General features: G+C 46.9%; 6 protein-coding genes and 1 long non-coding RNA gene across 8 annotated transcripts; 6 read left to right on the top strand and 1 right to left on the bottom strand.

Annotated features, from left to right (window-relative positions):
- Nucleotides 1-17,432: 17,432 nt before the first annotated feature.
- On the top strand, nucleotides 17,433-18,713 carry LOC137665323 (interleukin-8-like). The gene is made up of 3 exons (XM_068404198.1): nucleotides 17,433-17,511; nucleotides 17,810-17,939; nucleotides 18,626-18,713. The coding sequence occupies exons 1-3, from the start codon at nucleotides 17,433-17,435 to the stop codon at nucleotides 18,711-18,713; spliced, it is 297 nt and encodes a 98-aa protein (XP_068260299.1).
- Nucleotides 18,714-20,301: 1,588 nt separating this feature from the next.
- LOC137665339 (alveolar macrophage chemotactic factor-like) lies at nucleotides 20,302-21,022 on the top strand. The gene is made up of 4 exons (XM_068404220.1): nucleotides 20,302-20,365; nucleotides 20,534-20,663; nucleotides 20,816-20,899; nucleotides 20,998-21,022. The coding sequence occupies exons 1-4, from the start codon at nucleotides 20,302-20,304 to the stop codon at nucleotides 21,020-21,022; spliced, it is 303 nt and encodes a 100-aa protein (XP_068260321.1).
- A 522-nt stretch (nucleotides 21,023-21,544) lies between these two features.
- LOC137665322 (C-X-C motif chemokine 2-like) lies at nucleotides 21,545-27,350 on the top strand. The gene is made up of 4 exons (XM_068404197.1): nucleotides 21,545-21,608; nucleotides 22,103-22,238; nucleotides 22,444-22,527; nucleotides 27,299-27,350. The coding sequence occupies exons 1-4, from the start codon at nucleotides 21,545-21,547 to the stop codon at nucleotides 27,348-27,350; spliced, it is 336 nt and encodes a 111-aa protein (XP_068260298.1).
- A 29-nt stretch (nucleotides 27,351-27,379) lies between these two features.
- CNOT6L (CCR4-NOT transcription complex subunit 6 like) lies at nucleotides 27,380-54,041 on the bottom strand. 2 transcript variants are annotated; one of them, XM_068403474.1, is made up of 12 exons: nucleotides 53,982-54,041; nucleotides 36,621-36,742; nucleotides 36,018-36,204; nucleotides 35,461-35,546; nucleotides 34,931-35,020; nucleotides 34,089-34,157; nucleotides 32,941-33,098; nucleotides 32,302-32,456; nucleotides 31,277-31,428; nucleotides 30,239-30,463; nucleotides 29,371-29,573; nucleotides 27,380-29,105 (listed from the first exon to the last, which is right to left on the bottom strand). In XM_068403474.1, the coding sequence occupies exons 2-12, from the start codon at nucleotides 36,730-36,732 to the stop codon at nucleotides 28,893-28,895; spliced, it is 1,650 nt and encodes a 549-aa protein (XP_068259575.1). In that variant the 5' UTR covers nucleotides 36,733-36,742; nucleotides 53,982-54,041; the 3' UTR covers nucleotides 27,380-28,892. The 2 variants fall into 2 exon arrangements, with proteins under 2 accessions (XP_068259575.1, XP_068259576.1); XM_068403475.1 differs by lacking the exon at nucleotides 27,380-29,105 and adding an exon at nucleotides 29,112-29,268.
- A 197-nt stretch (nucleotides 54,042-54,238) lies between these two features.
- On the top strand, nucleotides 54,239-55,724 carry LOC137665233 (uncharacterized). The gene is made up of 3 exons (XR_011048464.1): nucleotides 54,239-54,465; nucleotides 54,690-54,797; nucleotides 55,274-55,724. It is a non-coding gene; the product is annotated as an uncharacterized lncRNA (long non-coding RNA).
- Nucleotides 55,725-56,879: 1,155 nt separating this feature from the next.
- MRPL1 (mitochondrial ribosomal protein L1) lies at nucleotides 56,880-69,344 on the top strand. Its single transcript, XM_068403463.1, has 9 exons — nucleotides 56,880-56,948; nucleotides 57,174-57,279; nucleotides 58,217-58,460; nucleotides 59,419-59,502; nucleotides 60,619-60,690; nucleotides 60,909-61,020; nucleotides 62,419-62,519; nucleotides 67,523-67,604; nucleotides 69,093-69,344. The coding sequence occupies exons 1-9, from the start codon at nucleotides 56,915-56,917 to the stop codon at nucleotides 69,212-69,214; spliced, it is 957 nt and encodes a 318-aa protein (XP_068259564.1). The 5' UTR covers nucleotides 56,880-56,914; the 3' UTR covers nucleotides 69,215-69,344.
- Nucleotides 69,345-77,491: 8,147 nt separating this feature from the next.
- Nucleotides 77,492-225,006, top strand: FRAS1 (Fraser extracellular matrix complex subunit 1). The gene is made up of 74 exons (XM_068404195.1): nucleotides 77,492-77,599; nucleotides 77,933-78,038; nucleotides 81,318-81,349; nucleotides 123,003-123,110; nucleotides 125,657-125,749; nucleotides 126,850-127,009; nucleotides 127,606-127,739; nucleotides 129,773-129,856; nucleotides 130,491-130,592; nucleotides 130,696-130,887; nucleotides 134,953-135,042; nucleotides 136,767-136,914; nucleotides 139,534-139,677; nucleotides 139,996-140,130; nucleotides 146,817-146,960; nucleotides 148,659-148,799; nucleotides 149,093-149,233; nucleotides 150,137-150,310; nucleotides 152,020-152,160; nucleotides 154,091-154,234; nucleotides 160,522-160,674; nucleotides 162,728-162,874; nucleotides 166,075-166,221; nucleotides 167,592-167,732; nucleotides 168,565-168,705; nucleotides 169,088-169,231; nucleotides 170,440-170,710; nucleotides 171,890-171,974; nucleotides 174,274-174,600; nucleotides 178,599-178,752; nucleotides 182,989-183,167; nucleotides 185,424-185,540; nucleotides 189,136-189,250; nucleotides 189,746-189,883; nucleotides 190,289-190,321; nucleotides 190,900-191,031; nucleotides 191,619-191,744; nucleotides 192,616-192,863; nucleotides 194,298-194,446; nucleotides 194,878-195,040; nucleotides 196,069-196,204; nucleotides 197,583-197,773; nucleotides 198,123-198,276; nucleotides 199,068-199,331; nucleotides 199,437-199,625; nucleotides 199,896-200,015; nucleotides 200,443-200,622; nucleotides 202,851-202,975; nucleotides 204,110-204,250; nucleotides 205,192-205,419; nucleotides 205,698-205,811; nucleotides 206,665-206,815; nucleotides 207,423-207,582; nucleotides 207,678-207,840; nucleotides 208,665-208,911; nucleotides 209,769-210,113; nucleotides 210,393-210,553; nucleotides 210,950-211,097; nucleotides 211,666-211,871; nucleotides 212,324-212,480; nucleotides 213,357-213,557; nucleotides 214,548-214,735; nucleotides 214,907-215,182; nucleotides 215,937-216,169; nucleotides 216,493-216,653; nucleotides 217,336-217,550; nucleotides 219,571-219,721; nucleotides 220,403-220,510; nucleotides 220,654-220,813; nucleotides 221,009-221,125; nucleotides 221,859-222,025; nucleotides 222,338-222,543; nucleotides 223,197-223,343; nucleotides 223,881-225,006. The coding sequence occupies exons 1-74, from the start codon at nucleotides 77,492-77,494 to the stop codon at nucleotides 224,463-224,465; spliced, it is 12,126 nt and encodes a 4,041-aa protein (XP_068260296.1). The 3' UTR covers nucleotides 224,466-225,006.
- Nucleotides 225,007-228,159: the final 3,153 nt, after the last annotated feature.

The raw sequence follows: 228,159 nt of genomic DNA, 5'->3' as shown, positions 1-228,159 counted from the left end.
CTCCTGACAGCATTGCTGTGCCCTTCTGGGTAAAAAATCAGGACAATTTATGTCCCTGATGGTGGTTTGAAACTCTCAAAATGCTTTAAGTTGTTAAAGGCAGCAACACTTTCATCTTGCCAAATGGAGAGAAATAAAAGTCAGAGGGGAACAAGAACATGGTGGGCTTTTTCCTGTAGCCATAAAGGATGTAAGCAAGCAAGAGGTACCACGTCTTGCACTGCCAGTGGTGCCTGTGCCCAGCCTTGTAGAGGAATTGTCTTTCTCCAGGGCTGTTCATTTACAGTCTTCCAGTGAAATCGCTGCTGGCAGGTGGGAAAGACCCAATCTGGTGTAGCCAGGTGCCTTTCAAGCCATTTCTTTTAAGCACACTTGATGACTCTGATGCAGCTCTTTTGCAAAACCAAGCCAATCCCTTATTCGAAGTGTTTTATGATGATCAGAGGCCTTTCTTTTCCTCACTGCTTCCAAGTTTACATCCACAACCCACCCAAACCTCTCTTGGGCTTGACTCCTGCCCCCTCGCCAGCTGTGCTGTGGACTGGCCTGTCTTCATAGGAGCAGATGAGGATGTGACCACAAAATGCTCTTTAGGGATTGTCATATTCACTTTGCACGTGGGTTGCTCAGCAAGATCGACAGCAGCAACATCACCTCGGCACCAAAGAGGACAGGACAGTTCTGGTGTAATCTCATACTGATAACTCAGCCAAATCAGTCCTCCTGATTTTGAAACAGCATAGATAGATAGATGAGTCTTCTGCAAGGTGAGAGCTGGCCAAAGGACACCCACAATGTCCTTTTGGTGAAGCATAACATGCTCAAGCTGAGACACAGATGTTCCCTGTTTGCTTATGCTCCATGCTGGACTGATCAGAGTAATAGAGTCACTTCTGCAAGGAGACAAAGCAGGAGATGTTGAGAGAAATGATTTCTTAGCTGGCTTCACACTGGCTCTCTAGGGAGTTGGAGGGCTTCATAGAAATCAGACTCTTCTCGTAGGGTTCAGCTTCATCAGCAGAAATGAAACTTCCACAGATGAAAACTGCAAATAAGGAGAAACGGGGAGGGGGGGAAGAACCTACCTGAGAGATAAATCATCTAGGACAGAGGTTTTTAAAGTGCAGCCTGCAGGGCACTTGAGGCTTGACAAGCCTCTGCCTGCAGCCTGTGAGGGGATTTTGTTCAACCGAGGCGTTGGGTTTATCTGGGGGGGTGAATGGTCCGTGATCTAAGCCTAGCAGCCCGCTGGTGGAGCGGGGCTGTGGACGTGACTAATCCTACGGTAGGGCTTTCCTATCAAGAACTTCCTAAATCTTTCTTTAGGCATAAGCATTATCTGTACTAAGAAAAACAAAGCCTTCTGGGGCTAGGAAGGAAAATAATCTCCTGAAAGTCGTATGTTTTACCCCGGGGTTTCATTAGCTTTCTCAGGGAATTAGGCTTCAAGAAACAAAAAGGAAGCAGTAAGGGAAGTTTGAATTTTTTCAGTAGTTAATGTCAGTCTTAATCAGTTATCTGAACCCTGTCTCTGTTCCTTACTTCATTACTGTAGGCTGTTCTGGGTAGCCTGCCACGAAGTGGCTGGAATAGGGAGAAATTACCTCTTTTGCCATCTGCACCCTCTTTATCATGCTTAGGGAAAAACAAACAGCGTGGAAATACAACTGGGAGAAGTCTGGCTGCAGAGCCCCTGCAGCCCTCAAGGCTGTGTAAAATGGGTCACTGGAAGCGGGGAAGCAGAATGAAAGGAGAGAGGAGAACCTGTTAATCCTGGATTTTTTTGGTTCCTTGAGCACAAATTTAATGTTAAGCTATTTTCTGACTTGAGGGATTGACACGTGCCAAAAAGCTTTGCTGCAAAGAGGGGAGAGAGCAGCAGAACATAACGGAGAGGGAAATCCTGTGGCTCTGAAAGTGACACTGATTTACTGAGACATTTGAGGACTTCTGGAAACGTGTCCCCGCTTCAGTCCCACGTTATGGAAGCGTCTTTCCACATGGTGAAGAAAACTCATCGTGCACTTGTAGAATCTAGCGATAGGACAAGAGGACACAGCCTCAAGCTTTGCCAGGGGACATTCAGGTTGGACATTAGGAAGCATTTCTTCTCAGCAAGGGTCATTAGCCATTGGAAGGGGCTGCCCAGGGAGGTGGTGGAGTCACCATCTCTGGAGGGGTTTAAGAAAAGCCTGGACATGGCACTTAGTGCCATGGTCTAGTTGCCATGGTGGTGTCAGGGCAATGGTTGGACTCGATGATCCCAGAGGGCTCTTCCAACCTGGTTGATTCTGTGATTCTGTGTAATTCTGTGAATCCCCTAGCATCTTCTCCTTGCACTTGGAAGGAAATGCCCAGCATCACCCTGCCCTTGGCAGGGAGGGTACAGTGTAACTCCCGTGTCCCAGCGTTCGGGACGACGTGGTGGATTCTCTGGTAGAGAAAAACCACACGCTCCCCTCATGGGTCATGAGCTTCTGCAAGCTAACACACTGCTTGGAGCTTGTAAAGTTTAATCTTGGAAATTACTGCAGAGAGGGGATGGCAGAAGCCTGTAGGGAAGTAGTCAGGGGCTCAAGTGTCATTAACTTGCTTCTGTCTTCCTCTAATTAGCTCTACTCATCTTCTTCTCCTGCTGCCAATCACCAGATAGGTGAGGAATGCACTGAACCAAGCATCCCTCTCGCTCACCTCTGCTCCCAGGTGGGAGTGCTTTACAGGGAATTGGGCAGCATACCCAGGTGTAGAGAGTGCCCTCACAGCGAGTTTCCTGCTGAGTGTAGGAAACGTGGTGGCCACCTTTCTTAGCAGAGAGGTCTCCTGACTGCAGAGGTGATGGGACTCTTGCTTCATTGCTCCTCTTACAGCAGTTAGACTTCAATGTGTAAGTACACACAGTTTTTCCAATTGTTTTACTAGTAGTTTATGCTGGTGGCTGCTATTTAACTTGAATAGGACCTTGTTTATTCATAGAAATATGCTTTGACCTTGTCTCCTTTCACATGCAAGTAGAAGTCTCTATTTGACTGCCCAGTGGAGAGACTTTCTTTCAGTGAGGTGTTACCAGGCATGAGGGTAAGGCAGTATGTACTGTCCCTTGAAGAACACAGGCTTGTTGATGTCAATATAACTTGCCTCAGGAGAAGTCTAGTTGAAATTTACCCTGATGTCAATATAACTTGCCTCAGGAGAAGTCTAGTTGAAATTTACCCTCTGCTAGAAAGTTATGTGCTGACACAGCAGTTATCTAAATGGTTGAAAAGATGGTCTTGGGGAAAGAAGGGAATAGTCTGTTTTCTCTAATTAAGTTGAAACAAGCAAAGTGTGCGTTGGGGAGAGGAGCTGTTACCCTCTGTTGAACCCACAGCAATAGCCTTTTGGGTTGCTTCTGGCTTTTTTCTTCTGGTTTGTTCTTTCTGGGGAGAGATGTGTTATTTTGTCTGCCAGACCAGGCTTGTCTTACCGATGGAAGTAGTGGAATAAGATGAGAATGAATGGAGGAAGGAGCAGAGCCAGTATACACCTGAAGTGCTGGAGCTCATGTAGACAGTGTAGTCCTTGGTTCTCACTACATTTGATCCCAAAAGACTTGGTCTTCTGGCTTTTGGGGACAGGCTGGGGCTGTTTGGACTGTGGAGGAGGAAAGAAGTTCTGTATTTGGAATATAGTTGACAGGGTGGTGTCAGGGCAACAGTTGGACTCGATGATCCCAGGGGTCTCTTCCAGCCTGGTTGATTCTGGGATTCTGTGATATCCACGTTCTGTTGTTACTGCCCCAGGATCTTACTTTTTCCATACAAAACTTCCCCATTGTGTCATTGAACCAACCTGTCTTTGTCAGTGAAAGTGATGTTTACAGAACAGAGCTTTCAGGTTAGGACGGTGGCTGGTTTTATGTCCATTTGAAGTACACATAATTTCAAGTAACTTCACAAACGTGCTGGTGAACATATAAGCTCTGGAATCAGTGATGTGTACAACCCAGCATCAGTACAGGTGGGGTTCCGACAGCACCAGCAAGTGACCAAATTTCTCCTTTGCTTGTTAAAATAAAGCTGTCTGGCCCCATGCTGACAACTGTGTGACTCGTATCTATTTAAACACGGCTTTGGAGGGGTTGTGTTGTTGTGTAGCCAGTTACAGAGGTGTGGGGCACTTGCTGTGTGTCCTGTGACTATCAGTGCTTGGGAGGTATCGCACAGGAAAGAAGAACGAGCTGGAATCGCTTCCTCCACCTTTCAGATCTTGTCTGTTGGCAAAGAGCCTCCTTGAATACTGTGTCCAGTTGTGGTCCCCGCACTTCAAGAAAGATGTTGAGGTGTTGGAGCGAGTCCAGAGGAGGGCGACCAAGCTGGTGAAGGGTCTGAAGGGTCTGACCTCCGAGGAACGGCTGAGGGAGCTGGGGGTGTTTAGCCTGGAGAAGAGGAGGCTCAGAGGTGACCTTAGTGCAGTCTACAACTACCTGAAGGGAGGTTGTAGTGGAGTGGGAGTCAGCCTCTTCTCCCAGGCAACTAGCGATAGGACAAGAGGACACAGCCTCAAGCTTGGCCAGGGGAGGTTCAGGTTGGACATTAGGAGGCATTTCTTCTCAGCAAGGGTCATTAGCCATTGGAAGGGGCTGCCCAGGGAGGTGGTGGAGTCACCATCTCTGGAGGGGTTTAAGAAAAGCCTGGACATGGCACTTAGTGCCATGGTCTAGTTGCCATGGTGGTGTCAGGGCAATGGTTGGACTCGATGATCCCAGAGGTCTCTTCCAACCTGGTTGATTCTGTGATTCTGTGATGTCTCCCAGGCTTGATTATACTGAAGCGGGCGCGTGGTGGGCTTCTGTCGTGGAAACGCAAACACTTAACTCCGGTTATGAGCAGCACAGAGTAACTGCGCCTCAAAAGCAGGGTTTTTCCGTAGGTGTGGTGGAAACGTGGGCTCCTTGCTTGAAGCTTAGTCTGAGGTTGGGCAGAACGGTGACTAACCTTAGGAGAGGCTGGGGGAGGAAGGTGTGAGTGTGCTGCTGTTTATGCACACGCCCTGATAGCTCGAGCCATTCAGAAAATACTTCGGGACCTCAGAAACGGGGGAAATATCACAAGGAAATATCAGCTGGGTGGGGCGAATAGCTATGGCGTTACCTGTGGGAAGGTGGAACTGGTGACAGCTTGGGAGCGTGACACAGATGTGTCATCAGACCTGCACCTTCACCTCGCTGCACCCTGGTCTGAAGGAGAGGAGGAAGGAAGGGAGGCAGGGGGGGTTTGTAGCTGCCCATCCGAGAGGACATCTTGGGGGAGGCTGACAAGAAAGCGATGCAGAGCCAGCGATGGGGACGAAACACAGCTAGCTCACCTTGGAGCTGGGCAAGAGCTGGGGTTGGGACCAAGACCTTGTGCACACCATAAAATGTCTAGTGGCAGTGGAGGCAGGACGCAGCAGCCTTTCTCTCCTTACCTGGAGCTGTAGAGGCACAGTCCTAGGGCTGATAGAGGCAGGAGTCCTCAGAGTAGCAAAAATGTTCCAATGGCCTTGAGCACTGTGACCTTGCAACGCTTCCACAGGCTGATTCAACTGGAGGATAGAAACCCTTGGGGTGAGGCAGGGCGCAAGGTAAACCTGCTGTGAATCACGCTGTTGTGATGCTGTTCCCTGCGTTACGTGGCCTCCCAGTCCCATGCCTTTGAGTTCTGGGCAGATAAATATCACTTGCTTTAGGGTGACAAATTAAACAGTCGGGAGGGTCCGTTGCAGTTGTTTCAAGTGCTGGATGAAGTGGACAAGGCTTAACACATCGTTTAACTGTTAGTTTGTGTTGGCTGTTATTTCTAGACTATTAAAACTCGCCCCTTTTGAAGGTGTTCCATGTGGAAATGCGTTTCCCCCACCCTCCCTGCCAAGCTCTGTCGCTCTCCGGGAAGCAGCTGAATGCCTGAATGCCCTGCGGTGGCTTTCCCAGTATCACTCCCCTCCAGCTCCAGTGATAACCGGTTGTACTGTCAAACAGGAAAAACCAGGCTCAAGTGAGACTCTAAGTAACTGTAAGACAGGCTGGTTGTATCAACGGTACCCAGGACTGAACGCTTCCTGGGTGGCAGTTTGCACAAACCCTGAGGAAAATGCTACCCCGGCACCTGTGTTGCCCTCCTGTGGCTGTCTGGAAAGAACTGGGTGTTGTGTCTAAGTATACTTCAATATTAGAGGGGGATGTTGTGTTTCTGCTGAACTGTGTGGTTTACTCAGTCAAGGGACACCCATGTCACTTACTCAGAAGTACAGACTGCCACAAAACCAAGAAACACTGTACAGAAGCAAATAGATCACGACATTAGGAAGCATTTCTTCTCAGCAAGGGTCATTAGCCATTGGAAGGGGCTGCCCAGGGAGGTGGTGGAGTCACCATCTCTGGAGGGGTTTAAGAAAAGCCTGGACATGGCACTTAGTGCCATGGTCTAGTTGACATGGTGGTGTCAGGGCAATGGTTGGACTCGATGATCCCAGAGGGCTCTTCCAACCTGATTGATTCTGTGTCATGTTCACTAGCTGTGTCTTGCACTTTGGAGGGGCAAATCCCAGTAACTGTTGGACTGGAGGACTTTGGAGTGACTTAGTAGTTTCTTTTGAGGTTCACAGGCTGAGCTAGGTGTTAGGGTAACAGCACCGTCCCTCAGCCTCTCCCTCCTTTATCTGCCATCTCTGGAAGTCCTACACTGCAGGCTTGCACCCATGTTACTTTTTAGGAGATAAGCATCCAACATTGTATTGGGGGAAGCATGTCTATGGGATGCAAAACCCCCTTGCAAGCAAAAACCCAGGAGAAATTAGGCAAGAAGTTCACCTTGAACTCCCCTAAACTTGGTCCCACCGTTGCTCCTCTTTGGGAGGTGGTGCCCTGTCTCTCCAGGACGATGTTGGCTGCAGGCTGTTTTCCTTTCCCACACTGAAGACTTCAGCCAGTCCCCAGCTGCACAGGAGAAAGGCAGCTTTCTGCCCACATCTCCTCCTCCTCATCTTGCAGGGTGATGGTTGTTCTGTGCAGCAGCCTTCCTCAAACGAAGGTCCCTTTACATTGCTGTAGGGTCTAACCTGCATTTCTAGATTTCCGGGATGCCTCCGTGCCTCTCCCCACCCAAAAACCTCCCCCAAACCATGCTTTGCTGGAGAACATCAAGACAAGCCAGTTCCACAGGTTGCTACTGCTCTTGCCTGGGAACCGAGCGAAGAGCCCCAACCTGTGTGTGATGTGAGAGGAGAAATCTCATGATGAGGTTTTACCTCATCTCTTTCCTTCTCTTTTTCCTTGCCCAGGCCCAAGTTTCCTCTGTCCATTCCCACCCCGACACCCGGTTACTTGGTCCTTCTCAGCTGCATCCCACCTCCGTGCCTGTTCCTTGGGGCACCTTGGTCCTTGTGCAGCACCCACCTGTGCTGGGGTCTGATGGCACCAGGCCATGCCATGGCACTGGCCAGCTCCTGTTTTATTGCACCATAGTTGTTGACAGAGATGACCAACTGGAAAATGCTGGTTCAGAAATACTTCTGAAATTGCCTTTCTCAAGGGGGACAGCGGGGAAAAAACCCTCCGTGCTGAGAGCAGGCACGTGTAACACCTCTAAAGATGTTAAAATTTTCCCTGTACGGTTGGTCAGCTTTGACTTGGACCTTCTGCCTGCGACCTGGCTGCTCGGGTAGCTGTATGCCAGTCTCCCTTCCCACTCCACCTCTCCTTGCTCAGCTGGTGTCTGCCGCTCTCTAGTGGTGCTGAGCCCTGGGCCTCCCAGGGAGCCCATAACTGCTGAATACGGACACGTGGGGGACGTTTTGGGGTGTGTTTGTCCATACATCCACCCCTCTGCAGGCATCTGCCACCAGACCCTGCTCATGGTGTTACTGGGCTCCCCGTCTCACCCAGTACAGCCATTCTCAGGGTCTTTTTTTTTTCAAACCAGATTGAGCATCACTCTATAAGAAGGGCAAAAAAAAATATTCTGGGTATTGGTACGTGTGTTGTACGAATTGTTTAGCTACAACAGCTGTGCCTTAAGATGGGCGCAGTGGAATAAATCAGCAAATATCCAAGTTACCATTTCTTGATTTATTTTGCCATTTAAAAGTAATGTTGCAACTTCAGAGGTGAAAACGGAGTATAAGCAGTAGCTCGTTGGAATAAAGTGGATCAAGGCAACCAAGCAGTCCTGGGAGAAGGGAAATAAAAGCTTGATTCAAACCAACCTCCTGGCAAATAATAATCCTGAGTAAAAATCTAAAATACACATCTGAAGTGCGATGCCAAACTCGATTTGAGTACCAACCCCCTTTGCCTGATGCCAGAATGACACGTCACATGACCTCATTTTATTGGAAAATGCACTTTAATACAGGACCATAATCAGATAAATGTGGGGAGGGTCAGCTTGGATCATATCACAGTCCTCATCTGTGATATTTCTCTCATGTGGAGCACAAATGTTACAGCCCTTTGGCAATTTTGCTGCTTATATTGTTTGAACAAGGAAAAAGAGTCCAGAGTCCAGAGGAGGGTGACAAAGCTGGTGAAGGTTCTGGAGGGTCTGACCTACGAGGAACGGCTGAGGGAGCTGGGGGTGTTCAGCCTGGAGAAGAGAAGGCTCAGAGGTGACCTTAGTGCAGTCTACAACTACCTGAAGGGAGGTTGTAGTGAAGTGGGAGTCGGACTCTTCTCCCAGGCAACCAGCGACAGGACAAGAGGACACAGCCTCAGGCTTCGCCAGGGGAGGTTCAGGTTGGACATTAGGAAGCATTTCTTCTCAGCAAGGGTCATTAGCCATTGGAAGGGGCTGCCCAGGGAGGTGGTGGGGTCACCATCTCTGGAGGTGTTTAAGAAAAGACGACATGGCACTTAGTGCCCTGGTCTAGTTGCCATGGTGGTGTCAGGGCAATGGTTGGACTGCATGATCCCGGAGGGCTCTTCCAACCTGGTTGATTCTGTGATCCCAGATGAAGGAAAAAAGCAAACCAGAGTGAAGCAGAGCAGCAAGAGGGGACAGCAGGGTATATTGCTTCTTGTAGTACCCCTGATATTATTTAGCTTACTAACATGCCCCCCCATCTCCCACCACATCCACAGGACAGAGAAAATGTGGTGCTCCTCTCGGTTTTTGCTGGTGCAAAATACTTCTGAAGGAAGTAACAATCTGGGACTTGCTCTGATGAGGCAATTTGGGCTGAGCTGATCTTAAGGTGTGTTTACATTGCTGTTTCAGTTTGGATCACTAAGGTTGGGCGAATGGGGTTTCTTTGTTTTGTTGGGAGGGATTTTTTGGACCAAACATCCCCAGCATCCCCACTTAGAGCGCTGTGCTCCATCCTAGGGGTGGTCCTCAAGGGCATGAACTTGTTTCCTTCCTGGCAAAACCAAACGGGACACCAAAGCACGCCAGATGTGGGCCAGCCTCCTGTGGATGTTGGGTCTACAGGACCAGACTAGACTGAGTCAGGAGTGAGAATGAAAAAGCCCCTGATGTGTGCATAGAGTCTGGATGCCCAGTCTCCAGACTGGTCAGTGCTTTGCAGGTGTCCTGCTGGTCCAGGCTGCTTGCCTGTGTAGACAGGACTGTAACGGTCCTTTTGGACCTTGAGGGAATAAATCACCGTGCTGAGAGGAGCGTGGGAGGAGGAGGAGAGCGGTAGTGAATCCATTCTGGAGCACTGGGAGATGAACTGTGGGAGAAAAAGTTAACACCTCTCTTCTGCAGGCTGAGATCAAGCAGGGAGCTTTACTCCCTAGATCAGCTTCCTTGGTGCGTACCCCTGAAAAATCAGTCTGGTTGGGTAAAAACTGCTTTCCCCCTGTTTTCCATTTGTCCATGGCTAGCAGGGGCAGGGAGCTTCAGGTTTGGGGTGGAAAACCTTTCTCGCACAACAAACCACCCTCAAACCAGGAGACGCTCTAGTCTGTGCTTGCGAGAGGCAGTCACCCGAGCCGCGGGAAGGTGGGGTGTGAAAGGGAGGGGAGATGCACAAACAGCTTCAGGGACGTGCTGGATCCAACCCAAGGCTGTGCCCTGCGACAGATGCCACTTTTTAGGCCTTATTAGTTTTCAGGGTGTGTTTTGTAAGTGACAACTGAGATAAAAGCTGAGGAAAGATCAAAGCACGTTTCATGGTTTCTATGGGTTTATGCTTCTTGGTTTCACTTTCCAGTATCTCCCGAAGCCTTTCTTCTCTCCCCGTGCGCTGCCCTTTCATCTGCCGCCCCGTTTCCACCCAGCAGGCAAGAGCTTGCTGACCTTCCAGCCTTGAGCATGACTTGTGAGCTCGACCAGCCTTTCTTTGATCCACCCAAACCCAAAGTGACGTTGGGTTCTTTTAGCTGCGAGACAACTCCTTTCGGTATTGATTCTCCTAGCTGGTGAGATTTACGTCCTTTGCAGAAGTTGGGCTCGAGTTTCTCCTTCTCTGTTGAGAGCATCTCCGGGTAGCTGCGTTGGCTCAGCGGCGTGGGCAAGGCTCTGATGTTCAAAGTGCTGATTCAGGGGTGCTGGGTCTGAGAGAAACGGTTGAGAAGGGGCTTTCCAGGGCGCCAGAGGGCTGCTCATCTCCCCGAAAGACATTCGTATTGCAGCGATGTGGTTCCTTCTCAGCGGAGACCTGGATTTCCCCTCCTTACCATGTGCACTTCTACTTGCTGCTGGAGAACAGTCGCCCTTGGCTTGTTTTTTTCCCCTAATACAACTACTCCTATGGTGGCTTGCGGGTGAAATGTAGGGAAAGCATCTTCCCCGAGGAGAAGAGGTGAGGAGACACCTGGCAAAAAGAGGATAAGGAAAGGTCTCGAGACATTAAGTGGATGTTAATGAAAATGATGACTCTTGGTGTAAGCCCAAGTCTGATGGTCAAGTCTGGGTCTGTTCCTGGTATGTTGGGGTACGAAGTGCCTCAGGGCAGAAGCAATATACTTGACTACGTTGTACTGCACTGGGGTTGGGACCCCAGCCAGAAAATTCATCCCCCAGTAGCTGGGTGTGATGTGCCGCTGCCCACCTGGGATGGGGGGGGTGGCTGGGGCAGGCACACAGCAGTCCCTTCAGCAGCCATGGCTGGATGTGACTGAGATGTCCCAGCAGGTGGGACGTACCTGCTCCCCACAGCCATTGCCCACGTATCTCATCCTTCTCCTTGCTGCTGTGCCAGGGGGTTGAGCCGTCCCCATCGCACCCAGCCCATATGCAAATGGCTAACGGCGCTCGCTCGGTGCCACCTGCAGCGTCTAGACGGGTTCCTGCGCCCGCATGCAAATGTGCGGGGAGGGAGCTGGGGCCGTGGCCGCGCCACCGACACCAATTTCTGGTAGAGCCCTTGGGTTTCATTCCTGCTTCGTGGCTTTCCGCTTTGCCGGCGTGCCTGTGAGGGATAACGCTGCTGCTCTGCGTCACATCAGGTTCATTTCGGATTAACTCACATTTTCCGCCTGGTGGAAAGAACCCTGGGGGTGCTGATCGACAGCCGGCTAAACATGAGCCAGCAGTGTGCCCACGTGGCCAAGGAGGCCAATGGCATCCTGGCCTCTATCAGGAATAGTGTGGCCAGCCGGTCTGGGGAAGTGGTCATCCCTCTGTGCTCGGCACTGGTGAGGCCGCACCTTGAATCCTGTGTCCAGTTCTGGGCCCCGCACTTCAAGAGAGATGTTGAGGTGTTGGAGCGAGTCCAGAGGAGGGTGACCAAGCTGGTGAAGGGTCTGGAGGGTCTGACCTCCGAGGAACGGCTGAGGGAGCTGGGGGTGTTTAGCCTGGAGAAGAGGAGGCTCAGAGGTGACCTTAGTGCAGCCTACAACTACCTGAAGGGAGGTTGTAGTGGAGTGGAACTCGGCCTCTTCTCCCAGGCAACCAGCGCTAGGACAAGAGGACACAGCCTCAAGCTTGGCCAGGGGAGGTTCAGGTTGGACATTAGGAAGCATTTCTTCTCAGCAAGGGTCATTAGCCATTGGAAGGGGCTGCCCAGGGAGGTGGTGGAGTCACCATCTCTGGATGTGTTTAAGAAAAGCCTGGACATGGCACTTAGTGCCCTGGTCTAGTTGCCATGGTGGTGTCAGGGCAATGGTTGGACTCGATGATCCCGGAGGGCTCTTCCAACCTGATTTATTCTGGGATTTTGTGCAACAAACAGAGAGCTTCAGGCAGAGACGTGCGGGGGTGCCGGGGCGTTTCTCCAGCGTGCTTTTCTAGCGGCGAGTGCAAATCAGCAGAGCAGTGCGGGGATTTTCTCCTGCGCTTGCTTGGGGACATTTGCATCTCTGGGGTGGACGGGATGTCCCAGAAACTGTCCCCGCTCTGGGGTCGGGTGGCCTGCTCTGACATGCTGCTGAACGTGTCCTATTGCTGTCCCTTCGGCAGAAAGCACCCGGTCACTGTGCCGCAGAGGTCCTATGGCTCAGGGTTGACCGGGGAAGCAGGAATATTGAATTCACGTGTCTTAAAAGTTTGCTTTAATTTCTCTCACCCCGATTGAGCTTTTGTTCTTGCTCTCAGCCTTTCTCCTTCCTCCTCTTACAAAGCTCCATCCTACAGCATGGGGCCCTGGAGACCCACAGGGTCTTGGAGACCCACCACGTCCTGGTCAGTTGTTCCCTTACCTTGAGTTGTACCCTTGCGTCGGTGTTATTTTTTGCAGATTTGGGCTAGTAATTTTTTGGAAGAAAGGAAGGTCAGTTGTATAAAGGGAACGATTTGTCTTAAAATGCAACCAGGAGAAGGGACATGAGGGGAAAAAAAGGGCTGAAGTTCTTCTCATATGTCGATAAATGAACACAGGTTGGTTGGGAATGTGTTTTCGAGGTGTAGGAGGCACAAGGGGATGGAGAACATCCCAGCTGTGCTGGAAGGAGCCCTGAGATGGAAACTGGGCACTGCATGAAGCAGCTGAGACACAATTTCATACGATAAGAGAGAAGCCAACGCTGCAGTTGGGTCCTGGGTGCCTCTGCCCAGGTTTTCATGCAATGCTGAACTGGTTTGGGCTGAAATAGGTGTGGGTGCAGCTCTCCCTCAGGTTTCAGCAGGAGGCATCTTTATCTTTGAAGCAGATGATGGCCCACAAACCACAGTGGTGACAATTCACTGCAGGTGGGGTTTTTGGGGGAGTAATTTTTTTTCAAAAACCCAGTTTTTATCTCTCCCATGAGGAGCGTTGGGTGAGCTGTGGAGAAAGGAGGGGTGTGCTGAAAGTTCACTTTCTCTCAAACCTGGTGGTTTCAGCGTGGCCAAGGGGTTTGCTTGCTGCAGACGTCTCCGATGCAGCCTCTTGTGAATCCTTGTGGGGCACGGAGGTCCTCGCTGAAGGGCAGGAGAGTCAGCATCTCCATGGTGTTTACAGCAGGGTTGGGTTTCTGCCCATCCTGGTCAAACACGGAAAATGCGGTTTGTTTTTTCCCTCCTACTCCACTTAGCTCAGGTGGTTTTCTACTCGTCTCTGAAGCTGCCTTGTTGTTACAGACCAAGTTCTTGCTCATGTGTTTGGAGACACTGTGACAGGTTTTCCATCCTAACCTTTCAGGAGGCATGTAAAACCTCCAGCTTCCCTCTGCCAAAAAGCACGAGCTCTCTTCTTCTTGCCATACGTGCTCACCTACCTCCCCTCTCATTTCCCATCACCTGTTTTTCAGTGTCTTCAAGGAAGTCTTTGACCTTGCTGAACTAGCCTGAGGCTTTCTAAGGCTTGATGCCACTAAATGGCGTGGTTTTAAGCGGTTTAAAGGCTGCATTAAGCCAAGCACAGCAAAGCCAAGCAGCAGAACACTTCTTTACTGCCACGGTTGTGGCCTTTGGGAGGTATTTGCACCATGTTTTTGGAGGCCTCTTATTTAGGTACCATGGGAAGGATGGCTGGAGGATTCAGTAGGTGTAAAAAAATTTAAAAATCTAATAAAAGTAACAGAAATAAAAAATTACTCAAATCCAAGTGTTGCCTGCAAAGGTAGAGCTGCTCCTCGAAGAGGAGGCTCAGAGGTGACCTTAGTGCAGTCTACAACTACCTGAAGGGAGGTTGTAGCGGGGTGGGAGTTGGCCTCTTCTCCCGGGCAACTAGCGCTAGGACAAGAGGACACAGCCTCAAGCTTGGCCAGGGGAGGTTCAGGTTGGACATTAGGAAGCATTTCTTCTCAGGAAGGGTCATTAGCCATTGGAAGGGGCTGCCCAGGGAGGTGGTGGAGTCACCATCTCTGGATGTGTTTAAGAAAAGCCTGGACATGGCACTTAGTGCCCTGGTCTAGTTGCCATGGTGGTGTCAGGGCAACGGTTGGACTCGATGATCCCAGAGGGCTCTTCCAACCTCATTGATTCTGTGATTCTGTGCAGAAAATGCAGAAGCTGTTAGGACATTTCTAACGTGGTTCAGTTGATGCTGGCCTGGATAAGCCCACAGATGAATATGTGAGGGCCACTCTTCTGAATTACTGGCATCCAAGAAGCGGTTAGCTTAAATATAGTCACAGGCTAGATCCTCACCCTCCTTCTCCCTTTTCAGAATTACCACTCAGCATTCACAACTATTAGCCGCCCACAATGACCGCACGCTTTTCCTTCCTGAGAAAACACCACCACGTTGATCGATATACACATTAGTCATCCATCAAAACCACCGTGACTACTACCAAGGCGATTCAGAAACTCTGGGGTTACAGTATCTCCATCAAGTTCTCTTTTCTTACTGCATCCACATTTATTTCGCCTTTCCTACCCGAAGCAGAAACTTGTAGCAGCTCGAGGACCAGCTAGGCAAATGCAGGTCTTCTGGGGCGACGTGGCGGGGATTCACCAAGCTACCCCGGTGTCCTGGGGGAAACCCAAGCTCATCACCCCAGAAGACGCAGGGTGAGGCGTTATTTTTTTCCTGCCAGTGTTGACTTCTACTTGGAGAGGAGGCTAAAACTGAGGTTGCTGTGGCTGAACTGATCGCCCAGGACCTCTCTAAAGCCACCCTTCTAAATCCATCCAGTCTAAACATGCTTCTGTATCTCCTATTTCTTTCCACGGTAGACAGGAGACACCTACCCTGTAGCCACTAATCTTGGATGTGATCTCACTCATGAGTTACCTTGAGTCTGTCCATTGCGTGTCTCCCAGGGGTAGCTTCTTCCCATACCAGTTTCCTTAAGCACTGTCAGCACTGGTGTTGGCTTCCATCGGTCGTGGAAGAGCCACGCTTGGAGTGCCAGCTGCGTGCCCTGACGCTGTCCTCTCCACCATGCAGCTCTGGGGAAAGGTGCTTTCACTTCTCTTGGTTTTCCCCAGCTGTAAAAGCAGGATGGTTTTGAAGTCATGAACTTCAGAAAGATTTTGAAACCTATTTGGTGCCTCCGTAGCACTTTGAGTAGGTGACTAATCATCTTTCCTGGTAAATCACTGCCTTCCCCACCATTTTGCTGACTTTTCTTTGAAGACACCCCTGCCATGACCCAGCAAAACCACTTAAAACAGTCCTAGGCTGGGCTCCTTCTAATAACTCTCTGCAAGGCAACTGGAAACTCTGTAAGTCTTGAGCAACAGCCAGTTTTAAAGCCATCTCCTGTTCCACTGCCATAGCAGCCAGGCTCTCGTTCCCTCCTTAGGGCTTTGGGAATAGCTCGTGGAAATTGTCTCTGGCCTCCCTGCCACCCTGATGTACAGGGAGTTAAACTCCTTGCTCGTCCCTTTTTGACCTTGATCTCTTGAACAAGGTCTTTACAAGACTTTTGGACCTATCTCAGAGGAAAATCAAGGTTTTAAGAGCAAGATGAGTAGCTTACAGTTTGAGTGGAAGACTTCTTTTATTTTTTTTGTTAGTTTACCATTTTGTTACTCTATAAAATGCGGATGGGATTCGAAAGCTCCACATTACAACATTATCGCAAAACCACATCATTTTTCTTCTGCCCTCTTCCTTCCTCGTGGCCGCGTGTCCCCTTCCCCTTCTGCTTCCCGGCTGGTGACTTTGCTTTACTCGGGGCAGCTGCTGTTGCCCCAAAACCCGAGAGTGTGGGGTGCTGCTGTGGCCATCGCTGTGCCCTCGAATGTCCCGTGAGTCCCAAAGGTGTTGACATTACACAGAATCAACCAGGTTGGAAGAGCCCTCTGGGATCATCGAGTCCAACCATTGCCCTGACACCACCATGGCAACTAGACCAGGGCACTAAGTGCCATGTCCAGGCTTTTCTTAAACCCCTCCAGAGATGGTGACTCCACCACCTCCCTGGGCAGCCCCTTCCAATGGCTAATGACCCTTGCTGAGAAGAAATGCTTCCTAATGTCCAACCTGGACCTCCCCTGGCGAAGCTTGAGGCTGTGTCCTCTTGTCCTATTACAGGACTGACCCCTTGTGTACCAAAATGTGTTGCTGTAGTCCTTCAATGGCTCATTTTGAGAGGAACCCAAAAGATGCTGTGATGTGTGGAGGAGCAAGCGCCGGCCAATGGTCCCCCCAAACTGGTCAGGCGTATTCCCATGAGTGTAAGGCTTGGAGGACGCCACGGTGCCAGAATAAAGCCTTAAAGCCTTGTGGACATGGGGCTCTACAGCATTGTAAGGATGTGCACGGTCTGACCTCCCTTTCTATGTGCTCCTACGGTTTCTCACTGCCACGGACACATCTACTTTGGTGTCAACAGTTTGCTCGCTACCATTTGATTGTCCCCATCCTAAATGGTGGAGAACGGACTCGCTGACCACCTCTAAGCCCAGACTATTTCAGGTCCTAAGTGCTACTAAATGGGGCCAAACGGGAAGACCCCTGAAGCTACCCCTGGTGCCACCCCGTGGCTCCTTGCACATCCAAACGGGGGTTTGATCCCTCTGCTGTCAGAGGGCAGGACACAGGGAGATGTTCACAAGGGAAGCAGCATCCCAACATCATAAATCCCCGAGTCCATCCCAGCCCCGTCGCTTTTGCTGCCGCCGTTCTCTGGTGTCCATCTGCGTTTTGATGGTACAAAGAAAGTCATGAATTTTCCATGGTTCGGTGCTAGGTGTTTTTGCTGATGTAAGAGAGAACAAAAATAGCCTGGGGGGAATTATAGCCCTAAGAAAGGAATATGTAAATATTTGAGTGCATTAAAAAAAAAACCTTCTTACCCGGGGTTTGCGCTCGGATTTTATTCTGGGCTCTTTTTGTGGTCGAGGGGTGAATGCTCAAGGGAACCAAGGGTGGTGTTTGTACAGACCCAGCTCATCAGAAACAAGGTGTGGGGAAGGTTTTGTGGGGAATCCAAAGATGCACTTGGTCCCAATGGCTGGTTTTAATCAATAATATGGTAAATTCAGCTTCTGCGGGGAGCAGCCGAGCAGTCACGTCGCCTCTTTCCACGCTTCGCCGGTCAGATGTGACTGCTGAAGTTTGAGTCTTGCTGCTTGTGTTGGTGTGACCCCCCCGAATAAATAGGGGCGTTTCTTCACCCGGTTCCTCAGCGCGTCGCCGGGGCTGAGCCTGCCGTGAGGATGCGAGTGCCAGCGGGGCTGGGAGCCCCCCTGCTCCCGTGGCTCCTGCTGCTGCTGCTGGCCCACTCGGCCCACGCAGGTGAGCTGCTTGTGCCCTCGTGGAGATGCCCACGGCTGTCCAGCATCCTGCGCCCACAGGGACTCCTCTGGGCTGCTTAGTCCAGCGTTTTTCTTGGAGCTAAGGCAAGAGTGTGACCATCTTCCTTTGGTAGGACCTGGTTCAGCTTTTGGGAGCTGTGTGAGAGCAGAGTACAGAGGGGGAGGCACAGAGGATGGTTTCTTATCGTGGTTCCTCAAGTGTTGTCGGTGAAAGGGACAATTTCTTTGGCTCTATAACTTGTTTGTCTCCATAAGTTGCCGCCTTCTCTCTTTCTCAGCCATTCTGGAGGTGAACGGAAACCTGAACTGTAGGTGTGTAAAGACAACCTCGGACTACCTCAGTCCAAAGAGGTACGAGAGCATCGAGATCCGGCCCGTGGGCAGCACCTGCAGACGAACAGAGATCATGTAAGTGCTGCGGGGCAGAGAGCTGCTCTCTCCTCCGGCTCCCGCAGAGCAGGGGCCAGCGCTGCGTGTTTTCTGCTGCGCTTGCCCCGCGTCTCCGCTCCCTTTCTGCAAGCTAAAGCTTTTCCAAAATGCCGGCAAGCTTCGGGGCTGAGAAACATCAGAGCTGCCAGAGCTCCCCAGGACCTACACGAGCCTTTCCAGCAGAGGAAAGCATGATTTCCTCATACTGGTGCTTACTGGGAGCGTGCTGGTGGGGAGGTGTTTGCAGTCTGGAGGAAGCACGTCCTCGGGCACCGAGGCAGGATGAGCCTTGACCAATTTTTCCACGAGCAATAATGCAACATCCCTGAGAGCAAACAGCATCTCGGGTCAAGCCCTTACCTCGTTGCTCCTGTCCTGGCTAAACCAGTGCACTAAGCAGAGGTGTAAGATGTCTTTAACTGCTCGGTGCTGCTCCAGCTGTGAACCTACAGGGAATATATTCTCTGAACGGTCACCTCTGGGCTCCAAGCGCCGTCTCTGCTCTGCATCTTGCTTTTTCCTGACTCTCCCGTGGCTTCCCTCTGTCGCCAGCAGCTTTCTGCTGGGGCTGTACGTGAAAGTGGAGCTTTGCCGAGCAGCTCTGCAGCTCGACCCCCCGCCTTCGGAGGGGAGGGCGACGCTCATAAACTCTCCTTGCGTTTCAGAATTAAATTAAAACCCTCGGGGAAGGTGTGTGTGAATCCTGACGCCCCTTGGGTCAAGAAACTGCTGAAGCGTATCGCCAGCACGTGAGTTGCTTTGATGAAAACCCCTTTGACTCGGGCGGCCCCATCCCATTTGTGCTCCTGGGGAGCGTTTGCAGGGCCAAGGGCTCTCAGGATGCTTCTGGGGGGCTGAGGGACCCGCTCCCAAGATGATGCGGGGTGAGATGTTGCTGTGCAAAGCAGCACCAGGTCATTCAGCGTGGCAATGCTGTGCTCTCCCCAGCTTGCACCCGGTGCTTCTGAAAGCGTTTTGGCAAAAGGAAAATATTTGGGGTGGGGGGGAAAGGGCAGGAGGAGGGTTTGCTCCTTGTGAGTGCGATGGTGCGTCGATGGTCAGCTGGGCAAGCCGCCCTCCGTCCTCGTGCCCAGGTTGGTGGCACAGCAGAGTGGTGGCCAGGAGATGTCCCCATGGGTGACGCCTGCCCCGAAACGGTGGCAACTTCCTTCAGTTGGGGAAGGAGCTTCCTCCCCCCCCTTCCCCAGGACCCGCTTTTCTCTGCCTTCACACATTTCTCCTCCTTCTGCTTTTTGCAGGAAGAAAAAATAAAGTTTCCTGCTAAGGAAGCTGACGCTCAGAGCCCCGAGCCGGGCCGGCAGCTGATGTGCAAACCTGGCCGCTCCTCCCTTGGCCCTCGCTTCCCCCCGTGCCCGACCCTGGCACGGCTGCCCCGCGGTGGGTTCCTGGGGGTGTTCCCCCACGTTTGGTCCCCACCTCACGTGAACATGAACCCTTCGTTGATTGACTTGCCTGTAGACTGCGAAGCCTTTCCGTGTCAGGGGCTGCTCCTGTCTCTGTAGGAACGACCTCGGGGTTTTTTATTACACAGCGTGGCGTGTCCTCTCCTGAGAGCTCAAGCCAAATAAAATTCAGGTTCTTTTTTTTTCCCTGCTGTTGTATTTTCCCCTGGATCTCTTAGCTTCGAAGAGACTCAGCAGAGCTCTGACAAGCCCTGCCGTCGTAGCTGAGTTTACCCACGTTTGCACCCGCCGCTCTTGTCCTGATGCTCTTCCACAGATATTAAAATGTGCGGTTGAATATCCATCAGGTGAGGTGTTTCTACTCTAGGTAGGGGAACGAGGGCATGATGAAAACCCCTTTTATGTGGAGGAACAAGGCAAGGGCAGGGAAAGGTTTGTCCAAGGCTGGGATGGGTGTCCCAGCCCTGAGCCACCAGCAAGGGTCTGGCAGCCAAGCTCCTTCCTGACGTTACTGGTCGTCTCCCTGGGTGCTGATTCGAGGGCGTGATGCTGCTGGCAGGGAGATGGGATGCACCTTGCAGGGGGAAATCTGGCTGTGGGAGAAATGAGTAATATCTGATCACACAGAAGGGAAAAGCACCCCAAAAACCCTCCGGGCTGGTGCGGCCGCGTGCGCTAGGAACAAGCGTCGGGGGAAACGACCGATATCTTTGCAAGACCCGGCTTTGTAGGAAGGGGAGAAGGGAGCTGGTGTCAGGAAGCCCGGGCCCCTGCCAAGCCCCGAGTGGCTTTTGACAGCGAGGAACGGAGCTGGGCGAAAACCACCGCGACCCCGGGGCCTCCCCCCTGCGCCGCCCCACTTCTCCTATTTCCCGGCTCAAATAGAGGGATGCCGCGGGGCCAGGGCTGGGGCCGGCATGGCGGCGCGGGTGGCCCTGCTGCTGGGCGTGCTGCTGACCACCCACCGCCCCGGTGATGCAGGTGAGGCTCCCCGGGTGTGGGGCTGGGGGATGCTGGGGGCATCCCACCACCACCTCCGGGGCTTGGAGGATGCTGGGGGCATCCCACCGCCACCTCTGGGGCTTAAATGATGCTGGTGGGATGTGGCAGTGGGTTTTCGGGTGACACATGAGCCGTGTGCCCCTGCAGCTCTCCTGGAAGCCAACGGCAACCTGAGCTGCCGCTGCGCCAAGACCACCAGGGTCTTCATCCCCCCGCGGAGATACAGCAGCGTGGAGGTGTGGCCAGTGGGGAGCAGCTGCCGGCGTCTCGAGGTGGTGTAAGTGGCTCCGGGGGGGTACGAGCCCTCCGCTCCCCCCCAGTCCTCCCTGAATGATTTCAGTTTCATGCTGTTTGAGGTGCGCCGAGGGGTTGGGCTGCTCGAGGGGAGGAGGGGGAAGCGACGGCGCTGAAACCCCGCGTGTTTTCTAGGATTAAGCTAAAAAGCCTGGAGAGGGTCTGTGTGGATCCTGACACCCCTTGGGTGAAGAAGCTCCTGCAGGACCTCCCGAACCTGTAAGCCCCCCTCCTGCCCCAGGGGCTCCTGGTGGGACCAGGGGCATCCTGTGGGGACCGGTCTTCACATGTTTCTCCCCCCCTTCTGCTTTTGGCAGGAGGAAGAAAGAGGCTCCTCGCTGAGGAAGCTGCCACCGGCGGGACGGCCAGATGTGCCCCCCCCCCTCATCCCACTGTCCCCTTGCCCTGGTGCGGAGGGGAGCGTGCTGCTGCCCGACACCCTGAGCCCCCTTTTCCTTTGCATTTGATGCATTAAGCCCTTGAAAATGCCAGTCCCCCCTTCCCCACCCTCCCACCCTATAGCCGTGCGCTGGGTGTCCCCTTTGGGGACAACCTCATGGGTCCAATAAAGGTGGCAGCCCTCGGTCAGCGTCACTTGTGTCCCCTCCTGTGGCATGCCAGGGGCTTGGGGTGCTCGGGGTCACCGGGGTTTCTCCACTGAGAAACACGGGGCAAGCAGGATGTTTTAGGAGGTGGCCACGGTGGCTTCTGCCTTTTTTTTTGGCGTGGGCCACGTGCGGCGGGGGGGAAGTGATGGCGGGGAAGTCGAAGCGGGGGGCAGCTCCTGTCCCCAGCCCGTGAAATCCCCGTCGTCGGGGCTGGCTATAAAGGAGCCCCCGCGGCGGCTCGGGGCGGGCGGCGAGGATGGGGCTGCTGCCGGCGGCGCTGGCCCTGGCCCTGCTCCTGAGCAGCTTGGGGCCAGGGGCTGGTGAGTGACCATGGGGTGTCCTTCTCTATCCCCCTCCGAATCCCAAGGCAAAGGCCTTGGGTGCCCCAGACGGGGCTGAGCAGGGGCTTCTCTAAGCTTTCCAATTTCTCTCTCGCCTGTCATTGAGCTTGGGTTTATATTTTAATCGCGGTAGCTAAGCTGGAGGGGGATCTGCCTGATGGGTTTAAGCTGCTTCTCCTCAAGACCCCTCTAAAACTCAAGCGCTTGGTGGGTGGGCGATGGGTTTAATTCTTACAGTATTAGTTAAGTTTTCAAACCCTGAAGCTAAACCCACTCTGTATACGTGAAAAGAAAGCTTTGAGACTGTGCCGGGAGGGATCAGCCTTGCTGCAAACCCCATTAACACAACCCCATCCCTGCAGGGCGCCGGGGAGGGGATGGGGTGGTGGCATGGGGACAGTGGCATGGGGATGGCATGGGGGGGGGTGTCCCTGTCTGCATCCCCCGTGGGTGTGGGCCGCTCTGGGCTGCAGGTCTGTCTCTGGAGAGCCTCCTGACCAACATGAGGTGCAAGTGCATCAAATCCACCGCCCGGGTCATCAGCTTGGGGCTCATCCTTGCTATCGACGTGACGCCGCCGGGCATCCACTGCAGGAGGAAGGAGATCGTGTGAGTGGAAACCCCATGAACCAGTTTAGCCCAGACTGGTGCAAAAGCACGTGGGCACTTGCACCCTCTCTGGAGCCCCCAGATCTTGCAGCGGCTCTTGCACGGGACGCCGCTGCCCCCTTTAACGGGGGTTTCCCCCGGCGTGGTTAGAAAAGCTTTGGGGAGGAGGCGTGCGTGGGGCTGAGGGGGTCTTGCCACCTTGCAGCCTCACCCTGAAGAAGGACAAGAAGGTGTGCGTGGCCCCCGAGGCGCCCTGGATCCAGCTGCTCCTCCACAAGCTGCTGCAGAGGTACGTAACACCCAGCGACCCAAAACCAAGCGGCAGGACCATCCCCTCCTCCCGACTTGCTTTTTTCTTTTCATTTCTTTCCTCCCCCCCAAAATCCACAGGAACGTCCCCAAAAAAGAGCGGCGGCGGCGGGGAGCGGAGCGGTGGGCTGGGGCCCCCTCGAAGCCCCTCTGCCCCATCCCTCCCTCTGGCAGGACACAACAATAAATAACCCCCCGTGGATTTCACGGCGTCTGGGCCGGGGGCAGGAGCCTTCCCCCGCTCTCCCCAAAACCCAGCTTTCCCCTCGGGCACCCCGCCTCGCCCCCCGGTTCGGGTGCCTGTGCTGTCCTCCCCCCCAGGAGCCATCAATAAAAGCATGAACGTGCTTCCCCGCCTCGGCTCCAGCAGCTCTTTCTGCAGGGATTGGTGTAAATATTGGGGTTTTTGGGGAGGGGCCCTTCCTAATGCGCCACTTCTGCTCTGCCCCAAGTTCCTGTGCCTTTTTCTGGCAGCTCCAGGGTCGTTGGCAGGAGCTGGAGGGGATCTGACCTCAGCAGAAGGGAGAAGGGTTTGTTAGTGCAACCCCGTGCAAAATTATCCCCATTATAAAATCCGGCTTGGCTGTGCGGGGAGTAGGTGTCTGAGGTGTGGGGACCTCCCCAACAAGGTAGGAATCGAATTTGCATCACCCACCCCACCACCCTGGCTGCCAAAAGGACATCCCAGGGCAGTGGCAAGCTGGAAACCACCCGCCCAGGCCCCATGTCCCCCTCCTTCGCACCCCGTGCTTCTCAGGAACCACAGCAGGGGCCAAGAGTCGGTTGCAAAAGGGCTGTTTATTGCCTACAGAAGGAAATAAAAGGACACAGGTGGGAGGAAACAAGCAGATCTTGAGCCCATGGTGCTGGGGAGGGGGGTTTGTGTTTAAATTTAACACCAGCTGAGGCAGGGCTGCTTAGCTCCGTTGTCGTCGTTATTTTGTCCGGGCCGGGCTCGATGGGAATTCGTTTTCTTGGTGAGTTTTTCATTGCAAAGTCTAATTCTGGGTGGGAATTGCTCTGTGGCGTGGCACTTTGTGCAGAACACGAGTTCTTTCAGAGGGAGAGAAGAAAGGATCCTTGTGTCAAAGCAAAGGAGAGAGCTGGAGAGGTGGTTTCTTACTATTTATTCTCGTGGGAAACGTGGTGTAAGCAAGTTACTCCGTTTATTTTTGCTCGGGTGAAGGCTGCTGCTCTTGCAGGGGCTGGTGTCAAACTTGGCAGAGCTTTTCTCCTGGGAGACATGTGCCAGGCGGGTGGGGAAGGCAGGAAGCCTCCCAGGGCGCTCTCGATTGAAAGCGAAGCTTCCCTTGCCATAAAACAAGACGTAAAACCCCATAAATGTCAGCGTAAGCGTGCCCGGGAGTGACACCGCCACTTCCCCCCTCTCCCCGTGCACTTCCACCTTTTGACCTCGCTGTTGCAAAGACAACAGGCAAGAAAGAAATCAAATTAAACCAAAAAAAACCCCCCGACCTTCCAAAATAACCCCAAAATGGGGTGGGAGGGGGAGCCTGGACCCCGTCGCCAGTGCTGGGTATGAATTAAGGGCGTGTTTAGCTGACGTGGTGCACACAAACAGTTTAATTGCGCGGAAAGCAAACACACAACGGGGTAATTAGAGACAGAAAACAAAGCCAAGGTCACGTAACGTGTCGCTGGTAAAGAAAGCCACCATGAGGTTGAGTTTTGGTTGGTTGGTTGGGTTTTTTTTTGCTTTGGAACAAAGACAAATACAAACTCAGTAAATGCTGAAATTGTAGGAACTGTTTAACAAAGAGGACAAGACCAAGCACCAGGATCCTTCTACCCTTCCCCACCCAAATGGGGAGAGAGTTCATGAGCCAAACCCACCATATGATTGCAGGAGGGCAGGGAAAAAAGAGAAAGGGTCACATCACTTGGCGTGCTCTGCCATCAACGCCACTTAAAACACCCTCAAGTACCAAAGCACCCGAGCATTTCTCTATCCTCGTGCTTATTTTCAGATAGACTCCAAGAAACTGCACTCCTGAACCCGTCATCCTCGAACGTAGCCAAACCAGGAGACTTTATCGTCTCTTAATACCTTTTATAGAGTTAAATCATGTCTCTGAGGATGAAGGAGTTGTTTAAAGGTGACAGTTTTCTCCCTTTTCTGCTCGTGCAATGCCTGCGCCTGCCCCATCCTCTTGTTTTTTTGTCCCCAGAGGAAAAGCAAACCCGTGGTGGGTGTCAGGGCAAAGAATGATCACAGGAGAAGGTACGGTATCACCTAGAGCTGTGCCCGGATCTAGAGCCTTCTATCTCCTTCTAAAATTGTTTTTAATCTTCAAGTGAGCTCTTGGCTGACGCTTGGCAGAGAGGCTTAAGACATGAACGGTTTCCACCAGGTTCTCTTGGGGTTTGTGTCGCCTTTGAACACTGAAGGGTGAGAAAGGGAGAGCTTTGCTTCTGTAATCTTATAAAAAACCTGATGAGCTGCATATTGCAAGATGCTTTTCCTCACTATGAGACAGAGACACACAGCTAATAAAGAGAAAAACCCGAACCTCTCCGCATCTAGGGCTTGGGTTTTTTTTCCAGTCTCTAACAAACCAGGTCCTCTGCCCCCCTGGGTAAAACCCCTCCAGGACCAGGCACTTCAGCTCCTTTTGGGACACGTGAAATTAGGCAAAGTTTTTCAGTGCTTGGGCTTGGTGCCGAAACCATACCGCTTCTGAAGCCAACAGGAGCTTCAGCGAGCCCTCTGTGCTGCTTCGCTTCCCACCAGGCAGTTTGGGTTGTGAAGACCACCCAGGAGAACATCACGCCTCTGCGGTGACCAAGTAGGAGAACGACCTGCTGCTCTTTTGACAGCCTGATGTTAGCTGAACCACCTCCCAGTGTGCCAGCGTGCCAGGTAAGGGTGTGCTTAGATCAGTCATCTCCTCATACAACAGGGAGAGGGTCCTGCCTGAGGTTTAAACCGGGCCTTAGGTCCTCATTACCATTACAAGAAGAACATCTACACAGAAGCCAAGGACAGAGGAACCATAATTACATATAAAGCTGAGGTCACTGAAGGGGGGACAACTGCTATTGGTGCTTAAACTCCCTTTTAAACCAGTATGAGGGTGCATATCACACCGGGGTGATATTTCTAGTGCAGGCTATTGATTTGGTTTGGACAGGACTCAAAGACCTTCCACTCCACCCCACTGTGCCAAGTTTTGTGCCAAAGGAAGGTTTTGATGCTAGAAGCTGAAAATGCCTCGTGGAAATGAGGTAACTGCTGCTGCGTTGCTGGGTTGAAATCTGGTCTCCAGATGGTGTAAGGACACGGCTCCTGCTTCCTCCCATGAAGGTGCAAATACTGCGCTCCTGGTCTAGGAATCCTTCAAGTGTTTCCCCAAATGTCCTCTAAATTAACAGAGAAACTCTGAATTTCAACAAGCCCTTTCTGGCTTACCACCACCACCACCTCACCAAAACCAGAGAAACAAGTGATATGAACCTTTGAGGTCTCAAATTCTCACTCACGATTCAGACCCGGCATCTCACGAGCTGGGTGCGGAAAGCCGGTGTCCAAAAGCCCAATATTTGGGATTAACGAGGATTTGGGACTAACGAGACCTTTTCTGAACGTGTCTGTGGGCCAACCAGGAGTGGCTTCCCCCAGACAGAGAAAGTTGACTGATAAAATGAAGGATTTTCTCAATGAATGCTACAAAGACAAAAGCTTTGAGCAAGGCAAAGGGGAAGCAAAGCTGGTCCCAGACCCCACTGTGCCATACCTGACTTGAGCGTGTGGAATATAAAATAAGGAAACCAAAATATTCAGCTACGTTGTACAAAATTCTCTTTTTTTTTTCTTTTATATATATATATATATATATATACACACACACAAAACCCCGTATCTAACAGATTCACCATATGGAATTTTAAAAAGTTGCTTTGTAGAAGGGTGTTGGATTTTTTTTTCTCTGCTTGCTTTAGGCAGTGCTGTCGCTTCGGAGTTGACACCAGGCACCGTGTTTTGGAAAGCAAACCCACACAGCGAGGAGCAGCGAAGGTCTCAGAGTTTTATTCCCAGGTGAGGGCACTACTGGGGACGATCCCCTCACTGCTCCTGCTGGGAAGGGAAAAATAAAACCAGGAGGAAAACAGGGAGGGAGCCAGACACAAGGCAGGTAAACATGTCCCCCGTTCTGTGCATCGACTGGAACATCAACAAGACTTTTTATTTTAAAAAAATCCAGAGGTTTTGTGCAACATCTGTTAAAATAACTTTTTTTTTTGTTTAAAATTGCACAGATAATGGACTTGGCAGCAGAGAAAATCCAATTAAACACCTTCCCGCAACAGAACACTTCAATCAGGTAGAAACCAAAGGCAAGTCAAACGTCAGCAAGATACAATTTTTGCCAGGGTTTGTTTGTTGTTTTTTTTTCATCCCCATCCTCTCCCACCCCGCTATTACAAAAGATTGTTGTTGTTTTTTTCTTTTTTATTAATAAACGGGCTCCTCTGCAGTTTCATATACAATCATAGGTGAATTTTGAAACTCCATTTTATACAAACATCTCAAAAAAATATTGGGAGTGAAGTATGGTAGGAAAAATATTGCTCACGTTGCTAGTTCCCATGCGTGGAGGAAAAGGAGGAGAAGGGTTGGTTAGTGCACACCTCCAGAGCAGAGCAACCCCCCCTCCGAAAAACATCCAGCAGCTGGTTACAGAAAGGTGATGTCCACAAAATTAAGTTTTTCATGCTATTCTACTTTCCAGTACTACGCCCTCGAATCGCTTCATCCGCGATGGCCAAGGTGGTGAACGCTGAGGTATATTCAAACAAGAGATACCTGCACCTAGAGGAAAACCTGCCTTAAAAAGGGCTTTTTATTTATTATTATTATTATTATTTTTTGGTGCTGCACAGGGCTTTCACACTTCCAATTTCTAGTAGACAATATGACGCCTCCGTTTTTTTAGGCACTTCTTTTAAAAAGGGAGTTTGTTGTTTCGTTGAACCAATTTTTGGGCGTTCTGTCCCACACCACCCCCTCCCCAGCCCCCAACAAGAGTCAGGGAAGTTTCTACTCTAGGTCCAATCAATTCCCCTCCCTCCCCACAGTGGATAATTCCCTACAAAGGAAATGTTTAATTAAAGAGTAGAGGAACAGCCTGACTTAGCGGTTTTGCGAGACAGAAGATGGCTCCTTAGTATTTAAAAACTAATTTCACAATTTGAATTTGACTTTTTGAAAGCGTACGAAGGAGACATAAATATAGGCTTATCAATCTGTTTAAAAATTTCATCCACGTCATGGAAAAATTTTTTCATTTATTAAAAATATCACATTTTGAGACTAGAAACAGTAAAGTGCATGAAAAGTTTAAAATATAAATTCAAGGAAAAATCTTATAGCAGCAAAAAAGCAGAATAAAGAAAAACTTAAAAACACAGACACAACCTTTTCCTATCACTGTGCCATTGGGTTTTTTTTGCTTTTAAACATGAAGCAGCCAACCAATTTTTGCAGAAAATTGCATTATGTTTAAAGCCTCTTGAGGCACAAGGTTTTGAACTGGCCACCTAGAGCATAAAAAGGAAAAAAAATATATTTCCAACACATCCAAAGAGCATTAAGAGTCGGGAATGAACCAGCAGCTTTTTAATTGAACCCTGACCGACAACAGAAGACAGGTTATTAAAAAAGTGTGATGGTTATTTGGCAACTAGGGTCAGGAAAAATAAAGCAAGGAATTTTGTTGTAAATGAAATTACATCAGGAGAATTGAGAGCTCAAATTTCATCACAGGGATTAAGCCATCTTTGGTTTTCTAGGATTAGTTAGACAAGGGGCAGGGCCACACTGCTAATTATTTATAGTCAGGTATTAAGTGCTTCGCTAATGTGCAAAATTTCAGAGTTCAGTCTCTGTTTTGGGTTCAAACAACCAGGATTTCTAACATTCTTCCTACAAAACAAGCGTTTCTATTTTTGTTTTTCTTTCTCCTAAAAGGTTGGCTCGTTTCGCCACGTTCTGGGGGAAAAAGGACTGTCTTGAAATATGTTAATAAGTTTTTAATCTCGTTTGTCCATTTATAAGTGCAGCTTCCTACTGAAAAGAAAAAGCTTATCAGTTTAAAAAAAAAAATTAAATTAAAAACCTGGCAAGGGGATAATACTTTGGTTCCAGCCCTAGTGCCAAATGATACCAATATGCACCAAAATGTGCAAAATCTCATATCAAACACAGAAGGAAAGGAGCTTGAAGAAGCAGCTTAAGGTTGGCCATACTTCACTCCTATATACTTTGATTTACAACTGTACAGGTCCATAACGACAGGTCCTCGCCCTCCAAGGGGCAGGGCTCCACTACCTCCTGCTCGGCAAGTGCACCCCGTTGACAAGAGGCAGGAGCGGAGGATGGAGTTCGAGTTGTGTTAACAGTGAGAAGTGGTCTGAAGGGATGTGAGGGTGTGGACACCCAGTGATGTTGTTGTCAACCAGCCACTGAGGGTCCAAAGGCCCCAGGACACCAAGCACGTTCATGTGAGTGTTGGAATAGAAAATGTAGTCAATCACACCCTAGGGAGAAAGAGAAACACGACAGTGAGAACAGACCTCGCTTCTGGCAACCTGACCTCGACTGGCTCCTGGCTGCAGCTCACGGGAAGAGGCACAGCAGCAAATCAAGGCTTTGTGTGCGGTAGGGAAGCGTCCAGCGAGTGGAGGAACCAGTGGTGAAGCACTTAGAGGAACACAGAGAAAGACAGCCAACGGTCAGAGAACTAAGGCAGCGTCCTGGGGAGACCAGGGCAACGTCTGCCATCTCAGAAAAATCGCTGCTTACTTTGAAATCAAAAGTGTAATTGGTGTAAGGCATCAGGTTGTTTTCGTAGGCGCTCTTGAGTTGGAAGCCGTGCGTGATCCTTCCTTCAGAAGCCCCGTTCTTCCCGTTGCCGCTGAAGTTCATGAGACACTCGTTGTACCGCAACTCCTTGAAGTCCTTGTGGTTGTCGGCTACTATGCCGTTGCTTAAGTATTCCACTACACCTGTTTGCAAAGGAGAGGATTCAGGGAACTGCTTTAAAATACAACGCTCGGGGAACGTCGGCCTCGGAGGTAAAAACCAAAACGCTGACAAGACGCTCCACGAGATTAGAAAAGAGCTTTCCAGCGAGTGGGAATCTACCCAGCAGCTGTCTTGTCCACGGCTGAGCCACATACACCTTCCTGACACACAGATCTGAGGGGGAACTAATGGTTTTGACACCATTTTTTGAGGGTTACAGTAAACCCATAGTATGCACGTGATGGGCTGGAGAGGTGGCTTTCATGCGTACACCTGATATCACGGTATTGAACGTCATGGTTACTAAAGCAAACCCATCTCCTTAGAAAGCTTTTATGTTCCACCACGAATTCATGTCTTTCCTACTCATTATGGGTTATGTATTTAATGATTTATTTCAGAGCTGTTTGTGCTTTTCTACGTCTTTGTAGGCACAACCAACTCTTCTGGAGAGCACAACTGATCACAAAAAGTAGCCTACTCAACTGGAGGACCTGCGTCCTCTTCAGCCAGATTTCAAAAGGCAGCTGTTACTGAAAAGGTTTCATCCCTACGTACCCAGGGAAGCACAAATCGCCCCAGGAAGAAACGAGGATTCAACCATTTTAACGAGGTGAGTTAGAAATGAAGCCAAACCCAGTCTTACCTGAATCAGGCAACGAGTTGAGATCCGCACACAGCACCAGAGGGATAGAGTTAGGATCTGCTGTTGGGCTACCGGGCCTGCTCGAAGCTTTCTCGAGGATGTTTTTCAGTTCCGAGACAAACATCATGGTCTGGATGAGTTTCACGTCCGAGTATTCGGGGTCCCAGTGCATGTGGGCATTGGCCACAATAAGCAGCTGTTTGTCCACGTGAAGCGATTTCATACCTAGATGAACAAATAGGTTCAAGAAGAGACTCAATGTGAGGCAACAGAGGATATACTAAACTGGTGAACTATTACATTAACCTCCACATGAAAGGGAGAACGCAAGCCCTAAAACTTCAGGCCCAGAGTGCGAGTGCAACCAGAGCAGGAAATCATGTAATCTGTGTCCTGTTGAGGTGTTGGAGCGAGTCCAGAGGAGGGCGACCAAGCTGGGGAAGGGTCTGGAGGGTCTGACCTCCAAGGAACGGCTGAGGGAGCTGGGGGTGTTTAGCCTGGAGAAGAGGAGGCTCAGAGGTGACCTTAGTGCAGTCTACAACTACCTGAAGGGAGGTTGTAGCGCAGTGGGAGTCGGCCTCTTCTCCCGGGCAACTGTGATAGGACAAGAGGACACAGCCTCAAGCTTGGCCAGGGGAGGTTCAGGTTGGACATTAGGAAGCATTTCTTCTCAGCAAGGGTCATTAGCCATTGGAAGGGGCTGCCCAGGGAGGTGGTGGAGTCACCATCTCTGGAGGGGTTTAAGAAAAGCCTGGACATGGCACTTAGTGCTATGGTCTAGTTGCCATGGTGGTGTCAGGGCAACGGTTGGACTCGATGATCCCAGAGGGCTCTTCCAACCTGGTTGATTCTGTCATTCTGTCTTAGCCACCAATGGGCTACCATCTCCCAAATGAGCCCAGTGACCAGCCCATCTGCAGGTATTTAGTTCCCACCACCAATGGCAATAACATTCTATAGAGCTGTTACTACCTAAAGAGTAACTCACGCCTTTATGTGGAACTGAATAACCAACGAGAGAACCACAGTCATACTCACTTGCTCCAAATAATTCTTTGTGCACCTCTAACACCACGGCAACTCCGATGTTGTCCTTGGTCATCACTCTGTTTAACATCGCTTCTGAACCTTCAGAGTTGGCCATGGCCACCTGGTTGAACTCCACCGTGTGCTTCTGCACCAGCGTGAACCTGATCAAACGGAGAGAACCGCGTGTGAACACGTGGGACGTACGGCTGCGGGAAAAGACACGGTTTCTGTCTGCGCTCCAGTCTACCACAGCCAAGGAGAGAGCCTGCGGGATGGGGTGAGGCACATTTCTGTTGTCCTCTTGTTTTATAAAAGTAAAAACAGTTCTAAGAAGGATTCCCCCAGTGAGGATAGAGCTCTCGGTCTGGCAAGTGAGATACTCCCAGGGGAGGCGAGATGCCCGGGGTTTAGGAAGTGTGCACTTGTTTCAGTGTAGCACTCTGAGAGGACTATTCAGAGCAACGCTCAGAGGTTATCACACCTCCTCAGGAGTGTCCTAGGCAAAATATTAAGCTGAGATGGTAATTAAAAGCTTGCCTTTTACTTTGCATTATTAAAAACCAGCTTCTTTCAGGGCACTAGCTACCACCGTGAGTTGTGTGAAATTGGTTTTTCATTCCTTTCCAGCCTTAGGATGCCTGAAAACGCCTTGCTTCAGGACAAACTGAAGGCTACCTAGTGAAAAGGGGTTTTTCTTTGTTTTATCCTCTTAGAAATGTCAAAAAAAAGTATTAATAGCAGAAGTGTTTTAACTGAGAGCACCACAGCATAGTAACCAGTTCTGTACATATCCTTGTTTGTGTCAAGGTTTGAAGGTTGGAAAAACATCAGTTGTTTTGATTCATAAAAGCAGAGAATATTCTGTGATCCTTTGGCAGTAATACCTCTTTTAATACCTGAAGATTTAACACCCGAAGCACAGCTTATAGATCTTTAAAGATTCATCTTAGAGATCACCCTAAGAGAGGAAAGCTGTCAGACCTAAATCAAGCTGGTTTTAATGTATTTTAAGAAAAGCTGCTTCTGCCCCTTACTTTTCCGTTTTGAAGAAGATTGCACAGCCATCCACATGCTTTTTCTCCTGCTCAGACATGATTTTGGCACGTGACTTGGGAGAAAAGAATCCGTCGTATCCTCGTTCTTTCAAGGCTGGCAGAAAAAGGGTGAAGTATTGCTCTGTTTCCACTTCCTGGAATGGAACACAAATACCTTAGACAAGTAAACCCTTCCTGTGGATGTGTGGCAACGTGAGCCTGCCTTGGCTTGCAGTCAGCAGCTCTCACCAAAGTGAGAAGCTTCTGTTTGTCAGTGGGGGGATTTTTGAGACTTGAACTCCTGTACCAAGCAGGAATGGACTGGGAACGGTGGCATTTGGGGTTACAGCATTCTACATTCTCCCCTTCTGCAGTAAACCCTGCACAGCAAGAGGGAGAATATTTAGGCTGCTCATCTGAGGGTGAAAAGACCCAGATCTTCCAATTCAAGTTACCTACTAATTTAGCTAATTTTATCTCACTTATTTGTCTCATTTCACAAAACACAAGCCAAGGAGCTGTGCACACAGCTTGTACTGGTAAGCCCCAGAATTTGTTAGCAATATGGTGGTTTTCATTCTAAAGGTGGAAGGGAATATTTTCTGTTTCTGGTGAAAAACACACTTATCTTCCAGTTACCTGAAGACTAATGATATCTGCGTCACAGTTGACGATTTCTTCCATGATTCCCTTTTTTCTGTACTCCCAGTTGAGTGCCCAAGATGGGCAGTAGCCGTAGAGCTGCCGGGTGGCGTATTTATCACACAAGACATTGTAACACATAACTGTGAATGAAGCTGGAAGGAAAGGAAGAAAGGGAAAGGTTATCAGCCTCTGAAGATTACAAATATTGAACTTGGTACAATTTTCCTAGCACCTGTACAACGTTTCTAAGTTGTATCATCCACGTCTACCACATCTAAGGGGGAGAGAGAGAGGTCTGGGTGAGGGCAGGGAGGAGAAGGAGAAATGAAGTCATGAATTAGCTACTGATTTGTAAGGGAATTTGAAACAGAAATGCAGAGCTTAATGTTGTGGTGGCTTATAGGACTTTGGCATTTCCTGTTTCTTCCTTTTTTTTTTCTGGTTTCTTGTTTTTTAATATAAAAAAGCGGCAGGTTATCTTAACTGCACCATCAGCCTAACAGACAACCGAGTAAAGTTTTGAAGACCTGCCATCTTCACGCTTCTAAAGAGCGTAGAGGACTGCCACGTTATCCTTGCTGGTTATTGATCTGATCTTCTGCAATAACAATATTAATATTAGCATTTTTCTTCTTTATACAAGCTCAGGGATCCTTTTGAGGGCTGTATTCAGGATACACAGGGGCAGAAGAGCCACTGGATTTGGACAGCCTGGAGAAATGCTGCCTCTTGCACGTCCCCAAAAGCAACAACAGAGGGCATTAAACTGACTTCAGTATCAAGGCACTCCATGGGTTTACAGGTGAGAGACTTCTCAAAGTCTCACTCGAGTCAGCAGTTATTTTACAGTTCTTATTATTTCTGAGAAATGTATTTTTTTAAAAAAAAAGCTCTTTTACTTGGGCATCAGTGGCTGGAACAGTTATGAGCAAGCCTAACATGGAAACAACTGGCATCCCATTCAAAGTACAAAAATCATATTTACAGCACAGCCAGATGGTAATTGTTTTAGTACAAATGAATGCAAATTGCTGTTTGCAATCTGACCCACGCAGGGCAGAAGCCTTCTCTGAAAATAAAGCCAAAGAAAAGCTTTTTGGTGCATCATTGTGTGAACATAGGGAAAAGACCCACAGATTTACCTGAGGGCAGAATTTGGTCTCGTTCTTTTAAAGTAATCCATGGCCTTGGAGGCAGCTGCTCTGGATGAACTAAAAGAAATTTAAATCAGTGATTAATTCGGGGTTGATATTTGTAAGTTACAATTTCTAAGTAAAAATGATGGCTAAACAATAACGTTCCATACTGTGCTTTGCAACCCCAACCCCCCAAGGCTTTTGATGCTCCAGGGGAGGCAATCATGTAAATGGCTAGCTATAGTAAGAGCAAATTTATTAGTTGTAACATTCACCACTATTTTTGTCTCTTGCTTTCAAATCTAGAAGCACCTTGAATATACTGCTGAAGAAGGAGGGGTAAATCCTTCAGACATCCTATACTCCCCTTCTCCAAGAACCTATATCCATCATTCCTGCAACGCTTCACCTCAGTAGACATCAAGTGGCAAAACAGAAAGCTCCGTTACAGAACCGTGAAGCAGGATTTAAGTCAGGTACTGGCTATTCTTAATTACTTTTGTAATTAGATATAAATTTGACACTCTGCTTGTATTTGGATCATAATTTCTAGTGGCAAGTATTAAAACGGCTTCAGTGAGGAAGACTTTGCACTTGGTTGGTAACTGAAGGGTTTCAAACAGAACAGTGGGAACAACTGGCTGTAACATGGGAAAAGCTTAGACAATTTATGTCAGCCTCTTCCACCACGTGCCAGTGTGTGTGTGACTGGAGCCACTTGACAAAAATGCAACAGCAGTTAGAAAATACCCTCCCTCCCGTGGCTCTCCTCTTGTTTCAGCAGCAAATGCTGTCACAAATGCATGTTTTTAAACCACCCGTGTCAACCAGATCAGTAGGGCTGTCACCTGCTAGATTGTCAAGCATGTAGTTCAGTAGCTTTCGAGTCCCGTCTGGATCCTGGTAGAGGCTGAGAATATCTTGTGATAAAGGATTGCCTGCCAACAGCATCAAACAACAGGGTGATTAGCTGCCTGACTTCCTTGAGGCTTTCCAACCCAAGACAAGCTCCCATAATGAGAACAGACAAATTGACTCCGAAGATATTTAGGTTGCTTAACTTGGAACTGTAGGATAGCGCAGTAACAGATGCTATAGAAGCAGCTAGCACGCGTAGACTTTCTTCCTTCAACTCACCTCAATCAATAATAGAGGAGGTTAAAGGGTTTATTTACCTATCTAGAGATTTGAAACAGGCTTGTGAGGAAGTTTAATAGCATTAAAAAAGAAAAGCATTGTTTTCTAAACTGGTCATTTCTGCTACAAGCTTAATATCTCAAATAAACTGGAAGAAATATTGAGGTAATACACAAAGCTTTTGAGCCCAGTCTAGTAATTCCAGAGTACTCCCAGGAATATTTAACTGTCAAGAACTCACCTTTCAAACCTAGGGTTTGTAGCTGGAAGAGCCGTCCAAGTTCATAAGGCAAAACCCGTAACAGATTGTGATTTAAAAGCAATTCCCTGCAGCAAATGCAAAAATATTTTTGATGAGTTATCGCTTCAGAAGAAAACTCTTCAAGTGCTATATGCCATTGAGCTTCAAAGATGACACTTTTCACCCTGATTTTTTTTTTGTATTATGGAGAGATATGTCAATCTTCACATTTCAAAGCACAACCGAAATACTTTCATTAGGGGGGAAAAAAAGCCACAAACCCCAAAATTAAATGAGGGAGGATTTAAACAGCAGGCAATCACCAAGTCTTAAAGAATGTTTTTGAGCAGAAGAATACATAGCTTACAGACATGTATCTGCAGAGATCAGAAAAGAAGGGTAATGAACCCAAAAGTAACTCTTAGAACTGAAGCTTTGCACCAATCTTGAATTTTTCAGAATTATTTTAAATACAAGAATGGAAAACAAAATAAAATTCCTGGTCCTGATCCCAGAATGTAGATTTTTGACAAGTTAACCAGAATAATTTCTCTCACCTGAGAGACACCATGTTTCCTAGTTCTGCTGGTAAACTTCTGAGTTTGTTGGATGACAGATCCAGGTAAACCAGATTATGAAGCTTGGCAATATCAGGTGGAATGCGAGTAAGATTATTGTCATTGAGGTGCAGAGCGGTCAAGTGCGTCAGCGACCAAAGCGACGTACTTAAGCTCCGCACTCTACCTGGAAAAGAAAAGCAACGAGCCACCTCTTCAGCCAGGTTTGTGCTCTCAAACCATCAGATACAAACTAGGGGGGAGGTGAGAATATGGGATGTCCAGCGTGGAAACCCTATCACTGACCTTCGTGTATCTTTTCTATGAGCAGACTTTAAATAATTATCTCACCCTCCCAGTTAAAAGGACAGAGGGACAGTTCTAGGGAAGCAGATGCGCTACCCAAAAACCCACGTCCAGTCTGGGTCGGTGTTTTAAATCAACTGAGCCAAATGTGAGCCCGCCAAGCTCGAAGGCAATCCCCTCAGTCAGTTATTCCTCCTCCCCCAACTCAGAACAGGATCCCCCATCTGAAAGCATCTGGCACGATTCTGGGGCACTGATGACTCCGCCGAACCCGAATTCGAAACCAAATCAACTCACCCGAGATCTCTAATTCAGCCCAGTGCGACTTCTTCCCGTTGGCTACCTCTTCTGCTGACATGATGGTGTAAATTCGGCGAGGATCTGGAGGATCATATTTTTCCTTTGGCATCCCTGTTAGTCTGAAAGACCATCACAACCGTTACTGTTTGCCACTCGACAACACTTCTTCCTTTCTAGCCCTCCAGATTACCTTTCCTAGCAACACTCTGCAAAAACACATGCCCTGGAGTTTAGGTACAATCATGCTCAGTATCAGTCAAGACCTTTTTTACTCCTAATGGCTTAGGAGACATAAAACGAGCTCAGGTAAAATTCTCACTGGCTGTTACTGCACACACAGGGCTTCAGCTCAGTCCAGAACTTTCATATCAGGTGCACTCATGTCTTAAGGGTGTGCTTGTGCACACACAAAGATCTCATTTCCCAGATTATTGTCAGAAAAGAGCTCAGTTGTCCCGTCCAAAAAACATACACTTTTCAGATGGCACATGGAGACGTTTCCCTCCAGACCTCCCCAGACCACTGCACTGAGAAAGACTTGAGGGGGAGAGGGGTTGTTTGGTTTAAACACATAAGGTAAGCTGAATTTGCTGTTCACTGGTCTGCTCCTCCCCAGACACACAAAACACACCAACCCTGCTCCCAGTTGCAAGCACGGGGCAGACGCGAGCCCCACGGCTAATTATAGCCAACTTCCATTTCCAGGTGAAGCCACACGGCGAGGAGAGCTGCAGAGTAAGAGGATTCTGCGCTCACGCCGCTCAGCTGCAGCAATTCGGTTCGGGGCGATGAATGAAACGGGTTACCTAAGGACGGGGGATTAGACCTGAAACCCTTCAATCCTCGTTTCGGGACCCCAAAATCGGGAACGGTACTTCCAGACGGAGTCAGAGTTAGAGGCTACGCTCTTCCTGGATTTTGCTGGACCCCTGGAGCCGACCAGAGACATCCAGCAGAGCCATGAATGAGCAAGATGGGGGCCAAGACCCAAGCACTGGGAGAGCATGTGGAGAGCACGGTCCCAGTCCCAACGAGGAAACACACCGCAACGCTACCTAAGCCTAACTACTTCGAGTAGCACCAGTGTATTATCCAGCATCCTACTCAATACAAGCTCTACATGATATACACCCGAATCAAAACGTCAGTCCTCACGTTTCAGACACGGCAGAGCCTGTCCGTGCCAAAAAGCAGCACGCAAAGCCGTCGCTGTCCCAGGATCACCTGCAATGAGCCTTGAGTAGAAAAGGAGATTTCAACACCTGACAATATCTGTTTCATCCGCAAGATTGCAGATTAGAAGGGGGAAACCTAAAGGTTGGGTGGTGAAAATCAAGCAGAACACCGACAAAGGGTTCGGGGTTTATGGCAGAAGGGAGTTTTTTGGATCTTTAAGTTTTAATCTTCAAACATTTGAACTGACCCAGGATGGGCTTAATTTTGCTTTTTAATCTGTTGTACCTTAAAATGTTCCATACTTCTACCACATTTGGAGTGAAGACATAGCAAGCTGCTGTCCAATACCCAGCATCAGCATTTGGGGGAAATTATATGTATTTCTGGTCGCTGTTTCGTCGCGAGCCTGATGCAGACGGCTAACGGCTTGGGAAGGGTCGGTCCAGCCAGGGGTCCTTGCTGTCACACGCACGTTGAGTCAAAGGCTTGTGCAGCAGCGTTCTCCTCCAGCTTTCCTCAGTGGGGCTTGTCCTTCCCACTGCCAGACCCCAGCAGCTTCGCTCCTCGCAACCAAGTTGGACAAATATTCCAGGGCCTGGTGACGAAGACTTTGAAACCACGGTGGTGAGACCATCTGAGTCACCCCATGATCATCCATACCTGCCCGCAGGCCGAGAGATGACCACTGACCAGGTGACACCATTCAAAAAGCTTCAGGATTACCGTGTCCTCCTTGGCAGGGAGCCCAATTAAATTACGTTGAAATATCGCTCGTTATGAGAAGTGCTCTGCCAATTTAAAGCAATTTGCAGCAGTCAGAGGCCCTCAATGAAACAAGCCCTGAACTGCGAGTCAAACGACACGCTCATTTTTCAGATGTTAGTCACTTTAATATTATTTTGAAATAGTAGTGAGTCAAAGGAGCATCACTGTAATTTCCACAGTTACAGAAAAGGGAAAACAAACCTAAATCAAATACACTTTTTTTTTTCTCCTGCGTAACAGCAACATTGAGCAAGACTTGAAAGCCACCACATGTATTTTTTTGACGCAAAAATGAATTCTGCCTGGGTTCCTACCTCCTATCGTTCCCATCTCCCCCTCTGCTTATCCTGGAACTAAACCAATACTCAAAAATCCCAACCTATTTTTGCTCGGTCTTCAGGGAGCTCCACCAAGTTCCCTGAATCAGTTAACCCCAAAACTGGACGTGGATTAGCACCATCATAGTTTCCTTGGAAAACTGCTGAAGCTACTAAAACTCGCTCTCCACTACAAATCTAACCATGAAAACTTAAATAGTATAACCCTGATATTGTGTAAATTAAAACCTGGATGTGAGAACATTAGTAAGAACAATATTAAGCTCTGAGCAGACTTTGAAATCCAGGGGCTCCTAACGAGGTCATGCTTATGCACTAACTCTTAGGCTACAAGTCCATCCTCAAAAGCTTAGAGATGACTTAGGGTTACTCAGCTGCAGCCCTAAGTATGGTCCCAGGTGAACTTAAGCAGCTCTAGTTCAGCTGTATATAAAAGGGCTAAGAGGAGGTTACTTGGTTTGGAAGTGGTGGGTCTGTGGCTGCTGTTTTTGCACTCTTGTTTTTATATGCTGCTGTGTTTGCTGGCTTCTGTGTGTGGGGCACGCTGACTGTCAATTAAAGCAGAAAAAAGGAATCCTGGAGCAATACTGAAGGTGGGAAGAGTATCACAGAAGAAAGTTTTGAGCTATCAGGCTGTGCTGCAGGCTTTGAAGACACATTTTTTGGGCTACAAACAACAGGAGCTTCTGCACACTCCGGACTTCAGACAACCAGGTAATAACAGAAGAGAGCACTGCTCTCCTGTACTTAACTACCTAAGGCCTTCCCAAGTTACACAGGTGTGGAGAATATGAGATAGGGGGGTTATAGTTAGCAAGAGGAAATAGAAACTGTGATTTTCTTAGGGAGAAGCTGAAGGCAGCCCTACAAATTGCATCAACACAAGAGAAAAAAGGACGCTGTGCTAGGGATTAAGAAATTTCTTAACTCATGGTGTATTTTTTTTATGGGTGGGTGAAATCAACAGCAGCTGCGGGCAGAGAACATCTCTCCCGTTACACAGCACATCCAAACACACCAAAGCAGCTCTCTCAGCATTGCTATGAGAGATGAACTGTATCACTATCATTTTTAATAAAGGCAGATCTCTTCCTCCGAAGGCAAATATCCCCCATCGAGCAGAAGACTTAACGTATGTTTAGCAGAAAGAGAAAGCCTGCTCAAAGCTGTCCAGATGATTTGGCATCTATGTTGCAGGAGGGCTTTGAAGCCAGACAGGTCCAAGTCCCTTAGAGCTATGTGCTGCTGTGAAATAATGACCAGCAGCAGGTTAGAACCTGCCTTCTAACCTGCATCTTCTAACCTAGAGAGGTCAGAAGATGCATTTCTTAAATTACAGGGACTATAAGGTGTTGTTCCATTAAGTTCTTTCACACCTAAACGAATTATCTGTTTCTAAAGAGGAAGCAAATAGAAAAGAGCTGCAACTCCATCTCGTTTCAGCCCTGTGTTCATGGATGTGTTGGCACAACTCAAAATCCTCGCCTCCAGCAGAGTGGCATTCTTTGTGATTTTTTTTTTTTTTTTTTCCAGTCTCTGTATATAGATGAGTCAAACTGCCAAAACATTTTGAAAACCATCCAGCAGACGGCCCTGAATCATTCCTCCTTGCTCTGCGCAGTAACAGCGCGCTGTCCGTCCGCTTCCACGTGGTTATCCCTCCCAGGAATTAAAACTCCTGCTGGCTGACGAGGCCAGAGCGTGTGTGTGTATACACACAGGCACGTGTTACTTAACGTTGGAAAGTTGGACCACAAGGTGGAAAACGGAGCTGGTTTCATCTACGTATTTTGTAAACAGGAGTAAATGGTTGCAAAGGGAGGAGAGGAAGGCTGCTTGTCTGTAAGAAGTGTGCTCTGGTTTTATATGAGTGTATGACAAAAGCCTCCCAAAGGAGAAGGGGAAGCACAGCCAATACCCACACATACAAAAAGTGACTTAGAGTACTTTGGGGGGGGTGAAGATTAAGAAAATAAGGTGATTGTTTAAGGGGATTTAAAACAAAGCTAATACTAGGATGTGTACATATGTGTTAGCTTAAGGTAAACCACTTAGTCTATCAGTATATATAGTATTTAGTGTGTATATACACTAGCAAGAAAATATGCAGGGGGAATTTTGATAGTCTTTTGCTTGGACCTGAATTTTCCTCGTTGTGCTTTCCTGCAGGAACATGTTCAGCCACCTCTGCTGTCTCTACCAAGAGTTCAAGGAGCGCCGTGGCTCTGCCAACAAAGGTACTGTCTCTTTTCAGTTTCTTATTCCAAGTGACCTGACTGGGAATAGAGGTGATCAGTGAAACAAATAAAAATGCCTCATCACTTTTTTTTATTGAAAAGAGGGAAAAAAAGCATTTTATTACTGTCATTTCCCAATACTGAGATTTCAAACAATCTTTGAGGAGAGTATAATCAAAGTACATAAATAGAGACTGGACAAGAGTAAGCATCCTACCCACAGGAGGACAGCTAAACAGTACGTGGAAATAAATCACGAGGCAAAAGATGGAATTGGAAGTGACTATTAAATCTAAGGAATAACAACTAAAATTTCAAGCATGGAGGTAGCAACAACTGATGAAGTCCACAAGTACAACTGAAAAAAAACCTTCTGTTTTATAAATCTGTAAAAAGATGTATTTACTTTCATATCATCCATCCAAGAAAATTGTTTCTCACTGGTTCTGCTGTGCAGAGGGCTCCTGTCCATGAACTCAGTAGGACTATTGATCTCTACTCAGTAGTAATCTCCTCTTGAGCAGAAGGAGTCCAAAAACACACAGGAGAACTGTGGAAATCTAGAGCATTAAGGGTTATTTTCTTCTATCTCAAGTCTGTAACAACAGTCACCCTGCCTCTGTAGTAACCTGCAGACAGGGCCTCAGCCCAGTTTGCTTTTGTAAAATAATCTGGGCTCCAAGAGGGAAAGAGACAGGACCTTACTTCTGCAATGCTCTTAGAAAATTACATCAGCTTGTGCTCCTCATCTGCTACTGCATTTAAAAATACAGCAAGGTAATACAGGGGTTTTCTCAAACCACATCAGTCATGCATCTAAAACCAAACTTACTTTAGTAAGACATCTTTGTTACTCTTAGGTTCAGTACTTAAATTCCTTAACTTGAAACTTTTAGGGAGTTTTCACACCTATTGCAAGCTGAACGTTTTAATAAAACTGCCACCTCTTCTACATGATCAAGGTAAATATTAGATGTAGAAAATATTTTAGCAAAATAAGCTTCAGAAGTATTTGTTGCAGTCTGTCCTTGTACCTATCACAAGGCAGATCTCCTTCAAGTACTACAGCTTTGTATTAGGAAGCATTTCTTTTCAGAAGGGGTCATTAGCCATTGGAAGGGGCTGCCCAGGGAGGTGGTGGAGTCACCATCTCTGGATGTGTTTAAGAAAAGCCTGGACATGGCACTTAGTGCCCTGGTCTAGTTGCCATGGTGGTGTCAGGGCAATGGTTGGACTCGATGATCCCAGAGGGCTCTTCCAACCTCATTGATTCTGTGATATAGGCAAAATAAGCAGAAGTGGAAAGACCTAAGTTGTGGGATCTCTATAGTGATGCTGAGAGCAGGAAAAGCTGTTCCTCTAAGCTGTAACTGGTCAGGAGGCATCTTTGTGCTGAGCAGCAGATGGGAACAGACTCTTACTATGGTGCTGCCCCTGCCCAGCTATTTTATCTTTGCCGCAATCAAGGGAAACTCACAGCCATCCACCAGGTCTGGAACAAGGTTGCACAGGCAGGAGGCATCTTCATGGAGTAAATTCAGGGTTGGGAAGAGAGCTTGATAAACTTGGCTGACAATTTGGAAGGTGCTGCAGTCCTTACTAGAGTGGTGGCAGCCCTGCGAGAACCACATCAGTTCCTGAACCATCGTGTTCAGCAACCACATCCCGCGAGGCTTCTCGCCTCCTCTGCCTGTCTCGATGTACGTCCCGAGCCCGAGCGCAGGGAAATTCAAGCTGGGGGTGGAAATAGTGAAACACAAGAGGTAACCAAGAACCTGCAGCTGATAGTAACTTCAGTGGCAGTGGGATCCCAGAGGGCTTCACATTATTGCTTCAACAAAGGCTGTAAAAGCCCAGAGAAGCCTAGAAAAGTCATAGAGGCAAACCCTGGAGAAAAAAAATGCAGCAAAAGCCAAGGGGAGGAGTGGGAAGGGAGGGAACGAGCTGTATTTGATTAATTCTAGAGCCAACTGGCACTCTGTTGATGGAAATGCTAATTGCCCTACTGACATACACCCACTAGTTATTTCACCCCGTTTCCTCATCTTCACTAAATGAAGTATAGAGTATAGAGTCCTTTCTTAAATCCCAGGTAACACAAGGCTTCCACCCTTCCTTTTCCTCTGTGTCACACCCCCACTTACAAGAACAGCTGAACTATTTACTGCATGGAAATACCACGTAGCATTACGTAGTTATTTTTAATTTCTGTACTTAGTTAACATTTCAGTCCTTGCTCCAAAAGAGTTTCTGCTCTGTTTGAAATAGTCTGTTACCTCTCGTCGTATACAACTCTTGAATATCCGCATCGAGTCATAGAGTAACACCTGCCTTTGTCTGCAGATGCCTTTTACACCTACTGCTTTCCGAGGAGCTCTTAGGGGATAGTTAAGATGCAAACACAGGGTAGGTAGCTCCTCAAAAGCAAAGCTCTGCGTAACAGACACGCATACAAGGGGTCCATTATAGGGCAAGAAGAGTTTCAACAGACAGCCTGTAGATAAACCTAATCAGAAGCCCCCAGAGGGACGGGTTAAATAGTACATTTATTTACACAATATCCCACGCTAGTTCAAAGAAATGACCCATTTGCAATGCTGCCCCATCCCCTGGAGAGCACTGCTCTCGTAATGAGATACAGGACAGAGTGGCTTAAAGGATTAAGAACTGAAGTCACCGGGAGTCTGGGGAAGGAAGCGGCCAGCGCCGGATCGGTAGCAAGCATCAAGGCAACGTGCTGTCCTGGGCTGTGGGCACCAAGGAAAAGCAGCTTCAAGCAGGAGGTTCTCCTAGTGCTGGTTTGACTGCGATAGGACTGGGGAGACAGAAGACCCTGGACATCAAGAACTGAGTAAGCTCATCGCGTCGTGGTGTGGGAGCATCCCTCCCAGCCTCCAGGGAAAGAGCTGTTTTATTCACAAGCCTAATCCGACACCTCAGTTCATTCACTCGCTTAGAAATGATAAAGACCCTGTTCAGGTTGCCCCGAGCCAACACCTCATCTCATTCAAACTCCTCAGGATCAATAATTGGAGAGAAGTCAGCTATCGACCTGTTTTTGGAGCAAAACTACACCAGAATTATTAATTCACGCACACCCCTGCAGCGACTTTGAAGCATCTTCTCAATGAACGTTTCTTTGTTTCTTTAAAATACAATTTGAATCATCAATAACTTTTCCTCCTTCATTTGTGCTAGGAGAAAAGAACAAATGAGAATATTTTGGTGGCTACAACATTATCTTCCCCTTTAAGCAGTGGGCTGCCAACACCTTTAGGAGAATAAGCAAAGCCCAGCAGCACTTCAGCTGCTCTCCCTATGGGATAGAAAGATAACGGCCAGCTTATCTCTCACAATCTCTTCTGTGCAGCAATAATTAACAACAGGGAAATCTGCCACCATAAAACTTATTTCAGATAGCTTTAAAGTTACAAGGCCTGCCCTGTTCAGCTAGAGGTAGATTTGGGTTAGGCAAAGCTCAGGATTTTAAAAGAAAGGAGGAAAAAAAGTTTTAAAAGCCAGAGGAAAAAGTACACACCGATAGTGGAAACTGTTTTGCAATCCCTGGCACGATAAATTAGCCTTTTTTTCATATTACAGCCCAGTTTCAACAGGCCACGGGATGCTGCACTAGTCCTCAAAGGAGTAGAGAGGAAAGAAAAGGGATCTCTAAAATAAAGCAGTTTATAGGCATAAACCCCTTTCTTGGTAGGGTTATTTAAATGAACTTTACTTCTTAAATCAAAGAAGTAAAAAAGCTTGCCTGATAACCTGAGAAAAGCATATTATTTGGGTATCAAAAGATAGTTCAGCTGCTTCTGTACCTGATTATCCAAATCTTTCCCATCTGCATTTACACCATACATAAACTTTCAAATACTAGATTTAGTTTTAAAATCAATGTTGGTGAGTAACACACACTCTTCCAGCAAGGTGGAAAATGAGAAACTGCAGCAACAACAGCCCAAGACAATCTCTGCGGGCACCAGGAAACGCACGTCTAACAGAAGAGTGAGATGTGGATATCAGGAGGGTAAACTATGAGCATCTATGAAACCTGACAGCAAGAAGACACACAAGAGCTGTGATCTCCAGTGGGTCAAGACGCCACCCAGCGCAGGTGTCCTGCTTTCTAACCCCAAATTAGCAGAAGGCTAGTTCTGTTGCCCAGAAGGATCACTGTAATATTGAGTTTATTAGAGGGAGGTAGGCCATAGGGGAACAAACCCTGAGGTATACGTTAGCTGGCAGGGGGCACGGCCAAGAGCTGACATGAAGCGAGCTCATTCCTCTTCCAGAAGACTCCTCTTCCAGGTTGAACTCAGGTGGATTCCTCTGTTCAGCCACTTGAAGGGATTTCACAGAATCACAGAATCAACCAGGTTGGAAGAGCCCTCTGGGATCATCAAGTCCAACTGTTGCCCTGACACCACCATGGCAACTAGACCATGGCACTAAGTGCCATGTCCAGGCTTTTCTTAAACCCCTCCAGAGATGGTGACTCCACCACCTCCCTGGGCAGCCCCTTCCAATGTCTGATAACCCTTTCTGAAAAGAAATTCTTCCGCTGCTCTACAGAAACGGAGCCTGAAGCAAGAACAGTGGGTATGCGGAAGAGACAGGTACAGATGCAGGAATGTCGTAGCATTGTTGACAGCTTGAGGTTTTAAAACACGTAATTTTCCAAGTAGAAAATACTTCTGAGTTGTACTCATCTCCCGACATACACGTCCAGGGTTGTTTTGTCCGTACATGCAGCTGCCATGAAATAATTCACCATGAAGTTAAAACTGAATGGTCCAACTTTACATGCGTGGGGAGCTTTGTTTGGCAGCACCCAGGGGTTGTTAGAGTAGGCAGAAAACATTGTGCAGTTCATCACAGGACTAGTCACTGTGCAGTGTTCAAGTCAAACCATACACCAAAAAATATATCAAAGAATAAAACAGATATCCTAAGGTCATAGCCTCACACTTGGCTACCTAAGTCTGCAAAAAGGCTATATAACCTTGTAATCCAAGGTGTTTCAGAGGATCTTAGTACTGGGAAAAAAAAAAACAACCAACCGTCCTATTCTATTCACAGGTCTCAAATACTTTATATATGTTCTTCTCTCATGCACTCAAAATATTCCTGATTTATCTGATGAACTCCACTCCTTCACAACCTTTCGCTCCAGAGTACGGAGGAGGATCATTGCACAGGTACAAAAATGTGCCTAGAGACTGAACTACTCCCAATAGTAAGATGTAATTTGGCTGGAGGAAAAAAATGCAAGTCAAGGGCCATCTGACAATCTGAACCCGACTCTTCCTGGCACTTGTGACTCTATTCTGGTATGTGAGAAGCTGTCTGGCCCCGTTTTCCTTTTGCTTTCTTAACTTTCCAAAACAAAAAAGGGATTAGAGGAAAGGCGTTCACAAGTGGAAATTTCTGCTGGGTGGATAATTCATCCTGTGCTAGCTCTCTCCCCCTTCCAGGGCCAACTGTAAATTCATGTAACAGAATAAATAGAAATTGAATTTTAAGGTATAGAGGAAGCAGCAACCAGTTTTCTGGAACTACGTTTGGCTCTGTCCCAACCGGCCTTTTCCTGCCAGGAGCTGCAAGTTCCACGAGCCTAAGAAAATGCAAAGAGGAGTGTTTTCTTTTACCTGCAGAGCACAGTTTCTGACAACTACTCGGCTTTTATGTCCCTTGCAAATCAGCTTTAAGCTTTCTATCTGTATCAGCAGGAAGCTCTGCCTTGCAGCAGCCTGTGGGCAAGGGCTGAGCAGCGCACACCGAGACGTGCTCCGACACGAAGCGAGTGAACCAACCCCTTCTGAAAGGCTGGGAAATGATGGCAGTTTCACAGTGCTGGTGTTTCTCCCCATGGATGACGTGGTGACAACTCTATGCCCTCCTCCAAGCATTTTAATTCTGCTCCAGCTCTCAGCCTGAAGCAAAGGATATTCTCCACGTGTCAAGGCTGACTCAAGATAAAAGACGTTGATTTGAGGGATACACACCCCTTGGGCCATCTGGAAGCTTATTGACTTCACGCAAGTACGAATGGCAAACAAGCCTCGGGTATGGTTGGACATTAGGAAGCATTTCTTCTCAGCAAGGGTCATTAGACACTGGAAGGGGCTGCCCAGGGAGGTGGTGGAGTCACCATCTCTGGAGGGGTTTAAGAAAAGACTAGACATGGCACTTAGTGCCATGGTCTAGTTGCCATGGTGGTGTCAGGGCAATGGTTGGACTCGATGAGCCCAGAGGGCTCTTCTAACCTCATTGATTCTGTGATTCTGTGTGATTCTGTATACATTCACCTCCACCCCCCAAGAGAAAACTCCCCAGCTTACATGGAAGAGACAAATGAATCCGGAGTGCTTGAATGGGACCTCTCCATCGGAAGCTCTCAAGGACCTTTCCATGAAATGTCCATGAAATCTTTAAGCACCAGGAGCAGGAAGAGCTGCAGCCACGGAGCTGAAAACATAAAAACCTGCAGGGCCTTTCCACTGTTTACAAAACACAGGATGGTCATGTCCAGCAAAGCACGCAAAGTATGTGTTCTTCTTTCCTCCTTTCTCAATTTTCCTGCAAGTATCATGTGGGACAAAAAACAGCTAAAGATATGCAGAAGGAAGTCTTCCTCAACATGCTTCTCTCTGCATACTTAAAGCCAAGCCAGAACCTTCTGAGAGAGCCTTCAGATTGATTTCTTAGGAAGAAAAAAAAACCCAAGCAAAGCTAATTCATGAGTAGAAGGTACCAAGATGTTCAGTCAGATGGAAGCATTCCTGAAAAGTGAGGGGAAAACTACCCCATCAATTCATTCACTTGCCCTAAAGGGTAAACAGCAAATGTGAGCACAATCTACAAATCCTGACTATTATTAACAGCTTGACCAAAAGTGGATGGTTTTGGGAGTTACCTTCGTACTGATGAACTAAAAAAATACGTTGGACAGACCCTGACACCAAAGCAAAGAGGACAAAACGAAGAGGGGGTCACACTGCGCTCCTGCTCCCAATGTGAGGTTCAGGCCCCTCGCTCAGAGAAGAAACTTGCTAAAAAAGGTGGTTTCAGCTGGGAGGGGACACTGGAAGACATGAAAACCAAAGAGGCTTTCTGGGTTTCAGACCTCCCCAAAAGGCATACATCATAGGAGCCACCAAACTTTCCTTAGCAGCCCATAAAACCCTCCTTTTCAGAGTGATCTGTCAGTCAAGCAGGTTTCTGGAGTTGTCAAAACATCTTCAGAAGAAAACCAAAGCCATTTTTTACATGAGGAAAGCTCCCTTTTCAGTACTGGGACCCTGTAAGGTGAAGGCTACGTATCCCTTCTGACCATAGCTATGAGCCACAGCACGTGTACTGCTAGGCAGAAGGCAATTCCCTTTGCCCCTCGCTTTCCCTGAGACCTTCCTTCTCCCCGCCTGCCCCAAAAGCAGATGACAAAACCTCCCTCTGCAGCAACACAAGGCTAAACATTCCTCCCTTCTGCAACTTGCAGAGCTGCCTCAGCCCACGAATGGGTTTTTTTTTGCCTTTAAAAAGCATTTAAGATCCATAAAAATTCCTGCTGCTCCTAGCTGAGGGCACAATGGGCTTGCCTTTACGCTTGGTTTAGGGTAACGAATAATCCCGATTCGCATCAGCGGGGATGATGGCAGGGTGCTCTGAAGGATTAGTTGGTTCGTGGCTGTGAACAGACAAGGATTTACCAATCCTCCAGCTGCAAATGAGGGGGAGAACCCCCGAAGCTGAAGACCCTTCTGAAGATCCATCACCCCATGGACTCGGAAAGTATGTGCCCCCTCCTGAGGGTTGTCATCTTTACTCCTAGACTTTTCCCTCAATAACATGTGCTGATCACTGCTGTGAGCAAGACGGATGCTTTGGTGGCACAAATAGCAGATTTTATACCCTAGGAAATCTGCAGACAGAGTCCTACTGCCCTTTTAATCTTATTTTATACACTTTTCTCAGAGAAAACGTGAAGCTCCTTTCCAGGCAAGCAGAATGTGAAAGAGAACAAACCACGTAGCTAAACGCGAAGCATAAACAGCCACGCCGCCGCGCGATCCTAAAACATCATTAATCATTTACATCAGGAAATGCCCAAGCAAGGGGGAACACACACAGCCTTATCTGCTCCCTGTGTACACACGCAGGTCGCAAGCTTTAGTTAAATGACTCGTGTGTACGACACGCAACGGCTCAACGGGGTCCTGTGCCTTGGCCCTACGTGCTGGCTTAGTACAACTTCAAAAATCTCTGTGTTCGCTGACTGCACGTGAGTTGTAGCTACAAGTGTTTGTAGCTGCTTTGTCTTCATCTTGGAGCGTTTCTGGCAGTGCTGGTTTAATGCCTCCCCTTTAAAGGGAGAAAATTTGTTTCTTGTAAAACATCACATAAGGCATTTCTGCCTTAATTAAGGCATTTCTGCCTACCTTTCATCATATTTTCAATGACCACCTCTCAAATCCTGCAGGGAAACCTTTCTGGTAGTGTCTGACCACCGTTAAGTCACTTCTTGATCCTCTGTAGGGAGATGCACAAGCAGCTGCAGAAGTTGTTCTAAACAGGATTTCAGAGCAACTTTTCTGGAGAGATTTTCTTCCAGTGCTGCTCTTTTTTTATTCAGAGTGATTTCACTCGTGGGTGGTTTTTTTTTTTTTTGGTGGATCTTTTTTTCTTGTTTAGAGCTCTAAGAGAGGAGTTTTCTCCCAAATAACAGAAACCAAGTCAAGGCCAGCACCTTGCCAGTACAGGTAGCTGTCACATAACCCTTTTGTGAATTTACCAAGCTTCAAACAAAGCCAGCCAGTGTGTTCAGCCTTACACAGTCCTCTCTACACCTCGCTCTGAGATCTACTCCAGGGCGCTCCGGAAAGAGGCACAAATGGATCCAGTAAATCCTGTGCACATAAAGTCTTTTTGCCATCTCCTGCAGGATGCTTCAGCGTTTGCTTTGTCCCATCTGAGTTGCCTGATCTTTTTTTGGGGTGGGGGGAGATCTTGCGATGGGAGATACACACGTGAAGTTTACTGACATGGACCTGAGATGCACAAGGTGGGGAAGGAGAGCAAGAGAATTCCAGAAACATTGTCACTGATAAAAAAACATCCTAAGAAAGTATTTGCTTTTCTCTTTACAGGTAAGATGGAGAAGCTGGACAGACAAACCCCTGAAACCTAAAGAATTCATCAAAAGGTGAAGTTAATATCAGGTTGGTGAGCGACAGGGGCTCAGCGCAGGGTCGCAGCAGCACATCAGCACTTCCCCTTCCGGCACCAGCACAGCTCCATCAGCTCACTGGGACACTTGCGCCATCGAAAGAGCTCGCTGCGTGTTTTGACATGTACCAATAACCTGATAAACGGAGGAGAACACACAGGTCTTGGATCTAAGTCAGAATTTCTCCACAACTTTCTGGGGTGATGGAAGACCTGACAGCTGGGTGTCCTGAGCGAGGTAAGCGCAGCGTTGGAGGCAGCTTGCTCCCTTACAGGTTATCATCCAGAGAAGCAGAGTATTTGGGAAAAAATATATTACAAGAGGCTTAGCATTTAATGCTCTCAAGTAGTAAATCCACAGCAAATCCTCCTGAATCTAACTACGCCTGAGACATATTTTAACTTATTTTTTAAAGTTTTCTCAAATGCCATCTTATGCTCCTAACAATTAAGCTCCACCGTTACGTTTTTCTCAGTATTCTGCAAATCAGGCTCCATCCAGGGCCCTGAGTGCCCTTTTGGCACCCTAAAAGCTCTTTGCAGTAAATAGTAAGCAAGCCATTTATTTGTATTTATCTCCCTGTTTAAACCCAAGTAACCCAAAAGTGTCCAACAGATTAAAGCTGATCTAAGCAGGTTGGTTTGTTTGGTTTTTTTCAATTATAGAAAGTTTGCTCTAAAATTATGCACATTAGTGAGGCATAATTTTATCATTTAAAAACAGAATGGACTCATAAAGGTTTTAATAAGAAAGAAGAAATACACCTCTCCATTTGTGCACATTCTGAACAAAAAAAGACAGCAGTTGGTGTGATCTAGCTAAATGTAAGATCTCGGTGTTTCATATTTAAGTGGAGACTTACCCCAGCGTGGAAATTAATTAATTATACTCCAATGGTGCCTTTTTGTTTTACTACCAGAGTCCACACACACCTTGGGATCACTTTCTGGCTTATTTCTTCTAAGGCTGCTGTGAAAGCTAAATATCACCATGCTTGGCAAACCTGGTGAAAAGCCTGCCTTGCTCTCTGCAAAAACAAGATTGTTCATGAAAAACAACCCCAGTCCACACCGGGGAAAAAAAAAATCCCAGCTTATCACATGAAAGGGAAGTTTTATCAACACCTTCAGAGGGAAGGAAAACAAGTAGCAGCCATAACATGACTGACTTCCAGGAGAGAATTCCCACTGCAAACGTGACCGAGCTCCTACAGAGCGTGGATGGGGAGAGGAGAGACAGACACAGAAAATACACCCTGAGCAGCCGTCCCTTCCAAGCCAGGCAACTCAATGTCTGATTACACCACGTCCCTGGGAGCGCGGTGCTGTGCTGGCAGCACCCTGCTACCAGGGGAGGGAAAACCACCCTTTAAACCCGAAAACAAGTTCTATCAGTAAAAGTGCACTTTTGCAGATAACTGCTTCTGCAGCTGGGACTTCTGCTGGCACAGCTGTGTCAGTCACGGGTCACACTCCGGCACGGCGCTCGCAGACAGAGCTGTGCCAGCAGAAGTTTGCCATAGAGACCCGGTGGGGAAACTCAGCAGCGACTAAAATGAATCTGCAAAGTTTCGTGTTTGTCGTGCTGCTGCCAAACTGAGTTTTTCTAACAGTCTGAGGAGGGGTAGTCTTACTCCTGCACTGCTGACACCTTAGGATCTCGGCTTCCAAGGAGAGAAGAAACCTCAGCTTAGCTCAGGAACGTGGCAACACCTCTCAGCCATTTACACTGTACTTTATCCTTCAATTAAATACATAAACTAAATTAGGAAGAAAAGATAAAACAGAATAAATTCTGCTGTACTTTAGCACTCAGAGTACACCGCCCTGACTTTTAATAGTAAGAAAAGAACAAAACTGAAAGTGTTCAACGGGATTTGTTCAGCAGACAGCACAGCACTGCACAATTCCCACTGTAATTACACCCAAAGTGTAACGGGGCTTTTGACATCTTCAGTCAGAAGAGCGACGTTTGGCAGCACAAATTTCATCACTGCTTCCTATTTTGATAGGGAGAAGGCAGAAATAAAATCCCTGGCAGTTGCTGCACCTTTGTCAGAGCTTTGTGGCCCTCCGAATCGGGACACAGCTTCTAGGAATTCCTTGGGCTGTGTCACGGGGAGGACTTTGTTAGAAATAGTGTACTTTTTTAGGGGGAAAAAAAAAAACACCGGGGCAAAAACATCTCAAAGGAATGGCAGAGGCTAAAAATAGACACTTTATCATCACTTTCGTTATCAGCCATGTCTACACACACACGAAGTACAACCGTGAGTGACTTCAGGATGAGGTGTTTTCCCCTCCAGGTTAGTTTTAGGTTGGAGGGGAGCGCATTTGTGCTTGGCTGAGCAGCAGAGCATCACAGAGAGGGGATGGCATGAATTTAATTGTAGCAACCTCCCCCCCCTCCCCGGCTTAAACAAGGCCATCTAAAATTCTTATCAGCAGCCCAGCTCATGAGAAGTTGTAACTCCCCAAAGCAAACACTTTGCCTATTCAACGTCTCAAAAATGGCCTGATAAAGGCGACTTGTCTCAAGATTTCAGAAGGTCAGACAAAACTTGGCGTGGCCGCCAAACAGCAGAAAGCAACCCAGCCCTCCGCCATATTTACCAGGAGGACTTAAGTTTAAAAAGCAAGCCCCAAAGTGGCACAAAAACTCATTTAGGTGAATTATTTGCAAGTACCACCGCCTGAGCTCGCAGCCCAGCTTTTATCACAGATGTTCCTGCCATAGTCCTCCTACGGGACTGCTGCTGGCCACCGGGACAAGCGTCGAGACCCACAGCTCCCCATAAACACCCTCCCCAACCCCACTGCTGGGTCACCAGCGTTGCCAGACAGAAGTCCCGTCCCAGGATGGTGGTGGGCCCAGGCATGGGGCCAAGCACTTGTGGTTGCCCCAGGGCCAGGTTCACCCCAAACCACAGTTTGCCCCACAGCCACGGTTCGCCCCACTGCTGGGTTCACCCCACAGCCAGGGATCACCCCAGAGCCACAGTTTGCCCCACAGCCACGGTTCACCCCACAGATGGGGATCACCCCACAGCCACGGTTCGCCCCACAGACACGGTTCACCCCACAGCCACGGTTTGCCCCACAACCGGGGATCACCCCACAGCCAGGGTTCACCCCACAACCGGGGATCACCCCACAGCCAGGGTTCGCCCCACAGCCACGGTTCACCCCACCGCAGCCACCCTCAGCCGGGGCTCCGGGGTGAGCCTGGCACCCCCGAAAGCAGCTCGGGGGGCGGCTGCCAACGCCGCTGTCGTGGCCCAGCCTCCGGTGATCCCCCCCCCAGGGCCCGGGGCCGGGCCCCCCGCTCCCTCCTCACCCCCGGCCCCTCGTTGGGGGCCCTGTTCCCCTCCGGGCCGCCCCCCGCCTGGGATATGCCCGCACCCCCCCCCCCCGCCGTATACACGGATCCGTGAGGGCACGGAGCGGCGGCTGCGAGGCGGCCCAGGCCGCGGCGGCCGCCCCGGGTGCTGGCCCCGGTGCTGGCGGGGCGGCGGCGGGGCGCGACATGGCGGCGCGGGGCCGTTCTCCCCCCCCGCCCCGCTCCCCGGCCGCCCTCGCCCCGCCAGGCCCCGTGGGGCCGCGGCGCTCACCTGCATCCGGCGCGGCAGGGCGGCGGGGCGGCGGCGGCGGCGGGGCGGCGGGCAGCAACGACATGCAGGCGGCGGCCCGCCGGGGAGCGGGGCCGGGCCCGGGACGGAACCGCGGGGCCGGGGCGGCGAGCGGCGGCGGCGGCGGCGGGGAGGAGCGGGCCGGGGCTCGGGCGGCGCGGAGGGCGGGGGAGACGGAGGCGGGAGGCGGGCGGGGCCGGGGCCGTGGCGAGGGGGGGGGACCTCGGAGACAGGCGGGGCCGTGTCGCCGCTCACACGCCGGGCCCTGTCAACCGTCCGCAGCCGGTGTCAGCACCGGCCCGGGGCGGGGAACGATGCACCACCGGCCCCGGGGTGACAGCACTGGCCCGGGAGGACACCGGATCGCCCGGGGGGACACTGGATCGCCCGAGGGCCCCCGTTTTTACCTCATGATTTTGGTGGCGGCAGCCAGGAGCCCCTCTCCGGAGCGGGAGCCGAGGAGACGGTGGGCATCGGGAGGGCCAGCGGCCAGGGGGACGCGGCTGGGGTTTGGCTGAGACTTCTGGGGGGGCTCCTTGCTCTCCCCCCCCAAATTATGGAGGGGAGGCGGTGAGGAGAGGGCTGAGAGGGGGAAATGGCCACCGGCGAGTCTGGGGGGCCGCGGGGGCAGATCTCTTTGAGGGAGTAGACATCTCCTCTTCAGCATCGGTCACATCTCTTTCTCCGCAGGCAGCAGCTCCTCTTCTGAGAAATCTTTTTCGGCACCCCAAATTCAGCTGTACGGCCCCGCGTGAGGGGAATGATGCTCTTCTGGGCAGCTGGAGCAAGGAAGCGCAGGTAGACGTCACTCCAGCGTTGAAGCCCATCGTCTCTCAGACACACCGAAATCCTTTCGGTGGCTGTTTCCCCACCTTCGATGAGGAGGAACCGTGAAGGGAAGATGGGTTGAAAAATAAAATAAAAACAGCAGCCAGGGGCGGGGAGGGATGTAGGTCTTTGTGTGACCTGCAGGACAGCCCAGGAGGGAAAATGATGCTGGGAGAGGTGCAGGGGGGTGTCTGAGGGAGCAGCATGCAGCTGGGGGGGCACGGGGTGGGACAAGAGATTGGGCCCAAGAGCTTTTTATTCGAACTTTGTTTCTACTGCAGCTGCCTGGGCTTGTGCTGGACAGAAAAAGCTCATTTATGCTCAGAGAGTGGGAAGTGCAGAAGGAGCCTCTGCGATAGAGTGAAGGGGTTTGATAGGAAATGGGCTTGGGAGTGAGTAACGGGGACTGGGCACACGTTAACCATGAGCCCGTGGTTCCCTCCCAGGGCCAAAACCCACGATCCACAGCAGCGACCTTGTGTCTAACAAGCTGGAGGCTCACAGGGGGAGTGAGGAGTCACGGAGGAAGACTGTCAAGGATGCAGGTCATTCCCTGATCACAGCTGCATATTAAACAGAGCCACAGGGTGAGTCTTGTAGTACATCTGCCACCGCTATAGGAGCCATATGTGTCTGATATGCATCCGAAAAGAACCCCTTCCCCCAAACCCGCTCTGCCTCTGTTTTAAACTCAGGCTTTGTCACTCCTCACTGAGACTTTTTAACCAAGGAGGTGTTTTTTCCCCCCTCCTGTCACTGTCACACCTCCCTGTCTCAATCCTTTCCTGGGCCACTGAGCATATAAGTGACATTGGATGAACATGTATCAGTATTGTTACAACTCGTTTTACATATGCACGTATGCCTGATTTAAAAACAACAGTTTTAATTGAAGAAGCTTCCTGCCTCTTGATGTAAACACCAAACACATGTCGGGCCTTCACAGCGCCTGTGGTCACAGAATCACAGAATCAATCAGGTTGGAAGAGCCCTCAGGGATCATCAAGTCCAACCATTGCCCTGACACCACCATGTCAACTAGACCATGGCACTAAGTGCCACATAATTTTATTAATAGTTGATTAATTTAATTTCTAAGAAAGAAAGGGTCCCTACGGAGAGAAACACTGCCGTTTCTGTGGGAAGTTTGAATTGTCTTGCACCACAAGAAAACAAGTCGTGTCATTGCTAGTCAGGTTATTTTACAGCTATTTCCGAATAAACTAACAGATGAGATAAGCCTGAGCTCAGAGTTTTGAGCAGGAAGGACTTGATTGAATTTAGAGAATATTCTTGGACACAGGCTTATTGGGGAGGGGAATGGAACTGCAGGAGGTGGGATGTTTCTAGTCAAAAGCACATCAGTGTGGAATAAACAGGCCCCCTTTAGTGAGCTGCATATAGCAGGAGACAGGATTATAGTTTACTATAACTTGTAAACTATAGTTTGTACAACTGAACAGCTTAGGACCCGGTTAAACTGAGTCCTTATAGATGGATGTGGCTCCACGAGTAGGTTTGTAGACCAGGCGGATCTTTTCCCAACCCCTTTGCGAGGGAACAAGAGTGATGGCAGCCACAAAATCTCATTCTTTAATTACTTGAGACTATGTTAAGAGCGAAACGGCCAGCGTCAGCCCCCGCAGATGTGTCTGTCGGGCAGAAACGTGCCGGTTTGTGAGGGCAGCGGCCCTGGCTGCCCGCGGAGCCGCCCGCCGCCATGTTGGTGTCTCTGAGGCGGGCCCTGCCCACTGAGCGCCTTCTGGGGCGGGCGGGGGGTCAGTTTGGTTCGCAGGGCTGCGGGGACAACCGCGGTTTTGTTCCCAGGCCGGTTAAGAACCGGGCTGGAGACTTTTAATCAGGCTACGGTAATACCCCCCCTTCGCCGGGCACAAGCCGGGAAGGGGGACCCGCGCACCCCCGGAACGTTGGGCCCCGGCAGCGGCGGGGGGGGGGGGAACGGCGGGAGGGGGACACCGCGCGGCGCTTCCGGCCGCTACCGGAAGTGCCCGGCCCTGTCCGCCGCCGGAACCTTTCTTCTCCGCCGCGGGGACGCTTTTCGCGCTGCACCGCGGCGGCTCTGCAAAATGGCGGCGCCCGCGGGCCGCTGCCTGTGGAGAGGTGACGGGGCTCCGCCGTCTGGCGGTTTTCACCGCGGGGGAAGCTTTGGGGCTGGCTGCCGCCTCTGCTGTCTCTCCAGCCAGCGAGTTTTCGCTTGGTTGCCGAGGAGGGGGCGACCTTGAGCGGCGGTGGGGCCTGCCCGGGCGGGGGCGGGCGGCCCCCGGGGAGGTGAAGGGGGCCGGGGTGCCTCTCTGAGGCCGTGTTTGCTTTTTTTCCCCCTCACAGTCCTGGCCCCGCGTCGCGGATGGCTCTTCCCTGCGCTCGACCAGCGCCTCGCCGCCGCCTTGGTGAGCACCCCACCGCCCTCCCGGCCCTACGCAGCGGCAGCCAAGTGAGTGCGTTTCCTTCCATCGAAGCAGCTCTCTTGGCTTTCTCGGTGGTGGTAGGGGAAGAGTGTGTGGTGTTTTTGGTGTCTTGGAGGGTATGGTTTTATTACAGTTTAAGGAGTGCTGTCTGCATGAAAGCTGCTGAACTTAAAGAATCAGGTTCAAACAGTTCCTCTTCTTGCTTCAGGTTGCTTTTTATCGTTTAATTTGTTGTCTAAAGTCTAATATTACGGTGTGAGAGAAGTAAAAATGACCTCTGCGTACAGAAGAGTGAAGCGTTCTGTGCACCAAGTGTTCTGAAGTGTTGCAGACTCTTTCACCATAGCTAATAGAGAAATGGACTATTTAACTATTACATGTTTTTTCCTTAATTTGAGAGCCTTTGAAAATAGGTAGGAGAAGAAGGATTTGGGCTAGTGTTTAACTGCATGCAAAATGATACAGGAAAGGGAGGAGAAACCTTTTTGGAAAGGCACGAGTGCCACAATCCACTATAAGAAGAAAAAACCCTGCAGATGTGGCTACTTCTGATTACCTGGAAGGTGTGTGGGATTTCTTCCATTTAGAAGTGGCTTGGGCACAGTGCCTGCTACCAGCCCCTGTGAAGGCAAGACCTGTAAAAGTTGGAGAGTTAACTTAAATTGGCTTTGGTTTGATGCAGGAGGAGGTCATTAACTTGGTTCCATGTTGCACAAATGTGGCTGTGTTGTTTGAGTGGCTTAATTGCCTTCAGAGCTTCTGATTTCTGAAGGTTTGGTTTCTGCCTTGGCCATCTGAGATGAGTAACTGGGATGAACTTAGGGCTGCTGTTCATCTTTGTGTAGAACCTTCCTCGTTAACCCGTTACTTAATAAGTGACACATGACTGTCTACTTTTTTCTGCTTGTAACGCGTACCAAACTCTTCACTTGGTGATCTGACAGGGTTTTTTTTTTGTGCCAGAACTGCAAAAAAAGGTTCACAAAAGACCAAGCAGGAAGAAACAAAAAAGAAGCAAGGCCCTCGGAGGCGGCCGCTGTTGAGCAAGCCCGTGGATGACGTGTACTTGACGTGGTATTACGAGCGGCCATCCTACGGTGTGGAAGAGGCTGTGGGGATGCTGAAGAAATTTCAGGAACTCGACTTCACTTACCCCGGACAGTTTGTCTATATTAATGTATTCCTAGATATGGCACTGCAGAAGAAGGTAGGTTGGAAGTGTATACCAACTTTGTATATTATATATACATTTATAGTTATTAAACATCCCTTGTGCTCCTGAGGTGAAGGTAGCAGCACCAAGGAGTTTGAAAAGAGGCTGTTTGTGACTAAAATCCATGTCTGGGCAGAACTGATCAAAGTAAACTTTCCATCTGTTCAGGCTTTACACTTAAAGATGTGTTACCAAAGTGATGGTTGTGTTTTTTTTCTGTGATGATTCTTACAGGGAGAAGTGTAAAGACAAACTTCCTGCCTCTGTCCTTCACCTTGTTTTATTTTTTTTTAAATAATGTTCCTTGAAATTATGTTATTGCTTGTTTGCCTGTGACCTTTTTGATTTAAAGGTCTCTAGCCCAGTTCAGTCTTTCCCTAAAACTCCTTCTGCTTCCCCCAAGTAGAAAACAGGCCACTTTAGAGTTGGTTTCTTTGCATGTGTAACTAAATATCCCTTCGGTATACCAGGGTTCCCTTAGACCTAGAAAATAAGTTCATGCTTAAAGAAAAGCAGGGCTCTTGCTCCTGCTTTTGGAGGCTGTGTGGGATTCTTTTGGCTTGCAGGGACATGTTCCTTGCTGATGGTTTGCCTTGGCTGTTGCATCAGAAACAGCACTTGGAGAAGCTGCAACAGCAGCACCTCAGTGTTTGTTATTGGCTGCACCTGAGCCTGGGAGCAATCCTGCACTGGAGTGGCTGATCCCAGCCCCTTTCTCTTGGGCAAACTGCAGCACAATGAATTCCTGGCTTTTAAGTTTAGATTTGAGTATATAGGGATGTAAAAAAAGCAGTCAGAACTTAAGCATTGTGCTTGTTTGTCATGATCTCTGTGCAAGGATGTTGTGGCTAAGATTGCTACTTAGGGGACCAGCTCCACACAGTTGTGTAACTTGCCCTTAAGTCCTGATTTCTTTCTTTTGTTTTAATATTTTTCTTTCTTTACATATTAGAAAAAAGTGGATCCATTTGCAAGCACTGTTCTTCTTCCATATCGTTTTGCAGATGAAATGAATAAGGTCTTGGTTTTCACAGAGGTGAGTAAGTAAGTCTGTATTACTTGCTTGATATGTTCTGTGTATCTAGAGTGCTCTTACAACACAACTAGTTCCCCTGCAAGTTCTATACCTCTTATTGAGAAAACTCTGTGAATGCTTCACAGAACTCTTAAGTTTGTCTATGATTCGTTTTCAGCAGTGTCTTAATGTATTAACAAGCATCTTCCAGGATTACCTTCACCTTGATAGGTTTACATCTATGTAGATTATTCTAGCAATACCTTTAGGGAGTAAACATCTGCATAGATGTGACTAAGAGAGAGATGAGTAATGATCACTTACAGAGTAAAACCTATATGCCAGGTTCTTTAGTGCTGTGTCTCACAACCTTCTCTCTCCATTCAAACTCACATGGGATAAGGGATCCTGTGCCTTGTGAAGGTGTGTATATGGGAAAAGGCTGAGGGACTGAAACACCTGATAGTGTTTTTGGATGGAAGTGTGGAGCTATTCAGTTTATTCTTGTGAGGAAAAGTTGATTCTGGCCCTTAAGTCATGAATATCTGCTTGTATCAAAAGCTAGAGCCAAAGTTTTTACAAAACTGATGCCTTTTACCTTTCCATATTTGGGGCTATTAAAAGCAAAACCTTGTAGAGGACAGATAAAGTTAACTTCTAAATGCTCTTTGAAGCCAAAGTTTAATAGCACTTTCAGAAGTTGAAGAGCCTTTTCTAACAGTGGTTTTTAGTAGTATGTTCTGTGCTTCTCTGTAAGCTTAGAGTAAGATCTTGGCTCCATCCAGTGGATGGTTGGTTGTAGTTTCCAGGGGATGGAGGTGGGAGAGAAAGGGCTTTTGCTGGACCTCAGCAAATGGGATGGGCTTTTCTCCTTCTTCTGAAGCAGAAGTTGACTAAAGACTTGACTATTTCTTCTTATTGGGACCTTGTGGAGTGAAGTGGAGTTTCTGCTCCTGTATTAAATCACCAGTGTTAGATATTTTTGGCCTTTGATTGCTTGAAACCATGATTTCCTTCTTAACCTGTAAACACCCTGTTTTTATACCCACTTGTCCAAGATAAATCACCTCTCTGGTGCTGTTGATACAGACTAATTGGTAGGACAGATGTTACTAAATTTTTTTTTTCTCTCAACAGAATGAGCAAGAAGCTGAAATAGCTCGAGAGAATGGAGCTGCTGTTGTGGGAGGAGTTGAATTAATCAAATGGGTATTTATTTTTTGAAGAATTATATTTATATCCTAACTTAAACAGTGACTGAGTGGGAGGGAGCAGGAAAACTCATGTCTGATAAACTCTGGCTCGAAGTTAGCAGCTAATATGAAGAGTGAGAGATGGGTTTCTGTGCTCAGACATGCTAGTGGGTCAACTTGTGTACTAAGGTAATTTATTGTATTCTTAAATATATTTAATTGTTTTTATTGCAGATTTTGGAAGATGAAATCCAAGTGGACTTCTATGTAGCTGTTCCTGCAATAATGCCTAAGCTAATACCATTAAGGAACAAACTAAGACGAAAATACCCAAGCACAAAAAGAAGTAAGAAGCAATTCTTATGTGTCTCAAGTACTGAAGAAGATTGAACTCGAGAGGTGACACTGAAACTTTTTGATGAGGATGGATAATTACATTGAGTATTAGACTGGGACTGAACCACTTCTTTTGTCTTAGATAAGAGTAGTTTTAGGGATCTAGAAGTCTGCTTTTCTCCTACAACAGGCAAATGTGTGGTTAGAATGAAGATAAGTTTGCCTAGTAGTTGCCCCTGTGCTTGTTAGTCCTGATGAACCCTAATAGTATTGTGAAGTCACCCAGGAAATCAGAAACAACTCAAAAAAAGCATATTCATCAAGATAGTTGTGGTGTTTAACTGTTGTACAATTGTTTGCATCCCAGCTGCATGACTGGTACTGCTCCTTCTCCTGTTGTTACTACTCAACAACATAGTTACGCTTTTCCTTAGTACAGCCTGCTCCCTTATCTATGTGGTCTCTCCTTTTTCATAATGCACAAGACATTTCAGGTTAGGTTTTCACAGCAACAAACATCAGTCTCTTTATACTTCAGTCCTCCCTTGCTGGCTGACTTTATTCTAGCTATGTATCATGGTTCTATTTCAAATATAAAAAAAAAAGGGCTTTTTTTTTCAACCATTGAGCCTGTACCAGCTGTGTGAAGCAGTGAATCTTGAACTATATCTCTTACTTCCCTGCCCCAGCTGTCTTAATGTTTTACAAGCTGCAGGCAATGTTTTTAGGCTTCTAAACATTTGAGACAAACCTATTAACATGTCCAAAACACTGCAAAAGAGAATACTCCAGATACTTTTTGGAACAAATGAAAAGTAGATTATTAACTTACTTGGTTTGTAGCTTATCCAGGGCTGATTTCTCTTGGAGGCATCAAAAGATTTGTGGGAGAAGTAATGCTTGTGTTTGAAGCAGCTGAGTGATGGTTTAAATAATGAGCCCTTGCAGCTGAGATAAGAAACAGCTGTCTTGGCTTGTGGGAATGGCTGGATTGGGCCAGTGTGTGCCAGGGAGTGGCATGTAGTTGTAGACTTTGTTTTCAAGGGAGATGTGGGACTTGTTCTAAATTGAACTCAATAGGTTTTGGTCTTTCAAGCTGCTTTAATTACATAGGTAATAAAGCTTTGTTTTTTTATATATATATAAAAACAGGTTCTTTATTTGAAGTGAAGCCTTTGTTACGTTTCCTACTATATTAGCTATTCATATCTACTGATTAGTGAGGAAGCAGGGAAGATAGAAGTGATTTATGTAGTATGTGTGAGCACACTTGTCTATGAGACTGCATTTTTGATTGAAGTTTAACTGCCTTAATTGAATGATTAAATTCTCTCTTTACTAATATCAACTTAGCAATGCTAATAAGCATTACTCAGAAAAGTTTTTTGCCTTTTTTTTTTTAAATTAGATTCCCTGGGCAATGACATTCCCAAAATGCTGCAACTCTACAGAGAAGGTCTTGAGTACACGGTAGAAGATGAGCATGTAATCAAGACAAGGATAGCAAGAGTAAGTTGTATATAGAGTTCTTAAGTTTTCTCTACTGAGCAGAACTGAAGTTAGTATTAAAAGAGGGGGAAACACATGTTTTTCATCTGTGTGTTCCCAAGATGTTTAACCATGTTCTTTAACTAAAGTAAATGAAACTCTTACTCTTTGTTGTGTGACATCTTCAGCTGAGTGAGCCCTGTATGTTGTTAACGTGTGGTCATAGAAGCTGGCTGCACTGTACCTGAGAGCAAGGCATACCTGATGCCAGGAAGTTAAGGATGCCAAGAATGGGACATGTACTTGCCACTAGATTGGCAAGGAATTGCAATAATCAACAAAACAGGATGAAAAAAGCATTTTTTCTAGTAATCTCCTTCTGAGTTGACATCTTAGCATAGGCTTCCCTTTCCTCCTGCCTTCCCCAGCACTCCTCTGCAGGTAAAATAAAGCTTATGTAATGTTTATTTACTTTAAATAAATATTACATGGTTTGTAAGTCCATAGTCAATATGCACAGGTGGATCAAAAAGTGTTTGCTCTAATGTAATTGAAGACTCACTTAATTTTGATAACGTCAGTCATGGACTGGAGCAAAAGGCAAGAACTGTTTGCATTACCTGAAATACAAAATTAATTTGTGCTTTGTCATGTAAGAAATTGGGTTTTGTAAAAGTATCTTTTCTCTCCTTTTTTTAGGCCCTTCATATGTTTTCCTTAATGTTATTTTGTTTTCCCTGCTCCAAACTGTGTTTTTTGTTTTCATTCTGTTTTCTCTGTTTCTAATCCTGCTTGATTTCTAGTTTTCCTTTAACTGATCCAGGTAGAAAGGAAGTGTACAACATACCTAATCCGTGAAGTTTTGTCTGGTGGTGGTAGAGATTAGCAAGTTTATTAATTCTGGCTAGCTGCTGTGAGTTGTGCATGTGAATTTCAAGGGCTTGCTCGTCTATACAATACTCAGAACTGAGGTTCTTGGGACTATTCTGCTGAAGTATGTTCTGTATTACACTTTGATACAAGCACGTCCTGTGGCTGTGGTTAGAGTTTCTGAAATTAAAACCACATGCTCTTACTGATGTAAGATGTTGTGGATCACCTTAGGTTCTGTGTCTAGGCAGCTCGGCCCTGCAGTTTCATGGCATGTCAGAAGGTTTGGTGCAGCCAGAGATCACAGAATCCCAGAATCAACCAGGTTGGAAGAGCCCTCTGGGATCATCGAGTCCAACCATTGCCCTGACACCACCATGGCAACTAGACCAGGGCACTAAGTGCCATGTCCAGGCTTTTCTTAAACCCCTCCAGAGATGGTGACTCCCCCACCTCCCTGCGCAGCCCCTTCCAATGGCTAATGACCAGTGCTGAGAAGAAAAATGTCACTCTACAAGTAAACAGGAGGTTCCTGTGAATGAAATCTTAAGATGGATCAAACATAGTACGAGGAGGGTTTGCTTACAGACAGGGTTCATATGTGCTAAGTTAATGCCAGCCACGTGGCAGAGGTGACTCTAACACGTGCTGTGTCACACTGGCGTGTGCAGAGGGATGACTCAGTGGTTATGGCTTGTGTAAAATGTCTCCACCCTCTCTAGCTACTATCCTTTACCTGACCTACTTTTCCTACTGTTTGTGCAGTGGAGCTGGAAGGGAATTGAGTGCAGGCGAGGCTCTGGGAGGCTGTGAGAGCCTCGAGTGGTTGCTCACTACTAAATCAAGAGCTTTTAAAATCTACATCTTGTCTGTGAGAAAATAATAATTTATGAATTACACAGAAGCACAAAGATCTATTGCAGTATTCCAAACAATGTTTCTGGGAGTCTGCCAAGCTGGCGTTTCACAAGGAGATGCTTTCCCTGTAGTGCTGCTGTCTCGTGTTGCCTGTTAGTTCAGTTATGGTCAGTGGCTTGATGTAATGCTGCGCTCCCACAGAAGTCAGCAGCCTCGGTGGTGTTTTCTTTGTAGTGATTGAGATGTCTTTGAAAAGCCCAGAAGTTGGCAGCAGTTAGGTTTGATTTGTAGAGCTGAAGTTATGCAACTGAGAATGTAAAATGTTCTTTTAAGACATGGAGCTTAAAGCAGAAGGGAGACAAAGGAGGACACGTGGGATATCTACTTCAGAATCAAGCTATCTTAGGGGGCAGCTTGAAGTCATTTTTTTGAGGGTTTTGACATAGCTCTTGGGTCCAGATAGGCTGATGCTGATCATTACAAAATATTCATTTTCCCACTTTGCAGTTGTCTCTAGAAAAATCAGAATCCAAATGTGTCACCAGGAAGGAATTTCTAGTTTATCTTCTTACCTGTGCAGAGAGCTGCCTGCAAGGTGGTGGTTCTATGGGAAAGAGTAATATGGTTTCAGGAGGTGAGACCTTAAGGTTTGTTCAGAAGAATCTATTTTCTGGTAAGGGAAGTCTTGACATCAGCACTGTTTGATTTACGGGGTTGGAGGTATGGAGAGTTGTGTACTGAACCAGGGATCTCAAACTTGGTACACAGAATGTACAAGTGCCTGGAAATGAGAGTTAAAGCAAGAAACAGAAATAGCAGTTTTCACTACAAGTAGCATCTACCTGCCTTGCTGTTAATGTGATTGAAGAATTTATCTTATTATACTCATTATTGCAGCCTTTATTATAGGAGTTTCAAGTCCTTGTGACTGGATGTGGGAAGCCCTCAGTTGGAGAAAAGGCTGGAAGAAACATCAGTGAATCAGTGCTAATGTATATTTATTCTGGCAACTTCAAAATGGGGCAGGAGGGAAGAGTAGAAGAGTTGCTCAGGGAATAAAGTGTGGACTGATCTGCCTTGCTGTACTAGGCATTATTTTAGGAGTATGTGTTCTTATATATATATATATATGTGTTCATATATATTCTTAATACTGCTTGCTAGAGGAACAGATCATGTGAATGAGGGAGGCTCAAGCTTTAGACCTCTTCTAAATGTCTTGAAATGACTGTTGGCTGAATTGACAGTGCCTGTTTTGTTAGTTGTGCATGCAAAAAAAAGGCTCTTTGCCCTCCTCCAGGTAGAAGTGGGTAGATTAAAAAACCATGGTCATGCAGGTGAGTATTACAGGACTCTCACTGGGCCCAGGAGTAAGGAAAGTTGGATTGGCTCACTTGGAATTTAATTGGTATTTCATATTTCTTGTAGGCAAACCATTTCTTCTTGAGAAATGCAGTTGGAGTCACAGAATCACAGAATCAACCAGGTTGGAAGAGCCCTCTGGGATGATCGAGTCCAACCATTGCCCTGACACCACCATGGCAACTAGACCATGGCACTAAGTGCCATGTCCAGTCTTGTCTTAAACACATCCAGAGATGGTGACTCCACCACCTGAAGTCATATACTTCAGTCTACTGTGGAGTTTTCCTGTTAACTTAGGGTTATCATATCAGTTAAAATAGCTTCACTTACCTTTAAATATAATTTCATGCTACTTTAAATTTATTTTATTTGATTAAATCGTGTTAAAATATCAGAGGGACTAAAATGTTAGTAGCTGAGATGGTCAAGCACAGCTCCCTTGAATACCAAAAGCAGAGGATGTGCCACTCATGAGTAAAAGGAGGAGTTATTTCACTTTTCCTGTTGTATTTAATTTGAAGCTGTGCGAAGCTTTTCATAGTATTGTTATTTTTGGAGATGGATAATGTTGTCTAATTCTGGATAAGATGCTATGTCCATTTCATTAGATGGAACAGTAATGTGTCCAGACTGCTGTCAATGCAGTGGTTTGGTTTTTTGGGGTTAGTGGTTTCATTATTTTTGAAGGACCACTCCAGGCAAATGATGGTCATCTTTAGAGATGGTAACGAGCAATGGAAGTGCCATTCATGGGTAGTTTGTGTTAGCATGGCTTTTGATTTGTGTGTAGTATGTAGCAGAAGTCACTCTTTGGATTTGTGTGATGAGTCAGTTGCAGATTGCAGTGGACATGTACATTTGTATATAAGTTACTGCATGACCTGAACTTAAGAGCTGTTAGCTTTGGGGTTTGGGGTTTTTTTAGCCTAGGTAGTGAAACCATTGTAAAACAGGCTATAAACTGAAGGATTGGATAGAAATTCCCATCAATAAACCTTTCTCTATTAGGTTTATTTTTATTCCATTAATTTTCTGTTAGTCTTTCTTTTTTTGATGTATAAATGATATGTACTGGATTTTACTTCATTTTATTTAAGGCGTCTTTTATTTGCTGGTTCCCAAACCATTAGGTGTCTTACGTAGTAATCATCTGTGTCTCAAACAGAATCACAGAATCAATGAGGTTGGAAGAGCCCTCTGGGCTCATGGAGTCCAACCATTGCCCTGACACCACCATGGCAACTAGACCAGGGCACTAAGTGCCATGTCCAGGCTTTTCTTAAACCCCTCCAGAGATGGTGACTCCACCACCTCCCTGGGCAGCAGAGGACTCTTCCAACCTGAGTGATTCTGGGTGATTCTGGGTGATTCTGGGTGATTCTGGGTGATTCTGGGTGATTCTGGGTGATTCTGTGCTTCCATGTACTTTATGTAAAAAGTAGAAATTCCTTGTAGCATGTTAAAATAGGAAAGAAAAGAGGAAGAAACTTGATAATTTATAAATTATTCATTTGGTTCTGTTCAAGTTCTTCATGTTTTCAATTTTAGATGCTTGTGTTTTTTAGGTTCATCTGTTTTGTGGTCTTTGACAGGTACTTCTTGAAGCTTATTTCCTTAAATACTTTTTAATGATTTTTGTGAAAACACTTTTACATGTATTGTTTTTTAAGACTTTTTACCTCTTCAAGGCCATGGGAATTTAATGTCATGAGTAGAAATACAGAGAATAATGATGAGCATAAACCATGTATAAAATACTTTTTTCTGAGTCATGTGGATAAGGCTGTTAATGGGATTTGTAACTCCTTAGCAGGGCACACAGAGAAACAAAATTTATCCAAATACAGAATAAATATATACCCAGTGCTTTCAGATTTATTCATCTAGGCTTTAAGTATCACCATGGGTAACTTTGCATTATCCTTTTTCAGCTGGATATGCCTACTGAGCAGATAATTGCCAATCTAAAAACAGTTATTGATGATATCTGCACATTCAAGCCAGCAACTTATGGTAAGTAGCTGTTCTTCTACTGTGGTAGGTGAAGTTACAGCAAGCAAAACTAAGTGGTTTGAAGGTATACCACTAGGTTTTTGTTTTTGTTACCAAGATACTTGTAAAATTGCTGCTGCTCCAAGGGAAAAGCTGTTAATCCTTTTTTATTTTTAATTCCTTAGCAAAAGGGTCAGGTTACAAAGGAGTAAAGTTGTGAATTCTGTGTGTTGTTCCTTGGGGCTCTGCTCGCTGTTCTGAGCAACTAATAAGCTCTCTGCTCTTTGTCATAATGAAGTATACTTTAAGTAAATGTCATCTGCTTAGCTGGAGTGGAAATAGTGATTTATGAACGTAATTTTACGAAAGAATAGCCTTGTTTAAGCTAAGAAAACAACTTTTTGTATTAATATTGGCTTAATGTCTGCAAAAAGAATCATCTTGCATCTATTGCAGTGATGCTGTTAATAGTAACTGCTGTGCAGGGAACAGACCTCGAAAAGCCAAGTACACATGCCTTTAGGAGCATTTCAGCCCAAATAAAAAGTATAAGGGGTTGGTTGATGTGAAATATAAGTAAATAGAAGCAGAAAGTGGTGGTATTTTTGTCCTTATTGAGTTTATATGTGAACTACACCAGCCTACTTTAAGGGGAAGCTCTTCTGGTCTTAGTAGCATTTCTACTCATTTTGCAGTATCAAGCTTGATTCCTGTGGTGGGTCTCTTACTGGCTTGAATAAAAATACTTGCCATTTATAGGAAGCAAACTTTATAATTGACACATCTTTACAACAGTGGACTCTAGATATGCTTGTTAACCATCACTTAGACCACCTAGTTCGTTAGTGTCTGTCAGACTTCCCATATGTAATAGCATGTCTGTGTGCAGCTATATAGTTATCCCTGAAATGGCAGTCCTCTGCAAGCTGCTTGATCTAATGCAAAACTAAAAATACCACCAGGCAAATATTCTCAGAGTATAACATAGATCTGTTTAATCTTCCATAAAGAAATCTGACTGGTTTTGTAGTTCTTGTCAAAGGGTTCCCTCAGCATTTCATGGTAGGATCCTGAATTAGGAATGGTTTCTTTTGTGCTCTTAGTCATGTATGAATACTTGGGTGATCAACGAACTTCCCAGCCATATCTTGCCAGTCAGGACCACTGCCCAAAGTGAGTTCACCTGTATTTCATTTTTTGAAGGAGTGTGTGTGAAGCTTTACTTCAACCTTCTAAGGTGCAGGGGCACCAGTGATGTTGACTGCTGGTGAGGTACTGAAGGGATAAGGTAGCCATCAACTTAGTACCTTTAATGGCACTGGAGTATGAGTTGCATTTTAAACCCGATCTGCCAGGCTGGATGTTAAACTCTCTGTACTGAAGGGATGTGTCTACATGTACCGTTCTGGTCATGTCCTTGACACAGTAGGGATTGCTACTAAGATAAATCAGCCTGGAGACGTGGAAAGTGGTAGAGTGACTGAATTGGTGGTGTCCTTTGTTTTCTAGGTCCTTTTGTGCAGAAGTTGGTTATTAGATCTTCAACCAGTGAAGGTTTGCTGTTGAACCTTGATGGACTTTTACCTCAGGTGGAGAAAGTAGAAGAAGAAGAAAATGCTGAAGATGATTAAGAAAAACATGTCGAAGAATCTGTTAGTACCTGATGTCTTTCTATGTAGATCTGATGATCAAGCTTGGAAAGCAAATGGTGTAATTCAGATTGTCCTTTATGAAAAGAATAAATATAACTTGTGAATTTCACTTGTAAATTCTGTGTAACAAACATGTCACAAACAGGAGTCTGCTGTCAAAACCGAAGGCATTTTAAATTCCATGTTCAATGCTTTTGTTGTCTTGGCTTGGTCCCCCCCAGAGCAACTAATGCAGAAAGCTGCTGTATAACTCGCCAGTGAAGGAAACTAGGTTTTATTTCTATTCAATTTTTCTGCAAAGTCAGGCATGATGTTCCTTTTGAGTTGGTGGGAGTAACGTCTGCATGATGCTTGTGATATCTCACTTTGTTTTCATTTAATCTGCATATGTAGATACTGGAGGGGTATACAGAGGATTACTGCTCTGCTGCTTTGAGCCTCTGAGTGCAGGTTAGTCTTTGTGACAGATTGTAATAGGGGAAGTTTTTCTAAGGAGAAATTGGATGTATTTGGTGGGAGGAGTGATCATGCCCCTTATCTTTCAAATAATACTATTTCATCTGTGCATAACTCATATGATGCCCCTTAGAGAATCCAGTCATTTAGTGGTTTGTTTGCACTATCCTGGAAAGAATTATGCTTAAAATGGTTTGGGATGATTCCTGAGTGAAGCTACGAAGTTGAAATGTCACTTTCTTGTGTATTTTCTATCATAGAGGTTCTTCTCGATGGGCTTGTGAATAACCACTTGGGATCAGTGGGTAGGTTAGGGGAATGTGGGCAGCTTCACAACAACCATCAGATCTCTTTTCCATACAGGTGACTTTCAGAGACTTTCAGACTTTAATTGCCTAAAAATGCTGACTGCCTTATCTGGATTTCATGTTTCATCTGGAGATGAAGAGCATGTACATAACAGGAGCAGTGAGTAGCTGGGAGCTGTAGGCCTGTGGTCCTGTGCTAGGTTAGTCACCTTGGAGGTACGTTAGGCTCTGTAGACATGGCACTGGTTTTCTAGTGGCTGGCTGGAGGCTCCCTATTCCATCTGCCTGTGTATGGGGGGAAAAAAAGGCAGTGGGGGTCCCCTTTGGTTGTCTGCCTGCTTAACTTTGTTCCTCTGACTCGTAGTATCTGTGCATGCCACTTAGATTTGGTGGAATATCTTGAAAATAAAGACTAATTGAAATGGAGGTCTCTCTTAGCAATAGCACAGTTTGACGTAAGTGGTAGATTCCCAATAAATGAGTTGAACTCCTGTCAAGGTCTGAGCTCTTAAACACATGGGAAGACTCAGCTTGGCAATGGTTCCATTTTTTGCATCGCTTTTTGTTCTTTGGAGCTGGTTGGTGTGGGTCAAACAGATTATAACCAAAACACCAACCCTTTTTTTTGCAACAGCCAATCTTGTGTGTGCTTGTAATGTAACCTTACCATTCTGCCCGATTTAATTCAGTCTGTGGCAATGGCTGTGACTTTTTATTTTGCCCACCTCGTTTTCCTCCAGCATAGTTCTTAAATATAAACCAGAGACCAGCATCAATACCCATGCATCTTTTAAATGACTGTTTAAAAATAGGTGTGTTTTGCTTTGCTGCAGAATTTCTTTCCTAGTTTTTTTTCCACGTTGTTTCCAGCAAGTGGCATTCTTGCTCCCCTCTGTAGAGGTGTTAGGAAAAGTGTTTCTCAGTGGGGTTTCTTCAGTAGACTTAATAGGTAGTGTGTGGAAAAAGCAATGCCAGTGTGCTTGAATAGCCATCTAAACACATTTTAACTATAGGCTGTGCTCATATGCCTGGTAGAAAGAAGAAAATTAATTCTAAAGCTTTTCAAAGTGAAGAGTTGATGTGACTGGTGAAAACCTTGTCAGATGTGTTCAGCGATGTTAACTGCCCTAAACATCCCATTTGGTCCAAACCTCTTTACATCAGGAACTGGTGCTGAGGAGGCTGGTAATGGTAGTCATTTATAAGTGTCTTTAGAATGGATAATGTATTTTTTTTTTTTTTCCTTCCTGTGTTCTGCAGAAGTTAAAGTTGCACAGTAAAGCCTTTTTAGCTCCCTAATACTGATGTCTGTTAATTTCTGGTCTGGAGCACCAGGCAAGTTTCAGAAGATAGGTGAAGGTAGGTAACCAAGAGGAAACAGTTTTCTTAACATGTTTCAAATTTGTGTTTTTTTTCCTTTTACCCAGTGTCTTAAGTAATTGATTGTACTGATTACTGGCTTCTAGAAATTAATACTAGTGTACTCACTGCAAAGCGCAGGGTTGTAATGCTTTAGAGGTTCAGATCAGTTAGAGCAGTGTATAAATAGGTTGTCTGTCCTGAATGTTAATTTATAAGTCCTGTATAATAAGAGGCACCGTTTTTACCAGAGTTTCTGTTAATGAGTGCTTAATACTCCTTTGGTAGGCAAACAGAGCACAAATCTTCTATCAAAAGCAAACTGGCAGTAACTCAACACCTGGTTACCCAAACGTATGGTGAAGTGAGCGAGGATGCGTTACGAGGTGTTAACCAGTCCATGCTAGCTGCTTGTGTGTGATGGTACCTGCAGGAAGTGGAAACTTAGTTCAAGTAAGTTACACCATAGTGAAAGGTACTTTAGGCAAACTCTTTGCACATACTTGGGCATGAGAGCACATACTCTTGGTTCTTGCAGAGTTACTAAGTTACTAAATGTTAACAAACCATACCTTGGTGTGCTGGCCGTCAGCAAGAAGAGGGAGATGTCTGGGAGGGTGGCTGGCAGGACGAGACCATCTTCCCATATGCCCCAAAAGTGAAGAAGGCTGATCAGTGTGCCCTAGTTCTCCCAGAGGACTAATTTTTAGCACAATCCATGCTATGCTGATCTTGGTTGGCAGCTTCATTTCAGCCAAAAATATTTCTGGGGGAAGTATCAGGTTATGGCATTTGATGTTGCAGCCTCCTTGCATCTAAAAGTGTGCTCTTACTGATGCTAAGAAAGCAGGAGCTGATGTATAGGGCTTGGAATCCCCACTGTTCATGAGTACTGAAGAAGTTCCCTGATGTTCCTTGTGGAAAAAAGGGAGTGCTGCAATAAGTTTAGTAACACAGATGATGTATGATCGCTTTTAAAATGGTCTCATGTGAAGCTGCTGTTAGTTTAACTAAGCAGAAGCAAGCACTGAACTCACATTCACAGTACATAGAGAAACATTTGCCCAAACAAGGAAGAAATTGCCATAGAGGCATGCAGGCAGTTGTGGGGAATGAAGGGTTTAGGCTGACACTCAGCCTAAACCTGGACTTGTACAAGAATTATGTGCATTCCAAAAAACTTTGTATAGGTCAAACTGAGCTCACGGGGCTTTTGCTGTAAATTATGACATAGAGGTAAAGTTAGAAGAGCAGGACAGGGATGTTGGAAATGCATCTAATTGTACCTACAATGGATAAGGTGTTTCTAAATGCTGAGAAAGGCATTATGAGTGATTACATTAATATTCTGCAGTACTATTGGTGTTGTCAGCCTCCAAACTCTGGGTGAAGCTAATACCATAGCCCAAATTCTGTCTGTATGGTAAAACTTGCATTGACTTAAATAGGATGGAGGGGGAAAAAAAGCTGTTAAGAGTGACAAAAGTACTGTTAGGGATAAACATCATATTGTGTTGGTCCCTGGCAGAGCTAGACAGGTCTATGTCGGGGGCTGTGACACTTGGAAGCTTTGGTGTGATCCTCAGTGGGGTAGCAGGTCTTTTTGTGAGCCTGTATGTTGTTCTAGTGGGTGTCTTTATATTAGAAACCTGTGCATGTGGTATGTGTTGGCAAGTGGAGTTGTAAAGGTATTGTTAAAGTGGAGAGACACTTAGGGGACTGTTCTCTCAGCCTAAAGAAGGCTTAAAAAACCCCAAACCCTAAAGTGTAAATGTTTTTAGTAAAAAGGGCAGTGATTAAAGATGCTTTGTTCTTTCCTGAAAGCTTCATCTTGCCAGCAGGAGGAGTCCTGAGATTGCATTGCTGGCAGCACGGACTGAGTCACTAGGAGAAGTGACTGAGGCAGAAATAAAACAGAAGCAAAGCAAAACTTTTAAGATGCCCCTTGCACCAAGTCAGGTAAATTTTATTTCCCAGCATTAATAAAATTAGTTATGAGAAGCCAGCTGTAAGTGCATGTCTGCATTGGCTGTACCAAGCTGAAATGCAGGTGCCTGGGCATGGAGAGAAGTGAAGTAATTTTGTGCTGGGCACTCAGTTTGGGGAAGGGTCATTTTTCTGCTTCACAAGGGCTTGCCAACAGGACTGTGAGTAATGAGACAGCAGTAAAAGTTGTTCAGATTTCAAGAAAACTAGTTTTAATATGCTGTTTTTCAAAATCCTTACAAGCATCTGTTATCAATGGATAATGGCTTGAACGAGATGTGTTTTAATGGCCTAATCTTGTGTTTATAAATGCGTATTAACAAATCTGTAGTACTATATGTAGTGCACAGCAGTAGTGTCTTATTCCTTGCCTTTGTGCAGAGAGATTGAGAAAAGATTGCATTTCCTTTATTTCAGTAGCGATTTGTGGTCTTGGATGGTATGTGAAGGGCTGAAATGTCTCTAGATGCAGAGCTTCCACACTCTGAAATGCAGATTCTTCTTAAGGTATGTGAGTGGCCTTCAAATTGTCATTTCCTTTCCAAAGCCTTTGTTAAAAAAAGAAAAACTGTTGTAAAGGCTACCTAGCAAGTTGGAGAGCTTGGAACTAAAATCAAGGACAGACATTGTATCCTAGGGGGTGTGTATGGAGCTCCAGACACTTCGGTATTTTAAAAGTGTATTTTCATGTTGCTGAGGGAGGTTGACCAAGTGGGGAGAAGGTCAAATGAATAATCATGGAAGAGTAACATAAAGGCATCATATTAAAAACATATTCATCCTCTCCAAATACATGTGTTGGTAAATAAAGCGTTTTGCTTACTTCTGAGTGAAATACCAGATGTGGTAGTCAAAGATGGCTAGGGTGTATGAGGCTTCGTGCTGCATGAGAGAGAATTTTATCTCCAGCCGTATCACACATCAGAATATTACGAAAGGAAGTTGTTTTCTCTTTGGCCAGATAAACCCCATTCAGTGCTTGATCGCACACTTAGATTAGAAAAAATCCTTTGTTTTTTAAATTAAAGAAATAAATCCGTCATCCTTCCGGGTAATACAATACCTTCTGTGAACAACCATGAACACATTCAAGCCAAGCCAAGTTTCTAGTCAATGACAGTGTCTTGACATGTTAGGGAATGAGTGTTAAGTCCTCTCTCAAAACCTTGTGCCACTTTGTATGACGTTTGTTTACTTTTCATACGAGAACTGCAAATTACTTAGGGCACAGTTGCAGCCTCTGGCACGTGATTGTTCTGTGCCAAGCAAAACATCCACCGGTAGAGATTGTCATTCAGCTTTGACAGGGTTTGCTGCTTGGAATTCAGCGAAGCACTGTTCTCAAAGATGAATTGGTTTTGCTATTTAATATTGATCAGGAGACTTGCATTGGTGTGCACTTTTTAACTCCAGGGAAGGGAAGAAGGTACAGTGTAATTCTCTTGTTCATGGATTGCTTGGACCTGTAGCTATTGCTTCCTTTACCCTCAGATTTCTCTCTAGAGAAAGCCGTCTACATTTTTTTTTTCTCCCAGAGATGTTAAAAGCTCTGGTCAGTGCAAGCGCAGCACATTAATTATATATTAATGCAAGTTACTTTTACAGTCATCTCAAATGATTTAAAACCTGTAACACCATCTGCCTTGACAGATAGTGGTGAAATAACTGTTCTATGTGTGATACAAAATCTACTGTTTCAGGTCTGGTGAGGCCAGAAAGGTGTGAATTCTGACCAAGTAGTGTTTTGCTGCTGTGTGAGTACACTGGTGAGGTGGGAAGGAATTGACTTCAACCTTTGCTATTCTCCTCTGTTGCACCAGGACTTGTGTTATGGTCTGAGATAACTTTCTATACGAATGGATTCCCTCAGGGGTCACATAGCTTCTGTTGCTCAGCTTGGGACTTTCTTTTCTTGCCTGGTGGCTGTTAACACATGCCTTAAGGAGCTGCTTTGGTTGACTTTGAGGTCGCCTGAACTTCCTTCTTAAATCCCTTGGTTTCTTAAAGGGCCTTAGGGCTAGTAGTGTGTAGTAGTAGGACCCAGCAGCTCAAAAGATAGTTTGAGCATGGAAAACAGCATTCTTCCCAAAGGAGTTGGAAACTGGCAGTATGTTTGTTCTCTACTCCCAGAAAGCAAAACCTTGTTGCTTTATGGCTCTATAGGGTGTCAGCACTTGTGAATTGTGCAGCAGGAGCTGTTGGAAGGAAGATGGAGAAATGACAGAAGCAAGATAGTGGCATGGGGATGATGAGCAGGTCAGTACTCTGGAGATGGGGAGAAAAGGAAGAGGGAAGGAGAGTCAAGCTCAGAACAGCAGAAAGGAAGTGGTGTCAATCCAAAATACCTTGTCTTACTGGATTATGCTGTCTCTTGGAGCTTTTTTTTTTCAAGCACTGCCTGGAACACTCAGATGTCAGAGGCTGTGTTTCTGCCTGTCTTCAGATGATCCAGAGTGAAGAGCCAGACTGCTCTGCAGCGGCAGTTTGAAAGGAGCTGTGCATTTTGGCAAGGTGGTTATATGGCAAGGGAATACTGGCAGTGTTGTCTACGGTTGCCTTGGTTTTACCAGTAGTTAACAGAATGCGAGGACAGGAAGCAACCAGAAATGTTCTGCTGAGCTGCTGCTTTGTTGAACATCCACCTGCTGGAAGAGTGTCCCTACATGGCAAGCATCTCTTGGACTTCACGCATGTGTTCAGTTAATGAACTCTGTATGTGCTTGGCTCTTCATACTATTTCCACCTGTTTTGCCTTGCTGGTGCTCCTTGGAGTTTGGTCAAGTTATCCTGAATTTCAGTTGAGTAATTAGAAGGGAATTAGGGCCCATGTATTTCTTAAACACACCTAGAGGTGGAGTCACCATCTCTGGAGGTGTTTAACAAAAGCCTGGACATGGCACTTAGTGCCATGGTCTAGTTGCCATGGTGGTGTCAGGGCAATGGTTGGACTCGATGATCCCAGAGGGCTCTTCCAACCTGATAGATTCTGTGATTTATTCCTTTCATCATTTCTACTGTATTTGAAATTAACATGAAATATTTGGTTAGTGTATGTGTGTGCACTGGTAGTTATTATGTCTCTGCTCCTGTTTTTCTAAAAAGTACCTCCTGCTAATAGCTAATGAGTATTAACTCAGTAAAGCACTGAGAAACTCATCATGCAAATTGCTGTTTCAGTCACGGACCAGTGCCACGCTGTACATTTCCCTTCTCACATTTGTCACTGGAATTACGGCACAGTAATTAATGGCATACAACCCTGAAAAAATTTGACCTCCAACTTGGAGTTCAGGATGGTAGTGTTCATTAGAAAGTGAATCAAAATTGAACAGATTGGATTACGGTGAGGAATTACTATTAAATTTAGTAGGCACAGTTGCATTTAATCAGACAAGCTTTGTTTAAAGCAAGGAGGAGAAGGTGGCTGCAGCAGTCCAGCCTTGCACAACTGACCTACATGATAATCAGGATGCTACTATGAAGTGGGTACATCAAAATTAGCTGCGGAAGATTATTTCATTCATAGTCTGGTAAAACTAGAATCACTTTTCTAGTTCAGTTCAGTTTTAGGCTTTTGCATGTAGCAATTTGTGACTTGAAAACTTGTGGCTGGTTTTCTTTGGCTGGCTTTTTTTTGGAAAAGCCAGGCCACTTTTCCCTGGCTTAAAGGAACCCAACTTTAATGTTGCAGAAGCACTTGGAAAAGTTGGCTCTGATATCTTCAGTGTGCAGTGCTGGAGGTGTGAAATAGTAAGTTTTTAACAACTGGCCAGGAGCTGGGAAGGTGCCATGGGCCAAGAGAAAGAAAATGTTATAATGGAAAGAGTCAAACTCAGGCTTTGTGGAGTGCTTGGGTGGTTTTCCTTAGGTTGAGTGCTTGACTTGTGATTGTTGGTGTTCCTTTATAGAGGAAATCCATATAATGGGGGAAGAGCAAAGGAACTGACATGGAAAGAAGAAATTGAAAGATTGTTTCCATGTGGACCTATGTGACAACTACTCCTTGTAGTAAACACACCATACGCCTTCGATATATATATTTTTTAATCCTGCAACCAAAAGTGAGACCCAAACATAACTAAGGAAAAGCTTCAGCATGCCTGGAGACAATATCTTCCCTATTTGTGACCAGGATCAAGCCCCCGCCATGCTCCTGGGGTCAGTTCTTGCGGTGCTCTCCAACACAGACGCGTTTGCTTTGCCTCAGCACAAGCGACCGCCGCTGCTCTTGCTGCAGCCACGACCGGTTGCAGCTGTACCGTGCGCTGCTCCTTCACCAGGTAGCAGCCGCGGAGGAGGCGGGGGAGAGGCTCGGCTCCCCTCGCACCCACCCCAGGGGCACCGGCCCCTTTCCCGGTGGAAGGTGCCGGGGGAGGAGGGGGCAGGCGCTGCCCGAGGCGGGGCCGGGCGGGGCGGAGGGCGGGCGGGCTCCGGCGCGTTTCTTGCGGGGCCGCCGCTTTGTCTGCGGGGAAAGTTTGGCGGCGGGGTGGGGGTCGAGGTGCTGCCCCGGCACCTGCCGAGGGGGCGGCGGGGCCACCACCCCCTTCCCTGTTCTCTCCGCGGCGTCTCTCGCTCTTTTCCCCCGCAGCCGCCGGGCGCGGAGGGGCAGCGCGGCGGGGCCATGGGCGCCCCGGCCGCCGCCTGGGCGACGCTGTGCCTGCTCAGCGCGGCGCTGGCCGCCGCCGCCGCCTCAGGTGAGTCCTTGCGCCGGGTCCCGGCCCCGTCCCCGTCCCGAGGGCGGTTGGTGCCCTGAGGAGAGTTCCCCCTCTCCCGGGGGGTTTGCGGCATCTTTCCCTCCCTTCTCCTCCTCCCCGGCCCGGGCGGGGGTCGCCTTCCCGCCCCCCGCCATTTTGGCGGTCTCTCCCCAGGCGGGGAGAGGCGGGAAGGTGGCCCGGGGGTGCTGCCGCACGCGCTGGGGCTTCCCCTCACGCTTGGCGCCTTTTCCTGACGGTGGGAGGGCTCGGGGCAGCGCAGGACAGCAGTAAAACCCCTGCTAAGCTGAGGGTGAGGCTACCCAAAAAGGTTTTTTGTGGGTTTTAGTCGCCCCAAAAACCCCAGAAACCACCCTGCGCCCGAGGGTGCGGGGCTCGGGGCAGAGCCAGCCCTCAGGCTGTCCCGGCACGCTCTCCACGGGTGGTGGTGGCGGTGGTGAGGGCTAAGCTGGCTCCCCACAGGGCTTGGAAACGCTGTGGTGTGTGCTTGTGGTCTGCAGGCCTGGGCAGCGGTGACAGGAGCTGTGGGGAGCAGGTAGCAGCCATCCACCCTGCCTGGTGTTAGGAGACGAGGGCTGAGTGTGTGTGGGTGTTGGTGTTACAGTGCTCCAAGAGTGCCTTAGCATTGGTTTCTTCCGTCACTGTTCTGGACAGGCTTGTAAAAAGTGCAAGGTTATGATCTGGAGATGCTGTCAGGCAGTAAAGTTACTGATGTTTTAAGTTTGGGAGTGCAGCGTGGCTGCATTTGTGCTCCTAGGTTGTTTTCCATCGTTTCCTTTGACCGTGCAACTGTAGGTGGTTGGTTTCCAAAGTGGCAGACTCCCCACACGCTGCTCCCACCCTGATTCCTGTTTGATATAGTTGTCTTAGTGAATAGCAGTAGTTAAAAATAGCTCTGTGTGAGAGCTGAGGAGCTGTTAGATAGTAATTTGGGATATTAACTTGTTGGGCAGTACTCTGAGAGATTTAACTTTTACAAAAAAACCTCCAAACCAGAAAACAACCCTACCAACCACCTGCATCCAGGATGCCCAACACAAAAATACCAAGGCAAAAAGTTTAGGGATTTCTACCCAAGCTGCTTCTGTATGTGAAAGGCGACTTGATCGTTTGAGGAAACTGTTTCAGGTGAGCTTGCAAACAGTCATTAATCACACAGGTGCTTCGGAGTTGCATGCAAAGCCAGGGTGCTATAACAAAGGGCCATGTTGATTAATCTGTCTGTGATGTCTTGGGCTCACTCACAACTGGGAATAAAAAGTAGGTAAAAGATATTTGTAACTAAGGATTTTCAAAGTCCTATAAAGATGGGTTATACCCTAGTATCCCCCTTGGTAACTTGTGAGGGAGTGAAATATGTCTTTGCTTTAATGGAGAGGAAGAATCGGACTTTGTGTTTGCTTTCTGGTCCCACACAGGCAGGGGTGAGCCTGTCTCTGCAGAGCGCAGCGGAGGGAGTAGGCTATAGAGCAGAGAGATACATTTTTGAAGGTCTGTCTTATCCCTGCTGTTGCCTGCCTGGGTTATTTGAGGGGGCTGCTCTCACCCCGATGCCTTGGTCTGTGCTCTGGCCCAGTAGGTGATGAGAAAGCCTTTTTTTAGGAGTAAAACAGTTGAGTTGTGCTGGTCTTAACTAACTGGTATGAAGTTTTGGGTTTTTTTTTCCACATGCCTTCCAACAGTATGTGACCTTGTGTTTTGCACTGAGTTTTGAGGTGCAGCTGGGTGATGAACCTTGTAATTATCCTCTCTTGCCAGACGAAGGGTTTGGGGGAGATGTGGAGGGCAGGAAGATAGTGGGTATTTGAAAAGCAATGCAGTAACATGAAGTCAAAGTATGGTCAAGTGTTTGGGTTGTTTTTTTTTTTTCTGTAAACACAAATTGCTACAAAAGTCAAGTAAATAAATGAACAGGTAACTGCTGGGAGTCTGAGTCTTAATTGCATTCAAGTAACTTGGCACCACCATGAACTTGTAGAGCTGGCTTGTCCAATGTGAAGTGGTTAACCGTATGGTTTGTGGGGTGACATGTGTGGGACTATGTGGATGTGAGAGTGAAACGCGGTGTTTCAGTGTGTTAGTCCTTTTTGGTGCTCAGTCTGTGCGTGTGGTGGGTAGGGCTCGGATTGTTTGCTGTCAATATGAGTAGAAAGGTATCTGCTGGATTTGAGAGAAACATGATTGGGCTCTTGGGGCTCATCTTCTTGGCAAGGAAAAAGAATTCCTGATGGTGCCTCTGCAGCCTCTTGTAGCTGGGCTGAAGACTGGCTCGAAGGAGGAGCTTTTAATTCGGAGCAGTGTAGCTCCAAAGTTTTCTGCACAAATGTGTCTAATCTGCATTTTACGGGAAACACCACTCTTCAACTAGGAAATTCTTAGTTCTCTGGGTGGTCCCTTGAGGCAGCTTTTCACGCGTTATCTTTTCTTTTAATCTTTGAGTTTCTTGGGTTGCTTTTGATTTCACATTCTTGTCACGTTTTCAGTAGACAGATATGTGTAGTTGTTCAAGAATGGCTGTTTCCCAGAAAATCAATGAAAGAACTGTCATTCAACTTAGTAATCGTTTTATTTTCTAACCTCTCATTTAATTTATTGAAGGAGAATATATAAAGTATGCTTGAATGGGTGTACATCTCTATCACCTTTCTCTCAGCTGGTAGTGTCAGTGGTGAGGACTAGGAAGACTGAAGCAGGAGGAGTCCTCCTGTGAGCCTGTTGTTAGGTGAAATGTGCCCTGTTGCCCATGGAGGAGAGATTTAGGAGTGGGAATTCATGCTGGCTCTTCTCGCCGTGATTGCTTTTTTTATATATTCACGTGCTTATTTGTTTCTCCTGTAAATGGTAAAAGGATTTATAGGAGCATAGAGAAGAAGCTGCTCTTTAGCATGCAATTTAAATGCCGTGTAACTTAGTATTTTTAAGGGTGATATTGTGCCCTTGAAAGCTGTGGCTCCCCTTTGTTACAGCGAGAGCTTGGGCAATTACTTGAAATACAATTCTGAGCTTCACCTTATGTGTATAATGTGAGAATTCCCATCTTACGGGGGGCAGCCACTCTCCAAGTTCTTGAGTCCATCTTGGCCAGAGTCTCTGAAGCTTACCCAGAGGTTGCCCTGTGCTGCCCCAAAACTGCATTTGTTTTGTCCCTGGCAAGTGCATGGCCAGAGGTGGCCACTCATGCGGTTATATAGCAGGTTCACTGGACAGTCTGCTGGTGTTACTTGCTTCTAATCTGGTTTATTTCTTTTTTTTGTCACACAGGTGCCTGCATCTACCAAGGCTTGTTGTTTGAGGTAGGTGAAGGTGCGCTTGAATGTGTTATGCTGGCAAATTGTTTGAGAAAGTGCTGTTGAACTTGACTCTAGTTCCTGATTTTTGTCACCTCTGCAACTGGGATGGCTGATCTTGCAGCAGGTCACAGAGCTGTGAGCCTTCAGCCTGCTGGAAAACAACAGCAAAATAAATATTGCCTTCAGAGAGGTTAGAAATCCTCCCTGGGCCTTTGAACCCAACCACTCTTCTTGGCCCAGCTCTGCCTGCTTCTAACTGGGACTCCTTTGTCTGGTGTGTGAAGAGATGTGAGAGATCTCAAGGCTCTTGGAAGCCACGTGAATCACAGATGTGCGGTCCTAGGCAGGGTAGAGGTTATGTTTTGTAAAATGTCACTGTAATGCCAGGGTATGCTCTGTGTTTTCTTGCCTGAATTAAGGTGGTATTAATGACAATAATTTAACTCCTTTTCCTCTCAGCTGATTATGGTGAGTACTGTGTACCCTGACTCTTCTTTTTAAATGAAAAGTGTTTTTTTATAGTCTTCCTCTTTGCATGTACATAACCCATGAATAACTTTGTACAAGAATCGCTGTTTTTAACAATTTATAAACAGTGTTTTGCTCTGTAACGCTTGTCTGCTTTGCTTCGGTACTCTGGGCTAAAAGGAAATGGCTGAGCAACGCTGCATTTCTGGAGTGCTTCTGTACCTGCCTCCATTCCCACAGCAGACTTACTCAGGGATTTGTTACCGCAGGCTGGGAGGCCGCAGCTGTCGGGGAAACCCTGGGGTTTTATTTGCTGTAGAGCTCTTCAGCAAAGCTGGATATGTGCTCTGTGTGTGTGGCACGTGACCACTGGGTATCTTGGAAGTGACTGGTGGCAGGTGGTTCCTTTGGCCTTCCGACACCGCCTCAGGGTCTTGGAAGTTTTTCTGCCCCAAGAAGGGAATGTTGGGGGAGTTGCTGGAGGCGAATGTTTTCGGTGGGTGGCTTGGGAGGAAGCTGAAGCAGGCTAAATGTGTTTGCTGCTCTTAATAGTGCACTGTGGAGCATCAGCGTCTTAACAGTGGTTGGGAAGTGTGTCTAGATGTCAGCTTCAGTGAACTGTACGTCAGGTCACTTTCTGCTGAGCATTGCAGCTCGGTAAGGGCAGTATCAGAGCTGGAGGGGTTAGCAAGTGAGGGGTTTCATCTGTCGCTGATAGCTACTGGCACGTCAGTCACAACATTTTTTTGCCTTGTGTGATTTCTTGATGTTCTACTAGTTTTTCTCTGCTCTTTCTTTCACTGCTGCGGTGCATTTGAAATGCTAGTGTGGATCTCAATAATATCATGCCATAGCATTTGCCCACAAAGACCATGGGATATTCTAGCTTAGATGCTTCCTAAGAACTTGCTCCCAGTATCCTTGATTTTGTCTTTTATCTCTGTATTTTGTAAGATTATTGTGTTTTTATTATTAAATTACTTCTGTAACTGTAGTAGTTTTCATTAGCTGTACAAGAGGATTGCTCTGCAGTAGGACTTGGAGCAGACACAAAATGGATGCAGGTATACAGCTGGCATTTATAATCAAGTAAAACTTGAACAACTCAAGCTTGTCCTTCTTGGAATGAGGACCTATCCTTTCTCTTCTTCATTGTCATGTCTGAAGACGTGCCTGCTTTTCTGTCTTAGTGATATTTGCTGTGGGAACAGGCCTTTGCTTGCTTTTCCATGAGTATTTCAGTATTTCTTCCATTTTGTGTGCACTAATGTAGCAAGTTCTGATTACTCTCTGGAATTGAATACAGATCGAAGGACAGGCTCTGTTGCTTCAGCTAGCAATCTCAGAACAGGTACTAAATCCACATCATATCTGACTCAGATGAGGAAAATATCACATAAATGCACCAAACCTGTGGGCTAGGTGCGTCTTCCTCTGTAATGCTGCTTCACGGGTTTCTTTGGGTGACTGTTATCCCTGAGAAAGCAGGAACTGCACAGGCAACCATGGACATTACAGATGGAAAAGAGCCTTTAACAGGATATGTTTCCTTCTCTGGTTTGTGCCACTCCTGACAGCAGTGCTAGAGTTGGCTTGGTTAAGCGTGGTAGAAATCAAGCACTAGAGGTAGTATATGAGTGATTTCAAGGCAGTTGGTACTTGTGGGTTGGTGGCACACAGCTGTGGTAGAGCTGCAGAGCTCGTGTTGTCTTTTCAGAAGGCCACTCTCTCAGAAAGGTCAGTTTTGAAGTGGAAGGTGACAAGAAGAGTGATCCTGCCACTGCCATCGTTTCAGTTACTGCAGTTTCCCTGGCTTTGGAATAAACTTGTGTATTTAAAAAATATGAAATCTGAAGACACTTGCTCTGTTTGTTAAACTTGGTGCCTGTAAAGCACTGATGCTTTATCCCACATCATGAGGAAAGTAAAAGCCTGTTCTGCCTGTAATCTGTGTCTGTGTGTTTCTGTTCAGTCTCTCTGGTAAGACTGGTGGGAGCTGTGTTCACTGGCCTTTTTGTCAGGGCTGGTGAGTGTACATGCAGCAGCTGCAAAAGGAGCATTAATACCTTGATTATAGTACCAAGAGGAGGAAGCTGGTGGTGACATGGAACAGCCGCAGGTTTTATAAGCGAGTGTAGTGTGTTACCAGCTAAATGAAAAGGAAAACGTGAGCACAGCCTCAAGCTGTGGCTTGACAAAATTGGACTATTGAGATGACATGGGGAAGGGGTTTCGTTTGGATATATTTCTAGCAGTTTTCCCTTAGCGTTGTGCCAGGGAGCACAGATGGATGTGACAGCAGAATCTGGCTGTGGGATTCCTCACTAGTGGTGCTGTGATGTGCCCAGAGGGGAGCAGAGAAGCAGACTGGGTGATGAATTTGTGGTTTTAGTGTTTGTATATGACTTTAGAAAGCTGCGTGTAAAAACATACTCAGTGAAGAAATCCCAGTGACAGGACAAATGTGCAAGCTACAGATGTCATCTCTATAGAATCTGTTCCGGAGGAGGAATGTGCCTTCTGGGTGTGTTGCTTACAAAGCATTTACTCACTGAAAAGAAAGCTTTTCTGAATGACAAGAAGGCATTGAGCCAAACACTGCAACCTCTCCTGATGGCTCTCACCTGGAGTGGCAGCATCACGGTATGCCTGTGGCACTAATAGAGCTGTTGACAACCTCCAAGAGAAATCCATAGAAACTTTTTTGTGTGTTAAACTATGGTTAGAAACAGTTTTCTTTGTGTCTCCTGGTATTCAGGGTTTTTCCTCAATGGTTCACGTGCAAGTAGTTGTAGGTGAGCTGTTACTGGGTTAGTGTAGGAATGCTATTTGCTGCAAGTCTTGCTTTATGGCACTTGGCTGTCTTTCTCTCTTCTGCTGCACACCCAAACTCTGAAGTCACTTGAAAAATCCTTGGTGCATAAATCAAACATTTAAGTGTAATGAATGCAGGCACTGCAGAGTTGCTTGAACTGTTAATGCTGCAAAAGTTCTGAATCTTGCTTGACTGACTTAGCTGCTTTCGTATATCAGGGGTCAGCTTGTGTTCATGTGTTTTGTCTGAGGAAAAACACATCTCTGTCTGATTTCCAGCTGTGCTGAGGAGGTTTGTGTCCCTCCCTCTGAGGGAGTTTTCAGATCCACACAACCAGTGCAGCCAATTCCTTTACTTAGGAAAGAAGAAAATCCATGTTACTATTTTTTTTCTTAGCTGGAGTGTAGGTGGAGATGAGATGCTCATGCCACAGTGAAAGTAAATGTGTGTGGGAGGTATTGATCAAGTCCATGTCTGCATCTTTCTGTCAGCTGCCTTGTGCAAGAAGAGTCTTCAGCTCTGGGAGAAGGAGAGGGGGAGCACAGGGCTGTGAATTAAGGTGGGAGTTGGTTTAAATGGAAAGTGTGACTTGATAAATGACACTTCAGGTCTGGTAGACAGTGCAATAAGGAAGGACAAGTCCAGCTGAGCAATCTTCAGTAAATTTTTATTTTGTCTGTGGTAAAACATGAATGTTGTCTTGCAACAGCTGCTGGTAATGCACGTCAGGATGAATTTCTGTACTGGCAGATTTCTTTGGAAGGTTCATGAGACACATGAGGCTTTGAACACTGTAAAGCACTTAATCCACAGTAAATTGGCACTGTCCTTGCGCTTCTACCAAAAATTTTGCTTCCCTTTTTCCTTTTGAAACTGCCTGAAAAAGATTCAAGTTAATTGAAATGCTTAGTTGACTTGAACATCTTAAAAAAAGAGACTTTGGGTTTAGCAGTCAGTCAAAAGAGCAACATGCCTTTTCATCTTTTTAATTCTGCTCTGCAACCAGTCATGGCAGAGGTCACAAAATAATAATAAAAAAAAATTCACATGTTGACAGGTACCTATTGTATAAATACAACTTCCATCTTCTATTATAAATTAGATCATCAACTTAATATGTGCATTAACTGTAATTTTTCATAAACACTTATAAGGAGCTGGATTCATAGGGGAGAACACCAGCAGAAGGTAAGGAGATGTAGTGGTGGAGGCATGGAGCTGTGTGATGCTGGAAGGAGCTGCTTGCTCAGCTTCAGAGATGTTTTTTACATAATTATGTTTGGTTAATTAGCTCATCTCAGTGGCAAGTATAATCAGAGTGGAGAAACAAAGTGCTAGTTGCAAGTTCTGTGTCTGAAGAAAAAAATGCGTGAAAATATTGATGCTACAAGTTTGACGTTTGTGACAATAAAGCAATTTGAAATATCTGATGGGACTGACTGTATCTAACACATTCTTGTTCAATAAAAAAGTATCCCTTTAAATCTTCCAGTGAATTGATAACATCTTGCCGTTACATGTGTACATTTTGTTGTCAGGAGTTTAAGGAAAGCCTGATTTTATGCTTCTAAAATCGGATTTCTGTTTCCATCTGTAGTTTGTGCTGAGTCAGAAATGAAAGGGGAAATATAATAAAGACAAAATGCCTTTTTTTTTAATTTTAAATCTCCCACTCTAGATCGCTTCTATTCTGAATAAATTTAGTGACTATTTACAATAAATGGTAGCAGGTGTAGAGCACTTCTTCTTAGGGAATGTTTCAAATTAGCAATGGAAAATGAGCTTCACTACTGGAAAACGAGATCAAAATTGAAGATTTCAGTTGAAGGTTTTGCTTGCTAAATTTCACAATGGCCAAAATGTTTTTGGTTTTGTTTTGTTTTAAAATAATGTGATTTAAATGCCACTACTACGCCTGGAGGTACATCCTCAGCTCCACCATGGAACAAAGCTATGAATTTCTGTTTATAACATGCATATAACACTTTGTAGCTATAAACTCTAGTTTAGAGCAGCACGACTCTCCCTTCTGTCTAGTGTTCAAATGAACATTGTACAGAACACTGTGCTGTTACCCAGCCTGCTGTGGGGGTTCCTCTTTGAGCAGCCTGGAGTCCACACTCGGGATTTGCTCTTCTGCCATCTCCCACATGGACATGAGTAGTAGGGAGGTAATGAGTTATTAGTGGTGGAGGCTTGCAAGATCGAGGTCGCTTTTTTGCACTGTTGCAGGGTGGATGTAGTCTTGTAGACGTGAGTTGACTAATATCCTATATATGATGAGGTCTTAGCGGGACCTGGACAGGCTGGAGAGCTGGGTGGAGAGGAACCTCATGAAGTTCAACAAAGGCAAGTGTAGAGTCCTGCACCTTGGGAGGAATAACCCCAGGCACCGGTACAGGTTGGGGGCTAATCTACGGGAGAGCAGCTCTGCAGAGAAGGACCTGGGTGTTCTGGTGGGCAACAAGTTCACCATGAGCCAGCAACGTGCCCTTGTGGCCAGGAAGGCCAATGGTGTCCTGGGGTGCATTAGGAAGAGTGTGGCCAACAGGTCAAGGGAGGTTATCCTGCCCTTCTACATGGCCCTGGTGAGGCCACATCTAGAGTACTGTGTCCAGTTCTGGGCCTCTCAGTTCAAGAAAGATAAGGAATTACTGGAGAGAGTCCAGCAAAGGGCTACAAAGATCATCAGAGGACTGGAGCACCTCTCTTATGAGGAGAGGCTGAGAGAGCTGGGTCTGTTCAGCCTGGAGAAGAGCAGACTGAGAGGGGATCTTATCAACACTTACAAATACCTTAGGGGTGGGTGTCAAGAGGAGGGGGCTAGACTGTTCTCAGTGGTGCCCAGTGACAGGACAAGGGGCAATGGGCACAAGCTGAAACATGGGATGTTCCATCTGAATATGAGGAGGAACTTCTTTACTGTGAGGGTGCCAGAACCCTGGCACAGGCTGCCCAGGGAGGGTGGGAGTCTCCTTCTCTGGAGATACTCAAAACCCGCCTGGACGCAACCCTGTGCAATGTGCTGTAGGTGAACCTGCTTTGGCAGGGGGTTTGACTGGATGATCTCCAGAGGTGCCCTCCAACTGGATGATCTCCAGAGGTGCCCTCCAACCCTTAACCAGCCTGTGATTTATTTTTTTTATTCATTGAACAGATACAATTAGATGCCATGACTCTCCCAGGACTTGAAAGAGCAGTGATGGCGAGACTGGGGGCATTTGGTGCAGCGGGGGCCTGATTCTGCAGCACTGTTGTGTAGTCTCTCAAGCCTGTTTAGAGCAAGTGCATAACACTAATTGTTTTATGTGGTGTGTAGGGCTTAATATCCAGTTTATCCTCTGTGTGGCTGTGAATGGAAGTGCAAGGTGAAGGAAAACAGACCTCTCAACTTACATGAATAGTATGCAGTTAGGGTTTATTAATATAATAATGAGATGCTTCTCCTGTAGGAAATCCCTTCTGCTTGTGGGTTTCAGAAAGCTGAGATCAACTGAAGACCAAAAATAAAGACAAAAGTGTTTTTTGAATAAAGCATGTGCTGCATGTGTGTTCCTTCTTTGTGTTCCATGAAAATAACAGTACAATATAGAGGAGCGGGCGTAGGCTCTTTATTTCATGGTATCAGGTAAAAGAAGCTTAGATGTAAGATGAAGACTATTCTCTTGAGGATGTAGGGAATCAGTAAAAAGGTTGTTTGGTTTTTTTTTGAGGCACACATTTTAATATGTAATAATTCTTCTTTTATATTTTAGTAGTTCTCATAGAGAAGATTTCTCAATGTCATTTCTTGGCCTGAGAAAATAAGCGCTCCTTTTGTAAGGAAACACAACGCTGTTAGCATAGCTGAGAGATGGTATGTTCTAGAATTATCACATTTATTTTCTTTGTAGCAACTTGAAACTCGTTCTGAATACCAAGTAACACATAGTGAAAACTTGAGGACTTACTCATGTTAGTTGTGTATCTCACTATAAAGGGTTTGATGTAGTACGTACAGACCATAGGTACAGTTTGCATATCAGGGGGGGTTTTTTTTTGTTCCTTTTTTACTTTTACCTCTGAACAGAGGTAAATTAGATGCTCTAACATCCAAAGCAATTATTAAATCTACTAAATGAGGAAGTGCTGAGCCCTGGGTATCAAAATCTCCGAAAACCCAGAAGGATCTGCCCTTGCCCTGCTGTAAGCAGAGGTGAATTACGCTTCAGTTGGACAACCCTGGCCCTGAGCCAGAGCACGTTGACAGCTCTCTAGGCTGTTGCCTTTTCCCATTTCTGTGTTTCAATGAAGAAAGGAGCAGCTGACACAAGTTGCAACTGAAGGACTGTTCATAATATGAAAGACAAATCCATACAACACAAAGTTTGTTCACCAGCTGCCTGTACGTTGCCCTGTAATGGCTTCAGAAGGAGATGAACGCAGGGACACAGGAAGGGGTGGAAGGGGACTGGGCTCGCCCTGTCTCTAGGGCAAGGCCCTTTTCTCCTCCAGCTTGGACCTGTTGTTGGTCTCACAGAAGCAGCATCTTCCAGTTCCCCATGTGCTTGGAGCTGGGCAGGAGTCTGGGTCCCTGCAGCCCCTGTGTCTGGGAGCAGCAAGTTCCATCTGCAGGACCCCCTCTTGGTTTCTGCAGGTGCTGCTCTCTGAGAGTAGCCACCTCCCTCTTCATGAAGTATCTAAGCAGGGGTGAGGTGGACTTTTCTACACCCATCCACTGTGCTTTAACATTTAACCTGATGCAACTGCAGCACAAAGCTGGTGTCTTTGCTTACCCTGAGATAGGCATTTCACAGCTCTCTTCCCAGTGGGCTGCAAATACACTAAATTTATCATCCAGTTCCCTCCTCTTCAACTCTTCTGTGCGTATGTATGTGTCTGTCTTTCATGGTATGCTTCCTGGTCAGAAGTTGTTCTTTTTCCCTCTATGCAAACAGGATCTCACAGAATTGTTATGTTGAATCTCATGTTCTAGCAGTCCAGGGCCCAGCGGTGAAGGCATGGCCCTCCTCAGGTCTCTGTGCGTGTTTAAGAACAGCCTTTGGCCCTGGGTTTGCACCTGTGGGGTGCTCTTTGTGAACATTCAGGCACATGTGGTGTTTGTGGGGAAAAAGAGATTTTGAAACAACTCATCTTTACTTTAGGTAGCACAAAAGAGACATGGACAAATCAATCTTTGCTGTGTCGTGGGAGGTGATCTGGCATCAGTCTCATTTGGAGATGAGGGTCTTTACAAGAGCTGCCCTGTTCCACATTTTCCATTTCAGTGATGTTCCTCGATGGTAGCTTGTTCATCTGCAAACACTGACTCAAGTAGATGATTAACAGTTAATAACACAGTTACAGGAGCTGTATGCCAGAGCCTTGGCAGGAGATGTGGGATTTTTCATGGATTCATTCACCAGGACAACAATTTAACAACTGCCCAGCACTTAGACATTTCACAAGTCATTGTGCCTTCCATCTTTCCGGATGCGTTTGAAGAGCCTCATTTAGGAAATAATTCCCTGTAATTTGTCATTTACTTTTCTTTTTTAAATTCCAAGCATGGAAAATTCCTTTCTTACTTTGCTAGGTCACTAATTCAGGCTGTGCTTCCTCATTCCTTCTCTCTCCTCAACCCTGTCAAAACCTTGACCAGGTTTCCCGTTTGCATTTTGTCTTTAGAGCAGGGGTTGTGATGTGTAGTTAATCGGTAAGAGGAATTATAGAAATCAGATTTTGCCAGTGGAAGAAGCCTATAATGCATTAGAAGTGGAGACCTGGGGACAGTGTAAAGTAATGTAGCTATAGAAAGGTAACAGCTTACATCACCTGGGGACCTGCCTCAAATGTCGCTTGTCACTGGGCTAATGTTGGCAACAAACCATTGTCATACTGGTGTGTGTGCCTAACCTGGGCTGGGTATTGAAAACTTTCCTGTTCTTGGCTGGGAGGTGCAAGGGCCAGCTTTGGAGTTGGAAGCAGTGTCCCACAGCTGATGAAAACGTTGGGAAAAAATAAAATAGCTGTCTCCCTAGTGGGTTATGTGATAAAAGCAGAAATGGAAAATGACGTATGAGGAACAGGTGAGGGAGCTGGGGGTGTTTAGCCTGGAGAAGAGGAGGCTCAGAGGTGACCTTAGTGCAGTCTACAACTACCTGAAGGGAGGTTGTAGCAGAGTGGGAGTCGGCCTCTTCTCGCAGGCAACTAGCGATAGGACAAGAGGACACAGCCTCAAGCTTGGCCAGGGGAGGTTCAGGTTGGCCATTAGGAAGCATTTCTTCTCAGCAAGGGTCATTAGGCATTGGAAGGGGCTGCCCAGGGAGGTGGTGGAGTCACCATCTCTGGAGGTGTTTAAGAAAAGCCTGGCCATGGCACTTAGTGCCATGGTCTAGTTGCCATGGTGGTGTCAGGGCAATGGTTGGACTCGATGATCCCAGAGGTCTCTTCCAACCTGGCTGATTCTGTGATTCTATGGAACTCATCAAATCTGTAGATTTATTATATTTTGCTGGTGCTTATGAAAGCATAAGCCAACGCTGTTCTTTGTGGAGCAGTGAAATATGTCTGCAGTTTAGGTGAGATGCAGTTTTGTTCAGTAGGGTTAGTAGGGGTAGGTTTATGTGCACATACATGTGTATGAGACTTGGTCTCTTTATCTCTGAGGGGCTTTCAGTTGTGCCAGGCAGCAGCAGATCTGCATGCATCAAGCAGAAGAGGCGAGAGGGTGTTTGGGTTGGAAGTCATAGCCTGCTTTTCCAGAGGGGATTTCATTGTCTCTTTCTCTGTCAAACATGATATTAGTTTTGGAGAATTGGTGCTTGCTTCTCTTCTCTTCTTTCTCGTGTGAGTTGCAAATGACAGCTCACTCGAAAACTGATTTTCCTTCTCCTCAGCGCAATAATTCAGAGCTGCAGAGATCGCCCAGTGGGGCACGGTTCTGGAGATGGTCATCTTACTGTTTTTATGGGCTACTCAAAAATCTGTATTCATATTCCAGGGACATAACGTTAATATTCATCAGATGACTTTTAAAGGTCTTTGAATTGATCAAGAAAGTCAATATCATTTTAATTATCCCCAGACCACATTTTACAGAAGTGCTGTTTACACTCTGAATATACGTGTGCATCAGTAGCTTTAGGAGGGAGAAAATGAAGACAGAAGGCTGGAAGAAAAAGTCAGGAGAGTTTGTGGTTCATATTTTGTGTTAGAAAACAAACAAAAAGATTGTGTATTGGAAAGAAATTTGGACGTGCGCTGTCATGAAAGGAGCCTAGAGAAGGTGATGTAAGCTCACTTGCCTGTAGCTGAAAGAGGGAGAGGGATGTAACCTCCAGGTAGAGGTATAAGAGCAAGTCTGTTTTCAGTCTTATTTTTCTGCTGGCACCCACCCACCCACTCTTGCCAGTCCCCATGAGGCAGCAGTTTCTTTGCATGCATCTATCTCGTTGGCGTGTGGAGGCACAGGATTGTTGCATTACTGTGATGATGACACGCAGGTACGTCCTGCACCCAGCAGAGGATAAGGAGAGGTTTACCCCTCCCTCAAGGGAGAAAGGAGTTTTGTCTGGCACTCTCTGTGCTTTCAGAACAGATCACTTCAGTAAAAGAACGTGAGATGTTTGCTTTCTTTATTTGCTGTGGCTCACTGGGGCAAGCAATTGCCCTAACGTGTGTGTCTGAGATGTTCTTTCAACTTCCTAAATACACGTAGATTCTCTCTATGGATCACTCTGTGCAGGTGTGGGCAAGTCCCACCGAAGGCTGTTGTGATCTGGGAGCTTGAGCTGTTTTCTTCTGATGTTGGTTTTCTCCTGGAGGGGGGCTGCCAGCTGCCAAATCTGAAAAAGATATTGTAAACACCAACACGGTTTGGGTTTTTTTTTTGCCACCTGGTATCTCCTAGTGGAGAAGCAAACTTGGTTTTGACTGTTCCATTTATTTGATCTTACTGAGGAATTTTGTGCTAGGATTTTTTTGGCAGTTTGAAAAATAATTGGCCCTGGATATGACTGCCAAGAAGTATTAGAATTTTGCTATACATTTTTGATGACCCCCCGAAGAACTTTTGGATTAAATTTGTAAGATAACTGAGGAAATTGGATCCCCAACTCTTGCTGGCATTGACTGGAAATTGAGCACTTGCCTCTAGTAAGGATATAGGAAAACCCTAGTCTTAATTTTTAGATAGGACTGGTGAAGCTACTAGTGTGTATCAGCAAGAAACTTTCTCCCTCTATAGAGAAAAATAAACATAAACTAAGCTGGTTTTGTGTAGAAATGGAAAAGAACCTGTTTGTTAGTACAGATTGAATTTCTTCTGTCCTCCCCATTTAAACTGCTTTCTGTCTCATTGTGGTACAGCATCAGTTGACATGAAAATGGGTTGGGACAAATGAAACAGCCTGGTTTAGATGGACCTGTATAACCCAAAATGACACTGAATAGATAAAGGAGAGTTTGGATGTGATCTTCTTTTTGAAACAGATTACAAGTGTTTTAATCTATCATAAACCTTAGGCAAAATTGGACTGCTGTGTTTGGACAGTGGTCCCACGTGGAATTTCTTATCTTCCAGATTGATTTCATGTGTTTCTTTTTCCCTTAAATAACTCATGTCCTGATCAGAAATGACAGTGTGAAACCCCCTCACAGTTACAGTTGTTGTACAGGCTTGTTAAATTAATTGATTCAGAGTTGTCCAGGATAAATAATTCTCTGAGCCTTTTCAGTAACCATTAGCTCTCCAGATGCTGCTATTGTAACTGCTGAATTTCACAAGGAGCCCAAGATATTCCTTGGTGCTTTCAGGAAGATATATAATAGATGGAAAAAATCCTAAATATGAAGCTCTTCCAAGTGGGTGCATTGATTTTATATCACTGCTCAGATCTGTCAGCCTTGAAAGTGACTGTAAAGAGCCTCGTGATGCTGTGACGCTCTGAAGTTTATGATGCTGGGATGTCTATATTTCTGCCATGCATATTAAATAGCTTCTAGGGGGAATACACACAACAGACTTACATTGGAAGGCCGCTGTAATTCTCCTAGTGCTGTGATTTCTTGTTGAGCCGTAGATTACGGAGATTCGTTAGGGTAAAATACTCAGTGCTTACTCGATTTTGTAATCATTATCGCTACTTCAGAGTCAGTCAGTAATGAATCCTCTAACTAACCCTGTAAGCTCGGCATCAGAAGTATCTTTATGTTACCAGCTGGAATACTATGGCTAAGGGAGAGTCCTAGGCGTTTTCAGACACCCTTAACTGTGTTTCTGAGGATCAGTAAGGGGAAAAAAGCTCTCCTTCCTCCCCCCAAATGATAAATCCTGAACATGATTTCAGCCTGTATTAATCTGAAGAATTTTAAGTCATAGGTTTCATCACTCAAAAAGATTAAGAAGTTTCATAAACTGCTTCCTGTGTGTTTTATGGAGATCAGAATTAAACTTTTGGCAGGCTCGAAATTGGGAAATTTTAATTTAAGTTTGATACTGAGCATAAATTTACGGTGACTTCAACGGGAGCCGAGAGTTAGGGTCTCACAGCGAGATGACAAAGATGAGAAATCCTGGACCTTGCAGCTATATATGTACACTTTTATTTATCTCAGTTATCAAACTAGAAATCTTATTTCTAGTGAGAATGTAGCCTCCCTGAAAACATTTTAATTTCCTGGGAATTCATCTGCTGTCCTACATTAATAGATTTGGTCGTAGTCATGTGGGAATTATTTCTTTTGGGTGCTTAGCTAGCGTGAGACCAAGATGCTGTAAGTCAAATGTTCTTTTGTGCTTCATGGATATTCATATTTTCAGAGGAAATACAGGGTTGGTTGTTTATGAACTTGAAAACCTGTGCTGATTTAGACAGAGCTGTCATTACTGACACACTAATAGCCAGTTCTGAGTTAGTGGGTGCAGTAAATCCTTGTATGCATTGAGCCTGGTAGAGTGGTTTCAGGTGAAAACATGAGCAAACTTGTTAGCAGTTTCTTTTCCACATTTTTTGCAGTTTTATATATGTAAAAAGCCTGATTTTCTGAGTATTTAAGGAGTTAATTTGCAGTTAAATTCTCAATATTACAGAGTAAAAGTAACTTGCTACATTTTTATTCCAGTGGATTTTTTGGGTTTGTTTTAAAGAATCAGAGTTTTAGAAGTGTCCCATTTTGAAAACCTAGGTTTGATTTTAAATTGGAGGTGCTTAAAAATGGCATCTACTCCTTTCTGCCTCAATTTCTCAGTGAAACTGTGGGATCATCATGCTTATGGAAACGGAACCTCAAAGTGCCTCAATCTCCTGTTGTGGGGAAACCTCCCAAAACAAAAGTGAATTATGTGCTTCCATTGAGTGACCTAAGGAGTAATTCTTAAATCTCTCTTCCATGTTTTATTTAAAACGAAGATTCCCAGAATGAAACAATAAATGTAATGAAAATCTGTTTAAAATTTAATGAAATCCTTAGGACAAAACAAAGTCTAATATGTTACATTCAGAGACATCGGGAGGCATCATATTAGATAAAATGGAACTAATTGGGATACAGTCAAATATAAATTGAACAGAATTTGTCCCAGAATTTAACTTTGCATTACTTTGTCAAATATGGCTGTGTTTGTAGGCCCTGTTATCTAACAGTTGTATATCTTGCAACTCCAGAAGTTTGGGCACGACTGCAGTGTAGTGTTTTGCTGTATTTTTTTAAAATGCTGTGATTTTACTTCCTAAGAGGTTTTTGGATGCTTGAGTGGAATCCAGTGAGTGATGCTATGTATGTGGTATGTGATTGACGAGGTAAAATGAGGGCATATCCGTGATGACACAGGATAGCTGAGACACATTGGCATGGTAAAAAGTAGAACTGAGTTTGAAATCATTTACCTCTGTAATGTTGGGTTTTTTCCTGTCTGGTCCATTAATACTTTGATTCTTCTGAGCAGACTTAATTAAGACAATGCTGATCCTACTGTTTCTTCTGGAAGATGATACGGCTTAACAACCCTGTGTCTGTCCTGCTTTGGTATTGTGCAATATAGGGTTTCTCTTAGTCATTTTAGCTACAGCCTGGCCCCATAAAGTCACGGGGTCCTTTCTGGTGAGTTTCGGAAGGATTTTCTGGCTGTAGAAGCATGGTGAGACCTCTGGACCTCCTCATGCATTGGAGAGGAGTTACCACAGGTACTTCCATCTCCTCTGACCTGCCCTTATTGCAATGCATAAATATCTTTTAGTGGGGGAAGATGGTAAGTTCATAAGATACGAGTGTCAGTTCTCCTTCTTGCTTCAGGCAGAGAAGTGTGAGATCAGAGGCAAGCCTCTTGAAATGCCTAGGGAAAGGCGTCATCCATGATATTTTGCATCCTAGGGGTGGGCTGTGCAGTTAAGCTGCTTCTCCTGCTGTGATTAGCATCCCGTGTGTTGTCCCGTTATCCCCTTGGCACGGCATTTCTGTCTGGTGATGGTTGGATGTGGGTACCCGCTGCGTCGTGCTGTGCGTACCTGTCCAGGCTGTCAGAAGCATTGGTTTGTAATATGAAGCCCTCTCATCAGCATTTTTAAATTAGTACTGTTATGTTGATCTCCCTAATAAAAATAGGAAGTATTAGTATCAAAAATAAATTGGGAACGATGCTTTCTAAGCAGAATGTTTTTGCTGGGCTTCCACTGCTTATCAGCAAGGTATCAGCAAGCAATGCTTGATCGCAGAATCAATCAGGTTGGAAGAGCCCTCTGGGATCATCGAGTCCAACCATTGCCCTGACACCACCATGGCAACTAGACCATGGCACTAAGTGCCATGTCCAGTCTTCTCTTAAACACCTCCAGAGACGGTGACGTGCTTCTGAGCGTGTGGCTTTGTTAAGAATATGCAAGATGCAGGCAGCTGTGCTGTAGAAAGTGGACTCAGCCTGCCTGTCGTTAGGCTTGTTTCCATCTAGAAGCTTAACAGTTCTTTGACAGGTGAAGTGTGGTTTATTAGACCTTTCTCTAATATTGAAGTCTAGCACAGTGGGCCACAGCAATTTGTTAGTACATGATCATTTCCCTCCTTTTAGTCTTGCGTGTGAATATGTATTTCGTCTTGCAGGTCCCAGCGAGGGGGCTGATCTGATCTTCAAGGTCATATCTTTTACTCAGCATCCTCTTTACACAGATGCCTTCTTGAGCTTCTACAAGTAACTGATAAATCCACATGTTCAGACTGAGGAGATGATAATTTCTCATACGGCAGCTTCAATAAGTGACCTCCTTGTTAAAACCAGCAGTGGTGCTGTCTGTGTAAGAGCTGCAGTGAGGTCTCTACACTTAATATTTTCAGTGCATTCTGTATGATGCCAGCACGTTTTTAGCCTTACTGAAGTCATTTCATGCTTCTGTAATTCATTGGCTTTTTAGTGTATTTATAGAAGATATTTTTTGAAGCACTGCAGTAGAAACGAGGAGAGCATCTGCTTAAATCCATCACATCTTGTAGAACAACCTCTTAACGGTTATTCTCAGATGAAATAGGGAAAAAATAACCTTGGTAATCGAGCCTTTCCCCCTTTAAATGGTTACACAAATATTTTAAAGGCTTTAGATGCTTAATATAATTAGAGTGCCATAAGTGTCACTGCTGTGCTTCTGAGTTAGCTACGAGAGCTGTAAAAACAGAGACACGTTTCAGTTTACACTTAGTTCCAGGGAGCTCTGCTTGTAACCTCTTGTTTTACTATAACATAATAAAGAATCCATTTGGGAGATTTGATTTGGCTAAAGAAAGTTTTCTTTCTTGTCTGGAGTCGTCTAGTTTCTGGGGCCTTCCAGACCGATCTGGGCAAGCGAATCCACAAGCGGACTGAATTCAGCACCTCAGTCCCAACGCGTGACAGGGTTATAGGAAAGGATACGAGGTTCCTATAGGAAGTCAGTGACTTACCTGGGTTTAGTTTAAAGCCATAAAAGGGCCCTATACTAACCTGAGAGTTGGGTAAGGATTTCCTTCCCTCCTGGGTACATTATGTCCCTTCCCTCTCCTGCTGCAGTGAAGAATGGGTTGATGCAAATGCTGGCTTCCCATTGCAGACCTTGCTTCCTCCCAGAGAAACCCCTGCATTGAGTGGTGGCTGGTTCACTGGGAATGTGGCTTTTCCCCTTAGCCCTGATCTGGAATTCCCAAATACTCGTGTTGTAGGTCGGCTGTTTTTTATGGCCATTGGAGTGACCGATGCTGGGACTGCATCGTGGGCCAGAGAGAGGAGGACATCAGAGGGAGAACAGTCCCTGGAAGTGGACTATTTTTTTATAGGCTTACCCTGACCCTTGACTGCAAGATGATGTGGAAGGGAGAAAGCTGTGATTTGTTGACATTCATAGTTGAAGACCTCACTGAGATGGTGTTGACAGCAGCATCTGTCTGGTTGCCCCTCTGTACTCGGCACTGGTGAGGCCGCACCTTGAATCCTGTGTCCAGTTCTGGGCCCCGCACTTCAAGAGAGATGCTGAGGTGTTGGAGCGAGTGCAGAGGAGGGCGACCAAGGTGGTGAAGGGTCTGGAGGGTCTGACCTCCGACGAATGGCTGAGGGAGCTGGGGGTGTTTAGCCTGGAGAAGAGGAGGCTCAGAGGTGACCTTAGTGCAGTCTACAACTACCTGAAGGGAGGTTGTAGCAGAGTGGGAGTCGGCCTCTTCTCCCGGGCAGCTAGCGCTAGGACGAGAGGACACAGCCTCAAGCTTGGCCAGGGGAGGTTCAGGTTGGCCATTAGGAAGCATTTCTTCTCAGCAAGGGTCATTAGCCATTGGCAGGGGCTGCCCAGGGAGGTGGTGGAGTCACCATCTCTGGAGGTGTTTAAGAAAAGGCTGGACATGGCACTTAGTGCCCTGGTCTAGTTGCCATGGTGGTGTCAGGGCAATGGTTGGACTCGATGATCCCAGAGGTCTCTTCCAACCTCATTGATTCGGTGATTCTGAGTGACAGAGCGGGGTCGTGCGAGGATTGTTGGGCAGGTCAGAGAAGCGAGAAATATCCGCCCCGTGCTGGCATGGAGAGTTCATCTCTTAATCTTTCAGTCTCTGGAAAGCGATGCCAGAGTGATTTGGATGGTGATTTTAGACTTGACAGTTTGCAGTGTTGCAGAGAAACTGGAGGTGAGGCCAGAGTCACTTATGGAAATGTGATCAGCATGTTTCTATTTGGGGAGATTACTAACCATTTTTGTGGGCCGATTTGAGGTGAGGAGTGGTGAAAACTGTTTAGGATACTTAGGGTTTTTGTGGGGGGGGTTTTTCCCCAAATCAATTACAAGTATGCTTGCAGGATACAGTCTTACTTGGAGGCTACCAGACTGACCAGTCTGTGAGATCTGCCCTAGTGTGTAGCTGGTGGGAGGGATGAGAGAAGTTATTCATGAATTTGTCCCTTCCCTCTCTGTGCTGTTTGCTGTCCCTGTGCATATGAAGATATCAGCTCTAGAGCTTGACTGGTAGGTTTGGGCCAACTCATTATTTTCTTAGACCAGTCAATGGTGTGTTTCTTCTGTGTGTCACGAAGGAGTCCCTCTCTTGGGGTAATGCTTTGTTGTGCCAGCTTCCAAATACAAAAAACAATTGTTATGTGTTTTTTAATAGACTAATGAGCAAAGCATAAAGCCCACATCCTCTGGGCTTTTGTAGCTATTGCACAGTGTTCAGGGTGTCTGAAAGCTTGAGGTTAAGTCAGATGCAGCAACGTTGACACTTGTGTTAGATTAGGGGTGTTGGGTACAGTCTGTGTCCTGCTGGGCTTCTTGTGGCTGTGGGAATTTGACAGCAAGGGCTGTATTTTGTGCTTTGCACATGTTTCTGCAGTAGTTTCAGGGGGTTTACTCTTGGTGTAATCAAACACGATTATCCTTACCTTCCCAGGCACTTCGAGTGTTGGAAATCCATCCATGCTTTGCCTCTGGCTTCCCCGGGAACAGCTCCTGGCTCTGCTTTGTGTTGGTGTGTCTGTTTCCTGGCAAGGCAGTTGCTGTGACTGCTGAGAAGTCAAATGAGGTCTTTTACTGTGGTTTATTTTCTTCTCGGCGCAGTCAATTTGGTCGCTAGGAAGGTGATGATCCCCGTGTGTCTGCAGGAACTGGAAGACTGTGTTTTAGGAATGCAAAGAAAACTGCATTTCTATCTGCCCCCCCCTTCACTTACCCTTTCTCTTAATCATCATTTTATATAGACTTCCAGAGGATTTTCTAATGAGCTTTTGGCCTCCGTGTGTTCCAGCTGCTACTTTATTGACTACGTTGTCCATATGGTGACCTTGAAATTAAAGCAATGCAGCATAAGTGGTGTGCTGGAGTCTTTTGCTATCCTTAACACAGAAGAGAAAGTAAAAATTTATCAGTGATGAGGGTTTTTTTTACAGGGAAGTTCCTGGGATCCTTCCCTTCTCCCATTCTCTGTCCCCTAGTGTGTTCTCTGGCTTTTTAATACGAGCAAACAAAAGTTCCTGCAGGCATCCTACTTTTTTGTACAGGAAGGAGACGTGATACTCAGCTTTGGGTAAGCTTTTTGACAGGATGTCTTTTGCAAAAACTACTGCCGTGTCCAGAATCCATCACATGGTTAGCAGGGACCCTGGACATCCTGAAGACTGAATGTGTGGGTGCTGTATCTAATCCAGCTTTTATTTGGTGCTTCTGGGGAGTGTTTTGACTGCCAGGCTGGATGGGGCTTGGAGCAACCTGGTCTGATGGAAGGTGTCCCTGCCCGTGGCAGGGGGGTTGGACCTGAATGATCTTTAAGGTCCCTTTCAAATGGGTGTAGAGGGAGGCCTGCTCCTCTGCTTAGAAATGACTGTGTAAATGAAAGCAGCTTGTCTCTGAGCCGTCACGTGTCATTTGTGTTAAGCATTTATCCAGCATGGGATCATTTGCCAGCTCCAAGGAGAGGAGCTACAACTACCTGAAGGGAGGTTGTAGTGGAGTGGGAGTCGGCCTCTTCTCCCAGGCAACTAGCGCTAGGACAAGAGGACACAGCCTCAAGCTTGGCCAGGGGAGATTCAGGTTGGCCATTAGGAAGCATTTCTTCTCAGCAAGGGTCATTAGCCATTGGAAGGGGCTGCCCAGGGAGGTGGTGGAGTCCCCATCTCTGGAGGGGTTTAAGAAAAGCCTGGACATGGCACTTAGTGCCCTGGTCTAGTTGCCATGGTGGTGTCAGGGCAATGGTTGGACTCGATGATCCCAGAGGGCTCTTCCAACCTGATTGATTCTGTGATTCTTTTGCCAAAGAACTGGCTGCAGGCAGAGAAGAATTAGAGGAGAAATGTTCAGGGTCTTCAGGCATTCAGCATTTGACCCGTTTCTTACCTGGTCACGCTTCCCTTTTCTCAAAGAACAAACTCCTCCAGCTTTTTCCCTTTATTTGTTCCCCAGTGAGAGAAGGTAACACACTTCAGGGACACTTTATTTCTTTCATTGTTTAAGGAGTTCAAGTGTGCTGCTAGAGAACAGTGTCTGCAGTTCAGAAGGGACGGTGTGATATCGATTGGGTAGTGGGCATTGCTGTGACAGCTGTAGGAACACTAGTCTGATTTTTCACTGTTCAGGGACACCGGTTTGGGGGTGGGAGGATGGAGGGGATCTCGAGGAGAGGCATGGTTCCTTGTAGCAAAAGAGTTGAGCTCAGTCTGAATCATTTCTCAAAGGGAAGGTGAAGGGGTAATTTGTAGAAGGCTCCAGAGGGAACAGAAATTCTTATAAATAAAACTCTTCTGTCCATGAGAAAACGGAGTAGCCAGAAAATGACAGCTAGATAAATTCAGCTCAGGAATTAGGTGGATTTTTGCTGTGAAGACAGGGAATCATTAGAACAATTTCCTGAGGTGTGCTATGAATTATTCTGTATCATTAGAAATCTTTAAATCATGATTGGCTTTTTTTTCCCCCTAAAGTTACACTATCCATAAATTGCAGCTTTCAGACCAGAATCAGGAGTTCATTTATTCAGCAAAGTCAACTAGCACAGGCTTCCTGGCGTTAAAAAACGGGGAAGCTCCATGAAATCTAGGAAAGTACAATGTCATGAAGAAGGTACAGTATTCATCTCACCTACTTTTTAATGTCACGCTGAAGGGGAGGCTGAAGTGCTGTAATTTTGTCTCTTTACTTCACTAATACTCCTGTGCATAAGTTAGTAGAAGGTAAAACCCCACCTGTTCCAGCATTAAAGGCTGTAGCTCCTGGGAGGGTTAATTACAGATGGTAGCTGTGGCAGCTAAATCAAGTACCTATAATGTTGTGTAAACTTCATTAAACAAACTGGGTAGCAGTGCTGTAATCTCTGAGAAATGGGATAGGATGACGAGGGTAGAAAAGGAAAATACCCTGTAGGAGGTTTAAAAAAACCTTCAGTGTCTAAATCCGCTGAAGCAATTTCTTCTACCTCTTCTGCTTTAATGGTAGAATTTTAAACCACAAGCTTTTAAACTTCTTATCTGGTAAAGCCTTGGTAGCCTGAATTAACAGCAACTTTCTGCTAATGTCTGCTGAGTTCCTCTTAGTCAGCAAGTCCTGTTTTTTTCTGATATGCTAAATCCTTCCTGATATTCTGCAACCACATGTGTTTGATCAATTCTTTCTTGTGGAAATCTGAGAGGAAAAAGCACAGATCAACTTCATTGTTGCTGCTATGGTTGCTTACGGTACAGGGCTTATAGGAGGCATTGATTCCAACATTGGCTGCAAGTTCATATTTTGATCTAAAAGTTAAGCACCTCTGTATGTTGATATCATAAGCGATTATTTTCTAATTTAAAGAAAAGTCCAACAAATGCAGGTTCCCCACGTGCCAGCTGTCACCCGTAGCGTGAGGGTGTCATTTAATATCGCACCGAATCGTAGGTAACCGTGTGCTGCTGCAGAAGGGGGTGGTGGCATTTTCCCCTGCCTCCCCCAGAGGCAAAAGCCTGGATCAGGGAGAAGTGAATAATTCTCTGCTGATTTAGCAAGTTCAGTCTGCTCAGCAGAGGGTCCCGTGAAGGGCAGCTCTGGTGGTGGGAAGCAGGGCACGAAGGAGGACGGGTCAGGGGAAGGGGTTCACGATAGAGGCCCCAGTGGGATTAGTTCATCTGTAACTCGTAATTTCACCCTTAGCAACTCAGTTATTGCAGGCGTGAGGAACTGAAAGGCCAATTAGTGTAACTGAGTCTTTTATCGCAGGGAGCGTCGATGCGTGGTACGTGGGGCTTTGTGACTGACCTCCTTGCTAAGCGCCGTCACTAAACGTACCAGCCCTATTCATACTTGTTGTATGGCTGATAAATGCTGCTCAGCCTGGAGATGTTGTTCGCCTCCTGTCTGGTGTCAGCTCAGCGAGTTTTGCATCCAGCATGCATTTTCTGAGACCGTACTTGCAGCTCAGCCCTCTTACATAATGTATTTTGTGACTTGCGATATTTCTCTGCGTGTCTGTGGCAGCTGGAGAAAAAGACTCTTCACTTTGGTGGCTGAAAACACTCGAGCTGTTAGTAGCTGTAATTGTGTAGAATTACATTAACTTGGGCTAAATGCTGCAAGGATCTAACTTGTGTCATTATTCTGTTCATCTTGTCTTACCTCATTCATTAAGGTAAGCAATGTGTAAGTCTGCAAGATCAAGGACTTCTTCTGCCCAGAGCTGATCTTGCTTAGGGCTGACCATCTCAGAGCATGTCCTAACACTGGTGCATTCCCATTTGCCAAGGGATTTATTTTGCATGTGAGGTCTGTGTCACGCCCAGTAAATGCTTCTCTGCAGATGCCCTGAAAAGGAATTCCTGGAGAAGTCTTAGGTTTGTGATCATCTATTTAACACCTTTTCCTTCCTGTTACCTGGAGTTACCTGTATCATTGCGAATTGTGCTTGCTCAGGAGAGGTATTTTCCAAGAAGAGCATTTTCTTGTACTGAAGTTAATTATTCACAAGAACTGCAGAGCTGATTCTTTTTGTTCTCATATCTACTGCCTCATCTCAAGGGTATTTGTGGTCATAGAAGAATCTTGTGTAGACCTCACTTATTTTTTTGCCAGTGGACCATTTGTTGTGTGTTGAGAACCAATGCTTTGATTAGGAAACAGGAACAGCACTAGGTGGGTTTGGGAGACTCCTCTTTGTCCAGAGCCATTGTGTCTAATAAATTCTGCTCGTTACTTGTGCTTTGTGAAGGTACTTTGTGTGTAAAATGCCTGGTGCAATTAACAGATGACAGAATAAGATGAAGGGTGTAGGGTCAGCTTACAAATATTGGCATCTCTTCAATGGGAAGCTGAGAAATAAATCACCACCTGGGTCAGGCTGCAGCCTGCTCTTATTAAGAGCCATGAATGGGATCACAGGTAAAGCTCTCCCAGCCGGACAGACGTTCCCAAAAGGGCAGGCTGCCATGCAGAGTTGATTTCAGTGAGGCACCTAGGGATATGCCTTATCTTTTTCAATCCTGACTTATCCCATTTCCCTGTGAAAGATAACCCTGTTAGCGTTAAAAGAAAACCTAGCTAAAAGCAGATTGATGTTAAATGTCTTATTTTGTGGTTTGTTTTTTTTTTTAAATTTTATTTTTCAAGTCTGTTTAGAGCAGATGGTCTTGTTGTGCTGCACTGCTGGGAACTGTGTTTCTCCCTGGAATTCCTTTGAATTCTCAGTGGGCAAGTAAGGCTCCGTGCGTGCAGGCTCTGAACCCAAATACCCCATTCCTCTTCCATTTTAGAAGCCACGCTGCTGCAGTGGCAGTATAAGATGAGAACAGGCTCTTAAAAGTGGGGTGGGAGCTTATGCAGGCTGGAATGTGCAGCATTAGATTTCAGAAGAGGTTCCCCCCTTCTTTATTTTCCTCTTTGTCTGGAAAGGAATTTGTGTGAGAGGAGAGGGTGCTGTAGCAAGAGAGAGATGTTAGCAGAGGTTATGCTTCACAGTGAGCTGTGACTTGGATGTCTCTGCACCTATATCTGGTGTTTCCACTTCATGTTTTCCTGCAGATATTCTTGTTCTGGGACAGTTTCTGCCACACAATAGCAGTTGGTACCACCCACAGGCAGACACTGCATGGTACCAAAATCTCCTAGATGTACAAGTGTCATATTCTTGCAGGATGCTTTTCAAATGGATGAGTGCCAAAGAACCTTCAAATCCATAATCCTACCAGAAACAGGTCTGTAAAGACCATACCTCTGCCCTCAGCAGCTTGGTACTTTGGAATAAGTTGGTTTTTTCTTGCTTTAAAATGACTAAACTAGGTTTTCTGGCCTTCTGGGTAAACTTTGTCTTAATTTGCATCCCTCTTACCTGCCTTTGACTATGGGAAGCTTAAAAATGTCTCCTATTAGGGGAAACATTTAAACGCAAAGCAATTAAAAAGGGTTGTTTCAGCACTGACAAACAAGTACGATAATGAGTGTTACAACTTGTGCAACTGTGGTTGATGTGATGCATTTAATTGCAAGTTCCTGCAAGTAAATGACTTCTAGATATCATGTAAAGGAATTAAATCCTAATGGCCTGACCATATGATACAAGCCCTGTGACAGCTGGATGGATGATAATGGTTCCCCCAGTCACTGGAGATGTAAACAGACACTTCACACACCATTTTCCCTGCAACTGTGCTTTAACTCAGCTTGTAATTGAAGGATTAGTTGTCCTGAATTTAACCAGATATGAAGAGGGAACAAGAGAAAAAGAAGAGAGGAAGCCTGTACTTGCTCATGTGTCTGTAAAATGCTGAACACACAAAGATCAAGTAATTGAGACAAGCCAAATGTTTATACAAGGGCATTTTTAGTGCCCCCATCCTTAGCAGGACTGAAGTTCAGTTTGCCTGGAGGTTAGGATTAAATGAGATGATTGTAGACCAGAGACTTTTAAAATTTTGTTTATCTGCTGGAGAATCAAAGCAGGGCAAGGTACAGCTTTGATGCAGGGTCAAACGTGGGGTTTGTTAAGTGCAGCTTTTGTTTTTGATTCATTAGCTGGAAGGAGAGGGAGGAGAGCTTGCCCAGATGAACACCAGCAGGAAGGAGAGGGAGGAGAGCTTGCCCAGATGAACACCAGCAGGAATAATTGTTTTGCTGGGAGAAGGAGAAAATCTAACAGTGGAGTCAAGTGTGCATTTCTGCTGACTTTGTTGGACTCCAGTATTTAAGAAGTGAGGAATGATGGCTTTGTTTCTGGATAGCTCATTGACAGATGCTAGAAAGGCCTTCAGAAGGGCACTGTCCCTTTTAAAGAATTTATTGTGGAGCACCGTCTCTTGTTCCTCTTTACAGTCTTGCTCAAAGGTTTTTTCTGAACTAGCATGATGGAGAACCCCTTATGAGGAAGGTGGTTTTGCTCACTATTATAAATTCCCTCCTATCTATCAGCACTTTGATGTATTTCAGAGTGGCACCTTGTTTCTGCTTAGGTGTACTGAACAGCCAGCGTCCTCCTTGAGTTGCCAGCAAATATACCTGGCTCCTAGAGACAGAGGTTGGAGATTTTGGAGAGATCAAGCAAGTTGTGTAGCAGTATACTAGTAAATCATTGATGTCTAATACTTTTGTTTAAAAAAATGCTGACAAGGAGCATGTTGCAGCCAAAACTGCCCTAGATAGCTTAGTTTTGGCTGCTGCTGTCTGTTCTGATGGAAGTGCTTTGTGGGGATCAAAGATCAGCTCATCCTCTTAAGATTTCATTCAATTCTGTCTATTTTGCTGAAATTGTCATTTAAGGGGACACTTATTTCCAGATGTGACCGTGTAGGAGTAAAGCTGACACTACCAGCTCGTTTTATGACGGCCACCAAACAGGAATGACCATCATTCATTACCAGTTTGCTGAAACAAAAGTGGAAAGCTCTGCCTTTCTGCCAGTTTCCTAAGAGGAACGGTTCTGTGCTGTCTCCTTCCTTGGAATTTGTGCAATTTGCCATTGCACTGGAGCAATGGACAAAGTAAGAGTATTGTGTGTGACAGACTGCTCCTCCTAGGACTTCCATCTTGCATAAATCACTTTTCTTATGCCTCTCTATAAAATTTAAATGACATATGGAAGGGAGGGGCTTGCCAGACCCATCCATCTGAAATATTAAAGTTGTTTTACATTACATTGGCGTTGCTCAAATCAAAATCTCAGCTCTTAGAATGGGATGCGTGTGACCAGCTAAAAATTAGGGCATAGAATCCACAGGAGACACTTTGGAGAGAAAAGGCAGTATTATTTTTTACCCCAGGTGTGTTTGAGCTTTAGATTTTTCTTCTAGTGTTACCCTGACTGCTGTGACTCTTCATTGAGAGCAATGACTACCTGCAGTCCTTGGGTTTTGGTCAGCAAAACTGACAGGCTTGGGTCTGCCTTACAGAATCACAGAATCAACCAGGTTGGAAGAGACCTCTGGGATGATCAAGTCCAACCATTGCCCTGACACCACCATGGCAACTAGACCATGGCACTAAGTGCCAAGTCCAGTGTTTTCTTAAACACATCCAGAGATGGTGACTCCACCACGTTCTGGTCCATTCTGAAAGAGCCCCTGTCTGCCAGCTGTGGCAGATAGCGTGGTGGTAGTGGTTACCTTCAGGCTGCTTGTGTTTTTTTCTTGTGCTATTTGAATGAATAATTGGCTGCACTGATATTTGGAGTTATTTCAATCTAGGAACTGGGGGTTTTACCACTGTGTTATGGTTAAGTGTTGATGAAGTTGCATACAACACTGTCCAAAATGATTTTCCTTTCAACAGTTAGGTTTTGGAAACCAATGTTTTCATGAGACAAGGTGGTTCGCTGGAGTACTTCGCTGTGTTTTTCCTCAGAGGTATTTTAAATCAGCACTAAAATGTCACACACACAGAATCACAGAATCAATGAGATTGGAAGAGCCCTCTGGGCTCATCGAGTCCAACCATTGCCCTGACACCACCATGGCAACTAGACCATGGCACTAAGTGCCATGTCCAGTCTTTTCTTAAACCCCTCCAGAGATGATGACTCCACCACCTCCCTGGGCAGCCCCTTCCAATGGCTAATGACCCTTGCTGAGAAGAAATGCTTCCTAATGTCCAACCTGACCCTTCCCTGGCGAAGCTTGAGGCTGTGTCCTCTTGTCCTATCGCTGGTTGCCCGGGAGAAGAGGCCGACTCCCACTTCCCTACAACCTCCCTTCAGGTAGTTGTAGACTGCAATAAGGTCACCTCTGAGCCTCCTCCAGGCTAAACAACATGTCATCTCCTTTCAGAGTGTTTTTACATTCTCTGGGAAAGTTTAGAAACTGAAGAATTAAAAGATTCAGAGATTTTGTAATCTAAAAATTTTGAAGACATTTGAATAAATCAGATGGCACCAAGATGGCAAAATCTGGATTTTCCTTTTGTCACAATGTGACTTTCCACAGGTGTTAAAGTTCTGAAAAGTCAGAGAAAGTAGCAGAGCCAACCAACAAAAGAAAACTACTGCCGGGGCAAGTGGGAAGGGGTAGATGAAGTAAAATGGCCTGAATATTAAGAATTTAATGCACGATGGCAATGAGAAATGGAAAAATAGCAAGGAGAAGAAAGGAGAAATGACAGGAAAGAAGGACATTACAGCAAGATGTGGAAAATGCTTCCCTCCCCCATATTCAAAGCATTTGAAATAACTTCTGACTTTTATCAGTTTTTATGATGATACTTGACCTGGTCTTTTCCAAACCAGCACCTTGCTGGGCGTCTGAATTCCAGTTCGGTTCCTGGAGTGCATGTAGCAGGGCTTAGTGGGGTCACCGTGTAAGGCTGGATTAACATTCTTAACAGGCTCTCAGCTTTGGATGGTCTGTGTGATCTTTTCTTATCACCTGCAGTGTGGTGGGAACCCCGTGCTGATGACTCCTAGCAGGTGACGTAGCTGGAGGAGCTTATCAGAAGTGGCAGTCCCTTTTCTTTACCTGGCCATGGCTTGGAGAGCCAGCAAGGAGCCTGGGGACCTGTCTGCTGTCCTTCTGCCCCAGGTTTTCTTTCTTTTTGCCCTTGGAGCCAGCTATGTTCACTTTATCATGGCTACATAAGTAAAACCCCATCCTTTCCTGGCGTCCTGGATGATGTATTTTCACTGTGCTCGCAGACCCAATGTCTAAATGCAGCTGTAATGATGTATGGATGACTCTGCTACAGAAGTTATACTGGGATAGCTAATCCTTTTCCTAGAGAGGTGACTCTCTTATTTTATAAAACTCTATTTTCACAGTGCAAATTGTGGGGTGGAGAGGGGTGGGGTGGACGTGATACAACTTGTGCACGTCGCTCCTGGGCACTTTAATCTTGGTATACTGAGTCTGCAGACATGGGAGTGGTACCCAGATTGATCATACAGATAAGAGTAGTAAAAAAATCTGTGTGTTGGCTTGTTTTCAAGCCCAGTATGCTCTGAGCTAGGCTCCAAAATTCTGTGTCTCTCTGTTCCTCTTCAGGGGATGGGAAAGCTCTGCAGATTAATAATGGGATAAGAAGCAATTTTTTATCCCCCAGTAGATCCCCGTTCTAAACCTGTATTGTCTGGAGGCACGGAAACTTAATGTAAATCCAGCTCTAGGATATTCCATGGTGATCTTCACCTTTTTTTGGCTGGACAGAGGAGATTGCTTGAACTCTTTGGCAAAGGGATGATGGCAGGGACATTGCCCTGCACAAAAATGTTCTTCTTCAGACTGTTGCCCGGTAATTGGTGAGGGCTGTGTTTACGATAGCTTCTTTCAGGCTTGCAGAATAAACCCATAAACCTGTACCTCAGATCCCAGAACTTGAAAGTAAGATTAATAGCAGGACTTAAACAGCTATTGGATGGATTTAAAGTGCAATATTTCAGAATCACAGAATCACAGAATCAATGAGGTTGGAAGAGCCCTCTGGGCTCATCGAGTCCAACCATTGCCCTGACACCACCATGGCAACTAGACCATGGCACTAAGTGCCATGTCCAGTCTTTTCTTAAACCCCTCCAGAGATGGTGACTCCACCACCTCCCTGGGCAGCCCCTTCCAATGGCTAATGACCCTTTCTGAAAAGAAATTCTTCCTGATGTCCAACCTTTATTGCAGTATAGAAGAGAGCCCTGAAATACTTCATGTTCCCAAGCCACTGAAAAACAGGTTGTCTCACCATGACTGTGCATTATGGCAGTTTCTTTCGAGAGCCTTAAACAACATTTCTCCTGGTACTGAGTAGGAAGCATTAGGCACAAGTTCAAGGCTGTGATTTGGGATGTGCTTTCCACTGTTACTGGGCATCTCACAAGAAGCCAAGTTTCTTGGGTTCAGACAAAAAATGGCCATCTGGAGAGTGCAACTTGAAGATGAGAACAGCCTGCTGTTTACGAGGACAGCTAATACCAGCGTAGCTGTCTCCTTCTCCGACTCAGCGGTGGGGTGGGCTGGCTCTGGTGCTGAGGTGAGGTGGGAAGCATCTGGTTTGTGTTGGTGCAGTCCAAGAGCTGTGCCGCATCCAGGCAGAACTGAACCAGGGAGTCACGGTTGTTTCCCTGCAGGCAGGAACGGAGTAACCCTGGCCGTGAGCTTCACTCCGGTGACCCACATTCCTTTTTTTCTTTTTAAGATAAAACTGACTAAAGTTTCAGGGAAGAACGTGGCCTACGGAGGTCATATCAAATGACAAATGCACGTACTGTCTTTACAGTGCACCTTAGTGAAACTTGGGGTGTGTTTTGTTTTATCATCATTCAGTCCAACAGGCTTGTGAATCTGTGGTGTCTTTGAGTTCAAATGTCATGTCTGTGGTGTCTTTGAGTTCAAATCAACATTTATTTGTGGGTTGAGGTGTTATTTCTCCCCTTCCACATTATCAGGTGGCCACAGGTAAATATCCTACTGAAAAGAAGGTGAATTCAGTAGTCTTGCATCTCCCAGTTTAATTTTATTGCTTTGCTGGGGGAAAAAAGGTGAGGAGAAGAGGAAGGAAAAATATAATAGAATATTTTTCTAAATCCTCTACCCTTTTTTATTGTCAGGCTGTGCTTTATTTGCATGCTGTTGATTTGCAAAGCATGGGAAGTAACATGTAGACTGACATGTGAAAGTATTAGAAGCACCAAGGCCTTAGTGGTGGGAACTCCCATCGCCAAGGTCGTTGGCAGAGATGGTTGCACTGAAACAAAGCTGGTGATTCAAGTTGCTGACAGTATTTGTCAGGTCTTGTAGTCCTGGGAATGTTCCTTTGTGCTTCGCTGCGGTGCTCTTAGAAATAGGTCTTGTGCAGCAAAGGATTAACCTACTTTTCCTTTGGAGGTTGTCTTGCTTATAACTAAGTTCATCCATGCAATCAGATAGGTCACAGTCATTCCTTTTGTGGGGTTCCTGTCGCTCTAGGAAGTCTCCAGGCTGCCAATTACATCGGGCAAGGTGAAGGTGGGGAAATGAGAGTGTGAAATAATCTCTCAAGACTTATAGTTGTGTGACTGGGGAACCTCTCCTCCCTCCCACTGTAGCTCAGACTGGCCAGGACAACAATTAAACCCAGAGTGGTTTTCAAGGTACCCTTTATTCAGAGAGTGTGTAAGAGCCTCCAGAAAACAATGTGTTCATCCCACACGTATCACTCCTCATTGTGTGGAAGTCATGGCCCTAGGAAGTCTTTGCAGCTGACCACGTGCTGGGATTCCAGAGAGGGGTCGTCTGTTTTAAGTGGCTCATGAGCTATTGCAGGTAGTGCTGATCAAACTTCTTAAGGGCTCTGAAATCTCGTGCCTGTGGGTTTAATGCCATCTTGGGCTTCTGGACACCCAAGTGGGCCTTTGTGAGAGGCAGATGGCTACTTGCTGCAGGGGTGCTTGTATTGACCTTCAAACCGTCCAGTGCTGCTCAGTGTCTCTGAGTCGTCTGACCCCTGGTTTGGTTTGGTTCTCTGTATTTCATTTGCAGCTGATGATGTTGGAGGACTAAGCCTTCTTGAAACCTTATGTTCTCCAGACCACGTTGCACCCATCAGCCAGCTGAGCCACTTTGCCTGTTTGGTGAGGACGGTAGTTATTGCCTCCTGACAGTTGCTTGACGATGTGCCTAGGTTCAGGTTGGACATTAGGAAGCATTTCTTCTCAGCAAGGGTCATTAGCCATTGGAAGGGGCTGCCCAGGGAGGTGGTGGAGTCACCATCTCTGGAGGTGTTTAAGAAAAGCCTGGACATGGCACTTAGTGCCATGGTCTAGTTGACATGGTGGTGTCAGGGCAATGGTTGGACTCGATGATCCCAGAGGACTCTTCCAACCTGGTTGATTCTGTGATTCCGAATAGACGATTAAGATGATTATAAGTCCTGTTCTAGTGTTACTGCTTGGCCGCTCTGCGTTAATCAGAGTTAGCAGAAACTTGGATCAGGAAGAAACTGGCCTAAACTTGAAAGAGAGAGACAAAAAAGTGCAAATAATTTTTTTTTTCCTTCTTTGAGGGAAAAAATTAATTAAAAAACCCTGGGCTTTGTAACAGTTGTTCTGTTTCATATCTTTAAGAAGGACAAAAAAAAAGGAAGAGAAGGGAACTGCAAAGAAGAGTTATACCATATCACAGTGTCATTATTAAATTTGTAATGAGGCAGCAATTATTTCTAGCCAAGCGTGAAGTAGCAAGACAAGAATTAGCTCACGCCATGTCAGTGAGCAATCTTCAGCCTGGCAAACATCCGTGGCAGCACGGAGAGTGATGTGATGAAAGCTCTCTCTTAGCCTCTTGTCTCTGAATGCGTGTGGACATGGATGCCTGGGGCTTTATACACCCAAGAGATGTGCGTTGAAAAACGCATCAGCAAGCATTCATTTAGGCTCATTAAGGAAACAGAATTAAAATGGTTAACAAAAGCAAATTCTCAGGTGTTATTTTCAATAATACTCAGCCCTTTCTTGCGTGCCTGAGGATGGAGGGAAGGTGCATTTTCTTCTTCAGCCTGAACTTAAGGGTTGCATATGTTTTGCCTCTGCTAAATATTTCATCGAGCAGCTTCTGTAGATTAAGACAGCACTACAGTGAAGGAATAAAGTGCTTTGACATAAAACTGTCCCTTTTTTAAACCATGAGCATCAGAGAGATTTAAGGACCACCTGAGAGTCTAAATAAGTGCTTATGCATGTGCTCTTCCTTACCCTCCCTGCTCCAGTCACCGTTACAGGCTTGCTGTATAAATTGTTCCCAAGCTTTTACCACAGGTTTATTCTGAGCAAGATGTTAAGTACTGAGAAGGGGGTGAGAGGGAAAAATTTATGTGCATGGGCTGTAGAGGTTGTGGTAATCTTTTGTCCCTTAGCCTGCATCTATTCTGGACAGTCAGATTTTGTAAAATTGGTTTTTCTATAGAAGAAAAACTGTAGCAAAGGGAGCGAATTGGAGAGATGTGCAAAGTACAGATTGTATTTATTTTCAGAGCAACTCCTGACATCTCCCTGGCATTATATTGGAAGAGCAGTTCATAGAATCATGGCATTACACATTGTTATGCATCGAAAAAATAAATATACTTTAGATAGGATTATAGGGCTTTAATTTTAAATAAATATTTTTTTGGGCCATGACCCTTTATGCACTGCTGCTGACTAACAAAAGCAAAATGAACTGTTCCAGCACGAGCCCAAAGACACCTGCAATTTATTTGCTGCCACTTATCAATGGATAATATGATTTATTTCTGACTGACGGCTGGCCAATCATGCTAATTAACACAATGGTACTTCTCCTGCTGGGACCGACCGTACCCTGTTTCTTTTTCTCTCTTATCTGTCTCATAAGAGGGAGTTTAAATGCTTTATGCAACTGTTTCTTAACCCTGCCTCCCCAAAAAGCAACGGTTTATGATTTATCTGACCAGCCTTTCCAGCCCTGCAGTTATTTCTTGCCCCCACTGCACCCGCTGGCAAAGGCTGCTCCCCCGTCGGCATTGAGGTGTTGGAGCGAGTCCAGAGGAGGGTGACCAAGCTGGTGAAGGGTCTGGAGGGTCTGTCCTGCGAGGAACGGCTGAGGGAGCTGGGGGTGTTTAGCCTGGAGAAGAGGAGGCTCAGAGGTGACCTTAGTGCAGTCTACAACTACCTGAAGGGAGGTTGTAGCGGAGTGGGAGTCGGCCTCTTCTCCCAGGCAACCAGCGCTAGGACAAGAGGACACAGCCTCAAGCTTGGCCAGGGGAGGTTCAGGTTGGCCATTAGGAAGCATTTCTTCTCAGCAAGGGTCATTAGGCATTGGAAGGGGCTGCCCAGGGAGGTGGTGGAGTCACCATCTCTGGAGGGGTTTTAGAAAAGCCTGGACATGGCACTTAGTGCCATGGTCTAGTTGACATGGTTCTTTCTAGCTCCAGCTAGCTGTGTGTGCAAGGCTGTGCTCCTGTTATTTAATAGTGCAATAAAGAAAGAAAAGTTCATAAAAAATGAATAATCAATGAAGAGGAGGGAAAGAATCCAGAGAGAATAAAAAAAAGGCATTAAACAGTTCCCCGAGCAGAGCCTGGTGACGTCTCATTACAGTTCAGTAGCAAAAGTGAGATGCGTGTGGAGGCAGTGAAGACACCACCACAGACAGGGTAACCTTATACCCATGGAATGCCTTCTGTCATAGAGCAAGAGATAATTAGCTGTAATTCTCCTCAGGTTGTTGGGTTTTTTAAGTCAGCCAGGAAATAAAGCTAGTTCTGGCATATTTCAAGGTGAAATGGTTGTGTGTGATGTTTTTCTGCACGCTGTCCAGGCAGTCAAACGTGCTGATAATGCAGATAATGACTGGGCAGATGTAATCCCTAAGTCAAACAGTAACAAGAAAAAACGTCCTGCTGGAGGAGTTGCTGTTTTTCAGGTGTGATACCAACCTGTCACGAGGTAGCACCCCCATCCACCCCGGTATTTCCTTCCAGCTCCCCTTCCCTTTCCTTCTAGTCACTTCATAGAGGAACTTCTTTCATTGTAGGATGCTTAGACTGATCATTTAGGAAAAGTGTTTCTCCATTTGCCAGGGCCTTGAGATCTGTTCTGCTATGATACCTGCTGCTACTCATACTACCCTTCAATGCAAATATTGGTGTTGAACTGGCTGTTGGATTGAAATTCCCCCTTTCTTGCCAGACACACTGATTGTGTTCAAGTGTCTGGGCCAATCCCTTCTGCAAATGAACTTTTTCCACCTGTCCTTCAGGAACTGGGCAGTCGTATTTAATAGACTGGTGGGTGTGTTCTTTACACACACTCTCTCTTGCTCTTGTGAATCCAGTTCTTACCGTATTTTGGTTCATCAAAGGTGAGTTCCTCAAGATAGTCCCTCCCTCTGCGGGGCAGTCAGGGAGAAAAGCGTCTTTGTGTTACCTGATGAACACATGGGGAGGAGGAAGGCTAAACACTGCTCAGCAGAAGGTTTGTTATAAAATAGAGAGGAAATAAGGCAAAAGGTGGATGGTACAAAGCATTTAAAAACCACTGTCTTTTATTACTATCAAAAAAGGTCCCAGAGAGCTCTTTCCTTAGAAGCAGCACACAAATACATACATCATCTTTGCCCTTTTCAGGATATTTTAAGCCTAATTTTGGTTTTGAGCCTGCAGTTTCTATGTGCCAAAGTCAATTAATTTAATCATTTGTAGCAGAAGGCAACACAGAGCCTCTGTATTTGAGTAAAATACGAAGCTGTTACATACCTTTTGCTGCCATTAATTTCAATTTGTTTGGCCATAAAATTACCACCTTGTTTAATCTTGACAGCTACCAGGGAACCAGAGGCTCTTGAAAAAATACTAGAGCACGTGAAGACAGCCTGCAAAATCCCTTTCCTAATCATTTGGGTTCAGTAATGAAGTCTTTGTTCACAAAGATTAATGACTCTGCAGGACTTTTGCGGGGGTCCCCTTCCCCCTTTGAAGGAAGGAGAGAACCAGTTTATTAATCTGCTGCACAGGGAGCTGAGATTGAAGATAAGGACATAAAGGGTTGTATTTTTTGGGAGCTATATGAGACGTTACTGTGCTTGGGTCCACGGTAACAATGGTAGGATTTGAGGTGCGTAATTCCCTGCTTTGCTCTTTGAAAGGTACCTCCTAAATTTCCAGCTTGGAATTGGACATACCTGTATATTTGCTGAAGTCGCTTGTAAAATTGCTCTAGAGTGTGTTGTTGCCTTCAAGAAGTAGAAATAGAGCTATGTTTCGCTCGACAGAGTATTTCTGAGGGCCTGTTGCAAATGGCTTTTACTGAAGGGTATTTTCTTTCTCTGCTGAATCAGCTGGCTGAGCTGCAATGATTTTCATGGCCTGATTTTTATTTTTTTGTTAGAAATGGGATAAAAGGCTTAGCCTGTCTTGTTCCTTCTGCCCCGGCTAGATACAGTTAACACTGAAGCACTTGGCCTGATGTAGCCTGCATTTCAGCAGCACGACAGGATCAATTTGAAATTATGCATCCTGCTGGTAATATTACTTCATCATTTGACATATCTGTGTTTGGGACTACAAAGGATATTCCCTTCTCCTTTTGAAAACATAAAAATAAAAAGCTCAGAAGGCCAGCAGAGTTTCCTAGAGGGGGTCCTAGTGGACAGCAGGATGACCACGAGCCAGCAATGTGCCTTTGTGGCCAAGAAGGCCAATGGCATCCTGGGGTGTATTGGAAGGGGTGAGGTTAGTAGGTCAAGAGAGGTTCTCCTCCCCCTCTGCTCTGCCCTGGTGAGGCCGCATCTGGAATATTGTGTCCAGTTCTGGCCCCCTCAGTTCAAGAAGGACAGGGAACTGCTAGAGAGAGTCCAGCGCAGAGCCACGGAGATGATGAAGGGGGTGGAACATCTCCCTTATGAGGAGAGGCTGAGGGAGCTGGGTCTCTTTAGCTTAGAGAAGAGGAGACTGAGGGGTGACCTCATTAATGTTTATAAATATGCAAAGGGCAAGTGTCATGAGGATGGAGCCAGGCTCTTCTCAGTGACATCCCTTGACAGGACAAGGGGCAACGGGTGCAAGCTGGAACACAGGAGGTTCCACATAAATATGAGGAAAAACTTCTTTACAGTGAGGGTGACCGAACACTGGCACAGGCTGCCCAGAGAGGTTGTGGAGTCTCCTTCTCTGGAGACATTCAAAACCCGCCTGGACGCGTTCCTGTGTGACATGATCTAGGTGATCCTGCTCCGGCAGGGGGATTGGACTAGATGATCTTTCGAGGTCCCTTCCAACCCCTGACATTCTGTGATTCTGTGGTATAGTGAGGCTGTGCTCTGCAGGAATCCCTGTAATAGATGCGCTGGATTCAGTCAGTTCAAGAGCCAATTTCAAATCTGTGGGTTGTCTTTTTTCCAGGCTGTGGTTCTGTGTACGCCAGTTGACAGCGGTTGCCTGCAGTTCTGCAGCCTTCGGTGTTTGATGTTGACTGCTAAAGTCTTGGCAGCTTTCCCAGGTTCGGTTCTCAAACAAACAGCGTCATTTTAAGGGAGTAGGACCCAACCTCCTTGGTGCTCTTGGACAGGTAAAGCTGTGCTTTGCCTTAGGTACCCTTGCATGCTTTGCACATACACCAGAGCATCACACAGTGGAGATTGTGACTCCTGCTCCAGAGATAGCCATTATATGATAATAAATGCTATAATTAAAGCCATGATCAAGTTTAGGTTAAATTAATCCCTTACCTCCCTTCATTTCAACAGCTGTTCAATCAAACACTCTGGGTTTGGTATCCATTCAGAAGTCATTTTTGGGGAGGATGTTTGAAATTTCCCAGCTGGCAGGTTAGGAACTGAAACAGTAGGAGGACTCCAAGTGTTTTTCTAGATGATAAGGAGAATTGCTGGTGTGTGCGGGTCATCAAACTGTACACACAATTTGGCATGGAAACAACTCGCAGCAAAAGAAAATGGAAGAAAAAAAGCTCTTTCTTGTTTAATGATCATCTCCCCCGTGTGCCCTATCCAAGCTTACTGCAGCGAAGGTGTGTGTGAAGGGTTTGTTGGTGGCCCGATGGCAGCAGAGGGGTCAGGCATGGATCCGCAGCACTGCCATTTCTTGGCTGGCTCAGCTGAGCCACCATGGCATTGGCTCCTCTTCAGGTCTTATGATCAGAGCACATGATACCAAATGCTGGAGAAGGGTGTAAGAAAGGCTGGTCCCAATGCCAGGAGATGTGCAGTCTGGACAGACACAGGATGGGAAGAAGAGAAGAGAAACCTCTTGCCTGAGATCTCAGTAGTCATGGGCAGAAACAGGAATTGAGTGTAGGTCAAATGAATACTTGTGCTTGTAGGTCAGTTGAATACTTGTCAATTGAATACTTGAATCCTGTGTCCAGTTCTGGGCCCCGCACTGCAAGAGAGATGTTGAGGTGTTGGAGCGAGTCCAGAGGAGGGTGACCAAGCTGGTGAAGGGTCTGGAGGGTCTGAGCTCCGAGGAACGGCTGAGGGAGCTGGGGGTGTTTAGCCTGGAGAAGAGGAGGCTCAGAGGTGACCTTAGTGCAGTCTACAACTACCTGAGGGGATGTTGTAGCGCAGTGGGAGTCAGCCTCTTCTCCCAGGCAACTAGCGATAGGACAAGAGGACACAGCCTCAAGCTTGGCCAGGGGAGGTTCAGGTTGGCCATTAGGAAGCATTTCTTCTCAGCAAGGGTCATTAGGCATTGGAAGGGGCTGCCCAGGGAGGTGGTGGAGTCACCATCTCTGGAGGGGTTTAAGAAAAGCCTGGACATGGCACTTAGTGCCCTGGTCTAGTTGCCATGGTGGTGTCAGGGCAATGGTTGGACTCGATGATCCCAGAGGGCTCTTCCAACCTCATTGATTCTGGGATTCTGTGACCTGTTGGTCTGAAGAAAGATTTCTCTATGCTGATTTAAATCATAGTTAGAACCAATGATTTTAAAACATTGTTTTAATTCATTTACCCTGTTTGTGCATCTGATTCATTTGAGCCCTTTCCTAGTGACTGCTTTTGTGTCTGTGTGAAAGACAGGATAAAGTTTGTAACAGCACCTAAGTAATTTAAGAATATTTTAGAACATCATAGTCTTCCCATCCCTGAAGTAGCTTAGGAGTGCTGGGAAATTGTATTTGTAGGCTCCTGATTTTTACAAGGCTGGGGCTAAAGCTGTTTCCACTGAGTTGAGCCGAATTCCTGTTTGGTTTCGGAGACGGAGCCATTCCTGTGTTGTTCTGCTTGTGGGCGTGCTGGAATAAGCCCATTAAATCCCATTTTCAAGGGTTTTTTATTATATGCCAGCACGTATCAGATTTAAAAACATACTCGGCGGCAGCAACAGCTCCCTGTTGCAAAAGATAAAACATAAAGTCTAAACCCGAGTGGACACTAGGAATCCTTTATGTGTCTCTGAATTACTTTCATCTCTCCATCGCTCCGTTAATGGATGTCCCCGCAGGCCACGTAGCGCGCTCTCAGCTTCCCTTGCGTTTGGGTTGATTCAGCCGATTGCCAGGTATTGTCAACTAAGTGGAGTGGAAATGCTAAATGAAAGCGGTGTTACTGGAGGGTGTGACCTATGAGGAACGGCTGAGGGAGCTGGGGGTGTTTAGCCTGGAGAAGAGGAGGCTCAGAGGTGACCTTAGTGCAGTCTACAACTACCTGAATGGAGGTTGTAGCTCAGTGGGAGTCGGCCTCTTCTCCCAGGCAACTAGCGACAGGACAAGAGGACACAGCCTCAAGCTTGGCCAGGGGAGGGTCAGGTTGGCCATTAGGAAGCATTTCTTCTCAGCAAGGGTCATTAGCCATTGGAAGGGGCTGCCCAGGGAGGTGGTGGAGTCACCATCTCTGGAGGGGTTTAAGAAAAGCCTGGACATGGCACTTAGTGCCATGGTCTAGTTGCCATGGTGGTGTCAGGGCAATGGTTGGACTCGATGATCCCAGAGGGCTCTTCCAACCTGGTTGATTCTGTGATTCTATGATGGTAAAAATTTCAGGCTCGATTCCTGGCTGACATTAAGGCTTCAGCTGTAGGCTGCTGTTTTCGCCCCGCTTAGTAATTGCAGTGCTACCACCAACCAGCTGATGGCCCTTACCAGCCTGGCGTGCTACAGAGGACAATCCAGCATCCAGGGACATTTTATGGCTTGCCTGAATATTTCCATGAAGCCGTAAGAAATGGAAGGGGGGCTGGGGTCAGACACAAACCAGCTGTTGTGTGCTTCTTATTTCCACAGTCGCTGCACCAGAATAGAGCAGGGATTGTTATCTAGTGCGATGATATCCCATGTTAAGCAGCATCTGATCAAATTACTGCGGCTTTTTATGTGTTAATAGTAGACCCCAGCTATTTTTGATGTGTTGGGTGTTTTTTTTGCTGAGGTAGAGGAGGAACAGGTGCAGCTGTATGAAGTTATGACAGCCACTTGAAAAAGCCATGCTCAAAGAGATTTAGATCTTTCTGTGCCCCGGTTCATATGTCAGTGTGACAACAGCAAACGTGAGTGCTCACAGCTGCTCTGGGCTCCCACTTCCACACTGGGTCTTCTCTTTGTCTCTTGAGCTTATTCTTTGCTTCAACCCTCCTTTGCTTTTACTGCTGGTTGCTTTCTTGCCTCCTTCTCTTCTTAACGTTTTCCAAGGTACAGCTGGTTTTCCTCTCTCTCCTGCCTTCTTCTAAATCCTCATCAGTATTCTCCAAACTGTGCTCCTGTGTCTTGGGTTTTATTTTACTTCATCTTTTATCTGGGCGCCTGCAAGCTGTAAAGGTTTGTGAGCATATATTGCTTTTTTGGCCCCTGTTCCACAAACCCACCAAGTAATGTAGATATCTCTTCTCACAGCGTGGCGTTTGAAAATGCACTCGAATTAGGTATCATTTCTTCTTTTGATGTAGGGAAATCCACAGAATAAATAAATTATAATGGCACTACTTGGTGCTTAAGGAGTGCTTTTCATCTTCAAAGTGCTCTCTGCACAGCATTTCATTATTTATACTGTTAATTATATTAGTACTTGTAAGGAAAAAGCCCCTTAAATTGTCGTTGATAAAAGTACTCTCTTAACAGGATAGGAATTCAGCGCTTAAATTGTAGCAGATAATTTGTCCACTGAGGTACAGTGCCTTGGAGAAGATGTAAGGTGGATTTACAGCAGTTCTCTAAGTGTCTACCAAAAAGTTTTGCTTTATGGTTAAAGCAGTAATACCTGGGAGCGTTCAAGTGTCCTTTTAAGTGCTGGATGAACACTAACGAAGACTTACAGCACGTGGGACACGTAGGTAGGATCCTCATTTTGCAGCTGGGTGATGAGTATCTCAGTTCCTCTCTGCAGAGTGACTTAGGAGCCTTTGTTATGATACTGGGGCATCTGTGTCACTTCTGAACGTGTAAATGGGCAACACATTAAAATTAGTTTGAAATGTGATCCTAAAATAGCACCCAGGGATACCACCACAAGTAATTCTGGCAATAACCTCCCTGTTCACAGAATCACAGAATCAGTCGGGTTGGAAGAGCCCTCTGGGATCATTGAGTCCAACCATTGCCCTGACACCACCATGGCAACTAGACCATGGCACTAAGTGCCATGTCCAGGCTTTTCTTAAACACATCCAGAGATGGTGACTCCACCACCTCCCTGGGCAGCCCCTTCCAATGTCTCATGACCCTTGCTGAGAAGAAATGCTTCCTAATGGCCAACCTGAACCTCCCCTGGCCAAGCTTGAGGCTGTGTCCTCTTGTCCTATCGCTAGTTGCCTGGGGGAAGAGTCCAACTCCCACTTCACTACACCCTCCCTTCAGGTAGTTGTAGACTGCACTAAGGTCACCTCTGAGCCTCCTCTTCTCCAGGCTAAACAACCCCAGCTCCCTCAGCCATTCCTCATAGGTCACACCCTCCAGACCCTTCACCAGCTTGGTCGCCCTCCTCTGGACTCGCTCTTGTAAAGCAGTGAAGAGACACAGTCGACAGTCGGCCCTGGATGCAGGATGGGTCAAAGAAGAGAGAGCCTCTACCGGTGCCCTCTTTTAGTGACAAAACCTTGTCAGACACCTATAAGTCACCTCTCCCCATGGCTTGCCCAGGCTGGTTTGTAGTGCATCATATGAACTTTCCGGAAGAGCGCAGCACTTGACAGCTTCTGCGTAAGTGCCTGAGCAAGTGGCCACATTCTTCAAGATTTTTTGGCTCTAATTAAGCAGCCTAATGGGCCTTCAAGGCACATTTCGGTGTTTTATCATTATGCTTAACAGTTTTAGTAGTTAGCCCTAAATGTGTTCGTGGTAGTAAACTGTTAATCATCTTTTTGTATCATAATTTGCCTAAGTCATACTTTACACTGTAAGTAAATTGACTTATTGGAGTAAATCACTACGTCATGTAAGTGAGTAGCAAAGTCTGGTCTTCTTTCAAATCAATTAAAAAGAGGGCTTAATGACTTGGATGGCAGCTCTCTGTACCACACAGGAAAATTTCCTGTATGGCATAAATTTAGCCTAGAGCATGCACAGCGGTTGTCTCATGGAAGAGAGTTTTGCAGATGAGAAGCTGATCTTCCTCTTCCCATTTTCTTTCAGTGGATTTAACTGAAGGTTTTTAAAAACAGATAATTAAAGATGAACGTAGCGATTGTATCCTTGGGATTTCCTCAGCCTGGAGTTCCTGGTTGCTTTTTTAAGCTGCCAGAGAAAGGATACTTGGCATGGGTGATGGGATGCAAGACATGTTCATGGGAAGAGGGGTGACAGGCAGACTTGGCTGCTCCTCTGGGATGCTGCTGATGCTGTTTGATATCAGGATGGCTGGAAGCGTTCAGGAGTAAAGATAAGGAAGGCGTTGTTTTCCAAGCATCCTACCAAAAGCAACGAGTCCCACGTGGCTGCTCAGACCTTGGAGGAATTGGTGGGAGGGAAGGAGAACTCTGGCAAGTGTCCAAGCAACTGGATGAGGGCCTGAGCTGCCTGATGAAAGCGTGGTGGTGGCATGGGATCATGACCTCAGCGTGGAAGGACTGGGAGGGGGTCAAGCAGGGGTGGTGAAAGCCCTGGCGAATTAGCGGTGGGTGTTCCAGTTGGGTGCACAGATCGAGTGGTGGCGACAGCTATTTCCACATCTGTTGGTCTGTCTGCTTGGTCAGAGTCCCCTTCATGATGGTTTGGAATAAATGTGACCAGGTAGAGCCTGTTCCTACCTGGCCATGAATTCTGCATTTTTGACTGAATCACTTTAATTGCATCTTCGGCCCTTCAGACCTTTCCTTCCATCTTACAGCCTGTGATGAGCACAGTTTACATTGTGGTTTTGACACGAGAACTTTTTATTTCTGTGATCCTGCAGACTGAAAATCTTGAATATTACATTCAGCAGCTCATTTGGATTCAAGCGTGTCAATATTTACCTGCATTTGCCATCAGCTTGTGGGGTGCTGCAGGCTTTACCCTTCCAGTCTGTCCCTACTGAGCTATTGGAGCTGTTTGCTGTTGGGTCAGATAGCACACACCTTGTGTTATAAGGTCTAATTTAAAACTTATGTTTATTTGCAGAATGACACCATTTGGAAGCCAGATTCTTGCCAAGACTGCCGTTGCCGTAGCAATATTGTCACCTGTGAACCCACCGCCTGCAAACACCCCCAGTGTGACTTCCAGAAGGTGAGGGGCTGCAACTGTCCAAATGCCAGCTGACCCGTTCTGTGTGGTGGGAGAAACGTCAGGTCACTCTGGAGTTCCCAGCCTTCCCCTGCTTTAAACCCCTGGCATTAGTTATACGTCTAAATGCTTGTGTGGGTCTGCCATGCTGTAAGGAACGGTGGGAGCAGTTGGGGTAATTGGTCCTACGGTCCCTGTGGAAGCAAAGCTCCTCTTGTATTAAGAGGGATGCAAAAAGAGGATGCAGCACGAGGTGTTTCCCTGGAGGAACTGGCAGAGGTGAGCTGCTTGCTTATCTTTTTACACTGCAGTGACAGCTGCTGTGTCAGCCTTCTGGGCTCAGCTGCCTCCCTGCAGCTCCCTTTGAACCTGAGGGTCTGATCACAGAAGGGTTTGGGGGAAGCAAGAGGGAGCAGCAAAATCCTGTTTTGCCTCCCAGGGTGTGTGTGTGACTGCGCAGAGCCAGGCACGGTCTCTGTGCCCTTTCACTCCTCGTTGACGCAAGCCTGTGCAAGAAACACCCAGTGTGTGAAGCCTTTGTCTCCTTTGCCACGCTACAGCCAGAGGCTTGGTGGTGGAACAGCTTGCGGGCTGCCTGTGCTCCAGGGGCGGTCTGGTCCCCAAAGGAAGCCCCTGAACTGGGCTCACACCTCCCAGCATGAGCTCAGCTTCCAGTCCCCCTCCATTTGAACGTGGAGCTGGGTCTCCCTCAAACACACAGATGGATGCTTTCCACTCGGATGAGCAACAACAGAGCTGAGATTGTCTGTCCTTCAGTTTCTTCTGCCTTGTGATGGTTGCTGAGCTTTCATTGTCTCCTGTTTATCTTTCTCTGTCTGAGCCTTCGTTAATGGTTACAGCTAATTGGCCGTGGAATTGGTCTTGCGTTTGCATCTGGATCACTGGGGTAGGACGCAAGAATGACAATGAAAATTAGTGTTTTAAAGAGGCACTGCCAATATAATTATATGGCTTCATGGAGCAAGTTGAAATGTTTTCCAATATGGCAGCATTAACAAGGAAATAATTTTGATTCTTACTGGTTTTCCTCATTATTATCAGTGTATTGGTTACAGCAAGACTGAAATATTAGGAATTTTTGCACTAAAGAGGAAAGAAATGAAAAAAGAGTGCTGTCGTGGCAGACCTAACGATGAGAGGGCTGGATAAGGTGGTGGTGTTTATTTTAAAGAATTATATAAATGAAAAGGTGGCGACTTTAAAGCTTGTAAAGATTTATGGTGTGAAGTGAATCTGCGTGACTCCTGGACACGGGTCATCTTCGAGACAAAGAGTTTAAGTGTTCCATAAAGGTCTGGCCATTTAAATGTTGAAAAGGATCATCAAGGATCTCAGAAGAAAAAAATCCACTCATCCTTCAAGCATAACCCAACCACTGGTGAACAAGGTCAGAAATCACTATCCCACCCCATGATTTCTTTATAATCTGATTTATACTAATTATAAATTGATTTATAATCTGATTTATACTAATATTGCTGATCTTGTTTCCAGTGACAAGGCATAAAAAGACTGCAAAACCAGGCAGTCTTTGCAAAAAACATACCCAGTGGTGTTCTGAATGGTTGTGTGTAAAACCTACTGCTGTGCATATCGAATGCTTTGAGTAGGTGGAAAATCAGCAAACTTTATTTCTGTTGTGTGAACCAAAACAAGCCAACAACCAAGAACAGTTTCTCCACAGCAGGATCACAGTTGAACAGGGTTTAATGGTTTAAGCTAAATGAAATACTTAATTTTGTTTCCCACCTCCTAAAAGACAACGGCATTGAAGGACACCTTGAAGTGAGAAACTTTTTTTGTTTGAAAAATCAAAATGTTTCTTTCAGAAAACAGAAAGAAAACTTAGGACATTTCAGGTTATTCTGGTCACTTTTATCACAGAAATAAGGAGGTGAAAGGTAAGATGTCTTTGCTGATGTGTTTTGCCCTTCGTCTGATGGGTTGCTTCCATCAGCATCATCTTTTTCCCCGCTGCCAAACAGGACGTAGCAAGTGGTCAGCTTGCTAAGCCCCTGGAACATGCAGAGCAAAGTGGTAGCAGCATCACCTGACTCTGCTGTGGCTGGAAGTGGTCAGTAGTTTTCAGTTAATTTTAAAACAGTGTTATTAAAAAAAAAAAGGTGATTATTAAGCCAAAGAAGTACAGTTAATGGATGCACATTCATTCTGCCTGCCAGCTGCGCTTCTGGTGTGGCAAAATCTTAGACCGAGACCCATCTTGTACACGTAGAAAACTACCTATTGAAGAAACTACATCTATACCACATCTCTCAGAGGTCCTTCAGTGAGTAATCTCTGGGTTTGTCTTGAGTAAGTGCTTTCTGTTCTTCGTTCTGGTTTGAAAACTAGTTCAGCAAACTGATGTGCCACCTCTCAACAAAGGCATCTGCTGTAGCAGCATTGCATATGTCACTTAATACGTTTCCTTTCTAAACTGAGAGCACTGGATCCAGCAAGGCTCTACACCTTCATGTTAAAGTCTCTATTTCATGTGAATTGCTTATTGGATTCTTGTATCTTTTTAGGGAGAAGTGCTCCAAATAGCCCCCAACAAGTGCTGCCCTGAGTGTGTATCCCGGACTGAAGGGTTTTGCCAGCATGAAGGACGGATCCACAGCGTGAGTACTCAGTTGTGTTCCCCAGCAGTGGCAATCCTTTCCAGTTTTTAGCTCCCAGTTTGGTTCACGTCAGCAAAGGATGCTTAGCTGATGTGTGGGAGAAGGATAGTTCGCTGGGCTTATGTTCTGTCACTTATCAGGTAATGTAATATAACAGTTTAGTTGTCAGGGTTTGCAAAAAGGGAATGTCACTGAGCAATAGTGTGTCTTGCCTGCCTTAAGGGGAGGAAGTTTCCCACTCATTCATTCACTTTGCTGTTTCTGTGGATGATTGAGACAATATAGTAATGTTAGGAGGGGAGCAAAGCACATTGAACGTGACGTATTAGCTATCCTGAAAGGCAGCTTTTCTCTCAGCAGAGAGATTGATTGCTGTTGTGTGACCTGGGTTATGTATTTTGTAATCCTGAATTATTCAAGAAGCAGGTTCCAGAATGTGGTTTCACCTAGGGGGGCTGAAAGGCCAAAACAATAAGTGTCTACAGATAAGAAAAAAATAAAGATTCATGGGTGGTAGTTAATGAATCATGTCAAACAATGGAGCAGAATGGCTTAACAGCGAGCCCAAGTCCTACGTGTGGTCTCTTACAGACTTTTCTGTTTGACAAGAGGCAAGTCAGGTCCAAATCTTAAGAAATATGCTAAAATGCCCAGATACATTTGAATATCTGGACCTTACACTCTACACCTGAGATGTGACCCTCTGTTTGAGTGTGAGGCATGACCAGCATGAATCTGTTAAGAGCTAGACAAAGACTGCAATAGGAGGGACAGCACATCCATCCTCTTCTCTTATTTCTTTGTTTCTTCTTGGGGCCAGTTTTTCCTCACTGTGCCTCAGGGTAGAGATATTTGTTTCTGTGTTAATGAATAAGCAAATGTAGTGAGATTTTACTCATAGTGAGGCAGGTGGTGTTCACAAGGTGACTACCTTGTGGTCAGGTCTGTGTTGGGGCCCGAGTTGAATAAATATTCATGTCTCTAAATTTAGAGTTTGCCCTACAGAAACTGTAGTGGAGAGAGGGTGTATTTACAGGTCTCATTGGCAGCTGGATTCATGCACGTGTCTCCTGTGCCTTTGGTTGTGTTGTGCACTGCAGCAAGGCACGCAGTGGGCCAGCTCTGGATGTGTCCGCTGCTCCTGTGCCCATGGCAAGGTGAACTGCACCCCCCCAGCCTGCCCAGCCCTCACCTGTGGACACGGGGAGCTGCAACACACTGCTCAGGGATCCTGCTGTCCCAAATGTGTGGGCCGTGGCGGTGAGTATTGTATGTGAATGGGGCGGGGGGGACTGTCTGCCTTCATTGATCTGAGCAGTAGGTCACTGGAAATCTCCTTTTAGTCCCAAATCTGGAAAGCTTTTCTTTTCTTGTTCAGTTCTGTTGGGAAGACACTGGTGTCCAGTGTGTTTCTTAATTCTCTTTCTGTCCTGCTGCCATATTTACATTTTTAACAGCTTTGCCCATAGAGGAAGTGATAAACTTTAAGGAGTGAGCAGATGTGCCTCATATGTCCTTATTTTGGAGATTAAAATCTGGAAAAAAAAAGATGCAGATATTTCCTTTGTACTGAGGGTACCTTCAGCACTTGCACACTTGGAGTGCAAGTTCCAGAAATGCCTGAGCTATTGGATGCCTTTTCTCATAGAAGTCCAGCGGGAGAAGTGCATCCAGAGCTCTTAATTCACAAGGCTAAAGCCCTTGAAAGCTGGTGGAATTGTTACTGTCATCACCTGCTTTGACAAACCAGCATTTTGAATTCTGAGATGCAAAAATCTATGTTTTAATTATGGGTGATGGAAAGGGGTTAAAGGGCATTGGAAAAGAAAATTACCCGTTGTTTTGCTGTCTCTTAGAGCCTTGCTCCTTCGACGGACGCTTGTTCCAGGATGGTGAGGACTGGCACCTAGGTTGCTGCTCCAAATGCACCTGCAGGGACGGCACGACTCAATGCTTCACAGCTTCCTGCCAGCCCCTCCTGTGCAGCCAGGTCAGGACCCACCAGCATTCTGGGGACACTACTTGGGACTGTAATTGTAACTCTTTCCCTTGGCAAGGTCCATTTCTCATGCAGATGTACAAATGAGCAGGGAAATCTTCTGTGTGACAGGTGGGCGAGTTGGAAAAGGGAGTTTTCATCTGTGGAAATGATGTGGAGTGGCAGCTAAGTCTGCCTGTCTATTCCTTAATATCTTCTTTCCCCACCATTTTTTTCTTATCATGCCTTTGTTGGCTAATTAAGCACAAATACTGTGTAAAGAAACTGCTTTTTGTTTTACACTAAAAAAAAATACGTAGGGTTGATCAGGAACTGTTTGTGTTTCTGTGAGGGAAGGAAGGAAAACACGAGGTTTTTAATGGGGGTTTTCTTCACGAATTTTAGTGCTTGGTTTGCAGCCAAAAGGGTTGGTTTGCAGGTCTTGTTTACTTTTTTTTACAAGAACTCTAGAAATACAGTTGAAAGTAGTCAAATGCAGATCAATTTCCCCTTTTCACTTCAAGAGTTTAGAAATACAAGACAACTTCAGCTGAAAGAAGAGTCTCAGAGCACTATTTCTTCTGTGTGCTTATGTTTAGAGATCAACAAAACCAGAAGATAAGTTAGGCAAGCTCAAGCAGTGACTCACAGTTTTAGTCCAGTTGAGAGAACTGGGACATTTCTGTCTCCAAGGTCTTTGCTGTGGATAAATAATGAGTTCTTAGCAGTTGTGCAGTGATCAACCCACCCAAAACACTACAAGATTGTACACAGTGTTAAGACAGGGGTTAGTAAAGGCAGCAAACTCTACCCAGTACTCACACATTACACAAGTGACTCCATTTTTTGAATTCTTATTATTATATTAGAAGTGCTTAAGGGTGTGACTGTGCTCTTTGGATTTCTTTTCACTGAGCCCATGGTACCAGTTTTCTTGGGCACCTCGGTGTACTCCTTTACAACAGCATGCCAGGCTAAGGAAATGCAGGAACTGGCTCTCTGGAAATCCCTCTTTCTGCCCTTGGCTTTATGTTTTAGGAGCTGCCATTTCCCAAATATTTTTTAATCTATTACCATGCTCCAGTGATGAATCCAGAAGCTGCCCTGAAGTGTGTGCTCTGGCTGAGCACACTTCCCTGTAGCCCTGAGAAGAACAGTAGTCATGAACTTTTTTTCCTGTTGATGCTTACCCAGCTTTCTATTACTAGACCAGATGTTTGTGCAATTAACACTAATTTTTTTTGATAGAAGGAAAGCCCACCTGTTTCTGTGCATGCTAATTCTGTTTTGCTTCGTCTGGAGATACTCAATTAGTACTCGTTGACTAAGTACTGTGCACTTAAACAAATTTATGCTTGCTTTACATTTCTCCTTTCCCACTCCAAATGGACTGATGTTACCTGCTGACTGATTGCACTCATGTTTAATCAGCTAATCATTAAGATTTAATTTGTGGAAACAGAAATGACTGTGTTGTTCCTGTGATGTATCTGAGAATAATTGGCTGAGAGCATCCAAGAGCAAATGAGATAAATCCATACAGCATAATTTAACACCTGTACAGACAGTTATGCTGTATGGATTTAACTAAAGCAGTGCAAATGCCTGAGAGATGGCGAGTGTAAATCACATTGAAAGCCTCAAAATGTGGCAGTACCAGGAAAAAAACCTCTTCTCTCCTCCAGCTCATGCTTTACACAGCTTTATATACACTTTTTTTCTCTGTATATCTGTATAACTGAATATATGTACGTTATCTCATGTGTGTGTGTGTGTTTATCTGCATCTATATACCTATTTATGTATTTGGACCTCAGTTGCCATCCAGAGAAGCCCAGAAAATGGGATGAAGGAAATATCTTTCTAGCTTTCTACACTGATCTCGTGCTGTGAAGACTGCCCCCAGATACTGGAGCCAAAATGAAGCCTTGCCTGACTGTGGGTTATCACACAGATATTAAATGCCTGGAATTCCACGTTCCTGCTGAGCCCCACGTTAACTGTTCACGCTCTTATTTCACTTGTGTCTCCTGCTTTCTGTTTAGGATGAAGTTATGGTTATGTCTCCTGGAAAATGCTGCCCAGAATGTGTTCCAAAGCCCTGCTCAGTGTCAGGAAGAGTGTACCAGGTAACCTTTGACGAGCCACACCACAAGGCAGTTGTTCACAAGTTCTGGCACATCTCCCCTTCCCTTCTCCCTGACATCTGACTTGCTGCCAGCACTGATAGCTTAGTACAACCATTGCTTTTTTTCTTCCTGGAGAGCCCAGAAGAGTTGAAAGAAATTAGGACTAGATAAGAATTTGCTGGCAAGCAGAAAGGCAGTTTGCAAGGTGAAGCAGATGAGGCACTTTCTTTTCACACTTTTTTGAAGGAGGAAAGCAGAAAGCACTGGTGAAGGTCAGAGTATTTATAGCTTTCATTGTATCATCTGGAATTCATTTAATGCATTATTTAATGAATGTATGTACGTGGGATTTTCTGTTAATGATTATTTTTTGCTAATAATAGTAGTTAAGGCCTCACCAATGTCACTAGCTTGCAATTAATGAGAAATACACACCACAATGTCATCTAGACCTCATACCTCTTCTTCCTGGTTGCTGACCATGTAGAGGTAAGCATTTTTTAGGAAGAGTTTATTATCAGATACAGACATGCAGAAGGAGCCGTCGTATTCCACAAGCAGCACAGATTTCTGGGAAGAATTTGGTTACTTATGAGGGGTGTTTAACAATTTTATACGTGTTCTTTTTGAACAGCATGGTGAACAGTGGAAAAAAGATGCCTGCACTGCATGTGCTTGTCACAGAGGGGAAGTCAGATGTCTGAGACAGACCTGTGACTCTGTCAACTGTGAGAAGGTAGTTAAAAAGCATTCACCTCTGATACCCTGGCTGCATGTATCCCTGTGCCCGTGCCAACGGGTTCAGACACTCCTGCTCAATGGTTGCTGGTGTTTTGTAGGGGCAGAACAAAGTGCAGCGTCCTGGGAAGTGCTGTGAGGAGTGTGTGTCTTCCACGGGGAGCTGCTTGTATGATGGCACCGTCAGGTACCACAGGGACATGTGGAACAGTACTCGCTGTGGCTTTTGCTTGTGTGATGAAGGGCAAGTCACTTGCCAGGAAGCAGAGTGTGCCAAAGTGGAGTGTGCCAAGGTAAGAAAGTTTTTCTTCTTTCAAGATATATCTGTCAAGTCTTGTGGTTTTTTTTTCTTCCCCCTTTTTTTTTCTTCCCCCTTTTTTTCTTCCCCCTTTTTTTTTCTTGACTGACATCTTCAGACACTCCAAGAACCTGCCCTTCTCTCAGGGCTTGTTTTGTGCAATTACCTTGAAAACACTTCACGGGAAAGGAGAGTAGGCTTAGGATTCTCCATGCAAGTTTGCCTGCTCAGTGGGCTTGCAATGTGAAGCGAGCCAGTGTGAATCAGTGACTATTTAACTTGTGTTCCCTCCCACACTGTTGTCTGCCTGCTATAATGGTGGCTCAGACACCCAGAGGTCTCAGTGACCACCAGCTTTACCAGGAGCTGAACGTGGGAAGAGACATACAGGTCAGAGACAGTTAAAAGCTTGAGAAATGTTCCTTTTACCTTCATTCTGTATGCTACAGCGGGCTTCAGTAAGGTAGTTGGATATGGAAGTTGGTGTCCCACTTTTCTCCTTTTTTTCCATGCCACTCTTGGCATGGAAGTGAAGCTGGTAAGGTATTTTATTCCTAGTGCTGTTTACTCCAAAACTAACCCCCACCCCCAGGTTATGTTATATTTGCTCTATAGTGGATGTGCAAAATGGATTAGATAGGGTTGAATGCTTCACACACGGACACACACATACAAATATGGTTTGAATTGCCTTTGTGCAGTGGGGTAAGACTTCTGTGGTGTTTTTCACTGCATCTGTTTTAATTGGTGGGCCAATTAAATTAATCTGCTTTATACCTACTACTCCACAGTGTCAGTGGAGAGAAGGGAAGGAATTGTAGCCTTCTGAGTTTTCTCTCTCAGTGGCAATGCTTTTCTGGCGACCCTGCCTGTGTACTAAACTTTGAGTAGCAGCACCCTTGTGTTGTGTCTGAAATCTGGACATAATGGATTCACTGGCTTAGATTAATGAGTGTTCAAAAAAGTGGGAATCCACACATGGGGTCCCAAACAGTGATCGTGCAGGGAGGATGTATCTAGAAATAAAAGTGTGTTCTCGTTCATCTGAAATTGTGCCTTTTAAATAGCAAAAATGCATTGAGTGGGGGACCCAAACTCTTGTCACTGATGATCATCTGACCGTAAACTGCCTGGAGTCATTTTGCTGGGTGAAAAGTCGTGGTTGTCATAAAATCTTGTGCACTTGCATCTGTTTCAGTCAGCTTCCTGCATGCTTATGGCTGCAAATGGGATCATTTACACTAATGATGATGGCATGCTGTCATGGCTCAGTAGGGAGAATATTTAATATTCATGCTCATATCTTGGCTACTGACAAAGAATCCATTATTCAGAAAAGCCAGGGATATTTTACAGAATAATAGCTGAAAATGTTAACATCTAGGGTTCAAAACTGGGAGGTTCAAGTGTGCAACATTATCACTCACAGCAGTTTTTCAAACTCAGGCTCTCACAGGTAAGCACCCATCTATTTTCTTTTACCTTTGCTTTTCCCTTTTTGAGTTGCAGGTCAGTTTGTTAGGCACCTGCATCGATAAATCAGAGCTGATGTGAAGCTAGGAGCAGTTGGATTCATCTCTTCATTAAGGCACTATTAATTTTCTGGTCACATCGTCCTATTTAAAGTGTAATGAGGCCACAGAAATGAACTGCAAATCCTAGACAGCTCGACACAGTATAGCAGCATTACGTGAGGGTAGGGTAGAGGTTTAGCTTATAAACCCTTTCAAACAAACCTGGCCAGCAACTGCCAAATGAAAGTGTCTGTGGGGATTCTGACCTCATCTTCAAAAAGCCATTTTCAGCAGGTTGCTGATGAGCTGGGAATCCGTAGGCTGGGAGAGCTCTGGGTGTGGATGCGCTCAACCCAAACCACTCCAACTGAGCATCAAACACTCCTGCTGGAGCACTTGCCAGCACCCCAGCTGAGTAAGCACAGTCATGACAATGTTCAGAGGAGGACGGGACGTGGGGGCTAGCAGGGGATGCTGCAGCCTCCCTGAGTAGGCTGGCGATGGAGTGTTTCTGCTAGCAGCCCTGCCAACCCTAGGAACTACAGGGACCAGTAAGATAGAGCTTGCAGGGTGCTGCGTGGCTACCAAACGGCCAGCAAGCTGCAGAAGCCTTCCTGATATCTAGAAGAAATGGAGCTCGGGTGTTGAGAGTTATGGATGGTGGATGTGGACCTTTCTGACCTGCGAGGAACGGCTGAGGGAGCTGGGGTTGTTTAGCCTGGAGAAGAGGAGGCTCAGAGGTGACCTTAGTGCAGTCTACAACTACCTGAAGGGAGGTTGTAGTGAAGTGGGAGTTGGACCCTTCTCCCAGGCAACTAGTGCTAGGACAAGAGGACGCAGCCTCAAGCTTTGCCAGGGGAGGTTCAGGCTGGACATTAGGAAGCATTTCTTCTCAGCAAGGGTCATTAGCCATTGGAAGGGGCTGCCCAGGGAGGTGGTGGAGTCACCATCTCTGGAGGGGTTTAAGAAAAGCCTGGACATGGCACTTAGTGCCATGGTCTAGTTGCCATGGTGGTGTCAGGGCAATGGTTGGCCTCGATGATCCCAGAGGGCTCTTCCAACCTGCTTGATTCTGGGATTCTGTGGATGTAGGTGTGCCCGTGTTTGAGAGAGGTTGCATACAACATTTTTTCTCTTTCCTGCCTCCTAGCCCATCACTGCCTTTCAATGTTCTCAACCTGGAATGTGTTGAATCTCTCCTCAGCAAAGCCACAAGTTATCTCACGGAGCCTCTCCCTTTTCTGAGTCTTGGCGGAGCAGCGTGGTTGCATTTTTTTAGGCTAGGCGAGCCGTGTTCCAGGGCTAGTTGGTCTCAGTTTTCCTATAGTGTGTGTTTATGTTCGTGGGTGGGGATGGGAGAGTTTACAGTACATAGCAGTGACGTGAGATCCAACCGCTGCGTTTTGAAGTAATTATTTAAGAGCAAAAATGTATAGAACCCGCAGAGAGAGATTTAAGCTGTGTGTGGTCCTCGATGACTGAGATGCCTGGTTGGTGTAAATGAGCAAAGCTGGTAAACTTGGCGCTCAGCTGAGTTTTGTGAAGCATCAGAAGGAAGCTGCAACGTGCTGAAGTGGAAACCAGTGTGAGCTGTGTGATTTCACTGGGTATGTGAGCACCTCACAAACATTCAACGCATGGTCGTGTCTTCTCTGTTTGTCACGAGTCCTGCTTGCAAAGTGAGATCTGGGATGGGTATTAACGCTGACATTTAATGGGTTTAGATTAAACGAGTGCTCAGTGCCCCTCAGCACCAAATCTAATTCACTCTTTCATTTGTAACTTTTTAATTGTACTGGTTTTGTGTACATATCTCTCTGTTCTGATCAGTATGTATTACCTTGCCTGTGTTTACCATGTGTGAGAAGCTGGTCCAGAAGAGCAGCTCGGGTCAGGAAATGAAAGCTGTTTCTTTTGAGCTGTCCCCTGATGCCCTAGGACAGAGTGTCCCTCTTGTCTAAATATTCAGCTTCCACTTGGGCATAAAAAGCTGTGACGAATTAGGGCGCTTTATTCCCTTCTCCTGCTGCTGAATTCTTACCTTCAAACTGAAGTTATTGAGGTGGATTCTGTGGAGTTGTAAGAAAGAACAGGCTTTTTCCATCTGGGATAAATAGAGCATGTGCTTTGAAATTCTCTTGGGGAAAAAAAAAGGAGAACATTCAAAATGAAGGTAAGCTTCTATGCATTGAAACCTTGACAGCAGTCCAGTAAACTCCTGGTGATCCACAGTAAAAATAGAGCACTCCCATTCTCTGTGCTTGCAGTGGGTTATACTGGGGGGGTCTTTCTTTGTGGGATTTAGGGATGAAGTAATGACCTTATCGCTGAATTCCCTTCCCTTTTCAGAGTTACTGCAACTGCAGTATTCACTAAACACATTTTTCAAACGGTACCTACAGAGATGAAGTAGGATGGAGACAAGATAAGGTGAAATTAAATATTGAAGATTGCATTCCAGGGCAAGAGCTGTTCTGCCTCTGCATTCCACAGTGTTTTTGGTGGTGTTGATTCCATTTGAATTGCTGCAACCTTTCTCTTCCCAGGGTGAAGAATTAATTCACTTAGATGGGAAGTGCTGTCCTGAATGTATTTCAAGGAATAGTTACTGTGTTTACAAAGAACATACCAAAACTGTGAGTATCCTGGTACTCTGGAGCATGTAATAGTGAGTTCTGCTCATAAAGGTTTGGAGGAATTGGCTCTCCCTCTCCAGTTCTGAGAAGGATATTATTTGCAAGTGTAGCAGAAAAATAATCCATTAATATTGTCTGCAGATTGCTTCTACACTTTACAGAACTCACTTCTTTATTCTGTGTGCATCTGCTGCAGAGCTAAAGTTTGCCTTGCTTTACTTTGTGTGGTATAATCAATCATTTCCCTTGAAAATTTAATATATGTACTCACAGGTTTCCTGCACATCTCATGGAGTTAAAGATGCCCGACTTTAATCCTGTAAAGCAGAGGCTCCAGAGCTTTCTGCCTCTGTATCCCACTGATTATAACTTTTACTCCAACAGGAGTCCACTATTTTATGAGTATTTTCAAGGAACTTTCCTTCTGAAGTTAAATAGAAAGGAAATGTGAAGTATTTTGGTTTAAATACACCGATAATGGACTTTTCATTGCTCTGACAGATGAGGACTGGAGCTAATAGCTGCTATTTGCCAACAGATGTGAGAAATGGAGAGTTTAATACTGGTTTGGGGGTTTTTTTAACTTCCCTTTCTTTCCTCACATCTCTTTCTCTGACCCAAGTGAGGTAAAACATATTAAGGTGTCAGGTTTATTCCAGTTTGTGCTTTATCTTTTTTAAGAGAGGAACTGGGACAAAAGCTTCACGGGCATTTAAAATGCTCGCTGCCTCTTCTCTGCCTTTTAACGTCCTCACGTGGTGGCAGCAGAGCTTCAGACGTTGAGGGCAGCTTCAGTGGCCTTCTGAGCAGACCCAGGGGTGCAGATCGTGGGAGGGGAACGGTGGGTGCAAGATCTTCTCCTTCCATCGACTGGTAAAAGTAGACAGGTGTCAGGTGTGACGGGTGGTTTTGAAGAAAGCCGATGGTACCTCTTCATCTCCGTGGTGTTTTGGTCATGGAAAACTAGACACTAGAAGAGAGAAGGAGAGAAGTAAAATGCTGTGAAGGTTAGCAAGAGGTTTAAAGTGTGATAAAAAGGTCATTATGCACAGACATAGGTTCAGACAGAGGACAGATTATAGGTATCTGTTCATATACAGATTCAAGCACTTGTTGCCAGGCTGTGAAAAAGACATTGACAAGTGAGGCAGCAAAATGTGGAGACAGGACAAAATGCTTTGAGTCAAAGCAAACGAAGGGAGGTGAACAAGTAGCAAGGACTTACTGCTAGCTGAAAACCACCCTGCTTTGGTGGGAGGGCTGAGAGGGAATGTGTTGAGGTGTCCACGGGCCAAGGACTCTTCTCAGTAGGTGCTTTGCAGGCTGCCTTATTCTGGAAAGACAGAGAGGGTTAATGGTACAGAGGCACACGGTCCCGTGTCGGCAGGCCTTTTCCAGAGGTCTCTTCCAGCCTGATTGATTCTGTGGAGTCACCATCTCTGGAGGTGTTTGAGAAAAGACTGGACATGGCACTTAGTGCCCTGGTCTAGTTGACATGGTGGTGTCAGGGCAATGGTTGGACTCGATGAGCCCAGAGGGCTCTTCTAACCTGGTTGATTCTGTGATTCTGCCTTGGTGCTGAAACAGTCCCAGAAATGTTTAATTTACTGCTAGCACAGTTGTAGCCTTGCAATTAACCCAAAGATTTCCGTGCATGGCAAAACCACTTGGTGCAAAGGCTCTTCTTCCCTGCTGATGGTGGCTGTTGGGTGTTTCTTGTGCAGAGCGGAGAGAAGTGGGCAGAAGGGCCGTGCGGAGAATGCGAATGCCGGGAGGCGGAGGTGACCTGCTTCCAGCGCTCCTGCCCGCCCTGCCCGCCGGGCAGCCTGGCTGTGGAGGCACGGGGCAACTGCTGCCCGCACTGCGAGCCAGGTACGCACCCGGGGTCGGTCGTTCCTCACCATCGCTCGTGTTGGGAGCAACAACCTCTGGCACGGGGGTTGTGCTGCCATCCCTGCGCCCTCGCTTCCCCAGTAACAGTCTGATACCCACGTTGAATTTTAAGTTGTCTTCAGTTTGCAGTTGCTAATTAACTGGTTTCCATATAATTTAATTAGGGTTTAGCTGGAGAGGTTTAGGGCTCCATCCAGAGGCTCCCACTGACTTCCCTTGGTTAAATCATAGCTTGGCAAAAGAGTCGGTCCTTGGGGATGGTGTTTTGGAAATGTTTTCTCTTTTTTCTTTTTTTTCAACACGAGAAGCAGAGGACTGCTCCTTTCCCAATCCTAACACGGGTTTTGGAGTTTATGGGCTCCTGATTATTTCTTGGGAGTGGAAAGAAGAAAGAACCTGCTTACACTGATGCCACAAGCTCACCTGGGGCTGACTGGCTGCCAGTTAATAACTGTTTCAAAAGATTAGGATAGAATCATAGAATGGTTTGGGTTGGAAGGGACCTTAAAGATCACCTAGTTCCAGCCCCCCTGCCACGGGCAGGGACACCTTCCACCAGACCGGGTTGCTCCCAGCCCCATCCAACCTGGCCTTGAACACTGCCAGGGAGGGGGCAGCCACAGCTTCTCTGGGCAGCCTGGGCCAGTGTCTCACCACCCTCACAGCAAAGAATTTCTTCCTAATATCTAACCTAAATCTCCCCTCTTTCAGTTTAAAACCATTCCCCCTCGTCCTGTCACTCCATGCCCTTGTAAAAAGCCCCTCTCCAGCTTTCCTGTAGCCCCTTCAGGCACTGGAAGGTGCTAGAAGGTCTCCCCGGAGCCTTCTCTTCTCCAGGCTGAACAGCCCCAACTCTCAGCCTGTCTCCATAGCAGAGGGGCTCCAGCCCTCTGAGCATCTTCGTGGCCTCCTCTGGACTCGTTCCAACAGGATAGCCTTAGCTTATATGTTAATCTTGCATATAAATTAATTTTTCTTCAGGATATTGTCATTCTCCTTGGTTTACATTTCATAGTTGGTAGACTTTAGCTGTGGTTTGCTAACTTTTCATGTTGGTAGGTCTTCTTGGTGCATTCATACAACTTTGGTTTTATCAGAGTGCTCCAGTTAACGTTTTATCTCAGTAAAAAAATAGATTCACAGTTTAATTAGGCTGTCATTTGCAGGAGTGCCTTGGCACGTTTGCCATATTAAAGTTTTAAAGCGTGTTATTTACTGCACGCTAATAAAAATGCAAAGCACTACAAGTAGTAAAGTGAGGAAAATGGACAGTTCAGCTAAAATTGCCCTGGATTTTAGCAGGGGAACAGCATCTGCACAGGCTCCTAAGGAGGGGACAGATTATAAAGTGCTCTCAGCGCCCATCTGGTCTCCTTCTTATCAAGAAGTGCCACTGGTTACCCTTGAAAATCTGTCCCCTTCGTTGAGCTTTTGTAATGGTAGTGGTGTGGAAAACACACTTCGAAGTCGTGGTACTGGACATGCAGAACCAAACCTGCATTGTGTCCTGAAAGGTAACTGGAAATTTCCTTTAGCAAAGCCTGCTGTTTGCCCTCTGTCTTGTTCTGTTTTGTGTTGGAGGGGATGAGAAGCAAATGCAAAATCCAGCCTGCAGCAGTTTAGTCTGTGAGCCCAGAGCATCAGTCCCACCGCCTCTGCTTCGTTAAAGCCAGTAAAAATTCATTGCTGCTTCTCACAGATGTGCTGGGGGAAACAGGCCGAGAGAACCCATTGATTCTGTAGCCCTAAGCAGAGCTGTATTTATGTTAAACCCAGCAAATATGGCATTCGGTTGGAGCAGAGGGAATTTTTTTGTACCTAGAGAAAAATTGTCCATTCCCACTCTCCAAGCAGGCAGTTCATTGTCAGACTGGAAGGATGGGGCTGCGTGTACCTTTGGAAAGTTATTGGAAAGAACTGGGTAGAGTCAGAGCCTCCTATTTATTCCTCCTGTTTATCACTGTGGATTAATTGTCTTCAACTGTATGTCTTCTGTAGCTCTCGATTCCCAATTCTCCCCTTGGGTGCATCTCCCTGGAAACTTGCAGCTTACTTAGTGTAAATGAAGGAGAGTTTTCAGCACTGGGATCCTTTTTGCTGACATGTCAGGGAGGAACAGAGAGCTTTTCTTCCAGCAAGCAGAAGTAGCTCAGTAGTAAAGCAAAAGTAGTCCTTCTCATGGCCTCTGCAGAGAGAGCAGCCATCTGCCACCTGTATGCTGACCTGGCATGGACAGAGTCTTGACTTATTGCAGGGTTTGACTGAAAGAAACTCAAATTCAGTTTTTTTCAGACCATTAATTCCTGATGACTTATGATTTTTACTGCTGAGAAAGCATGTGGACAATGAATATCCTTTTTATCAATAGTCTAGAAAATCTGAGTCTGTGTAATAACTTCTCACACACTAGAACACAGCAAGAGGATATTTAGCCCCTTTCATGCCATCATGGAAAAAAACCACTCCAAAACTAACACACCTTGAACCACCAACAGAAATAAGTGATGAATTTCACTTTGTTTTTGGAGTCTGCATTTTTTTGTGCCTTCCTGATGGAAAACACTGCTGATGGGTTTTACCTTTGTGTCTTTGTGCCAGTTGAGTGTCACCCAGACTGTTTGACCTGCTCTCAGTCCTTTGATCGCTGTAACACCTGCCGGGACGCAAGGAGGCTGCTGCAGAACGGGCGCTGCGTGGAGACGTGTGAATCGGGCTTCTACCAGGATGGAGGGACCTGCTTGGGTAATTTCTGCAAGGGGTTATGCCCTGTCAGCTGACTGTCTTCTCTGTGGCTTGCTGTGCTTTGGTTTGTAGGATCCCACAGGCTTTTTATAAAGAGATTGCCAGGCATTGTTTGGAAAAGCATTCAGGCACATACTGAGTAGTAACCATGGGCTTAAGACTTCAGGAGGTCTCAGGTGGAAGCCCCTGAAAAATGCAAATTCTCAAACTGTTTTCCCAAAATGGTGCAAAATTGTCTCCTTTTATCAGAGCAGGGCAGTCTTGCTGCATCAAGACGTGTGGGATTAATGCATCTTTCTTTATTCTTTCTCTTGGAAGCCTGCAATGAAACATGCTCAGCCTGTACCAATGGGTTTGAGTGCTCCTCGTGCCAGACATCCCTGCTGATGAAGAACGGGCAGTGTGTGGCTTCGTGTGGGAAGGGATACTTTGAGGACCAGCTCCTCTGCACAGGTAACTCAAAGCAAAAAAGGCTGCAATATTCTGTGATAGCAAAACAGCAGACAAAAGCTGTACCCCAGCTCTTAGAGATACTCTCTGTTGAGGGATCTGCTGTTGACATAGGTGTTAATGTTCACCCTCGAGTAAAGGAAGGAGTGAACAGAGGAACTCAGTCATACAGTGTAAAATTGATTACTGATTGGGGAAATATTCATTAAAATTCCTCAGTGGGTCAGTTCTGTTGGTCTGAAACTCTGCTTTGGAGCATTGTGATTTTTTCACCACTGTCCTCTTTCAATTCAGAATTTTCTCTTGGAAATGTGACTGTGGGTTTTGTGGTATTAAGGGTACGGAGCAGGATGTTTGGATAACGCCTTGAGCCGTGCCTGGCAATCTGAGCTGGGGGGGTTTTCTCTGAGTTCATTGCAGACTAACTGCAGCTGCTAATGCCAGACCTTTCAGGAGACAGTAAAAAATGGTTTGGAGGGATGGGGGCTGGACAGGTCTCAGAGAAGCACACAGAAAATACTTTCAGGGGAGTTTTTTTGCTTTGTTTTGCCATTCATTTGTTTCACATGGTGCACTCTTCCTTTTTACAAGGCTTCTAATTATTTCTGCAGCTCTAATTCAGCAGAGGGGTGGAGCACATGCTTAACTCCTTGAGCCATCGCTTTAATTTCTTTGGAACTAGCCCTCCTGCTTAAATACAGGCTTAGGGCTTTTGGATTCTAAGTCCAGCTTCATTTTCTGAAGTGGTTTGCCTTGAAGAGCTGAGTTTCAAGTTTTGAAAGCCTGAAAAACCTCTGTCCTCCAGCAGTGACTATAAACCAGGGCCCCATTGTGCATGTATAAATAGAAAAAGAGAGACCCAGTCCAAAAGAATTTATAGACTTAAGTATCAAATAATCTTCTGCTTCATTTGGTTTTATTTTACCATTTCCTTTCCACCTGCTCCTGGTGTTTTAATTGGCAGTGCCCACGTACTGCTGAAGCGGTAGGGAAAGGCTAATGTTTCATTTTATTACTGGTTTGTAGATGACTGGTTGTACATTCCATCCAAATTTGCAGTCAGGCATGCTTGTAGCTGAAAGTTGCTGGGAAAATTTGTTCCTGTTTCCTCAAGGGAATTAAACCAATTTGCTTTAGTTCTGCCTGGCTGCATTTTCTGCATAAAGTCAAACCAGTGGAGAAAGTCTTAAATTTCAGATACGGTCTGTAATCTGTTGCCATTCACTCTTTCTTTGTATCCTCTTTATTTTTACAAATCTCTAATCTAATTGTCCAGAGGAGCCTTAGACTGTTCAGAAATATTTTTCTCATAATGATTTTAACATCTGCAGTAAGCACGTTCCAAAATCACAAAAACCACGAACTAGACTGTGTTAAGTTAAGCTTCACCAGGGGAGGTTCAGGCTGGACATGAGGAAGCATTTCTTCTCAGCAAGGGTCATTAGCCATTGGAAGGGGCTGCCCAGGGAGGTGGTGGAGTCACCATCTCTGGAGGGGTTTAAGAAAAGCCTGGACATGGCACTTAGTGCCATGGTCTAGTTGCCATGGTGGTGTCAGGGCAATGGTTGGACTCGATGATCCCAGAGGGCTCTTCCAACCTGGTTGATTCTGGGATTCTGTAACAAAACACAATCTTTCCTTTTGCTCATGTTTTATGACATCTGGTCTAATTGAATCTGTTTTGAATTTCGGAATACAGTTGTTTGATGTCTGCCCTATTTTAATCTTACACCAGGGTTGTTTCCTGCCCCCGTCCCTCCACCTGCTTCTGTGAAGTATTAAAACCATTAAGAGAAAGTAAAGTCGAGAATAAAAGGCGGTAGGTTCAGTTATGTAGCAGTGTGTTTAAAGATCATGGATCAATTTGTACCAGGCTGAGAGCAGAGTTGTAGGTGAAGTCTGCCTTGTCAGAAATAGGCTGTGGAAACAGCCTGGTCGAAGGCAAAGCAGAGGGAAGCAGAAATAAAAGATGTCTGCGTGGTGGAACAGAAGGGCTAGAAGGACTTGCCATGCTCAGTGCTCTCACTGCATTTTTCTAACTTAATTATTGATGTTTTCAAGATTATGCAAAATCCTAGGCAGAACTCACGTGTTTCTGCTTTGATCTCCCAAAACACGAGTGTTGAAATGTGTAACTTGTCACTAACAGACCCAGCTCACTCTGTAGCAAAGCACTTGGAGTTTTATTCAGGACCTGTTGTTTTTCTCTGCCTTGTCCCGGCTGCGGATGCTTTCCTTGAGAATAAACGACTGAACGTGACTAAGCTGAGCTTGCCCAGCTCACAGTGAGGAGGGCAGGTTAGAGGGGGTTAATGGTACCACATGCCACAGAGTGATTGAACCTCTCTGTGCTTTCCCAAAGCCAAGCAGTGACTTCTTACTGTGCTGGGATGCCATTTCCATCCTCCTGCTGTCGTCAGACCTGGGAATGTTTTACCTGCACTGATGCAGGTAGGAGACAGTTTGGTGAGTGGGTCTTTAATTGGTTCTCTGACTTCTGGTCAATGATGAAAGAACAGAAACATCACTTTGCAGGACCTCTCGTCTCCTAAAAGCCTGGGCTTGTGTCACTTCTGTGTGACTCCTGCATTACACCCCTGCAACTCCTGAGTAACAGAGCAGAGAAGAAGTCCCGTTGGCTCAGGAGCCACTGGCGTGCTCTTGCTTTAACCAAGAAGCGAGACCCTGGAAGTTTCACCTCTTTAACATTGATTTGCTGGAAAGACATGTTGCTGCAACTTCATTAATACCATCGTGTCAGCTGAGGCAGAGGAATTGCACAGGCTGTTGCAACTGGAAGGTCAGCTATAGCCTTTGAACACCTTTCAGTGCTGAAAGAGCCAAAGCCTCTGCAGGCAGCGTGTGCGTGAGTGTGTGTAAACACAGGGCAGGAATGGGTTGGGGCTGCTGTCCCAGCTGTACACACCCAGGTCCTACAGGTTGGGGGTCCATTGCTTACAGCTCCAGCCGCAGCTGTACCATCTGATGGAAAACAGAGTGGAGATGTTGTCTGGGAGTTAGTAGCTGTTGGACTTGCGACAAAAAAAGTCCTCGAGGCATGTGAAAATAAATTGCCTGGTGCCTGTCGCTGCAAGCACAAGAAATGAAGGATTGTATCTGGAGGAGCATGAATCAGGCTGTGCGTGTTTGGCAGCTGGAGACTGGCAGCTGATAACTCCTGGAGGCACTTGCCACCTCGCATACAGAAAGGGCTGTGTCGGGGGAGTCCGTGGAGCCTGTTCCCAGAGAGGGCTTGCTGAGCAGAGCAGCGCATCAGAGCTGAGTCTCTTGCTGCAAACATTTTTTTTGTTGGTCCACCTGAGGAAATTGCTACCAATCCTTTACTTTGCACTGCTTCCAAATGCTAAATGTGTCTGTCTTGCTAAAAATCGGGTTGCATTCTTTCTCCTTCCCTTTTTTTCTTCCAAAGTCTGCTACTTAGATCCCCTCCCTTTGTGTCCCGTTCTCTCTCAAAGAAGCTATTTGGGCCTGGTGTCTGTCTAGTAGCTTGGAGTTCAGAGGATCTGTTTCGTGTCTGGTTGCCAAATTCACTGCAGCTTCTCAGAAGGTCTGATGACCTCTGGTAGGTTGTACTTCATCTTTACTTCTCCCCCCTGTAGCCTTTCCATAGCTGAGATACCACAGAAGTCATCCCCCATCTAGGAAGACATGCAATCTTAGCTGCCTGGCTGAAAGTCTTGAAAGCTGCTGTGATACCCAGGAGGGGATTTGCAGCATCTTTGCCAAGGGCCAGTGAGAGCCAGCTGGGAACTGGAGAGAGGGAGTGAAGATAGATCTCAAACTCCTCCAGCCTGCAGACTGTGCTGGTTTGTATCGTTACCTGTCTTGAGTCCAGACATTACAGTTGAGACATGGTGGTGTCAGGGCAATGGTTGGACTCGATGATCCCAGAGGTCTCTTCCAACCTGGTTGATTCTGTGATTCTGTGTGGCGCTGGCGGGAGGTGAAGACATTATTTTGACCTACGCAGAGGGACAGCTTGAGGCAGTTGCATGAGAGATGAGACTGAGGTGAGAATGTGCTTGGAAGCACTTGGTCTAGTGCAGGCAGCAAACGGTGCGTGGTGGGAGCCAGAGCACATTTGCCCAACTGACCTGGCTTTCATCAAAGGTAAGTTTTTAATCCAGCTGTATGCAAGGCTGCCTGTTTAAAAACAGATTCCAGGCTGCCAGGAGAGAAGAGTGTCTCTTGGAAAGGAGCAGCATCTCTGGAGAGGACTTGAGAACATTGCAAATAACTGGGTGTGTTCAGATGTGTCAACAGGTTAACAGCAACGGGGTCAAGCTGTGCAGTGGGAAATCTGTAACTAGAGGATCTGAGTCCTGGTGCCCACTCTTTCAAAAAGATATTGGAAGTTAGAGTGAGCTCAGCGAGGAGAAAACCACTCCTGGCTGGAAGGTGAAGTGAGGACATTTCAGTGCTTAGGAATTTGCAGCATGAACTCATACTCTGCAGTTAACTTTCAAGCGTAGACGTGCCCTGAAAATCATCTGAGCTGGAATGAGATGCAGCTTTTTATCAGCAAGGGAAGTTATCGATGGGATGTTTGGTGTTTGTCGTGTTGTGATTCAGCCACAATTGGACGTGCTTGATCGTGGTGACAGCACTTGCCGGAGGAGTCGAGGGGGAAGATCTTTTGGGGTCCAGGATGCCCAGCGTCCTTGCGAGACATTCCTCACATAGGAGTGTTGAGGAGAGAGCCACAGCATTCTGGAGAGATCAGGAATGAGGTGGAGGGGAAAAAAAGATGCAGGAAGGTGAGAAGGGGGAAAGCAAACACTAGTTACAAGGCAGTAGAAGAAGATGAGAAAAGGTAAAGAGGTTGAAGCGTGGAGAAGGAACATCCAGAATGTCAAAGGACCATGTGCTGGGCCTGAACTCAAATGTCCCAAGTCTTGGCCCCCTAAACACTCCCTGTTCTGACCCCGTGCATGTCACATCACATCTCATCTCTGTGTTTCAGTTCCCTACATATGAGATGGTGATGATAACACTGCCGTGCCTTGGGGAGCGGTGGGATCCGCTAAGACGGGGTGTTTATCTTCTGCTGTGCAGTGTGACTCATGTAGAAGCACAAACATAAGTGCTCCGTGCCATTAATTAACAAACCCAAGAGCAACTATGGCCTCAAGCAGACAGAAGCAGCATAGAAACCGTGCAAAACAGGAGTGAAAGGGGAGTAATGGTGATCACTGGTTTGCTGTAATCTTACAGCTGTCTGGATTGCACACGCTTTCACCTGGTATTGGGGAGAAGATGAGTTGTCTCTCACTTAGGGGGTTTATTTTGGCAGGGAGGTGTTTGCTCTTGTCACTGTTCTGTATGTAAAGTGCTCTTAGCTACGTGGATGAGCTGCTGCTGTGTCTGCTGGGTCCTGCATTACACCGAGGCTACTCGCAGGTGAGGTTTTCTTGGGTGGCTGCAACTTTAGATGTGTTTGCTCATACAGGGCAAATGTCAAAAAGTTTGCTTTTTTCCCACCTGCCCTGGTCTGGGAGCACAAGCATGTACCTGCCTCTTGTGAAATAACGAATTTAAGAACCTTTGGAACATATTTGGGTGTAATCAAGAAAAAAAAATCTAATAGCTAAAAGAACTGTAATTTGCACAGTTCCTGCAGGTGCTGGTAGCACAGGATTAAATGTGAGTCTCATAAATCCCATAAATCCCAGTGGGCTGCATTTCCCTCCCAGCTGCATTTGTACAGTTTCAAATAAGGTGGCTCGTTCAACAGCTGTTTTGAGAGGCAGAATTGATCTCCACACTGTTATTAGTTTAATTGTAAGATGTCATCATGCTCAAGGATCGCTCTGTGACCCTTTCTGAGAAGAAATTCTTCCTAATGTCCAACCTGAACCTCCCCTGGCGAAGGGGAGTCAGTTCCTTCTGCGCCGGTGCAGAGCCCTGGAAGGGCAGGAGGAGTTGGTTCTAGAAGTAGGCTGTCTTGGTTTTAATCTTGTGGGATCTTGATTGCAGCCCTGCCGTCTGTTTCTGTGTTTCTTGGAGCTGGGTTGATGTCAGTAGTCGCTGCAAGGAGCTGATTGCAGGTCTGTTTATTTAAGCAGCGTGTGATGGGATCTCTACCTGTTTCCCTTCGTGCTTGTACAGCCCCTAGCACCAGGAGGAACAGGACTTAACAGTGTTACTAACACTCCTAGTCTGATTACAGCTCCAGAAACTGCTCTGATGTGTGCTGCGTGTCATATTGCATGGATGAAGTGAAGCTGTAAATTGTCCCCCCGAGATGGCTTGGATGACAGATGCTAACTTAAGAGCAGTGGTTTTTGTTTTCCTTTCCTTTTCTGAAGCAGTGAATCTCAAGCTTCGCCAGGGGAGGTTCAGGTTGGACATTAGGAAGCATTTCTTCTCAGAAAGGGTCATTAGCCATTGGAAGGGGCTGCCCAGGGAGGTGGTGGAGTCACCATCTCTGGAGGTGTTTAAGAAAAGCCTGGAGATGGCCCTTAGTGCCCTGGTCTAGTTGCCATGGTGGTGTCAGGGCAATGGTTGGACTCGATGATCCCAGAGGGCTCTTCCAACCTGCTTGATTCTGTGAATGCCTGTGAATTTAAGGAACAAAACTGCAAAACAAGTGGATTGCTGCAAACACCATTTTAAAGCAATGATTGGAAGTTGATTGTTTGTTAATCCTGCACCTTTCTTTCCTGCAGCTTGTCACGAGTCCTGTTCCTCATGCTGGGGTGCTGCTGAGAACAACTGTTTGTCCTGCAGAGACACGTCACGCGTGCTAAAAGCAGGGCTCTGCGTGGCCAGCTGTGGACAGGGGTTTTACACCAAGGATGGCGTCTGCAGCGGTAAATACCTGTTTTCTTCTCCGATTGCAAGAAGCTTGAAAAATGCTCTGCAAAAAAGGAATCAATATTTCATTTAGCCGTGCAGCAGCTGTGGTTTTATTCATGCCTAAGAAGCCAGATGCACCTTGTGCATAAATATCAGACGAGGAAAGCTGCTGTTTGTAAGATTATTAATTCATTTAAGCTAATCAGATGCTGAAAGGTTTAAGGTTTTTTTCCCTCGCTGAAAGCCTGAGTTGTTTCTGAGGGCTTGACAAATCCATTTGTCTGCGGAAAGAAAAATGGCCTTTGCCAGCAGGTTTCTGTAAGTTTGATTATAATTCAGCATCACAATAGCTAATACCTGCACAACAGATGAGACCTGGGAGCTGGGAAGGTTTGCTGAGAAAAGGGGAAGAGGTGGCTGGAGGGAACTGAAAGACCTAAGTCAAACAGGGAAAAAAAATCTCAAATAAATGAAGAATCTAAAATCTGCCTCAACCATTCAGGTCCAATGGGTTCTGCTGGCAGCCACCTCCACCTGCTTTGAAGGACTGTCCAGCACGGTCAGTAGAAGTGACGCAGGGGTTGTCTTCATGGAGGTCTGGCTGAGCCTCAGCTTGTAGAGAGGGCTTAGCACCTGGAGCGTGTTGGCAAAATCATTGCTATTCTGGTCACTTCCGAATGAATTTCACTTTGACCAGGCTCCCCTTCAGTTTGGTTGGTGTCTGTACCAGCAAACGTTCCTCACCTGTGTTTTGAAGTGTGTAGGCTTGAAATCTTACATCTGTAGCTGAAAATCATTTAAGCTCAGAAGGAAATTTAACTTAGATGCAGCTTGGCCATAATTTTGATTTTTATTGCCAGTGATTTCTCAAAACTGCGTAGCTGTTCCTCACAACCTCCAGGGTTCAGGCCTTCCATCTTCTAGCAAAACCATGCATTTGGGTACCCAACTGGAGAGCTGTAAGCTGTTCTAAAGGGAGTCTGACTGGTGGAAAGAAACAAAAATTGGTTAAGGAAAATGCTTGGCCCTTCTGCAAATACAGCAGCGATAGTGCTGCTGGCTTGGGGAAGCCACAGTTTCGTAGTGCTTTTAGACAGCAGGTCATGTAACTTCAGAACTGACTGCCTGGGAGAATATAGACCACGGGAACTGATAAGAAACATTATCATGCTTGATTTTAGATGCATTTCACGCTTAAAACTTTGACTTGAAGAAAAGAACGGGGGGAATTAGAATTTTTTTGATGAACTTTTCCCCCATCTTTTACTTCCTGAACAGTCTGATAACTCGTGCTTGTTGTACAAAGGTAGGTAAAGATTTATGAGACGGTTTTGTTCAGAATGGTGCTCCCTGTTCACAGACTGTTGGTGAACAAGAAAAACATACTCCATGAGCTGAGGGGGTTGTGTCAGGAGCGGAGGGAGCGCTGGTGTAGACCTGTTGCTGGTATTTGTGCTTACTCAGAGTCCTAGGCGGGATACAGGTCAGTGAGTACCTGTCTGCACTCACACATCTGCCTCTGAGTGTCACTGCTTACTCCAGGGAAGTGGGAGAGGTTGCTTGTGCTGGAGAGGAAGGTTTAAAGGTGCCTTTCTGACCAAGAAAGGACAAGGCATGGTTTGGCTGACTTTATTTTACCTCTGTGGCCAGGTTGATGGCTCTGTTCTTCGCTTATTGAGTGCATTTCATTAACAAGCTCTCCTCTTTGGCAGCTTGTGCCCAGTTCTGTGAAACATGCTCTCCAGACCAACCCCGCTGTTTGACCTGTGCCTCGGATAAGGTGTTACACGATGGGAAGTGCATTTCAGAGTGCCCAGATGGATATTTCCCAAGTAGCAACGGAAGATGCAGAGGTAAGAGGCATATTTGCCCTTTTCTAAGGCTCTCAAGGCACCCTCCACGTGTTGTCTCCTTTTCCCCAGATGTTTACCTGTGGGGAGGGAATGTTAAGAGCACACAAGTGCGAGTGGGGACAGGGAATTTGTTTTTTTTTGTTTTATTTAGTTCACTTGTGATAGATTGTAGCTGAATATCATGCCAGCTGGCAGGTTTCCCTGTTGGCTGGAGGAGGCTGTAGTCAGCAACACCACTCTCAAGGAGAAAAAAATGGGATATTTCAACTCTGTGTGCTCTGTTTCTTTACCAGCTTGTCATGATTCCTGCTCCACATGTGAGGGACCTCTGGCCACACACTGCACCTCCTGTTCCTTTCCTCTGGCGTTGCGTTGGGGCCAGTGCCTGCAGGGCTGTGGAGAGGGTTTTTACCAGGATCACAATGTCTGCAAGGGTAAGTTATGTACTTGGAGTAAGTTCCCCAGCAAAGCAGTGTATCTGTATTGGCTTTTGTCGTGTTGTGCTCGGAGTACCCAGCTACGATGCTGATCCCTTATCCTACGCTGACCTGCTCAATGAGTAACTCCTGTCTTTGCCTGTTGATTGTTTTCTACTTGGAGAAAAAGCAACTTTTCTCAAATACTTTCTGCATTCCCACCCTCAGGATTTAGTGATCTTGGGGACCTTTTTTTTTCTCTGTGCTGTTGAAATAAAGGTACGTTGCTTCTGAGTTTTTCTTGACATGAGTTAAGACGTGGATGAAGTTCTACACGCACCTGGTAGGTTTGCTATGACTGAGGTCATTTTTTGCAGCACTGGAAAACCTGAAAATGAGGAAGATTAATTTCTGCTTCCTATGAGCCCTTCAGACTGCCATTTCTGGCTGTCTCTCCTAGTGAGACTGTGTTCACCGTTGCGGTTCCAGGAATTAGAGGAAAATTGACTGCCTGTGGCACAGCACTGCAGGTTTTTTTCCAATATAATTTGTTCATCAGCTTTATTCAAGAAAAGAGCTGTTGCTTGGGGGTGGGGGGAAAGACATCAAAGTATTTTTCTAAAATCCCTGTTCCATTATAGAAAATACAGCACCATGTCTGTTAATGGAACAGATTTCTGAGCTTGTGAGTTGCTGCAAAGTGGCTGCTCTTTGCTAGCTCTTGGAGTACCAGAGTGTCTACAGCAATACCAAACTGGAAAGAGGGCTGAACAAGCAGACCCCAACCAGTTGTTTTCTCCCCTTTCTGTCTCATGTTCACCACCAGATGCCCAGGTTTGGTGGTTGTTGGGCGTTGTTCATCTCTCTGAGAAAGCCATCCTCGGAGCCGTGGCTCTGACTGCTCTCTTGACCTGTGCACAGGTTGCCACCCATCCTGCCGTACCTGTGCTGGCCCCGGGGCCTCTCAGTGCCTGCGGTGCAGGGTGCCGGAGGACGTCCTGCAGCCTCCCCAGCCCGTGGAAGGAGCTGTGCGTGGCCTGTGCCTCTCTCACTGCCAAGCCCGGTTCTACGTGGACAGCACAGGAGTCTGCAAGCGTGAGTGGAGGACGGGGACAGCTGCTCAAAGCCTTCGGCACGGGGCTGTGCTGGGTTTTAGGCGGTCGGGGTGATCTTGTACAATGATTCTTACTTGCTTTGAGCTCCTGTGTTTCCCTTGTGACAGTCATGAATGTTTAAAATCAGTAACTTTCAGAATGGCATGTGCTGGTACTTTGCGGGGAAAATCTACATATCATTTGTGACTAAAGGATTCAGGTACTTTTTTTTAAGATGACTATGTTCAAGTCTGCACAGCTTAGCTCAGCTTTCTCTTCATTTTGAAGCTGAGCGTGTGATTTTTACCACTGACTTATTTTGAAGCAGGATCAATCCTTAAATCCTTTTCAGAAAAGACTGAGCTGTCTCCTCGTTAGCCTTTGGTCAAGACATCCCCACAGCAGGCTTTTCTTTTGAGGAAGCTCTTCTGATACGTGCCCTGCAGCACCTGAAATACCAAGTGGGAAGCGTTTCCATGAAGGCTAGAGTTTGGAAAAGAGGTTAATGTGGTTTACACTGGGGATATATGTGGTTTCCCACTGCTTTGAGAGGCAGCTGGTGTGGACTTCAGTAAAGAATGTTTACTGGGTGGACCAGCAAGCCAGTTTGGCCGTACAGAGCTTGTGGCAACCGGTGTGGCTATCTGCACAGCAAACATATTGTGATACCTTGAAAATCATGCAGAGAGAAGCAGGCTGAGAGGTTAGGCTGTGAACAGCTTGTGCCAACACAGCCCACCCGAACCCTAAGGAAAAATGATACTTTCAGAAATGGCAATGATTTCCCAGTGGAAAGACCAGTCACAGAGACAGCGACTCTACAGCACTTAAGTAAAGTAATAGTAATAACAATAGCAACAATGCTACTGATGGCTGCTTCTTCCCGTTCGACAAACATCTTCTAGAAGTGGACATAATTTTAAATCCATTTATTTTGATTTTATCACTTCATCTCAGCTTGATGGAAACAGTCTGTACAAGCTCGGGTTTTTGCCTTAGGGGATCTTAAAAAGGAAGAAGTGGCATTTTTTTGGTGGAATGATTGTCTTTAACAGTGACCTAAACAGACCAGAAAGGGTCCAGTGCTTTGGACAGGTTCCTGAAGGCATTAGTGTAGAACCTCCAGTCCACACAGTGGCCGTTCCTTGGCAAGTAATGGGTTTTCTTGGCTGAGTCCAGGTTATGGTATAGAAACTGAGTGAAGAAATCCTCATACCACTGCCTCAAATGGGTGAACAGAGCTGTACAAACAAGCCTGAGCAGAGTTCGGTGACAGTGCTATGTCATTGGGCAAGAATGCTGGCACAGCCCTCCCTGTTATTAGCTCTGCCTTGTTAGTAATGACATTAAAATAGTAGGTTGATTTATTGCAGAAGGGTGTGAAGATTCAAGACTTCGAACTTTGAGCTACCCGTGTAAGATACTCATGCAGAGTTTGTAGCTGCACCTTGTTGAAAAGGTAGACGCCCAAGAGATGTGTGCCATGCCTGCAGTATCTCTGCAGAGCAGAAGCACGTTCATATGTAGGTTAAAATGCTGGTTTTGAAGGTTTTACCTGTGTAGTTGTGAATTTCTCACCAAACCATAGAAATATCTCTGTGTTTTTATACACTGGGGAGAAAGCAATCTAGCCATACTCTGGAACAGTAACAACCAAGATAAGCTACAACTAATTTGCCTTGCTCTGTCTTGTTGTTCCCTTCCCTGCAGAGTGCCACTCCTCCTGTGCAGGCTGCGTGGGGAACACTTCTCAGGACTGTACCTCTTGTCTGGCTTCCCACGTCCTGCTTGAAGGCAGGTGCCTCTCTGAGTGTCCAGAGGGGCTGTTTGACCACGGAGATCGCTGCTACCGTGAGTGCATAGTGCAGGCACCTGCAGCTGATACCGCTGCGTTTCATTGCGTGCACGTTTTGTGATGCATTGTTCAGTGTAATTAGAGATGCTGTCGGGTTTATGTGAGGCTATTTAAGTGTTTTCAGGGGAGAACAGGATAATCTAATTTCAGGAAATGGAATCTCCTCCTAATGGGAGAGAGGTATACACATTGAATCATAAATTATAATCAGTTTTGCTCCTCTGGACTGTTTCCCTGAAGGTATTTTGCATTTCGTTGCAGTAGGCTTGGATGATGTTCTTAACCAGCACACTGTGGCAAAAGAGGTCTTTACTGGTCAGCACTGAAAAATGGTCTGCTTTTATTAGGCTGGATGAGCATATTGTCCCTATGAATTAGCTTTATTCTTAATCTGGGCTGGGTTTAGCAGGAAGGAATTCTGCAGGTGCAGGAGAAAAGCTGTTACATCTAGGAACAGGCCTGCTAGGTAGTGGGGACAGCATTATTTGTGTCTCAGCCTGGCCCACCAGTCAGCAAGTGGCCTTCATTCAGCTTGTTTGATCTCACCTAAGCAGATGACTGTGACTGCTGACCCTCTGGATGACTGCAGAGATTAAATCCTGTTTGTCACAGAAAATGGTGAGGAAATGCAGGTGTTTGAAAGCTGATCAGTCCGTTCAAGGTCATCTGAGAGTTGTGTGCTGTTTTATGATAGATTCATTGGGTCAGGCATCCATGTGTCTGTTCTGGCACTAGGAGAAATTTACTGGTCACCTCAAGTTTAGAGAAAGAAACCTCTTCTGAAGGCCATTGTTGTATTTATTCCATTTATTCACCCAAGGAACAACTCTATAAACACATTTCTTTGGCAGGCCAGTGTAAAGATTCATCAATTCTGAGGTTGTGCGCTGCCACCTTAGAGCTGAGCTAACGGCTGAACGTTGCATTATGTAAATGTCTTAGAAACAACATTTCAGCATCAGGAAAGTGGCATATTTCTGTATGCTGCCAGCTTAGATCTCCTGCAGGTTTTGAACAGCGAAGCTCAGTTAATACAGGTGTGTCTAGAAAACTAATTCTTCCTTTTGAACGCTGAATTCCTGAGCATTATTTCTGAGAAGCTGAGAAAGGTGGTGGGACAGGACGTGTTAGCAGCTGCAAAATGCCCAGCTCCCCCGTGGGGAGTGAGCAATTGTACATAGCCTGCGGGGTCCTGAGGTGGGAGATGTTTGAAGTTCTGTGCTTTTATTCATAGAAAAGCTTTAAAAGTAGTTTTTAAGAATTTTTTTACAGATCATTAGCCGTAGTATTTCTGTCTCCCTTGGATCTGTAGCGTGGAAATCCTGGAAATACAGCATCTGTCTTTACACGTGAAAGGATACAAAAGCAGTCTGAGTGAAGTGTTTTTGAGCAATCTTAACCACTTTCCCTGTAATCTTTTTGTTGAGCTTTTAGCAGACAGAATAGCTAATGAGCTGGTGTGGCATCCAGGTTTTGTAGGTTTCAGTTTGGGAGGGCTTTGTGCAGAAATCGTTCCTGGATTTTCATGAATATCAAACTCACGCCACTGTGATGTTCGTACAATCCCAGTTTATCTCCCCTGTGCATCCCACTCTCTCTCTTATGTGCACAAGCATATGCTGAAGGGAGGAATAAAAGGGCAAATCTCTTTATGTTTTATATTTTATATAGATCTATACCTTGATTAATGCAGAGAACAAATCATGTTTTTAAATTGACAACTCATTTCTCATCTTGTTTATTTAAAATGAGGGTGTAAGAGTCTTCCAAACCACAACTCTGCAGTCACTGATGCTATTAGATCACTTTATGTCTGTGTTTTGTAGGAAAAAATTATTATTATAGGGGCTAGCTTTGTGGGGAGGGGAGATGGTTAAGGTGGACTATACCAGGAGCGTAACAACCAGTGTTGATCTTCTCACCCAGCCTGTCATCCATCCTGCAAGACGTGCCGTGGCCCTTCTGATCTGGAGTGCGTAACCTGCCATCCCCATGCCACTCTGGCTAGTGGCAAGTGCAGGACTAGCTGCAAGGAGGAGCAGTACCTCAACCTGGTGGGCTATTGCGTGGGTAAGTAAGAGGTGATGGCGTGGGTTGTACGGTGTGATGATCACAGAATCACAGAATCAACCAGGTTGGAAGAGCCCTCTGGGATCATCGAGTCCAACCGTTGCCCTGACACCACCATGTCAACTAGACCATGGCACTAAGTGCCATGTCCAGGCTTTTCTTAAACCCCTCCAGAGATGGTGACTCCACCACCTCCCTGGGCAGCCCCTTCCAATGGCTAATGACCCTTGCTGAGAAGAAATTCTGAGAAGAAATGATCTTTCTGTGGCATTAACCAGCTACCTGAGCACACACCAGGAAGCAATCAAAATGCCTGTTGTGAGTAAAATGTCACACAGATTAACATACCACGAGGAGACTCTCCAGAGTGCATAGTGTGTAGCGAAGCCACTTGCCACTCCTGCTATACATATCTCTACTAGAACTGCATGAAGTCTGCAAATTGTGTAAGGCAGGTGTATCTTGCTCCAGTGTGGGCTTTCTGTCTGTCTGTCACTGTAGAGCCAAGCCTGGGGGACCCAGTGCCAGGAAAAGCTGCTTAGGTCCTGCACAGAGCTTCAATAAAGTGAGTTAAGGAAACATTTGTGATTCAGAGAAGCAGTTTGTGGGGCCCTGAAGAAAAACTGGCACAGCTATCATTGCTGTGTGCATTTTTGGGAGGTAATAGGATTTCTGTGTAGGGGTTATACTTTGTGAGTGCTCAGTGCCTGCGCTTAAGCCTCTCATCAGAAGCCACTGATTGCATTTATCTGTTTAAAAAGAAAAATTGCTTTTAATCCAGCATGCAGAGATGTATAAACATATCCTGGGAACTGCTCCAACAAGTTCTGAGCTTTATCAAGCCATTTTTTTCTTTATCAAAAAAAGATAGGGTGTGTGAGGCTTAATCTAGGCTGAACAGTTCCCAATGAGATAAGGAATCCTAAGAAAAGGGAAAAATGCATTAGCTGTTATAAATATATCCATTGAGAGGCTATTGTTCTCAGTTTAATATAGATAATTCCCCTTCAAAGAGACTTCTTTTTGTTTACATTATATGTTGGGTTTTTTTTAGGAAAGACTTGTTTCTTTGCTCTCCACAGATTAATTTTATGAACCATTTCTTAATCTTCCTTTTAAACAACAATTATTGTTTTGTCTGCAGTGACAGAGAGAGGGAGGAAACAAAGTGTCTGAGGAGGAGGAGAATATCCTAAAAGTATTGTACAGATCCTTAGGTATACAAGAAATCAGGTTGGGGAATCAAGGTGTTTCATACAGTCAAGTAATTACAATATGGAAATAATTCAGCATTTCAGGGTAAAGAGATGTCTCTGCCCTGTAAAATTTCAGGGGCTACAATGATACTTATTACAGAATCCCAGAATCAACCAGGTTGGAAGAGCCCTCTGGGATCATCGAGTCCAACCATTGCCCTGACACCACCATGGCAACTAGACCATGGCACTAAGTGCCATGTCCAGGCTTTTCTTAAACCCCTCCAGAGATGGTGACTCCACCGCCTCCCTGGGCAGCCCCTTCCAATGGCTAATGACCCTTTCTCAGAAGAAATGCTTCCTAAAAGTATTTATGAATGTCCTGTCACGTCATAGCTGCATGCATTTTATTGCTTCCACTTGATTTTCCCATTACTTTGCATAATGCTTCCTATGAAAAAAGTCCTGTGGAAATGTGGTCTTCCAGCTGTAAATTTCATTGGAAAAACTTAGTACCATTGATCATAAACTGGGATTCTTTCAGAGGAGGCTTTACTCTGCTGCTTGCTGCGTGCTCTTGTGCTTTAATTATCCCTTTTAGACTGCCGTGACCTGTAAGTTTGACGAGGTGTCATGGAGTAACAAGCGTGCTCCCCAAATCCCAGGTGATGAGGTAGACGTCAGTGCCTGGCAATAATGAGGAGCAGAAACTGGAAACAATGGGCTCTCTCAGGCAACGTGGAGGGCAAGGTTTGACCTCCATATGCACTACGCTGGCAGTGATGAATCATCTGCAAAGAGCCTTGCCTGGCTTTCTGGGCTCCAGAGCAATTGCAGTCTGGTGATGCATCCTTCCCTTGCAAGCTGATAAGCTTTGTTTCAAACCCCTGTAGGTCATGAACATGGTCCACTGTTTGGAGACTTGTCTTCTCAAAGTAGCGACGTGTTTTCCAGGCTTTCCATGCAGTTTTGAAAATCCTTGTAGAGGAATATATTTATTTGTTGCCTTTAAGAAAAAGTTGTGCTTTGGTCTCGGATCTGCAGGCTGAAGTGTGTTGCTCTTTGTGCCAAATTTCACAGAACCCCAGAATCAAACAGGTTGGAAGAGCCCTCTGGGATCATCGAGTCCAACCATTGCCCTGACACCACCATGGCAACTAGACCATGGCACTAAGTGCCACGTCCAGTCTTTTCTTAAACCCCTCCAGAGATGGTGACTCCACCACCTCCCTGGGCAGCCCCTTCCAATGGCTAATGACCCTTGCTGAGAAGAAATGCTTCCTAATGTCCAACCTGAACCTCCCCTGGCAAAGCTTGACGCTGTGTCCTCTTGTCCTGTCGCTAGTTGCCTGGGGAAGAGGCCGACTCCCACTTCACTACAACCTCATTTATATCTGATGTTTAAGCAAAGGATGTGTGTGTGTTGCCAGTTCTGCTAAAGACCTCCACATCCAGGTTATTAAATTTTACTCCTTCTCCTCATTCAGCACTGATTGAAATGCTGTTTGCCCTTGCAGGTTATTAATTACCAGTTAAAGAGCAGCTGTCCCATAAAAGAGAACATAAAACCCCTGACACTTGCATAATATATGATGTGCATCAGGATCTAACGAAGCTTTTTCCTTTGCTTCCCAAAGCAATATTTTTTTACAATTATCTTCCCATTTATCTCTTAATTCTCACCCCTCCAAGCAGAACTGTGTTGAGTTCCAGGGACTGCTGTGCATTATAGCTGCCTGCCATACTTTATGGACCTGCAGGAGAAAATCTTTCATACAGGATGCAGAAAACCAACTGTCACTCAAAACCATTGCCTGCGAATTAATGGTGTTATTGGACATGTTACCTGAATAAGGATTGGAACATTTGCCTTGTTAATAGGAAAAAAAAAGATGTTGTTTTCAGCAGTTTATCAAATAAGCATTTCAGGTGTAAGCAGAAGAAAGACAAAACGGCCTCAAATTTGAAAAGATCAATGAGCTGTGGTTCAAGCACACTAAATCTGTGTCAGTCTTCCTTGAGAATGCTCAATTTATGAGTTTTATTTTATAGCTGAAGTGTATGGACAGGGATGTGGGTTTGGCTTTCGCAGTCTCCTGTTGAGTCTCAGGTCTTCTGTGTTTTTTGTTTTCCTGGTTTGAAAACGCTCTTTGATTTCTCTCTCCCTCTTATCCAAGACAACTTCAGCTTCAGGGAACGCTGCAGTCTCCACTCTCTCAGGAGGATGCCTGTAACAAGCCTTTCTGCCTTGCTCTTAAAATTCCAGAAGGGACACTCTGACAACAAGAAATACATCCAGCTCCTTGTAGAATTAATGAGCTGTTGCCGTACTCTTAGAGAGACATTGGTATCATCACAAAGAGCTGGAGTTTCGCTGAGCAGAGCAAGAGGGAAACTGGGGGCTTAGCTCCACTTAGTCACTGGCGTGTAACCTCCTACAGAAATGAGCAGCTGAGCTGCCAGAGGAGGAAAATGGAAGATCATTTCCCTGCTTTGGTCTGGGCTCCTTTGTTCCAGGCACCATCCAGATGGATTTCCCACCTTACGCTGCCTAGAGAAGCCCCCACTCTTTCCAGAAGATGCAGGCAGGTCCCTGCAAACGTGGTTGCACTTCACCTTGCTTGTTTTTATGACAAATTCCCTTTGAGGTCTTTTAAAGGAGAGGCAAAAACCCCTTCCAATAACCAAATCAAACCAAAAATCCAGGTCAGTGCTCGGTGTCCTTCTGAATCAACCATCTGATTTTCTTTCTGGATTTACTGTGAGGTGCTAGAGAATGTTTGCATGCTGGAAATTGCAGGGTGTTTTAAGTACTGATTTAAAGCAGTACTCTGTTGTAAACCTCATGCCTTACCTTAGAGTATAGTACAAAACTTGCATCAGGAAATTTTTTTCTGAAGAGCCCTTAAGAGGGGAGGTGTGTTTAAACAGTACAAGTGGTTGATTGCTTAGCAGATGGTGGAACTGGGAGGTAGAAATGCCTCTGGTTTCCTTTATGAGCATTCACAAATACTTCAGAGAAAATTTTGTCTCCCCAAACAGCCTTCTCTGTCTTGACAGGCAAGGGAACAGTATATAGATACTTTTCATATGGGAAGGGCACTGTTTGCTGTTTTCTTTGCTTGCTAAGAGAAAGTTGTGGAAGTAAAGCAGCTCTGGAAATGGAAATCTGTGTATGTAATTATATTGTACTTTACAATGAAAGTTGCTTTATAGGAAGACCAGTGATAGGTAAGGTGGTTTGGGTTCTGTTTTTTTTATTTGGTGTTGTGTGCTCTTTGATCTCCAGGCTTGCATAGGAGCAAGAGAGTGGTGAGGCTGATCTACCCTAAAACTATAGCTGAGAAAAAGAACTCTTTCAATACATAGGAGCAGACATAGAGGCTGTAAAGAGAAAACTGTACTGCACCAGCACCTAGTTTTGTAGGTACTTAGCTTTTTAAATGTCCATTTGGGAGAGTGTAGTTATTTACAGTACATGCTGGTTATCTGGGCACCCTTAGTTTTCTCTGTCTCATTTTTATGCTCTGTTTATGGAACCAGTTCACCCTGCACAGGGGTGTGTTTTCTTCTTGGTCACTGAAAAACTTTTGGTGGCTTTGGTTACTTAATGCATCTCACTAAACTCTCTGTTAGAGACCAGTGGCTCCAGCAAGACATTAAACTGGAGGAGTATTATTTTAACGATAAGGGGAGTAGACATATTGCCAGGTAAACATGGAAGCATGAGAAACTAACGGGGTTTATGTTAATTTTATTGAATATAAGTGCATAAACTCTTCGCCCCACCTCCAGCCCTATGCATACAAATCACATACGGTGCTCAGGGCCTTTTGGATGCTATCTTAGTCCTTGCTCTCTGTGGTGAGGTGTGTATGTTCCTTTCTGCCTTCAGTGAGGCTACAGATAGATGGCAGGTCTTCCCACTCTGATGTCAGCACTGGTTTGGGACCTTTGGCTGTGAAGATTGATGGGATGATGCCTTGGGTATTGAGTTCTTCACCTGGGCAGTCAGAGGCTGTGGTATGATAACCCCTGGAAGCTGTAACCCCTCTAAGGAGGTTCTGAGGTTTGTCACTGAGTTCGGGAGCATCACCTCACGTGCTGCTTTGCTTTTCTTCCTACTGTCCTGACAGTGATGGACTGAGAACCTACAGGGTCACTATCTTAAGCATAACGTTCCTTCTTGCTCACCTTTACCTCCCCTCTGGCTGTTGTTTCCCATCTGCGAGGTTGGGAGTGTGGGGCAGAAACTAGATAGATTATATACCCTAAAATCCTAGATTATATACCCTATCCTCCTAAAATCAGGAGGTGAAAGAGGCAGCTGCTTTAAGGACTTTGAATCCCTGGATGGAGCCAGAATTGCATTCATTCCTGAGCTGCATCTGTGCTTTTCCACCAGCGTTTGGTAAGAATCGTGTATGTGTATCGTATAGGAGAAGTCAGGCTGGGGTTAGACTCCAGTTGCTATTACGTTCTTGCAGGTATGGATGCAGAATTCCCCTGGACTTACATGTGAGCCTGTCTTCAGCTTGTAAAATTAGATTGCCTGACAATCTGTAGTAGTGCTGTCACAAGAGACAAAAGGCAGAAAGTTGAACCTGCAGGAGAAACCTGACAAGAGGCCAGGTACTGAAATCAAGCCTCATTATTACATTTCTTTCAAGACAGTCATCATTTCCTTTATAATTTTCTGAATTACCATAATGAGGATTAATTTGGCTTCCAGGTTGCCTTACACCGTACTGTTGTGCATACAAAAGGCTTGTTGTAAAACCTTTTGAAGCGCCTAAGTTCAGGCAGGGGTCAGGAGACACAAGCTTGTGTGCTGCTGGGGAAGAATGAAACAAGGAAAGGGTTTTGAGGCACTCACATGCAACTCTAAATGCTGCTCTTGGCTTGGCTTTGAGGTCTGCAGTGGCCTCTTCAGGGTATGGATGTCTCGTTTGTGTGGGAAAGGTTTAACAGGAAGAACTTCAGGAGAACGTCATACAGCTGTACAGGTTGTGCTCTAAGGGTTGTTTCCCCTTAGCAGTTCTGTTTTGTCCATCTGTGATCACAGTGTCTGTCATTCCTTGCTTCCTTCAGACTGCCACCCTTTGTGTCATCAGTGTGTGGCCAACCTGTGGGACCTCGGCAGCATCTGCCTCAAGTGCCAGAACGCCCGTCACTTGCTCCTGGGGGACCACTGCGTTCCTGACTGTCCTGTGGGATACTACGTGGAGAATGGTGCCTGCAAAAGTGAGTAGTCCCTACAGATATCCCCTACAGGGACCACCTGGACCCTCACGAGATGTTCCACGAAATGGCTCCTGTTTAGTAGAGAAGCTTTGTCCAGCTGACAGGACACTGCAGAGGGAGCAGGGGGTGTCCTGGCTCATAATTCTGCCCGTTGGCTGGGAGCACTCTCTCCTTGCTGCCTGTAATCTGTGTCTGCTCTCAGACTGAGAGGTCTTTGAGACAGACAGTGCTGAGCACGTGCTGAGGCTAGTGGGACCTAACCCGCTGTTAGGGTATAATTAATAAGTGTAATGAGTACCAGACAGCAGGATGCTCGTGAGGAGGAGGTGAAGGTTTTCTCTCTTTCTCTCTGGTAAATTCCATCTCTCAAAGATAGAATCACAGAATCAACCAGGTTGGAAGAGCCCTCTGGGATAATCGAGTCCAACCATTGCCCTGACACCACCATGGCAACTAGACCATGGCACTAAGTGCCATGTCCAGGCTTTTCTTAAACACATCCAGAGATGGTGACTCCACCAGATGGTGGCACAGAGAATGGGATGAGGGTACACTATGTTCTCTGTAGGGTAGCTACCCTGAGATCACTCCTGGGAAGAGATGGGCTCCTTAAGCACAAGAAATGATATCTTCAAACGGAGACTTTTCATGCACCCATCACCACGTCTCCAGTTGGTGTGGTACCAGCACAGTTCTGGGATGCTGACACTTGAAAATATACACTTGATAGATGCAGTGCTCCAGCTGCGTGGGTGAAGCTGCCCTGATAGCACATTTTATCCTCTAGCCTTCTGTGCCTTCACCTATCCCTGGATCTCCTCCAGCTTTTGCTTTTGGTGTGGTTTCATATTCCGATCATTGTCTGAGCTGCTTCACATTTCTTGGACCCTCAGGAGGAAGTAGGTTGCTTTTCTTGTTATGTGGTCGATAAAGACACATTAAAGCCCAGTGTGTCTAACACTGAGCAAAGGGTATTGCAGTTTATTTTAAGAGAAAGAAATCAAGACAAGAAATTCTGCACATTAGAATTAAGATGCAGATGCTCCTTTTGCAGGAAGTGGCATTTCCTAATCCAGTCTTAATGTTTCGAAGCTTCTCTCAAGCACTCTGGGAGCTCTGTGTTTATTTACCTGTTTTTGACAAATGAAATCTCAGAGACATATGAAATATGCTCTGTGCCATTTCATTGAAAAAAACCCTGAGAGAGGTATTTTGCCTTCCTGGAAATTTAACATTTCTTCCCTTTGGTATAAAGGTTTCATTAAAAGAAGTTGTGCATTATTCAGACTCTGTCAAAGCTCATAGTACTTTCTGTGCTAGCTTTAAGGTCTCCAGCACAGCGTAATGCAGTCACTTCTCTGATTTCTTTGCCCACTTTCACTCATGATTAATTTGGCCCGACAGGTGTAACGATGGCATCAATCTTTAGGTAAAGGCCTATCAAGAAATAAAAGGCTAATAATTTTGTGAGTGTGTACCCCCTTTGGAGAAATTAATAGGATACATTGGCTCATCCACTGTGATATTTTACATCTCTTCAACCAGCCTGAGAAGCACAAGTGGGAGACAAAGGGATGGAAAGGAAACAGGGAAAGAAAACAAGAGGGGTGACATAAAAATATCTCTTCAAAAATGTGGGGAAAGGAAAAGATAGTAACGTACTTCCTTACTCGAGGCAGTAAGTGGGGTTGTTAGTATGGAGAATTGCAGAAGGATCTTGTGAGACTGAGTGTCTGGGTGGTAAAGCAAGAGGTGTAAGTTGGTGTGGGCAGATGTAATGATGCACACAGGAGAGCCCAGTTCTGACTTCTCATACCAAATGGTGGTGTCCTCGCCGTGACCCTGAAGTAACGATCAATCAGCCTGTGGAAATGGTGTCCCAGTGTTCAGCAACATCAAAAGGGCACCAGTAAGGGCTTAGACTTCGTAGGAACTTTTAATGCTCAATGTCACCATGCTCAGTCACTGAAAGTGCTTCTGTTGAACCTTGTGCAACTTGCTCACACATCTCCTTTTCCGTTAACAGAAACACTTGTTCTTGCTGTCCCTGCAGGGTGTCACCCCTCATGTAAGACCTGCACCGGCGGGGGTCCCTTTTCCTGCTCCTCCTGCAATGCCAGCCTGGTTCTCTCCCACACCAGCATGTGTGTGCCAGTCTGTTCCCCAGGATACTACAGGGACGACAGGCAGACCTGCAAGCGTGAGTGTCCCTCTCCAAGCCATCTCTCCTTTCCACAATGTATTCACCAACGTGTCTTTCCTTGTTCCTTTGCTTACTGTTCCTCTGGCCAGGAAAAGAAACATTTCAAGTGCCTAAACATTTGGTGTGAGTTGGCAGAGGTGATCAGCTGCCTTAGAGCCTACAGCACGGCTCAAATCTGAGCACAGTTGAGTTTGTTATCGACTTCAAAGCTGAAAGGCCTTGGGTCCCTTTTAGCTTTAGTTAAAATCCACAGGAGAGTTTGTGTAGGCTTCCTTGTTGAGTTATCTTAGGTGGCACATAGAGAAGTGGCCAAAAGTACTGGTGGATTCTGGGCTTTGTGAAAACTTGACAAGTTTAGACCAGTTTTAACCAATTCTAAGGCAAACCCCCTCCCCACTGCGCTACCTGCCAGTACCTGCCATGGAAGCTCTATTAAGACCAGCATTTATGCTGTTTTTTAACACGTGTGAAACCTCAGTAGAAACAAGGTGCAGCTTGGTAGGCACAGCCCCGACTGACTCGAGCCGTGATATTTTTACCTCCTAATGATCTGATGCAACTGATCTGGTTTTAAGTCTAGTAATGATTTATCCTCCTCCTGTGCTATCCCTTGTGAATCTCTCAGGGCCTCTCTTTACCTTTATTATTCTATGTTCACTCTGGCCCTGACATCATTTGGGTTATTCCTCACATAATTATTGGTCTTGATGTTCCAAAATGCCAAATTACATGGCCCAGAGATATAAAACATGAAAAAACCCTGCTTAAATTGATCCACTGTAATACACCCAACTAAAAATGAGTGAGTGCTTGAGTGGGTTGATTGCAGGGAACCTGAACACTCAGATTTAAGTCCTGCATTACCTGATTTTAATTATCCTGATTTATGATAAAATAACTCTGTTACACTGCACTGAGCATAGGCATTGGTGTCATCCTATCTAGACCCAATGTCTTTGCTGAGGAGGTCCTATAGGAGGATGCTGATATGGTTGTCAGCTTTACTTGCCTTTTGTTGAAATAGATGGTTCTCCTGAAACTGTTCTTTCCATCTGCTCAGCAGAAATGGAGACACCTTGCATAAGGAGGTGGAAGACTTTGTACCATTCTTCTGTTGACAGAAAAAAAGGCTATTCAATAATAATGAAAAAAGGAAAGGAATAAAAAAAAGATGAATAAAAAAAAAGATGAATAAAAAAAAGGAATCGTGGGGTTCTCACTGTCCGGGCTAGTTTCCTACAAGCTTTACAAGATACTCACTGTTCTCTCCTGCAGTATGGATTCCCTCGTTGCTAACTACACCAGAATACCTCCCTTCCTAATTAAAATACCCTTTTCTAATGAAAACCTTCCTGTTGATAGCTCTTCCCTCAGGACATCGTGGTAGAAGTGGAATGTTCCTGATGCCTGTACCTTTCCTGAATTTGGTTCAGTAGCTCAAGTGCAAATAGATTTTTGCAAGCAAATTTCAACTCCTCTAATGTCCTTATTGCAAATGGCTTTTCAAGAAGTGTACGTAGTCCTTGTGGCAGGAGGATTTTTGTCATTCCAAATGTCACTTGTGCCTTTTCAAGTGAAGTGCTGCTGATAAGCCACGTAGATATAAACTGTCCCAGTCTGCTGGGAAACTACCTCTTAGAGGTAATGAAAATTGTTTGAATGGAGGTTGGCTGTTAGGCTGAGAAAATTTGGTCTCTCTTCAACGTTTATTTTAGTTGCATTGCACTTTTGAGGAGCTCAGGTTTGGAATGAAGTTCAGAGAGATGCTGAGTGCATGTACGGGCTCTCGGAGGTATTTTTAAACTCAATGACCTACTGGCAGAGGAACAGAGCAAAGCTTAACAAGCTCTTCATGGGTTTAAAAATGGAGATATGGAGTCATGCTGTTAAAACAAGCAGACAGGATTGCTTTCAGATACAGTTTTTGCTTGCTGTTCTGGCATGCCTCCATGGGTAACCTGATTTCTATAGATCTAGACCTTGTGTGGAATGTTTTACCATGCTTTTAGTAGTTGGCTTTTTGTAGCACTTGCAAATACTAATTTTTCCGTGTAGTATTCTTAAGGTAAGCGAAATCAGACTGGCACCAGCACATGTAAAAACAGCTACTAGATTCTTTAGGTAAACATTTTGTTAGAAATCATTTGTTCCTCAATAAAACACAGACCTTCTATGACATTTTTTAGACGAGCTAAAGCAAGTAACTCTTTTGAAGGTCACTGGGTTCTCGCTTCCATGAGAGCAGCGTGTGTATTTTCACATCTGCTTCGGTGTTTTGAGGTGTTGTGGTTGTAAAACTCTGTCTTGAAGGGCAGTTACAGTTGTTTGTGTAACGCAGACGTGTGGACCTCCATGAGTTTTCTGCATATTATTTTGTTAAAGTTTCGTCTCACCACAATCAGAGTGAGCTTTTCAGCACATAGGCAAAGGGCTAGGAGACAGTTTTTGGTCTTACATAGCACATTGCTATCAGAATTTTTCTGCTGTGAATTAGCTAGGAGCTCTGGCATCAGCACTGAGTTAGTACAACCTCCTGAGAAGTTTAGACCCTGGGCATCAAAGAGGTGAGTTGAAATATTCTGAACCTCTGGACTTTGATCCTAGATTCAGTAAATCCCTGAATTATTTTTTCCTGGCATCTTTGTTTGCTCCCTACAGCTCCAAAATTTCATGCTGTGTGCAAATAAAAAGGTGGAAGCATGAAGTGAAATGAAACAGGCCTTTGGTCCCACCAAGATTTGCCAGCTGGATTGCAGCAGTCTGCTATGGTCTCCAAATTTGTGTGTTTATGAGTTAAGTCTGGAATAGTAGGTTGCTTAAATAAAAACAGAGACAGGGAAAGCTCTTATTTGGGGATTTGAATTCCATGTCAATATTTTACCCTGACCTGTCCAGAGAAGAGTAAGAAGCAGTGTGAGGAGACATAACAGTCTATTCCAAACGGGAGGAGGCTTTTTACATATTGGAGGCTGTGAAAATCACAGAATCCACCAGGTTGGAAGAGACCTCTGGCATCATCAAGTCCAGATGATCCAGATGAAAAGGAACATTAGAAGCCAGAACTCTGAAGTCCCTCCAGTGCATCTCAAAGAGGACAAGAGGAGCAGCAAGGCTGCAGGATAATACCATTTTTACTCGTACAGTTGGCTGGTGCATCAGTAATTACAGTTATTTTCTTTGTCTTTCTCTTCCCACAGCTTGCAGCAGCCAGTGCCTGAGCTGTGAATCCACTGCTGGCTGTACATCCTGCAGAGATCCAGCGAAGGTCCTGTTGTTTGGAGAGTGCCAGTACGAGAGCTGTGCTCAGCAGTATTACCTGGATTTTTCCAGCAAGACTTGCAGAGGTGAAAAATACATCACTGGTATAAAGAAAATAAAAAATGCAAGCACCTTGGCTAAGAATCTGTTACCTTGCAGCAGGGTCTGTGCAGGTGGCCTGCTTTAAAAAGTGTATATAGGAGGGGGTGTTCAGTGACAAACTACTTGCAAGGTTTTTAGGGTTTTTTCTGTCACATACTTCAGCCTTTCAGTGAAACAAGATTACTGCAAATCCTTCTCTTGTAAATGATTTAGTAAGTGAGGCAGCAAACTTTTCAAGGGTCAGGTCCAGCAATTCATGGGTCAGCTGAATAACGAATGAGCTTACCAGGCTAAATCTTCTTTAGAGTGCTTATAGTGCCTTGTGTACTTACCTGCTTCTCTCTGTTGTATTAAATACTGCATCGCTGGGTGACTGCAGAAACAACAGTTTAGAGTGATTTAAAAGACACATGACTTGAAAGATTTCCAGAACTCCAAGGAGAGTGTTCCATAGTGGAAATAAGTGAGGATAACGTGGCTTTATTGCAGCTAACACCACGAAGAGCAGGATATAATACAAATGACTTGTTGGGTGTTCGTTTCTAGCTGGCTCTCTCAGTACCTGACCCTAGCTTAACTGAGTAGCATCTGTCTCCTTGACATTGTGGTTCTTCAGAGAGGTGACATTGTCTGGTGTTCAGGGTGTTCAAATGAGGCAGGACTCTTGTCCTGGCTTCGTCTTGGACATGCTGCATGGACTGGAGGAGTTCAGCTCACTTCAGTGAGTCCTTGTTTCCCCCTCTCTTGCTCTTGCCCATTCGTCTGTCTCATCAGCCAAGCGTGTCTGTCATTAATTGCTGTTAGGGACTCTCTCAGTGCCACCAAAGAACCAAACAGTAGGACTGGCAGCCTGGGTAGTCCTTGGGCACATGTGCATGGTTGGGACTCTGCTGAAGACTGGAGGGGAGACAGTACAAAAGGGCACGTGAAGGCAGATGTGATCCCAGCTGGATCCAGCGTGTTTCTGGCCCGTGGGCTTCCCAGAGAGACATTTGGACTGTGAGGGACAATTACTTCATTTTCTTTTGGTCAGAGTCATTTGAAAGCATGAAGTGGGGTGGATAATTGCTAATGAGCAACAAACTCAGTGTTGGCAGAAATGGAGGATTGCTACTTATGGGATAAAGTCGGGCTTTATGGGCAACAAAACTGTGCCAGCGCTTGCAGGTCTGAATGCTGAACAAGAGCCAAGCCTAAATTTGACATAGTTACAACATGTTAAGTCCAAGAGGGGAAGAAAAAAAACCCATACCTTGAGTTGTAGTAAGTTACTCAGTACAAATCATGCTTTCTTTTTTTTTTTAGTATCTCTTTAACAGTTGCAAGCCCTGCATTGACTTGTTTTTTCTTCCAGAGTGTGACTGGAGCTGTAACGCTTGTAAAGGCCCCCAGAGGACCGACTGCCTGCAGTGTATGGAGGGCTACGTTCTCCACGAAGGAGCTTGTGTGGAGCAGTGCCCTGCAGCTTTCTACAAGGAGTCAGACACATGCCAGAGTGAGTTCTGCCTGTGCGTTACTTCTAATTGCTGCTGCCAACATGTTTCCCTGCTTGTCTCCTATTTGTGCACGTCCTAGCTTCTGGTCTCACGCTGTCCTCCAACACACGCATGCAGTAGAGCTGTGGTTCCTGCGGGCTGTTACGGCACGGTGCGGAAAGGTGGCCAAAAAGGCCAGTGGCATCCTGGCCTCTATCAGGAATAGTGTAGCCAGCCGGTCTAGGGAAGTGATGGTCCCTCTGTGCTCGGCACTGGTGAGGCCACACCTTGAATCCTGTGTCCAGTTGTGGGCCCCGCACTTCAGGAAAGATGTTGAGGTGTTGGAGCGAGTCCAGAGGAGGGCGACCAAGCTGGTGAAGGGTCTGGAGGGTCTGACCTCCGAGGAACGGCTGAGGGAGCTGGGGTTGTTTAGCCTGGAGAAGAGGAGGCTCAGAGGTGACCTTAGTGCAGTCTACAACTACCTGAAGGGAGGTTGTAGTGAAGTGGGAGTCGGCCTCTTCTCCCAGGCAACTAGCGCTAGGACAAGAGGACACAGCCTCAAGCTTGGCCAGGGAAGGTTCAGGTTGGACATTAGGAAGCATTTCTTCTCAGCAAGGGTCATTAGGCATTGGAAGGGGCTGCCCAGGGAGGTGGTGGAGTCACCATCTCTGGTGGTGTTTAAGAAAAGCCTGGAGGTGGCACTTAGTGCCATGGTCTAGTTGCCATGGTGGTGTCAGGGCAATGGTTGGACTCGATGATCCCAGAGGGCTCTTCCAACCTGAGTGATTCTGAGATTCTGTGGGAAGCAGCTGGAAGTGGTGTTGAGCTGAACTCTTTCCATCTGACTTTTAGGGTGTGATCAACACTGCCTTCAGTGTCGCCAGCCAGATGAGTGCAGCCTTTGCCAAGCCCCGTTTCTCCTCTTGGACGCTCGCTGCGTTCACAAATGTGGGAAGCGATACTACGCAGACCACGCGCAGCGGAAGTGCACAGGTAAGGGAAGCGAGCGTGAGGTGGTGGAGAGGGGCCAGGGTTGTGGTCTATTTGTGGGTTAACAACCTCTGTATGACTTGAATGTGTATTTGGAGGTGGTTTTTCTCAAATTCATATAACAGTTACTTAAAAACATGTTTCTGTTTGGAAGATTATCTCAGGTTCTCTGTAGTCAGTAGGAAACAGTGGTCAAATGAGGAAGGAGCATCTTAAGACTCTTATCTCAACTTTTTGCCCCTTCTTTTTGATTATTTTTGTCAGGTAGGTAAGACACCAAGAGCAGTGGTGTTGCTGTTCTGACCCTCGGAGACAACTCTGCGCACCAGTGGCTGCGTGGTTTTTGCCAGTGTCTCAACAGGGTTGTGCTTTCCATCCAATGCAGCTTGTCCTCCTGGATGCTTGGAGTGTGACAGTGACAGCCTGTGCCACCTCTGCGACAGCACCACGTTTCTGAAGGATAAGATTTGTGTTTCTGCCTGTGGCCAGGGTTTCTATGGCAATACATGGACCAGAGAGTGTGAACAGGGTGAGTGTCTCCTGATAAAGCAACCGAGCTGGCAGGCTTCCAGCAGATTTTAAGGCCAGAAGTAGTGTCTTTCAGTGGCATTTTTGCTGTTCAATTTTGTGCAGTTTTGTGTTGACTGTTGAGAGTTGGCAGCTATTTTTTTCCAACTTTTTTGCTTCATAAAATGTCCTTGTATGTGGTTTTCTAAGTGAAGTTAGGTATGGAGGCGTGTCTTTCCAATCACAGCATCATTTATCATCAATGTAAAACAAATGAAAAAATATCTGGGGGAAATCCCTTACTAAATCAACTGTGGTACTTGTCTTTTCTTGGTTCTAAATGAAGATTTACTAGTCCCTCTGCAGGGCAGGCCAGTGTATGTTGGCTTTGAGTTTTGTGATGGGGAACTCAAGATGGGGAAGTGACTTGCCTAAGCCTCTCAAAATCATAGTGGGGACTGGGATGGATTGCAGTTCTTGGGATGGTGGGTGTCACGGAATCACAGAATCATCAGGTTGGAAGAGCCCTCTGGGATCATCGAGTCCAACCATTGCCCTGACACCACCATGGCAACTAGACCATGGCACTAAGTGCCATGTCCAGGCTTTTCTTAAACACCACCAGAGATGGTGACTCCACCACCTCCCTGGGCAGCCCCTTCCAATGGCTAATGACCCTTTCTGAGAAGAAATGCTTCCTAATGTCCAACCTGACCCTCCCCTGGCGAAGCTTGAGGCTGTGTCCTCTTGTCCTAGTGCTAGTTGCCTGGGAGAAGAGGCTGACTCCCACTCCGCTACAACCTCCCTTCAGGTAGTTGTAGACTGCACTAAGGTCACCTCTGAGCCTCCTCTTCTCCAGGCTAAACCCCCCCAGCTCCCTCAGCCGTTCCTCGGAGGTCAGACCCTCCAGACCCTTCCCCAGCTTGGTCGCCCTCCTCTGGACTTGCTCCAACACCTCAACATCTTTCTTGAAGTGTGGGGCCCAGAACTGGACACAGGATTCAAGGTGCGGCCTCACCAGTGCCGAGTACAGAGGGACCATCACTTCCCTAGACCGGCTGGCTACACTGTTCCTAATAGAGGCCAGACTTGTGTCCACCTGGGACAGCAATGAACAGGGCATTATAAGGGTCTGGTCTGTTATCCAAAAGGTGGTGGTGACAGGCAAGATGCTAATCCAGCCCATGGCTTTAGTTCGTTCAGTAATACTTCTCCCTTCTTTCTGTTTAGCCAGCAAGCATCCCTTGGGCTTCCACGTGAACAGGACCCTCACAGTAGGAATTGGTGGGGTAAAGCCCCTAGACCTCTCCTTACTGGGTGTGTGTGAACTGGATGGTGACACAGGACAGCTCTTGTTCCATATTGACAGCACTCCCTCCAACGGTAGGGTGGTGATGGTGGGGAATGGCAAAGAGCTGCAGCTGAGCAGAGGCGACCGCTTCAGCTGCAAGGACGTGGAGGAGAAGAGAGTCCGCTTCGTGCACAGCAAGGAGAAATCCAGGTGACTGTGGTGAAACTTTTTTCAGAGCTTTTGCCTTAAAAAAAAAAAGATGTATCTTGAGTTTTTGTTCCTTGGAAACATTCTTCCGCTGAAGCACGCTTCTCACTGCTGTTAAATAAATTACCAATGTACTTACACATAGTATAAATGGTACAAAACTTGTCTGTTTATAAGAGGTCACTGGGATCCAGCTACCAAACCTGTTGTGCTTGGAGGGTGCAGGAGTCTGTCTCATCTTACAGATACTCTGCTCTGGGTTTAAAACTGGCATATCAGTCTGGTTCTTACAACAATTTCTTGATGCTGTCAGGAAGATGCTCAAATGATGTCACCACTATGCTCTGTGGCATCGTCTGCATTCAGCCATTACTTCTCTGCCTGCAGTATAAGCTCTGTTAGTGTCTTGGGATAATTAGTGGTGATTACTAGCTGGCAATGCTTGCACTGCAGGCATGTTGCAAGGCAGCAGATTTTTCCTGCTGCCAGGCAATAAGCCATTCATCCTGCCAAATTTCACACTTGATTTACATCACCACAAAGCCTTGGGACTAGGCTGATATCAGTGGAATTGTTCTAAATTTCTGCCTGTATGTATGAGGGTGTTCTTTGCTACGATATTTTCAATAAGATGTTCAGGGTGTCCTCCTGATGCCAAGGGTTAGCTCATGTTCACTAGACTTAAGGCATGTTTCTGGAGCACGCTGCTTTTTTTTTGTCTGCCTGATAGTCACGGTGAAATGTCAGGATCTCGTCTTGAGCAATGTGGCTACTTCATGTTCAGGGTCATTGGGTGGCATTGAAAAGTAAATTGGAAGGAAAAATGCTGAAAAGTGGGAGCTTCTGTTCCAAAACCAGTGACATTTTTCTTTAGCAGCAAAGAGCTGACATTTAGGATGGGTACTTCATCTTGGAGATGCCATCCTGGGTGGGTGACATTAGTTGAAGGGAAATGAGGGTGTATTATTACATAGTTAGAGGTATTTTATTACGTTGTGACTGTTGTGAATCTTCAGAAAAAAATACTGTAAAAACATGATTGAAAAAACTTGAGCTAAAGCTGCTGTCACTAAGCTAGTCATTTTTACTGAATATATAATATTTTTGTCATTATTGAGTCCTGCAAGAGCACTTCATTAATTTATATTATCCTGTATTTTGGCTTGTTGGGGACTTATTTAGGAAAGGACAGTTTTCCTTGAAGGTCAGTGATCAACAGCTCTTCTCCCATCCCGAGGTGGTCAACATTCAAGCGTTTTCAACACAGGTAATGTAACAAAGCTTGGAAACAACCACAGATTTTGTACCACAGATGGTTTAGTTCAGTCTCTTACTGCAGGGCAATTGAACGATGATTGATTCCTACGGTAGGGATGCTTTGACAGTCAAGAGCATTTACTTAAACGCTCTGTTCTAGGACAGTTGGGAATTAATCAGCACGAGATAAAGTGTGTCTCTCAAACTGCTCACCACTTCTAAGCAAGTTGGTGGTACTGTCAAGTGTCCATCTCTCTCATATTATTGTTATTTGAAGCCTGCAGCACGATATCGTGGAGGAGCCTCACCCAAGAGATGGCACACAGCACGTTTGTGATTCCTTTTCTCTCTCCTAAGGGAGAGGGCGCAGCATTACAGAAAGGAATTGTTCAAGCCCAGCCTAGCTGTGTGTGCCAGGCTCAGCCTATCAGCAGCTCATATCATCACATCCCTCTGGACAGGCTTTGATTCCCACTCAAGCTACAGGTGTTCTCTGATGCTGCTGCGAGGGCAGTGGATATGCTGGAGCTGCCTGGCCCAGTGTCCCGCTTGTTGGTGGCATATTCTAGCAATGTAAAGAGATTTTAAAGTGCAAATGAGAGTCTGCTGCTCTCAAGGCCCATTTACATCCTCCCAGGGGCATTAAATGGCTTGAGAAAACTGCAACTGGAAATCTGGCCATCATCCTTTCTCTTCTAGCACTGACTCCTTCCTGCCTCCAAGCCTGACTCAGCGTCCATCCTCACAATGAGTCATTTAAGAAATTAATTTCTTCTAATCGTTGCAGTGGCGAATGGGTTTGTGTTTGAAGGTGCTGGTGCTGTTCTGTCCTTCATGCTGAGTGTAGTAGGAGCCAGCAGCTCAAGAACATGGTGAGCTGCTAACTTGCTCACTACATACCATGCTGGGGGTCTCCAATTTAATGTATTTAGTGTTACTTATAGGAAACAACTCCTCCTGAGGTGCATAATTTCTGTGGTTCTCTGACATTCTTGAGACTTTGCACTGCTTGTTTTTTTTCCAGTTTGGGGTCCTAGAGAGGTGGTACCTTCAGGATTAGGAATTATATTTTTTTTTAATTGCACTTTGTTGCTTTCAATCATCACATTCCATATTAGTCATTCCATAACTTCTGGAAATTAGAAGTGTTTAGTTTGTCCTTTAGCATAAGACAAACTGTGCGTTTTGATCCTGGTGCGTGTGTGTTGATTCTGGCTGGTGCTGAAATCTTTGCTCAGTCTCATCTCTCGTTCACCTCAGTAGGACACTCACCTAAGAAAGAGCTGCAGTCACTGCCCCAAAATACATAAGTGAGGTTTAATGATAGGAATTTTGCCTGCTGATCCCTAATAACCGTGATAAGTTGTACACAGGTGAGATGGCAGCAGTCAGCTCTCTGCTGAATGTCCCCAGGGCTTTGACTTTGTCTCTGCAGGATCACCCCCCTCCCCAGGTGAGGTGTTACTGGTGGCAAATGGTGTTTATTGGGATCAATAGAGACTGCAGATTTAAACTTTCTCGACAACAAAGAACTAGGGAGCTAATTTAAACCAGCAGAACTGTGGACTCTAGCTGATCTTCATTCTAGGGTGAATAAGGCTGTGTGGAGTCTTTGGAAATAAATAAGTAAATAATGATGCTGATGACACACAGTTTTGCTGTCTTTGAGATGGACTTTAGCAGTTTGGGACAAGCAACATCCTTCAGTGTTAGTTGGTTGACTCTTTTCTACTAAGAAGCATTAATTCAAGCTTCCACTTCTCAGTTTGCCTCACTGCTATTAGTACCCTGTGTAGGTTATTCTCCCTCTCCTGGCATTCTTCCTTGCTTCCTTTTTTTCCCTCTCTGCAACTCATTTTGAACAGACAATCTGGGCACATGGGTTGTATGGGGTCTTCTTCTCAAGAATAAGAGATTTCCACATTTCCATTTGAATTTCCATGGATGGTAATAAGGCAAAGCTGTGTCCCTTGTCTCTGACCCATGGAGACAGCAAAGGGAATACAGGCTCTAGCTGATAACTAAATTGCTTTCTATATAAATGTCCTAAGTTATTTTCCTTTCCTAAGCTTGCTGTGGCATGAGAATCTTCTTTTAATGTAACTAAATTGGTCTAAATTGCTAGATATTCTTAGATCTGCCTGCTGGGGGGTAAAGTGTGGAGAGTGATTCTCTGCTGCTTAGAAACAGGAGGTTTCCAGAGGTGAAGTGAGCTCATTTCCTTAACCCCACATTTTTCATTCCAGACCTCGATCGTGATAAAATTGCTGAGGTTTAGCAAACACCTAAGAGCTGCTTTTGTATTTCAGGCCCCGTATGTGTTCAGAAACGAGGCCCTCCTTGTCCGCAGAGGGAAAACTGGAACTATAACAGAGCTGTTGCTTGGTGTGCGAGACAGTGACAATCCTCAGGACGTCGTGCTGATGGTTTTAGAGCCTCCACGTCACGGGAGGCTGCTCACACCTCCTGGAGACCCAACTTCTGCAGTCCACACATTCCACCTGGAAGACCTTGCCCACGGACTGCTGCGTTATGCTCACGATGGCTCTGACACCCAGGATGATGCAGTTCTTCTGCAAGTGAACGATGGGTACCACTTCCAGAACATCCTGTTCCACATTAAGATTGCTCCCAAGGTATGTGCTGTGACATAAACCCTCGCAGCCAGATTAGAAGTCTGGAGAATTATCACTATGTCCCTGAGGTGTCACTAATCCTGCATTACTGACAGGCTGTGGTCAGAGACGGGAGAAAGTAGGGGATTGATTGAGTTTTGGAGGTCACCTGAATTTTTGGGTTGTGACAGGAGTGGTTTAGCTCAAATTGTGCAATTTTGACGATTCAAAGTCCATAATTATTTGATAAAAAGATTTTCTGGCTTTGCAGGTGAGAGTTTTGCACTGGTAAGGGCAATGAATTAGAGAATGAGTGGATGATGGGGAGAGAGGGCTGATGAGCCAGGCAAACCAGTCACCAGGGTGATATGACTGGTACTTTGGTGGTGTCTCCCAGAGTCAGCATCTCTGCTGTTCACTCAGCATTGCTCCACTGAAATCTTCCACTTGATGCATCTTCCTATTTGATAACTTCCCTAAAGACAGGGCACAGATACCTAAATTCAGAAATTATTAACAAGTATTTTAATTTTTGTTTCTCACTTTTACTGCAGTTCTTAATTAAAGAAAGGTTGTTTGTTTCGTCTGTATTTGGACATGAACTGGCTCTTTGTATTAAATTTTATAGAGATTACAGCAGTAAATTAGAAACAGTGATGCTTTTCCATTTGTTTATGAAACAAACCCCAGTCAAACAAGGTGTTAAATACACACAGTGTGTGTGGTGCAGCCTTAAAAAAAAATAAAGTTGCTGAAGTGCTTGCAAGCATTTCAGTTCTGGTATTGTGGTATTGTAATAAAACAGCAGGAAAAAAAGCTTAAAATTTCCTTAGTTAATGTGACAGAGTAATTAAAAATAGAGCTGTCAGAGAAGTCCACTGTTTGCAGGCTTTTTGATCTGAGAATTACACAATCTTTGAGTGAAAAGGAGTTAGGAGGAGATGGTATTACCCCTCTTCTGTCCTCTTCTCTGCTGCATTAGATGGGATGGAAATTTTAAGTAAGGTTTACAAGTGCTACGTGTGTCTGTGTAGGTAGCACAAGGAGGGACTGATCCCGTTTGGACCCTGCGGGTGCTCCTAAAGCTGCGGCAGTAATTAATGATAATTAGTGACATGACTCACACATCAGTCTGGCGATGAAAAGGGGGTTGTTTTCAGGGCTGGTGCTGAGTTATTAAGACTCCTGGAATAAGAGCAGCTCTCCCTGTGGTTTCTTTACCCAGATCACTTACGTGGCCCTAAGGAGGCTGTGTAAGATCAGAAGGACTGTAAAAATGCTTGGACACCATGTTTGTAACACATTTTTTTTTGCTATTGATTAAGCAGGTGCTTGTAAATACCAGTGAGGGTGAATTGCTGAGTTTAGTTCCTTTTATTAGCCGATTTTACGCTCCCTTGTCTCTCATTATCGTTCCAAGTCTCTCTGTGCAGCACTTGGCTACAGAGAAGAATGAAGGTGGTGACAGAGGTGAGAGCGGAGCAGCCGTTAGGATGAGGGCAGAGCTGGCAGATACCCAGCTCCTGCCTCATCCTGATTATCATCTTTGTGGAGCAGCCTCGGGAGCTGAAATCCATGCAGGGTTTATTTCTGAAAAGATACTGTTGAGACACACATGCAAAGACACTTGGGTGGTTTTTTTTTTTCCCTTGGTTTACACCCAAAGATTGTTGAAGAGCCTGGTAGAACCCTGGCTGGAGGTGTGGGAGCTCAAGGTGTGTTTTTTTAACCACGTAATTTATCTGAGTACACAGAGCTTGTTATAGGGTGCTGCTGGATGGTTTCATACACGTTTTTCCTGGTGTTAAAGGACATTTCTAGGATTCCTATTCCATGGGCTCAGACAATATAATTCTCAGACATTAATCCATAGGAGCACTGCAGGGAAAGTGTGAAAACATAAATGAAGGACATGAAAACATAAATGAAGGACAACATAACCTTCCAAATATTACGAGTTAGAGGATTTTGTTTCTTCCCAACGGGTGTGCCTTGTTTGCAAGGCACTTTTGTGAGTCCCTTTGGTTGCTAACAGCCTGCTTTTCCCTATTTGCTTCCATCCAAACACTTCGTTTGACCCGCTGCAGCCTGAACAGCTGGCCTCTATTTTGGGAGCTCTTAATAATGATCTGCACTGCTGTGTATTTTTGTTGACGTTCTCTAAACAATTACAGCTTCTGAGAAGTTCATTTGAGACCTGCTGGTGCTTCATTTTTGGCAGAGCACCACCAGTGGTACTCCAGTGGGGAATAAGGAGCCCATGCCCTAGAAAATATGATCGCAGGCTGTGTAAGTCAGCGGAGGTCAGAGCTACCCCCAAGGGATCTGCCTGTTGCTGGCAGGATGGGGAAGCCTTTCTTTTCTGAGAGGCTGGGGGGAAAAAGGCAAAAGATGTTTATTTTAGGGGTGTGTTGGACGTCTAGAGGAGATCCAGCTAAGGGAGGGCTCCAGGATATCTGCAAGGCACTAGATCTTGTGTAGCTGAAGAGTTCCATGTTTATAGCAAAACCACAACCTTGTGTTTAATCAACATTCACGTAGAAATATTTTATTTTCAAGCAGTGCATATTGTCTGTCGTTCTTTGCAGGGTGGCTAGTCCCTCTTTTCTCTCCTTACACAATAAATCCAGGGACCTTTCTGACCTTTTTAGTTTGTTTCCTACTCCAGAGTTATGCTTTGCTGGACCTATATGTGTCATGATGGGACTGAATCAATAAGGTCAGAGGAAAGTTATCATACACTTTGGCAGCATTCTCTTGGCTGGCACAAGGTCTGGTTTTCTTCTTCACTGCTCTTTAAAAAAATAAAGCAACCGTTGTGCTGGGAGCCTCTTGACCTGACACAATCTAAGATCATGCAGTATTTATAAATTAACACTGTGCAAAATAAGTGTAGTACAAATGAATGGGTGAAAGTTGCTCAGCAGACATGCGAAAATGGAGATGGGAAATCATCCTTTACTGTGATTCTTTTTCACAGATATCTTTTTAGCTCTCTCTGCTGTCTTTGTTGCAGATCCAGAAGAACATGGTGGTGATAAACATGAGTTGTTTATCAGTTTTGGGGTGACACGTGATTATGTGGAGTAGTAAATGAGGAGGAAGGTGGTCACTTACATGGAGCAGTCAGGATTTTGACTGATGATGTGGTTCACAGTGTCAAGGTGAATCTGCAGAAATCAAGAAGAGAAATCACATTTACAGCAACTGGGCTTATAAGAAACAACCATGGCCCAGAAGAGGTCACGGGGATTTTGGTGGCCTGTCCAACAGAACATGAGCTAACAAAGTAATTTAGAGCCAAAAAGGGCTGATGTAATCATTGAACGCCAGAGTAGTGTTACTGAAGCATATGAAAATGGTGGTGAAACCGTTACCACATCCAGTCCTAACATCCCCATTTCATCCACATATGGGATGTATATTCACGTGGAAAAAAAGCCTCAGGAATAATCTGAAGGTTAGAAAACCCACCAAGTAGCAAAAGACTTTGAGGGATGCTCAGACAGACTTCGGTGTTACAAAAGTGGTTGAGAGATGACTTGACCATGGGTCTGCACACAGAGAGAAGACACTTGATCTAAAAGTCTTCCTACAAGTATGTTCTAGTGTAGTAGACTGGATCCTTTTTTTCAGATTTTGATAGCAGTGAATTTTCCACTGTGCTGTGGAGATAAATCCTGTCAAGACACGTCAAAAGTCAAGCGGAGAGAGAAGGAGGATGGTGGTAAAAGACAAAATTATGGAGGGAGACTGAGGTCAAAAAGGTTTGAGGTCAACAACAGGAACTTAGAAACATTGGAGGACAAGGTCCAAGGTCAGTTCTACAGGGTGAGAAGTGGATGCAAGGGATGTAGGTGAAGGATGCGCAACCATTTCTTGAAGCAGACAACCAGGGTTGAACGCATAAGAAATTCCCAAATACTCTGCTTGATCCTTTTCACTTGAAAATCTGTTCCCATCAGTGCAGCATTGTTGACTTTCAGCTAAGCCTTTTTCTGCTGTCCCCTTGCATGCAGAATGACAGAAGCCCCCAGCTGGTGACGAATTCCCTGGTCTGGGTGCCTCAGGGAGGCATGCTACAGATCTCCAAGACCATTCTGCACGCCGAGCTACCCGGTGCCCGTGACTCTGAGATAACCTACACCATCATCAAGGACCAGCCAAGACACGGTAAATATCTTTGGAGTTTTGTTCTCAAAAAGCAGCTGTAGGGCGTTGCTTTTCACCCCACATACCCCAAGGTGTCCATCCACTAAACAAAAGTGCCAGGTTCTGGTTACTTCTGGGGCAAAGGCTGTTCTTCACAGCCCTGTGGTGATGTCATTCTTCCATGGTATTTTGCCCACAGCAAAGAGCATTTGAGGGAATATTTCCTTTTAATACTATGCTGAGTAAGTGCTGCTAACCTCATCTTTTTCCAGTTGAAATGGGCATGCAAAGTAATAAAGCACTATTGTCCTGCCCAGTAATTTGAACTTCTGCAACTCTGTTTCTCTAGTGGTAGTGAAATTCTGGTGGATTTACAGCCTTGTGAGAGCAGAATCTTACTGCCAAAAGATAATATTATACAATGAATGTTTGGTTTAAGAGGAGCATCGAGTAATATCTACCTCTAGAAACTGCTGAGCAGGAGTTTATCTTGAAAAATTGGAGAGCTCCCTAAATTCCATGACATTTGATTTAATTTCTACTCATGGAAGGGGTTATTGACTCCCACAGAAATTGGTGGCATTTGCATCCGTATATAATTCTTGTTTCCAAATTCGTTTTGAGAGGCTCTGATCTCTTCTCTTAGAGTAATGGCTTTCACAAGCAACCCCATGTTATTTTCCTGCTCAGCATCACCTTTTTCTTCATTAGAACCATGCCTTTAAATAAGATATTTTGCACTTCCATGAAATGATATCATTGCTTCTAATTTGCCAAGCCGGATAAAATTAGAGGATCCCTTCAGCAACATCAGTGCTGGTTTGTTGCCTTCTGCTGTAAGGATGGGCTGGTTTCCATAACAGCTGCCAGTACCTGATGGAAACATAGATTATGTTATTTTTTGCAATTTAGAAAAGAAGTAATTAATTTGTATTCCCCCTTTAGTTTTCTGCAGATGAAGGCCTGTCTTCTCATTGTTAATAAGCATTTACTTGAAAACAAGAATTTTTCCCTGAGGAGCTTGTCTCCTGCTGCCTAACCCTGACTAAAATTTATAATCCTGTATTTGTATCACCATAATTATCTCTACTGTAATTAATTGCAATAACACAAATGGGTTTGTAGCTGCAGGTGAGGAATAAGCAGGAGAAATCAGTGTTGTAGAAAATGGGTCCTGAATCAAGGAGGGTTTGTCTGCCTGTCTCAGTATTTGATTAATGGAAAAGATATTCATAGCAGTAGAAGATACATAATTTAATTTTAAATAGGAAAGAAAAACACTTTAGAATTAGCTACTACATTTCTAGAGCAAAAGTGCATGGACAAAGAAGGCTTTTTGCCCTTTATTTCAAGACTCTGACGCCAAACAAAATGGATATAATTAGGGAGGGAAGATCTCTGTCCAGATCCCCTCCTTCTGCAGGGCTTGATTTGGTTCTGTACAGTTGGGCTCCGGAGAGTGGTTGGTCTTTCAAAGGATCTCTTTGTGCTGGACCTCCCATTTTGTCCCTAGAAACAGAACCAGTGTCTCCCCTGGCTCTCCTCCCAGCACACAGGGTACCTCAACCCAGCTCTGTTACGTGGAAAAAATACTCACTTCTGTATGAGTAGGTATTGGGATACCCTGAGCTGCTCCACGTGACGTACAGCCTTAGAGGAGGAGATTTCCAAAGCCAATGAAAAGTGATGCAGGAGTCCACTCTTCTTAAAATGAATGAGAGCTGGGGGTGTTTAGCCTGGAGAAGAGGAGGCTCAGAGGTGACCTTAGTGCAGTCTACAACTACCTGAAGGGAGGTTGTAGCTGAGTGGGAGTCGGCCTCTTCTCCCAGGCAACCAGCGATAGGACAAGAGGACACAGCCTCAAGCTTGGCCAGGGGAGGGTCAGGTTGGACATTAGGAAGCATTTCTTCTCAGCAAGGGTCATTAGCCATTGGAAGGGGCTGCCCAGGGAGGTGGTGGAGTCACCATCTCTGGATGTGTTTAAGAAAAGCCTGGACATGGCACTTAGTGCCCTGGTCTAGTTGCCATGGTGGTGTCAGGGCAACGGTTGGACTCGATGATCCCAGAGGTCTCTTCCAACCTGGTTGATTGATTCTGTAACCTATCAACAGGTGCTTTTCGACTTAATTATGTTTCAAATGAAATGGTAATCATAAACTATATAAGTAAACATCACTAAGTTGTTCCTTCAGATCCCATTAAGTATTAATTTATAAGAAGACACATAGACACACATCTTGCTTAAAGCAGCTGTGTGTTCTAATTGTTTCTTCTCTTACTTTGGGAGGGATAACCAACTCCTTTGTGTATGTGATTAACATCTTTAGAAATCAGGGGGAAGATTAAGGTGGTGAACTCCCACGAGCACAAGCATAATATTGGGAATGTAATTAGGGCACTGATAAGGGAATATTAGCGTCGAGTTTGGTGATAAAATGGGAGTGTGATATTTCAGCTTGCTGGATTATTTTTTTATTACTCCAGCTGTCGGAGGGTGGTTTTGGGAAGTGAACTGGGAGAGCTTATGGTGGATGTTTTGCATAACAGAATGATTAATGCTGTGAGGAGAGCTGAAGTGATTTATAATACATGTGGCTTCTGAATTAGTAGCCACGAGGGATGCTTTTAAAGACTAGTAGGAAAGCACAATATATAACTAACAAGTTATTTAAAGAGCAGCTAAATTATATATAGTCAAGAAGAGTAAAGATAGGGGAAATGTATAATTTATTCACAGATTATATGTTAACTCCAAAACAAGTAAATTACATTGTAAAATAGAAAAATATGCCATTTATTTTGATACTATAGCTCTTTGTCAGGTTTTAATTCCCTTTATGTGTGTGGTTAGGAAAAATGTGATGAATGTGATCATAAAAACGTGATCAATGAACCTGATGACCAGGGTTTTGATAGTCTTCTCTTGGTGGGTAGCACTGGGCTCTTGGAGTAATCATGTTAGAGTCTGTTGAACGTTACTAGTGACATCAAAATCCAACCCTTGCAGGCATGATGCCTTTCCTCCAACCCTTGTGAGGAAAGCCCATGACCAGTGGGACATGCCCCCATCCTGCTGTTCTCTGGCGTATCTGCAATGAAGCCAGTGATGTTTCAGTCCAGCTGAGAAGCTATTTCTGGTACAAAAATCAGAAGTAAGCTGGATGTTAGAGGTAGAAAAGCTACATATTCTTCAGAGTAAGAGCTACAAACCAGGGCATACAGACCTGTTATGATACAGAGATCCTTTGCTGTATCTGTTGGTTTTCAGTTGAATGTTTCTGTTCAGAGAAGTCGGTCGAGTATATTTTTTGGCATAAATCCCCAAAAGAGCTAGAAAAGTGCTGACCTTGAAAAAAATCAGTATGCTGTATTCTGGTACTTCAGCTGTACCCTTGAGGGGAAGATGGGTCGTCTGCTGCAATGCTTTTTAACGCTGATTGTGTCTCACTTCTCTCTTGTTCCTGCTCCAGAAAGTGAGGCATGTCCTTTGCATCTGTTTTTCTGCTGAGTTTATCAAATGGGCACATTTCAAGGTTGAGGGAGCTGGGGGTGTTTAGCCTGGAGAAGAGGAGGCTCAGAGGTGACCTTAGTGCAGTCTACAACTACCTGAAGGGAGGTTGTAGTGGAGTGGGAGTCGGCCTCTTCTCCCAGGCAACTAGCGATAGGACAAGAGGACACAGCCTCAAGCTTGGCCAGGGGAGGTTCAGGTTGGACATTAGGAAGCATTTCTTCTCAGCAAGGGTCATTAGGCATTGGAAGGGGCTGCCCAGGGAGGTGGTGGAGTCACCATCTCTGGAGGGGTTTAAGAAAAGCCTGGACATGGCACTTAGTGCCATGGTCTAGTTGACATGATGGTGTCAGGGCAACGGTTGGACTCGATGATCCCAGAGGGCTCTTCCAACCTGGTTGATTCTGTGAAATGGGCTGGTCAGTGGGCAGAACGACATTTTGGGAGTTTAAAGTTGCAGATCTTGTTCTTTGCTTGACTGTGTATTTCTTCTGTGTAGTTACATGAGTTACTTGATCTGCCCTTTGCCAAAAGAGGAGATAAAATTTCCCTACATCAGTGGGATGTTGCAAGGTCCATTAGTGGTTTTTAGGAGCTCTACTGCTATTTCTGTTAGTCACAGTAGGTGAAAAAAAAAATAAGACTGGGTGGACATTTGTCTTGGATGTTGAGTAATTGGTGAAAAGGCATCTATTCCTCCTTCTTTTCTCACAAGTCATGCCCTGGCTGTTCATCTTTGCTTTTCCCAGGTGAAGTGGTGCTTCTGGTCCCGATGCCAGCAGATGGCCCAGCAGACTCGTGGCAGCTTTTGCCTGATGGAAGAGCAGCCTCACCTGCAACCTCTTTTACCCAGCAGGACATCAACGAAGGCATTGTGTGGTACAGACACTCTGGGTCTGAAGTAGAAAGTGACTCCTTCCAATTTGAGGTACTCCACATCATATTCACGGGGGGGGGTCACACAGCAGTTCTGCTGGCGTTTTACTCTGAGATTACTCAGTCTGCTGCTCCCTGTATCTCGTCACCCAAAGTTTTAATAGATACACATACATGAATATATATATGCACACACAAACATGTGTGTAAATATATATTTGTATTTACATGCAGACTTATGTGTATGTAGGTGCATGTAGATGAATATGCATGTGCTTACGTGTCAGGGTGGATGCAACCCGTCATCGTGTTCCTGGGAGACTCTTACTCGTGCACAAGAGAGCTTTTGCTTCACGTGGTTTAATCTGCACTTATAACTTCCACAGGATGAAACTAGCAGGCTTGTAACATCCCATCAGCATGACACAGTGTGTCCAGAGGCTGATTCTTGCTGTGACAGTGATCCCTTCTCCACTGACCTTTTGCCTGTGGGGTTGCATTGTCCCTTGAGGACACCCTACTGATGTGCTTGGGCTTGCTTTTGGGGAAGAAATAGGAATAGGAAACGTTTTTTTGCCTGGCAGTCCTTAGGTAACAGAGCAGGTAACACCGGGGGTAACCCTCCTACTTTCTGCAGTCCCTAAAGCTAATAATTTAATTTAATTTTTGCTACAGAGTACTACTTCTTGCAAAGAGACAAAAAGGTACAAATACTCCCCAGCAGATGTAACACTAAAATAAATCCCACCTCCCGACAGGTTTAACAGCCATAAAATTCCTCAGACAGGTCCTTGCTGTTGGCTTGCAAGGTTTAACAGCCTCCCATAACGCTAAGTCTGTGTGAGCACTGGCACGCAGTATTTGTTACATCTGGTTTACAAGTCAGCAGCTATTAAGTGTAGCACCGGAGAGACAATTAAGGTAATTTCTAAAGTAATTAACATAAGTGATAATGAGGAATTTGTGAGCGTCAGTGTTGAACAAGCTAATCTTTAGCTTAATTGCTGCATTCCTCTTCTAGAGTATGCATTTTGCATGAGTTTGTTGTTTGGTTTTAGTCTCTTGGAGCAATAATTATATGGAGAGCCCTACTGAGAAAGGAAGCTGCAACTGCCTGGGGCACATCAGGAGACCATAACACGTCTGTCTGTGTCTTGAACTGTGGGCTGGGGCATCTCAGAAAGGAGCTGTATTTCTTTGGGCGCTTGCCTTATCTCAAGATTGCTGTGAACCTTTGCAGGCTTATCTCTAGGGGATGGTTCTGGTCCTTGAAAATTTTTACCAATGTAATATTATTTGCTTTATATGTCATTACTGCAGGTTTGCTATGACGAGTTAGATACCATTGACTTAACTTTGGTCTGATAGTGGCGTATAGGTGTTGGAGCAAGTCCAGAGGAGGGCGACCAAGCTGGTGAAGGGTCTGGAGGGTCTGACCTATGAGGAATGGCTGAGGGAGCTGGGGGTGTTTAGCCTGGAGAAGAGGAGGCTCAGAGGTGACCTTAGTGCAGTCTACAACTACCTGAAGGTTGTAGCGGAGTGGGAGTCGGCCTCTTCTCCCAGGCAACTAGCGACAGGACAAGAGGACACAGCCTCAAGCTTCGCCAGGGGAGGTTCAGGTTGGCCATTAGGAAACGTTTCTTCTCAGCAAGGGTCATTAGCCATTGGAAGGGGCTGCCCAGGGAGGTGGTGGAGTCACCATCTCTGGAGTTGTTTAAGAAAAGCCTGGAGATGGCACTTAGTGCCATGGTCTAGTTGCCATGGTGGTGTCAGGGCAATGGTTGGACTTGATGATCCCAGAGGGCTCTTCCAACCTCATTGATTCTGTGATTCTGTATGGAAGATTTTTATGGGTCTGTATGAAACACGAGAGCAGCCTGTCTTGGAAGATGTTGTGCTCACAGGGAGTCACTGCCAAGGCAGTGCCATTATTAAAAGACCGGTTATTTTCACCTTGTCAGCACAACTGGTGGTCATTTTGAGGGTGGGAGGAAGGTTTAAAAACCCATTATTTTTTCTATTCCTGTGATGAAATATTCCACTGAGCTGTGTAGACAAGTTAGAGTAAAATTCAGCAGAATTATGGCTGTGGCTGGGGCAGGCAGGAATGAATAGCAGGTGGGGAACTGACAAATATCTTTCTAAATGTTAATAAAGAGCTAAACCTTTTCTAGATTGGGTTGGTATCTGAAAGGTGTGTCTTTGCCTTCCCAGACCAGGAGGAGAGGAGAGGGAAAGTATGAAACTGGTCTAGAAATGCAGTGGTGTCTTCAGTCAGGTATCCATCCATGTGATCTTTCCTTCCCAGGTGTCCAGCTCTGCCGGCCCACAGACCAGCTTGGAAAGCCACGTGTTCAACGTTGCTGTTCTCCCCCAGACACCCAGAGCACCTCAGCTTTCCCTCGGCTCCTCTTTGCACATGGCAGTAAGTGTGACACCACTGACTGATGGTTTCTGTGTCCCCGCTCTCCTTGCAGCAGTGCACAGCCACCAGAGCCTTGAGTAGAGCAGTAACCACGGGGTGTTGATTCCTGTACTTGCTGTTGTCCGTGCTGTTGTGCTTGATTCAAAGAGTGAAGTAAATCTGTGGAACAGGGTGGATGTGCCAGTAGATAACTGGAGTAGAAATAGAAAAAAAAAGATAGGTTAGAAGAGTAAGGGGGGGGGGGGAGAGAGGGAGGGGAAAAGAAAACATGAAAAGTTGAAAAACTCATTAAAAGTGATGACATCAGGAACACAGACTAGAATGTGTGTGGAAAACAGACAAGCCCATTATATCTGCATCCGTGGAACTGAATTACCTTTTCTTGCAGCATCAACTCTGGGAATGACCATTTTGATAAGAGTGGTCTCTCTAATGTGGTTATTTCCCTGACTGCTAATTGAAAAGATGACCCCAACGTTTAAAGTAGGTTTTGTGAGCTCCCCGACTTTGGTGCATGCCTTCTCCATGTGTCCCCATCAAGTATGTGGGTGAAGTCCAGCTTTCCCTTCTACTTCTGTTCTTTGATTCTGTAGGGAGGGATCCCGAGTGCATGAGCTAGAGGGGAGCTTCAGGGCTCTGCACCCCGGTCACCCCTTGGGACACACAGAGAGACAGGACCCTAGAGGCAGGGAGTTTGATTTAGCCTTGACCTCAGCTTTGTTGTGGTCTGTGGGGCTTTCAGAGGGGGACCAGGACCATAATCCACCGAGCAGCAGTCCTGAGCTGAGTGAGACAGGGCAGGCTGTGATGAGAAAGCAGAGATGAGGCCAGCCCTTCAGGCAGGAGCTGCCTGCAGGGAGAGGGAGGGCTGGGTCTACAAACTTGAGTGTAGCATGGGGTCATCTTGGGTGTTATTCATTCCTGATGGTTTATTTAGAGCGTGTGAGGTGCCAGCAGTACGCTCAGCATTCTCAAACAGAAATCCTGTGCCCTTGGGCGCTCCCTGACAGATAAAAGCACACCAAGAGGCCCGTGCCATGCAGGAGAGCAGATGTGGCAGATCTCCCATGGGTCCCTAGGAGGAGCCTCCTAAGGGGAGGCGAAGGACTTGTAAGCCAGCACAGCGTGCCAAGCATGGGACCAGGAAAGGCCAGAGGAAGAGGGATTAGTGAAAAGTCCATGATGCAGCGGCCTTGTCAGGTTGTAAAATAGTGGTGACCTTTCACGGGCAATAATAAAACATGCTCAGGCTGCTACTTGGAGCAATAGCCAGTGATGTATCTTTCTGCTCTGGACTTGTTGTTGTTGTCATTATTGACAAAATTGATGGCAGAGCTGTCTGGCTGAGCCATGCAGAGCTGGGTTTTATAGCTAATTACACCCCACACAATTCAATAGCTCCATAAAACAGGTTTTACTGAGGGGTGTCTCACAACCTGCGAGTCCTACCTTTGGGAGAGACAAATAGGCCTTGGAGGCAACTATGAAGCAACCATAACCTTAAATCTTCTCGTCATAAAATTGCACTTCCTTGCATCAAAGTGATTGAGTTCTGTTCATCTGTCTTCAAACTCCTTCAGAATTAGACTGGCTTCTCGGATGAAGAGCAAGCCCAAAATGTTAAGTCTTCCCATGCCTCTAGCCTTGTCCTTGAGTGTCCTACTGAGAAAGGTCAGAGACAGTTTGGTGACTCTTTGGTGGTTAAACTGGGCATACATGTATACTGGTTTTTCTTTAATCAAGTTACCTCTTTGCCCCATATTGGTAAAAGGAGCCTAACAATGCAAACTGAGATTGGGTTTATGAAGGAGAGAGAGAGTTTCGTAAGTGTATGAAGAGGTGCTCCTCCATTCCCTTCCTCCTGGCTGTATGAAAGGGACAACACTGTTAATTTTAAGCCTGTCCTTTTTCTACAGAGCTGTATGTCGCAGTCCTGATAACACAAATAAACATTGTGGCTTTTGGTGCCAGTTAGATATGTGACACTGTCACATCTAAGGACTGACAAGGTTTTATTTACTGCTTCAGAACAGTCATTCATAGGCTGTGATTTCTCCTCTGATGCATTTGGGTGAAAAACACTGGAGAGAGGTGAACTAGGGATTCGGTGGCATTTGTGAGAGGACAAGAGGACACAGCCTCAAGCTTGGCCAGGGGAGGTTCAGGTTGGACATTAGGAAGCATTTCTTCTCAGAAAGGGGCATTAGCCATTGGAAGGGGCTGCCCAGGGAGGTGGTGGAGTCACCATCTCTGGAGTTGTTTAAGAAAAGCCTGGACATGGCACTTAGTGCCCTGGTGTAGTTGCCATGGTGGTGTCAGGGCAATGGTTGGACTCGACGAGCCCAGAGGTCTCTTCCAACCTCATTGATTCTGTGATTCTGATTCTGATTGTGGTGTACTGAGCTGGTGTCAGGAAACCTGGCCTTGCCAGTGTCCAGTCTGTGACCCAAGGCCAGCAGAATGGGACACAGGTTTGACAGGGTGGCCTTACAGATGTGTAACCAGCACGATTCAGTGTAATTTGTTCCTGAACCTGGTCATTTCATGTTCCAAAGCAGCTGAAATAGTTGCCCATATCCCTAATTTAGCTTGTTCTCTCCATATTTTGTTCATAATTATGAAATGAGCTGGGTGCTTTTCATGCCCAGCTGGACTATTTAATTCAGTGACTTCTTGTAGCTGTTAATTCCACAGGATTAAGGTTCATGAACACGTGCAAGTTAACTGCCTTTGTGCACTTAAGTCTGTTCGTGCAGCACCGTAATCCCTGTAACACACTGCCCACCTTTGGCCAATGATAATCTTGTACTGGGAGGTTCAGAACATTTTTAGACAGATTTAAAACAAAAGAGAAAGCTTTGGTTCCTCTACGTTCCAATGGAAATGGCTGAGTGATTTTCAGGATTTCTTTTAAAAGCAAATCCCGTCCAGCCACATCAGACTATACCAGAAAACTAACAGGCAATGAATTATATCTTCATCCAGGGAGTTTCTGATCAAATTAGATTTTCCTTTATCTCTCCTTGGTTGCTGAGGGTCAAAAAAGCAACTCCTCCACCTGTGAGCATGGAGGTTGGACAGAGTGCACTGAAAACACTGCCGCTTTCCTGGACAGCCTGAAAGTGGGGATAAGCTCGTGGTTTTATGAAGGAGGGGGGATTTGTGTCTTTTTTATAGGTTTATAAGCCCCTTCTGATTCTCCAGACAGGACTTGACAGGGGTGGACCTGTATAGAGCTCTCTTCTGTTGAGTGTGGTAGTATCCAGCTTCTGCGTTACACACTTGGTTTGGTTTACAGATGAGCTGAAAGTGAGTTTAGGTGGCCTGTAAGACTGTAGCAAATTTTACTCATGATCAAGCTTTACTGCCCTCTGTAATCTCCTCCCAGTAGTCCCTATTCCTTACAAGTTTGAGAGACTTGGTAAACGTTCAGCCCATCCATCCCTTGTCAGTTTTAGGTCTAAGGACTAGGCCTTTAAATGCAAAGACTCTCTTATATTTAACTATAGCAAAGCAAATTCTCTTTTAATGCATTTTTGGGTGAATCTTCCCATGTCTCTGGCCTTGATGCTCTTGGTCTAATGTGTTTATTGAGGTGCTGGAGGACCGTGTGACAGTGATTGAGCCCCATCACCTCTCCTTTGTAGACCCGGAGATTCCCAGTGAGAAAATCCTGTTCAACGTGACTGTCCCTCTCCTTCCTGGCCAAGGCAAGTGTTACCTGTTCAGAACGTGGCAGCTTGCTGCTGAATTAATTGCCACGCTTTCTGAGCACATCTAATTTTTCCCTCAAGAGTATCATTCTGTGGAGGCATCTGTTAATCTGTTCAGCCTCCTTCATTAGCTTTCAAACACCTTGTTTCTTAACCCAATTTCTTTGGCTTGTTTAGGAGTGAGCCACAGAGCTGAGACAGTTTTCCTACTGTTCTCTGAAATATACTGAATGTTGTACCCCGTGGCTTTCTGCTTTCCACGTCTCTAGTGAGAGGTATTTGAAGAAATGACTAAGGGAGGAATCTCTCTTTAATTTCTTGTGTCCCAAGAATCCATCCTCAGTGCAGTTAAAGCCATCTGACTCATTCAGGAACCACTGAAGGTGTAAAAAGAAGTGCTTGGGGAGAGAAAAAGAAGCTGTGGCCTTTGGTATCTTGTTTTAAAAATAAAATGGATTCCTCCTGTTAATACTGAGCTCTCTGTCTCCGTAGGTATTGTGGAGCACAGAGACAGGCCTCTCTCCCCAGTCAGATATTTCACCCAAGCAGATGTAAACCGTGGCAAGATTGCTTATCGTCCACCGACTGCAGCTCCTCACCTGAGAGAGATAACTGCCTTCTCCTTTGCAGGTAAGGAACTGAATGTTCATTCTAGTGCCATGTCAGACTGGTAGAGGTAGCTGGACTGCTGGGCTTCCTCCAGTCCTGGAATGACTTCATGGTTCTGTCCATACTCGTGAGGGCATGAGGCTTGAACGATTGTGTGATGAAGTGACAGTCCATGGTAGACGCAGTTTTATGCATCACCTTGCCCTCCACTGACACCAAGAGGAGTTCCACAGTTTGGAGGAGGGAGTAGCATGTTCTCTCTCATTACCTGAAGCGAAGGCAAGGGAGGAGTGCTTTCCTTGGTGAGGAAGGACTCCAGTCTGGTTGAATGTCAGCGCTTGCTTTCTCCAAAAGTTGTTCAGATCCACGTCAGTATGTGCTTTCCTGTCCTGACCAGTTACTCTGTGCTTGTGTTTGTCCCATCAGGTCTCCCAGAGTCAGTGAACTTCCGATTCACAGGTATGTGAACCATTTGCTCTTTCCTGGCCACAGCAGTTTTTATCCTTGTGCCCTTCATGTTGCCTGTTATTCCTTGGCCTTTCCTCTGCTGCAAGCACACCTGTGGGCACTCAGTAGGAATTTCTGGACGTGCATGTGCCTGGGGAATATGAATTCATCTGTGTCCCAACAGTGTTTTATAGAAGCTAAGCTGCAACTCAGTTTAGAGACATCTTTTTCCGATAGTTGCCTGGAATCTGTCCTGAAAGCCTGATTCATTCCTGTTTTCTCCTGTTTCAGCGTGCACAAGGACATCAGAGTTTCACTCTGCTTTTTTTTAATATACCATGGAAACATTTCCACAATTAAATTGCTATTGATAAGCTTGCTAGGAGTTGCATAGTTGCATTAGGGGCAAATATAAATACTCTTTGCAGGTGTGAATTGTGTGTGTATGTCCATAGACAAAGGTGTAGATTGACAGGGTGGGAGTGAAGTCAGCCATGTGGGGTGGTGATTTTGTACAGAAAGGTGAATTTCCCAGGTGAGTCCCTGAAAACACATCCCTACACTCAGGTGTGTTTTTTGTCTGTGTCTAGTGTCTGATGGAGAACACACCACGCCAGAGATGGTGTTTGTCATTCATTTGCTCTCTGAGGAGCAACGGCCTCCAGTCTTCCAGATCACAGCTCCCCTCCTGGAGGTCAGCCAGGGGGGCAAAGCCACCGTTGGTGAGTAGGGTGGAAGGGATGTGGGGCAGAGCTCAGCCTGAGGCGCGGTGTTTGTTGCCAGGAGGCCACATGGATGGAGAAGGGGAGAGTTTTTGTCTCGCTCACCTCTGTCGCTTTAGCTGAGGAGCTGGATCAGGGACCTGCTGCTCCTCTACTTTCTCCCTCTTAAGCTGCTCTGTAGTTGCTGAACTGTTGGTTAGTGGTGTGATCTGGTACACTGGGTCATTTAGGATAAGCCACTTTCTGCTTGTCAGGAGGTTCTCTGAGGTGTTTGTAGATGCCTCCCTGCTATATGAACATATGCACATCTCTGATAAGCTGAGGGTTTGCTTAGCTGTCATTTGTGAGCCATGCTGGCAGTAAGTTCTCTGAGACAACCTCTGATCTGAGCATCATCAGGGGACTAATTATTTCCATGAAACCAGCAAGCTCTTGGGCTAGGGCAGCTCCAGAGTTATCTTACTTTTCACCTACTGACTGAATTACAGTTTTTTGACTCCATTCCCAAGAGCACATCACAAAACCTAGGGGATATTCCCAGTGTAGTGTCTGAAGATGCTGAAGCCACGCTCTCTTCCCCGGCACAGGGATCCAGTTAGCTGTGAGCGACACAGATACAGCTCCCGAGGGTCTTGTCTTTGAGCTGGTGAAGCCTCCCCGTCATGGCATCGTGCTCAAGTACAGTGCAGGCGTGCAGGAGCGCATGGGAGCAGGTGAGTTGAGCAGAATCACAGAATCAACCAGGTTGGAAGAGACCTCAGGGATCATCGGGTCCAACCATTGCCCTGACACCACCATGGCAACTAGACCAGGGCACTAAGTGCCATGTCCAGGCTTTTCTTGAACACCTCCAGAGATGGTGACTCCACCACCTCCCTGGGCAGCCCCTTCCAATGTCTAATGACCCTTGCTGAGAAGAAATGCTTCCTAATGTCCAACCTGAACCTCCCCTGGTGAAGTCTTCCTCAGCACAGGAGACGGGTCAGCGTGTACCTGTCCACCTGGCTGCTTTAGTTGACCAGGAGGAGACAGATGCCTCTGGGAGACGTGGCTGCAGCCACAAGCGTGTGAATTTTCTTCCTGGGAGTGTGTGAAAGAGGTTTTCACATTTGTTGTTTAGTTCCTGGCTGAATCAGTGTGGTTCCTGTACCCAGTATGTGTGGCTAAAACTCCTGGGGAGTTTTACTGTTGATTTTGGTGGCAGCAGTTTTCCAGTGTGTGATCAGAGGAACAGATATGATCTGTAGGAGGGTAGTGCAAGCAGAAGACGTGGAGAGGGAAGCCTTATCTAGCTATGACAGACGTGAGCTTACAAAGAGCTGAGAAGAAAGGAGGATCTGTGCACTCCCAGAGAATCATGAAGAGCTGCTGTGTCCGTGAAACTGTGAAGGTTACAGCTTTTCCTCTGCCCTGCATATATACTAGCTCCTTAATTAATGTCTTCATAACTCACATCCCCGTAAGGGTGGTATTAAATGCCAGTTTAGCACATGATTAAGTCTTCTGCTAAATTGGGGCCTTAGGTTGTTTGAGTTGGTGCTCTGAACGGAGTCTTTCTGACTTGTGCATTTTCTTTTTGGGAAGGTGACCCCTTCACCTACGAGGACATCACTCGGAGTGCTCTGCAGTACGTGCATGATGGTTCAGCAGCAGCAGAGGACAGCATGGAAATCTCTGTCACCGATGGTGTCACCACAGTGACCACAGTGCTGAGGGTGGAAGTGTCCCTGCTGGATAACATTGGTCCACAGCTGGCCCCAGGCTGCTTGTTGGCAATCACCGTGGCTAGTAAAAGCTCCGTGACTCTCTCTCGACTGCACCTCGCTTATATTGTAAGTTTTCATCTATTTCTCAACCCAGTGAAGGCTGCCAGCCTCCCTCATCCCCCCACAGACCCTTCGCCACACACACCTCTCTGCCTTCGGTGTGGATTCTTGGCAGAGAGCTCAAGTTTTGACTGTGTCCTGGGTACTGCTGCCAAAAAGGGGATAATAGACTCTTTCATCCAGCAGGGTTTTAAGGGTTTGACTGAAACAGAGGTGAACTGCCAGGCTAAACATGAGAACTGAGTTAATCCCAGATTTTTGTATCAAACAAACTTGTTAATAAAGCACAAGTGATAATCCCTTGAAAATTTCAGCCCTCTCACACCCCACCTTCCAAAATTCCCTGGTTCCTTTTCTGGACATATTTGAAGGGGGCTGTGAAGCAACCCAAGATGCTCCACTCCGTGGTAGCTTGGAGTTGGTCCCGGGGATTGCATGTTGTACAAGAGTCATCCTGCTGGTGAAATTCAGAAGAAAGGTGTTTTACTCCTTGCAGATGATTTAGCAGCAAACACATTAGCAGTGGATTTCAGGTATGCAGATATGCTCCTCTTACAGAGGAGGGAGGGGAGATTGTAGTGCACGTGTGAGGCTGCAGGCACCTAAGGTAGCAGCTGTCAGAGATGTTTGCAGGGGGTGAGGTAGGATAAGAAGGCAGGTGAATATTTTTTCCAAGGGATCAGTCTGGATACATGGCTGGGATCTGTCCCGTTATCCTCTTAAGGAGGAAGGCTGACAAGGGAGCTGTTCAGGTTTAATCTGAGTTAGGGATAAGAGGATTTCATTCCTGACCCATATGCTGAGGATATGATGATTTCTGCTTTGGGTCTTATCTTTCAGGCAACCAACAAAAACTTGTAGAAGAAAGATGACATCTGAGTGGTCATATCATAGAGATGTTGTACTTAATATAGTTAAAAAGAGCCAAAAATATCTTTTAGTTTAATGTGAATCTGGCTTTTGCAGCATTGCTCCACATTAACCTTTGTTTTACTAAGAACTGAGCTTAGCTCTGTGTCTCTGAAGCACTGGTGGGCAGCAGTTACTCCCTCTGCCAGCTATCAGCTAAATTTTGGCTGATTTTGGAGTCAGGAAAAGCACATTACATAAATGGTCCAGTCCAATTGAAATGTAAAGTAATTTGTAAACAAAAATATCAGGTTTATGGCTGGGAGATTGTGTTGATATGACACAAGGACACAAAGAAAACCTCTCTGAGCTGAGAGAAAATGAAAATACATTTTGTGGTAGGTTCTGAGAATGTCAACCCAATTGACTCTCACCAGTGGAGCTTCATTTAATATTCATGAGCTCTGGGTCTGACCCAGCTAGCTTGATATATTTCCCTATAAAACATTTTATTCCTCCTTCCGTTTTTAGTGGAGGGAAACAAAAGCTAATCTTGTCTTGTTTTGCTTTGGTTTGTTTCTTTATGTTTAGGACAACAATTCTCCTGACTCAGAGATAAGAATCCAATTAATATCTCAGCCTGCATACGGCAGCCTCTTAGGGATGTCTGGCTCTCGTGATGAAGAGCTTTCCAAGGTTTATAATTTCACCATGGAAGACATCAACAACCAGAGGATCAGGTATCAAAGAGCTCTCCTCCTTCAAGCTGTGCCAGTTGAAAGCTCAGTGGGCTTTCCGCAGGGATCTCTGGGCTATATTATGGTAGTACAATGTGTCAAAGATATTTTTTCCTTTCTTGGCTCTTGTATCCTATGAGATTATAAATGAGAGCGTTTCCTGTGTGTGGAATTAGGTATTTATGCATGTCTGAAACGCCAGTAGTTGGGGCAGCTTCAAATTATGGGGATTTTTTCTGTGTCTGCAGCGTCGTGGTGATACTTCAGGTAGGCAACACCTAAAATGGTGATTTAAAAGAACTCAGGGAACATGAAGGAGGGTTGGGAACTGAAATGCATCCTCTCTTTCATTCCCTTCTAAATGCAGGGATGAGGTGTATTTGCCTGACTGTCCGTGAGACTCCCTGACCCAGATTGTGCTCTGACTTTCACAGCTACTCCACCACGTTTGAGACCAGCAATCAGCCAGTTATGGACACCTTCCACTTCGCTGTTTTTGATGCTGATGACAACCGGCTTGACAGGCAGATGTTCACCATCACCATCACGCCTGCCCAGACAATGCCGGCGCTCATTGCTTTTGCTGACCATATCACTGTAAGTGTCTACCCCAGATACTATGAACACTGATAAGAATGTCTTAGATGTGAGGGACTGAACAGCTTTCCTGGACTGAGGGGAAATGAGTGAAGAAACATGGTGTTGCACGTGCAATGCTGTGAGTGCAAAGGGTTAATAAATTACTTGGAGGCCAGAGGAAGCTGACAGTACGTCTGCATCCTTGAACCTCATCTGCTTACATCTGTTCTAGTCAGGAGCTGGCTTCTCCCTAGGGTGTCCTGTTTGTATCAGTGGAACCAGTCTGACTTATCCCCGTTTAATATTTCTGTATCACAGAATCAACCAGGTTGGAAGAGCCCTCTGGGATCATCAAGTCCAACCATTGCCCTGACACCACCATGGCAACTAGACCATGGCACTAAGTGCCATGTCCAGGCTTTTCTTAAACACCTCCAGAGATGGTGACTCCACCACCTTCCTGGGCAGCCCATTCCAGTGTCTAATAACCCTTTCTGAAAAGAAATGCTTCCTAATGTCCAACCTGAACCTCCCCTGGTGAAGCTTGAGGCTGTGTCCTCTTGTCCTATCGCTAGTTGCCTGGGAGAAGAGACCAACTCCAGAATTTCGTCCCTTATTTCACCAGCTTGTGTGTAAAAGATGAGCAGAAGACGAGTCTGAGAACATCTGATGCTTTGGACTGATACACAGCATTTCAGACTCCTTATCAAAGCCTTTTGAAGTCCTCTCCCTCCTTTCCAGCTTTGCATTCCCCCTCCCTTGCCTTCAAAAGGCTCCCCTCAACAAGAAATGTAGATCTTGCCTTCCAAGAGGTCAGCATGACTCTGCCAGTTCTCTTCTTGCCCTGATAAAGCAGTCACAGGCTCCTCTTGGGGGCTTTGTTCTTCCCATCCCACCTCACCTCCCTGCTTAACAGATCTAGGGAGGATGGGAGAGGACTTCAGAGACGGGGCAAGCCTCTTGCCAGGCTTGTTCAGTAACGATGCGTGTGTTGCTGTGTGTTGTGTGCACTGGTGGTGGTTTTGTCATATGCTTTTGCTTTCCAGGTGGATGAGGGGGGCAGGGTCCCACTGCTGGCTCGTCACCACTTAGCTGCTGATTATGATACTGCTGCCAGGGAAGACCTGAGGGTCACAGTTATCACTCTGCCTATGTATGGCTACCTTGAAAACACTAAGACAGGTAAACTGCTTGGCTGTCTCTTCCTCCTAGCTGATGAAAGGAGGAATTGCCATGCTGGAGCACCTTCTAATGTCTCACCACAGTTCCTCAGTGCAGTGCTGGTGGCATCAGTTGATAATAAAGAGCTCGTCAGGTCAGCGTTAGGAGATAAGCTGTCTCTGCGGAGCATTTCCTCCTAATTCTTGTTTGTTGGAGACTGTTCTATGTTGTAAGACTGGGGCATTAAGAGCCTTTTCAAGCCCACGTGTTGTATTTTTATCATGCTTCGCTTTGGCTGTCCTTGTTACACAGAACAAACTTTGCTAAATTCCTCTAAATGTCCCAGCAAGCTTTAAGGCTGTGAGAGCTGTGGCAGAGCATGGCTGGTAACATCCTCTTATCTCATTGTATTATCAAGAAAAGGTAGGGTTTGTACTGTATTGTTCACAGATGTTCATCCAGGAGACTTGTCTGCTTAATCCTGTGTGTGGTCCTACCAGGAGTGGCATGATCATTTTACTTAAGTCATAGCTGGCCTTTGTAAAATGTCACCGTGGGTTGGCCAGTGCAGTGGCTTGTTACAACAGTGGTTGCCTTTCTTCTGGAGAGCACAGGATGTGATGACACCTCATCCCTCCTGATTGTGTCCTGTGAATGAACTCCAGTTTGTGCCATTTTGGCAACGGTGAGCCTCTGCCCTTGAACAGGCAACTTTCTTGGGCACGAGACTTAGTTTTGCAAGGTGGAGCTTGATGTAGAGGTTGTGTTGAGGCCAGAGAGCACATTAGCTATTGTCTCATCTCTGAAGAAAGCCTAAGTATAGAATCATAGAATCATAGAATGGTTTGGGTTGGAAGGGACCTTCAAGATCATCCAGTTCCAACCCCCCTGCCACAGGCAGGGACACCTTCCACCAGACCAGGTTGCTCCAAGCCCCGTCCAGCCTGGCCTTGAACACTGCCAGGGAGGGGGCAGCCACAGCTTCTCTGGGCAACCTGGGCCAGTGTCTCACCACCCTCACAGCAAAGAATTTCTTCCTAATATCTCATCTCAATCTCTCCTCTTTCAGTTTAAAACCGATCCCCCTTGTCCTGTCACTACTTGCCCTTGTAAAAAGCCCCTCTCCAGCTTTCCTGTAGCCCCTTCAGGTACTGGAAGGCTGCTATGAGGTCTAGGACGTGGGATTGCTTGTACTACGCATAAAACTGCACTTCCCTAATGCCTCCTCTCAGGCAGCAGAAGTTGCTTTCTACAAAGGTCACAAGACACATGAAAGCCATGTTGTAGAATGAACATCCTTCTGCGTCCTTCACAATGTGCCATTCTTCTAATCCTGCTTTTTTTTCATAGTTTATCAGTAAATTGACCATCCTTTCACTCGTGCTATTCTGGTTCGCAGGTGAGAGTTTTGGCCCGCAGAGCACTGTGACAGCAGACAGATCCTTTTCCCTTCAGGATGTCCTGGAGAACAGCATTTACTACTTCCAGAGCGTCCATGAAAGCATCGAGCCAACAAGTGACGTTTTCAGCTTCTACGTGAGCGATGGCTTCAGCCAGTCCGAGGTGCAGAGCATCAACATCACCATTCAGGTAGGCCTGTGCTCGCTGGCTGCCAGAGCCCTCCTCTTCCCCGTGGACACGTGACAAAGTGCAAGCTTTGCTCACTCCTTTGTAATATGTGGGAAGGGGATTAAAGGGAGTTTCCTTCCTCCTACCTGTTTCCTTCCCCTACTACAGGCACATAATTCGCCTGTGACACCAGAGAACATTTGTGCATTGCAGTCTCTTCCCCAGGGCTTATTCCTCTGGTGTCTCCTCCCTCTTAGAAGCAGCCCTGGTGCTGGAGAGGTTTGGAGCTTGGGTTTCATTCAGGTGGGCAACGGTCTTTTCCCCTTGGCCACTTCCCTTGTTTGACTGTGTGCCTTTGGTTCCCGTGCAGCGGCAGAACGATGAGCCCCCAAAGATGGTGCTGGAGCCCGTCAGAGTGCGTGAGGGCTCAGGTGTGGTCGTTACCAACGCCTCCCTCAACCTGCACGACTTGGACACCCAGAACAGTGAGCTTGTCATTGTGGTTACCAGAAGTCCTGAACATGGTAAGTCCTGACAAGCTGGGGGGGTGAGAGAGAGAGAGAGGGGATGTCTTTGTGCGGCTGTGGCTGTGTGTGTGTAATAGAATCATAGAATCACAGACTGGTTTGGGGTGGAAGGGACCTTAAAGATCATCCAATTCCAACCCCCTGCCACGGGCAGGGACACCTTCCACCAGACCAGGTTGCTCCAAGCCCCATCCAACCTGGCCTTGAACACTGCCAGGGAGGGGGCAGCCACAGCTTCTCTGGGCAACCTGGGCCAGTGTCTCACCACCCTCACAGCAAAGAATTTCTTCTTAATAATGAGAGAGGAGCCTGGCCTGTTTGTATAAAACACATCAAGTCTGTGTTTGGACCAGCAGCCACGGAGGAATTGTGCTTTAGAACAGAGAGTTGTCCCTCATTGTTTGTGGGAGAGGGGAAGGGGGGGCTGCATGCATTTCCCTAGGAGGTTCCCTTTTGTGTTACCCCATTTCCTATCGTGGGGTACAGTTCCAAAGAGCTGAGCAAGTAGCATCTGTCTGCAATGACAAAGCAAGACAAGGGTGTCAGGTGAAGGCTAGTGTCACGTTAAACTAGTGAGGGGTATACACCCTTTTTCCCATCTCATGCATGTAGCCAAATTTTTACCAGTTTTGGCAGTAAGCAGATAACTTCCAGTAAGGCTGTGTCCACCTCTGTGCATCCCACGAGAGCTGGCACACAAAAGAGTCCCCATAATTTTCCCCATCTTCTGGGGGATTCCCAGAATTCTGTCTTCTCCCCATAATTTTCATCCATCTCTTGTTTGTCAGGTCACCTCCGCAGGAGGCAGACTGCTGCGGAGCCCCCGGAGGATGGACATGTGCTGTCCATGGGCTCGTCCTTCACCTACCAGGACGTTCTGGAGGAGCTGATCGTTTATACTCAGAGCGGTGCAGCAGCACGAACGGACGAGTTTGGCTTCTCCATCACGGATGGTCTCTACACGCAGACAGGGAGGCTGGAGTTCTTCATGGAGCTGCCCAAGAAGCAGCCACCCACGTTAGCCATCAACAGGGGCCTGCAGCTCCCAGTTGGTACGGGGAGAGGGAGGAGAATGGTATTGCTATGTGGTCCAGTCTAAACCAGTCGCCTAGCTGCACTGGCTGAAGCTGTTTGTGGGCTTTCTCCCTCTGGTCCAGGCTCTGCAGCATACCTCACAGATCAGCACTTGAAAGCAGCAGCTGCTTATTCAGATGACACAACGATTAGATTTGTCATGAAGAGGGATCCCAGCGTGGGCCGTCTGCAGTTGACCCAAATTGATAATCCAGTCCAGATCTCTGTCAAAGGACCTGTCAAAAGTTTCACCCAGGCTGATATAAATAAAGGTGAGAGGATGACTTGAATCAGGGAAGGGAGAGGGAAAGAAGTCAGATAAGGTTGTTATGTTAGAGCAGAAACACCTATCGTTAAGCAAGTGTTAAAAAGTCTCTCTCAGCAGGAGAAAAAGAATAAAGAGAAAAAGTAACAAAATGTGAATCCAGGAGCTCTGGCAAGGCCCAAGTCCCTCAGCTTATAGTGCCAGCCTGGTTCCAAACCAAGAATTAAATGATGCAGCCTGTAATAAACCCCCTCTTTTCTCCTGTTGCTCCCTCCAGGACAAGTGGTGTACAGTCACAAGAGAGGGGATCCTGGTGGAAATTTCGCCTTCACCTTTGATGTGATCGATGCAGATGGCAACAAACTGACGGACCAGGTTTTTCATATTGGTGTATTAGGTAAAAGATAGTGCTGAAGTTGTGTTTTCTTTGCTGCAGAGCTGAGGTCTTCATAGATTCCCATCCCATGTGTACTGCAAGTTAAGATGTGATTCTTGAGATGCAGTTTTTATTCACTGTTAATTCAAAGGCCTTTGAAATGTGGGGCATGGGGAGTGTTCGTGGATGTAAGGATTAGTTCTTTGGCTTCTGAAAAAGAAAAATTCCCCTTAATATTTTCATACTGTCTAGATTGTCTTTAAGATGTTGTAAAGTTACTGTCCCCTCGATTAATGCTGAAGCCCAGAGTACCTGTTTTGGAATTACCAGTCTGGGAGGTGTTTGTGTGTGTGTTGTCTTTTGCTTGAGCACAAGCACCCGATTTGAATAACACCAGGGAAAGGAGAGTGTCTGTCTCCTAACTCAGCTTTGTCTTTCACCCTTTCAGAGGACAGATTTCCCCCCTCCATCATTGCTAACAAAGGGCTGGTCTTGGATGAGAACTCGGCAAAGACCATCACAACCCTCCAGCTCTCTGCCACTGACCAGGACAGTGAGACAACCCAGCTGCAGTACAAGCTCACCAAGCAGCCACAGCTGGGACATCTGGAGCACGCAGCCTCCCCAGGTTAGCAGGGGTTTTACTCGGTTGGGTGCTCCTAGCACCAAAGCACTGGACGGCTTTTGAGCCCTAAAGTTTCACTGCAGGAACAGTGTGCTTGGAGGCAGCAGCACAGAATTATGATTCCTGTTAGAAATCAAATGTTCATTAGCTCAGAGAGTTGGGAATAGGGTGAGTGGAGGCAAGACAGCCTGATAACCACCGATGAGGATTTATTCAGCCTCTGGGTGGGTTTATGCCCCATGGTGACCTTGCCTAGTGGACTTGGCAGATCAGGCCAGCTTGCTGCTGTGTGAATCTCCTCTTTCAGGACCTATTGTTACATCTCACGACAGGCAAACCTTCAGCCTTTTCTGTGACCACATATAGTACAACACCCAAAAGAATCCATCCCCTAATGTCCATGGTGATAGAGCCCACCTCCGTGAACAGATGACTTGCTTTCAGTCGCTCTCTTGGCCAGTCTGTCCCTTGATCCCCAAACACCAGCCTCTTTCCCCAGCTGTGCTTTGGAGAGAGGAGGGGAACTAACTGCTGAGTTAGTTTAAAAGGAAGCTCCGTTGTGGTGGATGTGCTGTATGAGGAATCCTGGTAGTTCGGGGAGGAGGGATTGGTCAGTCCTGTGAAACTCAGAAAATAATTACCTGCAAATGTGATCTGAATTTGAGAGTTGCCTTCCATGCCCGCTGACGTATGAGCGTCCTACCCCTCTCTGATAGAATCATTTTGGTTGGAAAGGACCTTTAAGATCATCGAGTCCAACCCTTAACCCAGCACTGCCAAGCCCACCACTAACCCATGTCCCTCAGCACCACATCTACACGGCTTTTAAATCCCTCCCGGGATGGTGACTCCACCACTGCCCTGGGCAGCCTGTGCCAATGCCTGACAACCCTTTAGGTGAAGAAAAAATTAATCTCTATTTCCCTTGCCAGGCCCAAGGTCTTTTAATGGTTTATTAACTCTTTGATGCTTATCTCAGCCTAGGAAGGATTAAACAACCAATTTAATGAATTAGTCTAAATCTGTGCTGACATATAATATCCTCCTCTGAGTTAGGTTATACTCATCTATGATTATATTTCTTCTTAGATTGAAGTGGAAATATCTGCTGTGTGTTTTCAAGGTGCAGACAGTCCCTGTACAGCTCAGTTTCAGTGTGTGGTTTGCCTCATCTTCTCACAGTGTAAGGTGTCCTCTGGCAAAGGGTAGGAATACTGAATGAAAGATATAATAAGCAAACCCCCCTGCTGAGAGACAACTTAAAACTTGCCATATTTTTGTCTAAGTTGCAAAACTAAACAGGGAATCTTGTATTTTGGAGACCTGGATGAAGGATTTTATTCCTCCTGTTATTTTAAAATGGGGTGATTCAGATTTCTGTGCTTTTTCATGTCTGTGATGGACTCAGAATGATAGAGAGAGTGAGGCACACACTGTGAAACAGTTGCTCTCATGATTTAAATGACCTAAACCTAAGGAGAGAGTGCTGGAGTGTTCAAAAGAGAACACAAAGCATTAAAGCTAATGAGCTCTGAGGAAACCTTGGCTAATCATCCAGTTTGGGCTCATTTATTTGTATCAGATCCTGGTATCTTTTGTAGCGTGGCCAGTTCTTGTCAGTAGCCATTTAGCAGGATAAAGTGGTGAAAAACTTTTTGTCAGGGTTTTTGTTGTTGTTAAGAGCAGTAAAACCATCGAAAGCAGCAGTGAGACTTAAAGGCTCAAGAGCTTTTTGAAATGCTTGTCGGGTGCCTCTCTGTGTCTGTGTCACACCTGATGACCTGTAAAGATGTCACTGTGAGTCAGTGGTGAAACTGGGGCTTAGTCTGGTCTAAATGCAGGGGTACAAGGAGGGGAAAAGAGAGCAGAGACTTTGAAGGCATTTTTGAAAACTGCTGTGAGGCCAGGAAACCTTCTGCTCGTACTCAGTGATCACAGAATCAACCAGGTTGGAAGAGCCCTCTGGGATCATCGAGTCCAACCATTGCCCTGACACCACCATGGCAACTAGACCATGGCACTAAGTGCCATGTCCAGGCTTTTCTTAAACCCCTCCAGAGATGGTGACTCCACCACCTCCCTGGGCAGCCCCTTCCAATGGCTAATGACCCTTTCAACTGGAGCAGAACAAGCCAAGACCGAGTGCTTATGGCTAGATAAGCCCAGCTCTCTATATTTTTACCTGCCTTCCTCTTTCTATTGCACATTTTCCCCTATTTTTCTTTTTCTAGGGGTAAGAATTAGTTCCTTCAGCCAGGCAGACTTGGCCTCTCGCAGCATCCGGTACGTCCACACCAGTGACACTGAAAAGCACACGGATGCGTTCACCTTCTCGGTGTCTGATGGAACGAACGAGGTCAGTCCCAGCATGGTTTTTTACCCGAGTCAGAGCAGGCTGTTGATTCTGTAGGATGGGATGGGAGTCCGTTTTTCTCTTGTGTGCTTGTCGTTTGGCAGCGGTGGGTGCTCTTACTTCCCCTCCTGTGGGAGATCTTAGGTCCCACAGGGAAGGGAGCGAGCCCCCTGAAGGTAGGGGGGAGCTGCCTACGATGTAGCCTCACAAGGATGGTTTACCAAGATTTCAGTATCTAGTTTTCATCTGCTTACCCATTGCTCCTGGAGCTCAGCTTTGATCCAGTGCACTGACGCCATACCCAGAAGCACAGTTAGACCCTTGAGAAATGTCTCCTTCCTACTTTCTGGAAGAGAAAAATCATAGCTGCGAGTAGAGGGAGAGGGACAAAGTAGAATGAGGGAGGGAGGGAAAAGTGGATGTCCATAAATATCACAGAAGGAGGGAGAATAAGTTAGTGAGGAGGGATAGAATCACAGAATCAACCAGGTTGGATGAGACCTCTGGGATCATCGAGTCCAACCATTGCCCTGACACCACCATGGCAACTAGACCATGGCACTAAGTGCCATGTCCAGGCTTTTCTTAAACCCCTCCAGAGATGGTGACTCCACCACCTCCCTGGGCAGCCCCTTCCAATGGCTAATGACCCTTGCTGAGAAGAAATGCTTCCTACTGTCCAACCTGAACCTCCCCTGGCCAAGCTTGAGGCTGTGTCCTCTTGTCCTATCGCTAGTTGCCTGGGAGAAGAGGCCGACTCCCCCTCCACTACAACCTCCCTTCAGGTAGTTGTAGACTGCACTAAGGTCACCTCTGAGCCTCCTCTTCTCCAGGCTAAACACCCCCAGCTCCCTCAGCCGTTCCTCGTAGGTCAGACCCTCCAGACCCTTCCCCAGCTTGGTCGCCCTCCTCTGCACTCGCTCCAACACCTCAACATCTCTCTTGAAGTGCAGGGCCCAGAACTGGACACATTCTCGAGATCTGAGCTTAGAAGCTCACATTTATTCACTAGACAAGGCCAAAATGAAGTGACCCAAACTCTGTGTCACCATAATCTCCTTAAAGCTTTACTGTTTCAGTGGAGTTGCACTCTTGGCAGACTGAATTCATCAAGAGAGGCTTTTCCTCCTGTTCCAGGTGAGCCAGACGTTTGACATCACCATAAACCCCGTGGATGACTCCCTGCCTGTAGTGCAAAGCCTTGGCATGACAGTTCAGGAAGGGGTGAGAAAACCCATCAGAGAGTTTGAGCTTAAAGCCACCGATGCTGACACAGAGGTAAGGCAGGACTCCCCCTTGCCTCCTCCCTCCCCTCTTCTGCTGCACATCTGGGCTATCAGGAAAATGGGCTTGTGTTCAAAGGGAGAGATGATAGCAAGTGTCATCCCGCCCTGTGAGCACACCCTGTCTGATCACAACATCAAACAAAGAGCTTGTGGGAGGCCCACTTTGTATCTAAACAGATGAATGAGTGAGCAAAGCAGAGCCCTGGCTTGGGGAATGCTTCATCTGGGATGTCTCCTAGACACACAAGCAACAAACCTGCGTGGAAAACGTTTAGAAGTTGTGATCAGAGCTAATCCTTGCCCTGTCCCACCTTCTCTCTGGACAGCGTGGATTTGAACTGAGCTTGTGCCTAGCCTTGACACTGAGTTTATGCCTAGCACAGATGAAAATGACATTTTCTCTTCCTCCTCCTGTGTCTGGCCGGAGGCTAAGCGGTCTCATGCTGGCTCTACCTCACTGCGCAGCAGTTTCCCTGCAGCAAGAGAGCTGCTGACTGCCTGTCACTGCCCTGAGCCAAAGATCCTGCCCCAAAGGTTACTGCTGTCTCCACCCCAGGAGAAGTGACAAGGGGCACGTTGCTTAGAGTGGCTGCAGAATGGGGGACTGCTCTTGTGTCCAGGGAGTCGTCACAAGGGCAGGAGCCATCTCAGACCAGCCGAACCAACAGTTTGGTGGGATATGTCTAGCCTGGCTCTCCCTGATTGGGGTTGTTTTGTAGATGGCCACCTTGGGAGAGGGATGAAGACAGGGCAGGGCTCAGGGTGAATCAATGCAGTGTGCAGTGCTGCGTTTCAGCCCCTGGTTGGAAACACTGTGCTAGGAAAGCTGTCTGGGCATAGAGTCCCTCTCCAGGCATCTTGAGCTGGAAGGCCATGCCTGTCCTGGTCCTGGGGTCATGTCATCAGCTTTGCCACTCTCTCTCCTTGGTGCAGGCTGAGTCCATCACGTTCACAGTCGTGCAGCCCCCCCGGCACGGCCTGATCGAGCGCACCAGCGACGGGCAGCGTTACCACCAAGCCACCACCTTCACGATGGATGACATCTACCAGAACCGCATCAGCTACAGCCACGATGGTAGCAACTCGCTGAAGGATCGCTTCACTTTCACCGTGTCTGATGGGACCAACCAATTCTTCATTATGGAGGATGAGGGGAAGAAGGTAAGGGGAGGAGAAGGGATGTGAGGGAGACCTTCTGTAGCTGATAGAAAGCTACCTCCTGGCGGGGAAGGGGAGACTTAGCTGCTGGCACTCCTCTGAAGATAAATATTCTCAATTATGTGATGCCATTTGCCTTCTTCCCTGGTGTACCAGCCTTCATGTGTGCAAACTCACCCCAGGACCTTGATCCCAACAGAGCTGAAGGGAACAGAGCTGGTGATAAGGTGGATGAGGCTCTGACTCCCAAAGTAACAGCCGTCTCTCTGAACTTCTGTCAGGTTGTGACAGCAGCACCGCAGCGCTTCCGAGTGGACGTTCTCTCTGTGGATGATGGGACACCCAGGGTCGTCACCAACCTGGGGTTGCAGTGGCTGGAGTACATGGATGGCAAGGTAGCTGCCTACCTGGGCTGAGCTTAGGTTGTTTCTCAGGCTGTTCCAGGAGAAGGAGCTTCACGGTAGGGATATATGTCTTTCAAAGAAACGTGGTGTAAGGATTTCTTGCCGTGCCATGCCTTTGTTTTGCTGAAGTCCAAACAAAACCCCACAAAGCTCTCGTGCTTGTTTTTGAGGACCCAGCAGTAACTGCAAAGAAATGCTTTAGTTCTTCCCAGGAAAAAGGGTTGGGAGACACTGTAGTAAGAAATTGTATTAAGAAGTGGCTATCTCAGCTCAAATTCCTGATTCAGAACAAGCCCTCCTGCAGCCTCAGGCAGGTCAGGTCTCTTTATCCAGCTGTTAAAGGTGTTTTCTTTTTAAAGAGAAAGCAAAATGTGACGGAACTGAGGCACATCCGTGTGAGGTCATTTGGAAGAGGACTAGTGCAGGCTCACTAGAGCAGCATGAACTGTCCTGAGTGAATCCTTCACCTTGAGGCTGTTGGCAAATGTTTTTTGCAAAGCTGAGCCTCACCTGGGCATCAGCCCAGTTCATGGAGCAGTGGTTTCTGGGTGAAACCAAAAGATTTGTCATGACTTTTAGCCCCAGCTTGTTCTGAATTTGCTTTTCTTGAGACACAATGGTGTTTTTTTATTAAACAAGCCAGATGTGAGGCAGAATTTGAATCCTTCCTGTGCTGTCAGACACCTTGTGGGGCATCTGTCTGTTCAGGGACATCCCCCAGCTTTTCCCTCAGGGAGCACTGTTGGACAGAGGGATGGTTGGGCTTTTGGGATGAACAGTCATTAATAACACTTGCACTGCTGGATCTCCAGAGTTTCACTCCCTTGGTTTGGCTTTAATCCAGGCAACCAATCTAATCACTAAGAAGGAATTACTGACGACAGATCCCGACACAGATGACCAACAGCTGATCTATGAGGTAACAAGCGGTCCCAGAAATGGTTATGTGGAGAACAAGCTGAAACCAGGGACAACTGTGACCACCTTTACGCAGGGTATGGAGTTGGGTTGTGTGCTATTGCTTTTCTCCTTCAGCTGCTTCAGTTTGTCAAGGTAGTTTGGGGGGGAAGCAAGGTGGGAGGGAAGTAGACAAGGGGCAAATCTCAAAGGTGTGTCAAAAATAAGAATTGAGTTTTGCTCTCAATTGCAGAAACCCCATAATTCCTTGTAGATGTCAACATGTGTGCTGCAGCACACCCAGGCTCTCCAGACAGTGTTATACTGCAGAAGGTCAGAGAGCCTGAACCATCTGAGCAGTGAGAAGGAGCCCTGGTAGGACATGCCAGCTTGTAGAACAGAGCTGAAACATGTGCTGCCCAAACGAGTTTGTATTTCTTGCATTTCATCAAAGCTACTTTAAATTGAACTTATTTTAAGTATGAGCCATTATGGATAAAGACTAGGAATGGGAATGTCTTGTCACAGCTTGTAGGCTTGCTTCTACCCCAGGTAAGGCCAAAGAAGTTAGAAAAGCTGCTGCAGCATAAAGGGCGAGTGGAGAACCTGATCCCTGTGGCCAGGCGGATGCGTGTCTCCACACTGCTCATCTATAAACTGCCTCTGAGTTTCTGGGTTGGCTCATTGGATGTCTCCTCCCGGCAGAGGATGTGAACCAAGGCCTCATTCGGTACGTGATGCATGAGGAGAAGGTTCAGGAGACCATGGACAGCTTTCAGTTCCTAGTGAAGGACAGCAAACCCAATGTGGTCAGTGGCAACATCTTCCATGTCCAGTGGTCTCTCCTCAGCTTTACACACACCAGGTAAATGGCGTGGGGTTTACAGGACTCCTCTGACAGATGGGGTCTTCTCTGCAGGGAGGCAGGTTGAGCTCTGTATCCGCTTGATACGTTTCCAGCTACAACGTGAGAGAGAGCGCAGGCTCCGTGAGCGTCACCGTGAGGCGGGTTGGTAACCTCAACCAGTACGCGATTGTCCTGTGCCACACGGAGCAGGGGACGGCCACCTCCAGCTCCGGCTCGCAGCCAGGAGAGCAGGACTACGTGGAGTACACAGGGCAGGTAGGTTGGGGACAGGGGGAAAGGGAAGGGCTGACCATGCCATCGAGCCTGGATGAAAGAAATGATAAAAACTGATAAAATCACACAGGAGACTATTTCCTTTCTGAAAATTTGTGGTTTATTTGCTTTCAGAAGAGAGTCTCTTTTTTAATCATTATTTTATGGTGGCAGATAGGCTTTGCAGCGGTGTTTTGACAGACCACACGTGTTACAGGCTTGCCTGAGTAGGAATATCATTCCTAATGACCCAAAAGGCCAAAACCATGACTGAGATCAGAAGGGGTGGGGGCCTACGCACTGCATTTGCTGCCGCCTTTGACCTCCACTAGCAATTTATCCTTGGTTAAGGTCGGTGCCTGATGCTGCCCGTGCACAGGGTACGTGACTCACAGAATCACGGAATCAACCAGGTTGGAAGAGCCCTCTGGGATCGAGTCCAACCATTGCCCTGACACCACCATGGCAACTAGACCAGGGCACTAAGTGCCATGTCCAGGCTTTTCTTAAACCCCTCCAGAGATGGTGACTCCACCACCTCCCTGGGCAGCCCCTTCCAATGGCTAATGACCCTTGCTGAGAAGAAATGCTTCCTAATGGCCAACCTGACCCTCCCCTGGCCAAGCTTGAGGCTGTGTCCTCTTGTCCTATCGCTAGTTGCCTGGGAGAAGAGGCCGACTCCCACTTCACTACAACCTCCCTTCAGGTAGTTGTAGACTGCACTAAGGTCACCTCTGAGCCTCCTCTTCTCAGGCAAGGGTAAGGCAGGAAGGACAGAAAGTTTCAGACCCCAGTCTAAAGAGAGCAGGCCACTCGCTGCCTTCCAGGTGCAGTTTGAGGAGCAGGAGGACACCAAGGCTTGCACCATCATCATTAACGATGACAAGGTCTTTGAGAGCACGGAGAGCTTCACTGTGGAGCTCAGCATGCCGGCCTACGCTCTGCTGGGGAACATCACCCGGGCCACCGTCACCATCACCGACACAGAGGACGAGCCCACCCTGCAGTTCGACAGGAAGACGTACCACGTCAGCGAGAGCGCTGGTTTTCTCTCTGCTCCTGTTGAAAGGAAAGGTGGGTCGAGGTGGGCAGAACGACTTCTTCCTGTTGGCAGGCAAATAACAGTGACCCCCAAAATAAGTGGTGTTCCTTGGGGTTTGCTTCTTTATGATTTTTGGGGTGATTCTGTGATTTTTTCGAAGTAGCTTTGTGGTGTGACTGAAATCAGAGAATCACAGAATCAATGAGGTTGGAAGAGCCCTCTGGGATCATCAAGTCCAACCATTGCCCTGACACCACCATGTCAACTAGACCAGGGCACTAAGTGCCATGTCCAGGCTTTTCTTAAACCCCTCCAGAGATGGTGACTCCACCACCTCCCTGGGCAGCCCCTTCCAATGTCTAATGACCTTTCTGAGAAGAAATGCTTCCTAATGTCCAACCTGAACCTCCACTGGCCAAGCTTGAGGCTGTGTCCTCTTGACCTACTGCTAGTTGCCTGGGAGAAGAGGCAATGACAAGCAACAACGCAGGACAGATGGCTTTTTAATCTTTCCCAGCTCTGCTGTAAGATCCACCGATGCAGTTAAAGCTCCTTACTTGTGGATCCATTTCTCCTCCGAGCACGAGCAAACCCTTGCATTTATTTGCTGCTTTTCTGTGATCTAGATACTGTGTTTTATGTGCACCCTCTCACTGTCCTGTATGTTCTTTAACAGCCAAGTGCCACCCGCTTCCTGATCATAGTAACCAAGAGTACGCCTGGAATCAGACCTAAGCCACCTTTTATGCACGTTTAGGAGCAGGGATTGTGTTCTTTTTCACTCCTCACCCTCTTTTCTGAATGCTGCTTTATTATTTAAGTGAATGGTGTCTCCACCAAATAGACTAAAAGTATTTCCATAGAGTTTTTTTTTAATGTTGTGTCTCAGGGGATACCAGCAGCACCGTGTCTGCCCTCTGCTACACCGTCCCCAGATCAGCCAAGGGGAGCAGCCTGTACATGCTGGAATCTGGCTCTGACTTCAAGTCCCGGGGGCTGGCGGATGACAGCCGCGTTGTGTTTGGTCCGGGCGTCACCACGATGCCCTGCGACGTCACGCTGATCGACGACAGCGAATACGAAGAAGAGGAGGAGTTTGAGATCGTGCTGGCCGATGCCTCGGATAACGCACGCATCGGCGGCCGGGCTTCGGCCACCGTCTTCATCCGTGGTCCCAACGACGCCTCCACGGTGTTCCTGGGGAATGCGACCTTCACCATCAGTGAGGCTGCAGGTGAAGAGTAGCGGGGGGCTCTCCCAGGGCTGCTCCACACCGTTTTGGGGTGCTTTCACCGGGAAGAGGTATCAGAAGGAGCGATTTTGGGCACAGCAGAATTGTAATAGCTTTGCAAAGGTTTCTGTTCTTCCCTCTGCCCCTGTGGGGAAGGCTGGGGTTGTTCTCTGCAAGAGCAGTGGTGAAGGGAGAAGGGCACGCGGAAGGGGAAGGAGTGGTTTTGTGGTATGTGGCTGCTTTCTCATCTTGATTCTCTCTCCTGTGCAACTGGCGATGCAGGAAACATTGAGATTCCAGTCCTCCGACAGGGACCTGATCTCTCAACCCCCACCTCGGTGTGGTGTGCCACTCGGACGTCAGACCCTCCTTCTGCCAGCCCGGGAATCGATTATGTCCCCAGCTCCAGAAAAATAGAGTTCAGGCCAGGCAAGACAGAGGAGGTGAGGAGCCACTTTGAGTCCTGAGGAGCCACTTTGAGTCCTGAGGAGCCTGCTCTGGCTGGTGACACTTCTCTATGTGCATACTCTATATTTGCCATTTGCCTGTTTTGAAAATCCTCTCAGGGCCACTTGAGAGTTGTTAAGGAATCTGCTAGGCACAGACTCACATCTGATCAGCGCTCCAGCCAGAGAAGACTCGGCCAGGCCACCTCTGCCAGGATAAAGATGGCTGACTCTTCTCTGAGATGATATGCTGGATTTATCTAGAACATTGTTTCCATTAATGAATTCAGAAAAGGCCTGACATAACGACTTTACATTAGACACCCAAATGGGAGTGCTGGGAAGGATGTGAGCTTTGCATCTCTAAGAGCAGGACTTGTGCTTTCCTTCTAGTTCTGCACTCTGACAATCCTGGACGACGCTCAGTACCCGGTGATAGAAGGGCTGGAGACGTTTGTTGTTTATCTCAGCTCACCCCACGGAGCTGAGCTGACAAAGCCATTCCAAGCAATCGTGGCCATTAACGACATCTTCCAAGACGGTGAGTTATCCATGACAGCTCTGTCCAGTCCATCCTCACCTCTTCCTTAACACTTGCACACAGCAGGCGGCTACTCCAAGGTAGGTTATTGCTAGGCTGGACTTAACCTGTTTTCCTGGGATCCTCCCATTCCATTTGGCTGCCCTGTTTCTTCCCATGCTTCACTGTCCAGAAGAGCTTGGAGTCTTCAGAAGTGCAGAACAAATTTTCCTCTAGTGTTCCCTCACGTTCAGCCACGCTTTGGCTCCTCTGCTCGGAGCTCAGTCCTTGTTTCGTGCTTTCTGTGAGCTCAAGTCCCCCTTACTACGTGAGAAAGTCTCACTGCATGTTTACTTCCTCTTGGGTTTTCATGTCTCTCGTGTTTGCTTGCCTAAGGAGAGCACACACTGTATAAGTAGCTTGGTAGTAGTCCATAATCAGTTCTCACACCCTCCCTGTACCATCAGCCCTGTCTTCTTCTCCCACACATTGCAACAGCACCAACATGATAGGGAAGGAACAAGCTGATTAGCTCCTGTCTGTCTGTGGAGCTTCAACGCTGCTTGACTCTTGTTATTACCTCCTGCAGTCCCAAGCATGCAGTTCACCAAGGATACGTACACGGTGAAGGAGAAGGAGGGGACTCTGCACATCCCCATCTTCCGCACCGGGGACCTGAGCTACGAGTCCTCCGTCAGGTGCTACACCCAGAGCCAGACAGCAGAGGTCATGGAGGACTTTGCAGAGAGAAGAAATGCAGAGGAGTCTCGCATCACTTTCTTGAAAGGAGAGAAGGTGAGCTGAACCTGACTTCGAGGCAGAACGAAAAGCCATTGATGGGAGAGGTTCTGATCCCCTCCTCGACTCTGCGTTGTCAGAGGGAGCTGACAGGCTGTCCAAACAGGTTTCATAGATGCTTCAAGTCACAAGTTCTTCTGGTCCTGGAAATACGACATAACTCTGGCGGGGTTGGTTGTTTCCTGATAGAACTGGTTGAAACATGAAATGCAAATCCTCGGTGTCAGCAGGACTCAGGAGTGTCAGTTTGTGGAAGTACGTGTCTTCACTGCTCTGTCTCATCATGTAACTGTGTGGTTTGTCCACGCTGAAGTAGCAGCCTTAAAAATAGAAGTGTGTCTTCCAGGATTGACAGTACTGGGTCATTAAACCCTAGGTAGTGAAGTACAGTGTGGCCTCTAAGTGGCTTCATCGGATTTATGAATGTTTTCCGTTTTCTCCTGCTTTAGGTGAAGAACTGCAGTGTTTATATAAGTGATGACTCTGCCTTTGAACCAGAAGAGCAGTTCCGGGTCTATCTTGGGAGCCCGCTTGGAAACCATTGGAGTGGAGCTAGGATTGGGAAGATGGACATGGCAACCATAACTGTCACCAATGACGAAGACGGTAAGCGAGGACGCTCAGCAAGGGTGTAGTTGCAGTGTAGGATGCAGTTCCAAGGTAGTCAGCACCATCTCATCAACAGTTTGAGGATTAATTTAGTACACGTGAATGCCTTCAGTCACATGGTCACAGCTCTGTGTGCAGGTCACTGGTGTGATGGCTTTGTGCCCTGGGCTGGTCTTAAGGGAGGGATTGAATAACGGTGGCTTGAACCCACCATTTGTCCTGTTTCCCGTTCCCCTCCAGTTGCACAAGGAGTTGCTGTGCTTCCCTGGGAGAAGTTGCCTTCCCTCCACAGCCTGGGGAGATCTGTGGGGAAGAAGGGGGATGCCAGGTCCCTCTGGTGCCAGTGGGGGCTGTAGCACCATCAGGGGGCATGGATTTGAGGGCGTATGGTTCAGTGGGAGGCAGGGGATGGGAGAATCATTTGCCATCCCCTATAGCCCCATACATGTGCTGGGTTTTGCCCTAATTCACATCTAACCCTTAGAGCTGCAGTTTTGGCCCCTGCTTTGAGGAGCCCCTTGCTCTGAAGATGTGTAGGTAGAGTCTAGAAGGAGCTGAGCTTAGCTCAGCACAGTTGATGGATGCTCTACATCTCAAAACAGTCAGCTGGTGGGCAAACCTGGGGCTTTTCACAGAATCACTGAATCAATCAGGTTGGAAGAGACCTCTGGGATCATCGAGTCCAACCATTGCCCTGACACCACCATGGCAACTAGACCATGGCACTAAGTCTAGTTTTCTTAAACCCCTCCAGAGATGGTGACTCCACCACCTCCCTGGGCAGCCCCTTCCAATGTCTAATGACCCTTGCTGAGAAGAAATACTTCCTAATGTCCAACCTGAACCTCCCCCTTTTTCTTCACTGCTCTTTAGCACCCACCATTGAGTTTGAAGAAGCTGCATACCAAGTACGGGAGCCACCTGGCCCGGAGGGTGTTGCTGTTATAAACATCAAGGTGGTCCGGAGAGGGGATCAGAACAGGACCTCCAAAGTCCGCTGTAGCACCCGCGATGGCTCGGCTCAGGCCGGAGTGGATTACTATCCCAAGAGTCGAATGCTCAAATTCAGCCCAGGTAAAGGGTCCTTGGAGGGAAGGTTGGAGGTGGTGGCGTGACCGGTGACATTTTGGGTCTATCGGAAAGGAGCATTGAAGGGAAATGTTCAGGAGATGTGGGAAAAGCCACTTTTTGCATGAGGTTTGCAACACAACACAGGTCTGACTGCTCCTGGTGAAGTAAACTGCATTAGCTGTAACAAGGCATAATACACCCGTAGATTTTGGGGGTTGGATTTGATTTGGGGTTTGATCTTGGGCTCATCACAGCCTTGTGGGAAGAAACACGTATCCAGCTCTTCAGTGTGTTGCAGGTGGGGTGTGAGAGTTCCCCTTCCCTTGCATTAGCCATGTCCTCTCCCCTCTCCCCTTCTGGTTGCCTGATCATTCTCAGTTCCAACACTGGTGTTGTGAGCACCAGCCCTCTCCGCTCGACCAGCAAAGTGCTGAGCTGCTGCCAAGCAGGGGGGCAATGAAAAGGAGGAGGGGACGAAAGCTCGGAGGTGGTGAGCTCTTCACTGAGCAGACTGTGAATGCCAAAGGAGCCAGAAAGATGGTTGAGGCTTTCTGCTCACTGGAATTAATGGCACTGGAGAAACTGGGAAGGCTATCCCAAGTCTTGCCATGTTTTCTCTTGTGTTCTGCATACTGGTGTGAGAGAGAGCAGAGATGCTCGCAGCAGGGGTGGGGATGTGCTTTGGATCATAGAGTTTTACTACAGACAGCTGATAGAAGACAGGCATTATTAATCCTCGTGTGGCATCTGCTAGTAAATCTGTCACCTGATCAGTTGGATCCGTTGTCATAGCTGGAGTTTTATGTCTAGAGTAGACTTCTGTGTGGACGGGGCTAAATTATTAGTAGCAATGAGCAGAAATAAAATTTATAATGCGTATTTTATCATGATGTTTCAGTGGTCATATCCTAGACCAGGTGTGCAGTTCTTTTTATGAGAACTTCAGAGCAGTATCTGGTGGTGAATGGAGTTCTCTTTCATTTCCTCTCACAGGTGTGGACCACGTCATGTTTAAGGTGGAGATCATGTCCAATGAAGACCGGGAGTGGCATGAGTCCTTTTCTGTGGTGCTGGGTCCAGATGATCCGGTGGAAGCTGTTCTTGGAGATACCAGCACTGCAACAGTGACTATTTTGGACCAGGAGGCAGCAGGGAGCCTGATTCTGCCAGCACCTCCCGTGGTAAGTTGCCCATTGCGATGGGTGGGATTTAGCACCCTTCAAGTACAGGCTGAAAACCCCAGTGGGGTTTCTGAAATAAAATGAAGAGCTGCAGTGATGTGGCAGGGTTGGAGCATGTGGGAAGGATTGTCCTTTCTGCCCCTCCCCTGCTGCCATCTTGCATCCATGCAGGTTGTCACCCTGGCTGACTACGACCGGGTGGAAGAGGTGACCAAGGACGGTGCTAAGAAGTCCCCTTCCCCAGGCTACCCGCTCATCTGCGTCACCCCCTGCGACCCTCACTTCCCCAAGTACACGGTCACGAGGGAACGCTGCGGCGAGGCCGGGATCAACCAGTCTTCCATACAGTTCAGCTGGGAAGTGGCAACCCCCACGGATGGGAATGGAGCCAGGTCGCCTTTTGAAACCATCACTGACAACACGCCGTTCACTAGCGTCAACCATAAGGTATGTGGCTGCTGAAAGCACCACTTTGGTTGGCGTGGGAAGTAGCTGTGAGCACTGAGACAGAATCACAGAATCAATGAGGTTGGAAGAGCCCTCTGGGCTCACCGAGTCCAACCATTGCCCTGACACCACCATGGCAACTAGACCATGGCACTAAGTGCCATGTCCAGGCTTTTCTTAAACCCCTCCAGAGATAGTGACTCCACCACCTCCCTGGGCAGCCCCTTCCAATGGCTAATGACCCTTGCTGAGAAGAAATGCTTCCTAATGTCCAACCTGAACCTCCCCTGGCAAAGCCTAAGGCTGTGTCCTCTTGTCCTAGCGCTAGTGGCCTGGGAGAAGAGGCCAACTCCTGCTCCGCTACAACCTCCCTTCAGGTAGCTGTAGACTGCACTAAGGTCACCTCTGAGCCTCCTCTTCTCCAGGCTAAACACCCCCGGCTCCCTCAGCCGTTCCTCATAGGTCAGACCCTCCAGACCCTTCACCAGACACTTCAGTAAATCCCTGGTGGCAGGAGACAGATGGAGCCTGGCAGATCATAAGAGCTCATCTCCTGCAGTGTGGGTGACGAGGGGCCAATCACACCTGCACGCCCAAGTGGCCGAGCAGCCATGGGCATGTGTGCTCCTAGGTTGCGTGTGCCTTGCCTCCATGCTGCCTCCAGACCCCAGGACAAAGGGATTTCGCCACACGGTCAGATGGTGCAATGTGTCTTTGACCCACATGCACGTTTCTCCCTCCTCGTTCCCTGCAGGTGCTGGACAGCATTTACTTCAGCCGGCGGTTCCACGTGCGCTGCGTGGCCAAGGCTGTGGACAAGGCTGGCCATGTGGGGACCCCCCTGAGAAGCAACGTGGTCACCATAGGCACCGACAGCGCCATTTGCCACACGCCTGTGGTCGCGGGGACGGCCCGAGGTTTCCAGGCACAGTCGTTCATCGCCACTCTGAAGTACTTGGATGTCAAGCACAAGGAGCACCCCAACAGGTAGGAGCCTGCAGAAGGGGAGGGTGCTGTCCTTCACCAGGCCCCCCTCCACGCCGTGTGCCCTCTTGAGCAGCGTAGGGTGCTCAGGGTAGTGCTCCCACTCTCTTCCTCGCACCCTGCTCTGCTGAGGGGGTGCTGGAGGTGGTGGGACAGCTTAAGGAGCAGATGTGTAGGTGGGGAAATCTACCTGGAACTAAATATCAGGCTGCCACTAGCAGGCTCACGCTGTCTGTGCTGTGCTGCTGTGGGGAGGGGGTAATGCCCGAGGCTCCCGTGCCTGCCAGGGCTCTTTTTTCCGCTGTCTCATCCTCTGTTTGTTCCAGAATCCACATCTCGGTGCAGATCCCCCACCAGGATGGCATGCTGCCCCTCATCTCCACCCTGCCGCTGCACAACCTGCATTTCCTTCTCTCCGAGTCTATCTACAGGCACCAGCACGTCTGCTCAAACCTGGTCACCGTCACAGACCTCCGAGGCGTCTCAGGTCATTTTTAAAGCTGACTTTTGCTTTCTGAACTTGAGGGTTAGGGAGAAGCCAGTAAAAAAATGCAGAGAAGGTGGCTTTGTGTTCCTCTGGGCTCTTTGAACATCAAGTAAGTAATAATTAATCTTCCTGTAACAGCAGCGAAGAGTCGCCCTGTTGAAGAGGAGATGTGATGTATGGGAATGTTTAGAAGATAACGGGGTTAAGCAGCGTTGCTCTGTTTGAGCAGGTTGTAGGTTCACACCATGGCAACAAGAAGCAGTAAAAGCAACTTCACTGCAGAAGTAAATGCCAGCGACGAAGCAAAAAGGCAGTTTGTGTCTCTGACGCGCGGGGTAGTGGGGTCCGTGCTTGTTCCGTGGTGGACGGGGGGTTGTTGCATTTCGTTCTGTTCGTTTCATACTCGAGCTGTTCTGCATTTCTTAAAGCTTAACTTCAGCCTTTCATGAGTAGGTTCATAAGTTGGATTTTTAGGATTCTTACCCCGTTCCTGTAACGTTTTCCCCTGTGAAACCTGTGTATATTCAGTCTGACCTCTGGGGTCGTGAAGGGAGAGGAGCCTGTGAGGTCCCTGATATAATAAAAGTCACTGCCATGATTTGAGAGTGAAAAGGGGACCTCAGTTGTCTTCAAGCTCTTTAAAACCTGGAGTGATCAGTGTCCTGATGTCTCCCAACCCCAGAGGCAGGGTTTCTGGATGAAGTCACCTCCGACAGCATCGGTCGTGGTCCCGGCTACGACCGCCCGTACCAGTTTGACCCCACGGTGAGGGAGCCGAAGACGCTCCAGCTCTACAAGCACCTCAACCTCAAGAGCTGCATTTGGACCTTCGATGCTTATTACGACATGACGGAATTAATTGATGTCTGCGGGGGCTCTGTCACCGCTGACTTCCAGGTGAGATGGCGTAGCCAGGTGAGATGGCGTATCCCAAACTCCTCCACGTAACCCAGACCTTTCTCAGTCCTTAGGCAAAGCTCCACTTTGTGTTCAGGAGTATTTGCTAGGGGTGTTTGCTGCTCTGCTCTGTACAACTGGAGCGTGGGACTTTCCCCTTTCCACCTAGAATGCATTTAGTTTATTTATTTTGGTTGGGGTAACACAGGCTTTATTCTCTTACTCTTCAGAGTGCTAGTAAAATATTGTTTTAAATGTACTAGAAATACAAAACATTCCCACATGTGCTCTATTCTTGTACAATTTTGATAGGATTCTTAGCCAATATAAATGAGCAGAGAACAGAGCAGAGGCACATCAGTTCATACTCCTCGGTGGAGTGAGGTCATGGGAATTTTTAAGTAATTTCTTAATTAACCATCTGGCAAACCAAAAGCCATAAATGTTCTTCTATAAAATAGCAGCTTTCAGCACTGGATGTGTCTCAGTGCCCTCTCATGGCTGGATTCTGTATGTATATCTTACTCAATGAGTATCTCATCTACGTTAGATCCTTGTATTAAGTTCCCAGACAGAATGCTATGGCCAACATCATCTCTTTGAGTTCCTGCCAGCCTGGAGTACTTTAACTTTCCTTTTATAGCTCCAATGATTTGCACAAATCCGGAGAAGCTACTTAAACCCAACAACTGTGTGATTGAGTACGTGGAGACGGGCACCACCCAGTCTGGAACGTCTCTCTGAGCTCTCGCAGAGTACAGCTGCGCTCTGCAGATACTACATGGTGTATATATAGCCGGAGAGCTGTGGTATTTCACAACCCTCGGGGCCTGCAGTCCTGAGCAAGCAGAACTGCTTATTTTTAATTCACGGAATTGGAAACTGGGAGGGTTTTGAGGTGCAGTTGTGACCACAGCTGCTTTTGGACCACGACACCAGCGTGCTTCAGCACTTACCCTTATTTAAAGTGCAGGTTTGTCTGAAGTACCTACATGGAAAGGTAAAGAAAGTCATCTCTGACTTAACTGCAGGGGTTTTGTAGTCTGGGAGGAACACTCTGTGCTTGCACACCTTTTTCCCCACAGTTCATTACTGTTTTCCAAAGGGCAGGCCAGCAATAAGTGTTTTGCAAATCAGCTAATTGTTTGCCAGTCATCACAGAATCCCAGAATCAATGAGGTTGGAAGAGCCCTCTGGGATCATCGAGTCCAACCATTGCCCTGACACCACCATGGCAACTAGACCATGGCACTAAGTGCCATGTCCAGGCTTTTCTTAAACCCCTCCAGAGATGGTGACTCCACCACCTCCCTGGGCAGCCCCTTCCAATGGCTAATGACCCTTGCTGAGAAGAAATGCTTCCTAATGGCCAACCTGAACCTCCCCTGGTGAAGCTTGAGGCTGTGTCCTCTTGTCCTATCTCTAGTTGCCTGGGAGAAGAGGCCAAGTCCCACTTCACTACAACCTCCCTTCAGGTTGTTGTAGACTGCACTAAGGTCACCTCTGAGCCTCCTCTTCTCCAGGCTAAACAACCCCGGCTCCCTCAGCCGTTCCTCATAGGTCAGACCCTCCAGACCCTTCACCAGCTTGGTCGCCCTCCTCTGGACTCGCTCCAACACCTCAACATCTCTCTTGAAGTGCGGGGCCCAGAACTGGACACAGGATTCAAGGTGCGGCCTCACCAGTGCTGAGCACAGAGGGACGATCACTTCCCTAGACCTGACAGAGGCCAGGATGCCACTGGCCTTCTTGGCCACCTGGGCACACTGCTGGCTCATGTTTAGCTGGCTGTCAATCAGCACCCCCAGGTCTTTAATAATGGTCAGTCTTTATGGAGCAATGACATTAAACTGCTTTAAAAATACTTTGTCCCCACATTATCCTCCCTGGGTTTCGGACATCCATGGTCTAGGACTAACAAGGAGTCTCCTGTTGCAGGTGTGCAGTGGGTGTTGGGGTGTGGGCCAGCATCTCCCCTTTGGAAGGTGCATAACCACCTTTCTTTGGGTTTTATTGACAGGTACGGGACTCTGCTCAGTCCTTCTTAACGGTCCATGTCCCGCTCTACGTGTCCTACATTTACGTGACAGCACCCAGAGGTTGGGCTTCCCTCGAGCATCACACAGAGATGGAGTTCTCCTTTTTCTACGACACCGTTCTCTGGAGGACGGGTAGGTCCGGGGCGTTTGGAGGCTGTTGTTTCCCCCAGCCTCTTGGTCAATGGGAACAGTTGTCACTGAGCCCTAGAAGTGCTGCAGGAGAAGAGCTCTCTCTTCATCCGAGCCTCCACAGCCAGGCAGAGGGGCTCCCTGGGGGGTACCTGGAGTGATTTCTCCACACCCCTGGTTTATCCTGTGCCTGCAAATCTATTTCCAGCTTCTTAATTTTCCTTTGCCACAATGTTTTGGAGCCTGTGTGTGCTGTGAACCCATCCCTGCAGCCCTGGGCAGTGTTGCTGCTCAGAGGGCTACGAGGAACAGTCCCTCACCTTGGATTTTGTTCTGTTTATTTGTAGAGGAGGGACTTGCAGAGCTCTGTTCATGGGGGGCCGTTCAGGAATTAAGGCCAGGAGTACCCAGAAACAATTATTTACAACTTTACTATGTAAAATAAGTTACATTCACAGGCTAATCACGGGAGGTATTTACTTCCCTGGTGCTTGAGCGAGCCTTAGGTGGCACATGTGGGTAATGAAGCGTATAGCTGACTCCCCAGAGGATGATCCCCACTAAGCCAGGCCTTTTTGGAGCTCTCAACTGCTTCTGGAGCTCCGTGGGGCTGACAGAGCCCACCTGGGGACCGGCTGTGCTGTGTGGCCTCCCCGGTGACTTTGTGCTTGCTGCACCACGCAGGGATTCAGACGGACAGCGTGCTCTCAGCCCGGCTGCAGATCATCAGGATCTACATCCGCGAGGACGGCCGCCTGGTCATCGAGTTCAAGACGCAGGCCAAGTTCAGAGGTGAGAGCGTTGGTCCTGACAGAGGGAGAAATCAACGTACAAATACAGATCTGTTCTGAAAACACGGGCAGCAGCACAGAGTCCCTCCGTGTCGGGTCTCCCCGTACTCTGCCTTCCCTGTCACCTCCTTGTCCTCACCCCAGGGCTTTTCGTGATGGAGCACCACAGCCTGCCAGATGTCAAGTCTTTCTTAATGACTCCAGACCACCTGGGAGGGATCGAATTTGACCTGCAGCTGCTGTGGAGCGCTCAGACTTTCGACTCTCCTTACCAGCTCTGGAGAGCAACCAGCTCCTACAACAGGTGAGGGTTCAGCAGCGTCACGTTTGTCCCTCCTGCTGCTGGTGGAGTAGCTGGACATCTCTGGGGCGAGGGAGAGGCCCTGCTATGAGCTCTGTCGTGCCTGCTTGCACGTGGTGGACGTTAGGCAAACCCATGGGCTGGGTGAACAGCCTGGAGGCTCGTTTGGTGACCGCGGCGTCTCCTGTCCGTTCCCAGGAAGGACTACTCCGGAGAGTACACCATCTTCTTAATCCCCTGCACCGTGCAGCCCACGCAGCCGTGGACAGAGCCTGGAGACAAGCCCCTGCCCTGCACGGCCCACGCTCCTGAGCGGTGAGGAGTCCCCGTCGGCGCGGCAGCAGGACGGTTGCGGCCCGTCGGGGTGGTTTGTGTGGCCCCAGCAGGCGCGTGGGACGCTACAACAGCAGCAGGGGGGGAAAAGGGGAGGGGAGCCTGGAGAAGAGGAGGCTCAGAGGTGACGGGAGGGTGTAGTGGAGTGGGAGTCGGCCTCTTCTCCCAGGCAACCAGCGATAGGACAAGAGGACACAGCCTGAAGCTTGGCCAGGGGAGGTTCAGGTTGGACATTAGGAAGCATTTCTTCTCAGCAAGGGTCATTAGCCATTGGAAGGGGCTGCCCAGGGAGGTGGTGGAGTCACCATCTCTGGAGGGGTTTAAGAAAAGCCTGGACATGGCACTTAGTGCCATGGTCTAGTTGCCATGGTGGTGTCAGGGCAATGGTTGGACTCGATGATCCCAGAGGGCTCTTCCAACCTGATTGATTCTGTGATTCTGTGATTCTGAGTTGTCCCTGGGCAGAAAGAAAATCAAACCTGTTGGGAGGAGATTTCAGCTGATCATGCAGAGACCTGCACCAGTACTGGAAAACTGGGGCAGGGCGAGGGGCAACAAGCCACCTTGGGTCGGACACCGCCGTAGGACGGGCTGTTGGGCTGTGACTAGTAAAGCAGGAGGGAAAAGGCGAGGCAGACTGTGTAGGTCACCGACATGTAACCTCAGCTGCGCCCAAACTAAACCTCCCCTTTCTCCTTTCCTGCCCCAATTTCAGGTTTCTGATCCCCATCGCCTTCCAGCAGACGAACCGCCCGGTTCCCGTCGTCTACTCCCTCAACACGGAGTTCCAGCTCTGTAACAACGAGAAGGTGTTTCTGATGGACCCCACCACGTCCGACCTGGCTCTGGCAGAAATGGATTACAAAGGGGCTTTTTCCAAGGGTAGGATTTAGGTTCTTTTTCTTCCCTGTTGTGCTTGTACCCCATGTTTCTGCCTTCACAACTTGCACTCTGAAAGAGAAGGGTAAAACCCAGAGGTGGCTTTGCCTCTTTTACAGCCACAAATGGCATTTTGAGCGTGTCGCAGCCCTGTGACAGCACGACAGGACAAGAACTGTTCTGGCACAGTGTCCTGTCACCTGTGCACACAAACCAACCCCCTCCGAAGCCCAGAGCCACACGTAGGTCGGTGTGTCAGGCTCCAGCAGTGGTTCTGTGTTGAATAGGGTTGAACCTGACTGGTTTTCTCCTCAGGGCAAATCCTGTATGGCCGCGTGCTCTGGAACCCCGAGCAAAACCTCAACGCCGCTTACAAGCTGCAGCTGGAAAAGGTCTACCTGTGCACGGGCAGGGACGGCCACGTGCCTTTCTTCGACCCGACGGGCACCGTCTATAACGAGGGGCCCCAGTACGGCTGTATCCAACCCAACAAGCACCTGAAACACCGGTTTCTCCTCTTGGTAAGTGTTCTGTGGTGGACAAAACCGCCGTGTTGAGATGTTGAGTCTCGTGTGTGATCGTGTCCGGAGAAGTCTGGTCTCTCAGCCTCACGCTGACCTAACAGAGCTGGGAACTAAGCGGCCTCGCTGCTTGTGGGGAGGGGGGGCACGTACTGATGGTCAGCTCCAGCTGTTTCACTCCATGTGTTCTCACTAGACAACATGGCCCAGATGTTGTTTGACTTCCCCAGGCAGTACTGGGCAGACAGGTACAAACACAAAGACCAGATCAGTTTTTCCTCAGTTTTACCCATGAGTATTTCTTAGAAAAAAAAAACAAACCACAAATCAGGAAGAAAAAGACTTGATGTACCAAACTCTTAAACCTTGATCTCTGCTTGCACTCTGGCTTGGAATCGACAGGACTGGCACCATATAAAGGGTGATTTATTTACCAGTTACACGGAAATTCTTGTATAAAGCTACAATTAGCTCCCAAGATGGGTTCAGCTCTTAGTATGTGCTTTGTAGTTAACGTTTCCTGGCAGCCCCATTACCACCCACAGGACGAGGGTGATGTTCATGGTATTCAGTTAGTTTGCCATGTTACTGAGTGACCCGGTGTCTGGCTTCCCAGTGCTCACACCTCTTCCTGACTCCTCTCTGATTTCCAGGACCGAAACCAACCAGAAGTGACAGACAAGTATTTCCACGATGTGCCTTTTGATGCCCACTTCGCTTCTGAACTGTCCGAGTTCCACTCGGTGAGCAGCATGCCCGGAGTGGATGGATTCACCCTCAAAGTGGATGCTCTCTACAAGGTACATACTAAAAGCGATATCAGTAGCCCCAAAACTCGCTTCTCCACCCAGGATGTCCCAAATACTTGGTGATTTGTAGGCTCTGGGCGTTTTAGTCCCTCCCCAGAGAGCTCCCCTGTGTGACTCGGTGACCGCTGTCTGTTTACGGGGCTTCTCGGCAGTGCTGGGATTGTCCCCTAAAGGAACAGGGGAGCCAGTGGAGAAGCAAACTCCAGCATGGAAAGTGAAAATGAGAAATTTATTCTGGTGATTGGGTTTTTTTATCAAAGCACTCAGAAAATAAGCTCTTTAAAAACATCTTATTAATGTTCATGAATTAATTATTGCAATTGCTAAAGACAGACAACACGACCAAGCACCTCACTTATTGGTGATAAATATTAACTGCAGGTGCTGCTAAAAACACACTCAGCTGCTTTGTTGGTATTTGTGTGTGTCAAGAAACAGGACAAAAAACACAACCAGCTCCACCTTTACTTAACAAAATCACTTGATCTAAAAGCCATAGTTAAGGTTTCGTGCGTCCCTTTCTTCCAGGTGGAAGCTGGGCACCAGTGGTACCTTCAAGTCATCTACGTCATCGGCCCGGAGAGCAGGGCAGGGCCTCGCGTCCAGAGATCCCTCACGCGCCGCTGGAAACGTGGCCGCCGGGACTTGGTCGACGGCGACGGGAGGCTGGTGCTGGACGACTCCTTGATCTATGACAACGAAGGCGACCAGGTCAAGAACGGCACCAACATGAAGTCGCTCATCTTGGAGAGGGAGGAAGGCGCCGTGGCGGCCTCCTTATCTCAGACGGGCGCTTCCGTGGGGAGCGCCTTGGCGGCCGTCACCCTCCTGCTGCTGGTGCTGTCCGGAGTTTGCCTCCTCGCCAGGAAGTGTCGAAAGCTGCGGAGGAAGCGAGAGGCTGCCAGAGCTGCCCCGGAGGAGCATCCCCTGAACACCAAGGTGGAGCTACCCCGCGGCGCGGGCAAGGCCCTGGACAGCCGGTACTGCACCGTGAGGAACGTTAATATATTGAGGGAAAGCGGGGGTGCCTGCGAGGGGAAAGGCAGGAAGGTGAAGCAGGTGAACTTGGAAGTCAAAGTCCACAGCAATTTGCACGATGGAACAGAAGTTTAATGGAGCCCACGCTGGGGTTTGGGAAAAGCTTTTTATAAATTGTAAAAAAAACAAAAAAAAAAAAACAAAAAAGGAAAAGCTAAAAAAAGTTAATGCTGGTTATTTTTGTACTCTTGTGAGGAGGAGGAGCGGCTCTAGCTCACCTCTGCTCCTGGCTGTGCTGCCCCACGGCACAGCACCCCTGGAGCCAGGCCAGGCAAACGGGGGGGGGAGTCCTCTGTCCGTGCCTCCCCCACACTCCTCCAGCTGGTAGCCCTGGGAGCCCAGAGAGGAGGCTTGGGCCTGTGGTGGGGTGTCCTGGGGACATTGTGTCCCCCCCCGGAGCAGAGGGCTGGCTCTGCGTCAGAGGGGGGAGCAGCAGGAACCCTCAGCTCCCAGCCTGCCCGGCTCAGGGTGAGTTCCCTACCTCGCTGGGGAGCAAAGCCAGAGCAGCACCATCTCCTTGTTTCATACCTGAGGCGAGCGGCCCTGGTTTGCTGCTTGAACTGTGGAAAACCAACCTGCGCCCCTGGTGCTCAGCGTGTGGGCGCGGGGAGGTGCGTTTTGGGGTGCGGGTGGTTGCGGGGAGGAGGTGGCAGGGACACGAACTGTCACGCGGGGTGTGATCTGTCCCATCGCAGCGAGAGTAAAGATTGACCATAACCCTGATACACGGTGTGACCGCGGTGTCCTTCTCTGCGCCTCCCCTTGTGCCCCTGGGTGGGTGGGAGACCCTCGGGGCTGTGCGGATGGGGGGGGGACGGGGAGGTGTCCTCGCCGCGGGGGTGACCGGGGGCTCCGCGCCGCCTCCCGGGGTGCCCACCGTGGGGGGGGCGACCCCTCTGTACCGCCCGGGCCGGGCCCTGCCGTGCCGCCGCTTGCCCACCAGATGGCGCTGCGCTCAGCAGTGCTGCTCTGTGTCCGCCAGAGGGCGCCATCCTGGGAAGGGGCCGCTCAGTGATTGGGGAGGGCCTGAAACTGCCGCCCCGCCCCGCCCCGCCCCCGCGGTCCCGTGTCTCGGCGGCGGCAGGTGCGCGGCGGCGCCGAGGCTTCAAAACCCTCCCGGGGCCGCCAGGGGGCGCCGCAGCGAGGGGCCGGCGGGCAGAAGCGCAGCGGCAGCGGCGGGAGCGGGTCCGGGTGTGCGGCCGGCGGGGGCTCTGCCGGGCCCGGGGCCCTCGGGGCCCGTCTGCGGGCGGCCCGGGGGCCGTGCCGGGGCTGCTTCCCCGCCATGGCTGCTCCCGCTGCTGCCGCCGCGTCTGCCCCCCGGTGCCCGGCGGAGACGGGGCCCCGGCGGGGCTGGGGCTCTCCCGGGGCGGCCGGTGCCCCCTCCTGACGCCGGGCTCCCTCCTCCCGGCGCAGGCACCGGCCGCTTCCTTCTCCGCGGCCCTTTCCCGGAGCGGCTGCCGGCAGGACGGACCCCCCGGGCCTGGCGCCGGCTCTGCCGGGGCCGGGAGAGCTCGGACCGGTGAGTGCGGGACCCGCTGCTGGGGGAAACTGCTTTCACGGGGCTTCGGCCCTGCGGGGCGGCAGCGTCGGGCGCTGCCACGGCGGGGCCTGGGGGCGCCTCTGGGCCCCGCACAGACCCGGCTTTGACCGAAAACCTTTTTCAGCTCAAAACGTGCTGCGGTGGGAGCAGAGGCCGCTCCGGGGACCCGCACCGTCTCCTGCAGCCCCGTGGGTGAGACGGTGAAGCCGGGCCCGGGGAGCGACGGCCGTGCCGGTGCCTCGGGAGGTGTTGGTGGCCCCGGCGGTAGGAGGCCGTGCCCGGTGAGGTGAGTGCCCCGAGGCGGTGGTTTCTGCCGTCCCGGCCCCGTCTCTCCCTCCCCTCCCGCCTCGGCTGCGCGGTGCCGGGTCGGTGCTGCCGAGGGGCCGGGCAGAGCTGCCCGTGCCCGGGGGGCAGCAGGGTTTGCCGGGCAGCAGCTCGGGGCTCTCTGGGCCGGGCCGCTGCCGGGGGCTGATTGTGCCACGTCTCTCCCTGCGCAGGGACACACGGACGGACGGAGGAGCCCCAGCCAGGCCGGGAGCCGCCCGCGGGGGGTGCGGAGCCCCAGGGAGAAGCCGGGCTGCCTGCGCCGAGGCCGACGCTGCCGCCTGCCCCGCTCCTGCCTGGGGACAGCCCGGCCTGCGCCCGCCCGGAGACACTGGAGGGACTGCGCTGCTCCAGCCCGGCTGCGGCTCCAGGTGGGTGTGTTGGGGCCCGTTTGTTTGGGGTTCAGCTCGGTTTGGGCCCCCCTTGGTTTTTGTTTGTTTGGTTGTTTGGTTTGGACCCCCATTTGTTTCAGGTCCAGCTCAGTTTGGGCCCCCTTTGGATTTGTGAGGGGTTTGTTTATTGAGGGGTTTGTTTATTGAGGGGTTTGTTTATTGAGGGGTTTGTTTATTGAGGGGTTTGTTTATTGAGGGGTTTGTTTATTGAGGGGTTTGTTTATTGAGGGGTTTGTTTGTGAGGGTTTTTTATTGGGTTTGGGCTCTCCTTTGGTTTTGTTTGGTTGGTTTGTTTGCTGCTTTGGGCCCCCTTTGTTTTTGGTCCAGCTCATTGGTGGCTCCTGTTTCTTGACGGCTCGAGCTTGTTTGCAGCTCCAGGGTTGGATGTTTCTGCCTCCATTTTGTTCCTGCACAGCTCCAGCTTGCTTGTGGCTCCAGCTCATTGTTTTTGCACCCCTGTTTTTCAGGTCCAGCTCATGGATGGCCCCACTTCAGTTTTGGCTGCAGCTCGTTTCCAGCTCCAGTGCAGCTTCATCTCCAGCTGATGCTCAGTTCCAGTTTGGCCGCAGCTCCAGCTCATGGATGGTTCCAGCCTCAGCTCCTCCTCGAGTTCATCTCCAGCTCAATAAAGCTTATTCTAGTTCAAATGAGCCTGGCTTTTGGCCAGGTCGTAAATCAATCACTGTCATGACTTGTATATGAATATGACCTGTCATAATTGTACACTAGTCCGGTGCTTGGGCGCACCTGGAATGAACAGGGGGTAAAAAGTGCTTTTTCGCCCTGAGTCTATCTCCTGCGTTGAATTTTGCCTGGTGCATGCCGGCGTCCCTGAGTTTCGGGGCCAACGCGAGCGGACCCCCACCTCCGGTGAGGGTCCACGCACCATCCCACCCCCCTCCCTCCCACCCACACTCCAACACCCTCCCACCTCCCCCCAACCCTGCAGCTCTGGCCAAACTGGCCCCTGGCTTTGACCCCAGAAACAGCCGACCAGGTCTCCGTTTCTGAGCCCAAAGGCGCAGGATTTGCTGCTCCGGCCCCGGGAGCCCCTTTCCCAGCCCCACAAACGCAGCCCCGCGGCTCCGTTCTCGGGGTTGGGAAATGTCCAGCTCTGTCTGTGCTGCTCAGCCCCAGCACCGGCCCCGGGAGCCGCCTCTCGAGTCCCACAAGCACCCGGCTGAGCCCCGAACCCCCACAGCCCCGCGTGTGATGTAGGGACGAGCCCGGGAGCCCCAGCGGTGTCGGGCGGTGCTTGAGAACTGACCGGGGGGACCCGCGGAGCGGGCCCGGCCCCGTGTGGCCGCGGGCGGCTCGAGCGGGGACGGGGGGCGCCGGGCTCCGGCCCTCAGGCTTTATTCCCCGGCGCCCCGAGCCCCGCGGCTGCACCGGCGGCTCCGTACAGCCCCCGGCAGCGCGGCCGCCCGGGCACCGGCACTTCCCACCCGCCCCGGCCCCAACCCCGACACCCCCCGGGGCCGCGGCACCGCTCGGCCGCGGCCCCTGCCCTGCG

The sequence above is a fragment of the Nyctibius grandis genome, chromosome 6, assembly GCF_013368605.1.
Source record: "Nyctibius grandis isolate bNycGra1 chromosome 6, bNycGra1.pri, whole genome shotgun sequence".
In the NCBI taxonomy this organism is placed as follows: domain Eukaryota; kingdom Metazoa; phylum Chordata; class Aves; order Nyctibiiformes; family Nyctibiidae; genus Nyctibius; species Nyctibius grandis.
This window is presented reverse-complemented; position numbering and strand designations above follow the sequence as displayed.

Bases quoted from the DNA above. Each gene is read 5' to 3' on its own strand.
- LOC137665339 (XM_068404220.1), top strand. From the start codon at position 20,302: ATGGCGGCGCGGGTGGCCCTGCTGCTGGGCGTGCTGCTGACCACCCAC. The intron at 20,366-20,533 runs GTGAGGCTCCCC...GTGCCCCTGCAG, and splicing joins CCACCGCCCCGGTGATGCAG to CTCTCCTGGAAGCCAACGGC. The intron at 20,900-20,997 runs GTAAGCCCCCCT...TGCTTTTGGCAG, and splicing joins CTGCAGGACCTCCCGAACCT to GAGGAAGAAAGAGGCTCCTC.
- CNOT6L (XM_068403474.1), bottom strand. From the start codon at position 36,732: ATGCCAAAGGAAAAATATGATCCTCCAGATCCTCGCCGAATTTACACC. The intron at 36,205-36,620 runs GTGAGTTGATTT...TTTCTTTTCCAG, and splicing joins GGCTGAATTAGAGATCTCGG to GTAGAGTGCGGAGCTTAAGT. The intron at 31,429-32,301 runs GTAAGGGGCAGA...CCGTTTGATCAG, and splicing joins ATCTTCTTCAAAACGGAAAA to GTTCACGCTGGTGCAGAAGC.
- FRAS1 (XM_068404195.1), top strand. From the start codon at position 77,492: ATGCTCCTGGGGTCAGTTCTTGCGGTGCTCTCCAACACAGACGCGTTT. The intron at 167,733-168,564 runs GTGAGTTCTGCC...TCTGACTTTTAG, and splicing joins GGAGTCAGACACATGCCAGA to GGTGTGATCAACACTGCCTT. The intron at 199,626-199,895 runs GTGAGAGGATGA...TGCTCCCTCCAG, and splicing joins CCAGGCTGATATAAATAAAG to GACAAGTGGTGTACAGTCAC.
- LOC137665323 (XM_068404198.1), top strand. From the start codon at position 17,433: ATGCGAGTGCCAGCGGGGCTGGGAGCCCCCCTGCTCCCGTGGCTCCTG. The intron at 17,512-17,809 runs GTGAGCTGCTTG...TCTCTTTCTCAG, and splicing joins GGCCCACTCGGCCCACGCAG to CCATTCTGGAGGTGAACGGA. The intron at 17,940-18,625 runs GTAAGTGCTGCG...CTTGCGTTTCAG, and splicing joins TGCAGACGAACAGAGATCAT to AATTAAATTAAAACCCTCGG.
- LOC137665322 (XM_068404197.1), top strand. From the start codon at position 21,545: ATGGGGCTGCTGCCGGCGGCGCTGGCCCTGGCCCTGCTCCTGAGCAGC. The intron at 21,609-22,102 runs GTGAGTGACCAT...TCTGGGCTGCAG, and splicing joins CAGCTTGGGGCCAGGGGCTG to GTCTGTCTCTGGAGAGCCTC. The intron at 22,239-22,443 runs GTGAGTGGAAAC...GCCACCTTGCAG, and splicing joins TGCAGGAGGAAGGAGATCGT to CCTCACCCTGAAGAAGGACA.
- MRPL1 (XM_068403463.1), top strand. From the start codon at position 56,915: ATGGCGGCGCCCGCGGGCCGCTGCCTGTGGAGAG. The intron at 61,021-62,418 runs GTAAGAAGCAAT...TTTTTAAATTAG, and splicing joins ATACCCAAGCACAAAAAGAA to ATTCCCTGGGCAATGACATT. The intron at 67,605-69,092 runs GTAAGTAGCTGT...TTTGTTTTCTAG, and splicing joins ATTCAAGCCAGCAACTTATG to GTCCTTTTGTGCAGAAGTTG.